The following is a 288358-nucleotide window of genomic DNA, read 5'->3' as shown; positions in this document are numbered from 1 at the left end:
TGGTCGTATGTGAAGTATGTTAGCGGCAAGAAATACGTAATCTATGCCTTCTCTGTGCGAAAGCAATGGAGATACTATCGAAGACAGTGCTGCCAAACACAGCCTTCACAAAAGAAGACGAAGTAAGAATTCGAATCAAGAACAGCTGCCAACATGAGTAACGTAGAAGTAAATATCTTCGGAGTAATGAAGCAACTTAAATCACTTGATGAAAGCAAGTCTTCTGGTCCAGGCTGTATACCAATTAGGTTCCTTTTAGAGTATGCTGATGCATTAACACCATACTTAACAATCATATACAACCGTTCGTTCGACGAAAGATCCATACCCAAAAACTGGAAAGTTGCACAGGTCACACCAATATTCAACAAAGATAGTAGGAGTAATCCACTTAATTACAGGCCCATATCATTATCGTCTATATGCAGCAGGATTTTGGAACATATATTGTGTTCGAACATTATGAATAACCTCGAAGAAAACGGTGTATTGACACAGAGTCAGAATGGATTTAGAAAACATTTTTCTTATGAAAGGCAACTAGCTCTTTATTCACATGAAGTGTTGCGTGCTATTGACACGAGATTTAAGATCGATTCCATATTTCTGCATTTTCGGAAGGCTTTTGACACTGTACCACACAAGGGGCTTGTAGTGAAATTGTGTGCTTACGAATATCGTTTCAGTTATGTGACCAGATTTGTGATTTCCTGTCAGGGAGGTCACAGTTCGTAGTAACTCACGGAAAGTCATAGTGTAAATCGGAAGTGATTTCTGGCGTTCTCCACGGTATTGTTATACGTCCTTTGTTGTTCCTTTTCTACATAAACGATTTGGGATCCTGTCTGAGCAAATGACGCTGTCGTTTATCGACTAATAAACGCATCAGAAGGTGAAATAAAGTGCAAAATGATTTGGAAAAGATATCTGAATTGTGTGAAAATTGGCAGTTGATCCTAAATAACGAGAAGTGTGAGGTCATCCACATGAGTGCTAAAAGGAATTCGTTAAACTTCGGTTACACGATAAATCAATCAAATCTAATGGCCGTAAATCCAACTAAATACCTAGTAATTACAGTTAACGAACAACTTAAATTGGAAGGAACACGTAGAAAATGTTGTGGGGAAGGCAAACCCAAAACTGCGTTTTATTGGGAGGACACTTAGAAAATGTAACATATCTAAGGAGACTGCCTACACTACGTTTGCCCGTCCGCTTTTAGAATACTGCTGCGCGATGTGGGATCCTTACCAGGTAGGACTGACGGAGTACATCGAAAAAGTTCAAAGAAGGGCAGCAAGTTTTGTATTATCGCGTAATATGGGAGAGAGTGTCATTGAAATGATACAGTATTTGCGCTGGATATCATTAAAAGAAAGGTGATTTTCGTTGCGGTGGAATCTTCTCACGAAATTTCAATCACCAACTTTCTCCTCTGAATGCGAAAATATTTTGTTGACACCGACCTACATAGGGAGAAACGATCACCACGATAAAATAAGGAAAATCAGAGCCCGTACGGAAAGATATAGGTGTTCGTTCTTTCCGCATTCTATACGAGATTGGGATAATAGAGAATTGTGAAGGTGGTTCGATGAACCCTCTGCTAGGTACCTAAATGTGATTTGCAGAGTATCCATGTAGATGTAGATGTGGATGTGCAACTAGAACAAATGGAATTTCTATATTTCCAGTAAACTAGGTAAAGAGGCAGTAGAGTAATTTCTCATGGAAGAACTTGAAACATTCACCTTCGGCAACAAGCATGTATAGGAACTGTAGTTCAAGTTTAGAAACGGCTATGGACAAACATATACCAAATGAAACAATTTATGATGGGTGAACTGCCCATGCTATACAGTCTTGTTAAGGAAACAACAACTATTGCACAAACAATATAAAAAATGGATATGAGTATCAACAGTTTTCAACAGCAGTGCCACAAGACACTGGTGTGTTGCAACTACATGTCATGTGTGTTGCAAATACATGTCAGGTGTGTGACAAAAATTTTTAATACCTTCTAATCTTCCCCAGATACAATACATACAACACAAAAAATTATTGCCAACTTTTTCTCAGAGTAATAGATTTGCAAAATTTGTATCCCATTTATTGTATATACCTTATGTGTTTGATTTTTTGCATTTGGAAAAAAATCACATGTAGGGGTGTCACAAAAGTTTGAAACATACTTTGGTGTGTCCAAAGGAAAAAGGATTAAGAAATGTGGGGCATGCTATAGGTATGACAACTCTGTCCCACATACAATCCTTACAGACACAGTACCTGACACTGAAGTAAGTCATTGACCTTTTATTCAAGGATGACATCATCGCTGAGCTTAAATGGATAATGTCATCAGTGATGTCATCATCCTTATTCATCCACATTAGTGGGAGGTCCCCTCCCCAGCTCTTCCATATCTCCAGCCATTCATAACGCAGTATTACAAATCCAAGATGGTGTAAACAGCACAATTTGCATAAGTGGAAATTTTAAAACTCCCTCTCCTTCCTCTGTCTCCAACAAATCACATAGTACTGTACCCCTTATCTCCAGATAATCATAGGCCCATATTAAAAAATCCAAGGTGGTGAAAATAGTGCAATTGTACTAAGATTTAAAAACGCCTCCTGTACTTACATGGAAACATTGGCCACTTGTGTTCTATATAACCCCTTCTTCGCCTTCTCTTTCTCCAGACGATCAGTGCACAATATTTAAAAATTGTGTCAAATTACATTATTTTTGACACACACATCAAGATACACCGTTTCCCCTTACTATTCTCCAGTAAATCATAATGCAGTGTTAAATATCCACAATGGTGGAAATATCGTAATTTTGTTAGTGGAAAACCACACCTCCTGATATGGAAACAGAGAAATGTTTTGCTCTTCCCCCTTCCTTATCTCCAGCAAATCATAGAGCAGTATTAAATATTGAAGATGGTGTGCATATCACAATTGTATTAATTGGAAAAACTCACCTCCTTGTATGGGCACAAAGTAAAATATATGCGACCTCCACTTGAAAAGCAGTATTTCCATGAAAGTCAAAGATATTCAACTTGAAATTCTCACCCTACATCCTTGACAGTCAAAGATACCCATCATATCCAGCATAAAATGATGCCAGGTTACATTATTTACAAATTGTATGCATTATAACTTCCAATCCCCCTCCTTTTTCCAGCACAGTATATAAAAATTCCAAGATGAAATAGCCCAGTTGTATGTTGTATACCCCACATCACTTCTAGCAAATGCTATCAATTAATGCTAAATGGTAAACACTAAATACTAAACACCAAATGGCAAATAATAAATACTAAATGCTTAATGGTACACAGTAAATGGAAAATGCTTAATGGTAATTGGTAAATGCTAAACATCAAATGTTAATCAGTAGACACTAAATGGTAGATAGTAAATTCTAAATCCTGAATGGTAAATGTTAAATGGTAAAAGATAAATGGTAAATGCTCAATGGTAAACACTGAAAGGTAAATGCTAAATCCCAAATCGTGAATGTCTAATGCATATTGATTGCTCACCATAACTGATCACTAACCATAATTGATCACTGGCCTTGATCACTGATAATCATTGGTCACTGCAAGGATGATTACTGATGTCAACAAAAATTTATAATGGTATCAAGTTACATTATTTCTGTGAAAGTCAAAGATAGTTCTTTACATAAGCATACACCCAGTATAATATCAAAAAAATGATTCTGAGGTCAAGTAGTTAAGCATCATTTATGTATACACACATATCTCTGTATTTCTTATGGACAAATACTTTAACATCTGTGTTGTCTAATTGTTATTTCTTGCCTCACATACAACTGTGTCAAAATTATATCAATATTTTAATATATTACTGAGTAATAAAAGCAAAAACAAACAATACATAAAAATAATTTCATTAAATAAAAATTTTCACAAGGAATTATTAAATTTTATGCTGTGGAAATATATGAATTTAATGCACATTCCACATCACCCTCCATACGTTTTATGGCATAATCTATTGCAAACAGCAGTTTCTAACAGTTTGGGTACATATTTGAAACAAGTCCATAGGGCAACCAAGATTTCACTACTGTATCTGCATTAATGAAACTGAAACGTCACTGAATAGAATTTTATGGACTAACCAAGAATTTAACTAATGGTAAATCTGCGGGTGCACCAGCAGATGTCAGGCACTACTAGATTGGATCAACTGTAATGAAGGCTCACACATTTCTTAGCATGGCTACCACACAGATCTCCCCCTAGGGGGGCAGAGCTTTGGGAGCTGTGAGAAGGTGCCAGGGGCCAACTTTCAGCTAGCAGCTTTGGAGCTCTTGCACTTTATTGTGAACTTAGTGGTAGCAAAAGTGGGGCCAGAGCTTTGGGAACTGTGAGAAGGTGCCAGGGGCCAACTTCCAGCTAACGTCTTTGGAGGTCTTGCTCTTTCTTGTGAACTCAGTGGTAGCAATAGGGCAGCAAGCTGGTCCACAGCAATTGGGCTGTGGCCAGTGATGTCTGGGTACAGGCTAGTAGAGCACATGGTCAGCATGCCTGTGTGCAACTGGCTAGTGACAGTTGCAGCAGGCAAGCACTGCCCATAGCTATATGTGGTTCATCTTGGAGTACACTAACATAAAAGCAAGGTCTGGCTGGTGGCTAATATCATGAAACAAATTGTTTATAAGTTACACCGAAGATAAAGATACAAAGCATTCACCAAGTAGCACCATTCACAGTTCACAGAATTCACTGACACAGTCTGATAATGAAGTACTGTGTGACATTCGATGCAGGCTCAATGTTCAAGACAGGAGAGGCAGGGAACTGCACAAAACATAACTTACAAGAATGGGTCACTGCAACTCAAACTCAGGTCCCGGAACTGTAACAGGCTAGTCCAGGAATTCAGTGGGCCAAGTCCAGAGTTTGGTGGGAATGCAAACACAGAAACTGATGCTGCATTTGATCCAGCCTCAATGCCTGATGTGGCAGAGGCAAAGGGATGTGAACACAGGTCCACAGTCTGTGACAGACAAGCTGCTGGTGTGATGTGAGGCAATGACAGGAGCTTGACTGGAAATTAGCTGATAAGGTGGCCTGCTGGAGACAGGGTCTCTACAGCAAGCATTGGCTTGGGAAAAAATCCTAACCTCATATGATGGCTGGGGTGCATGTGGGCTCTGGTGTGTGGCGTGACTTCATTATTACACGGAACGGGCATTTTAAATGGAAGTGGCGGACAGTGCATGTGATGAAGTCTGCCAGAAACTGTGATGGGGATCTCGGTGGTCACAGCACAGGCAGTTGCGCCAGCTGCCTAGGCAGGGTGGGGGGAGAGCGAGTTGCATATGGTGGTGTGGTAACAGTTGGTGGCATCCACATGTCAATGGCATGTGTGGGCCTAGGCATTGCAGAAGGGCTTTCCTATCCAGTAACAGGGAAAGCATCATCTGCCAATAAGTCTTTTTCCACTGGACTGAAGAAATAACCAACTGGTAGAGTGCACAACATTATATGCATACAGCATTGCAGACTGGAATGTACAAATACATTGTCAGTGCCATGCCATGTCAGTGGGCACAGTCAGAGGCCAACCGTATAGGTGCGCAGATGTTCTGCCAATAATGGGATTGAAGCATCATGAGATGATGGTATTTCCTCCATGAAATCTCCAGGTATGATGAATTATTGTTCATAGACTAGATCAGCAGGTGAAGCACCAAGCTGTTCCTTCGGTGATGCTCACACACCGATGAGTACCAGTATAAGTACTTCCATCCAGTCAGTGTCATAGCAAGTGAGGCCAGTTCTCAGCATTCTGTGGAGCTGCTTTTAGATTCTGTGTGGTCAGTCAACGTAAGTGAACATTGTGTGGTCAAACGCCTCCTTGGTCTGTTATGATGTGACTGGGGCATCCAAAATTTGTCACCCATGTGTCAAAAAGAATGACTGTGATGGTCTTGGTGATGATGTCCACTGTGGCTGGCCAACAAGTGAAATGGTCCACCTAGTATCTTGTGGGAAATAAATGCAGTACAATTCTCAAACTCTCATCATGTCCAATAGAATGTCTGTCCATTCAGAGAGTCCTAACCAGAGATCTTTGGAGGATGACCTTCAAGAATGATAACATTGAAGGAATCCATGAACTATAACAGAATGTGTCACAGATTGTTTTCTTGATTTTATTAAAGTGAAAAGAGTGGACATCTGAAAGGCTCCACCTTTTTGTAATTACAAAACATAACAATATATTGCAGGAAGCCTTATGTTAGTAAAGTGGCCCATAAGTGAACCGTCTGTATTTCTGCTGATTATTAATTTACAAACGAGAAATTTGTATGTTTAATGATCAAATCTGTAGAGCTTTACAGCATCCGGAATTTCATCAAGTGTATTATTTCATGCAGAGATGTTATATGGATAGAAAGTCAAAGATATGTACTAGAGTGATGAATACAGTGTTCATGACATGAATGGAAAATACAACACTTTTATTAACAAAGACATCACCTTGTTTGAAAATTGTTTTCATCCAAAAACTACTCCTCTCCTGTGCTAACCTCTTCAACTCAGAGTAGCACTTGCAACCTATGTCCTCAATTATTTGCTGGATGTATTCCAATCTCTGTCTTCCTCTACAGATTTTGCCCTCTACAGTTCCCTCTAGTGCCATGGAAGTCACTCACTAATGTCTTAACAGATGTCCTATCCTCTTGTCCATTCTCCTTATCAGTGTTTTCCACATATTCCTTTCCTCTCCAGTTCAGCACAGAACCTCCTCATTCCTTATTATCAGTCCACCTAATTTTCAATGTTTGTCTTTAGCAGTTCACCTACTTTTCTTTCTTCTTTTGTTGTCCTTGGTATCAACGTACTGCATTGCTACACAGGCTGAAAAATGGGGTTTGTAATTTGGACACTGACTAACGTAAATAATGCAGCCAACAGGTGCACAGTTGTGTTTCACAGATGTTTACTTTCACTTTTCACAACCCCCCATATACACATTTAATATGGCCAGAGCACAATTGTTTAACTTTCCATATGCCTCATCAATAGTTTGTAGGCAGACATCCACATACTGCTACAATAGTTTCCTGTTGATCATCAACAAGCAGTAAAAGCCTAACCACACAGTTCACTGTCTTTCAAATAAATTGAACAGACACTGTCATTACTTTAACACACAGCCTATTGGTGTAAGACTTATTTCACTGTTAAGTTGATGCATTCTTGTCATTCTAACCAACACAGGTTCCTCAGCTGAAACTTGACCATGGAATGACTGTCTCTTGAGCAAAAACTGGGCCCTTGTGTATCTTCACAATAATAGGTACCGAAACTACATATTGGTCAAAGTTAAATTTACAGATTACACTGAAAGATTGTTTCTTTTTAACAGTTTCTTCCACTGCAAGATTTAGGCTCAATTATTTGTTTAAATGATGAAATTGACATATATCATTACACGAACAATTCTTTTGACAAAACTGTTAATTGCTTTGGAGTTAATGATGGGCTGGTTTTACTAACATGTTTTCAAATAGAGCCAAATAGATACCATACTTTATGATTACTAATATTTTGCCTTTATAGTTGTTTATTAGTCAATAATAGAATTTAAGTTGTGAAACAATTACTGATTTCATAATATAAAAAAAGATACTAACTAGAAATAATCAAAATAAGTTGGAAAATCAATTACATACATAAAACTAAGCACAAAATTGGATCTGGTGTTATATTCTTTAAAACTGAGGGTCAACCTTTCTCTTTTATGAAGATGCACATAATATTCACGTATGATAATGGTAATCAGTTAAGAATTGAAAAAATGAATTTTAAGGAGGCAGATGGCAAAACAAGCTGGGAAGTAAAAATATTCCAGCTTGCTTCATCACATGTTTGTTGCACCACATCTCAAATGCTTCAGTTCTCTTCTGTTCTGGTTTTCCCACAGTCGATGTTTCACTACCATACAATGCTGTACTCCAGACATACATTCTCAGAAATTTCTTCCTCAAATTAAGGCCTATGTTTGATACTAGTAGACTTCTCTTGGCCAGGAATGCCTTTTTTGCCATTGCTAGTCTGCTTTTGATGTCCTCCTTGTTTCATCCATTACTGGTTATTTTACCGCCTAGGTAGCAGAATTCAGTAATTTCATCTACTTCATGACCATTAATCCTGATGTTAAGTTTCTCACTGTTCTCATTTCTGCAACTTCTCATTACTTTTGTCTTTCTTCGATTTACACTCAATCCATATTCTTTACTCATTAGATTGTTCATTCCATTCAGCAGATAATGTAATTCTTCTTCAATTTCACACAGGATAGCAATGTCATCGAATCGTATTATTGATATCCTTTCACCTCGAATTTTAATTCCATTCCTGAACCTTTCTTTTATTTCCATCATTTCTTCTTCAATGTACAATTTGAACAGTAGGGGGGAAGGACTACATTCCTGCCTTAGACCCTTACTAATCCAAGCACTTCATTCATGGTCATTCACTCTTATTATTCCCTCTTGGCTCTTATACATATCGTATATTACCTGTCTCTTCCCATAGCTTACTCCTATTTTTCTCAGAAGTTCGAACATCTTGCGCCGTTTTAGATTAAAGTTTCTTGATTTTTCTTTAGTCTTGCTTCCATTATCAACTGCAGTGTCAGAATTGCCTCTCTCATGCCTTTACCTTTTATAAAGCCAAACTGATTGTTGTCCAGCACATCCTCAGTTTTCTTTTCCATTCTTCTGTACATTATTCTTGTTAGCAAATTGGATGCATAAGCTGTGGAGCTGATTGTGCAATAATTCTCACACTTGTCAGCTCTTGCAGTCTTCCAAATAGTGTGGATGATATTTTTCTGAAAGTGAGATGGTATGTCACCAGACTCATACATTCTACACACCAGTGTGAATAGTCAACTTGTTGCCACTTCCCCCACTGACTTTAGAAATTCTGAGAGAATGTTATCTATCCCTTCTGCCTTATTTGATCTTGAGTCCTCCAAATTTCTTTTAAATTTTCATTTTAATACAGGATACCCTGTTGTGTTTTGTGTTGTGGTCTTCAGTCCTGAGACTGGTTTGATGCAGCTATCCATGCTAATCTATCCTGTGCAAGCTTCTTCATCTCCCAGTACCTGCTGCAACCTACATCCTTCTGAGTCTGCTTAGTGTATTTGTCTCTTGGTTGCCCTCTATGTTTTTTACCCTCCACACTGCCCTCCAATGATAAATTGGTGATCCCTTGATGCCTCAGACCATGTCCTACCAACCAATCCCTTCTTCTAGTCAAGGTGTACCACAAATTTCTCTTCTCCTTAATTCTATTCAGTACCTCATTAGTTATGTGATCTATCCATCTAATCTTCAGCATTCTTCTGTAGCACCACATTTCGAAAGCTTCTATTCTCTTCTTGTCCATACTATTTATTGTCTACATTTCACTTCCATACATGGCCACACTACATACAAATGGGACTGATGACCTTAGCTGTTTAGTCCCCCTTAAACATCCCAACACACAAATACTTTCAGAAATGACTTCCTGACACTTAAATTTATACTCGATGTTAACAAATTTCTCTTCTTCAGAAACACTTTCCTTGCCATTGCCAGTCTACATTTTAAATCCTCTCTACTTTGACCATCATCAATTATTTTGCTCCCCAAATAGCAAAATTCATTTATTACTTTAAGCATCTCATTTCATAACCTAATACCCTCACCATCACCCAATTTAATTTGAGTACATTCCTTTATCCTCGTTTTGCTTTTGTTGATGTTCATCTTATATCCTCCTTTCAAGACACTATCCATTCCGTTCAGCTACTCTTCCAGGTCCTTTGCTGTCTCTGACAGAATTACAGTGTCATTGGCGAACCCGTAGGATACAACTCTGTCTCACTCCCTTCCCAACCACTGCTTCCCTTTCATGCCCCTCGACTCTAATAACTGCCATCTGGTTTCTGTACAAATTGTAAATAGCCTTTTGCTCCCTGTATTTTACCACTGCCACCTTCAGAATTTGGGAGAGAGTATTCCTGTCAACATTGTCAAAAGCTCTCTCTAAGTCTACAAATGCTAGAAACTTAGGTTTGCCTTTCCTTAATCTATTTTCAAAGATAAGTCTTAAGGTCAGTATTGCCTCAAGTGTTCCAAGATTTCTATGGAATCCAAACTGATCTTCCTCAAGGTCGTGTCCTATCAGTTTTTCCATTCGTCTGTAAAAAAATCGTGTTAGTATTTTACAGCCGTGGCTTATTAAACTGATAGTTCGGTAATTTTCACATCTGTCAATACCTGCTTCTTTGGCATTGGAATTATTATATTCTTCTTGAAGTCTGAGGGTATTTTGCCTGTCTCATACATCTTGCTCACCAGACAGTAGAGTTTCATCAGGACTGGCTCTCCCAAGGCTATCAGTAGTTCTAATGAATGTTGTCTACTCCCGGGGCCTTGTTTTGGCTTAGGTCTTTCAGTGCTCTGTCAAACTCTTGACGCAGCATCATATCTCCCATTTTATCTTCATCTAAATCCTCTTCAATTTCCATGATATTGTCCTCGAGTACATCACCCTTGTACACACCCTCTATATACTCCTTCCACCTTTCTGTTTTCCCTTCTCTGCTTAGAACTGGGTTTCCATCTGAGTTCTTGATATTCATACAAGTGGTTCTCTTTTCTCCAAAGGTCTCTTTAATTTTCCTGTAGGCAGTATCTATCAAACCTCCAGTGAGATATGCCTCTACATTCTTACATTTGTCCTCTAGCCATCCCTGCTTAGCCATTTCGCACTTCCTGTCGATCCCATTTTTTAGACATTTGTATTCCTTTTTGCCTGCTTCATTTACTGCATTTTTATATTTTCTCCTTTCCTCAATTAAATTCAATATATCTTCTGTTACCCAAGGATTTCTACTAGCCCTCGTCTTTTTACGTACTTGATCCTCTGCTGCCTTCACTATTTCATCCCTCAAAGCTACACATTCTTTTGCTACTGTATTTCTTTCCCCCATTACTGTCAATCGTTCCCTAATGTTCTCCCAGAAACTCTCTACAACCTCTGGTTCTGTCAGTTTATCTAGATCCTATCTCCTTAAATCCCCACCTTTTTGCAGTTTCTTCAGTTTTAATCTACAGTTCATAACCAATAGATTGTGGTCAGAGTCCACATCTGTCCTGGAAATGTCTTACAATTTAAAACCTGGTACCTAAATCTCTGTCTTACCATTATATAATCTATCTGAAACCTTCGAGTCTCTCCAGGCCTCTTCCATGTATACAACCTTCTTTTATGATTCTTGAACCAAGTGTTAGCTATGAGTAAGTTATGCTCTGTGCAAAATTCTACCAGGTGGTAGATGTGGTAAATCTCTTTCATTTCTTACCCCCATTCTGTATTCACCTACTACATTTCCTTCTCTTCCTTTTCCTACTGTCAAATTCCAGTCACCCATGACTATTAAATTTTCGTCTCCCTTCACTATCTGAATAATTTCTTTTATCTCATCATACATTTCATCAATCTCTTCATCATCTGTGGAGCTAGTTGGCATATAAACTTGTACTACTGTGGTAGGCATGGGCATCGTGTCTATCTTGGCCACAATAATGTGTTCTCTATGCTGTTTGTAGTAGCTTACATGCACTCCTATTTTTTTTATTTATTATTGTACCTACTCTTGCATTACCCCTATTTGATTTTGTATTTATAACCCTGTATTCACCAGATCAGAAGTCTTGTTTCCCCTGCCACCGAACTTCACTAATTGAAACTATATCTAACTTTAACCTATCCGTTTCTCTTTTTAAATTTTTCTAACTACCTGCCCGATTAAGGGATCTGACATTCCACACTCCGATCTGTAGAACACCAGTTTTCCTTCTGATAACGATGAACGATGTCCTCCTGAGTAGTCCCCACCCGGAGCTCCGAATGGAGCATTATTTTACTTCCGGAATATTTTACCCAAGAGGACGCCATCATCATTTAACCATACAATAAAGCTGCATGCCCTCAGGAAAAATTACAGCTGTAGTTTTCCCTTGCTTTCAGCTGTTCGCAGTACCAGCACAGAAAGGCCATTTTGGTTCGTGTTACAAGGCCAGATCAGTCAATCTTCGAGACTGTTTCCCATGCAACTACTGAAAAGGCTGCTGCCCCTCTTCAGGAACCACACATTTGTCTGGACTCTCAGCAGATACCCCTCCATTGTGGTTGCACCTACGGTATGGCTATCTGTATCGCTGAGGCACGCAAGCCTCGCAACCAACGGCATGGTCCATGGTTCATTGGGAGGGGGAGGGGTCTGGATCCCCTATCTCTTCTAAATTGACTCCTGTTTCCTCTTACATACAGCATACAAATCTTCCCTCTCATAGAGGCTTTCAATGATGAAGATGAAAAAGGACCTAGCATACTGGCAACTGAAGTAGAGAAGGTGATTAAGGACATGAAGAGGAGAAGAGCCACAGGAGATGGTGACATACTGGTGGATTTGCTGAAAGAAAGTGGAAAAGAGGCTTTTAGGGGATTGACACATCTAAACAAAATCTAAGAAACTGGGGAATGATCTAAGGACTTTTTGGATGTCACAATGGTTGCTCTTGAGAAGAAACAACAAGACAAGAAACAGTGATTTCAGAAGAATCAGTTTAATCTCACACGTAGTGAAGATTATTGCAAGAATACTCAACAGATGGCTGGAACACAAAATCGCATAAGTAATAGGGGATGGCCAGTTTGGGTTTAGGAAGGGAAAAGGAACGAGAGACACCATCAACATGGTGAGGACATTGTTGAAGAGAGTTTTGGCTGTTAATGAAGAAGTTTGTCTTTGTTTTATAGACGGGCAGAAGGCCTTTGACAGAGTCATCTGGATAAAATTGATGAACATCCATAAGGAAATGAGAATAAACTGGAGAGACCGAAGACTACTCAACTTGTACATGGGACAAAGAGTAAAGGTGCAGCTGAATTATGGAGAAACAACGAGCGTGGTTATAGGAAGAAGCATCAGACAAGGGCGTTGTCTATTGCCGAATCTCTTCAACCTGTATGGGGAATGGCTGGCAAGAGAAGCTTTGAAAGGATGCAGAAACTTCAGGATAGGAGAATGCCTCACCAATACCATCAAGTGTGCAGGTGACCTGGTAGTGCTTGCTAAAAATTGAAGACATCTGAACCAGTTGATGGAAACTGGTAGGAAATCTGGCATGGAAATCAACATCAAAAAATCAAAAGTGATGTGGATAACAAAACAAGAGAAACCTTTGAGGATAACCATTGACAATCAGGAACTGGGGGATGTGAAGCAGTTCAAGTACTTGGGAAATTTGGTGTCAAAATATGCCCAATGCACCAATGAAATTCGAGCAAGAATCACTATGGCCAAAACTGCATTCAATAAAAAGAGGAATCTATTGACCAGCAAATTAAACTTGGAATGAAGGAAGAAACTGGTGGAGCGCTGCATCTAGAGCACTGAACTGTTTGGAGCAGAGATGTGGACCATGAGAAAAAAAGAGAAAAAAAACCTTGAAAGTTCTGAAATGTGGTGCTGGAGGAGAATGGAGAAGATCAAGAGGACTGATTGGGTGATGAATAACTATGTACTGAGAAGAGTAGGGGAGAAGAGAGACATTCTGAATACAATTCTTCAGAGGAAGGCCAACTGGATCAGACACACACTTAGACATGGAGGGCTCATACATGAAGTTATTGAAGGGAAAATTAAAGGAACAGTAGGACAAGAAAGAAGAAGAATTCAACTTTTGGATGACATGAAAAATGGAAAGAGATAAAGCAGACTGATGGAAGAAGCTGAAGACAGGGAAATTGGCATCAGAAATCCTCTGTATGAAGACACAAATCTGCCACTAAGCAGAATACTACATAATAATAATAATACCTCCATAAACAATAATCCCAAGCAATAGTAATAAGGGGTTTTCCCCCCTGACAAGAAAACAATCGGTAACACTTCAGTAATTTACCTAAACTTTGCCTTATTAGAAAGAATAACTGTTCGTGGTCAAATTATGTTTAATAACTGTGCTGCAGTTGTGTTCTTTGTTTCTGTAGTACATTGTGTAGGGTAGTCATGGTGTGCTTTACTACAAGGTATGAAAATTTATTTGATACCTTTTCCAATTATGTGTCTACTTTAATTGATGACTGACATTCAATATTACTAGTGCTTACATTAGCATGACCTGTGTGCTGTCAGTAACTTACACCTAGCACTGCTAGACAGGAGGGGAAGTAGTAATGCCTAGCTACCTAATCCATATCGATGCCTGGTGAAACCTTGAATGAAGTCTTGATGAAAGATGATTCATATCATTAATAGATATTAATCTGGGCAAGTTGCCCTCTACAAGATACCTAAGTGATATTGATTACGTTAACATTACATTAACACTTAAGCCTTTGGTACTGGTACTGATCCCAGTACAGACATGCTTGCTTGGTATTATAATCTTGACTTAAGCAGTGGACTATCTTTGCTGTAGTTCAATATCTTGGGTTGTGTGATGTACCTTTTGCATTTCTTGCTTTTATGTTTTCTACATCTACATCTACATCTACATTTATACTCCGCAAGCCACCCAATGGTGTGTGGCAGAGGGCACTTTACGTGCCACTGTCATTACCTCCCTTTCCTGTTCCAGTCGCATATGGTTCGCGGGAAGAACGACTGTCTGAAAGCCTCCATGCGCGCTCTAATCTCTCTAATTTTACATTCGTGATCCCCTCGGGAGGTATAAGTAGGGGGAAGCAATATATTCGATACCTCATCCAGAAACGCACCCTCTAGAAACCTGGCGAGCAAGCTGCACCGCGATGCAGAGCGCCTCTCTTGCAGAGTCTGCCAATTGAGTTTATTAAACATGTCCGTAACGCTATCACGGTTACCAAATAACCCTGTGACGAAACGCGCCGCTCTTCTTTGGATCTTCTCTATCTCCTCCGTCAAACCGATCTGGTACGGATCCCACACTGATGAGCAATACTCAAGTATAGGTCGAACGAGTGTTTTGTAAGCCACCTCCTTTGTTGATGGACTACATTTTCTAAGCACTCTCCCAATGAATCTCAACCTGGTACCCGCCTTACCAACAATTAATTTTATATGATCATTCCACTTCAAATCGTTCCGCACGCATACTCCCAGATATTTTACAGAAGTAACTGCTACCAGTGTTTGTTCTGCTATCATATAATCATACAATAATGGATCCTTCTTTCTATGTATTCGCAATACATTACATTTTTCTATGTTAAGGGTCAGTTGCCACTCTCTGCACCAAGTGCCTATCCGCTGCAGATCTTCCTGCATTTCGCTACAGTTTTCTAATGCTGCAACTTCTCTGTATACTACAGCAGAAAAGGTGAAGCAGTAGCCCAGCGTAGAGCCTGTGCCTACCGTAATGTATTTTTGATTTTCAAATGTTAGAAAACATAAGATGTTTTTCCTGTGCCTTGGTAAGAGGAAGGACTTGCTCTCAACGAAGGTAGACGCATGTTATTTTAGACCGTAATCAGCGGTAGCCATTTTGGTTATGAGAATAAGTGAAAAGTCTGTATTTTAGATGTGTGTAGAAGAAATAATACATTCATATTTCGTTAGCGAAAAATCGAGTTATTATTCCAAGAAGTACTGTAATGTAGAAGAATTGAAGTCCACTTTTGTACTTCGGAGTTATTACGAAGATCCAATTACCATATCATGGATACGGTCAAGATTTTGTAGGTGGATATGGCAATGGGATGTATTATTATTAATTGGTAAGCATAAATCGAGAACAAGAGAAAGACTATTTCGTCCATGTAGCACTGATATGAATTAATATGAACCCATTTACAGGCCTATCCCAGCTTATTGTGCTTGTCTGAGTGCTGAAAAATTAATCTCATTAATTCCATACATCTAAACATGTCTATTATTATATATTTGTTATTATATTATAAAGTATCGACAAGTGTCAGGCATGATACATAGCGGGCAAAACTGTGAGTCCTAGTATTGTTAAGACAATGAATATACATGTATGTTAATAATTTCCTTATGGTCCACGTACTATGATGACATGCTGGAGATGATGATGTAACAATGGAAAAATACTAACTGAAAGAAAAAGAAATAATGAATAAAGTAGAAAGAAGAAGACAACAATACCAAGAATGGGCAACAAAGTACAATAGGGGGAAGTACCAGTTACAGGACAGCAAGAAGGTAGGACTGCACAATGTATGTAAAAATGCACTCCTAGCAGACCTATTAGAAAATCCAAGCACCTATTTCCTAAAACCCAGAACCTAAAGCTTCAGAGGTTAACGCAATTGCAATCAAGTAGAGAGAATTACATTTCTTTATTAGTACAATTACATATAGCTGTATATGCATTCTGTCACGTGAAGAACAGTGCAGAAGCAAAATCCAAACAGAGAAAATACTAATTTTGGTAACTACAGAGGTGTAAAGATTTCTATAATGGATGGACAAAACAATAAGGAAATGTCATTTCAAAATCAAAATGCCAGTGTAGAAGACTTGCATTTGCAAAATGTAACAATGAGTGGTTTGGAACCGTCAAGCAGTGATTATTTGGATGCTGGGAGCTACATGCCATTGTTGCATTCAACGCCCTTGGATACGGAACATTTCATTGCAAGCAATACCTTGATTACAGGAGATGAAATTAATGACACCTTGAGGCAAAGGAATATTTTAAATGAGAGTAATACATGTAGTACAGACACAGATGCTGACAGGCGTAGGCCAGATGTGACTAGGGAAGATATGCAAGTCTTATTTTGAGCCTTAACAGAAACAATACAAACAAACGTGCACGCAATGAAAGCAGACATAAACATAATCAATTCAAAGATGTTAAGTTAAGACACAATACAAATAGGCATGACTAATATGAAAGCAGACATGACCACAGTAAAGTCTGAGATTGGGAAGGTAAATACAAACATGCTACACATTTCGGTGAGGTAAAAAATTAGCGCACAGAACTTAATAATCTGAATATGAAGTTCACATTACAGATTCCGCAAATCTCCATGGAAATGGATAGGAAAATTACTGAACAAATACAGACTCCAGTTCACAATATGAGTGAGAAATTAAAAGGCAGAGTGGAAGAAAAATATGAAACATTCTCATGCACATATGAACAGGATCTATCTGGAATCAGATAAATTCAGGATAATTTAAAGGTAATGTGAAAGAATATGCATATTAACATAGATAATGTAGAATCATAAGTAGTGAAGCTGCATTCGTCCTGTGACAACTTACCAGAAAATGTACAGGAAATCACCATGGAGATAGGATTACTTAAGTTAGAACATAAAAGAATCAACTCAGATACTGTCCAACTTTATGAAACAGTAAAGGATAATAAAGAAAATGAAAACACAATGTTTGCAGAAAAATGCATATGAGAACCGCATACTTATGAGCAAGTGGTAAAGGAAGTAATGAGGGAAATGGAAGAAGAAATTTTAAAACATGTAGAACATGACATCAGACAGGTAGAACAGAGATTAATGGATGAAATAGTTAGCAAACAAAGTAAAATAATTGTGGTGTCACCGCCAGACACCACACTTGCAAGGTGGTAGCCTTTAAATCGGCCGCGGTCCATTAGTATACGCCGGACCCGCGTGTCGCGACTATCAGTGATTTCAGACCGAGCGCCGCCACACGGCAGGTCTAGTCTAGAGAGACTCCCTAGCATTTGCCCCAGTTGTACAGCTGACTTTGCTAGCAATGGTTGACTGACTACATACGCTCTCATTTGCAGAGACAACAGTATAGCATAGCCTTCAGCTACGTCATTTGCTATGACCTAGCAAGGCGTCATATTCAGTTACTATGTCTTCTGAACAGATAATATTGTGACTCATGTACTGTCATGAGCAACGTTCATCATTAATGGATTGAAGTTAAGTATCAAACTAATTACGTCCACTTTCTGAATTCTAATTCCTTGTCATATTCCAGACCTCACGTCAGTATAGTCCTTCCCTCCTCACGCCAGCCTGCGTGAGCTAAAACGCGTGCATTTTGGCCTCCATTCGTAACACGGTGTTGGCTCTTCTGCCAACACAACAATAATATCATCACATGGGGCATTAAGCGTAGCTATGAACAGCCATCTGCCAGTGAGAGAAAACAGTGTCGTGGACAACAATGCCCAAACCACACCACGCGAGTGCATGCTAATGCACGACGGGAGCAATAGGAAAAACTTTTGTGAGCCAGATATGTTATCACCACATGTAAATGCTGTTCCATCCTGCTGGACAGCATTGTTAATGGACAAGAGTTTAATAAAACACCAACAGTTTCCTGTATTTTCAAATAAAACAAAGCGAACGCACCCGGTAGTGTTGTCTAGGACTTGGACAGAAACTCAAGAGATCAGATATCTGGTAGAACTCACAGAAGGTGACACCCTTTTGTGAGCTACAGAGATATTGGAACTCTGTGAGACATATGACCAATCTGAGAATGCATTTTTGTATAAATACTGGTCAACAGCTATCCAGGAGAGATTAAGACAAGAGGTATTTAACCCATTATCATATCATCCAAAATTTTGGGGGGTGGGGGGGCTAAGAAACTACTTTGAAACATATCTAAACAAGGCCTTCTTCTTCTTCTTTCTTGGCTCTACAGCTCATGATGAGCCTTGGCCTCATCTACAATTTCCTTCCATCCCTCTCGGTCCTTTGCCAATACTCTCCAGTTTCTGTAGCCCATCTTCCTAAGGTCTTGGATTACTCCATCTTCCCATCTGGCTCTTGGTTGACCACGTCCTCTCTGCCCCCCTGGCTTTCCTTGTAATATTCTTTTTGGCACTTCTGTATCATTCATGCGAGCCACATGTCCCGCCCACCTCAGTCTGGATGATTTCACTATCCTTTTGGTGAGTTGGTCTTTGTATATTGCATACAACTCATGGTTGTATCTCCTCCTCCATCTTTCACAGATTGGGCCGATAATTTGTCTAAGTACCTTTCTTTCAAATGCATCCAGTGTTTCAATATCTTTAGTTGTTAATGTCCAGGCTTCAGAGGCACATGTAAGCACTGGTCGTATAAGTGATTTATACATAGTTAATTTTGTGGTACGAGTCAGGAGCCTTGAGGATAGAAGTCTTGTTAGGGCAAAATAGGCTCTGTTGGTCAGTATTAATCTCTGCTTAATTTCAAAGGAGGTATCATTTAGATGTGTAGCTGTTGAGCCCAGATACTTGAAATGTTCAGCTCTCTCAAATGTATAATTGCCCATTGTTATTGCGTTTGGCATATTTTCTCTATATGCTTTTCCAGCTGCCATATAATTTGTTTTCTGTTCATTAATAATTAACCCCATGTTCCTACTGGCCTGTTCAAGAGCTGTAAATGTCTCTTCCATTGTTTTTGGGGTTCTTGCTATTATATCTATGTCATCTGCGTAGGCCAGTATCTGCACCGATTTATAGAAGATCGTTCCTCTTTTCAGAAGGTTTGCATTTCTCATTACCTTCTCCAGGGCAGCATTAAAGAGAAGGCATGCCAATGCATCCCCTTGTCGCACTCCATTTTTAATACTCAATGTGTTGGACATCATTCCTCCTATTCTCACACTACTTTGTGTTTCACTCAATGTCATTCTCACCAGCCTTACCAACTTTCTAGAGATTCCCAGTTCATCTAGAGCTTGATATAATCGCTCTCTATTTATGCTATCATAAGCTGCTTTGAAATCTATAAAGAGGTGATGTGTGCCAACTCCAAATTCGTTTGTTTTTTCCAGGATTTGTCTTAAGGTGAATATTTGATCTATGGTTGACTTCCCAGGAAGGAATCCGCATTGGTACGACCCTGCCTCCCTCGGTGTGGTTGGGAGTATTCTGTCGAATAGTATATTAGAGAGTATTTTATATCCCAAATTAAGTAGTGCGATCCCTCTGTAATTGCCACACTCCATCTTATCTCCTTTCTTATATATGGGACATGTGATACCCTCTTTCCATTGTTGGGGCATTTTCTCCTCTTCCCATATTCTGGTTACCATTTTCAGAAGGCTTTGTTCCATCTCTCTGCCTCCTTGCTTAAACAGTTCTGCTGGAATACCATCTGTCCCTGCTGCCTTGTTGTTTTTCAATTTCTTCATGGCAGTTTTCACTTCTTCTATATTTGGTGGGGTAGTGGTGTTGTCTGGGTCCTCTTCCCCATTGGTATCTGTTGGGTTCTCTGGTATAGTTATTCTAGGGTTGAGGAGACTATCAAAATACCTGTGCCATCTTTAGCATATTCCCTTCCCTTCACTTATTATATTCCCTGTCTCATCTTTTATTAAGCTCGTTTTGCTACCAAAAGGCTTCCGTGCCGCATTCACCTCTCTATAGAATTTTCTTATTTCATTTTTGCTTCTCATGAGCTCCATTTCTTTGATACTTTCTTTCATCCATTCTCTCTTTTTTCTTTGGTGAGTCCTCTTTTCAACCCTCCGTTTTGCTTTGTATTCTTCTACTATCCTCCACGTACAGTGTGATCGCAGTGTCCTTCTATATGTTTTGTTCTTTTCTTCAGTTACTATTTCGCATTCGGTAGCAAACCATGATGGTCTTACTTGTCTTGTCCCAATTCCAAGTATCTCTCTTGCCGATGTCTCCACCATCGTTTTTATCGCTTCCCACTGATCTTCAATATTGTTATATTCTCTAGCGTTTTCCAGAATCTGAGTTATCTTCTCCTGAAACTGTTCTCTTACTTCCACTTATTCTAAAGTTGTTATATTATATTTCTGCGCCTTGGGTCGGTCTCCTTTCGCTGCATTAGATATCCTTGCCCTCACCCGTGCCCATACCAGAAAATGACCTGTATCTATGTTTGGGCCTCTGAGACTCCTCACGCCCAATAGGTCCGATTTGTGTCTCAGATCTATCAACACATGGTCGATCTGGTTTACTGTGTTTCCATCCGGTGAGTTCCATGTTCCCTTATGAATTTCTTTATGTGGGAACAGTGTTGATCCTATTACCATATTTCTAGATTCTGCGATCAGTATAAGCCTTGTTCCGTTATCATTATATGTTGCATGTTTGCTGTGGGGGCCAATTATTGGTAATAAATCTGTTCTTTCCCAACCTGAGCATTTAGGTCTCCAGCTATTATTTTAATATCATGCCCTGGGCACTCATCATATACTCTTTCCAAAGATTCATAGAATACTTCTTTCTCTTCTTCTTCGGATTCTTCTGTTGGTGCATGGGCATTAATTATGGAGTAGGTAAAGAATTTCCCCTTTATCCTGAGTGTTGATAATCTTGGACTAATGGGTGTAAACCCTATTACCAAATGCTTTAATTGATGATGTGCAACAAATCCTGTCCCCAGCTGGTGATTTCTTTCACTGCAGCTATAGAATATATTCACCTCCTTCTTTTCTAAAACTCCACTCCCTGTCCATCTAATTTCTTGTAGTGCTATTATACTTTGCTTCAGACTCATTATTTGATCCAGCATTACTTTCAGTGCTCCTGGTCGATATAGGGATCTCACATTCCAAGTACCAATATATAGATCTGATCTACGCCTTATATTTCTCTTCTTCCTAATTTTCCCTCCTTTATTTACTTGTATTCCATCTTCTTTGTCCTTTTCCATGCCAGGTCCATCTTCCTTCACCCGTCCGACTTTACTTTGTAGAAGTTTCGCAACAGTTGTTTTTTACAGAGCGGGCTGTCAACCCTGTGTCCAACCCCTACCAGGGGACGGGTGATTTTTAATCAGGGTTTTCTTCCCTTAACCTTTGGAGACCCAACCCCCAACTGCAAGGCAGCAGTTATTGTTTTGCTAGTTTTGGTCTGCCCCAGGTATTTTATTTCCCCAGTGTCCACCATATCTGATGAACATTCCCCAATCTGCCACCTGGGGAGGCGCCCGATGGGAGACTAGCAACTCCACACGGGCTAAACAAGACCGACTACTGGAATAATCCAATATCTCATGCTGATGTATTGAAAATCTTAAAGAACAAGTTGCCTGCAAATGTTAGGGAAAAATTAGTAACCATTCCTGAATATGATCTCGAATATTTTCTCTCAGTGCTCGACTCAATAGATCTAATTCATGTGGATGGGAAAGCTATGCCTAGTTATTGTAATGGTAATGAACACAACCCAAATGGGAGAAACAATTATGGTAATGGCAACAGCTTCAGGAACTATAATGTTTATATGTGTATGAATGAATGGCATCCGTATGCACTGCTGGGCCACAACAGATATCTGTACAATTGGTTTACCTATCAGCCACAGGGTGACCAAAGGCACGAAAATAAATATCAGCCACATTGGCATGGCAATGGCCAAGATAGCAGAAATTCAAGAGAACACTTTGATACTAGGACACAAGGAAATGCAAATTATCAGGATTGGAATGTGGAACTCGGGGATCAAAGAGGGTGCTGGCAGCCCATACAGTCAAACTGAAACAACCGGGTCACAAACTGGCAAGCATGCAAACATACAATGAACATAGTAGAAGTGATGGCAGAAAATGAAACAATACCTTTACTGACCCTAGGAAATAACAATAATTGAGCAAGACTAGAGGAAGAACATAATGAACTGTCAGTGTGCCACAGTAATAATATTAACAACATAAACACTAACACAAATGACATAAACAGTAACACTAACACAAGGAAGTAGACACTAAAATAAACTTACATGTACAGCATATCTGTAATCCATTTTTAAGGTATGACACGGATGCAGAAATGAAAGAAGATTTGTTCACTGAAGAGAAAGGAACAACATGCAAGGTAAGTGAAGTTATTCAAGCAACAATAAAGATAAAAGTGGGAAACATAGTTATACCAGTTGTTTTGGATGCTGGCGCATCAACAAGCCTGATGTCAACCAGCTTGTTTAAAGAGATAGTGTGGCAACTAAATGTACCCACGCTACCCGTAGAGAACAGTAAGATCATAACAGCAATGGGAAGTAAATCTACAGTTATAAAAATACAGGCCAGCATACCCATTATTGGCAAATGTGATGTAATTTTGCAGTGTACTTTCTTGCTGGTAGACAAACTTACAGTGAACTGTTTATTATTATTTTACTGTATACTTTGTATGAAGGTGTTCAGAAAGTAGGAGGTTTGTCACCCTTTGACAAATAAACCGACTGGCACTCGATTCCTCTCCAGCTAGGGGGTACAATATTTATATTTCTGGTACCCTCTCCCTCTTCTACTATCCTGTTTAGCCAATAAGGAATGTTCAATGTTCTTCTACTAACATGCAAAGAATGGCATGCAACCTAGTGAATAGAAATTTTCCTTGTATTTTGATATTGTACTTTATTAAGACTTAAATATCTATAGCAGCAAAGAAAACCTTTTGATATTCCTAAAGGAAACACGGAATATACAACAAGAACTAAAACGAGTATACACAATACTGAACGGGTGAAAACCATGACGCAGTTATACTACATCGGGCACAAAAACTTGAATAAGAGTGATGAAAAAGAAAGGAATTCACAGCATGCAACCTTTAAGCAAGAGTCATGAGTGTTGAAGTGTACTGAAATGTGCAGCCACGCTTAAAGCGTAGCGTACAATAACAACTATATGCCAAGTGGCTAACAGCTGATTGTAGGGGCAGAATATGCAAAATGCAAAGTTAAGTTTAGTGTCACGTTTAGGGACAGCTGGCTGTAATCAAGATGCACAAAGACACACTGTGCACCACAATGGAAACCATTTTAGAACTTAAGAAAATTGGCATTCGCAGCATGCAGCCAACTGGACAAAACAGAAGCGATATGAAATGGAGTACCTACCACCTGATTACTATAACATAAATCAGTTACACAAACAAAACAAATAGAGAAATTTCTTCCCAAGTCACAGAATATACTGTAGACAGCATTAATTTTAAGAGTATACCATTAGGTTAAGCATACATAATTTTAAGAAAAGGAGCACATTGGCACAAGTAAACTATAGGGAGCATAGAATATGTTAAATTTGTGAACTCAACATATGCTATTGAATGTACACATCTAGAAATAAGTATAAGGAATCAAAGCAAAAGAGCATATACACCGGAAATGACCTATCTGACTGTATACAACAGGATTAAGACAAGTATGAGAGCAAAATAATAACATGTACACTTAAAAGAATGTGATTAGCACTGAACTTAAGAACTAAGGAGCTTACATACAGCATGCAAGTAAGCGACAACGAGAAAGATAGGATGAGATATACACACAGAAAAATGTGTGTGACTAAGATGTAAACTATAAAATAACATATTGTATAAGATTTATCGAGAGGAGCATTTGTGCACTTATAGAACTACACTTCTTTACAGACAACATTAGAAGTAGCGAGCTTAATGTACAGTGGGAATACATACCTACAAATCTGCTATTACAGAACTCACTTATGTTAGTTGCTATCAATTACATGGTACCTTGTAGGAAAAGCATAAGCAGCAAAATAAAACTGTGAACATGAATTGTACAACATGCAAGAGATAAGCAAAGTAAAAATGGAAATCAACCAATATGCACACAACTTCATTACATGAACTTAAACAAAATAAATAAGGTAAGTACTGCATGTTTAAAAAGCAATATGGAGAAATAAATGAATTTCACTGCTGGATAATACTATGAAATAGAGAGAGTATGAAAAACTTTAGATTAAACTGGAAGTATTAATTAGTTAATCTACGTTTGTGGTGGCATATCATACAAGGAGTGAAACTAGGAAGAGAATGAAAGTGTATTAGGTTAATATGAGTTTATTTATTTTTAGAGGAAGAAATAAATAGGGCAGTGATGCTAGTGTGAGAACCTCACAGGTATAAATGGAGATTTATATGGTAGATTTTTAATGAATAGTTATATGGGTATACGGTGATGAATATGAAGATGAATATTACAGGAGTACTTAGAAAAGGGCCACGAAGGCGACGTAAGAAAGAATAGATTATATAGTTTTAAGTCCCAGATGATGATGATACATGTACAGTAAGTAATTGTGAAAACGAACATCTCAAAGAAGCAGTGAAGAGTAAAGAAGAAACAGTGAAGTCAGAAATAACAAAGGTACATCGTACATTTAACATACACCACAGCACAGTAATTTGCTACACATATATCAGAATGTAAAACAAATGAGTATGAAAAATGTTTCCTTAGCAACTAACTGTTACAGCTTGGGCAACTATAAGGTGAATATAAATAAAAATATGATGTACAATTCATACGTGGGATGAACGCAAAATGCAGTGAAACAATATTTTCTACACTGAGTTCTTGACACATGCAGAGGCAAAAGCTGTACTTTAACATAAGCACCTTCTTCTACAGTGGGAATGAATTATGAGTGGGATTACACATGACAAAGAAACAGTAAAATTACCAGTCACAAGTTACAAAGGTAAACATGTACATGTCATCACACCAATAAGGCAGAAATACGGCTTGAAATATGTGTACATGAATGTGAAACATTATGATGATTAACAAGAGAGTGATGAAGTCAGGATTGTCAACAGATAAAACATTCCCCATACTTGGTCACAAACAAGCACTTGTAAATATTGTACATAGTATGAAGATTTATCAAATGCCAAGGATAGAATAAGTACACTAACAACACACTACAAGTAGCAATCTTAGAAGTAGCTTGATCTCTGAAGCAAACCCTAGCAAATCCTCTTTTTCCCATGTAACGAGTAGTGTTGGAACATATTTTCTATGTGTAGTTGTGAAGGTAAAAATGCGCAGGAGGTCAGTCCTGCGAGACAAGAAAAGTAAATGCAAATATTCAGAATAAATGCAAGATTCCTTCTGATTTACTTATTAGTGTGTAAGATGGTGCGTAACATGGAGCCCATATATGAAATGTGAATGTGAATTGTAAGTCTATTTGTCAACTTTATTATTGTCCATGTCTATGTCTACGAAAAATGTATGTACTATTTTCTATGGGTAGTTATGAAGGTACGAAGGTTATGACAATTATTGTGGACAGGTCAGGAAAACTGCTGGTGAATCCTATGGATTCCTTGGGCAGATGGAGCAAATATTTTGAAGAGTTGCTCAATGTAGGTGAAAATACGATCAGTAATGTTTCAGATTTCAATGTACAATGGGATAGGAATGATGATGGAAATAGGATCACATTTGAGGAAGTGGAGAAAATGGTCAATAGATTGCAGTGCAATAAAACGGGTGGGGTGGATGAAATTAAGTCAGAACTCATCAAATACAGTGGAATGTCAGGTCTTAAATGGCTACACAGGATAATTGAAATGGCCTGGGAGTCGGGACAGGTTCCATCAGACTGGACAAAAGCAGTAATCACACCAATCTTTAAACATGGAAACAGAAAAATTTGTAACAACTACAGAGGTATCTCTTTAATCAGCGTAGTGGGTAAAATCTTCTCAGGTATTGTTGAAAGGAAAGATGAGGACCAATTGGATGAAAATCAATGTGGGTTTAGGCCTCTTAGAGGTTGTCAGGACCAGATCTTTAGCTTACGGCAAATAATGGAGAAGTGTTATGAGTGGAACAGGGAATTGTATCTATGCTTTATAGATCTAGAAAAGGCGTATGACCAGGTTCCTAGGAGGAAGTTATTGTCTGTTCTATGAGATTATGGAATAGGAGGCAAACTTTTGCAAGCAATTAAAGGTCTTTACATGGATAGTCAGGCAGCAGTTAGAGTTGACAGTAAATTGAGATCATGGTTCAGAGTAGTTTCAGGGGTAAGACAAGGCTGCAACCTGTCTCCACTGTTGTTCATATTATTTATGGATCATATGTTGAAAACAATAGAATGGCTTGGTGGGATTAAGATATGTGAACACAAAATAAGCAGTCTTGCATATGCGGATGACTTAGTTGTGATGGCAGATTCGATTGAAAGTTTGCAAAGTAATATTTCAGAGCTAGATCAGAAATGTAAGGACTATGGTATGAAGATTAGCATCTCCAAAACGAAAGTAATGTCAATGGGAAAGAAATATAAATGGATTGAGTGCCACATAGGAGGAACAAAGTTAGAACAGGTGGACGGTTTCAAGTACTTAGGATGCATATTCTCACAGGATGGCAACATAGTGAAAGAACTGGAAGCGAGGTGTAGCAAAGCTAATGCAGTGAGTGCTCAGCTAAGAACTACTCTCTTCTGCAAGAAGGAAGTAAGTACCAAGACTAAGTTATCTGTGCACCGTTCAATCTTTCGACCAACTTTGTTGTATGGGAGCAAAAGATGGGTGGATTCAAGTTACCTTATCAATAAGGTTGAGGTTACGGATATGAAAGTAGCTAGGATGATTGCAGGTACTAGTATATGGGAACAATGGCAGGAGGGTGTCCACAATGAGGAAATCAAAGAAAAACTGGGAATGAACTCTATAGCTGTAGCAGTCAGGGCGAACCGGCTTAGATGGTGGGGTCGTGTTACACGCATGGGAGAAGCAAGGTTACACAGACACAAGCAGACATTTTCTAGTGTCTTGGGTCTGTGTATGTGCGGATGGATATGTGTGTGTGTGCGAGTGTATACCTGTCCTTTTTTCCCCCTAAGGTAAGTCTTTCCGCTCCCGGGATTGGAATGACTCCTTACCCTCTCCCTTAAAACCCACTTCCTTTCGTCTTCCCCTCTCCTTCCCTCTTTCCTGATGAGGCAACAGTTTGTTGCGAAAGCTTGAATTTTGTGTGTATGTTTGTGTTTGTTTGTGTGTCTATCGACCTGCCAGCGCTTTTGTTCGGTAAGTCACCTCATCTTTGTTTTTATATATAATTTTTCCCACGTGGAATGTTTCCTTCTATTTTATATATATATATACACTCCTGGAAATTGAAATAAGAACACCGTGAATTCATTGTCCCAGGAAGGGGAAACTTTATTGACACATTCCTGGGGTCAGATACATCACATGATCACACTGACAGAACCACAGGCACATAGACACAGGCAACAGAGCATGCACAATGTCGGCACTAGTACAGTGTATATCCACCTTTCGCAGCAACGCAGGCTGCTATTCTCCCATGGAGACGATCGTAGAGATGCTGGGTGTAGTCCTGTGGAACGGCTTGCCATGCCATTTCCACCTGGCGCCTCAGTTGGACCAGCGTTCTTGCTGGACGTGCAGACCGCGTGAGACGACGCTTCATCCAGTCCCAAACATGCTCAATGGGGGACAGATCCGGAGATCTTGCTGGCCAGGGTAGTTGACTTACACCTTCTAGAGCACGTTGGGTGGCACGGGATACATGCGGACGTGCATTGTCCTGTTGGAACAGCAAGTTCCCTTGCCGGTCTAGGAATGGTAGAACGATGGGTTCGATGACGGTTTGGATGTACCGTGCACTATTCAGTGTCCCCTCGACGATCACCAGTGGTGTACGGCCAGTGTAGGAGATCGCTCCCCACACCATGATGCCGGGTGTTGGCCCTGTGTGCCTCGGTCGTATGCAGTCCTGATTGTGGCGCTCACCTGCACGGCGCCAAACACGCATACGACCATCATTGGCACCAAGGCAGAAGCGACTCTCATCGCTGAAGACGACACGTCTCCATTCGTCCCTCCATTCACGCCTGTCGCGACACCACTGGAGGCGGGCTGCACGATGTTGGGGCGTGAGCGGAAGACGGCCTAACGGTGTGCGGGACCGTAGCCCAGCTTCATGGAGACGGTTGCGAATGGTCCTCGCCGATACCCCAGGAGCAACAGTGTCCCTAATTTGCTGGGAAGTGGCGGTGTGGTCCCCTACGGCGCTGTGTAGGATCCTACGGTCTTGGATGCATCCGTGCGTCGCTGCGGTCCGGTCCCAGGACGACGGGCACGTGCACCTTCCGCCGACCACTGGCGACAACATCGATGTACTGTGGAGACCTCACGCCCCACGTGTTGAGCAATTCGGCGGTACGTCCACCCGGCCTCCCGCATGCCCACTATATGCCCTCGCTCAAAGTCCGTCAACTGCACATACGATTCACGTCCACGCTGTCGCGGCATGCTACCAGTGTTAAAGACTGCGATGGAGCTCCGTATGCCACGGCAAACTGGCTGACACTGACGGCGGCGGTGCACAAATGCTGCGCAGCTAGCGCCATTCGACGGCCAACACCGCGGTTCCTGGTGTGTCCGCTGTGCCGTGCGTGTGATCATTGCTTGTACAGCCCTCTCGCAGTGTCCGGAGCAAGTATGGTGGGTCTGACACACCGGTGTCAATGTGTTCTTTTTTCCATTTCCAGGAGTGTGTGTGTGTGTGTCTCTATATATATATATATATATATATATATATAAACGAATCTGCTCCAGTCCGGAATCCCTGAAGCATTACACCAACAACCTGACAACAGCTTTCGCATCCCGCAACTACCCTCCCGACCTGGTACAGAAGCAAATAACCAGAGCAACTTCCTCATCCTCTCAAACCCAGAACCTCCCACAGAAGAACCACAAAAGTGCCCCACTTGTGACAGGATACTTTCCGGGACTGGATCAGATTCTGAATGTGGCTCTCCAGCAGGGATACGACTTCCTAAAATCCTGCCCAGAAATGAGATCCATCCTTCATGAAATCCTCCCCACTCCACCAAGAGTGTCTTTCCGCCGTCCACCTAACCTTCGTAACCTCTTAGTTCATCCCTATGAAATCCCCAAACCACCTTCCCTACCCTCTGGCTCCTACCCTTGTAACCGCCCCCGGTGTAAAACCTGTCCCATGCACCCTCCCACCACCACCTACTCCAGTCCTGTAACCCGGAAGGTGTACACGATCAAAGGCAGAGCCACGTGTGAAAGCACCCACGTGATCTACCAACTGACCTGCCTACACTGTGACGCATTCTATGTGGGAATGACCAGCAACAAACTGTCCATTCGCATGAATGGACACAGGCAGACAGTGTTTGTTGGTAATGAGGATCACCCTGTGGCTAAACATGCCTTGGTGCACGGCCAGCACATCTTGGCACAGTGTTACACCGTCCGGGTTATCTGGATACTTCCCACTAACACCAACCTATCCGAACTCCGGAGATGGGAACTTGCTCTTCAATATATCCTCTCTTCCCGTTATCCACCAGGCCTCAATCTCCGCTAATTTCAAGTTGCCGCCACTCATACCTCACCTGTCATTCAACAACATCTTTGCCTCTGCACTTCTGCCTCGACTGACATCTCTGCCCAAACTCTTTGTCTTTAAATATGTCTGCTTGTGTCTGTATATGTGTGGATGGATATGTGTGTGTGTGCGAGTGTATACCCGTCCTTTTTTCCCTCTAAGGTAAGTCTTTCCGCTCCCGGGATTGGAATGACTCCTTACCCTCTCCCTTAAAACCCACATCCTTTCGTCTTTCCCTCTCCTTCCCTCTTTCCTGATGAGGCAACAGTTTGTTGCGAAAGCTTGAATTTTGTGTGTATGTTTGTGTTTGTTTGTGTGTCTGTCGACCTGCCAGCACTTTCATTTGGTAAGTCACATCATCTTTGTTTTTAGATATATAAAAAAACAAAGATGACTGATAGATGTCTGCTTGTGTCTGTATGTGTGGATGGATATGTGCATGTGTGCGAGTGTATACCTGTCCTTTTTTCCCCCAAAGGTAAGTCTTTCCGCTCCCGGGATTGGAATGACTCCTTACCCTCTCCCTTAAAACCCACTTCCTTTCGTCTTCCCCTCTCCTTCCCTCTTTCCTGATGAGGCAACAGTGTGTTGCGAAAGCTTGAATTTTGTGTGTATGATTGTGTTTGTTTGTGTGTCTATCAACCTGCCAGCGCTTTCGTTCGGTAAGTCACCTCATCTTTGTTTTTTATATATATATATATATATATGAAGAATAGTAAGGCCTGATAAAAGTGAAAATAACAGCTGAGCCATTATAAGAGTAAACGCTACAGTCTAGGAAAGTGAATACAGTGTGTGTAATGTGTGTGTGATGGAGAAATCAGAGGAAATTCGTATAACCACTAATTGATGTGTGAGGACCGCTGAACTACAATGCACAATTGAAGATAATGCCAAGTCCTGCAATGTCACCCTTACCTTCAATTTCATTGGCCGCAAACTTCATCCAGGTGCGAGATGAGGTATTGGTGTTCTTTGGGCTGAGCACTGAAGCTGAATCTATGGTATCCAGTTTACGGATTGGAGGACATACACAACACCAACTTCATAAGCCTGGAGCAACATTACGAGGGATGCACAGGCAGTGCTGGTGCTCATGTAGCGCTTGGGTCACTGTGATGGGCGCATTAAACAATGAGCTGCTGCTGGCCATAAGTACAGTGAACAATGAGATAGTGTGTGCCAATAGGACACCTTCTCAGAATAGCCAGTGAACCAAAAGCAAGTGAGAAAAACAATTTTTAAAACAGGGTGAAAGGACAAATTAAGAAATTTAAGATGTGTTTACTGTTCACACCATACAGCTTAACAAATGTAAGGATAAATAACAAACTAAGATGGTAGCACAACATGGACATGCAGTTATGTAATATAAGTACATGTGAATGTATTTATGTGTGTGAATTTGCAATGGACAAAGAAATGAAGCTTTTGTAGATATTTATGTAATAGCATAATGGTATTAAAACTCCATTGACATGCACTAAGTGACCAAACTATGAGCCCCAACATAAATAAGACTACTGTATACTGTCTCCCTAAATAAAGAAACTTATTTCTGACAATATACAGTAGGGGAGCATTTGTGAAGTACCTTTTGCATTTCTTGCTTTTATGTTCTCATTTTCTTTAAAGGAAAAGGGAAAAGGTGAAGCAGTAGCCCAGCATAGAGCCTATGCCTACCGTAATGTATTTTTGATTTTCAAATGTTAGAAAACATAAGATGTCTTTCCTGTGCCTTGGTAAGAGGAAGGACTTGCTCTCAACGAAGGTAGACGCATGTTATTTTAGACCGTAATCAGTGGTAGCCATTTTGGTTATGAGAATAAGTGAAAAGTCTGTATTTTAGATGTGTGTAGAAGAAATAATACATTCATATTTTGTTAGTGAAAAATCGAGTTATTATTCCAAGAAGTACTGTAATGTAGAAGAATTGAAGTCCACTTTTGTACTTCGGAGTTATTACGAAGATCCAATTACCATATCATGGATACGGTCAAGATTTTGTAGGTGGATACGGCAATCGGATGTATTATTATTAATTGGTAAGCATAAATCTAGAACAAGAGGAGGACTATTTCGTCCATGTAGCACTGATATGAATTAATATGAACCCATTTACAGGCATAGCCCAGCTTATTGTGCTTGTCCGAGTGCCAAAAAATTAATCTCATTAATTCCATATATCTAAACATTTTTATTATTATATATTTTTATTATATTATACTTGTCATACATGTGGCATGTTAACCTCCTGGTAAATGCTAAAAGTGAGTTAAGTAAGCAATACAGTGGTAGACATCCACACGTCATCACAGAACAAGGAGTTCAGAGATTTTCCTGCACTATAAAGCAGGTCAAGTGTCAATCTGTGGAAGATATAATGACAAAATACAATTCTGATGAAGGCAAAATTGTTCCAGAGCACAACATTGTGTACACATTGTTTAACAACGGACTCCACAGCAGATGAGCCATTTGTATTCCCATGTTGTTACAATGACTTTGTCCATTACAACTACAGTGGGTATGACCATGGATCAATGAAAACATGTCACTTGGGCAGATGAATCACATTTCTTGTCACACAAGGTTGCTACGTCTGCATACACCTTCATCCATGTGAACGGCTGCTTGCAAAAGGCACTGCATCGTGGGTGCAGGCTGGTGGGAGACATTCACCTGGGCATTCATGGGACCTATGTTAGTAATCAAAGGCACCTTGACAGCTGTGGACTACATGAACATTGTTGTAGACCACTTGCATCCCTTCATGCTTGATGTCTTCCCCAAGAGCAATGGCATGTTCCATCATAATAGTAGTCTCTTTCCCAAGGCTAGAATTGTGCAACAGTGATTTCAGGAGCATGATGTCTTGCTACTAAAGTTGTCTGATCTGAAAATGATGGAACACATCTGGGATACTACTGGGTACCAGCTCCTCACCCACAAACCACTGACCCTAATATATGAGAATGTGACCTGGTTGTAGACATCCGGTGCCACATTCATCTGGAAAACTCCAAATGAATGTCAATCCATACTATGCAGAATTGCTGTTGTATTGCATTCCAAAGGTGGACCAATATGCTGTTAAGCAGGTGGTCATATGTATGTACTGATGCATTGGAGCAGCCCTTATACTTATGTCCATACCTTTGAACTATGTCCAGAAATACTATTGATGACTAGAAAAGGATAATTAGAGTATATAGAGGATAATTAGAGTATATAGAGTATAATTAGAGTATATATAAATTTCATGTGCATTTATCTGGAACCAAATTTCACATAGTGACTGATTGCAGATCACTGGTAACTCAGTTTAGTCTATATTCACACTTGGTTGACAAAACTGGTTGACTCCAGATGCAAGCAATAAGTAATTATACAGCACTTATTCAGTTCCACATAGGCATGCTAACATTGGTGTTTCATCCAGATTACTGAGTGGACCAGACATTGACTTTGATAGTCCGGAAATCTTATGTTTTCATTTAGATGAGGAGTTCTCAAATGCTGTGGGCTCTGCTTTTGCTTCAGATGAGGTCTCCACACTGATCAGGGTCTTTGTCTTCAATTCATTTGAATATCTGTTCTGATAATCAATGAGTACACATTTTATTTTATGCTGCATATTCAAGGCTGTTTGATGTCAGGAAATATATTAACCTACACTCAGTTATCTAGAGGTCTCTCAATGCAGTCTGTTTCTCAGAATGAGTCATACAGTTAGAGGAGACAATCCTATCTCTATGGGACGTATCCCCATATCAGCGAACAACCTATTTTCAGAAGATGTTGTATAATCAAAACGTATTATTCAATCACAGGGGGACAATTCCAAGGGCCTAAAGGGGCAATTGCTAAGGGATTAGATGGCCAATTCATCTTAGATGGTTGGTTGGTTGGTTTGGGGTAGGGGACTAAACAGCGAAATCATCAGTCGCATCAGATAGGGAGTCCAGTGTGTGCTAACCACTGCACCACCTCACTCAGCTAACTTACACTAAAAATGATTTGCTTCACTGCATTATTCTCCTACAATGTAGCATGCCATAGCTGCACACTTATTAGATTGGCATAATATTGCTATGTATTTTTGCCATGGATCACTTGAATTTTCATTGTTGACCACTGTGTAGTTTCTTAAGAAGCATGATACCACAAATATACCATATCTCTGTGAAAACTATCACATAATATCAGTTATGATTCTTGGTGATACAAACCTCAGCACAGGTGTGGTCTAGCAATAGTAATGCTCAGCTCACCTATGTATATGCACACCACTGCTTCATAACAGTGCTACAATTACTTTCCTTTAAACCCTCGTATATACTTTGTAAATACAGAATATAAAGAAGTAGTTAAGCGATAGATAAGTATTATAGCCACTGAATTATTAACTGCTACTCAATATTCCTTATTACAGTCATTTAAGCTTATAGAACCACTGTCATGCTGTGGTGGCATGCCTTGTCTGCCTCAGTGACAAAGACAGCCATCCTATAGGTACAACCACAACAGAGCAAAGCTCTTTACAAGGAAAATACAGCAATCCTGAACCCCGCTACTTACCTGAACTGCCTGAAAGTGAGTCACAGTTCCATTTGAATCTTCAGTTATATGTAAGCGATCCATGAGGTACCTGAGTTAGGCAGCAGTGTGATAAGCCCAGTATGGCCTCACCACAGGCAAGTTGACCATACTTTCCATATAGAGAGGGTAACTATGGAGAGATTAACATTTGGTTCCTGAAGAAAGGCTGTAGTCTAATGGTTACAGGGGCAACAGTCTGGTTGATTAATTAATCTGGTCTTGTAATATTAGCCAACATGGCTTTGTTGTAATGGCACAAGCTGTGATGCTAGCTAAGTGGTGAAGTGGTTAGTACCACTGGATCGTGTGCTGTAGGTCACCAGTTCAAATCTGACCACCAGCAAATATTTATTATTTAGTATTTAGCAGTTCTGGAAAGTTCTTGAAATATTGTATGTTTGCCATGTCAGTCACTGGAATACTCTCAAATATTCAGTGTTTATATAAATTACAGCATTGTGGGATATTTTATGTTTGTATAAATCTTTCTGTAAGAGTGTATGTTGGTGTCAGTAATAAACACGCTTTCCATGTCAAGTGTTGTGCTTTACTGATGACACTGCCCACATATAGTGGGAATTAATAAAGTGTGGTGACAAGAAGGGCAAGATTTCTGTTCAATAGGTGACTACAGGGTTATCAAGACAACATCAAACAGGTGTAACACAGGAATAGGACAAATAATTAATTAAAAAATAGACATGTGATTGAGCTACTGTGAACATGTGAACACATTATCATAATCCAGATAAATGCAATGTCGCGAACCACCACAATATTGAAAGTGTACATGCCTACTGATTCTGCAGATGATTAGGAATATGAAAAAATGTAGGCTGAATAAAAGGAAATGTTCAGCTCATTAAGGGAGATGATTGTGATATGTGACTAGAATTTGATAGCAGGAAAATGAATAGAAGGAAAACAGCTGAACATGGCTAACATTTTTTCCAGTTCTAGCATTGTATGATGAGAATTCTGAGACAGAATTTTGCACCAATGCCAGTAGTTGTGTAACAGGTGCAGCTCTAGTGCAAATTCAGGAAGGTGCTGAAAAATTAATAGCTTATACTTCAAGAGTATTCACCAAGTTTGACAGATGTATTCACCAAGTTTGACAGGAGCTACCCTATAACCAAGAAAGACAAGAAAAAGTACCTTTCAGTCATTTGGGCTGTCAACAACTTCTGACTAATTTTTTCATACATCATTCACTGTTGTGATGAACCACCATGTTCTTAGCTGGCTGATTAATCTGAAGGATCCATCAGCTCAACTGATGATGCAGGCACTGATGCTTCAGGAGTATGATGTCATAGCGGTATACAAAAGTGGACAGAAAGTACAAGGATGACAACTGTATTTCAAAGAATGTTTTGGCAGAAAATGGCAGTGAGAATGAAATCTTTGTCATCACTGTGTTAAACAATGTAGCTGCTGAACAGAGGGAAGGTCCAGCACTGCTGGAAACCATGACTGCCTGGAAGAATGAGGAACTGATAAAAGGAGAATTCTATTCAATAAATGGGAACCTGTGTAAGAAAACTATGATCCATGGGGTGGAAATGGCAGCTTATCATCCCAGCTCATCTGTGCCCAGCTATCCTTAAATATTTCTATTCTGCTCCAAAATCTGCTCACCTAGGATTCATGAACATTCAAGACAGAATCAGATGCATATATCACTGGCTGGGTCTCTATTGATTCATTTGACACTATACTTGCCACTGTAAGGAATACCAATGATGGCACAATTATTTCTGGGGCACCTAGTACCAATCCTGCCTGTAGCAGCACCATTTTACCAAACTGGAATTGATTTTTTGGGAAGGTTTTGAAGTTGACAAATAAGAATCAATGGATAATAGTCTGCAATGACTACCTCATGTGCTATGTTATCACAAAACCTGTGCAAACTGCTGAAGCTCCAGAAATTGCAAAGTTTCTTGTAGAAAGTTTGGAGCACCCCATGTGATGATCACTGATTGTGTAAAAGTTTTTCAGTTTGGAGTAGTATCGGAGGCAATTTCATAATATGATATCACCTACAGAATAAAAACTGCCTCCACCCACAGACAAATGACCTAACAGAACAGTTTAACAAGACATTTGCAGAAATGCTCTAGATGTCAGCTGAAGTTCAACAGAAAGATTGAGATACAATACTGCCTGTCATACAACACAATGAAGTAAGGCACCACAGGCTTCACATTGTTCTTTCTGCTCCTTGGCTGCAAGACTGAAATAGAAATGGATACACTGTTCCCACTTATGATACTCAGGATGATTGCATGAAACATCTCATCACTGGGACTGAAGAAGCAAGACAATTTGTTCACAAAAGGAGCCTGGAAGTCAATAGGAAAGGCTGAGAATGCTATAACACCACACTGGCCAGTGAGGTACAGGCCGGGAGACTTGGTGTGGTATCACCATGGCACCTGCTGCCAATGGGGCTGCAGGTCATATGTCATAGAGCCCATGGCCAGCCATTCTTAGCACCTGTGCAGTAGTGGTAAGTTGAACAGTGCAAGCATGGCCCATGTACATAGCCACCTCTGCAGAAACATAGCAATGCCCGGTTGGTGTACCCATGCCAAAAATGCTGCACAATAGTACCACACCAGTCACACTGTGCCACACTGCAGCTGGCTCATTGATGGCAGGCATATTCCTACACTTCATGGGTTTTTATAAGCATATGCAGGAGCTCCTTACTCAAGCTTGAATCAGCCCCATCATGGATTTCACTACATCTGATACCGTGACACCACAACATTCTGTTCACCATCATCAGGACTTCAAGCCCACTCTGGTATTGGAATAACCAGGGATTCTACTTCATGGCACTCCCATGTTGATTTTATCCATGGACTCCATGTATTGCTGTTCCAGTGGCTGTTGTAGCCAAGTCATTGTAGAGTGCTATTATTCTGTTTTCAGCTTCACAGCAGTAGGTGTTGGATTTACTTCATAAAGGACGTTGAGACATAATCCATACAAAGTAATAGGCCAGGCAGCACTCCATTTGGTTGGGAATGGACAAGGATGTTAAACACATGATTACATATCAGAAGGAATGTGTTGAGATCCTACCTGCCTCCTCACCAACAGTTTTTCAACTGTCCCTGACCAGGCACTCTCTGGAAAAAAATTCACATCAATTTCACTGAGCTGTTTTAGGGTTTGTGGCAGCTTATTGCTGTGGACACTTTTTCCAGATTTCTTTTGTGGTTCCTCTGAATTCCATGATGTCAACCAGCACAATTTGAGTTTTAGCAACTATACATGCCAAAATGGATTACATACTACCATTGTATCTGATAATGCCCCACTATTGGCTTCAGCAGAATTTGCATCTTTCTGTATGGCCAACAGCATCATCCATATCCGCTTAGCACTTTTTCCCCACAATCTAATGGTGAAGCAGAATGATTCACACATACATTCAAGGCACAAATGTCAAAATTAATGCACTCCTGCTCTAAGGAAATTGCTCTGTTCCTGTTCATATAGACAAACAGCACGAGTCTCTGGGAGATAAGTTACCAGCTGAACTTCTGCAAGGGAGGTCTCAAGGGACTATGCTACATCTCCTCCATCATCCACATTCTCTGGATGCTTCAGTGATGTCCTCAAAATTCCAGGCAACTAACAAAGTGTACTTCAGGGTTTTTAACAGTGGTCATTCATGGGAACCTGGGACTATAGTTCAACCTGTGGACAGAGCAACCTATGTTATCTGGGATGCTATCATCACACACACCAGAATCAGCTGCGCTCTTGTGCTATTCCTGATTCTGCTGTGAACCTTTCTATTCCAGAACATTTTCCAGTGCACAATGTCTCTCCAGAAGTTATCCTTGGTGGATTTTGTACCAGCTGTCTGGCTCTTGCAGCATAATTCCCACGTTGCAACCACCATCGCTGTGGCCTTTACTGGGTAGGTCACCTCAGCCATGGGCACCACTCACTCTGCTACCACTGTTACAGTCCCTGGTATTGCAGCCTCTGTAGTCACAACCCATAACATCCCCGCCACTGTGGTCATTGCCATGAATGCCTTATCTCCTACTGCCCTAGCAGCAACTGGCTTTCTCTTCACCATTGTCTGCTGAGATGCTCATGGATCTGGACATGTCTTTGCCCAGTCATTGTAGAGTTGTATTATTCTGTTTTCAGCTTTTCCTTCTGGAATAAACTTACTGTCTACTCAAGCCTGCTGTTATTTTTTGCTTCTCATTCATGGTCACAACACTTGGTATGGACTTTTATCCCTGTGAGGAAATGAGACTATCAGGTAAATTACTAAAGTGCTACTTAGGGTTGTTTCATATCCTTTATCACTCGTTGGGTTCACATATGAAGTCAAGAAGACTAAAGTGCAGAGATCATCCATGTCATCCTCATGAAGCTCTACTACAGTCCTGAGGTGCAGTTACTGACAGGAAATCAAAGAAACTGTATTATCCACTCGATAACAGCAAACCTTTGTGGGAAGGGCTACCTACCACTCTCATCATAGTGAAGAGTTTGTGACAGCACAAACATAATGTGAAGGTCTGCAAAATCTACTGTACAGAGGTCCGCTGGTGAGAACTAGTGCTAAAAGTAGAGCCCCATGTCACAAAGGAAAACCATAGCAATGCAGGGAGTATCAGAAAGCAATCAATGACAATCAGTTTAACTGTAAATGTAGCATTCAGGGACTTGAAAGCAAATATTCTCTTCTCTGTTTATCTGAACATTGTCTGAAACCAAAACAAACAGCATACTTTGTACCAGAGGGTTATAAATATGGAAACAGTTTTTGCAGATCTTAGTACTGTAATGGTAGTACTGTTACGTACATGTCTAGAGAAAGAGACTTTAGAGCACTTGATCTTAGATGGATGTGTATTGAGAACCACTTTGAAATTCTTGGTATCATATGTGATGTAAGGGAAGTTTTTTGTGTGAATCTGCTGTGCCCCTCAACTCAAATGAAAATACCTTTTTAGATAACTTTGATACATTTCTACATAACAAAGCAGAAAGAACTTGTAATGATACCAGGGAAGATTCAGACTTTGATGTAACATTCCTAGCATTGAGAAGTTACCGAATATGCTAAGGCCACACAATCTCCACAAAGTGAATTCTGAACCTGCAAGACTAAAAGCATGCTTTGACAATATTTTTGCCAATTGTCCTCATGATATGTGTACTACCAATGAGAAGGAATTTATTTTCTCATGTCACTGTGTGTTAACAATAGAGTTAAAATATTTTATAAAAAGGGACAGGAACAAGTCCCTACAGTTATTAAAGTCTAACAATACCTTAATAATATCAAAATACATTCTGTGAAAACTAATACACCAAATGATCATAACTGGCTGGGACAAATTATTTCTAATATGTGGTTCCAATGCCCAGCTACTAGAGTGTGCTAAAAAGTACAGCCTCTAAATTTTTATGTGAAAACTCTTAAAGGTTTTTTTAAAATAAAACATACTTTATTAACACTCTACATGTTTATTCTTTTTTTTACATATTTATTTTTCAATGTAGTCACCCTGGTGATTAACACATTTATCTCAATGAGAGTCCAGTTTATTGATAGTGTCACTGTAAAATGTTTGACCTTGTTAATTGATTGATCAATTTTTATTGGTCCAGTTATATCACACAGCACAAATTGTATAATTGATATTGGACAAGTCAATGAAAAGATGAAGTAATACATAAGTCTTATCAAATAGTACCAAATGAAAATTAGGTACACATTCTTACAATTTAATTTCAAACAATATTATGAGAGGGAAGCGGCCACTCACCATATAGCAGAGATGCTGAGTCATAGATAGGCACAACAAAAAGACTCTCACAATTACAATTTTTGGCCATTAAGGCCTTAACGGCCAAAAGCTATAATTGCGAGAGTCTTTTCGTTGTGCCTATCTGTGACTCAGCATCTCTACTATATGGTGAGTGGTAACTTTCCTTCTTATAATATTGTTCCATTTCATCCTGGATGTTCCATTGTTTAATTTAATTTTTAAGTAACTTTTTTATTACATATTCAGAAATTGTTTTATGGAATAGAAACAGTGCTTTATTAGCAATGCCTTTAGTTCCATTGTCAATTTTGGAAGCTTAGTGATTTTTATATCCTTCAGTATCTTATTATGTACTAAGACACTATTGTTGATTATGCTCCTCTGATATGCTGTAGTCCTGTGAAGTTTTTGGTGAATATTTAATTTTACTCTAGTACAATAATTGTGTACATTTTTGCTTTGTAGCAGTTTGACAGTTTTCAAGAGGTGGTCTCTGGTGAACAAGACAGTTCCATAAATGAACAAGCTTGGAACATTCAGAATATCAGGCTCAGTGAAACGAAATTTTCAAGAATCTATCTTTTTAAGGCCACAAATTATTCTTAGAGCTCTTTTTGGTATTCTAAAAACCTTCATGCTGTGTTGAGTGTCCGCAGGAAATGATCCCATATCGAAGCAGTCAACGCAGGGGAACTGTGCATAATATGTCTGCAGTACTGTTGTTTTGTTTGTTGTAGAATTTAGTGTTCTTAGACCATAGCTCACAGATGAGAGTTTCCTAGATAAGTTATTTATGTATATGTTCCACTTTGAGCCTTGCTGAACCCACAGACTCAAAACTTTTATGACAGGAGATAATATTTTACTCATGCTTGAATAGACATTTTGTTAGAGGTAGGAAATAAATGAAAGTTCACACAAACAGTTTTTTCAGTATTTGCAAAGAGTTTTTTTTTTTTTTTTTTTTTTTTTTTTTTTTTTTTTTTTTTTTTTTTTTTTTTTTTTGAATCATTCAGAAAGCCTTTTCATAGAACTTTCTGCTGTTGATTGCAAAGTTTCTGGGCTGGATCCAGTAAACAATATGCTGATGTCATCAGCAAATAGGATAGTTTTTTGGGGACTCATATATTCAACAAAGTCATCCAAATTAATCAAGAAGAGCAGTGGACCTAAGATTGAGTCCTGCAGTGCACCATATTTTATTGCTAATTCACTAGAAAGGAAGCAGTTGTTTCTTGTTTTGTTCTTAGTGTTGAACTCATACTGAAGTGATACCTTCTGTCTATATTTTTTTAGGTACGAACATAACCAGGTATGTGCTACACCTCTTACCCCATGTCTTTCTAATTTTTCAAGCAGGATGTTATGGTTAAAGACGTTGAAGGCTTTTGACAGGTCTAGAAAAATGTGTGCAGCTAATTTATGTTGATCAAGGGATTTTAAAGAGCAGTCTAAGAATTAAAAAATTGCTGTCTATGTAGATTTAGACTTTCTAAAACCATGTTGTTCTACAATTAGGTGCAAATATTTACTAATAAAACTTAAAAGTCTGTCATGAAAGAGTTTTCTAGAATTTCTGAGAAGGAACTTGCTGTTGCTGTGACATGGGTTAGTAATTTGATATTTGATTAGAAGAACATTTTTTTTAGCAGTGGTGAAACTTTTGCTGTTTTGAGAACATCTGGAAAGACACCAGTTTCTAGAGAGAGGTTGCAAATTTTTGTCAATTGTTTTGCTATGTGGGAGCATATACTTTGAAGGACCAACAACCTCACCTCTGCTTACACAACGTTATCATTATCCTAGATTTTTTTTTTTTTTTATTTGGTATGCGTATTCCATAGATCCGTACATGCGAGTGATTCGCCTGGGTGTGGAACGTGTCAATACAATTGTACAAATACAATTAATGCTACAGAATAGTAATATAATTCAATGATATAGATATTACAAGCTGTCATTAAACTAGTATAGCAATTCTCAATATAACATTATAACTATAACATTAACACTATAACATTAACATAATATTGTATCATCCATCTAATAACTAAGAGACTAAATACATCTATTATTAAGGGAGGGCATTACTTCTGGAAAAGAATTCATCTAACGAGTACAGTGGATGGTCGAGCAGGTATTTTTTTAACATACCTTTGAACAGCGTTTCATTTTCTATTGTACATTTAATATAATTAGGCAATGCATTAAAAGTCTTTGTAGCAGCATACTTTACTCCCTTCTGTACAAGTGTTAAATTTTTTAGTTCAACATGTAGATCATCTTTACCTCTAGTATTGTAGTTATGGTATGAACAATTTGTTTCATACTGAGCATAGTCTTTATTAACTACATTCATCAGAGAGTATATGTACCGACATGTTGTGGTCAGAATACCTAACTGTATAAAAAGTTTTCTACATGAGGTTCGTGGAGGAACCCCACACATGATTCTGACTGCTCTCTTCTGAGCAGTTAAGACTTTTTTTGAGGCTGGTGAATTACCCCAAAATATTATTCCGTAACTCATTAATGAGTGAAAGTACCCAAAGTAAGACGATTTTAAAATGTTGATGTCCCCAAAATGAGTAATTATTCTTAGAGCAAAAGTTGCTGATGAAAGCCTTTTTAGAGTAAGGGACACATGCTGTTCCCAGTTGAGCCTACTGTCAATGTGAACCCCCAGGAATTTAGTGGATTGCACCTGTTCTAGTTCCTGGTTGTCATGAGCAATTACTATACTTTCTAGAGTTTTATTTTTTGTGTGGAACTGTATAAAATTAGTTTTTTTAATATTAACTGAAAGAGAATTAATTGAAAACCAAGCTGTAACTTCTCTGAGTATATCATTAACATCAGTCTCCAGATCAGCAGTAGACTGACCATCAACGACAATGCTTGTATCATCAGCAAACATTGTGAATTCACAATTTTTACTAATGGACAGGGGTAAATCATTAACATATATTAAAAACAGCAAGGGTCCAAGAACAGATCCCTGGGGAACTCCATGCTGAATTTTGCCCCATTCAGAATCCACTAGATTAGGAGATCCTTTGTTGCAGCCATGTAGAACCACCTTTTGTTTCCTGTCTTGAAGATATGATTTTAGCCAGTTACCTATAGGCCCTTTGATTCCGTAATGATAGGCCTTCTGCAAGAGTATCTTGTGGTTTACACAATCAAAGGCCTTGGAAATATCACAGAAGACACCAACTGGTGACTTCTTACTATTAATAGACTCCAAGACATCATTTGTGAGTGAATATATGGCACGCTCTGTGGAAACCCCTTTTTGAAAACCAAACTGTCTGTGGTTAATAATATTAAGTTTATCAAGATGTGCCACAATCCTGTTATACACTGCCTTTTCAAGAACCTTTGAAAATGTTGTTAAGAGAGAGACAGGACGATAATTTTTTACATCTGTAGCATCGCCAGACTTGAAAAGAGGTCTCACAATGGCATATTTCATTCTCTCTGGAACAACTCCCTCATAAAGAGACATGTTGCAAATGTGAGCAAGTACTACACTTACATCATTACTGCAGGCTTTCAACAGTTTATTAGAGATGTTATCTATACCTGAAGATCCTTTACTTTTCAATGAGTGAATTATTTTTTTTATTTCATTAACAGTTATGGGTGTTACATTTATATCATTAAAACATTGTGGGAGGTTAAGTTTCAGAATATCTAAAGCTTCTCTTAGGTCACCACTGCAACCTATTTGAGAGGTGACACTTAGAAAGTGGTTGTTAAATGTGTCTGCTATCTGTTTACTATCAGTTATTTCCAAATCATTAATTTTTAGGACAGCAGATTTTTCATTGTCAGATGGTGCAGTACCTGTTTCCCTCTTTATTACATTCCAAATCGTTCTGATTTTATTGTTTGAACAGTTAATTTCAGATTGCATGCACATACTTTTAGATTTTTTAATGACTTTAGTTAAGATTTTGCAGTATGTCCTATAATATTTCATCTGCAGGGGATTATTGGATTGTCTAGATATTATATACAGTTCCCTTTTTCTCTGGCATGATATTTTTATGCCCTTGGTGAGCCATGGTTTTTTGCTTGATTGCCTGTTCTGTAGTCTACAGACCTTTTTTGGAAAGACATTTTCAAATATACCTGATAATTCATCAGTAAATAAATTATATTTTGTATTAACATCATTTGCAAGATAAACATACCTCCAGTCAGTCTCCCGAATGCATAATTTGAATTTTTGGATATTTTCCTCATTCATGTTTCTAATGGTTTTCCACTGTGCACTAGCTTTGTTCTGATTTGTATTAAAGTTGTCAATTGTGAGTATTTGCCCATCATGATCAGAGAGTCCATTTATGACTTTTTCAACTTTGATGTGATTAGTTTTACTCATATCTACAAAGATATTGTCTATTAGAGTGCTGGAAGTGGCAGTAGTTCTTGTGGGAAAACTGACAGTGGAGACAAGGTTGTAGGTATGCATTAAATTTGCAAACTCTGTCTTAGAAGATGAGCTTCCTAGGAAATCTATATTAAAATCTCCAGTCACTATAATGTCCCTATTTTTTCTTGTGAGATACAATAGCACAGAATCTAATTGTTTCATGAATACTTTAAAATTACCAGATGGAGCCCTGTATACTGCTACGATTACCAGTTTCTTGTTACCTTCTACTATTTCTGTGACACATGCCTCAAAGTCTTTCTCTACACAATATTTCTCTACATCTATTGTATTAAAGGACAGGCTGTTTTTCACATAAATAACTGCCCCACCTTTGCACATATGCTTTCTACAAAATGAGGTAGCTAAAACATAGTTTGGTATATTGAGCATTTCAATGCCAAAAGTGATATGGTGTTCTGTCAGACAGAGAATATGAGCACAACTTGCGCCTGTTGGTTCATCAATATTTACAATAAATTGGTCTAACTTACAGAGCAGGCTTTGAATATTTTGGTGAAAAATTTTGAGCTCATTTTTAATTATATGATTAGTTGTGGTGCTACCATTGCTGGGACTGAGTTTTATTTCTTTTGACATACCAGTATTACAGGAACAGTTTTCTGCAGGGAAGAGGGAGCTGTTGTGCTGGTAACACCCACATTTGTTGTTATTAACTACATTACTTACATTCTGATTGGAACCTTCCCCCTTCTGCCCCAGTGCCATAAAAAATCCCCATTTGCAGCTGAGGACTTTCTTGATCTCAGGCACATCCTATGTGGAGCAGCTGCAGTCACTACTGTGCTCCTTTTTGCCATAGAGGGTGGATCTCCTGTTGGTGAGGTTTCTACACTGTCGGCTTGTGCACTTGATCCTGTGGGGGTTGGTGTTGCTTTTTCTGCTATTGATGACTGTTCTTCCTCCTTAAATGCTGCTGCTTCACAAGTTGCCGGTGGACTAACGTTTCCCACTCGAGTTGTAACTGCTGGTGCTGTCTTGCTTTTGTATAAAAGACCTGTTTGTGTTGATTCACATACAGGTGCTGCTGCATATGAAGTCTTCCCTTCAGCTGTTCCATTAGGTTTGAAGGAGTATTTTGACGACACTGTATGTATTTCTTCCAATGGTACAGTTTCAATGGGCACAGGTGCTTTTAGAATGATTGGAGGAGTGGTGTTTTCAAATAATTTGAATGTTTCTGCTAATAATGCTTTAGCGAGTACACGTTTTCCTAGCCAGTTCCTGTGCATTCCATGCCGAGTAAAATGGTTTCTCTCTTCGGAATTACTGTCCAAAAACTTCACGTCCTTGAATGCTTTGCATACCTTTTGAAACATTCTGTTTGTGAATTTGATTTCATTATTTACACATGAACTGTTTATTAGGTCATATCTATGTGGGATGCTAACGATGATTGTTTTTCTTGGCGAGATTCTTTCCAGTGCATTTTGCAATGCTGTGATTGCATTTTTCGACTCATTTTTATAAACATCGTTAGCTCCAGCAATAATTACACAAACATTGTTTGGTTGAGGGCTTAAATCTTTAATTATTTGCTGGAAAGGAGCCCCGGGTTTTACTGTGGCAGTAACGGAAAATTTAGATTGCATATTCGTAAGAATAGTGGCTAAATCTCGTCCATGGCTGTCTGCAAAGATATAAACTTTTGGTTTTGTCTCGTCTTCTCTCAATAATTTCATTTGTCGGTGTTTCTCTTGTGCAATGGGCGCAAACGAGTTTTTCGTAACTATAGCAGATATTGGAGCACTTTGAATCTCAGTAACGGTTTCTTTGAGAGTGTTGTAGTTTTCACTTTGTACATTTTTCACAAAAGGATTAAAATCGACATTCAAAGAATTAATTAACGATTCGATGTCATTCATATATTTTTTAGCTATTGCGAGTTCTTCTTTCAGCACATCAGAGATGAGTTCTTCAGTACCAGCATTATACATCTTGACTGCACTTTTTCGACCACTGCACTGAACAAAGCCACATACACAATTCAGATTTATCACTTTTCTGTTGTTCATACACGATAGATGGATCCATATATGTGAGAAAGAGCACAAACGGATACCGCTATGAATACTGTTTTGGCAGACTATGCACTTTAAACTAAATGTAATACGATTTTCTACGGCGAGATTTACTACTGCTTGCATACTCGACGCCATCTTTTTGCTAGTCAGTGTTCCTTCAGCTTCAGAAGCAAATGAATGTATGACGGGGCCATGTTGGGTCTGTTTTCAGTATGACTCATGACAGTGAACCAAGGATGTAAGATTGTTGTAGATGTTGCAGTGTTTGTGTGTGGTCTGGCTTTATCATGATGAAGGACAGGGTGCTCCATGGGTGGACAAACTGGACAAAGCCTTTGAATACGTGCTTTCAGTTTTCTCAGGGTCTCTCATGCACAAACATAGTTACATTACAGACCACCAAATTACTTGCTAAAATTCAGAGCCCTCTAGTGGCAGAGGGCTGCAACTTGCATCAGCAATGTGAGAAATTTGACTGAGTAATATGCATGACATGTAACACCTCAACCAATATTGAGAGTACAATAAAAAATTCAGAGGTATTGCTTTTCAGCACACCTTCATAGTTTATGAAACCTTCCACAGTTACTAAAGTAAGTTAAACGCTCATCTTGTTCCAAAGAACTGTCATAAAAGAAGAAAGGATAAACTGTGGCACAATAAGGAACTGGAAAATCTAAAAAAGAAACTACTGGTGTTAAAAGGCCTCAGCAAAGTTACTAATTCTAATGAAATTAAGGATGTGCAATATATTATTAAGAAACTGTAATAGACAGCATTACAATTGAGCAAACAAAGATACAACACAAATTTTATAAAAAATATTAAAAATCAGTGCACAGCAGCACCATCAGTAATTAATACTCTCAGAAAGTGAAGTCAGTTCTGTCTAATACTATAGTCTGATTCACAAATGATGCATGGGTGGGGGTTGCATTGTTGCCAGTTCCAAGCAACAGCAAAAACAAAGTGTAGCCTGCAAATTATCTCTCTCACTTGCTGATGTAAAATTTGTCACTACCACCATCATCAGCAATGACAACTCGCAACAGATAGTATAAAAACCCACTAAATAACTCACCACAATCATGTTTAATGCTCACACTGGCTACCACATTCACAACAGAGTGCTCAAATACCACTGAATAGTCATTGGCTGTCAGAGAATGCATGCCTATATTTGCTCACCATCATTTCTTGACTCCGATTGTAACAGATTCATTTAACAAATCCTGTGTGAGCTATATAAAGGAAATCAAAAAGTTGATCAATAAACCTAAGGAAGTATACATAGATTATATTAATTAAGGTTTAATCATCATCATGCCAGATATTAATTATGCAACATTAAGGAAATATGTCAAGAGGAACATCTTAAAATTGTCAAAAAGGTGGAAATTCATACTGTAGTATTTTTAAATATGTCAGATAACGTACTGAGAAAAAAGTGCATTACACTGTAGCAACATTAACATATTCCATAAATTTGTGTCTCACAGATGGTGTTTTTACTGATTACCTCAACTATGCAAGAGGACTCCATTCTTTAAGAAAGGTAGCAAATCTGAGTCTGTAAACTATGGGTCAATGTCATCAATCCCAGCACCAGCTAAAACTTATTTATTTATCTATATATTTATTTTTGTGTTCAGTAGATCCTTGATGTGAGTGATTGCTAGGATGTAGAATGTATCAGATTATTATAGTAACGACCATATCTAAATGGTCATGGGGCTTACAAACTAAATCATACGTTAACAGATACATGAGATTCAAGTGCTTAAACAACAATGCAGATTATAGAAGTAATAATGACTACACAAACAAATTACAAGTTTTACATTCTAATTCACATAAAAAGCATTCTGTCATTGGTTGATACGCCATTGCTGCATAGTCAGTTCTTATAGGGACAATTAAAATTAAACAGAATTTACTAAATGTTACACACTGCCAAAAAATTCCCATAAATAATAGAAAGACCTATTCAAAATATAAAGTTTCAGCTGTTTTTGAATTTAGTCACATCCCCAATGACAATTTAACATGGAGTTTATTGTATACTTTTATGCTTGAATAATGTACTCCTTTCTGTACCATGAGGAGATTTTTTATATCTTTGTGAAGATCATGTTTATTTCTTGTATCATGATCATGATATTCACTGTTTGTTTTGTAAATTTCCTTATTATTTTTCACAAAGCACATTACTGAAAAAATATACTCAGATGGCATGGTGAGGATGGCGATCTGTTTGAATAACAGAATGAGATTTTCACTCTGCAGTGGAGTATGTGCTGATATAAAACTTCCTGGCAGATCAAAACTGTGTGCCAGACTGAGATTTGAACTTGGGACCTTTGCCTTTTGTGTGCAAGTGCTCTACCATCTGAGCTACCCAAGCACGACTCACAACCCGTCCTCACAGCTTCAGTTCTGCCAGTACCTTGTCTCCTACCTTCCAAACTTCACAGAAGCTCTTCTGCGAACCTTGCAGAACTAGCACTCCTGCAAGAAAGGATGTTTCGGAGACATGGCTTAGCCACAGCCTGGGGGATGTTTCCAGAATGAGATTTTCACTCTGCAGTGGAGTGTGGGCTGGTATGAAACTTCCTGGCAGATTATAACTGTGTGCCAAACTGAGACTCGAACTCGGGACCTTTGCCTTCTGTGAAGTTTGGAAGGTAAGAGATGAGGTACTGGCAGAACTGAAGCTGTGAGGACAGGCCATGTGTCATGCTTGGGTAGCTCTGATGGTAGAGCACTTGCCCGCAAATGGCAAAGGTCCCAAGTTTGAGCCTCGGTCTGTTTGAATAAGTTTCTGCAAGAGCATCTGGGGTGCACTCTAGCCATTATTCTGATGACTCTTTTCTGTGAAATAAAGACTTTGTTTGCTCATGCCTGGTTACCCCAAAATATTATGCCATATGTTATTAATTGAATGGAAATATTCTAGGTATGCAGTTTTAATTGTTTCCCAGTCACAAACAGATGAAATTGAGCAAATGGCAAATGTTGCTGAATTCAGGTCATTAATGTGAACTGACCAGTTTAGATTGTTGTTTATGTGTAATCCCAGGAATCTGAAAGAATCAGCTCTCAATATTTCTTTGTCACCACATTTTATTTCAATATTTTTCTGTTTTTTATTTGCTGTTTGAAACTGAATGAATGGAATCTTGTTTGCAGCATTTGAAGTGAGCCAATCAGACCTTCTTTGAATATAGTGGTTGCAGTGTTCTCTAGACAACAATTGGGTGTTTTGTCAGTGACTGCCAAGCCTTTGAAAGTAGAATTTTGTGATCTATACAGTCAAATGCTTTAGACAGATCACAGAAAATTCCAACTGGTGACACTTTATTGTTTAAGAATTCAAGGAGTTGATTTGTGTCCCATTCCAACAGCCGAAAATGCCTCTTGGTGGTTTTCAGATTCTCACTATTGATTAGTCTTAAAGCTCTATTGGTAGAACTACACTTGTTAGCTGGGCTTACATCATGCATTTTTAATAACTGCCCATCATAATTGGAAAGGCCATTTAAGATTTGTGCTTCACATTTGTTATCAATTCTGTTATTGTGTACAAAAATATTGTCAATCAGACTTATGCAGTTCTTAGTCATCCTTGAGGAAAAGTCAACAACTGCCCTCAGATTAAAAGAGCTCATTACATTCTCAAAATCTGATCTATCATTATTACAGGCAAGGAAAGACACATTAAAATTGCCAAGCATGATTACTTCTTTGTTTTTTGAGAACAGGTTTATTAAAAGTGATTCTATTTGCTTGAGAAATGTACTAAGCTTTCCTGAGCGTGCCCTGTACACAGTAATCACGTAAATAGGCAAAGTATTAATGTGGAGTTCAATGCACCAAACCTCAAAATGTTAATCTACAGACTTGCACACTATATTATTTTTGACATACATTATTACTCCACCTTTATTCATTGTACTTCTAGTATAATAAGCTGCTAGGTTGTACTTGTATAGTTGCACCATTCAGTCCTTTCTGTCAAATGATGTTCAGTAAAACATAATATGTGGACATTGTTTATTGCATCAGTATCATTAATGCAAACAGACAACTGATCTAGTTTGTTTCTTAGACCCAATATAGTCTGATGGTTACAACGATGATGTTTGGTTTGTGGGCACTTAACTGCATAGTCATCAGTGCCTGTGCAAAGTCCCAGTTTTTACACAGTCCATTTTTTTCACAATCCAATCTAGTAACTGTCGCAAATGATGATGATGATGATAAGGACAACACAATCTCCAATCTGGCTGGGAATCGAACCCAGGACCCCATGATCCAGAGGCAGCAATGCCAGCCATTAGACCACGAGCTGCGGACATTATATTCTGATGAAAAATACAAAGTTTGTCATTTCCTAAATTCTTTTTTCCGATGTCACTGTTTTGTTGTAAATTGAAATTAGAGATTATAGGCAGTGTATCTGCAGATTCTTGACTTAAGTCAGCCCTGGTACTGAGGCTGGGTTAGAAAAATCCTGTAGAGTTGTGCATCTCTTGGTTCTTGTGCTGCTTCTGCTTTCCTCTGTTACTGCTGACGATGGTGAAAAAGCGTCAGGTTGAGAAGGGTCTTGTGCTGCTGTAGATTGTAGGGGGACTAAGACTGATGAAGCATCTTGAGCCACTGATGGAAGGTCAACAGTCAATGAAATTTCTACCCCTGCTGCTGGTGAATTCAGGGGAACAGCGGTTGCAGATTTGATGGCTGTCTTTTGAGAGTCCACTGTTGCTACACCTGAAGTTTGTGGTAGTGTTCCTGTTCAGTAATCTGTTGTTTGCACAGGTATGGATCTTCAATGCTTGTCACTGCTGTCAGGAGAATTGGGATACTGTTTAATATACTTGTTGATAGAACAGCTTTTGTTATTTCAGCACACATGGTGGCTTTACCCCTGCTATTTCAGTACAGACCATGTTTCGTAAAGTGCTCTCTCACAGGACTGTCAACCGATAGGAAAGTTGCATTGGGAAATGATTTACAAATTTTTCATAGTTTCCTATTAGTGTTTGTGATTTCAATATTAACAATGATTTTTCTATTAAATTATGTCTCCATGGAATAGCAACAACAAAGAAGGTAATTTGTGGGTTATTTCAAAGTTTGTCTTTCAACACCCTCATCGCCCACCTGTTAGTATCTATCAAAGTATCATGTATGAACAAATGTATGGGTACCTAGAACTGAATATTCCAAGATGGCCACTAAGCACGATACAGAGGCATATTTCCTCCACAAAAAGTACTTACTTAAGAGTAAATAGTGTTAAATTCAAATTTGTTTTGTTTTGCATACTTACTGTGCAGTACTGTCTGTTCTTGTCACAGAAGTGAATTTAGTGTTCTTACTGCACTTTTTCTTAAATACAACTCATGTTGTGAGGAGGGGGATTTGTTACTAGTCTTGTAGGAAGTAGGCTGAAATTTTGCATGACAAGTTTTGAAAATTCTATGTAAGCTTTCTTAATTGTTAAATTTCCTTAAAACATGGCAGCTGCTAGTTTCAGTAGTGTCTGTTATTGGCGTAAAAGTATAGTTAAACATTTATAAATCACATTTCCCAACCCATTTCATATTGTTTACTAAATAAATAGATGTGATTTAGGCTTAAATTTTTTGAGTTATAAATGGTTAAAAACCTAATCAAATGATCTTGGTAATGCAAATTTTCTAAAAACAAACAAATTGCCAATTCATTCTCCTGTAATTTACCTCTATATCAGCACAAAAATGTTAGAAACAGCACAAAATACTATTAGTGTAGTTCTTGTTTACATACAGAAAATCTCATGTCCTTGACAAACTGGATACATTCTTTAAAGTTAAACTTAATTCTTCTTTTGAAACTGACCGTGAATGGGAAATGTGTGAGCTATTATTAGGTTGTGTGAAGGGAGATTTGTTGTTAGTCTTATAGGAAATATAAAAGGGAATGTAATCTGATAGTTTTATTATCAGCACTAAAAACATGTATCTTCCGCTGTCAGAGTCAAGTGGAGAGGAACCTCAGGCAGGACCAGCAGTACGAAATGTACAGCAAACTTCAGCCAATGTCAGGAAAACTAGGAATGTGCAAAGTGTTAGGAAGAAGGAAATGCTGCTGCTAGATAGTAGTCATAGATGAGGTGTAGGCCTTCGCTTACAGAAATGTTTAGGTACAGCGTACCAGGCTACCAGCATTTTAAAAATGAATGCAGTGCTAAGTCAAGTATAGAGAACTTGTGGTCTTTACGTAAGGATTTTTCAAAGAGGACCATGCAGTTACAGTGGGTGGTGTAGGAAACAGTTTGGACAGGGAAGGGGCATATGAAATAGTTGGTGAGTTGGACAAGTTAGCTTCCCTGATTCACAGCGCCAATGTACACTTTGCTGAGCTGTTCCAGCATCATGATCAGCCACATGTTGATGGAGATGTGAGGCGGATTAATGTGGGATTAGAGATGGCACTGATAACAGCTGACTTTGCACATTTTGCTCTGGTGCCTGTTGCAACTATCGTTAGATGGGGTTCCACTAGGCATGGTCCTCACCTAAACATGACTGGGAAGGGAATATTGGTACAGCTGATTCATGAAAGTGTAGAGGGTTGATCTTCGACCATGCATGGTCAAATATCTGTTGCCATGGGTAGGAGAAGTAGATATTTTTTAGTATAAATCCAGACAACAGTTTCCCCTCCCTAAAGAATATCTCTCGGGTTAAGAAACTCTCAAACAATCACTAGCAAGATAGACTCTTACACACATACAAGGTGATCAATCCTTAACACAATCCCCTGGCAAGGACTTTGTTACCCCGCCCTTAGCTAGCTGGTGGCAGCACTGATGGGAGGTATATTCCCCCTTCGCTCTGATGGCTTCGTTTGTGTAGAAATCTTGCACGGGTAGCACATGTTTGTTACCTGACAATACAGTGTACTGAGTGAAAGTGTATCAAGTAAAACGATGAAATACAAGTACTCTATTTGTAGAGGGTTGATCTTCGACCATGCATGGTCAAATATCTGTTGCCATGGGTAGGAGAAGTAGATATTTTTTAGTATAAATCCAGACAACAGTTTCCCCTCCCTAAAGAATATCTCTCGGGTTAAGAAACTCTCAAACAATCACTAGCAAGATAGACTCTTACACACATACAAGGTGATCAATCCTTAACACAATCCCCTGGCAAGGACTTTGTTACCCCGCCCTTAGCTAGCTGGTGGCAGCACTGATGGGAGGTATATTCCCCCTTCGCTCTGATGGCTTCGTTTGTGTAGAAATCTTGCACGGGTAGCACATGTTTGTTACCTGACAATACAGTGTACTGAGTGAAAGTGTATCAAGTAAAACGGTGAAATACAAGTACTCTATTTGCCAAAGAGTAATTATATATGATTCATATGTGTGCACACAATCAGCACTTGCAAGAAGATATTTCAAGAGGAATTTCCTAATGTGGTTCATCAATTGATAAATAGATTTTATGAAAAAGGAACTATTCTTGATAGGAAATATAGACAATCACATGCAGTGCTTGTAGAAAACACTCTGGGCATGCTCTGGAGAGATCACCTAGAAAATCAGTTCAACTTTTTTCTCAGCAAATGGGAATTTTGTGTGATTCTGTTCAAATCACTACAAAGTTACTGAAGTTACAGCCCTATAAAATAACAGTAGTGCAAGAACTTAAACTGGGTGACCCTGTAAAAAGGTTGTGGTTTTGTGAACGGATTTTGAATAGGGTGCATGACGGAGAAATTGACATCAGTTAACTTTCTTTTTTGACAAAGCATGGTTCCACCTAAGTGGATATGTTTATTCACAAAATAATTGTTGTTGGAGTTCTGATAAGCCTAATGTAATACACAAGAACCCCTGTCTGCATGATCAAAAAAATAGGACTGTGTAGTGCTATTAGTGGTGAGAGAATAATAGGGCCAATTTGTTCTTTTTTCAATATACAGTTAACAGTGGAAGATTTGTTGTTGTTGTTGTTGTTGTTGTGGTCTTCAGTCCAGAGACTGGTTTGATGCTGCTCTCCATGCTACTCTATCCTGTGCAAGCTTTTTCATCTCCATGTAACTACTGCACCCTACTTCCTTCTTAATGTGCTTAGTGTATTCATCTCTTGGTCTCCCTCTTTCATTTTTACCATCCATGCTGCCATCCAATACTAAATTGGTGATCCCTTGATGCCTCAGAACATGTCCTACCAACAGATCCCTTCTTCTAGTCAAGTTCTGCCACAAATTCATCTCCCCCCCCCCCCCCCCCACCCCCCAATTCTGTTCAGTACCTCCTCATTCGTTACATGATCTACCCATCTAATCTTCAGCATTCTTGTGTAGCACCACATTCTGGAAGCTTCTATTCTCTTCTTGTTTAAATTATTTATCATTCATGTTTCACATCCACACATGGCTACACTCCATACAAATACTTTTAGAAAAGTCTTCCTAACACTTAAATTTCTCTTCTTCAGAAACGTTTTTCTTGCCACTGCCAGTCTATATTTTATATCCTCTCTACTTTGACCATCACCAGATATTTTGCTCCCAAAATAGCAAAACTCATCTACTACTTTAAATGTCTCATTTTCTAATCTAATTCCCTCAGCATCACCTAATTTAATTTGACTACATTTCATTATCCTCATTTTGCTTTTGTTGATCTTCATCTTATATTCTTCTTTTGAAGATACTGTCCATTTCATTCAACTGCTCTTACAGCTCCTTTGCTGTCTTTGACAGAATTACAATGTCATCAGCAAACCTCAAAGTTTTTATTTCCTCTCCATGGGTTTTAATTCCTACTTCACATTTTTCTTTTGCTTCCATTACTTCTTGCTCAATATATAGACTGAATAACATTGGGAATAGGCTACAACCCTGTCTCACTCCCTTCCTAACCACTGCTTTCTTTTCGTGCCCCTCGACTCTTATAACAGCCATCTGGTTTCTGTACAAATTGTAAATAGCCTTTCACTCACTGTATTTGACCCCTGCCACCTGCCATCTGGTTTCTGTACAAATTGTAAATAGCCTTTCACTTACTGTATTTGACCCCTGCCACCTTCAGAATTTGAGAGTATTCCAGTCAACATTGTCAAAATCTTCCTCTAAGTCCACAAATGCTAGAAATGTAGGTTTGCCTTTCCTTAATCTATCTTCTAAGATTAGTCGTACGGTCAGTATTGCCTCACATGTCCAACATTTCTACGGAATCCAAACTGATTTCCCATAGGTCGACTTCTACCAGTTTTTCCATTCATCTGCAAAGAATTCATGTTACTATTATGGAGCTGTGACTTATTAAACTGATAGTTTGATAATTTTCATGTCTGTCAACACCTGCTTTCTTTGGGATTGGAATTACTATACTCTTCTTGAAGTCAGAGACTATTTTGCCTATCTCATACATCTTGCTCACCAGTTGGTAGAGTTTTGTCAGGGCTGGCTCTCCCAAGGCTATCAGTAGTTCTAATGGAATGTTGTCTATTCCTGGGGACCTGTTTCGACTTAGGTCTTTCAGTGGTCTGTCAAATTCTTCGTGCAGTATCATATCTCCCATTTCATCTTCATTTACATCCTCTACCTTTTCCATAATATTGTACTCAAGTACATTGCCCTTGTATAGAACCTCTATATACTCCTTCCACCATTCTGCTTTCCCTTCTTTGTTTAGATCTGGTTTTCTGTCTGAGTTCTTGATATTCATACAAGTGGTTCTCTTTTCTTCAAATTTTCCTGTAGGCAGTATATATCTCAGCCCTAGTGATATATGCCTCTACATCCTTACATTTGTCCTCTAGTCATCCCTGCTTAGCCATTTTGCACTTCCTGTTTATCTCATTTTTGAGATGTTTGTATTTCTTTTTGCCTGCTTCATTTACTGCATTTTTATATTTTCTCTTTTCATTAATTAAATTCAATATCTCCTGCATTTTATATTTTATCTTTTCATTAATTAAATTCAATATCTCTTCTGTTACCCAAGGATTTCTACTAGCTCTCGTCTTTCTACCAACTTGATCCTCTGCTGCCTTCACTATTTCATCTTTCAAAGCTTCCCATTCTTCTTCTAGATATGTAAAAAACATTTTGTGGCCTTTTTTGGACAATTAACTGAGACAGAATGTGCCTCTGTGACCTTTCAGCAGGACTCTGTGACTGCACCAACTTCTCATCACAGGAAAATAATAATTAGTTTCAATATAAGAGTTATTATTAATGACATGTGACATATGTCTCCTTGTTCCCCCTGAGTTAACACCTTGTGATTCTTATCTCAAGGTCCAGGGAGCAGGGGGGGGGGGGGGGGCGGAGGGGGCAGGTTGGGGGGTGTAGCATAAAAGGAGAAAGTGTACAAATCAAATGAACACACTTTAGATGAACTTAAAAAGAATGTTAATCAAGAAATTGCTGCCATTTCTCAGAGGGAACTAGGGAACTGCAGAGTGTAACGAGAAATTTCCTAAGCAAGTGTCAGAAATGCATGAACAGAGGAGGAAGACAGTTCTAGCATCTCTTTATTTGGTATATGTGAATAATATACATTAATTATTTCATTTTTATGTGATGTTGTGTTAGAAATAACTTATACGACAAGCCATAGTATTTTTACAATGGACCTTCTGTCACCTATGCTCAACTGCCACAACGACTGGCCGCTCACTGTGAAAGCAGCTGTGTTAATGATTGATCACCCTGTACTAAGTGTTATACAGAAAAAGAAATCACTGGAAAAAGAAATGTGGGACATTTCACAGATTTGTGGGAAATGGCTAAAGACAACAAACAATGGGTGAAAGGGGAACAGCTCTTCAACTTCTTCATCTACATTTGAGCTTAGAGTACTGAATAAATTTGATTTGTTACCTGAGGGAAGAGTCTCATACAGGTGTAGGGAACAGTAGGATGCAGCACACTTCTAAAAAAAGAAACAAAGTGTAGGTCAGTACCATAAGAGAGTAGGAAGAAAAGAGTTTTGCTGCTACATAGTAGCCATGGGAGGGGCATAGGCCAGATGATGCAGAGCAAATTAGGAACTGGGTACTAGGTCATAAGTATTGTGAAGCCAAGTACGAGCCTTAGCTAGATTGCAGAGGACACAGAGAATTTGTGCAAAGATTTTGACTAAGAGGATCAGGTTATTGTAGTGGGTGGAGTGGGGAACAGCTTGACTAAAGACAGTAGTTACAGCATTAGGGGGATCAGGGATGAAATAGGCTTAGCACTTACATAAACAATTGTGAGTTCCATGGAGGTCGAGAGCACTGTGACCAACCCTGAGTTAACATTGCTGTGAGTCATGAAATGCTGAGCTGAGTAGGCTGCTGCTGATTGAAAAAAAACCTAATATGAGTGTAGTGTATTTTGTTACAATTGTGAGACAGGGACATACTAGACATGGAAAACTCCTGCGTAGGAGAGGAAAAAGTAGGTTTCTACCAGAAAATGTACAGGGGATGCAGGGGCAGAGCACCATCACACAAAGCAAGATCCATGTGTTTATTTGAGTGAGGGAAGTACCTTTTTTAGGTTAGAATCAGGGTTCAGGCACATTGTTTTGAAAGAAGCAGAATAATATAAAAGCTCCACAAAATGCTTAAGATTACACAGAAAAATATGGTTAGCTTATTTCATCTAAATGTTACAGGACTGAGTAATAAGCCAATAAGGTAGAAGTGCTTCTTGTCTGTTTGGAAAACTTAGAGACCTCCTGTGCCTACTGAGTACCACATAACCACTGGGGTAGATAAATTACATATAAAAGGTTACACTCTAGCATATTACTCTTGCAGAACAAATTGTTAAATGTATTAAGACAGAACATGAGTTCAAAAACATTGAGACAGGTAGATTTTGTAGTGATAAGCACATAGAAGTGTGTGTGTGTGTGTGAATTAGTACAGAAAAACAGTTCACTTAATTGTAACTGTGTATAGATCTCCACATGGAAATTTTAAACTGTTTATGTGGAATTTGGATTCCTTATTTTGCTGTCAGACAGCAGCGAGCAGTTTGTAGTCTGCGGTGATTTCACTGTAGATTTTCTACAGGATTTCTGACAGGTAAAATGATCTGGAGTCCTTAATCAGATCCCTCAATATGTCTCATTGATAAACTTTCCAACATGGGTGGATAAAGGTAGTAGGAAGCCAACTGATGCTTTCTTCAGTTAAGCTCAAAGCAAGAAAATAACTGTTTACCCAGTAACAAATGCTCTCTCTGATCATGACATACTGTTAGTTAGGACCAATTAGTGCCTTACATTATAGATACTCCTCAGTGGAAATCAGTTAGAATAATTAATGACTCCAGGACAAATGTTTTTAAGAATAGTTTACAAGGGAATACCTTGGATGAAATTTATAGTGAACCACTGCCAACATAAAATTTAATCTATTCCATGATAAACTCATATCATTATTTTACAATAGCTTTCCACATTAACTAATCAGAAAAGATATTAAATAGCCATGTAAAAAACCATGGGTCATTAGAAGGATTAAAGTATCTTGTGAAAGAAAAAGGGTAATGTATCTCTTGGCAAAAACAAGTAGAGATCCTGCAGTAGTAGCACCCTACAAAAACTTCTCAAGATTACAAACAGAAGTTATTAAAAATCAAGGAACATGCACATAATGTCAGAAATTCCAACAACAAACTGAAGGCAATACAGAATTTAGTGACATGTAAGACAGAGCATCCAGCCACAGAACAGGATAATATTACTATTGAACTGAATGGAAGGGCTATAAATGACAATCCACAGGTAGCAAAGATATTTAAATATCATTAGTTAAATGTAGTAAAAGGTATAGGGGCATACAGTTCAAGAGAAAAATCACAGCAGTATGTTGAAAATGCAACTATCATAAAATTCAATTATATGAATATATCACCAGCTTTTCTGAAACTAAGAAAAATATATTACTACAAAAACAAAAGCTCATCTGAATCTGATGGTGTTTCCAATAGACTACTAAAGATTTATACCCATATAAAAATCCCTTTCTTTTCTGAAATATGTAGTGCATCACTAACCCAAGGTATGTTTCGAGAGATACTGAAATATGTTGCTGCTGAACTCCAGTTGATTGGATTTCAGAAGAGCTGCTCTTTGAGAATGCGATTTTCCTGTTCACTCACCAAATTTTGCAAGCATTAGATAACAAAATAGTGCCAGCTGGTTTTCTGTAAGCTATCTAAGGCATTTGGTTGTATGCGTCACAGTTTTCTCCTAGATAAATCAAAGTTTTATGGGATTCATAGTATAGCCAAACAATAACATCATATCTAAGGGATGCAGGAAGTTGTACTTCGTAATTCAGCCAGTGTAATCTGGGGACATTATTCTGACTGGGAAGAAATCACATATGGGATTCCCCAAGGATCAATCTTAGGTCTGCTGTTGTTCCTCATGCGTATTTCATCCCCAGATGATACTAAAATTGACATATGCAAGAACTAATCAGTTCATGCATATATACAGCAACAGAAGGAATAGTAAATGAGATCCTTAAAAGCATCATCAACTGTGTTTTCTGCAAATGGTCTCACCTTCAGCTTTAAAGAGGCACAACATATTTAGTTCTACACATCTAGGAGTACTACACCAATGATAAACGTAACACTTGGTAAGGAAATAATAAATAGGGTGGAAACTTAGGTCTCCACATTGATGAGACTTTAAACTCGAAAAAGCATATTTTGTAACTCCATAAACAACTGGGTTCAGCACATTTGCACTTAGAATCATTGTAAATCTTAGGGAGAGATAAATCAGTAAGCTGAGATATTTTTCATATTTTCATTCAATAGTCTCATGTGGAATAATGTTCTGGGGTAACTCATCTTTAAGAAAGCAAGTCTTCATTGTTAAAAATCATCTTGTAGGCATCTGTTTAAGGACTTGGGCACTCTTGACTGCTGCTTCCCAGTATACTTATTCCCTCATGTAGTTTGTTGTAAATAATCCATTGCAGTTCAAAAGGAACAATGGTGTACATAATTACAATGTTGTTGTTGTTGTGGTCTTCAGTCCTGAGACTGGTTTGATGCAGCTCTCCATGCTACTCTATCCTGTGCAAGCTTCTTCATCTCCCAGTACCTACTGCAACCTACATCCTTCTGAATCTGCTTAGTGTATTCATCTCTTGGTCTCCCTCTACGATTTTTACCCTCCACGCTGCCCTCCAATACTAAATTGGTGATCCCTTGATGCCTCAGAACATGTCCTACCCACCGATCCCTTCTTCTGGTCAAGTTGTGCCACAAACTTCTCTTCTCCCCAATCCTATTCAATACTTCCTCATCTCCTGATAACGACATCCTCTTGAGTAGTCCCCGCCCGGAGATCCGAATGGGGGACTATTTTACCTCCGGAATATTTTACCCAAGAGGACGCCATCATCATGTAATCATACAGTAAAGCTGCATGTCCTCGGGAAAAATTACGGCTGTAGTTTCCCCTTGCTTTCAGCCGTTCGCAGTACCAGCACAGCAAGGCCGTTTTGGTTATTGTTACAAGGCCAGATCAGTCAATCATCCAGACTGTTGCCCTTGCAACTACTGAAAAGGCTGCTGCCCCTCTTCAGGAACCACACGTTTGTCTGGCCTCTCAACAGATACCCCTCCGTTGTGGTTGCACCTACGGTACGGCTATCTGTATCGCTGAGGCACGCAAGCCTCCCCACCAACGGCAAGGTCCATGGTTCATGGGGGGGGATAATTACAATACCAGAAGGAAAAATGACATTCAGTACTCCACGTTAATGTTGTCTTTAGGACAAGAAGGGGCGATTCTTCTGTAAAATCTAGAATTCTCAGGGAATTACATTTTACCTGGAAAAATCAGGAAAATCTCAGGAATTCTGTGTTTTCAAGCTAGCATTGAAATGTAATTTTATTGTGTTTTATAAACCATAAATTTTAAAATAGTTAATATTTCAAAGGATGTTATTTATATGATTAACATTTCATATAAATTATCTATGTTTAAAAAGTGCAGTCAAACTACTTCTTAAGGCCTACTATATCACAACTGAGAGGAAAGAAAAATCATTATTGTGGTATGCTGCCCCCTCTCCTTCCCCCTTCCCATTCATTTATCATCATCTTCCTTCCCCTGCCTGGAATTCACAAGAAATTTTTTAAAGTCTGAGTGCCTTCTGGAGGGCACAATAACTCAACCAAAAGTGATTTAAAATGGGACAGGAATTACTAACATACATCTGTGTGTTTAGTAACAATAATAATAATAATAAATTTATAAACGTCTGATCCATGGAATATGAAAGTAACTAATCAAGAAATAACCGAGGACAAACACTTTGAAATACCGACTATTAAATTAACAGGACCAAGAAGTTAATCATTTTTCATGTGTATAAATCTCCCCGTGGTAGTGTGGCCACTTTTTTCAATGAATTCACAGAAATTCTAGATAAAATCTCAAGAACAAAAGTCAACGTAATTCTGTGTGGAGACATAAACACAAATATCATAAAAGAGACTAGTAGCACCCTCATAAATACCCATCACAGTTTTGGCTAGTACCTGTTGAGCAATAGTGCAACAAAGGTTACTTCCATGACTGTATCAGTAAATGACTGTGACCCCAAATATTGACAAGAAAAAGCGTAATGTACCTGTACAATATCTTGTACTATCAGACCATTTCTGCCAAATAAGAACAGAAAAATCAGGTATGGAAAAATTTCCTAAAAAGTAAATAGTTTCATCCAGTTGTTAGCTAATGAAACCTGGGAAGATGTCTTTGCACAAACAACAACCGAGGAATCTTTCAATGCTTTTTCTAGTACATTCATGACCCTATTTGAGATGTGTTTCCCAAAAAAGCTCACAAAGATCAATGTCATGCCTAGGAACACAAGCCAGTGGATAACACCTGCTATTAGAGTATCTAGTCAAACACTAAAACATATCAGTCAACTCAAAACAGATAACAAAGATGAACACTTCACAGATTATGTTAAGACATACAAGAAAATTTACAGGAAGGTGATCAAAAAAGCCAAGACAATGCACAATGACAGTGTAATTGCTGGGTCAGCAAACAAATCAAAAGCTATATGGAATGTAGTAAAAAAAGGAATAGGCACAAGCAAAAATATTAGAAATCCAGAGGACTTTGTTTTAAAAGATTATCAAGGTGTGCTAGTCAGAAATCGTACTTTAGCAAATTACATTAATGACTACTTCATAAATAGTCCACTCAATCTGCATAAAAATTGTTCTAAGATTAGTAGAACATCAATCTCAGAAGAACAAAGTGTTAATTCATTATTGTTACCTCCCACAAACAAATTGGAAGTTAATCGAATAATAAAAACAATGAAGAATAAAATGTCCTCAGGGATTGACGAGATACCTTGCTCAGTCATGATGAGATGTGCTAGTGTCATATCAGACCCACTCTCACACATCATAAACATATCATTTTCAGAAGGTGTCTTTCCACAACGATTAAAAATTGCAAAAGTAAAACCATTGTATAAAAAGGGCAATATACATGAAGTGGGAAACTATAGACCAATAGCTTTATTATCGGTATTTTCAAAAGTAATAGAGACAGTCATGAAAAACAGAATTACAAATTACCTCGAGAAATTCAATCTATTGTCTGTAAACCAACACGGCTTTCGCAGAGGAATGAGTACAGAGTCAGCCATCACCCAATTCATTGAAAATATTGTAACGGGGGTAGATAAGAACAACAGTACAATAGGAATAAATTTGGACCTCTCAAAGGCATTCGATACTGTCCAACATCATATCCTGCTAGACAAATTAGAATATGTCGGTATATGAGGAGTAGCTAAAAAGTGGTTTCAGTCGTATCTCCATAATAGGAAACAGGTAGTAGAAATTGCAACAACAAACAGTAAAAACCAAAGTATTGTTTACAGATCGGATATTCAGACTGTGCCAATAGGGGTACCACAGGGGAGTGTTCTAGGACCTCTCCTATTTCTTCTTTACATAAATGATATCAAGATTCCAGTAAATGGTACTCATATAACCCTGTTTGCGGATGACACAAACATTGTAGTAACTGACATAAACCAGGTATTGCCAACATCTGCAATCAGAGTTATAGAATATTTGCAAAATTGGTTTGAAGTGAACAAATTAACCATAAATATATCCATTACAGGAAAGCAAAGTCACACTCTGATCTAGATCTTAGAATACAAAATAAAGAAATTGTGAGAGTTGCTACCACAAAATTCTTAGGTGTACATATAGATGAAAATTTAGACTGGAAATCCCATATCCTGTATCTCTCGCATAAGTTAAGCTCTGCTTGCTTTGCTTTACGCGCTATTAGCTTTGTATGTAGTAGGGAATGTAGCAGAGCTGTTTACTTTGCTTATATACATTCTGCTATTACCTATGGCCTCATCTTCTGGGGTCATAGTAAGAAAAATATCAAAACCATCTTCACTCTACAAAAACGAGCTGTTAGAATAATTACCAACAGTTCAAGGCTAACTCCTTCAAAGCAATTATTTAAACAGCTGAATATTCTACCCCTACCGTGCCTCTATATACAAAAAAGTGTAATTAATGTAAAACGAAATATTAACAATTTCCAATCCAACTCGGATCTACATACTTACAACACAAGAAAGTGCAATGACATTCATATAAAAAGAGTTAACAAGGCTTTGGCGCAGAAACAAACAAACATACAAGGAAGCAGATTGTATAACAAACTACCGGTAAAGATAAAAGAAATAAAAAAATTGTCTTCATTTAAAGAAGCAGTATTCATATTTTTAATGACCAACTGCTATTATAGTGTAAAAGAATACCTGGAATAGCTTCATACTAAACAATTATATTGATGTTCTCTGTGCCAATAGTAATTTTTATCTGACTGTTGCTATGATCTAAATAAATAATATGTACAAAAGTGCTAGAATTGTATGTGTTATATCTAAATGTCAACTGTGTATTCCATGTAAAAAGTCTTTCTCATACATCAATGTAAATAATCAAAGTTGTACATGCTATTTCAATGTGGTCTGATGTTATGTAGTCCACTATGCACATCTGTATTTTGTATAGTATTGTTCACCCTATATGTGTGTATATATATACTATGTATTTTTTGACGAAATCCATGCAATGTAAATTGTCTCTGGATGAATAAACTACTACTACTACTACTACTACTACTACTACTGTAATCCTACAAAAAACATTTATCAGAAATCAAAGTACAAGATTTTTCAAAACAATTAGCAAACCAAAGCAGGGATGAAGTGTACAGAGAAACCAATTTAAATGTGAGATTCTTTATTTCTCATTGTTATTTAAAATCAACTTTGTAAACACAGTTCCAAATGTATCCACATCAGTATCAATGCCTCACAAAAACAAATAAACTGGTATTGAGATGTCCTCCCAAACATGTAAGACCTCAGTTCCATGAAAAACAGTCACAATGAACTAGAGTTGTTGAATTTAGCTAATGACTGGTTCTGATCATACCTAGCAGATAGGGTTGTAGAACAGAGATAGCATGTACCTCAAGAAAGTCTAAAGTTTAAGTAAGATGTGTATCAGAGTCAAAATACATTAATATAAGAGTTCCTCGGGCTAGTATTTGAGAACTAGTACCATTCCTGATATACATCAGTGACTTTCTGACAGTGTTAGTCATGGGAAGAAAAATCTCTCTGAGGATGACAGCAATATCATAGTACTGAGAAAGCAAGAGAACTTCTTGCACAGAAAAGAAACCCTAAAGGGAGTTTACAGTTCATCAACAAGCAATAAAGTGACACTGAACATGAAGAAAATATATGTTATAAATTTCAGTTTGAAGACAGAGAATGACATTATTAAATGAAATGTAGATGGCATCTCTGCAGATAATGCAAAATTTCTGGATCACACGAAGATACATGCAAACAGGTAACAGCCAGTGTCTTTTAGTTACATGATATTCATATGTACACTCAATTATTAACTACTGCATTCTTTTCTGGGGATCAAATGCACAAAATTCGAACACAGTTTTCAACATCCGAAAAAGAGCCATAGGAAAAATAATCAAAAACAGTTGAACTCATTGTAAACTGCATCATGTGAATGTATCTTTTTCATAATATTGTTAGCAAACAGTAGCATACATAACATTCATAATTTCTGCTCGAACAACTCTGTTCATGTCCATGGAACAAGGTCTAGATTGAATTTACATTTACCAAGAAATAATTAATGTAAAAATCAAAACAGCATATTCTACCAAGGAATAAAACTGTACAATAATTTGTCAAAGGAGATTAAAGAAATTGCTAAAAGAAATTTCCTTGACCCTTGAGCAGGCGCACCTATGTGTAAAGTGCGCCAACTACAAATAATGTTGTCTGTAGCATTCTGTTGTTGTTCTAAAGTTGCGAGCTTGTAGCTATTCCTTTATTATTGTTTCAGCTAATACTGTGATAAGACGTGGTGTCGTATGTCCAAGTGAGCAATGGTAATATAAAATAAACAGTGAGGTAGGTGAGATAAAATTTACAATCCATCCAAGATAATGAATCCAATTCCAAGCTAGCAGTGCCATCCACCAATGAGGCAGTTGTCTATAAGATAATTAGCAATCAAATAAGCAGTTGGGTGAGATATGATGTAACTGCACCATTTAATGTTTTGAGTGGGCCATTACTGTGGGGTAACATTTGTAAGCAGCAACAGAGTGATATAGTGAGTGTTTATTTTAATATAGTTTTATGAAACAGTGATTTAACTCATAGAATGTAAGTTTATTTCATTGTTGTTTAATAAAACTAAGATTAAACTGTGATTTTGCTCATACATGTAAGGAAACATAAGCACAGCTATTCCTTACGTATGTACAAAGTACACCACATGGCCGCTCTACTTATAAAAAAATGGCACGCCCACTTGAGGCTTAAAAAGACAGTTAAAAAGTACCTGTTAACCCAAACATTTTATACACTGAAGGCTTACTTAGTTGCCACTGATTAGGAGTTTATTACAAAGTATAACACAAATAATAATAATGACAATAAAACATCTAACATCCCACATAACACTTTTACTTTTCCCTTCTTTTTTTTTCCTTTTCAGGATAAGCTCACTCCTAAAGCTATGCAATGTATAATACTAACTCCTTATCCTCTTTTGGAACTCAACATATCACTTGTTATAGAGGGACACTGACTCAGTTTTTCAGGCTATCAAATGGGAAGCTGTGGTTTGCAAAATGGTCCTGACATCAGCTGACAATACATGTATGTTATGAATCAACATGTGTATAGTGTGTGCAGTGACAGGGAATGAGAAATGAATGAACATTGTAGCATTAGCCTATTATCATTATTTAATAACTTATTTGTAAAACAGTATTGTACATTAGGGGTAAACCGAATGAGGCAACACTGTTTTAAATAGTGTCCTTGTATTCAAGAAGGTGGAGTCTTCAATCTTCATCCAACCATCCTGATTTAGGTTTTCTCTGGTTTCCATAAATTATTTCAGGCAAATGCTAGTATAATTCCTACAATAAGGCCATGGCTGACCCACCTGCCCCTTACTTGTCACTCTGGACCTGTAAGTCTGTAAATTTCTGTGCATGTGAATTATTTTATTTTTGTTGTTCTTAAATTGTAATACCAAGTCACGTCCAATATCCTTGTAAAAGAGAGCTACAGATAAATAAAACAACTACTGATATGATATTAAGTACCTCAGAGTTTGGTTACAGGAAGGAAAAGTCAGTCATGAAAGCCATAGAACTCTCAGTGAGGGACATTTTATCAGCATTTGAGGACCATGCTCACATACATGTAACCTTCTGTGATTTGAGTAAGGCCTTTGCTGCGATGAACACTCTGTTTTGCCCTAAACTTGATGGAATTTGTGGCAAAATTTTAAAACTTATCAAATCATACCTGAATAAAAGAAGCAGGCGGTATGTACAGGAAGTCAGCAATCAAACACACTCGAAGTTAGGAGTATCCCTGGGATCTAAATTACGAACTCTTCTATTCTTTGTACAAATAAATGACTTACTACGAAATAGATGTAAAGATGTTTATATATGCAAATGGTACAACTTTTCTGCTTGCAGACTATGTATTTGACGACATTGTCAACAATATGAATTTGGTAAAGGAAAATGCAGCATCATACCTTCATGCAAATGGTTTACAATCAAATGTAAAAAAAGACCCAGAATGTGAGGTTCATTCTATTGAAGACCAAAAAAATAGAAAAACAAAATGTAAAATCAGTAGACATTACACTTGACAACAAACTCATGTTCAACATGTAAGAGTTTGGCTGTCCAGAGTAATATACAGGGTGTATCAAAAAGAATCATCCGATTTAAAAAAAATCATTACTGTTTGTTATCTGAGGTACTTGCATGAACAACATACTGTTGGAAAGAGTAAACTCTCAAGTTTTACATGGTTCCCACAAGGTAGCAGCAGTGTGTGTCCAAATCAGTTCTAGTAAAAATAGTGTCAGGACAACAAAAGTGTTTTGTGTTCTAATGTTCGTGCTATGCAGGTTAGTAATAACAGTTCAGTGTGGCTTTCGTACTAGATATAGTATGGATACTCCTATAGTGCAGAGCATTCGACGATGGCATGAACAATTCTGAGAAATGGGTTGTTTCTGTGAAGGCAAATTGCCAGGCCATCCCTGAGTGTCTGCTATAGTTTCATGAGGAGTCCGCAGAAATCCATTCATCATGCAGCTTGACAGCTTAACGTGTCTCCGATGTCTGTCTGGTGTGTATTGCGTCAATGTCTACACATGGAACCATAAAAAATTTAGCTAATGCAAGCTCTTTGTGAAGGTGACAAACAACAACAAATGGAAATCTGTAATTTTATTCTTGGCAAGATGGAAGATGACAGTTTTCTTCCACCTTTCCATTTAAACGGAATGTTACCTTGTAACTAAACAATAAATTTAGTAATGAGGCAACATTCCATTTAAATTGAAAGGTAAACCATCATAATGTGAGAATATGGGGTACGGAACAACCATATGAAGTTGTAGAACATGAGAGGGATTCTCCAAAATTTAATGTGTTTTGTGCAGTTTCACAGGAAAAGGTGTATGGTCCATTTTTCTTTTCTGAGGACAGTGTTACAGGAAGCACATATCTGGATATGCTTGAGAACTTTCTTTTCCCACAGCTGGAGATTCAAATGACTTCATTTACCAACAGGATGGGGCATCACTGCACTGGCATCTGGAAGTGTAGGAATTTTTAAATCAAACGATTACAGAACAATCGATCAGTCACACTGGAGCAAATGATTCAGCCTCACATTACTGGCCTCCAAAGCTACCGGACCTGACTATATGTGATTATTTCTCGTGGGGGTTTATAAAAGAATCTTTATGTGCCTCTCTTAGCAATAACAATGAATGAACTGAGACATCGCATAACAGCAGCTGTGGAAGCTGACCCTCAAGAGATGCTCACTGCTGTCTGGGAACAATTTGAATATTGCACTGACATGTGCCTGCATATCAAGGGGGGCAAATTAAATGTCTATGAACAGGTATGAAGAAAAATAAAACTTTTTGAGTTTCCTGTTCATCAAAAAACAAAATTCAATGTATATGGTTATTAGTTTCAGAAATGTAGATGTGCCAAACTGGATGATTCTTTTTGATAGACCCCATATTTGTGAAAATGACTGATGTCCATATCACTTTTGAATTTATAAGGATAGCATCTTTTGTTTTCTGTCAATCTATTTTAAAGTATGGATTAATACTCTCAGTAAACTGTAACAGAATTAATGAAATTATTGTGATTAAGAAAAAGGAAATAAGAGTAACAGCAGAGTTGACAGTAAATACACACTGTAAACTGTTGTTTATAAAGTATTAGATTTTAGCAGTAATTAATTTATGTGTTATTGTTACTCTTAATTACATACTTGGGGAACCACCTAATTTAATGGTAACACCAGAGACATAATTATAATACAAGGACCTGTACTTTCCACTCTTACCACAGAACTGATTGGCGAAAGTAACAGCTGTGTGTACATGACAATGAAAACATATAACAAATTGTCTAAACATACCCCAAGGATGCCCATTAAATTATTTAAGAAAAAGTAGCACAACTTCTAGTTACCTAACCTGTTTTATCCATTTAAAGAATTTTTAGAAATTTCCAATATGAGTGTAACAATGTATCTGTGTAAAATTAATAAATTAAATGTACTGAAAGTATGTAATAATGCTGAATGTGGTAAAAGACTAGATCAAGCCAGTGGCATACTCGTGTGTTCAGTGCAGCAATGTTGTCAGTGCTTGTCATGAGGTATGATGGGAAGGAAGAAATAAGGTGTGTCAGCTCCTTGTCTATGTAGCCAATGAGGGAGTTGACAAGATGTTTCAAAGGAACATCGTCACTTTCTCATGTGAATATACCACTACTTCAGAGATCTTGGCACATTTGGAAGAATAGGAAAATATTTTGACAACCAAGAAATAATGTTATTTATACTATGCTAATAGGCCTTACTCTACCCGAACATCGTAATCTGTGGCAAACTTTGAAAAAAAAAAAAAAAAAAAAAAAACAGGGGTCAAGCATCTGTGACATTGAAGATTATAAATTTAAGTGGTGCTTGTTTCATTTGCAGCAAAGTAAGTAGTGCCATTAGGTCCTAACCTAACTCCAACTTGGTAATTTGTGACATATTCAGAAAAAAACAGTCAATATTTGTGACAATAGGAAAGAAGAGGATGGTTTCTATTTCAGCACTAGAAATTAATTTTCTCTCCTCTCTTTGGCTACATGAAAGTATCATCTCACTGGCTGGGATCAAGGTAAGTTGAAGAACCACAGACTGAACAAAGTTTCAGTGGATGCATGAGCCAACAATTGAGTGGAACAGGGGAAAGGATTACAATAGATGATGAACTGGTAGCTTTGAGGGATGAACTAATGCTAGAAACAGATCAAATTGGCAAAAAGATAAGACCTACCAGAAAACCTTCATAACAAGCAAGTTATTGGATTTAAAAGAAGATGATAGAAAAATGCAGGAAATTAATTAAACCAAAGGTAAAATACATGTCTAAAATATGAGATTGGCAAAAACTGAAAAATTGCAACACAAGAATGGCTTAAGGGCAAATGCAAAGCTGTAGACGGTTACATACCTATGAAAAGCACAGATACAAAATCAAACAATGGAAAATCCAGAATGGAATGTAACAATATTATGAAAAAGATAGGTGCTACTCACCATATAGTGGAGATGCTGAGTCGCAGATAGGCACAATGGTCTTTCTGTTGTGCCTATCTGAGACTCAGCATCTCTGCTATATGGTGAGTAGCAAGTATCCTTTTCATAATAAAACTGCAAATAGTGTGCATAGGAAAATTAAATAAACCTTTGGAGGAAATATAATTGCCTGTGTGAGTATCAACTGCTCAGACGACAAGTGTGTACAAAGCAAAGAAGGAAAGGCTGAAAGATGGAAAGAATATACACTGCAGAATGGCTATACAAAGGAAAGACGCTTAAAGACTATGTTACAGAATGGTTAGAGGGAACAGTTGAAGACAAGATGGGAGATGTGATACTCAGAGCAGAATTTAAAAGAGAACTGAAAGATCTAAGTGGAAACGAGTGCCTGGTGTAGATGGCATACCCTCATAATTACTGAAGTTCTTGGTGGAGCCAGCCATGACAAAACTAGTCCACCTGATATGTAACATACATGAGACACAAAATACCCACAGTCTGCAAAAAGAATGTAATAATCCCAATGCCAGGTAAAACAGGTGCTGACAGACATGAAGTTTACTGAGTCATCACTTTTGTGAGTTGTGGTTGCAAAATACTAACACAACTTACTTACGGAAGAATAGAGAAACTAGCAGAAGTGAACCTCAGCAAAGTTCAGCTTGGATTTTAGACACACATGAACATGCACAGCATTGATGCCCTTACAACTCATTACTGCCAGCCAATCGCAGCAAGCACAGTATCCATGATCTAAGAGGGCTATCCACAAAGTACATTACGTTTTGGAATTAAAAATAAATAAAGTATTGGAAATTTTTTTTATTATATACAGATGAAACCACACTTAAATACTACTTTTCTACATAGTTGCCATTTAAATTAAGGCACTTATCGTAGCGATGGACGAGCTTGGAAATTTCTTCGTCATAAAATTCGGCCGCCTGCGCCTTAAACCACGTGGTTACCCCCTTCTGGGACAGAAAAGGTGTGATTTTTGTGGATTTCCTGGAAAGAGGCACTACAATAAACTCTCAAAGGTATTGCCAAACTCTGCACAACCTCAGAAGAGCAATACAAAACAAGCGCAGGGGAAAGTTGGGCTCAAAGATCTTGCTGATTCACTACAACGCCCGGGCCCACACGGTAAATGCCACTCGTGAAGTTCTCGAATCTTTTAAGTGGGAGTTGTTTCCTCATCCGCCGTACAGTCCCAACTTGGCACCGAGTGACTTCCACTTATTCCCAGCAGTGAAGAAGTGGTTGGCTATGCAACGTTTTGATGACGACGCACAGCTTCAAGAAGAGGTAGCCACGTGGTTGAAGGCGCAGGCGGCTGAATTTTACGACGAAGGAATTTCCAAGCTCGTCCATCACTACGAAAAGTGCCTTAATTTAAATGGCAACTATGTAGAAAAGTAGTATTTAAGTGTGGCTTTCATCTGTATATAATAAAAAAAAAAATTCCAATACCTTATTTATTTTTAATTCCAAAACGTAATGTACTTTGTGGATAGCCCTCGTAGTTATCCAAGTACAGTGAGCATAACACATACAAGATAGTCAGCCATTTACAACATGACTATTTTGTCACATGCACACATTATATACATATAGTATAGAAATAAGCAGAGCTATGTGCTCATATATAATTTTGGTTGTCACAAATACTGATTGCTTTTTCTTTCAGGGGTATGGTCAGGCTGGGATGTAAGAGCATAACCTAAACTGCTGCAAGTGAAGCAATGACATACCTATTCTTGTTTGTGAGAAATATTTGGCTGTTTTTTCCAAATTTGTTGTGGTTATGTATAGCAATTTCCAAGAATATGGTTGGGCTTGGACGTAGCAGCACAACATAAATTGCTGGAAGCAAAACAGTGACCGTTATATTCTTCATTGCCACAAATATTTGGCTATTGTTCTACAAGTAGGTTGTGATTTCCAGGAGTGTGGTTAGGCTATTGTTCTCCAAATATTTCATGATTTCTGAGGATGCGGTTAGGCTGGGACCCAAAGGACCACCATGAATTGCCACCAAAAACCTGGTTGTTTTTACTGACGGATCTGTAGCATAGCCCTAGGTCAAGATCTAGGTTAGGTGGAAGCAAGAGTTTGGTTGTGAGTTGGTAAAGCCAACGAATGTGAAAGCAAACAATCTGGTTGTGCTGACAGATTCAAATGTAATGTAGCCTGATGTCTTGGTTAGGTTGGAATTAATAGTTTGGTAACAAGCAATATCAATGAGACAGCAGATTAAAGATCTATTCAAGGCCCATCCATTTTTTTTCAGTTTGTTGTACTACAGTGCCATGAGGTCTGGTATTCGTATATAAAAGGGCTATCCAGAAAGTAACAGAAGTGTTGAAACAGAAAGTTAACAATATGAGAAAACCAAATTTTATTATATAGATTGTAAAGGTAAATTCTCAAGCTATTTTCCTACATTATCACCATTCAGATTGAGGCACTTATCATACTATGGTGCAAGTTTTTGAATGCCGTCTCTATAGAAATCTGCTGCCAGCAATTGCAACCACCAATTTATACTGGCATGCAGTTAGGCGTCAATGCCAAAGTCTTGTGTACATCTACATCTACATTTATACTCCGCAAGCCACCCAACGGTGTGTGGCGGAGTGCACTTTATGTGCCACTGTCATTACCTCCCTTTCCTGTTCCAGTCGCGTATGGTTCGCGGGAAGAACGACTGTCTGAAAGCCTCCGTGCGCACTCTAATCTCTCTAATTTTACATTCGTGATCTCCTCGGGAGGTATAAGTAGGGGGAAGCAATATATTCGACACCTCATCCAGAAACGCACCCTCTCGAAACCTGGCGAGCAAGCTACACCGCGATGCCGAGCGCTTCTCTTGCAGAGTCTGCCACTTGAGTTTGTTAAACATCTCCGTAATGCTATCACGGTTACCAAATAACCCTGTGACGAAACGCGCCGCTCTTCTTTGGATCTTCTCTATCTCCTCCGTCAAACCGATCTGGTACGGATCCCACACTGATGAGCAACACTCAAGTATAGGTCGAATGAGTGTTTTGTAAGCCACCTCCTTTGTTGATGGGCTACACTTTCTAAGGACTCTCCCAATGAATCTCAACCTGGTACCTGCTTTACCAACAATTAATTTTATATGATCATTCCACTTCAAATCGTTCCGCACGCATACTCCCAGATATTTTACAGAAGTAACTGCTACCAGTGTTTGTTTCGCTATCATATAATCATACAATAAAGGATCCTTCTTTCTATGTATTCGCAATACATTACATTTGTCTATGTTATGGGTCAGTTGCCACTCCCTGCACCAAGTGCCTATCCACTGCAGATCTTCCTGCATTTCGCTACAATTTTCTAATGCTGCAACTTCTCTGCATACTACAGCATCATCCGCGAAAAGCCGCATGGAACTTCTGACACTATCTACTAGGTCATTTATATATATTGTGAAAGGCAATGGTCCCATAACACTCCCCTGTGGCACGCCAGAGGTTACTTTAACGTCTGTAGACGTCTCTCCATTGAGAACAACATGCTGTGTTCTGTTTGCTAAAAACTCTTCAATCCAGCCACACAGCTGGTCTGATATTCCGTAGGCTCTTACTTTGTTTATCAGGCGACAGTGCGGAACTGTATCGAACGCCTTCCAGAAGTCAAGAAAAATAGCATCTACCTGGGAGCCTGTATCTAAAATTTTCTGGGTCTCATGAACAAATAAAGCGAGTTGGGTCTCACACGATCGCTGTTTCCAGAATCCATGTTGATTCCTACATAGTAGATTCTGGGTTTCCAAAACCGACATGATACTCGAGCAAAAAACATGTTCTAAAATTCTACAACAGATCGACGTTAGAGATATAGATCTATAGTTTTGCGCATCTGCTCGACGACCCTTCTTGAAGACTGGGACTACCTGTGCTCTTTTCCAATCATTTGGAACCTTCCGTTCCTCTAGAGACTTGCGGTACACAGCTGTTAGAAGGGGGGCAAGTTCTTTCGCGTAATCTGTGTAGAATCGAATTGGTATCCCGTCAGGTCCAGTGGGCTTTCCTCTGTTGAGTGATTCCAGTTGCTTTTCTATTCCTTGGACACTTATTTCGATATCAGCCATTTTTTCGTTTGTGCGACGATTTAGAGAAGGAACTGCAGTGCGGTCTTCCTCTGTGAAACAGCTTTGGAAAAAGGTGTTTAGTATTTCAGCTTTACGCTTGTCTTCCTCAGTTTCAATGCCATCAGCATCCCGGAGTGTCTGGATATGCTGTTTCGAGCCACTTACTGATTTAACGTAAGACCAGAACTTCCTAGTGTAGCAAGCCACATCTTCATTGCTGGGAAGAGCTGATAGTTGCTCAGTGCCAAACAGGGCATGAGCAAACACCTCCCATCCAAAATCCCGCAGGAGTTCCCGGGTGCGATTGGCCATATGTAGACATCCGTTATCATGAAAAAACAAACCCTTTGCACTAAGTTTTCCTAAGTGCTCGTTTTGCATCACACATCTTAACTTTGTCAGTGTCTGACAATATCTTTGTGGATTAACTGTTGTGCCACATTCAAGGAAATCCAAGAAAATCACTTCCTTAGAGCCAAAAAACACAATAGCCATGATCATTCTTGCTGACTGCATTTACAAACACTTCCTTGGTTTCCTGGGAGAATTTCTGTGTCTCCATTCCATCTACTGACTTTTAGTTTACCAACTGACATGTTTCACCCAGGTCTCACACCAATTATGATACAACTAATAACTTTGGTACCATGTTTCTCACATCTTTGAGGAAAGTCAGTGCTGCAGCCAGTCTCTGTTTTTTGTGATCTTCCATTAGGATTTTGGAAATCCACCTAACAAAAAATCTGAAGGAGCCAAGCTTTTCCACCCTAATTTCATGCGCAAAACTCTGTGAGATCTGAGGAAAATGTTGCAAAAGTTCCATAATTGTGAAATGACAATTTTCACGAATTCTGTCATTAATTTTCATCACCAGTTTGTCAGTCACAGAGTTAGGCCTATCAATGTGGTACTCATCATGATGAGTGGTATGGGCATTTTTAAAATCAATGCACCACTGCCTCGCTCACCTTTCACTCATTATCACTTTTCCATACACATCAAAAAGGGCACAATAAATTTCAATTCCTTTGCAGTTTTTTTGCAAGCAGAAAACTAATCACAGAGTGCACCTCACAAGTGGGGGATTTTCTACTGCAGCACACATTTTAACATATCACAGAAAGCAAAGTAGCAGAAACACAGACACTACCACTGTCAAGAGTGTACTGTGTGTAGGAACATTATTGGCACCAAGATGGTGGCTGTAGCCCTGCTCACCACCACGATAGGCAAAAACATCTCTTACTTTCTGGATAGCCCTCGTAAAAACAGTAATGGTGAACCTAGAAATACAGTATTTACAGATTTAGTGAAAGCTTTTGACAGTGTTGACTTCAACAGAATCTTGAAACTCTGAAGGTAGCTGGGATAAACCACAGGGAGTGAAAGGTTACTTTCAACTTTTACAGAAACCAGACTGCAGTTATTAGGCAGAATTGTAGTCCATTCCATCAGGGACAATCAAAGATTGTGGCAACACCTGGTGGCTTTTACCCATGATGCTGTGAAAATGGCAGACACCCCTATTTCAAGCTTATACATCATGGTGACCATGATATCACTCATTACAAACACAAACACACACAAATAACATGAAAAATATTTAATTGCAGAAATAACATGAAACTAACAGGACAGTTACTGGAATTAGAGGATTTTTGGTGAGGACAAAATCAATATACAACAATCCCAACAAAGAAGTCATGATGTTGTTGTTGTGGTCTTCAGTCCTGCGACTGGTTTGATGCAGCTCTCCATGCTACTCTATCCTGTGCAAGCCTCTTCATCCCCCAGTACCTACTGCAGCCTACATCCTTCTGAATCTGCTTAGTGTATTATCTCTTGGTCTCCCTCTACGATTTTTACCCTCCACACTGCCCTCCAGTACTAAATTGGTGATCCCTTGATGCCTCAGAACATGTCCTACCAACTGATCCCTCCTTCTAGTCAAGTTGTGCCACAAACTCCTCTTCTCCCCAATTCTATTCAATACCTCCTCATTAGTTATGTGATCTACCCATCTGATCTTCAGTATTCTTCTGTAGCACCACATTTCGAAAGCTTCTATTCTCTTCTTGTCTAAACTATTTATCGTCCATGTTTCACTTCCATACATGGCTACACTCCATACAAATACAGAAACGGCTTCCTGACACTTAAATCAATACTCGATGTTAACAAATTTCTCTTCTTCAGAAACGCTTTCCTTGCCATTGCCAGTCATACCAAAGCAAATAGCAAGACAAAAAGCAAGCAAATACCTCAGCAATCAGCAAAAGCACTAAAACTTGAAAAAAAAGCTGATATCAGAAATTTAATTTCACACATGTACCAAAAAAGAGTACCACAAAATGATACCACAAACATACACATAGCTGGAAATTTTATTTGTCCTATATAGCTCAAATGAAATCCGTGATACTATAATCCCACAAACAGCTCCAAAATCTGATGCTGGAATTTCACTTGACCCATGTAGCTCAAATGAAATCCATGAGACAAACAAACCCACACATAACTTGAGAAATCTGACATCAAAAACTTCACTGGATCTATAAAGGTAAAACAAAAACCGGAGTACCACAAAATCTAAACTCAGACATGTAACTAATTTCAAAAACCTAATGTCAACAACATAGGTAAAACAAATTCCACAATATCTACCAATCATAATGCAATGTAATCAACAACTAACAACACAACCCAAAATTTCACAAAAAAAGTTGTATCAATACCAATTTTGATCTACAAGGAAAATGTAAGTATGCTCCTGATCACACATACCAACTACAATTTAAAAAATAATAAAACCCTAAAAACATACTTAATATCCAAGTCAACCAGCACACAAATTTGGTGATGACAAAAATATGTTAACAACACAATCTCTCGAAAGGCCAGCATGAACTTCTCATACAAGATACTCCTCTGGATACAATGCCAAATGTTCTCACACTATACGTTGTCCCAACCTCCCTCGTCCAAGGTTCAGCAATTTTGGGCAGTTTCATACCTTGTCCACAAACACAACATTTCACATAATCGACAATTAACCAAAGTACCCGTAAATTTAGGAATTTAATTGTGGTTATCTTCCCCCATTGTAGCATGCAGAGACCTACTCAAAAGTTCATTGTCCCACTCATAACTAACAAAAAATAAAATATAAAACTAAATTTGCAACCACAAACACCGCAACAAACTGAAAATTCCAAAACCTTAAAATGGATCTATTGTTCATAACTGGCAACATTAAAAGAACTCACTAACAAACTGTCACAAATTCTTTCCATATTATTCTCACAAACATCACTCAAGAAGTCAAGCGAATTGCTAACAGTACTCACAAACAATTCAGGAACATGAACATTCCACACCAAAAGTGCCACTGGATCATGATCCATTTCACATACACAATGCCACCATGATGCACGGTTAGGTCACAGGTCAAAGCAGACAGGTGGAAAAGCTAATCCCAGTTGATCTCTAATGTCATTCCATCTCCATATTTAGTAAGTAATGAAGGGGAAAAAAAAGAAAAAAAATTGGAAAGGGAATTGCATTCAGGGAGAATTAATAAGAACATTGAGGCTTGCTAGTAACATTGTACACCTCTCAGAGATGGCAAAAGACTTGGGAGAGCAGTTGAATGGAATGGATAGTGTTTTGAAAATGGTTAGAGGATGACTGCCGACTAAAGTAAAGAAAGGGTAGTGGAATGTAGTTGAATTAAATAAGTTGATGCCATAGGAATCAGATTAGAAAAGGACACTGAAATAGTTGACGAAACTTTTCTACTTTGGGAACTAGATAACTGATGATGACTGAAGTAGAGAGGAATATAAAACGCAGACAGCAATAGCAAGAAATAGGTTTCTGAAAAAGAGAAATGTTTTAACATCAAACACAAATATAAGTATATATGAAGATAGTAACTGTTCCCGAAAGAACAGATACCACTGATGGCCGTGGAGCTTCTCTAGAATAAATGATAATTAATTGAAACCCTCAGCTGCTGACAGGTGTTGTTGATATACCTCGATGGGGGACAGCTGAAAATGTGTGCCCCGACCGGGACTCGAACCCGGGATCTCCTGCTTACATGGCAATCTAGCCATTGACCTTTGTCTGTGCGAATGCGCACAGATTGCCCAAACTCTTACGGTAATCATCACCTTAGCTGGTGCGAGTAATGAGTGGATGGGCAGATATCTATTAGGAACATTACGTATGTAGATTGTGGACAGTTGGGAATGTGGGTCTCATGGGAAGCGTGCAAGGGATAAGTCCCTGCAGTCACACTATTCATCTGTGTCCTTGGTGGCTCAGATGGATAGAGTGTCTGCCATGTAAGCAGGAGATCCCGGGTTCGAGTCCCAGTCTGGGCACACGTTTTCAACTGTCAAAAATGGTTCAAATGGCTCTGAGCACTATGGGACTTAACATCTATAGCCATCAGTCCCCTAGAACTTTGAACTACTTAAACCTAACTGACCTAAGGACATCACACAACACCCAGTCATTACGAGGCAGAGAAAATCCCTGACCCTACCGGGAATTTTCAACTGTCCCCACCAAGGTATATCAATATCACCTATTGGCAGCTGAGGGTTTCAATTATTTATCATTTACAAATTTAAATGTTATAAACTGTTTTCTGCAAGTATTTGTCCCTGTAGTGTCACCTTGCAATGAAGACAAGAATAGAATGTAAGGTTTTGAAATGTGGCACTGTAGAATAATGTTGAAGATCACATAAATAAATCAAAAAACTAATGAAGTACTGAATCAAATAAGGGAGAGAAGTGCTGCAGAGATGAGGACACTTGCACAGGATAGACTAGCATGGAGAACTGCATCAAACCAGACTGAAAACTACAACACAACCGAATTAAGAGATGAGAAGAGGGACTGAAATAAGGTTAAGTAACCAGAAGCATGCAGTGTGGAGACATAGTATATTTGTCGTAAGAATCTGACTACTGTAAAGCTGGGGTTATTTTGGTGCTTTTTAGATAACTTTGGCCCACTGGTTGGAAAAAAGTTTTAAATTTTTTCTTACATCATTGGCATGGAGTCACTAATACTGGACTCAGTTTTGATCATAAATATCTTAACAGCTATTACATCCCAATAACTTCTGCCTGGAGGGTTCACATCAGTTAAGCTAAAATATAGTGAGTGTAATTTTGCATTCTGTCAGTATTAGATAATAAGGTGAGAGACTGATTTGTGTAAATTTAATTTAGGTAATATATGTAACAGTTTTGTAAAATGGTGCATATTTTTGCAAAATATGGGCTACTTAAGCCAACTCCAAAGTAGCCCAAAAATCAAGATGAAGTGGTGCTATTATCTGCTGTTGACTCTGGAAGTTCCTTTGATGTGCAAGATGATGTCCAGAACCACAAAATATTGAAAAAATAATCAGCAGTTGGGCAGTATACTACAGTTTTATATGCCAAAGAACAACAACCTGGAATTGGGACTCAGGCGATTGGTAATGGTGCTGAAGTCCTACTGCAAATGGCCAGAATAAAAAGATAAACTATTTTTTCCTCGATAGGATTTGATAGGAATTATCAGTCCAACCTGAATAACAAAGAGCAGCTGTTTCCCAGCACCTGAGCTTCAGTAATTTGTTAATAAGGCTCCACACTGCACAGTGTTTTTAACATATGACATATATATTTTCTTTGTAAACTGTTACAACAGTGCAATGTGTATCCTGAAAACCAATTACTCGACCGATGAAATATACAGCACTAGTATATTTACTGCGCCACTTTCCGAATAAAATTCAAAATCCCCCGTTCTCACCTTCCAAATTTAGTGTTTTATTTGTTCCTCATGCTCATGAATGACTACTCTTGATATATTTATCGAGTTTACTTTGTGCCAACATAACTGATTGTACAAGTCTGACAATAATAGAAAAAGGGATTGCTCACAAATGCCTACTCTTCATATATTCATCGAGTTATGTGAGTTACTCACATAACTGATGGTACAAGTCCGACAATAATAGAAAAATGGATTTGAAATTTTCTCTGTCATTGTAGTTTGTTTTCCTGCCACATATAAAAAGACAAGCAAAAATTGGGCCAAACTAAGCCAGGCAGTTTACGGTACATTTCAACATGGCAAGCTCCACAAAGAAATTTAGTTAGCCTAATATTTATTAATTGAACATATTTTGGACTTCCAAAACACCAAGTCAGTGAATGTTGGTCCTTTCATTCATTCAGCACTTTCCTTCGATGTCATCGGAAAGGAGAACATTCATGGATGTGGACTGAGACATGGCATAAATCAACAAAAGACAAATACATCATAGTAACAATCTCTACACTGTGGTAACAGTAATCTAACTATTCTGATTGATATACCTAAAATGTGTCAAATAAATTGGTAAGAAAGTTGGTACTTTGAAAATGGCTGCTGCCTCCTCAGTCTTACAATGTAGTGTTGTTTATCTGCTATTAGTAGCTTAATGTATCTTAGGTCACAAAAGATAATAATTCCTACATCTGTAAATACCAAGCCTTCTTTACAGTACGTTATCACTTGTCATGCAGCTTTACAACAAACAATGCTGTACTCCATGCAGCTAACAGAAATGCTTAATCCTGGTATTCGTAGAGAGTGGCTAATGTGGTACACTTAATTTTCTTTTGAATTGCCAAGGTTTCCCAATTTCTTACTTTAAATTACATGGGAGCTTGTAGAATATCTTCCCACCAAGCACATAACTCCATTCTAAACCATAGAGAAGTCTACATATTTGTGTCTTGTATTGTGAATGTTTATATTACAGTTCAGCTGAAAATGATCTTGATAGTCGGCAACATAAACCAACAAGGAGTAAATGTATTGGGAAATGAGTGTAGGCTTACAGTTACCTACTTTATTCAATATTCTTACTCCTCACTTATGGTAAATTTATTTACTTAGGTACACGGCCCCAAAAGATAATTCCATATAACAATATGGAGTGAAAATCTATTAAATAAGCCAACACACTTGTCTTTAAGTTAGCACAATGATAGATGCTTCTAAAGGCATAACATGCTGAAATGTGTGAACCAATTTGAAATAATAATGAACAAACACACTGAAATAACGGAATGAAAAAAGAGAGGATTCAGAAATATCAGACATCTCATTCAGTAGTGATACTGGAGAGAAAGATTTATGTTGCTCCCACTGATTACACAAATGAACACATGTAAAATCACACTCTACCTTATATTAAGTAATATACTGTAGCCCAAACTGTGTGAAATAAGCATAAGAATTATCACATCTTCTGCATCTCATAGCACCACTGCTGGCTCATTCTGCATGGAATGAGCCAAGTTGACATTTTTTGAAAATCAGTACAGTAAAGATTTAGGCATAGTAATAAACTAACAAAATATCAGATTTAATGATTTGAAACTCATTTTTATTGTATTCAAGATATTTAGTCATGAATTGTCATCCCAAAGATTGTAGTTGACTATACTCCATAAACACCAAAAAACTTCATCATATTGGCTGAACTGATATGCTGACTGTGAAACAGGTGAAGCAACAATAAGCACCTTACTGTTTCACAATAGGTTTCCTTTATATCCTTGCACTGAATATTTTTTTTCTGGTAAGCTTTCTTTCGAATTTTTCCCTCTTTTTGAAAGTCACAGGAATTACTGTCACACCTGTGACAAAAAAGAAGATAAAGTCTGCTTCTTGTTTCAACAAATACTTCAAAATTTTTAATGTTCTAGGAAAGTGAGGTTAAGAAAATATATTAGCTCCTAAACCTTTTAAGTTTTGGAAATAACTGTATTTTGTCCAGGAATGTTGTCACGGGTGTGACAATATGCACACATTTTTTAAGATATTCCAGCGTAATGAAATACCAGTATATAAAATTTAAAACAAGCTGTTTCTGTTCATGTGAAATCTTATACCGGTGAGATTTCAAATAAATACAGGTGTACTGATATTAAAATAAATGTAAATACTGTATCTTGCATTCCCAGATAATGACTTCTTCAACAGAAAGAATGAGAAAGCTGCGGGATAAAATGAAGGAAGATCCACTGAAACATAAATAACACTTAAAAAAGGAGAGAGAAAGGAACAAAATGAGAAGAATGAGGAACAGAGAGCCTTGCTAATGAACCAATGCAGTCTACTAAAAAAGAGAGGGAATGATAAAACTAGACGAAGGTTGTGTAGAGAAAGGAAACGTAAAAATATGGCAGAAAAAAAACAATACCACTGAATTAGGATTGTACAAATGTTCCCAGACATTAGGCAAAGCTGTACATAAGGCAAAAAAATCTCTTCCAAACAGTCCAAGGAAATGGACTGCTGTTGTCAGGAAACTGCTTAAGGAACTGGATTTTGCTGACATTAAAAAAAAAAAAATGTTAAGATATCCTCAACAGGTTCAAGAAGTTTGCCAACTGCAACAAGAAATAAAGTACTTGAGTATTTTTGTCGAGATGATGTTAGTTGAGCTACTCCTGGTATTCATGGTGTACAATCTGTTAAAGACCTCAGAAGTGGAAAATGAGAACATGTTCAGAAGCAGTATATGATTATGACTGTTGGCGAGGCCTATGAGAAATTTAAGAATTCAAACCCTGATACTCCATTAAGAAAACCAACATTTTGTGAACTTAGGCCAAGTAATGTACTACCAGTTTCAGAAACACACCTCATAATGTGTGTGTATGCAAATACTGTGCAAATTTTAAATTTATAGCTGAAAGCATTTCACATGTGGTTCCAGATTTTCCTATTTCTACTAAAGATTTACTTCAGAAAGTTACTTGTGATGTAGAAAATGAGAACTGTATGACACAAAAATGCAGAAAGTGCAAACATGACCTGTCATTGTGGTTGACTGATGAAAAGCAAGATAAAATTCTGTCCTGGAAGCAGTGGAAGGACTATGATGAAGTGCCAAAGTTGGTGGAAAATACATCAACACTGAAAGCAGCCACTGAAGAGTTAGAGGACCAATGTCAACATTTAAAAGGCATTTCTGGATAATAGAAAAACAAACCAAATATTTTGAATCTTGTGAGAAAGACCTTACAAAGAATGATGTTGCCAAGCAAGTTGACTTCGCCGAGAACTTCTCTTTAATGTCACAAGATGAGAGTCAGGATGCACATTGGAGTCACAAACAAGAAACATTATTTATGTGCTGTGTATGGGATAGTCTAAAGACTGTTTTTTCTTATGCAATTGCAGGTGACTATCTTTCACATGACACATTTGCAGTTTGGTGCTTTCTTGAAAAAATTATATCGCATCTAAAACAGCAGAATCAAAATTTACAAAAAGTTCATATGTTTTTGGACAACTGCACTGCACAGTTTAAAAATAAATTTACATTGTCCTGCTGCACTAAATCTTGTTTGGGAGTTGAAATTGAGCGGAACTCCTTTGCTGCGCACACAGCAAAGAGGCTGTTGATAGGATTGGGGGAACAGTGAAGATAACTGTTTGGAGAGGAATCAGAAGTCGGACGGTGGTGGTGAATAATGCAAAGGAATTTTCAGATTATGCGAATGGTAAATTGAATGAAGTTCACGTTCTCTTCAATTCAAGCAGGGATGTAGACAAGACAAAGGAACGACAGTCAAGGCTTTGGGAAGATGTCATTCATATTCCTAAAGCGCATTCTAACCATTATTTTAGAAACTATATGACAGTCGCCATATTTTAGCTGCAGAAACATCTGGCATTGAAATGACAAGATATGAAATCTTTCAGGAAATCCCTAAATCCAAGAAACAGCTGAAATGTTCTGATATTTATTCAGATTCCGAAGAGTCTAATGTTCAAGATAACCAAGCAACATCAGAAAATGAAGTACAGGCAACCATAAATCCAACCAAGGAAATTAAAGCTGGAACCTTTTTGATCTTCAAGCTACAGACTGATAGTGGAAATGGACAGAATTTTGTTCTGTTTGCCAATCATTGTGTGTGGCCAATGAAATCATGGTCATGTTTTTAAAACCACATGATAAAGAAAACAAACTCATTTGTGCTAATGAAAATAACATTTCAATTGTTTCATTACAAAAGAATGTTGTCAAAATTTTGAATCCTTCCGTGATTAAAATGAAATTAAATTGAGTTTTTTCATTACTTTTGTGAAACTATTTCAGTATGTATTTCTGGGTATATTTCTTTAGATAGTTAGTTTATTCATACCTTTAATTATTTGAACATGACAATGCTTCATTCTCCATACTGACTATCATGTTAAGCTAAGAGAGTGTTTCAGTTGAACATGAGCTGTCTGTCAGCCTCTATTAAAGAACTGCATTTTTAAAATTGATTTAACACCAACACCACTTCCATTACGCAATGTGATTTGTTTGTACTGCAAAAAATGTAATAAATCCATTATCACCCCCTACTTCTCTGAAATATTGAGAAATTGTACATGTAATTCCTGTGGCAACAGAAATTATGAATGGTGGGCTCCATGTGGTTCCCAAGTCGTGTAGCAACCGTAAACCATAAAATTACCAAATATGCAGCAACCAGTCACAAATTCATGTTTTATTTATTCACTTTTGCAAATCAATTGAAACTGATTACTCAGGGCACATATTGGTTGAAAGCACCGATGATGGCTGTAAATCAGTTGAAATAGATTTGCAAAAGTGAATAAATAAAACAGGATTTTGCGACTGGTTGCTGCATATTTGGTAATTTTAACAGAAATTATATTATTACTTTGAAAATAATGCACGTTTCTTTCTGATATTTTCATGGCTAATGCAGTAAGTTTTCAGTATTGTACAGTTATTAATTTGTTTACATATAATCATTCAATTCACAGATTTTCCCTGTAATGGGCAATGTGCTACATTGCACTTCTGAATTTTGTCCATGACATACAATTTTTGGTTAATAATATAGGTTTCCATCAATTAAAAAAAGAAAATTATATCCAGATTTAGTAATGTAGGTCTAATCAATTTCCTTTTAAATGATGTATATTGAAAGGAATATTTAATATGGGACAATTTAAAATTATTATACAGTTCATTTTTAGAGTTCAAGTGTCACACCCATGACTATGGAATCAGTCTGCTACTATGTTTTTATAAATAAAAAGACGTTACAGAAACAGAGGGGTTCACTTCTTTTTTTTCCCAAAAGAGCAGCATGTTTATGTAACTTCAAATATTTGACACAAGTTGTACATTTCTTAACATGCTGCAGCATCCCACATATTGTAAAATGTGACATACGCAATCAAAATGTATATATACCTGCAAGCAAAATTAAGACAATCTTGCTGCATGCCTTTAGGACCATGTTGCCTTCATTGGTAAAACGTCACTGTACATGAAATGGTATATATGTCCTTGCATTTTGCATTGTTTATGTATAGGGCATCTACACAATATAGATTAAAAATTCTTTAATATTGAGATCATAACAAATATTTATTTTAGTAACATTAATATCCTGTACACAAATAAACAAAGTATCAATGGCAGAAAACAAATTATCAAACTAATTATTTTTGTTCTAGGTTAATTGTTCCTTTCTTAAGTGAGAAGCTTTTACGTAAATTTTCACGTACTGCTATTACCTGTTGCAACAAATTCCTATAACTTTGTCATCTGGGAGCCTACAGCAATTTTCGACTCGAATGCTCTTCAAAATCATGCATATATCACATAGTAAAGTTATAGTATTTGTACATAATTAAAAGCAATCATATTTTATTCACACAATCTTCAGTCACTTCAAATAGATAGCCGAGAGGTCCTCCTCGAACTGCAATATCTTCAGCTGTTTCTTCCACACTGTTCTTCAGCTCCGGTCTGACACTGGGATGCATTAGCAACAGCTGTAGTGTTTCCAAGCTATGACTATGAGATGCAGCTAAGTGCAGAGGGGTTTGTGAACCCTCACTTGGTGCGTTTACACATGCGCCATGAGCAAGAAGTAACGCAACTATGCGTGCATTGTTCCAGCGACAGGCCGAATGTAGAGGACGCCAGCCATCCAATGTAACTGCCTCTATATCAGCACCAGCTCTTAGAAGTATTTCAGCGGTCTTCACGTGGTCACCGTAACAAGCTCGATGTAAAGGCGTATATCCATCTTTATCGCGAGCGTTTACAAGATCTGGATCGCCTTTTAGTAGCTCCTCAACAGATTCAACGTCTCCCCTCTCTGCTGCCAAATGTATCTCACCCCCATCTTCTTCTACATTCCTGTCATCGTCATCCCACCCACTTACATAAAACTGTTCCATATTATTGACGCTACCTTTCACATTACGTACTTCTCAAACTATCAATTATCAAAATACACTACAAACAGCGCCCCTTCTGTCTTTTGTTTTTACTTCACAATTGTTTGTTGGTCGTATTTTGCATATCGATCTTCGCGTCTACAAGTTCATCCTTTCAATTATGAAAAGTTAAATCAAAGATTTTATGGGTGTTCTTTGCGTAATATATTTGATTTTCATTGGTAAACAATATCAGTTTGTTTACTTGTTAATCGAATTCAATTTTTTATCGGATATGTTGTATAATTACAAACCTTCCTGTAATAATCATGATAATTATATTACTTAAAATGGCAAAAAAACAACATTTAACTGACCAAAGTAATTATTATTATTATTTAATTTCTTTCAATGATAGTGTTTGACATGATTCGAGCTACAGTACCGCCCTTTTTTTCCATTCGAGTCGGGCAGTCAGTTATCTTTGGTATAGAGCGTTGGTATTGATTGAATTGTGGAGGGAAGTGTTAGAGCTTGCGTCATAGAAGCGTTGTAAATAAGTATTTTGTTTATTTTGGGAATAACGGCCAGAAGTACATGAAGTCGACTCAGATTTTTTACACGTTAGACTTCGCATAAAATAACTTGGAGGTCGCATTTTGTTTAAAGAAGTATAAAGGTAAGCGTCAGACAGCACAGAGGGTAAAGAAAGATGGAAGAACTTACAGTCAATCGATAAATGCAGTAACGTTTTCGTTACAAGTAAGTGAGTTTTTCTATAAAATATGTATAATTTCAATTGAAAGCTCTAATTTGTGTATTCTCAGGAAAGTGAAATAGACCAAAATGCAGAGACGAGGTGGTAAGCGTATAAGGATGGATGATCCTCCACCGCCAGAATACGAGTCACCGATGACACCCATGACCCCGATGGACGGAAGTGGATCAGAAATCCAAGAACCGTATACACCGTACACCCCGTACAGTAATCAGCCATCTACACCTCTTCACACGGGGTAACCATTTGTTTTACAAATAGATCTTGTTTTGATTAGGTTACATATTATTAATTTTCATTCATTGTAACTAGTCAATCTCCATGAAGAGAGGAGTGTCTGGTACGTGGAAAGAAGTCAGAGATGTAAACCTACATTTGATTTAAGTGCAATACAATGAAATGACATAACAATATGAAATGTTTTACTGCAGCACTAATGTTAATTACCCTATAAAATTTGCAGAGGGCATAATGAATCTGAAACGTTTATTTCAGGAATTTGATAACACTTATGTTATGAAGAAGGCCTAGGAGTTGCTCAACTTCATCACTTTTAATCCAGTCTTAAAATTTATTATATTGCTTCAGAGTCATTTCATATTATCAAGCAGCTTGTTGAATTGGGACATACACGTGCACTCTTGTCTGACCCCTGTGCTAATGTTAACCTCCCTGTGCACGACCAGTTACGTTACCATGAGATCGAGTTTAGTAATCAGTGAATTTTTTATGGCTAGTAAATATGAAAATTGAGACTTAAGAAGCTGACGATAGGGTAGCAGGCAATTCAGAGACAAGTGAATAAATAAAATAAATGACCTATAATTAATGGGAAACTAAGTGCAAGAAAAATTGCAGAAGGGAAGTTAAAACGAAATCTCGGAGGTGAGCAAGGCCAGAAAAATCATCCAAAGGCGAGATCAAGGGTGCAAAGAACCAAAAGAAAGTTCAAAGGAAAGGGTATTGTGAGGGAGAATCTGGATACCGTGTGCAATTAGACATCTGTGTCATATAGATAAATGTTTTTTTTTTTTCCACTGTAGGTATATCTGATGTTTACTTTCGTAGTTAATGGTCAGCATGTCTGATTACTACTTGGATAAACAGGTTCAATCTCTGTTACTATCAGGGATTGTTCCTTAATGGGAAGTTCGATCCACATCATGTGGTCCAGCACCAGTTGCTTGACCATCTCAGAAAAAAAAATCAATATTCATTGCATGAATTCCCTCATGTTTGATGAACTCAAAAATATTTTTAAAAAATGTTTATAGGTCTGGCAAAATTTACGATACCAGTGGTTTTGTTTTTGTATTTTTTGGTTTTTTAAATGTTGAGAATTTCGTGTGCTTGAGTTTGGGTTACTGTTTGTTTTAGAATGGCAGTTGCATATCCAGGTTGTCCTCACTGAAAACCACCTACATCTTGTGGTTCTCCTATTACACTAGTTACCAAATTTAAACTTTTTTCTGCATCTGGTTTGTAAATGGGTGGCTTTACTTAATTTTGGAGATGCTGAATACACTGGTAAAATCAGTTTTTCTCTATGACCTCACATTTCCTAGATACACAGCAGAATAAAAAATGGTAATAGCGAAAATTGACACAATTAAGTCAAACAAAAATACACATTTAGAACGTTTGAAATCAATATTGTTTTGTATGTATATATGGACATGATGCCAATAAAAAGTCCAAATTAGCTCAGAAGATATTTTCACCTTCAATCATCTTTGGTTTTTGAAAAATGCGACGATGGAGCTCTTCTTCTATTTGCTGTTTTATCAGCCTCCCTAACAAGACCCCAGCAGTAGTCACCCATCATCGAAGGGTCCCAGTGGCCTTGGTAAAGGTGTTCCGTGGTAAGAATGTCGTGGTGAAATTGTTCGCCATGCTCATCGCTTACAGCTCCCAAATTTTCTGGGAATAAATCAAGGTCAGAATGTAAACTGTGAATTTTAAGTGACATCTTACACCACGTGTTCTTATAGTTGTCCAACAGATCATTCAGAATGGTAACATAGTTTCTGTCTTTTCTGTTACCCAAAAAGCCCTTCACAGTTGCTTTAAAAGAAGAACAAGCAGCTAATTGGATACCTGTGAGTTTGGTATCAAAGTTTGGATCTTTCAGCAATTATCTTATTTGTGGTCCAACAAATATACCCTCCTTCAGCTTTGCCTCACTTAATTTGGGAAACTTTTTCTTTTAAGTGATTGAAGGCCTTGCATTCTTTATCCAGAGCTTTTACAAAGTTCTCGATAAGGCTCAACTCAATATGAAGGGGAGACAAAATATCAGCCTATGGGATATTGTTCGCATTTAAGTTTCCAGGAACATAGGACTTCTTTATAAGCCATTCCTTGACTGTATAGTGGTTCTTGCTGTCACTGTCCCAAAGGCACAAAAAAGCAGCAGAGTTTTGTGAATCAAGCCTGTAAACCTGTAAGGAATGCAACAACTTTTAAATCACAGAAAAGGTGCCATTCATGCTCCTTAAATTTGATTGCCTCTAGCAGCAACGCCATGGTTTCATAAGTTTCTTTCATGTGTACTGCACAAGTCAAAGGTACAGATGGAAATGCATTGCCATTCTGCAGTAGTACTGCTTTCAAGCTGGTTTGACTGGAGTCAATAAATAGTCTCCACTCCTGTGAATTGTGTTGTACACCTAGCATCATCAGACTACTGACATCTCTACATACACACATTGAATTCTGCATATTGAAATATTGGGCAAAGGAAGCACCTCTTGATCTGAAACAGGAAATTTTTGTACCTGGCACTAGAAGGTTCTGTTGTTGCAGTCTCGACCCCAAGAGTTCAGCTTGCTCTTTCGAAAGTTTTAGATCTTGAACCAAATCATTCAATTCCTTTTGATTAAAGAGCTGAGGCGAAGTGTCATGATATTGAGGGCAGTGTTCTTCTATATGTTCAGTTCTTTCTGATTCACTTGACATAGTATCTTGTTCCGTGGCTTTCAAGTTACAAACAGAAACAGGCAATCCCTCATCTGAAATACTTATAAGACAGACGCAACAGTCTGAATAATGCTCATTAGGCTCATACCACACCATCAGAACGGCGAATGGCATGACTCGGTGTTTTCCTTTCAACCACTTGGGCAAGGATGTAGTAAAGATTAAGCAGGCAATATGGGGTGCAAAATTTGTATCTTGATCACCAACAGGACAATCAAAATGCAATTTATATACCTTCTTAAGCAAATCAGTGATTGGTTTTCTTTGGAATTTTGGAGTGAATTTCCCACACACAACAAAAGTTGTCGGGGTGGTTTAGACAGCAATGAGGTTTACTAGTATCAATTTTTCTTAGTGTAAGTTTTAAACACAGAAAGTTCGCTCTATCTTTCACAGGAAACACTCACTGATGATCTTTCACACCACTGTATTACCACACCAACCATTTATTGACGATTTGTAGTTCTTCTAGTTCTCCTCTGCAAATCAAAAACAAACAATTAAACATCAAAGCAGAACAACAGCAAAAAGCGAAATACTGAATACAAAAAATAAAAAACCTTTAAAAACTCAAAAATGGTATGTGCTAGAGCATTTTGAAAGGTATTTCGGATTCTACTCACCAAAATACATACTAGTTGATGTATTACATCCCAGATGCAAAATGGCTATTATTATTGTTCTGTTGCTGAAATTAAACATTGTACATGTTATTTATGTTTGTTTGTGGTGTAATATGGTTGCCACACTGTATATGCTCAAAATTGGGGTGTGTGTCGTGACATTGTGGATCAAAGCACGCAGATGGAATCACAACTTTCAGTTTTACTCAAATTTTTCGTTTGTGTAGATGATTTACTAAATTCCTCCAGACAGGTTTGGAGTGCACTTTGCAGAGTGTAACAACACTGATATAGAGTATTTATAGTGTTTCTGCTTCCTACATCACCACTTGTTATTTGCACTGTTATTTACACACGGCTATACTGACTGCTGTAAGCTTTCCAAACCTTGAAACCAGTACTTCTCTTTAAATTAACTCCTCACACCTCACAAAGCTGAGTGCACTCTAGTCCAGCTCTTGAGTCATTCCATACCCAGGAAAACAATAATTGGTTCATAATATTCTTCTTGGGTATGCAGCCAGATCATAACGTCTTCATGACACAATATTTTCGCGGTCCATCTGGCCGCCATCTTCAGGTGAGAGTGCTGGTGCACGAACTCGCCGGCTCAGTTCCGGCGAGTTCGTGCACCAGCACTCTCACCTGAAGATGGCGGCCAGATGGACCGCGGAAATATTGTGTCATGAAGACGTTATGATCCGGCTGCATACCCGAGAAGAATATTATCAATTATTACGCCGGGAAAGCCTTCGTAGCCACAATAATTGGTTCCTTGACCATCCCAGAAAAAATTGATATTTGCTAGGGGAATTATCTAATGTTAAGTGAGCTCAAAAAAATTTAAAACAATTTTTGTTGTTTATCTTTTAGAGACATTGACAGTTTTTGTTTCAGGCTGCAAACATCTGCAATTTTTTAAGTTATTCAGTAATAGGTTGCTCCCAGACCTTTCAAACAAGAAGTATTTAGTTCAGCATACACTTTAGCATAGGAAGAGAAGAATATTGCGGAGATTGGGAGGGTGACGGAAAGATATTCTAGGAGTGCTGGGCAAAATTTCAGACATAATGGATCTCATTTTAGGGCTTGATTTTTAGGAAGTTGTGGCCCTGTCGAAGTAGCTGATTAACACATTCCAGACCAGGATAATACTGAGTCACCAATGCTGTGTTCCGATGTTATTTTGTGGAGGGGTCAGCAGTACCTGGATTGGATGTGATGGCCCAGGAAATCTGCTTTTTAAGTAGCCTGGTGGTGTAATTGCATGCAGTGAAGGCTGAGGTGAGAATGGTGGTGTATTGCTGTAAAGAGTCTGCATGTGAACAAATACATTTACCTCAGATGCCAAGGCTGTATGGGAGAGGGAACATTTTTCATAGAAAGAATGGCAACTGTCAGAATGTAAGAACTGTTGTTTGTTGGTAGATTTGATGTGGACAGAAGTGTGTAGTTGGCCTTCGGTGAGGACAGGCAGAAGGTATTCAGAGATTCTAGAAATTTTATCAGGTCAGCCTCACCATAAGTCCATTGGTAAAGATGTCATCAATGTATCTAAACCAAACCAGAGGCTCAACACTTATGGATCCGGGAAAGAGCCTCCACCCCCCCCCCCCCTCCCACCCCCCCACCCCCCTCTCTGCGGGTTCAGGGGTTAGAATAGGCCCGTGATATTCCTGCCTGTCATAAGAGGTGACTAAAAGGAGTCTCAAACGTTTCGGCCTATATGTGATGGTCCCCTCTTGGGTTTGACCTCCATATTTCCAAATTCTTCCGAAGAGTGAGCCAATTGGGGAAGGGCGCCTTACATGGTGCATTGTGTCCATCGTCCATTGAGACCTCTAGCCAGATTTCTCGTCATCACATTGCCGTTCCGCTCGTTCTCCATCTCTTGGGCGAGGACACATACCTGGGTGTGATTTCCACCATGCACTGTGCAGTGTTGAGTTCTGCGGAGACTACGACCATGGACTTCCTTGCACCTGATATCCAGCACGGTAGCCAGTCCATTGTGGTGGGACCGCCATGTACCCTGTTGGTTGTAGCCCCCTGACAACAGAGGGATCACTCTGCTGATGCCTGCGCTACTAACTCCCCACCTATGCCAAGGAGTAGATGCCTATCTCCCTGGGGCATCGGGACTGCTGGCAGTGGCCATTCTCCTAGGCGGCCCTTGCTGAGGCTGGGTGGCGCCCGTGGGGAGGGCTCTTGGTCGGAGTGGGTGGCATCAGGGTGGATGACCCGCAATGAAGCGTGGTACATCATCTCTCGCTGGTGGCCAGCCGCCAGCAGTCTCTAAGCATTCTCAGGCTCAATTGAATGCTCAGAAATACGATCCCAAATCATTCCTCTCCCTGGCCACACAGTGGGAGGAGCTTAAGGCTCAGGATGGCAGTGACACTTATTCGCCATGGTTCCTAGTTTGTACGAGAGCTAATTAGGAGCCTTTCGTGTCAACAAAGCCTCAATTCTTTGTAGAGTGTTTAGAGGAAAAGTTTGGGGAGGTGGAGGGCTTGTCCAAAATGCACTCTGGGTCAGTATTGATAAAAACGCCATCCTCTGCCCAGTCACTAAGGTTACTTGCTTGTGACAAGTTGGGGGATTTTTCAGTTACCATCACACCCCATGTTGTTGTTGTTGTTGTTGTTGTTGTTGTTGTGATCTTCATTCCTGAGACTGGTTTGATGCAACTCTCCATGCTACTCTATCCTGTGCAAGCTTCTTCATCTCCCAGTACCTACTGCAACCTACATCCTTCTGAATCTGCTTAGTGTATTCATCTCTTGGTCTCCCTCTACGATTTTTACCCTCCACGCTGCCCTCCAATGCTAAATTTGTGATCCCTTGATGCCTCAAAACATGTCCTACCAACCGATCCCTTCTTCTAGTCAAGTTGTGCCACAAACTTCTCTTCTCCCCAATCCTATTCAATACCTCCTCATTAGTTACGTGATCTACCCATCTTATCTTCAGCATTCTTCTGTAGCACCACATTTCGAAAGCTTCTATTCTCTTCTTGTCCAAACTGGTTATCGTCCATGTTTCACTTCCATACATGGCTACACTCCATACAAATACTTTCAGAAACGACTTCCTGTCACTTAAATCCATACTCAATGTTAACAAATTTCTCTTCTTCAGAAACGATTTCCTTGCCATTGCCAGTTTACATTTTATATCCTCTCTACTTCGACCATCATCAGTTATTTTCCTCCCTAAATAGCAAAACTCCTTTACTACTTTAAGTGTCTCATTTCCTATTCTAATCCCCTCAGCATCACCCGATTTAATTTGACTACATTCCATTATCCTCGTTTTGCTTTTGTTGATGTTCATCTTATATCCTCCTTTCAAGATACTGTCCATTCCGTTCAACTGCTCTTCCAAGTCCTTTGCTGTCTCTGACAGAATTACAATGTCATCGGCGAACCTCAAAGTTTTTACTTCTTCTCCATGAATTTTAATACCTACTCCGAATTTTTCTTTTGTTTCCTTTACTGCTTGCTGAATATACAGATTGAATAACATCGGGGAGAGACTACAACCCTGTCTCACTCCTTTCCCAACCACTGCTTCCCTTTCATGCCCCTCGACTCTTATAACTGCCATCTGGTTTCTGTAGAAATTGTAAATAGCCTTTCGCTCCCTGTATTTTACCCCTGTCAACTTCAGAATTTGAAAGAGAGTATTCCAGTTAACGTTGTCAAAAGCTTTCTCTAAGTCTACAAATGCTAGAAACGTAGGTTTGCCTTTTCTTAATCTTTCTTCTAAGATACATTGTAAGGTTAGTATTGCCTCACGTGTTCCAATATTTCTACGGAATCCAAACTGATCTTCCCCGAGGTCCGCTTCTACCAGTTTTTCCATTCGTCCGTAAAGAATTCGTGTTAGTATTTTGCAGCTGTGACTTATTAAACTGATAGTTCGGTAATTTTCACATCTGTCAACACCTACTTTCTTTGGGATTGGAATTATTATATTCTTCTTGAAGTCTGTGGGTATTTCGCCTGTCTCATACATCTTGCTCACCAGATGGTAGAGTTTTGTCATGACTGGCTCTCCCAAGGCCGTCAGTAGTTCCAATGGAATGTTGTCTACTCCCGGGGCCTTGTTTCAACTCAGGTCTTTCAGTGCTCTGTCAAACTCTTCACACAGTATCGTATCTCCCATTTCATCTCCATCTACATCCTCTTCCATTTCCATAATATTGTCTTCAAGTACATCGCCCTTGTATAAACCCTCTATATACTACTTCCACCTTTCTGCCTTCCCTTCTTTGCTTAGAACTGGGTTGCCACCTGAGCTCTTGACATTCATACAAGTGGTTCTCTTCTCTCCAAAGGTCTCTTTAATTTTCCTGTAGGCAATATCTATCTTACCCCTAGTGAGACAAGCCTCTACATCCTTACATTTGTCCTCTAGCCATCCCTGCTTAGCCATTTTGCACTTCCTGTCGATCTCATTTTTGAGACGTTTGTATTCCTTTTTGCCTGCTTCATTTACTGCATTTTTATATTTTCTCCTTTCATCAATTAAATTCAATATTTCTTCTGTTACCCAAGGATTTCTACTAGCCCTCGTCTTTTTACCTACTTGATCCTCTGCTGCCGTCACTACTTCATCCCTCAGAGCTACCCATTCTTCTTCTACTGTATTTCTTTCCCCCATTCCTGTCAATTGTTCCCTTATGCTCTCCCTGAAACTCTCTACAACCTCTGGTTCTTTCAGTTTATCCAGGTCCCATCTCCTTAAATTCTCATCTTTTTGCAGTTTCTTCAGTTTCAATCTGTAGTTCATAACCAATAGATTGTGGTCAGAATCCACATCTGCCCCTGGAAATGTCTTACAATTTAAAACCTGGTTCCTAAATCTCTGTCTTACCATTATATAATCTATCTGATACCTTTTAGTATCTCCAGGATTCTTCCAGGTATACAACCTTCTTTTACGATTCTTGAACCAAGTGTTAGCTATGATTAAGTTATGCTCTGTGCAAAATTCTACAAGGCGGCTTCCTCTTTCATTTCTTCCCCCCAATCCATATTCACCTACTATGTTTCCTTCTCTCCCTTTTCCTACTGACAAATTCCAGTCACCCATGACTATTAAATTTTCGTCTCCCTTCACTACCTGAATAATTTTTTATCTCGTCAAACATTTCATCAATTTCTTCATCATCTGCAGAGCTAGTTGGCATATAAACTTGTACTACTGTAGTACGCATGGGCTTTGTGTCTATCTTGGCCACAATAATGCGTTCACTATGCTGTTTGTAGTAGCTAACCCGCACTCCTATTTTTTTTATTCATTATTAAACCTACTCCTGCATTACCTCTATTTGATTTTGTATTTATAACCCTGTAATCACCTGACCAAAAGTCTTGTTCCTCCTGCCACCGAACTTCACTAATTCCCACTATATCTAACTTTAACCTATCCATTTCCCTTTTTAAATTTTCTAACCTACCTGCCCGATTAAGGGATCTGACATTCCATGCTCCGATCCGTAGAACGCCAGTTTTCTTTCTCCTGATAACGACGTCCTCTTGAGTAGTCCCCCGCCCGGAGATCCGAATGGGGGACTATTTTACCTCCGGAATATTTTACCCAAGAGGACGCCATCATCATTTAATCATACAGTAAAGCTGCATGTCCTCGGGAAAAATTATGGCTGTAGTTTCCCCTTGCTTTCAGCCGTTCGCAGTACCAGCACAGCAAGGCCGTTTTGGTTAATGTTACAAGACCAGATCAGTCAATCATCCAGACTGTTGCCCCTGCAACTACTGAAAAGGCTGCTGCCCCTCTTCAGGAACCACATGTTTGTCTGGCCTCTCAACAGATACCCCTCCGTTGTGGTTGCACCTACGGTACGGCCATCTGTATCGCTGAGGCACGCAAGCCTCCCCACCAACGGCAAGGTCCGTGGTTCATGGGGGGTCACACCCCATAAGAGTTTAAATATGGTCCAGGGTATTATTTTCCATAGGGACCTTCTTTTGCTGTCTGATGACGAGATGCACGCCAATTTAGAGCGTCGAGGTGTTTATTTCGTCCGGTGCATTCATCGGGGTCCGAAGGATAATCAGTAGGTACCGGTGCGTTCATCTTGGCCTTCGAGGATGGTAAATTACCGGAGAGGGTCAAGGTGATGGTCTACCGCTGTGATGTCAAGCCCTATATCCCTCCCCCGATGCAGTGCTTTAAGCACTGGAAGTTCGGCCATGTCTTCCCGCTGTACTTCCAGCCTCACATGTTGAGATTGGGGATGCCCATCACATCCCAATACTCCATGTGCCCCGCCTCCCATGTGTGCCAACTGCGGAGAGCATCATTCATCTTGCTCGCCAGACTGCAGGATCTTACAGAAAGAGTGGAAAATCATGGAATACAAAACTCTGGACCGACTGACCTATACTGAGGCTAAGAGGAAATATGAACAACTCCATTATGTGCAAATGATATCCTCATATGCCACCACTACGACAACTGTGATAGCGCCATCAGTTCAGTGAATTCCAGGTGGACCACCGAGCCATACAACTCCACATGCCCCCTTGCCCATGGGGGCCCTACCCACCCTGTTGTTCCTGCGCCTCCTACCTCGGGAGAAACACCCCCCACCCATTGGAGACGTTTGTCCCCACTTCTAAGCTGGAGAAACAGCAACTTCTTCGGCTCCTCTCGCTTACAAGGGGTCCCTTGGGTCCCTCCCTTACCAGGTTTCCACAAGTGGGAAGGATGACACCCGACAGTGGCATAAGTGCTCCCAAGTGGCTGGTTGTAGGGCTTCGCGATCCTCCTCCATCCCAGAGACTGAATCAGTGAAACCCTCCCAGCCAGTGAAACCCAAGGAGCAGCGAGAAAAGTAAAAAAAGATGACCTCTACGACCAAGGAAACTGTGCTGGCACCACCACCGCTACCTACCAGCTCTGCGTTTGTGGGCGAGCTGGGGTGCCGATCGTTCTACCCTTCTGCGACTGTACCAGGTGTTAATTCAGTCCTGTCTCGATTATGTGAGCCTGGCTTATGGTTCGGCATCACCTTCCGCATTGCAGTTGCTGGTCCCCATCCTTCACTGCAGGATCCGACTCGCCCATGGAGCTTTCCGGAGAAGCCCTGCCAGAAGCATACTTGTGGAGGCAGGTGTCCCTCCATTGCGGTTCCGGCACCAACGATTACTGGCCGTCTATGCTACACACATTTGTAGCTTGCTCGGGCAACCCAATTATCGTCTCCTGCTCCCTCAGTCGGTCATCTATCTTGCGGAACGGCGGCCCTGGCCAGGGTGTACGATCGCCGTTTGCGTCAGAGCTCTTCTCTCTGGGCTTGAGGTTTTCCCTCTTTTCCGGGCCCCTCTGCGTATACCCCTGTGGTGTGTGTCCCGCCCATGCCTTCCTCTCGATTTGGCACAGGGCCCGAAGGACTCGGTTCCTCCTGAGGCCCTCTGCTGCTGCTTTCTTTCAATCTTTGCCGCATTTCAAGGCTCTGACGTTGTCTATACTGACAGTGCAATGGTTGCTGGTCGTGTCGGCTATGCTCTTACCCTTGGGGATCATTATGAACAACACTCATTGCCGACTGGCTGCAGTGTTTTCACTGCCGAGCTGGTTAACATCTCTCGTGCCCTAGAGTATATCCGCTCCTGCTCAGGTGAGTCCTTCATTATCTGTAGTGAGTCCCTGAGCGGTTTACGAGCTATCGACTATTGTTTCCTTCGCTCTTGTCTGATGTTGGCTATCCAGAAGACCCTCCATACTCTTGCCCGTTGCGGCTGTTCTGTGGTCTTTGTGTGGACCCCGGGTTATGTTGGCATCCTGGGAAATGAACGTGTTGATGCGATGGCCAAACAGGCTGTCGATGCACCAGCCTTGGAGATTGGCCTTTCAGAGAGTGACCTCAGGTTAGTTTTGCGGCAGAAGGTCCTTCGCACATGGGGTGGAGAATGGCGCACACCTTCCCCCACCCAACAAACTTCGGGCCATCAAGGAGCTTACCGGTGAATGGCGCTCCTCCTTGCGGGTCTCTCGCAAGGACTCTGTTGCTCTGTGCCGGCTGCGCATTGGCCACACCTGGATAACACACAGCTATTTATTGCGCCGCTAGGACCCACCTGTATGTCACTGCGGGTCAGCTTTGATGGTGGTCAACATCTTGTTGGACTGCCCGCTTTTAACTCAGTTCAGACAGACATTTGCGCTGCCTGATACACTTGCTGCACTTTTATCAGATGACGTTGTGGTGGCAGATTTGGTTTTTAATTTTATTCATGTAGGGGTTTTTTACCTCTTGATCTAAGTGTTTGTCCCTTTTTTTGTGTTGAGTCTGGCCTTTGGCGTATGATTTTAGACTGGGGTTTTTAGTGTGTTTCTTGGTGGTTGACTTTTCCTTTTTTGTTTCTATGGTTGGCCAACCACTGTCTCTCTTGGTTTGATTTTAATTCCTTTTATCTGGTCTCTGTCTGTATCTTTCTTGTCCTGTGTCATCTCTTGTCATCACCATTGTTTGTTGTTATTCTTTGTGGGTGTTTAAAGTTTGTGGATAAAAAGGGACCGATGGCCTTAGTATGGTCCCTTCAATCCCACAAACCAACCAACCAGGAAAGCCCCTTCCAAGTGACCCATGAAAAGGTTGGCATTGGAAGGAGCCATCCTGGTTCTCATGGCCATACCCCTGATCTGTTTGTATGTCTGCCCCTTAAAGGTGAAGTAGTTGTTGGTAAGTATAAAACTGATTAAGGTAAGGAGGAAAGGTATCATAGGTTTGGAATCAGGTGGGTGCTGACTGAAGAAATGTTCAGCAGGAGAGCGACCATGTATGTGTGGGATGTTAGTATAGAGGGAGGCGGCTTCAATGGTGACAAGCAAGGTGGTGGGAGTGGGACAGGCACGGATTTCAGTTGATCTAAGATATGGTTGGTATCTTCAATGCAGGAGGGGAGTTTTTGTACGATGGGTTGCAGGTGTTGATCAGTTAAGGCAGGTATACATTTGGTGGGTGCTTTGGACCTAGCAACTATTGGACAGCCAGGATGATTGGGTTTGTGGATCTTAGGAAGAAGGTAAAAGGTGTGGGTGCGTGGTTTGGGTTAGGTGAGGATTTCTATGGATTGAGGTATTAGTCCTTGTGGGGGGCCTGAGGTTTTAAGGAGGGACTGCAGGTCAGTTTGAGTCACAGGGATGGGATCTCGATGGCAGATGCAGTATGTAGAGATGTCAGACAACTGGCATATTGTTACTGTCAACATTACAAACCAGAACTTCCGAAAGGTCTTTATTGTCAACTCTAAAATTGGTGCCATCTATTATGATTTCAGTCTGACGAAGTGAATAGTTTGTTTAAATTACACAGTATTAACCTTTTTTTGTCTCTGAACCTTATTACCATTTTCTTTCACAGACTCAATCTTTTTTGCAAGGCATCGAACAGTTGTAATAATTATCTTCATAAAACACAATAACCTTTTTGATCATGTTTTTATCTATGTAATTAGATCCAGTTTTCTTTTGTAATGCGGGTAAAATTTCCTGTTCGTCTACTATCTGCCTTTTTAACTAACAAAACATCCTGATACTTTAAATTCATCACTAACTTTTGCTTGACTCCAAGAATGTTGTGGTAAACTGATATTCCCAACTTTATCTTCTTTGTTTGAAATACGAAATTTAGTTTTTAGCTTTTCCATCAAATCATATATGGTTGAGGAACTTTAGAACTTCCATCTGGTTCAGTGCAACTTTTCTTTTGAAATTCTGTTTGATTGTAGTTGCCATTTTCTCGATTTTTGCATTCAGTGCTTGAGGTCTTTTTTCTTTGCTTAGTTTTCTAATTTTACTAGCAGGCAAAGGTTAAATTCCCTTTCTTTTTTTATATAGTTTCTGATGTATTACATAATTCTTTATCTGAACTATTACCATCCCTTTCTTTGTTAATGACAAATACCTTAGAATAACATGTTGAGCACAAAGACTTTTGTGGTATTATATTGATTAAAGGGATTTTATTTTTAGAATAATGATTGAACATTATTTCTCTCAGATCTTTTGCTATGGGCTTCTTATCTTTCTTAAAAGAAACACCAATAACACAGACTTGATTGTTGAACTGCACACTTCAAGAGTTCAGTGTTAACTGATTGTGAGTGAACAGATGTTGGTGGAAGGGGGAAGACAACACACAGTCTTGTACAGGTTTGTCTGTGAGCCTGTGCAGACTTGCAAATACTGTCTACTAGTCTGCTGAAACTTCCTGCAGAGGACTGTTTCAACAAGAAATTATTTGTTACTTTCATGTGTTTTTTTATGAATTTAAATTATGTAATTGATACACTTCATTCCATTTGTGCAGATGTTGCAGATATTAAGAAATGTATTTTTCATTCATATTTGTAATTTTTTTCATAACTTCTATTGAATCTCAGAGTTGAAATTTATACTGAAGTTTGATATCATAAAGACCTATTAAATGTTTAATTTTCTGATTTTTATCTGATCCCCTAACAAAGATATTGCAGGCCAAAGAATCAAACAATTAAAAAAAATTCATTTCTTAAAATAGTGTATTTTTGTAAGTGTAAGCTTCTCACCACTGATACACCATAAAAAAGTAATTATACTGTGAAACGTAATGTCACAAAAAATATTAAGGCTGATAAATTACTCCTGCTTTGGAAAAATACTGTTCAGACATTGAGTTTTTTTTAATGTCCACAAATAACTTTGACTATTACATTTATTTTAAGGAATACATTCAGCTAGATGATTATGGTTTTAATTTATAATCCTGTGTGTGTTGAGGTAAATGCTTAGTATTTGAAAGGTCTGGGGTAACCTATGTCAATGATTTATAAAACCACAGATGATTGTAAATGCAAAGAAATGCTTGTGAGCTGAAACAAAAATAGCCACTGTTTCTAAGTGGCAAAAATAAAAAAAATTTTAAAGTGTTTTCGATCACGCTAAACATTAGGGAATTCACCCAGCAGATACCAAATTTTTCTGAGAATTATTATTATTATTATTATTATTATTATTATTATTATTACTATCATCATCATCATCATCTTTCCTCGAGTACATTGTATGGAATGACTCGGGCTGGACTCGGGTGCACTCAGCTTTGCAGGGTGTAAGGAGTTACTTCAATGAGTGGTACTGCTTTCAAGATCTAGAAAGCTTGCAGTAGTTGGGAGAGTGGTGTGTAAATAACAAGTGGTGATGTAGGAAGAAGAAGAATCATAAATACTTTATATCAGTGCTGATGCAGCCTGCAGAATGCACACCAAACCTGTCTGGAGGAATGTAGGGAATCATCTATCTACACAGACCAAACCCCCCTGTGGGTCCGAGGGTTAGAATAGGCCCGTAGTATTCCTGGGTATGGGAGATAAGATACTGCGTGAAGATGCTGACAAAACTCTACCATCTGGTGAGCAAGATGTATGAGACAGGCGAAATACCCTCAGACTTCAAGAAGAATATAAGAATTCCAATCCCAAAGAAAGCAGATGTTGACAGATGTGAAAATTACCGAACTATCAGTTTAATAAGTCACAGTTGCAAAATACTAATGCGAATTCTTTACAGACAAATGGAAAAACCGGTAGAAGCCAACTTCGGGGAAGACAGTTTGGATTCCGTAGAAATGTTGGAACACGTGAGGCAATACTGACCTTACGACTTATCTTAGAAGAAAGATTAAGGAAAGGCAAACCTACGTTTCTAGCATTTGTAGACTTAGAGAAAGCTTTTGACAATGTTGACTGCAATACTCTCTTTCAAATTCTAAAGGTGCCAGGAGTAAAATACAGGGAGCGAAAGGCTATTTACAATTTGTACAGAAACCAGATGGCAGTTATAAGAGTCGAGGGACATGAAAGGGAAGCAGTGGTTGGGAAGGGAGTGAGACAGGGTTGTAGCCTCTCCCCGATGTTATTCAATCTGTATATTGAGCAAGCAGTAAAGGAAACAAAAGAAAAATTCGGAGTAGGTATTAAAATCCATGGAGAAGAAATAAAAACTTTGAGGTTCGCCAATGACATTGTAATTCTGTCAGAGACAGCAAAGGAAGAGCAGTTGAACGGAATGGACAGTGTCTTGAAAGGTGGATATAAGATGAACATCAACAAAAGCAAAACGAGGATAATGGATTGTAGTCGAATTAAGTCGGGTGATGCTGAGGGAATTAGATTAGGAAATGAGCCACTTAAAGTAGTAAAGGAGTTTTGCTATTTGGGGAGGAAAATAACTGATGATGGTCGAAGTAGAGAGGATATAAAATGTAGACTGGCAATGGCAAGGAAAGCATTTCTGAAGAAGAGAAATTTGTTAACATTGAGTATAGATTTAAGTGTCAGGAAGTCGTTTCTGAAAGTATTTGTATGGAGTGTAGCCATGTATGGAAGTGAAACATGGACGATAAATAGTTTAGACAAGAAGAGAATAGAAGCCTTCGAAATGTGGTGCTACAGAAGAATGCTGAAGATTAGATGGGTAGATCACATAACTAATGAGGAGGTATTGAATAGAATTGGGGAGAAGAGGAGTTTGTGGCACAACTTGACAAGAAGAAGGGACCGGTTGGTAGGACATGTTCTGATGCATCAGGGGATCACAAATTTAGCATTGGGAGGACAGCGTGGATGGTAAAAATCATAGAGGGAGACCAAGAGATGAATACACTAAGCAGATTCAGAAGGATGTAGGTTGCAGTAAGTACTGGGAGATGAAGAAGCTTGCACAGGATAGAGGAGCATGGAGAGCTGCATCAAACCTGTCTCAGGGCTGAAGACAACAACAACAACAACAACAACAACAACAACAACAATTCCTGCATGTCGTAAGAGGCGACTAAACGGAGTCTCACATGTTTGGCCTTTGTGATGGTCTCCTGTCTGGTTTCACCTTCATACTTCCAAATTTTTCCAATGCCTATCTCCCTGTGGCATGGGGACTCCCGGCAATGGCCATCTTGCGATGAAGCCTCAGTTCTTTGTGGAGCATTTAAAAGAAAAGTTTGGGGAGGTGGAGGGCTTGTCATAAATGCGCTCTTGGGCAGTTTTGATAAAAACAGCATCCTCTGCCCAGTCACGGGCAGTACTGGCTTGTGACAGATTGAGGGATGTTTCTGTTACTGCCACGCCCCGTAAGAGCTTAAACATAGTCCAGGGCACTATATTCCACAGGGATCTTCTTTTACAGTCTGATGACGAGCTTCACCCCAATTTGGAGTGGTGAGGTGTTAATTTTGCCTGGCGCGTTCATTGGTGTCCGAGGGATAATCACTGGTGCCTTCTTCTTGGCCTTCGAGGGTTATATATTGCCTGAGAAGGTCAAGGTGATGGTCTACCACTGTGATGTCATGCCCTATATCCCTCCCCTGATGAGGTGCTTTAAGCCCTGGAATTTCGTTCATATGTCTTGACGCTCTGTTTCCAACCTCACATGTTGAGACTGTGGATGCCCATCACATCCCAATACTCCATGTGCCCTGCCTCCCATCTGTGTCAACTGTGGAGAGCACCATTCGCCTTGCTCGCCAGACTGCAGGATTTTACAGAAAGAGAGGAAAATCATCGACTATAAGACCCTGTACCGACTGACCTACACTGAGGCAAAAAGGAAATTTGAAAGGCTCCATCTGATGTGCATTTCAATGTCTTACGCTGCCGCTATAACTGCAGTTCCAGCCCCATCCGTTGCACTGGTTCCGGTCAGCACTCAATGCTGTAAGACTACACCTGCCACCTTGATGGTGGGGGGCACTTCCCTCCCTGTTCCTCCTGCACCACCTACTTTGGGAGCAACACCACCCCACCTCCCCACCATCGGGGACGTTTGACCCCACTTCTAAGCTGGAGAAGCGTACCACTTCTTCGGCTCATCTCGCTCGGAAGGAGTCCCTTGGTCCCTTCCCTTCCTAGGTTTCTCCTAGTGGGCAGGATGACACCCGCCAGTGGCTGAAGTGTCCATAAGCAGCTGATCGTGGGGCTTCATGATTCTCCTCAGTCCCAGAGACTAAATCCGTGAAGCCCTCTCAGCCAGAGAAACCAAAGGAGCAGCGAGAAAAGTCAAGAAAGAAGACCTCTAAGACCAAGGAAATTGCGTTGGCAACCACCACCACCACCACCACCACCACCACCACTACCTACCAGCTCTGCATCTGAGGATGAGGTGGAGATTCTGGCGTCCCCTGACGACCTCAATCTCGCCTGTACCTCAGACGCAATGGTTCTAGACTGAGGCTCTTTTGGTGGTGGTAGGTGACCTGGCGGCGTAATCTGCCTCCTTGGTCCCTTCCCACCTTTTTCGCCCGTGGACAATGTCATTCTGCAGTGGAATTGCAGCGATTTTTTTTTTTTTTTTTTTTTTTTTTTTTTTCCACCACCTTGCTGAGCTCCGACAACTTATCAGCCTTCACCCTTTTGTCTGCATTGCTCTCCAGGAAACTTGGTTTCCAGCAATGCGAACCCCCTGCCCTCCGTGGCTATCAGAGCTGTTATAAGAATTGGGCAGCTTATGTGAGGCTATCTGGTAGAGTTTACATCTATGTTCTTAACTCTCTTTGCAGCGAGTGTGTACCTCTTCAAACACCTTTATAGGCTGTCACTGTTCGGGTGTGGATGCCTCAGGCTGTTACTGTCCACAGTATCTATCTTCCACCGGATGGTGATGTCCCACAGCATGATTGGCTGTGCTGATAGCCCAACTACTGCCACCTTTTCTGTTATTGGGTGACTTTACGCCCATAATCCTTTGTGGGGTGGATTGGTGGCAACAGGCCGAGTCACTGTCGTTGAGCAAGTGTTGGCACAGCTCGACCTTTTCCTTTTAAATAATGGTGTCTCCACACATTTCAGTGTGGCACATGGCATATACTCAGCCATCGACCTTTCGGTCTGCAGCCCAAGCCTTCTACCATCTGTCTAGTGGATTGTGCATGGTGACTTGTATGGTAGTGACCACTTTTCTTTCACTGCCACAGTGTCACTCTCCTGGGCGCCTCCCCAGATGGGGACTGGGACTCTATTGCCCTATTGAGCATCTTTTTCATGACGCCATTGATGTGGTGGTTCACACGATAACTACCGGCACGGTTTCTGCAGCGGAATCTGCAGTTCCCTGTTCTTCTGGGTCCTCTCGGTGGAGGATTGTGCCTTGGTGGTCACAAGAGATCGCTGAGGCGATTCGCAATTGCAGGCGGGCCCTCCAACTTCATAACCAGTACCCATCACTGGACCACCTCATTGTCTTTAAGTGGCTCTGTTCCCGAGCCCAATGCGTTATTCGCTGCCGGAAGCAGGAGTGCTGGGAAAGGTATGTCTCCACCATTGACATCCGTACCTCTCCATCGCAGGTTTAGGCCAATATTAGGCGGCTCTATATATATATATCGGACTCCCTGTCAGCGTACCAGGGCTTTCACTGAATGGAGCAGTCTATACTGACTCTGACACGATTGCAGAACTCTTAGCAGAGCTTTGCACTCAGAGTTCCGCTTCTACAAATTACCCACTGGCCTTCTGCTCTGTGAAAGAGCAGTTGGAATGTCAGAGCCTTTCATTCCATACGCACCACCTCGAATCGTACAATGCCCCTTTCAGTGAGTGGGAATTCCAAATGTCTTCACCACTTTCCCTGTTACGGATCCGGGGCTGGATCGCATCCACTGTCAGATGCTCAAACACCTGTCAGTGAACTGCCAGTGAGTCTCCTAGACCTTTTCAACCGTATCTGTGTTGAGGGTGAGTTCCCATCACAATGGTGGGAAAGCATCATCATCCCCAAGTTGAAACCTGGCAAGAACCCATTGGAGGTGGACAGCTACCACCCCATTAGCCTCATCAATGTTCCGTGCAAGTTGCTCGAACGCATGGTGAGCCGGAGTTTGGGTTGGGTACTTGAGTCTCAGGGCCTTCTGGCTCTGTCCCAGGGTGGGTTCCATAAGGGCTGCTCTGCCTCTGATAATCTGGTTTGCCTGGAAGTCTGCAATCCGCACGGCATTTGCCCGCCATCAGTGTCTGGTTAGTCTCTTTTGACATGCGGAAGGCATACGATAACAACATGGCGGCATCACATCCTCACCACACTTCATGGGTGGGGTCTTCAGGCCCTGCTCCCGATTTTTAATCAAAATTTTCTATCACTTCGTTCCTTCCGCATGCAAGTTGGTCCCTCCCATAGTTCCTCCCGAGCCTAGGAGTATGGGGTCCCGCTAGGCTCTTTCTTGAGTGTCTGCCTCTTTTTAGTTGCTATCAGCAGGCTAGCTGTGGCTTTTTTGTATGCTGATGACTTCTGCCTGTACTATAGCTCCACTGGCATTGTGGTTTCTGAACGGCAGCTACAGGGCGCAGTCTTTGGCTGTCGCTCACGGCTTCCAGTTCTCGGCCGCCAAGACCTGCGACATGCATTTCTGCCGGCGTCGCGGTGTTCACCCTTAGGCATGGCTTTATCTTGATGGTGAACCTCTTGCCGTGATGGAGACGCATCGGTTTTTTGGGCTTGCTTTTTGATGCCTGGTTGACTTAGCTCCCTAATATTTGGCAGCTTAAAAAAAACGTGTTGGCGCCATCTTAACGCGCTTTGTTGGTTGAATCACACCAGCTGGAGTGCCGATCGGTGTGCCCTTCTATGACTGTATCAGGCATTGATTCAGTCCCGTCTCGGTTATGTGAGCCTGGCTTACGGTTTGGCATTGCCTTGCGCGTTGCGGTTGCTTGACTCCATATTTCACTGCGGAATCAGACTCGCAACTGGAGCTTTTCACACAAGCCCTGTATACAGCACACTTGCAGAGGCTGGTGTGCCTCCATTGTGGATCCAGTGCCAACAACTACTGGTCGCTTACGCTGCACATGTTTGTAACTTGCCTGGGCATCCAAATTACCATCTCCTGTTCCCCAACACGGTCGTCCATCTTCCCGAACGACGGCCTTGGTCAGGGTGTCCTCTTGCAGTTCGCGTCCAGTCTCTTTTCTCTGGGCTTGAGTTTTTTGCTCTCCCACCTCTTTTCTGGGCCCATATACATCTACCCCTGTGGTATGTGCCCTGTTCATGCCTTCAGCTGGATTTGGCACAAGGCCCAAAAGACTCAGTCCCTCCCGAGACCCTCCGCCGACACTTTGTTTCCATCCTTGCCACGTTTCCCGGCTCTGCCTTGGTCTATACCGATGGTTCGATGGTTTCTGGTTGAGTTGGATATGCTTTTACTCTTGGGGACTATCTGAACAACACTCATTGCTGGACGGCAGCAGTGTTTTCACTGCAGAGCTTGTCGCCATCTCTCGCGTCCTAGAATATATCCGCTCCTGCCCAGGCAAGTCCTTCGTTATCTGTAGTGGCTCCCTGAGCGGTTTATGAGCTATCGACCAGTGTTTTCCTCGCTCACTTCTGGCGATGTGTACCCAGGAGTCCTTCCATACTCTTGCCCATTGTGGCCACTCCATGGTCTTTGTGTGGACCTCGGGTAATGAACGTGTTGACACACTGGCCAAACTGGCTATCAGCACACCGGCCCTGGAGATTGGCCTTCCAGAATGTGGTCTCTAGTCAGTATTGCGGCAAAATGTCCTTGGTACTTGGAGTGATGAATGGTGCACCCTGCCTTCCCCCAACAAATTTTGGGTCATCAAGGAGACTACAGGTGTGTGGCACTCCTCCTTGCGAGCCTCCTGCAAAGACTCAGTTGTTCTCTGCCGGCTACGCATTGGCCACACTTGGCTGATGCACTGTCATTTATTGCGCCCTGAGAGCCAACCTCAATGTCGCTGCGGGTCAGCGTTGACAGTGGTCCACATCTTGTTGGACTGTCCCCTTCTAACTATGCTCAGACAGACGTTTGCACTGCCTGACACTCTCCCTGCTCTTTTAAAGGATGACGCTGTAATGTCAGGCTTAGTTTTGAGTTTTATTTGAGCAGGGGGCTTTTATCGCACAATCTGAGGGTTTGTCTGTCTTCCGTCTTGTGTATTGCATCTGGTCTTTGGCCTACGGTTTTTGATTGGGGTTTTTAGTGTGTCTCTTGGTGGTTGGCTTTTCCTTTTTTGTTTCCATGGTCAGCCAACTATTTTATACCTCTGTGTGCCTTTAATTCCTTGTTTTCTAGTCTTTGTGTCTTTCTTGTTCTGTGTTGTCCCTTGTTAACTCCGTTGCTTGTTTTTATTCCTTGTGGGTTTTCGTGATCATGGAGAAAGGGAACCAATGGCCTTTGTAGTCTGGTCCCTTCAACCCCCACAAACCAGCCATCCATAAACCAAAAATTTGAGTAAAACTGAAAGTTGCGGAAATCCCAGTTTCAAGCGTACAAAATATGGCAAACATGATGACACTTACTACACTCTTGAACAAACATAAATAACATGCAAAATGTTAAATTTCAGCAATAGATTGAAAATAATAGGACAACCACAAGAAGTTGGTGGTTTCGAGCAAGGACAACCTAGACATGCAACTCTAATGATAATACCACCTTTCCAAAATAAATATTAACCCAAAAATTAAGCACATGAAATTCTCAACATTCAACACAACCAAAAAATGCAAGAAATGAAACCGGGCAAATTTCTCGTGACCTATATAGTTAAAAATGAAGACTCTAATGCCAGTGACCCTCCTACGACATAAAAACCCAGTACAGCAAAGAGAAAGCACACACAGTTCCAAAACCCTATATACTGATTTTACCTGAAACTTGTTACAGCTAAAATGATGTCTCCAGTACCAAAAGTCAACACACACAAATTGTTAAATCCAGTATCATAACTTTCACTTACGCTATCCAAAAGAAGTCCACATCACAACAAACCAAAACTGATTCACATAACTAATATAAAAAAATGTGAGAAAACAACAGTGATAAACAAGTATCCAAAGAAAATATTTCTTTTGCTTCAGTATTGTTTTTGGTTAGTTAGCAAAACCAACGAATATGATCATGAAAGATGTGGTGATAGTTTGACTGTAGCAAACCTAAATGTCCAGGGTAGGTTGAAAGGTGACAATTTGGTTGTGAATTGACCAAGTAAGGTCCAAGGCATCAGTTAAAATCTGTTACTGCAATATAACAGCATATCTGTTACTAATTGAAGTTAACTCTGAAAGTATTGGACCTTGAGGCAGTGGTGAAACTGAATAACTTATGGGTTGCTCACATGCTGAATACTTATTGTGCAATAGTATTGTCATTATATTGCGTGAAATGGTGAGACCAAGAATGGGACAATATTATTGCTTAATACAGGGTGTTTCAAAAATGACCGGTATATTTGAAACGGTAATAAAAACTAAACGAGCAGCGATAGAAATACACCGTTTGTTGCAATATGCTTGGGACAACAGTACATTTTCAGGCAGACAAACTTTCGAAATTACAGTAGTTACAATTGTCAACAACAGATGGCGCTGCGGTCTGGGAAACTCTATAGTACGATATTTTCCACATATCCACCATGCGTAGCAATATGGCGTAGTCTCTGAATGAAATTACCCGAAACCTTTGACAACGTGTCTGGCGGAATGGCTTCACATGCAGATGAGATGTGTACTGCTTCAGCTGTTCAATTGTTTCTGGATTCTGGCGGTACACCTGGTCTTTCAAGTGTCCCCACAGAAAGAAGTCACAGGGGTTCATGCCTGGCGAATAGGGAGGCCAATCCACGCCACCTCCTGTATGTTTCGGATAGCCCAAAGCAATCACACGATCATCGAAATATTCATTCAGGAAATTAAAGACGTCGGCCGTGCGATGTGGCCGGACACCATCTTGCATAAACCACGAGGTGTTCGCAGTGTCGTCTAAGGCAGTTTGTACCGCCACAAATTCACGAAGAATGTCCAGATAGCGTGAGGCAGTAATCGTTTCGGATCTGAAAAATGGGCCAATGATTCCTCTGGAAGAAATGGCGGCCCAGACCAGTACTTTTTGAGGATGCAGGGACGATGGGACTGCAACATGGGGCTTTTCGGTTCCCCATATGCGCCAGTTCTGTTTATTGACGAAGCCGTCCAGGTAAAAATAAGCTTCGTCAGTAAACCAAATGCTGCCCACATGCATATCGCCGTCATCAATCCTGTGCACTATATCGTTAGCGAATGTCTCTCGTGCAGCAATGGTAGCGGCGCTGAGGGGTTGCCGCGTTTGAATTTTGTATGGATAGAGGTGTAAACTCTGGCGCATGAGACGATACGTCGACGTTGGCGTCATTTGGACCGCAGCTGCAACACGGCGAACGGAAACCCGAGGCCGCTGTTGGATCACCTGCTGCACTAGCTGCGCGTTGCCCTCTGTGTTTGCCGTACGCGGTCGCCCTACCTTTCCAGCACGTTCATCCGTCACGTTCCCAGTCCGTTGAAATTTTTCAAACAGATCCTTTATTGTATCGCTTTTCGGTCCTTTGGTTACATTAAACCTCCGTTGAAAACTTCGTCTTGTTGCAACAACACTGTGTTCTAGGCGGTGGAATTCCAACACCAGAAAAATCCTCTGTTCTAAGGAATAAACCATGTTGTCCACAGCACACTTGCACATTGTGAACAGCACACGCTTACAGCAGAAAGACGACGTACAGAATGGCGCACCCACAGACTGCGTTGTCTTCTATATCTTTCACATCACTTGCAGCGCCATCTGTTGTTGAAAATTGGAACTACTGTAATTTCGAAAGTTTGTCCGCCTGAAAATGTACTGTTGTCCCAAGCATATTGCAACAAACGGTGTATTTCTATCGCTGCTCGTTTAGTTTTTATGGCCGTTTCAAATATACCGGTCATTTTTGAAACACCCTGTATCTGTGCCTGGACAATTCAGTGAGGACTAATTGGCATTCCACAACATGTACTGCGCCTACTTATGTAGGTGCTGTCTTCACGTACTGCAAAAAGAAAAATGAGGAAGTGACAGTGGGCATAAAAGTGGCTATGAAGGCGTTCTACACAGGCCTTACTAACACACTAAAAGAACTTGCAACAGAGCTGGACAATTATCGGAAATTTTTAAGGGTGAACAAGGAGTTTTTCAACAAATTAGTGAACCTTGTTACATGCTATGTACACAGAAAAGATACTGTGATAGGGGCAGCAATCAACCTGTGGAAAGATTATCCATTACACTACATTACCTCACATTTTCATCATTCACTGCACTCACTGCTACCAACTTTATTGTAACTATACATTGAAGCTGTTTGCACCTGCTTGCAAAAATACATCAAAGTAAATGAAGTGAACACAATAGCAAAGTTGTCTACCCCAGGGGAAAGGTAAACTACACTGAAGTGCCAAAGAAGCTGGTATAGGCATTCATATTCAAATATAGAGATTCGTGAACAGGCAGAATACGGTGCTGTTGTCGGCAACAAGTATCTGGTGCAGTTGTTGGATGAGTTCTGCTGCTACAGTGGCAGGTTATCAACATTTAAGTGAGTTTGAACATGGTGTTATAGTCGGCACACGAGCGATTGGACACATCTCTGAGGTAGCAATGAAATGGGTATTTTCCTGGATGACCATTTGACAAGCGTACCGTGAATCTGGTGAAACATCAAATTTCCGACATCGCTGCGGCCAGAAAAAGATCCTGCAAGAACGGGGCTAACAATAACTGAAGAGAATTGTTTAAAATGACAGAAGTGCAACCCTTTTGCAAATTGTTGCAGATTTCAATCCTGGAACATCAACAAGTGTCAGTATGCAAACTGTTCAGTGAAACATCATCAATATTGACACAAAGTCTATTGCCTCGCCTGGGCCCATCAACACTGACATTGGACTGTTCATGACTGGGAACATGTTGCTTGGGTGGACGAGTCTCATTTCAAATTATATCGAGTGGATGGATGTGCAGGTATGGAGAGAACAACATGAATCTATGGACCCTGCATATCAACAAGAGACTGTTCAAGCTGTCAGAGGCTCTGTAATTTGGAGTGAAATGGGACCCCTGATACATCTAGATAAGTCTGACAGGTGACATGTACTGATGATCTGCATCCGTTCATGTCCATTGTGCATTCCGATGGACTTGGGCAGTTCCAGCAGGACAATGTGATACCCCACGTGTCCAGAATTGCTACAGAGTCGCTCCAGGAACGATGTTCTGAGTTAAAACACTTCCACTGGCCACCAAACTCCGCAGACATAAACTTTATTGAGCATACCTGGGATAAGCCTGCCAGGCTAGCTGTGCGGTCTAACAAGCTGCTTCCCGAGCTGTAAGATGTGCCAGTCCCCGGTACAAATCCGCCAGCCAGATTAGTGTCAAGGTGTGGATTGCCAGACAGCCTGTGGAGGGTTTTTAAGGCTGTTTTCCATCTGTCTTGGCGAATGCGGGCTGGTTCCCCGTATTGCGTCTCAGTTATGCTGTGTCGGCGATTCTCCGTAAACACCATTTTCATGTGCTCATACACCATAATTACTCTAACATGCAAACGTTTGGGGTTACAGTTGGCTGCACGAGACATTCCCAGGGGGGGTCCACTCAGGGCCGAACCCACAATAACCCTGGGTTCGGTTTTGGGCAGCAGTGGGGTGGGTGGACTGCTGTGTGGGGTTGTGAACTACTGAGGGCTACAGCGGGACAAAGCCTCTCCATCATTTCTAGGTCCCCAGTGTAATACAATACATTATCTGAGATGCCTTGCAATGTGTTGTTCAGAAGAGACCCCCCCCCCCCCCCCCCTCCGTTGTACTCCTACGGATTTGTGGATAGCCCTGCAGGTTTCATGGTATCAGTTCTCTCCAGCACTACTTTAGGTGTTAGTTGAATCCATACCACATCGTGTTGTTGTACTTCCGCATGCTCGTGATGTCCCTACACGATATTAGGCAGGCATACCAGTTTTTTTGGCTCTTCAGTGCATATCAGAAAAGTGGATTTTGTGGGAAGAGTCGAATAATGAATTCGCAAAGTAAAGGGTAGCTCCCTGTCATACAATGTGCAAACTGCTTGAAGTACTCAGAGCTTGACAAATTTGTTACTGGAGACATACTTGTTGAAGATGTTCTTAAACCATGGAATCTCTGCATGATCTGCCCATTAACCATTTCTTTGCCGGCATTTGCTGCGTTGTGTCAATTTTCTGGCACTCACAGGTGCATGTTATGCCATTGTGGTCCTCAAGACACTAGTTCCTGTTGTAGTTTGTATGCAAGTTCCAGTAAATCATCTCTGGCAGCCTGTGCTGCCTCCCTACATTATTTTATTAGAAGTGTTTCCAGTGGTACCTCCGTTTCAGAAATTTCCGAGTCCTGAAAAAAAGAGCTAATTAAAAATATACAACATATTATGTAGTTATTTAGCAATTCCTAGACCCAACGCATTTCAGCTGCCTATGACTGCCACAGAATGGAATTGTGTGACATAACAGTTTAGTAAATCACAGCAGTTACTAATTACAGATTAAACATGTTTACTGTACAATTAATGATGTACACACGCTGTTTACAATGTATGTCTTGAAGCTGTAACTACTGTAGCATACTGAATAGAACAGTGAAGCTGATTGGAAGCTAATATGGATCTTATGTATATACAGAAAACAGTTATAATAAAAATAAACATGTATGCTCACTGGACAGCTGACCTGATCTCATTTGTCAATTCTGAGAACTGATAAAAGTCAAATAAACACATCTGCTTACTATCTTGATGCTATGTTCTTCAATTTCCTCAGCAACTGTGGACAGTGAGGAACTCCCTGAAAGTACCACATGATACTTCCATACATATCGTCCAGCTGGCTTTCTGATTTTGTGTTGTTGACTTCTTTCAGTTATTTCTGAATATTTGTATTTAGTAAACTGAATTTCTTTTTATATTGTCCTTAATAGGTGATGGATAAATTTCTTGATAAAGTTTTAAGAGTACATTGCAGTCCTGATTTTTCAAGTCTTTGTTCATATATTCTTCATATTTCACTTTCTAGAATGCCTGAAGCAATCTATAAACAAAATAAATTACTGTAGAAGGGGGGGGGGGGTAGGTATTGCTGTATATATGCCATAAATAATTCAACCTTCTGAATGAACAAATAAGCGGTTGCAATGCTATTTCTCTGCACATAAAAATGCTTAACGTTGTTTGTTTCTACAGTTAATCACTGAATAAGTATTATGTATGTAATCATACTACTCACTTGACTGCACTTCACCAAATGATACGTTGCCTGTATTTTCCTGTGTATTCATATTCATATGATGTTGCTGGATTTGTAGCTAACATGTCTGCAAATCATGAAGGCTCAGTGGAACTGCCTTTTATTGTGCACTACCACTGTTACTCATTACAATATATTGAGTGAGCAGCAATATTTTTAAAGCACTGCAATCTTCTCCAGTACATTGCACAAACTTTCAACACCGCTCTCAGATGGTCATTTTTATTGCACAGTCTTCAATATTGCAGAATAAATATTGAATGTGTGAGACCCTCTTGAAAATTACTTTTTAATTTGACTGTCTTGCAAAATTTATTACAGTTAATTGCTAGGGTTCAGTGTTAATAAATGCACAATACATTCCTTCATTTATTGTGAGCTGCTTGTGTATTGAATATTCATAGACTGCCTCATTTTACTTCTCAAAAGGTACTGGTTTCTTGTCATCTACATGCAACAATGACTGAATGCATTGGTACTGCAGTGAGCTGTGAATAGACAATTGTCACACACTGATAGTAAAAAAAAAGGTTCTTAAAATGAACAGCAGCATGCTAGTTTGACTACTTATGCTTTACAAATTTCTCTCTCACAAAAGTAGTGGTTATCTAGTAGGATATGTACTTTGGCTTTACAACTGTATCTTCTGTATCACAATAGATAGACGATAAGCAGAGTGACAATGTCCTGCATTTTATATTATTACAATAAAATGTCTAGCTAGAAAATATTGGTTACTGAAAATTTAGACCTTTAAACTGAGCAGAGGAGATAGTGCATGACGATATTTTCTGGCTTCTGTTGCTCTCCAAAATCAATACACCACCAAAACTGACGAAGAGAAAAGAGACAGCCCCCTCATAAAAATTTACTAGTATGTCGCTCCCTTTGCAACCAAAATTTATTATACTCGCATGTAATGGAAGAAGACACATCTGTGACTGTCGACAACCAGTACACCACGGCCCATGATGCTAGAGGAGCTCAAAGGAAGAGCTCAGCTGCAGTATGTGCAGTCGGTAAGGAATTTGTATAAGTATTGCCTATTAATAGATTATATTTTTAAACAGTCACAGCATTCCTTTCTCCGCTCACTGTATTTGTTTTGCAAGATTAGACTGCTTTAGCAGTCAATTTGTCTGCTAATCTCATAAAATTGTAATGTGTTTCATGATTTTTCAGAGGTGAAGTGTACTCAGGCAATGACCAGTATGCAGGTGAGCCATCAGGGATGTATCATCATCAGCAGCAGCAGCAACAACAACAACAGCAGCAGCAACAGCAGCAGCAACAGCAACAACTCTACTCACCATCTGCACAGCAACAAACACAGTATGAGGTCACTCAGCCACAACAGCAGCAGTCAGAACCTAGTTTTGATCAGCAGTACGAGCAGCCAGCTACTCCACTTAACATGAGAATCCGTGTTACTCGTTCACGAGCACGTAGTGCAAATGGTAGGTCTCAGTCTCATTACATTTTTTGCAGATGGTACTGTTGTTGTGTTGACTGGTCCCAGTATGTAGAACATCTGTGACTGAATCAGATAACAAAATAATTGATAGCTGATTGTTTTCAAAATAGCTACCTTAGCAATAACAAACCAGAAAGTCAGCTTGGTCGTGCCATGTGTCTCATCCACTGCTATTATAGTGCTCAGCGGACAACAGTTGTGGCCATCAAAGTAATATTTGTGGTTATGTTACCTCATGTACTTTATTCTGTGTAAAGAATGTCTGCAACTAATAGTGAAAGTGAGCAGAAAAAGCCAAAACAGTGCTGCAGGTTGAGAGGAAACATAGAAAGGAGTTCAGTACTGAACTGCACAGCTGCTGCTATGGTTGATGTGCAGATAAGAGCAAACTGACAGCTCCACCCCATTGCATATATATCAATCACACGGTCACTCTGATGTTCAACAGAGGGCTTCCAGTCTCTCCCATTTATATGCTGTATTCAAAACTAATAGTCAGAAACTTGTCTTTCATTTGGGTGATTTGTGTTAAATTAGTAATTTACTCCTCATTTCACTTATTGGAGTACAGCTGCTACCTTTTAGTTTTTTAGCTGGTACTTCTAATCATTCACATAGTAAGGGGGCACTATGACTAATGCACTGGATGCACACTTGGTTGGGGGGGGGGGGGGGGGGGGTGCAGGATCCAACCCACAACTGGCCACCCAGATTTAGATTCTCTGTGATTACTGAAATAACCAAGATGATTCTTTTGAAAAGGGCGTAGTCACTTTCCTTCTCCTTCTGTTCCATGTAACTTTAATTTCCTGTCTCATTATGATGTTAAGTCTTTTTCTTCATTTTTTATATTTTTTTTAATTTTTTTAATGTTCTTTCTATTTTGTTTTGCAGACATTGTCTCCAACTTTCATTTTTCATCATATTTCTGAAAAATGCCTGTTATAATGCAGTAAAATATTTCTGGTTCAATGGAACATAAAAAAACATCAAATATCAGTTTCATTGCATAATGATTTGGTGATGTCATGTATGAAATCATATGTGCACAAACAGGAAGAGAACAGAACAGTACACAGACAGAAGTTCTTTTGTGGCTACACTATTTTTTGGAATTTCAGGTGTGGTGACAGACCAATATATAGTGTAGCCCGAGACCTACATTGGGTTGGAAAGTGACAGTTTGATTGGTAGTTGGCAAGCACTATCTAACATTTCATATAACCCAATATCTGTGAATTCTGTAGTGCATTTCGCGTGCTGTATTTTTCTAACTTACCTTAGTTTTTGTGCATGAGAAGGTAGTGTTTCACTATATTTTTTCATTATTTTTTGTGGAATTTTTACCGCTTAAAAACATGTCTGATGCATAATGAAACCTTCTTGTTGCCAGTTAGTGTCTTTGTTTCTACATGCATAACAGTATTACATGTTATCATTCAATAGTCTTTTTTGTTATTATTCTGTTTAGATGTAGGAATGATGATTGGTTTTACTGTTGCTTTCACACTGTAGGTTTGTAGGGGAAAAAAAATTGTTTATCTCTCTATTGCAGTCTACAGGAGTTTGAAGGGAGCTGATTGACCTCTCTAACGCTTATTTCCTATGAAACAGTTAGATGCCTAACATTTTCAACTTAACGTACAGTTAATCTGCGAAATTGGACAATTCAGTAATATGCCAAACTAGATTTTGTTTCTCTACTTGAGCATTCTTTTTCATTTATTTATTTACAGTTTTTTCAGTTATCTATTTATCTTTAATTCCCGCTTGTTATTCTAGAGAGAGATTTTCTTTAATTTCTGTGAGTTTTTCCTCCCAAATAACTGTGTACCAAAGACATTTTTGCCAGGTCTTGAATCCAGAATAAAGAATGTTCATGACACTTAAGTGAGGGATTGCAGTGCTTATATTATGCTTTTAATTCACAAGCACTAGTGTGCTATTTATCAACAGTCATTCTGACTTAATATTCTACAAAATTTCAAATCTTACTTAGTAATTTCATGGTAACAGTCATTCCATTGTGCCATACCAGCTCTTGCAATACATACAAGATATCAGTTCTTTTCTAAGAGTAAGAGTGCACAAAATTTTTTAACCAGAAATTTTAATTTTAGCCACTTTTGTTAAAATATTCATTCTAAATTGCGTTTTTTTTCCCCCCTCCAATTTCACAAATGACTAATGTCAGCCATTGACTAGTGGCTAGAGAGAATTTTTCCCAAATAACAATTGTAAATGCTTCAAAAATAAATCAGAAGCAGTGTCCATGAATGGATTATGATGGGTAGAAATTAGAGCTATTCTGTATAAATTATAAACATAGATACGACATTGTGAAATCTGTGAACAGTGTTTAAAAGAAGCGTGCACCGAATGACAGAGGATAATGAGTTTGAAAATTGATTAGAACAGTAATCAGATGGAGTAAATTATTTAACAAAGGGAACAATAGATGGTGAAAAAGTAGTGAACAGTGCGAGACACCTGGCTGAAAATGACTTAAAAGTTCATGGTGCCCTCCATCGGTAATGATGGAATTCAGTATGGTGATGGTCCACCCTTATCCTTGATGACAGCTTCCATTCTCGCGACATATGTTCAACCAGGTGAGGGGAGGTTTCTTGGGGAATGGCAGCTCATTCTTCACCGAGTGCTGCACTAAGAAGAGGTATCGATGTCTGTCGGTGAGGCCTGGCACAAAGTCGGCGTTCCACAACATCCCATAGGTGTTCTATAAGATTCAGGTCAGGACTCTGTGCAGGCTAGTCTATTACAGGGATGTTATTGCCATGTAACCACTCCGCCACAGGCCATGCGTTATGAATAGGTCCTCAGTTGTGTTGAAAGATGCAGTCACCATCACCGAATTGCTCTTCAATAGTGGGAAGCAAGAAGGTGCTTAAAACATCAATATAGGCCTGTGCTGTGATAGTGCCACACATAACAACAAGGGGTGCAAGCCCCCTCTGAAAAACAGGAGCACACCAAAACACCACCACCTCCAAGTTTTATTGTTGGCAGTACAAACTCTGACAGATTATGTTCACCGGGCATTCACCATATCCACACCATGCCATCGGATCGCCACATTGTGTACCGTGATTCATCACTCCATACAATATTCTTCCACTGTTCGATCGTCCAATGTTTACAATCCTTACACCAAGTGAGACATCATTTGGCATTTACTGGTGTGATTTGTGTCTTATGAGCAGCCGCTCAGCCATGAAATCCAAGTGTTCTCACCTCCGGCCTATCTGTCATAGTTCTTGCAGTGGATCCTGATGCAGTTTGGAATTTATGTGTGATGGTCTGGATAGATGTGTGCCTATTACACATTACGACACTCTTCGACTGTTGGCAGTCTGTCAGTCAACAGACGAGGTTGGCCTGTATGCTTTTGTGCTGTATGTGTCCCTTCACGTTTCCACTTTACTATCACGTTGGAAACAGTGGACCTAGGGATGTTTAGGAGTGTGGAAATCTTATGTACAGATGTATGGCACAAGTGACACCCAATCACCTGACCATGTTCGAAGTATGCGAGTTCCACGGATTGCCCCATTCTGCTCTCCCACAATGTCTAATGACTACTGAGGTTGCTGATATGGAGTACCTGGCAATAGGTGGCAGTTCAATGCATCTAATATGAAAAATATATGTTTTTGGGGGTGTCTGGATACTTTTGATCACGTAATTTGTATATACATTCATTAAGAAAGAAGAACTCAAATTGGAATAAAACAGGACAAAAAAAAAGTATTTTTGATGTATTGGTAATTTATACTTTTTATGATAGGGATAGATGTGTCAAACAATGAATGTAAGAAGGGTTTGTCAGGAATAACCTCTTTTTCCATCAGTCTACTGACTGGTTTGCTGCGGCCCGCCACGAATTCCATTCCTGTGCTAACCTCTTCATCTCAGAGTAGCACTTGCAACCTACATCCTCAATTATTTGCTTGACGTATTCCAATCTCTGTCTTCCTCTACAGTTTTTGCCCTCTACAGCTCCCTCTAGTACCATGGAAGTCATTCCCTCATGTCTTAGCAGATTTCCTATCATCCTGTCCCTTCTCCTTATCAGTGTTTTCCACATATTCCTTTCCTCTCTGATTCTGCGTAGAACCTCCTCATCCCTTACCTTATCAGTCCACCTAATTTTCAACATTCGTCTATAGCACCACATCTCAAATGCTTCGATTCTCTTCTGTTCCGGTTTTCCCACAGTCCATGTTTCACTACCATACAATGCTGTACTCCAGACGTACATCCTCAGAAACTTCTTCCTCAAATTAAGGCCGGTATTTGATATTAGTAGACTTCTCTTGACCAGAAATACACCTTTAAACTTAGGATGATACTATAGAAATGCGATGAACTTACAGCATTAAAGACACTATAGTCAACCTAAAAAGATAGTGATGATCACAGAGAAACAGCAGCGCAGCTGGTGTTTTGCTGGTTAGTCCAGGAATGGCAGTTTGATTTTGCTCGTTGCTTATTATACCTGAAAATACTTACCATGACAAAGCATCATGATGATATGCCTTGTGAGAATGGCCAGTTTCACCATCTCTTTACTGTGAAAAGAGGTGACTCAGCAATCAAAAAGGAAGGGAAAACCTGCCAGTAGAATTAGCCATTTAATGGTTTGTCAAAACAAAGGATTGGCTGAAATTGTTTGGTTAAGTGAGTGTGTATTTCATTACAAATTCAAAGATTCAGGATTTATTCCGTAGATGTTATTACTTTTTAAAGATGTTACCATGACTTTCACTGCCAAAACTATCCGTGTGACAAATTCCAGTTACACAATGTGTTCGTGTTGGTTTTTTTTACCACATGTAAACACAGATGAATTTCAGGTGGTAGAAAGTGTATTGCATCATTGTGGATGACTTTGATTACAGTGTTGTATTTGAAATACTGTGATTTTCAACAGTATTATAAATATACAAGAATGTGTATTACACACGAACTATTCAGTATGGATTTTATGTAACGTGATAGGATGAGGCATAGCAGTTTCAGTCACATTGGTAACAAAATTAGTTTCTATACCTGCAAGGAATAGCATTTCTCAGTATCGAAGATTAATTTTGAGGTTGTGATGAAGTAATTATTTTTTCTGGTGTGAATAATTCTTTTGGAAAAGGAATCAAAACTAGTTTAGCTTACCATAGTTCTTCATAACAGTAATATTACTTGGTTTTACATAAATGCTTACTTGCGTATGCTTTTGTGTTCAGTCTCATAAAATAAGTGTCTGATTAAAAAGTGGGGAACTGTGAAGGTATTAAAGGTAAATGTTTTGAAAAAGTGGGAGCAAAGTGTTGTTACCCATAAGTTGTATTTGCTTGTATAGGTGTGTGATAACTATTTAGTTGTTCCTTAGAGATAGAATTTTCTTTATCCCCCCCTCCATTGTCAAGTGGTGATTGTCATGTGATTGCTACTGCCATCCTTATGCAGCTCTACTGCCATCCTGTAATGCCACTGGTGCTCATGCCAGCACCATTTACAGTAATGTTTTCATTGCAAACCTACCACATCTGTTTCAGCCTTCCAGTGACCGGTACTGAGCTGCACTTCTTTGTATGCCACTGTCTTGTAAGAAATTTTTATCTCAATCACTTCGCCTTGCAACACCAGGGGATACACAAAATACCAGTGGGTGTGGATAGTTTTATGTGACGTAGACCATGCTTATTCTTCAACAGTGCCATGTAGAATTCAGGTGTGTTTCCACCTACAGTATCCTGAAAAATCATCGGTAACAGAACATGCTCTGGGAAATTAATACTGAGTTACATATCTTCGAGACATCTGTTATTAAACAGACAAATGGTTTCTGGGCGAGCATATGAAAGGAGCAATTGAGATAAAATTTTCTGACAACAGTGTCAACAAAGATGGTGGCCTGGAGCCAAGCACAGTTTAGAACCTGCATATCGGAAGTTTGAAGATGTAGTGGTGATTGCACAATGAAAACATTACCATATACGAGACATGTTCAGAAAGTAAGTGTAGTAGACTTTTATATTTTTTAGAGAAAGTGTATTTGAAAAATAATTACAGGATATTGTTGATACGCTTGTCTACTATTTTTCCACATAATCATCATTCCGTTCCGTGAATGTGGTGAGCCATGGCACAACCTTCTTTATGCCCTCCTCGAAGAACTCCCCGTCTCACACAATGAAACTCTTTGTGCTCTTGCCTGTTGCTTGAAAATTTGATTCCACTTGTGTGTGCATTAAGGGAGAGGAAAAAATGATGACCTGAAGGTGCTAAAATGGGAATATTGGGGGGGGGGGGGGGGGGTTTCAAAGCATCCCAATCAAATAAGTCTGAGATTGCCTTGATAGTTGTGGCTGTGTGAGTACAGGTGTTGGTGTGCAACAAGCACACTCCCCTCTGTTTATTTTGAATGCTCCTTTTGAGTTTTTTATAGGATGTCACAATATCATTGTGCTTTCATGACCACCCTTTCAGGCAGAAATTTAACCAAAATGATGCCTTTTTGGACCAAACCACTGAGGCCATGATTTTTTGCTTAAAATTGTGATTTTGAATGTTTTGGTGAATGTTGAAGTGGTGTGACACCACTGTGACAACTGTTTTTTCCTCTCTCTTTTTTTTTTCTCCCCCCCCCCCCCCCCTCCCTCCCCCATCATGTAATGAGCCACCCACATTTCAACTCCAGTCACAGTAGAGCTCAGAAAATCCTTACCTTCCAGTTCAGGTCTCACACACACACACACACACACACACACACGCACACACAAAAACCTCACGAGAACTATTGACCCAATTTTTCTTGTGCTACTCTGTCAGCAACTTTGGGACCAATCTGGCCTGCATTTTCTAGTATTGTAACGTTTCTGTGAGTGTCTTATATGTGAGAGCTCTGAAGAATTATGGAACTATTGCAGAAATTTCATCCACTGTCAATTGCCGGTATTTTGATTTCCCCAATTTTTTTGCATCAACTCACTGGTCAGGATGGAAAATCTTCCATTCCACTGTTTGTAATGAATATTTGTTCTGCCACCAGTGAATTCCCTACACTTAAACACACTCATTCTCTTCATAACATCTTTGCTGCACACTGTTATTTCTTCTGCGACTAAGGAAGTTCATCACAGCATGTCTTTACACACTTGGCGGGATTTTGTTACTGACATCTTTCGCACAACTGGACACTCCAATGTGAATTTACATACTACCACATTCCTTCGATGCTTAGTCCAGTCAGAAGATCCCCCTCTATTGCTCAGCATTGCCAGCCCTAAAAAAAAAGCCTGTGACAGTAACGGTACACTTATTTTCTGAACACACCTCATATGGTACTGGAGTGAGAACCAGTGATGTCACAGATGGCAATGCACCTATATAAAGACAGCAGCAGCCACAACTTAACGGTAGCCGAGAAGCACTCGAACAAAAGCTTGTGGACATTTAACCACTTCACTCTACTGGAAGCTTGAGAAAATTTTGTCAGTATGTATTGCTGTGAAACCATTCATTTGTACATGATTGTTATGTATCCTACTGAAACAGTATTGTTAGTACTATCTTCGCTATACTTGATAATACAGTAATCTTTTGTTCCGTAGCTGCAGCAGCTGCTGCCGCTGCTGGTATAACTCCATCTACACCAGTTGCTCCTCCTCCACCACCACCAAAGCGTGTGCTTGCAAGTGAAGAACCTAGGAGACGTCGACCTGGCCGCAAACCCATTTCAGAAATGCTGTCTGAAGATGAAACGTGTCTCTATTTTGTGGTCCGTCAGGGCAAGATATCACTCCAGGTGACATATGTGTTGGATTTTTTTCTTTGTGCATTTTAATGATGCTTATGTGATTTATCAAAGGCTCATGGCATTTTTCTAAATAAAAAAGTCTACTTATAGCTGAGGTGACTCGGTTTGTAATTGTAGGAAATGAGATTTTTTTGTGATATAGGTGATTGTGGATGACTGGATCGAGTCTTACAAGAGCAATCGTGATTCTGCCCTGCTTGCATTAATGCAATTCTTCATCAACGCTTCTGGTTGTAAGGGAAAGATCACACCTTCCATGCAGTCCTCAATGGAACATGCTGCTATCATCAGAAAGATGACAGAGGAGTTTGATGAAGTATGATTACAGTTTTCGGTAATTCTTCCTTAAGGTCATTCCGTTCAACTTATAAATGTACATTTTAATGCATTCACTTGCAAGTTTGTTCCTTAAATGTACTGATGCAGAGTATTGCAAAATATGATGCTTGCTTAATTGCTCATCTGCCCGTATCTTTTGTTGTGTATTTAAAGCTTGTTATGTTAGGCATATTACCTGTGTAATTACTGTTACTGAATTATTTATTCACAGAATTATTGTAATATTAGCTTTTAACCATTTTCATTTATTTTGTATTTGCTGATAATTTTCATAGTATTTCTATCTGTCCGCCTTACGCTGTGTGGTTGATAGTATGAGCTTTTTTTGTGTTTTATTTCATACTGTATATGTTTTATACCTAGTACGCTATTCCAGGGTCAATAATAGCTGACATTTCAGGAATTGCTTCCATATATTTAACTCATATGTGTTACATTGGCATGAATTATATTTGAAATGACAATTGTAATTTATCTGAGGAAGGTGAGAAGGTGTCTGTTCAAAATATTCCATTATTCCATACCTAGAAAACTGTGATGATGGCATCTAACAAATTAACTTTTTTTTTTTTTTTTAACTGATTCCCAGCTTGTTTGTACTATTGAGGGAAAGGGGAAAAGTAGATATAATTTTTAGATATACTTTCAAGCAAATGATTACTGAAATAGCATTTTAGAGTTTAGAATTAATTCAGAATATAGTTGTATCCAATAAAAGTAGCAGTTTCCAAACATATGCTGTCAGAACAAAAAGAATACATTGCCACCTAGCTGGATAACCAGGAATGTGTTTTTTTAGGCATTCAACAAGTGAACCAAAATTACAGCATTAGTGGCATCTTTTAACTGCCACACATTACTTAAATTGCTTTATGGCTGTTCTTTGCATAAATAATCAGTTTTTCCAACTCTCAAATTAATAACTTTATCTCTTAGGCTTAGCTTCAAAATCATGCTTCCCCACTGAATCTTCTGTCTCATTTTTCACAAAAGGCCATACAGTTCTCATATTCCATTTTAAAGTCAAAGAGGATAGAAAGTGCATTTTTGTGATTGTCTTTGAAACCTTGTTTTCAAAACATAAATTTATAATTGGTTTGCATTTCACCCTTTGTCCACATATAGACACATTGACATGGCTCTAAATGGCACACCTGTGTAGAATGAAGAAGACTGTGCTGAATTTGTGTTAATATTCTGCATCTTGTTCCCTGTTTGCAAGGCTTGTTCCCGTGGTTTACATTCTTTTGTACACTCTAATAAGTTGCCAGCAAGAAGAAATACTTGTATGTGGTTAGAATTGTCCATGAATGACCTTTCTCTCATCTTCTTTTCTAATATCCGTTGCTATTTGCTGTGGGATGCTGCTTTAGTAGTTCATGATAATCAGATTGAAGTAAATAGCAACATTGATGACTCGTGTAGCTTGGGTAATTGTGTAGTGCCTCACACACTGGTGTCACATCCATTATTTGACTTGTTCAGCTGAGCAGAACAGCCTTTTTTGATGCTGAGCGCTCTTAGCAGCTGCATTACCTCCAGAATGTGTCGTCTCCGAGTAGAAGATGATCAGCCTATCCTGATCTGGTGTAAGATGATCCCTGACAGTTGCAGAGTAGGCTGACTGCATCAGCTTTGCTTCCTACTTCAATCAATCAGGTGAAGCCATTTTGTAAACATCTCTAGGGCAATGCATCAGTGGTGTCACAGTTATGTAGGTGACTATTGTTTTTGCCTGCAGCCTTCAGTGCTACACATCTGAAAGCTGGCAACAGCACTGTTAGCTGTCAAGAAGCTTCTTACACAGACGTGACTGCAGTTGTCCTTCTTAGATGCTGGTATTAGACAAGGTTGGCATGTAGATTTTAACCAGGCTGGAAGTAGGTGTACGTAATTTGATGGCAGGGGTCCAGAGTGACAGCTACTAATATATTGCTTGGAACACCTGACTGATAATTAGACCTGTTGTTAATATATTGTACAGCAGAATGGAATCATCAACCCGCAAAAACTAGAGAAGTGAAATTTAAGAGTTATTTCAAATTGCCTTATAATATATATCTTTACTTCAAATTGAAGGATTTTATGAACAACTGAACAAACAGAAAAGTACATTTGTACACTTTGGTCTCCTAGACTGACAGTGTAAAACCTTATTGCCTTGAACACTGCTGTAGTACTCATTTATTGTGTTACTGAGTTTACTCATTTTTTATTGATGTACTTACATTTTTATCTTGAGTTACACCGTCCTGAAATGTATACTTTTAATTGTATCATCCATCTACTCCAAGGAAGAATGATTAAGGTTCCATTATTTATAATTGTAGTCTTGATAATGTAGAAGATTATTTTCTTTACCACTTGTCTCTTACTTGCTCATGTAAGGGACAGGTCATTTTCTCTTCCAGACACTTTTTTTCCTTTTGTGTGATCCACTTTGTTCTTTTCTTTTATCCTGAAACAGATGAATATTAATATTGGAAGGGATAAAGATAACAACTCACCATACAGTTGAGGCATTGAACAGTCGACAGGAACTTGAATAAGACTGAAAACATTGCTAAGCTTCTGGGCAACATTCTCTTTCAAAGCTAATTGATAAGGAACACACACTTGCAAACTACAGTGGAGCTGCAGCACAACGCAATTGGGTTGAGGGGCTGCTTTGTGCAGCTAGTAAGTGGAGGAGAAGGGGGCAGATCTAGGATGTAGATGCAGCCAGGGGATGAGATGAGACGATAATGATGATGATGATGATGATGATGATGATGGGACACCAGGGAGCTCAAGCAAGAGGTAGTTGTGTGTGGCACACGATTGTGAGATGAGAAGGGGATACATGAGAGGAAAAGAGATACTGTGGAGAGAAAAGTGTGATTATAAGATGAGTTAAGAGGGGCCAAGAGGCCAGGGAGGGGAAAGGGGCAAGTGGGCAAGTGGCAGGAAGATTGCAGGGTAGAAGAATGGGTTTGTAGGGACAGTTCCCATTACCATAATTTAGAAAAACTAGTGAATTTTTTTTTTTCGGGGGGGGGGGGGGGGTGAAGTATCGAGAGGACACATTCCTCTCTCATACGCTTGCTTGCAGCCATCAGTCCATCAGCCACACTTCCCTCCCTCTCCTCCCTCCGCATGCCCACATCATTCCCCTCTCACAACCCCCCACCCCACCCCCCTCCCACCAGTATCAGCAAGGAATGTTACATACTGCAGCCATGTCCAGACCTGTAACAATACATACTTCTCTGTTAATCAGATACTGAAAAGTCCTGAGTGATGTACAAATAATGGAAGAAGTATGTAATTTTTAGTGTGCCTGTCAACTGCTTAGCCCCACAACTGTGTCAAGTTGTTAACCTTTACTCCTTCCATTATCTTTAACGATTTCAGATTGAAAGTAAATCTCTTCAAAACATCAAGACATTAGCTTTGTTCAGCAACATGTACTGTCAATTCCACGTAATCTTCTTCCAGATAAGTGATGACATGTTTTCCTACTAAATAGTACGGTAGCGTAGTTTAGTCTCGTGTTGCTTTTCGGTACTAGTTTCACTCATCTACAGCAAACTTTCAAGAATATTCTTTCTGTCAACTTATTTGAATGGAACGGTTCCTGTAGTGATTCTAAGTTCGTATGAAAGCTGACAGAGTTAGATATTTGTACCGTGTATCTTCAAGAATACGGTAGTGTTGACTGGTATCTTAGAGATGGAATGGTACACCTTTGTTGGAAGTTTAAACAGTGACAATTGCTGGCATTTGTGTATGCTTGTGGGTAGTTGACCGTATACAGCTGCAGTTTGCAATACAAGAAGTGGATATGGGAGATGGGAATTACATTGATTTATGGTCGATGGAGAGGTTCTGTATAAGAATAAAACAGTGGAATGATCTAAAAGTGCTAACTTTGTGAATCTCATGAGGAAGCTTGTATAGTGATATTCCTAGATTTTTGTCTAATGACTCCTGAAATATATGGGCCCAAAAGTTATAGACATCAGATTTACTAGATGATAAGAGCAAACTTTATAACATGGACCCCCACAACTGAAGGTATGCATTCTTGAAAAATAAACTGCAAAGAGCTGTTGTATGGTTCTTTAAGAGTATTATCGGTTTTACAACATGAGAGTTGAATCTACAGGTACATCTTAATGAAGGAGAATATCACATGAGAGATTAAGAAATTATAATTTGTCTTTTGAAATGACAAGAATCTGGGGAGAAGAAAATATAAAGTGATGCACAATACGTAATTCACAAAAGTGATTCAGAGATAGTAGTAAAAAATCAAACAATGGAAAATCCAGGACAGAATGTAACAATACCAGAGAAGGGAAGTTGCTACTTACCATATAGCACAGATGCTGAGTCACAATAGGCACAATGAAAAGATTCACACAATCATAGCTTTCGGCCATTAAGGCCTTTGTCAGCAGTACACACACACACACACACACACACACACGTCTGCAATCTCAGAGAGCTGAAACTACACTCTTTGAGACTGCAGACATGTGCGCAAGTTGCGTTTGTGTGTGTGTGTCTACTGCTGACAAAGGCCTTAATGGCCGAAAGCTATGATTGCGTGAATCTTTTTATTGTGCCTATCATGATTCGGCATCTCTGCTATATTGAGAGATAGTCAGATTATTTGTTTTGAAAGTTGAATGCATTTGATGCTCCCTCATTCCCAGTCAGGTTATAATAAATTCGTTAAACTAATGGTGATAGTCAAAATATAAAACAAGCAGGTCAACTTTAAAAAGAACAGTAAAGTTGTAAAACCAGGAAAAGGGAGGACGCTTTTGTGGTTGTCTTCTTCATTCTGCTTGTTTTAAATTTTAACTGTTGTAATTATTTCAGTGAATTTATCAAAACCTGACTGGGAGTGATGGAATGTCCAATGTGCTCAACTTTTTCGTGTAAATGATTTGCAAATTAGTAAGTTGATTACTATATTTAAATTTGCTTTTGTCAGCTACATATCATATGTAACGTTATATTTTTGTTTCACTAGATTCGTGTCATTTTAAAAAATGTTATGATTTCTAAATCTCTCAGGTACTATTTTTATTTATTTAAATGTACCTGAAAGTACAATTTTAATGTTGTGGAACTTGTAGTGCTAGTAAACAGTCATAGAGCATCTGTTTGCAGTTCATTTTTAAGAAATAGATGAGGTGACATGTTGTCACACATATAGGGTAGCTGTGTGTTTTTTTCATGAATAAAGTGGAACAAACATCATACATGTTGTCAGATGTAAAATTTACCAACTAGGATGCAGGGCTTGTTTACTTATAGTATTGGAATTTAGTTGATCCAGAAAAATTGTTTTGCAGAGGAGATTGTTGTTTGAATAGAGAAACTTAGTACCAAATGCTTTAGGAAATTGCTGTTAGGTTCTAAAGCAAAATAACTGGTGCTGCAAAGAATACTGTTTTCCTTGTGCCACTATTTTAAAATACTAGCGAATATGGTAATGCACTGCAACTAAATCTGTTTAGGTGCAACTAAAATGAGACTGGGGCAGTGTTAACAGTGCCATATAACAAATAAAATTCTGGAATATAAAAGGAGAAACAGAGAGAGGGATGAGATGAATTCAGATAGTAGGCAAGATATAAGAATAAAGAAAAACATACTCCGAACTTTACATAAACAAATATTTGCAAAGCATTTGACAACAATCAGTTGCAAGAATTTGACCATTGTAAGAATTTGACGACTGACAAAGGAATCTCATTTTCCAAATATTGATCTGTTTAATAGTTTTAACGTTTTGTTTTCAGATGTTCTCAGCAGTGTGTTTGCTGGGTAGGCATGTATTGTCTCAGTTCAGTATTTTTTTAGAAATGCGTTTCTTCATTGGGAAACTACATTGCTCCATTCCACTGCAAGACCTTTGACATACCTTACATTTAGTATTACAGTAGTAACAGACACCTAAAGCAGCATGAAGTGCTTTTTTGCCTTATGTTTTAGAGGTAGAGAATAATACTTTTTTTTTTTACTGCTAACTTAGTAAGCATTTAGTGTGTGGAGTGCATTTTTATCATTTGAATGTTTGATATTTTGACAATACTTTTTCAAATTCTATCACATTTTTTTCATGTGCAATATTATCTATATTATTTAAGAAATTTTGTTTCTCAGCCCTTTGAGTGATGGATAAGTAGAGTGGCAGAAAAGTAATCTCAAGTGTTGTGCATCACAGAAAGAAAAGAAGCATAGGAATTTCATTTTTCGCTTCATACTGCGTTGTACAGGTGAATAAGGTACTCATCTGTTTAGTTTGTGTTAAGAGGCTACTCTTTGCCGTGCGTTAGAATTACTGCAAGGGTGGACACTGAATAAAACCAAGCAGTAGCGTCACTTGTTTCTAGCTTTACTTTTTGTATTTAATACTTTGATATCGTTGGAAGTTTTGCAAATAGAAATGAGTTTGGGGCAACAGTTAAGTTTCTGAAATAAATCTCCTTAGGTCTTGGTCTGTTGAGCACACCCATGTGTTAAAATGTAGGTATTTCAGACCTTTCGAAAGTAACACAGATATGTGCTGTTGAGAGGGCACACAGTCACAACAGAAATCTACTTTCCTACTTGGATTTTAACTCTGTTCTCCAAGGAAATGCATGTGTAAAAATGACAGAACCAGCAATATTGATAGATGGATTTGCTTCTAAATCATAATTGTTTGATTGTTATGAGTATCTATAACAAACCTGTGTTGGTGCTTAGAATTGTACTTCAGATCAGTGTAAAATGTACAACAGTAACATATGAGTGGCAACACATACTTAATAAAAGGAAGTTCCAGTTTCCACCATGCCTGTTATACCATCACTGTCATTTATATCACAAGATCAGCAGATTTCTGTGCTGTGCCATTTTCAAGCGCTACCTCTGTCATAATTTTACACCATCGCTGTGTGTGTGTGTGTGTGTGTGTGTGTGTGTGTGTGTGTGTGTGTGTGTGTGTGTGGCCGCGCATGCTAATATTTTAATATGCAATGAATTTTTATTGGTATGAATAATTAAGATTTTACCTTTTTGGCAGTGTTACACTACTGCAGTTAATGTAGGTCACTAAATTATCTGTGGTTCACTGAGAGAGAGAGAGAGAGAGAGAGAGAGAGAGAGAACTGATTTCTACAGTGCGTCTTGGGAACGAATGAACAGAGCAAAATTGAAAGTACTTGGATTCGTAAATGGCATGTAGTTCCTCTATGGAGTGACAATATGAAGGGGTTGATAGACAAAAACGTTGCATCAGTCGATGGCTTGATCACACTATGTCCCATATGTTTTGTCAGTTTGTGGTGGAATTGGGGAGGTATTTTGCCAAGGAGGTATTAATGAATTCTAACTGCCTTGCAAAATATGGATCCTACAACGCCACTGTACTTTGAGATGAGTGCTGCATTGTCTCATTTCCTATTAAGAGACGCAGAATGCATGTGTATGACCTATATGTGTCTCAAAAAGAACGTGGCGAACACTGTACATTCAGTTATCAGATAACCAGACAAGTTTGATGAATATATGAGATGAAGAAACATTGTGTTACATACTCCAGAAAAAGAAAGGTTACATACAGTCTGCCCCTCCAAGGGGCTCGCCACTCTTTGGCAGGTTCATGCCTGGCTACCACGGGGCCCCGGCCTTTGCGGCATTTTTTCCCTTCCGTACTGCATGTCTATCCTCTTGCTATTCTTTTTCCCCTCCCTTGGGGAACATGTCTCGGATATTCTTAGGAATGTTCTGCATTCTGTCAATGACATGCGAACAGTCTCACTTTTGTTTTTCGCTCCCTTTTCCTTTCTTTGTTTCCCTTCTCTCCTTTCGGCGTTTGAGGATCCTCTATTTTTCTTCTTCCTCTCTGTGCGCTCCTAAAGGCCGGCCCATGCGTCTGACGCGTAACAGGTGACTGAGTAACCCGTAATTCCCTGTCCCAGGTCGACTGGTAGGGTTCGCACGTGTCCCCTGGTACAGGCCAGGCCCAGGGAGGGGTGATTATCTGAGCTGTAACCTTCCCAAATTGCTGATTGGTCCCTCTGTCAGGTGTTCGGGAGGTGTGACCTGAGGTGTGAACAATCACTTAAGACATGTGCACCCCCTTATGAAGGGGGCCCCCATTTGGAAGGAGCATGCCATCGGAGATGCTGACAATCATGGGAGATTTCCTCGCGATGATTTAATCATGTTCCCACTCAACTTCTGCAAAATGTAAACGCAATGAGGCTAATGATTCAAAGACCCTTCCCACTGCACCACGGTTCCTCGTGGTTTCACGTACTGAAGACAGTCATGCCTTCGCCACGGTAAATCCATTTATTATTCAAAAAGGTGTAGATGCAATTGCTTACCCTGTGAAATTCTGCTCTCTTTTATGGAATAGCACTTTGCTTTTGGATACCACTTTGGATTCTCAAGCATAACATCTGCTTGTAGCCTCAATTCTCCACAGTTACCCTATTCATGTTGAGGCCCACAGAACTTGGAATTCTTCCCGAGGTGTAATTTACACTAGGCTGCTCAACGGTCAGTGGTCGATAAACAATCTTACCTCTCTGATTGGGGTGTCATTGCCGTTCATTGTGTAGTGAAAAAGGTACATTCCTCCTTAGTGCTCACCTGTACTCTCTTTCTCACCTTCGATAGAGTGGTGCTTCTGCCCAAGCTGAAAGCAGGCTATGAAATTATCACCGTCCGGCCATACATTTCGAACCCGATACATTGCTACCAGTGTCGTCGTTTTAACCACACTAGAATGTCTTGTCGACACCCAGCCACATGTGTCACCTGTGGTAGGGATGCGGACAAGGGCGATTGTCCACCTTACTCTACCCACTGTATCAACTGCAATGGCAGCCATGCCGCTTGCCCTGTCAGCGTCCAGTGTATCTTGATGAGCAGGCTGTTCAAGAGATCCCGGTAAAGGATAAGGTGCCTTATCCCGGTGCTCACAAGATATTGGCTAGTCACAAACCCTGTGTTCCCCCGTTTGGTACCTATAGTTCTGTACTTGTTACCCCTTGCTCCATGAAATACATGGCCATGCATACATGCGACCTCCAATTCAGCTCTGAGGTCGTGAAATTGCCCAGTGTCAAGGTAGCATAGCCCCGTCCAGTTGTGCAACAAGCTGTGAAACTCTCGCCTCAAGGGGCGAGACCACCAGCTACACAACTGATAGGCCGGAAAGGACAGGAGTAGTACTCCTGTGAAGACTTCCTCTGTCACTCCAGCCAAACAACACGAGTCTTCATCTGACCGGAAAGGCTCACAGAAGTCCTCCAAAGGCAAACGGTCTTCTCCTTCGCCACCTCGAAGACCATCTTCGATAGTGTCGGCACGTGGTACCTTAGCCTGCCCAGCCTCCATGTCGCCGGTGCACACCAGCAACCGTTTTTCGGCCTTGGACTCCACAGATCGACCGCACAGGAAAGCTGATGCTTCTGTGGACTCCACGGAGCAGGATCCTGCTTCTGTGCCTTGTAGTAGTGCCTCTTCTCCAGTTGTCACTTGGCAGCTGCTGAGGTGACATCCCCACATCCCTTCCTCATGACTCTCCTCCATTGGCATGTTGGCAGCCTTCGGTCCCACAAAGAGGATTTACGGCAGCGTCTCCTTGTACTCTGCCTTCAGGAAATGAAATTGCGCGCTCGTGACCGCTTTGAGCTTTCACATTTCTTACCAATTTGTTCTGACCTTCCCCCTGAGGTTGGCATTCCCTCTCATGGGGGCATCATGCTGATCATAGGGGATGACATTCACAGTCAACCCATCTCACTGGCTGCCAATCTTCAAGCTGTGGCAGTTTGCCTTTCCATTCCCCAACTGGCTTTTTCCGTCCATTGTTTTTCCCTCCATTGTTTGCTGTCACCAGAGCAGACATCCTTCAGCTTATTTGGCAGCTACCTCCCCCATTTTTGCTACTCGGTGACTTTAATGCAAATCATCCCCTTTGGGGCTCTCCCAGGACCTGTCAGAGAGGTGCCCCCTTGGCTGACCTTCTCAACCACCTTAACCTCTTCTGCCGTAACAGTGGAGCACCCACTTTCCTGTCCGACTCCTCGTACACCTATTCCCATTTGGACCTATCCTTCTGCACAACCCATCTTGTCCATCGTCTTGAGTGGTCCGTTCTTTCTGACACCTACTTGAGTGACCATTTCCCGTGTGCTATCTGTTTGCTGACTCCTTGGGGGTACCCTCCTCTTCTCTGAATTGTGAGTGCTACAATGCCGCCTTCACTGTGAGGGAGCTCGATCATGCTCTCAGTTCATCCTGATCCTCCATCCCGGGGCCAGTCGCCATCCACATTCAGATGTTGCAACGTCTTTCTCTTGCAGGCAAGCACTTTCTGCTTAACACATACAACCGCATCTGGGCAGAGGGCACATTTCCTTGATGCTGGCATGAAGCCACCGTCATCCCATACCTAAGCCCGGTAAGGACAAAAACCACCACCTAGCACTGCCCCATCTCTCTTACCAGCTGCATTTGCAAGGTGATGGAATGTATGATTCATGCCCGGCTGGTGTGGTGGCTTGAGTCTCACAATTGACTGATGAAATCAGTGTATGGGTTTCGAGTGCGGTGTTCTGCAGTTGACCATCTTGTTATTTTGTCCACCCATGTCATGAATGGTTTTCTGTGGAAATCCCAGACTGTGACCGTGTTTTTCGATTTGGAGAAGGCCTACGACACCTGCCGGAGAACTGGTATCTTTCATACTCTTCACATGTGGGGCTTCCATGGGCACCTGCCCTGTTTTTCTTGGGCATTTTTACAAGACCGAGTTTTCAAGGTGCGTGTGGATCCTGCTTTATCGGACACCTTTATCCAGGAAAATGGTATGCCTCAGGGTTCTGTCCTCCGCGTCGTTCTCTTTGCTATTGCCATTAACCCTGTAATGTCCTGTCTCCTACTGGGTATCTCCAGCTCTCTTTTTGTAGACAATTTTACCATCTATTGCAGTTCTCCATGGACCTGTGTCATTGAAAGGTGTCCTGGAGCATCATCAATGGCTTTCGCATTGCCCCTTACAAAGCAGTCTGTATGAATTTCTGTTGGTCCAAATGGTTCCTCGCACCATCTCTACATCTTGGGCCTGTTGCCTTTCCATTCGTTGAAACTCATGCTCGATAGAAAACACTCTTAGTCCTCCCATGCATCTTACCTGGCAGCCAGCTGTATGCAGTCCATCAATCTCCTATGTATCCTCAATGGTACTTCCTGGGGTGCCAATCAAACCACCCTCCTCCCTTTGTACTGGTCCTTTGTCCGTTCAAAACTAGACTATGGGTGCTTTGCTGATGCGTCTACATGCCCATCCCTCTTACGCTGTCTCAGTGCTATCCATTGTCATGGCATCCGTTTGGCCACAGGCGCCTCTCAACCGGACTGGTGTAAACACCAGTCCGGTTGTGAGTCTGTATGCTGAAGCTGCTTAACTACCCCTGTCCTACCGCCCTGACTTTCTTCTCAGCAGGTATGCATGCTGTTTGTCTGCCATGCGTGGCCACCCTTCCTACGCCGTCTTCTTTGATGTTTCCTTTGATGATCAGTATGGGGCTCGCCCCTCTTCTCTGTTACCTCCTGGAATCCACTTTTGCCACTTGCTACAGTGGCCTAACTACACACTACCTGCAACTTTCCCAGTGGGTGCGAACCCTTCACCACTTGGCTTCATGCAATGGCCCATGGTAACCTTGGCCTTCATTTGCTTCCTGAGGACACTACTCCAGCCTCGGTCTATCGCCTCCAGTTTCACGACCTTCGCATGGAACTTCAGGATGGTATCTTTGTCTACACTGATGGCTCTTGGACTGACTGTCGGGTTGGGTGTGCCTTTGTCATTGGCACCCGTGTCTTTCGATATCAGCTTCCGGCACATTCCTCAGTATTTGCAGCCGAATTCTTCACCTTATATCAGGCCACGGAGTACATTTGATGAAACAGCGTTTCCAATTGTGTCCTTTGCTCAGACTCACTAAGTGCCCTCCAGAGTCTATGTGCGCTATACACTGCTCACCCCTTAGCTGTGCACTGCTCATCCCGTAGTGCAGCAGGTCCAGGAACACTGTCACTTGCTCACTCTTTGTGGAGCAAGTGTCATGTTTCTGTGGGTCCCTGGTCATGTCAGCCTGCCAGGATACGAAGCTGCTGGCACTGCTACCAGGGCTGCAGTCTTCGTACCTCAGCATGTGAGTACCTATGTTCCCTCCGATGATCTCTGCATTGCCGTCTGTCAGGAGGTGGTGTCCCTTTTGCGTCGTCAATAGTCCGCCCTTCATGGGAATAAGCTTCGGCTTATTAAACCTCTCCCAGCACCGTGGATGACCTCCTCTCGGCCCTCCCACCAGGAGGAGATTGTTTTAACTTGGCTGAGTATTGAACACTGTCTTTTTAGCCATCATCATTTGCTAAGTGGTGCTATCCCACTACTTTGTACACATAGCACCCAAATTTGAACTGTCCGCCACTTTTTGCTGGAATGCCTTTTTTTTTTTTTTTTACATTCCAGCTTTGATTTGCCATCTGATTTATCAGCCATTTTAGCAAATAACGCATGGGGGGTCGATCGTGTTTCACTTTTTATCCGCCGAAGCAATATGGTGAAGGCTATTTAATTTTTAGTTTTGGAACTCCATTTCTATATGGTGTTGTTTTAGCTGTTTTGCACATGCCTATTTTTAGCTGTCTCCTATTCTGTACATTGGGACTGACGTATAGTCACTTAATTCCTCTCTGTGTCCGCCCCGGTAGCTGAGTGGTCAGCGAGACAGACTGTCAATCCTAAGGGCCCAGGTTCGATTTCCGGCTGGGTTGGAGATTTTCTCCGCTCAGGGACTAGGTGTTGTGTTGTCCTAATCATCATAATTTCATCCTCATCGACGCGCAAGTCGCCGAAGTGGCGTCAAATCGAAAGACTTGCACCAGGCGAGCGGTCTACCCAACAGGAGGCCTTCATCTCACGCCATTATTATTATACTCCTCTCTGTGTTCCTGTTTTATAGTTTTGACTTGGGTGTGTATGTTGTTTTTTGTGCCGTAAAACAAAACAAAACATACACTCGGCATTACTTTAGATAAATTCAGTGAAGATACATATATCAGTTAACTTTCAGTAACTGTCATTCAGCAAACGAGTAAAAGAAAAACATTTTAGAGTAAGATACTCTGAACACGCAAAGCACTGAAAAGTGGAAACACACACCACCACATCTGCAGATAATCTTGTATAACAAAATGAACACACTATTTGCATAAAAACTCGAGTAAGCAATAAATTGATTTGTAGGCTGCTAATGCCCACCCACCATAACGCTAAAAAATCCACTCCAGTAACTTTTAGTATCAGAATTTACTTATTACAGCACCTTTCTTACTGGAACATACAATTTGTTGAGATTATAATCTAGACTTAAAGTTTCCCACGCAGATTTCGCCTACGTCGTAGGTGACCTACTGCATTAAGTATTGGCAAGAGGCTGAAATGGCTTGACAGTCACAGAACAAGCAGAATATAATATAAGATAATGGTCAATTAATTATTATTAAATTTTAGAGTTGTTCAGAACGTTTGATTTTAATAAAGTAGTGATATCAAACGAAACTTAAAAATTTCTCACAATCCAAATTTTGTGTGTAGTGTCGGCCGATTCAACAGATGAAAACAAATTGATTTGTATTCCACCATATCTGTACATTCAAAAGTTGAGATTGGTTGCACTGAAGCTTTCTCACTTACTAGTATACTATTTTGAAAAGATCAGCTATCTTTGGCACACACACAAGCGTCTGCAGGCAGCAAAATGTGTCAAAGGCTTGAGGACGAAGACTGTGCAATACTGCACAATAACAAAATGCCTTTGATGAGTGTGATGTCACAACTGTTTACATTTCTAACAGGTCACTGGAAAATATTGTGAATAGTGGTTTGTGAAGCGTTACTTTCAAACCTATTTCATTTTGTGCAAGATAAATTATTGTCTGTGTGAGAATGTGCGATGTAATATTAATATGTGAACAGGAAAATTGAAGTACCGATTTTGAATATTAATTGTACAGGGGGCCAGTGACCCCTATATTACTTGGAAAGTGCTTTGCCACAGGTGTGCACAAAGAAAAAGGTGTGAGTATGTGGTCGTTAAGAGTGGTAAAAAGAAGTAGAAGCCTTCACATTCATAACACTGATGTTACATTCTCTATCACACATTAAAATCTCCAATACCTGAGCAGTGAAAATTAAAATAGATATCAATGTCTGCTCCGTGCACCGATCAAGTGCTCTGGTAGAAATGACACATGAAAGTAATGTCATTTCGGGAAATCGCATCTAGGAGCTTACGTGGTTCATTTGCAGTAATCGAGCAGTGAGAATGTGACAACTGCTAAGTTGATGATGCTGTCAGCTTTGCAAAATCAACATGTAGTAGTATAGAAGTCTGAAAAGGGGTGTCATTATTTTGCTTACTTGTCAATGTAACTATGTGGTCATTTGCTGCCATTACCAGAAAATTTGAAGTAAGTTCCTTATTTTAAATCTCTTCATTTTCAATAACTACTGCTTCGGACTCCCCTTATTATGCGGAAACTATACTTTTTAGGGTATGCCTAGAAGGAGAATGTGAACAGGTCAAAGTGAAAAAACTCAAAGCTAGACAGACACAATTTTTGCTTAGAGAAAGTTATAGGAATGTGGACATTCATAATAATGCTTCTGTTTTATTAAATAATCATAATTTTGATATGTGAGCATCGAAAATTGAAGTACTGATTTTGAAAATTAATTGTACAAGGGGACCAGTGAAACTTATATAATTCGAAAGAAATGTGGCCTTAGATTTGCATTAAAAAAATCATATTATGTATACATAGCCATTAGGAGAGGTAAAAAGAAGTAGACAGACACATGAGAAAAGTTTCCGTTTGTCTCTGACATTGCTACCAACTTCTACCACGGTGCTATGGTAGAAACGACATACTAAAGTAACAACGTTTTGTGAATTGCATCCTAGGGATGTCCAGTTTAAATGTTACAGATAGTTCATTTGCAGTTACACATGCATACCCAGCAGCTACAGTGCCGCAACTGCTGTGTCGTTGATGTTGTTGACTGTGGAAAATGAAACGTAATAACAAAAGTGTCGGGGGCAGCAAATGTTGTTTATTAGCATTGTTTTTTTATTTACTTTGGTGTATGAGCAAAGGCTTTGCAACAACTGCTTGAAAGTAACATGCTCCTAAAATAGTGTAAAACACCTTGGATTTATTTTATGAGCATAAAATGGAGTCGTAGGATCAGCGACAAAAATAAATCCATGAAATACTGGAAAATGACCTAAGGCTGTGATTGTGCAATCACACTTGAAATAAAAAGAACGGCAGCTGAAGGCAACATGAAGTCTTTCAAAAAATCCATCACAGCTGCAGACCCTATCGCATTGAAAATTACAAAACTGCATATAGTAAAACAGAGACTAAAAGTCTACATCTACATCTACATCTATACTCCGCGAGCCACCTTACGGTGTGTGGCGGAGGGTACTTATTGTACCACTATCTGATCCCCCCTTCCCTGTTCCATTCACGAATTGTGCGTGGGAAGAACGACTGCTTGTAAGTCTCCGTATTTGCTCTAATTTCTCGGATCTTTTCGTTGTGATCATTACGCGAGATATATGTGGGCGGTAGTAATATGTTGCCCATCTCTTCCCGGAATGTGCTCTCTCGTAATTTCGATAATAAACCTCTCCGTATTGCGTAACGCCTTTCTTGAAGTGTCCGCCACTGGAGCTTGTTCAGCATCTCCGTAACGCTCTCGCGCTGACTAAATGTCCCCATGACGAATCGCGCTGCTTTTCGCTGGATCATGTCTATCTCTTCTATTAATCCAACCTGGTAAGGGTCCCATACTGATGAGCAATACTCAAGAATCGGACGAACAAGCGTTTTGTAAGCTACTTCTTTCGTCGATGAGTCACATTTTCTTAGAATTCTTCCTATGAATCTCAACCTGGCGCCTGCTTTTCCCACTATTTGTTTTATGTGATCATTCCACTTCAGATCGCTCCGGATAGTAACTCCTAAGTATTTTACGGTCGTTACCGCTTTCAATGATTTACCACCTATGGCATAATCGTACTGGAATGGATTTCTGCCCCTATGTATGCGCATTATATTACATTTATCTACGTTTAGGGAAAGCTGCCAGCTGTCGCACCATGCATTAATCCTCTGCAGGTCCTCCTGGAGTACGTACGAGTCTTCTGATGTTGCTACTTTCTTGTAGACAACCGTGTCATCTGCAAATAGCCTCACGGAGCTACCGATGTTGTCAACTAAGTCATTTATGTATATTGTAAACAATAAAGGTCCTATCACGCTTCCCTGCGGTACTCCCGAAATTACCTCTACATCTGCAGATTTTGAACCGTTAAGAATGACATGTTGTGTTCTTTCTTCTAGGAAATCCTGAATCCAATCACAAACCTGGTCCGATATTCCGTAAGCTCGTATTTTTTTCACTAAACGTAAGTGCGGAACCGTATCAAATGCCTCTCCTTAAGAAATAAAATCATGATATAAACGGTTGTTAGGCATAAGGGAGAAATATTTGTGGTTTGTGGGCAGCTGCTAATGTATAAAAATGCAGTTTAAACTTGTTTTACCAAAGAGTGATGCTGCCATGTATAGATATTTACCTAGTGATGAGTATTTGTTGGCCCTGTTCCCCCAAACCCAATTCCAGGTTGACAGCTGACTGGTTAGAATTACTTTGTGCTCAGTGATTTGTGTGTAAAGGAATGTCACTTCATTGCAAGTGTTAATCTTGGATGGTATCCAGATGCTAACTGCATTGTAAGTGCTTTTGGGTGGGGGGGCGGCAAGTTATCGGAGGCATAGTATCAAATGCTGTGATTTGATAACACCAGCGGACTTTATTTGTAGTTATAATTAGTGTTTTCTCTCTTTTTCTTTGTAAGTGTATTGCTCCTTGCCATACTGCAAGTGAGAGGGAGATTAAACAACAGTACAAGTTTATACTAAGTGTGGTTTAGTGTTAATAGTATGTAGTGAATGCATGGGTTACAGTTACTTCAGTTAACTCAGGCTGCAGTCTATCAGCTAGATTTTAAACTCTAATTTTTTAAAAATATATTTATGCCTTTGAGGTGAGAGTAATTAACAAAACATAAATACTTTTATGCAGGAGAGTGGAGAATATCCACTCATCATGTCGGGGCAGACCTGGAAAAAATTCAGAAACAATTTCTGCGAATTTGTGCAGATACTTGTGAAGCAATGTCAGTACTCCATCATTTATGACCAATACCTAATGGACAATGTAATTTCACTACTGACAGGTTTGTCTGATTCCCAAGTCCGTGCATTCCGACATACAGCCACATTGGCAGGTAAGGACTATAAGCACTGAAACTGTACCAATTGATTTTAGAAATTTAAACTTACAGTGATAGTTTTATCACTTTGTGACTGAAGGTGTGAATATTTGTACGTTCACAAACATACTGCAGTCTACTGCTTGAAATTTTATTTTTAATATAAATCTTTTCCGTTTGTTAACCTTCTTACACTGTTCCGTGCAATTCTCTAACCATACTTTGCTTGACACTGGATGCTAATAACCTAGCCATCATATGCCATTAATCCATACCTCCTTAGCACTGTCAAATTTTGTGCTGCCTTTTTAGTCATCTTTCAGTATACTTCATCATTTATTCTTTCTGTCTTGAAATGTAATTTCAAGTACTGCATTTATCTGAATAATAGGGAAACATGCCCCACTTTAAGGAAGAATGTATTTGGAGAAGAAACTTCAACAGTATATTGAATTGCATGGTGCTTTTATTTCACTTTTTGTCCCGAGTGTGGCATCCATTTTCTTGTCTTCTCACTTTTTGTGTTTACTTTTGTCTTTCTCCCTTGTTTCCTCACTCTTTATTGGGTGGTTGGTGGTGCAATTTAGCTCTGCCAGTTTGAAATACGTTGCAATCCATTTCTTACTTCTAATGTGATAGATATAATATTCTTATAGTTCTCTATTTTTGTTTGTTGTTATCAAAACTACTTTCTACTCATGTAATTAATAATTTTGCATTTACTTAATTTTGTCCTGTCCACCTAATAGTATTTTTTTCTTCATATTTTTGTTTTCCTTGCCACACATCTGAGAAATGAGAGACTTCTCTCTACGTTAGGTCATGGCTTAGTTGCCCACCTATTTTTCAGTATCAGTCACCATGTCCTATTTATCATTTCCTATATAGCTCCTTTAAAGAAATCTGTACTTTATTGTTTGTTGTATTTTCAGCCATGAAGTTGATGACTGCACTTGTTGATGTTGCTTTAACTGTATCAATAAATCTTGACAATACCCAACGCCAGTATGAATCAGAACGACAGAAGACCCGCGATAAGCGTGCCAGTGATCGGCTTGAATCTCTTATGGCAAAACGACAGGAACTTGAAGAAAACATGGATGAGATAAAAAATATGCTTACTTACATGTTTAAATCTGTGTTTGTTCACAGATACAGGTAATAAGATACAACATGACACAATTTGTGTGTTTCTTAAAGGTATTTTATCAGTACTTTGCAATATGCTCAAATTGCTTATTATGTTCTGTGCTATGAGAAATATGAATTCTACAGGGATACTCTTCCTGAGATTCGGGCAATTTGCATGGCAGAAATAGGAGTTTGGATGAAAAAGTTTCATCAAAATTTCCTTGATGACTCATATCTGAAATACATTGGTTGGACGTTACATGACAAAGTTGGAGAAGTTCGTTTGAAATGTTTGCAGGTAAGAATGTTAGAAAACAGTAAACAGAAAACTGTTCAGCAGTCTGAACTTCATTCTTCTATTCTCATCTTCACTCTTGAGAGTAATTATTCATTATCTTGCTGTCTTTAATTGTGTTAAAATTGTTTTATTCAGGCTCTGCAGCCACTGTATGCCTCAGAAGAGTTGAAAGGAAAGTTGGAATTGTTCACAAGCAAATTCAAGGATCGTATTGTTGCAATGACTTTGGACAAAGAGTATGATGTTGCAGTACAAGCTGTCAGGCTTGTTATAAGCATTTTAAAGTAAGTAGTCAAATATTTTTAGTAAGAGATTGTAGATAACTATCTTATATTCTGTCATACTTCATGGGAATCTTCTTTCTGCGTTGTAACTATTCATTTGTGGAGCTGATAATTCTTATACAGCATGAAATACTTTTTATTTAAACACTGATTATACATATTCTAATCCAGTGGTGTATTGTGGATTGAAATTAGGCAATCCTCCTCCTCCTCCTCTATCATCATCATGTTAATAAAGGATTGCATTATCTCTATAATGGCTTTGTTTTGTGTGCTCCACATTCATGATAAAAAACATAGTTTTCCTATCTTGTTTTCATTTTAGCAGTCAAAATTTTTGTTAAGTCAGTAGTCTGTATTCCATCTGCCTGTGACTACTATTATCAGACATGTGAAGTATGTGTGGGATGTTCTGCATATGCAGTGTGTAGTTGGTGAAGTGTACTATGAACTGAGAGCTGCTGCACATAAGGGGAAGAAAACCAGCCACATGTGAGGTGATGGACTACAAAAGAGAGAGAGAGAGAGAGAGAGAGAGAGAGAGAGAGAGAGAGAGAGAGTGCACATCCCTGCTGCTACTCGTCTTAAAAATGTTGTCATGATACTCACCTACAATGTGAAATTAAGGCCATGTGTGTAAGTACACTGTTTGTAGCCATGGTCAGTGTCCTGTGAGAAATCGCTGGTGCTTGCATTACTATTCTCACTATCAGTAGTGTTGTTGACCTGTACATTGTCAGTGAATTGTTCTGTCATCTATTCAGATGTTATTCCTCTTCGAATTTACATTTGTAACCATTATGAGAAGCCTACTGGATAGTAAAATACAAAACTGTTGCTTTACATTTCAAGTTTGTCATTGTAAATGTAATATTCTTCTGTTACAAGTATTGTTTCACTATAGTGCAAATTTTATTGTGTTTAAATCAGGTTTAAGTATGGAGGTAACCTGAGAACTGATCGCCATACACAGTGAGGATAACATCAGTTTTAAAATTTCAAATCTTTCCTTAGCAATTTTAACAGGAGACAAGCACAGCTCTGGTATTTAATCACTTCATGAAACAAAATGCAGTTTAGTAAAAGCCAGTTAATTATTTGAACATGCTGAAAAAACAGGACACGTGATGATTAACTAAAAATAATAATAATAATAAGTATAACCAATATATTTTGTCTCAGACTTAAACATTAACAACATATTAGGTGCATTCATATTCACCAGCAGCATACACAATAATAGCTTTCTTCCCTTACAAAACCAGTGCAAGAAGCCTTTGTTCCTCTCACGATTCCAAAAATTATGAATAGTTTATAAAAAGTGCATTAAGCCATTAACATGTATAACAAACCTACCAGTGTTAGAGTACTTCTCAATGACTTGAAAACTTGTGAACAGTTCTGAACCTTGGTGGAGCAATGCTCGCAACATTTTTCAGTCCAAACGCGGGTGCTTCTGAATGTCAGACCTGGGGTCAACACACCCAGTTTGCATGCTTATCACATGTCAGCAGCGGTTTTTAGCCTCCAGTCAGTACCATAATTTGGTGGTTAGCCTGTCTCTGTGTCACCTATAATACATTTAGTGCAGTAGGCAACAGAAGTTGGACTCATCACTGTTTGCAGTGATGATTTATGAGCAGGCAACCAAATTTGTGTGGAGTTAAGTTCTGTATTGGACATAAGGGTATGTTCTATTGCTTCCCTTAACCACCAAAATATAACTGTGGGCTGTCCAGTTCTTAGTAGTAACATTTTATAGCTTTTAAGAAAAAAATGTGTAGAACGTAATCTGTTCAAAATCACTTTATGATTGACACTTCATCAGGAGCATGTGGAAGTGCGGAACAGAGTTGCCATGTCCTGCGAGGAACACATGCGTGATCTTACATTTCTTTCATCTTGTGCAAACGTGCCAACTGTTCACTTTATAAATATGGAAATTGCATCAATGGGTTGTTTAAAGAGTTACACTTTACATTTTGATTGTAGTTCTATCTGTGGCAACAAATCACTAAAATGATACGAGGACAGTTATGAAAGTTCAATTTCTCATGACATTGCCGAATTTTCGACCTTCGGTCCTTTTTTTAATTTTTTTTAAATTTTTTTATTTTTTTTTAGGTGAATATATTATGCGAATGAAATCTTAAGAAGACATCATATTTTCATATGTTCATAATCAGCACTCTGTTGGAGATCACAAATGCGAGATAATTTGAGTTAAACATGATGCACAGTGGTCCTCTTGTGCGTCATCTAGTAATTTTGACATGAGAAACAGGTTACTATAGGTTTGTAATGACACTGTTATGAATTTCTCTGACCCTCCTACTTCTAATACAAAAAATGTTAGACGTAATTATCGTGGTGAGAAAACATATCCTAAAATAGACCGTCCTCTTTTGTTTAGAAAGAATAAAAGTGGTACAAAGGCTTCTGTATTTCAGTAGTTATATTCTAAACAGTAACATTTATTTTGTTTGATAAATACTGAATTCCTGAAATGAAATTCCTTTGGAACTAGTTGCTGCTAATGCCTTCTTCTCAAAATTTCAAGCCTTACAGCGATATAGTTTTGTTATGTAGGTACTTACAGGTGTAAACTACGCGCGCCAAACATGTCACTGGATCCGCCTGTGCTCCACTTCTACCGGGGTAATGGAAAAACTCTTCTCTCTGATAGATTTGTGAAGTGTCGCAGGCACTTTTGTCATTTAATGAAATTATCATCTCCTCCACCAAATTTTCCAAAAGAGCTTCATTCTGCCAAGCTCTTTCCATGATGCTTTGTATATATTTGATGACTTCTTCAATCTTCTCTTGTGAGTGCTTCAACTGCAGACGGTGTTAATTTATTATTATTCCTGGCAACGTAACCTTTATAATTTGGGCCCATATTAACTCTGTTGGGTTGAAATGGCAGTGGTAATGTGATAGCCCAACAACTGTATGTTTGTTTTTTTGCCAGTTCGTCGATTTCATATAGGGGCAACTGTGGTTTATAGACGGGTGTTTTCCATAAGTGCCATCTTTTAAAGGTCATCCCTTCCATCAATGTTATGTTGGGTGAAGCCAGTCAATCATTCCCTCCTTCGACACACAAGTCACGGAAGTGGCGTCAACTCAAAAGACTTGCACCAGGTGAACAGTCTACCTGACGGGAGGCCCTAGCTGCAAGACATTTCCATTTCCATCCCCTCCTTTCAGTTTGCATGATAGATGTCTTGATGACAGGAAGTGTATGGTAAGGGGCATTGTCTAGAAAAGTTGTTGACCATTTTCCAAGATTTGGTGTTAGTGAAACTTTGAACCAAATTGCAAATGTAACATGATTCATTTCTCTGTGATGATCAACCATTTTCTTTGATTTAAAAACAGGAGACTGTTTGGAGAAAACATTGCGAGGTACTTACATGAAGAAGAGTAAGTGTGCTGCAACCCCCCCCCCCCCCCCCCCCAATCCTCCCCTTTGCCAGAAGGCATTTTCTTTGTACCTTTAGCTGTGTCTTCTATCCAGCCCTGTTTCACAATGTGACCAGAATTGACCCTTGTTTCATCAAGCCATACCACTTCTGTCGATATTTAGGCTACGGATGTCCTTTAAAAATCGGCATCGCCATGCAGCTATATCTTCCTTCTCCATGAGCAGCTTATATCCATAGTGAAAGCGAAGGTATGTAAAACTGTAGACAAGGATGTGCGATTGCCTTGAAAAAGTCCTGATTCTTTTAAGTGTGACAGTAATTTCCTGGGTATCCGGATGTTCTTTCATGTGGTGGTGATTGTAAACATGACAAAGAATTGCATTCTCTGCAGATTAATTGATATTGGTAATCTGCTTATCCATACAGTGTTTTCTGATGGGCTTTGTTTTGTTGGTTCCTCAGCTTCCTTTTCTTTGTAGAACATTTCCTTTCCAATCTTCACAACACTGCCTTCGTATGGTAATCCTCTGGCCAAGAGAATGACATTGAACTTTTCCACTTGCTGATGATCAGTACAACATAATGAATACAGAACATTAAATAACCGTAACAACAGATACCAGTAAGAACAAATAACAGTAACAACAGTAAAAGAATTACTCCTACAACAGCCATAAAAACGAAAACATGGAAAGTCACAGGGCTCCCTATCATGTAGGACAACAGGCTGGCTGCAACTGAAGCCCACTGCAAGCAAGAAGTGTTGTGGTCTACGGTAAAGGTTTGGCAACTTATGGGATTTGTCGCAGCTGCAGGTAGCATGATATTGGCAGAAAGTGGCCAGGGCCTGCTGCATGTGGCAAAACTATGGGCAAGGGCAAAATAGACCACCCTGAGGCACAATATTTAGCTGAACATAAACACACATGATTTCAATGGCTGCTTCACTACCCAAGCCATCTGGATTGTTCACTCAACCACCAGATTTTCTGAACTGTACAGATGGGAGTTATGCTTACAACAAATTCTCTGCTTCCATAATTTCCTGGCAGCAACCTATAACAACATACTGTCCCCTCACCCTCCACCCAAAAGTTTTTACCCCACTCTGTCCATCACCTCCCCATTCTAATCTCCCACCCTGCTTATTTGCAGCCCTCTGCTAACCCATCTGCCAGCTCTTCTGCTTTTTGCCCCCCCCCCCCCCTCCTCTCTGCTGCTCAACCATCCTAACACTGTGCCTGTTGGCAGTCTAGTCCCTGCATGCTCCACCAGACAGCGTTTGTATCTCTTCTCGGCTGTACATTACTATCTGTTCCCCTCCAGAGTGATGCTGTGTGTGTGTGTGTGTGTGTGTGTGTGTGTGTGTGTGTGTGTGTGTGTGTGTATGTTTTGACTGATGAAAGCTGTGGCGAAAGCTTTGTTTGTGTGTCTTTTAATTGTGCCTGTCTGCAACTTGATATATTTTCTTTATGGTAAGTAGCAATCTGTCATTTCCTACATTGTTGATATTCCTACCTGTAGTTCCCATTGTTTAATTTTTTTAGGAAACAAATTCCTGAACTTCATATTTTATTAATAAATAAAAATTGTGTCAATAGATTTCAATCTCTATTTTATTCTGATGCATCAAATACAAACTTTGTTTTGAGACATTCTGTGCTAGTGAATATTCCTACAGTGAAACCCTGCTTTTATACATTTCATGGGACTTCAAAAAAATGGTGTAAAATATGAGGAATAACGTTTTAAGCTGTAAGTTATGTATAGGATACCAACTTGCATTTTCACACTTTACGAATGATATATGTACATAACAGGCATCAAAAGACTTGTCAGGTACTTGTTTATTATATAATGAAGTTTATTACCTAACAAAACCTGCTGATGTGACTAGAACAGATAACTGCCTGGGAAGTAGGAATGTTTGGCTCAATTTCACACATCATAATCAATGTTTTTGAAAGCCTGCAGCTGTTATTCATTATTTAAATAATGAAATACTGCACTAGTTCAAATTTTTTCGTACTTTGCATGGCACATTTCGAGAATTATTTCTCATTGTCCAGTGCAAGTATGTAAATAAGTATTTTGTGTTGTTTGCATTGTTGTTCTGCGTCTCTACACTGTAGTCATTTTTTTTTTTTTTTTAGTTTATCAGGTACTGTCCCTCCTCAGTTATGTGGATAACCGCACACACTCAAATTATGACTCACATTGTTTGTTTGTGTAACATCGCAAAAAAATACATATGTAAATGTTGCACTTGACAATGAGGAAAAATTCTCGAAATATGTTTTGCTCAGCATGGAAAAAAATTGTAGCTGGTGCTGTGTTTGTACTAAGAACATTTGAGCAACACAAAAGTGAATGACGGTGTCAACTAGCGGTACAAGTTGCCAAACACCAAAACACTCTGTATATGTTTTGACAAAGGTGTCACGATGATCACAACAATCATGAAACTGCCATTGCAAAATAGAGACAGTTTGGAAATGGTTGTGATTGGTCATAATATCTTTATTCGAACGAACCTAGTTACTCCTATCAGCCACCACGTCAAGTAGAGCTTGGCAGCCGCGGGAGATATGGCATGAATTGTTCCAACTTTGAGATGTTTACTGGTTCAAATCTGCTGAATATAGCACCCTGGTGTCAAGAAACTTAGTCACATAATATTTGTTAACACTATTACAGGGCCAACATCATGCCAGTGTCATTTTTGCTTAATGAACTCCTTTTTGTATTGTGTAAATTGCAGGAAAATTATAAATTTGGTGATGCAAAATTGGGTGCAGATTAACATTGTGGTCATAGGAAATTTGGCGGGAACGATAAAAAATGTCGTAAACGGCAGGAAAACGTGAATTCTGGGAACGTAAAAGCAGGCTTATACTGTATGTATGATTGAGTAGCACACGTCGGTAGTAATTTCTACCTAACTTCAATTTGTGTTGTAATAAGTGCTCATGTAGTAAATTCTTGAACTTTTACTCCGTAGGCACCATAGGGACATACTAACAGATAAGGATTGTGAGCATGTCTATGAACTTGTATATTCATCACACCGGGCTGTTGCACAAGCTGCTGGAGAATTTTTGAATGAGAGATTGTTTGTCCCTGATGAAGAAGCCGTTGCTGGAATAAAGACAAAACGAGGAAAGAAACGACTGCCCAACACACCACTTATCCGTGATCTTGTACAGTTTTTTATAGAATCTGAGGTAGGAGCTCCTACTTTAACTAAGAAATTAATTTTAAAAATATTTTATAGAAGACACTATAATTCACGGAATCAAAGTTTCTTTGAGATGTGACCTTAAGTCATATTATTGAGGAGTTCAGAAATAATCCTCTGTTTACCTAATTTTATGTGTTGACTGACTGTTATGTCCCGTGCAGCTTCATGAGCATGGTGCTTACTTGGTGGACTCTCTCATTGAGTCTAATGAGATGATGAAAGACTGGGAATGTATGACAGACCTTCTCCTGGAGGAACCAGGGCCATCAGAAGAGGCTCTGGATGATCGGCAGGAGACGAGCTTAATAGAAATTATGGTCTGCTGTATTAGGCAAGCAGCTACAGGCGAGCCGCCTGTCGGCAGGGGTCCTACACGTAAGGTAAGGTACAATTAGAGCTGTGTTGCCAGTTATTTTATTTACATGTCAAGTTCTGTAGGACCAAATTGAGGAGCAAATCTCCAAGGTCATGGTACGTGTCAGTACATTAACTTACAACATAAAAGTAATAACAGATAAAAATAAATGTTCATGAACCTGAAAGAAAATCAGTCCATAAGTTTAAGCAAACGCTATCAGCATTACAATGAGAATCAGCTTAATTTTTCAAGGAACTCCTCGATAGAATAGAAGAAGTGACCCATGAGGAAACTGCTCAGTTTCGATTTGAAAGCGCGTGGATTACTGCTAAGATTTTTGAATTTGAGTGGCAGCTTATTGAAAATGGATGCAGCAGTATACTGCACACCTTTTTGCACAAGGGTTAAGGAAGTCCGATCCAAATGGAGGTTTGATTTCTGCCGAGTATTAACCGAGTGAAAGCTGCTTATTGTTGGAAATAAACTGATATTGGTAACAAGAAACGACAGTAAGGAACATACAAATTGAGAGGCCAATGTCAAAATACCCAGACTCGTGAACAGAGGTCGACAAGAGGTTCGTGAACTCACACCACTTATTGCCTGAACCGCCGGTTTCTGAGCCAAAAATATCCTTCTAGAATGGGAAGAGTTACCCCGAAACATAATACCATACGACATAAGTGAATGAAAATAAGCAAAGTAGACTAATCTACGTGTCGAAGTATCACTCACTTTCGATACTGTTCGAATAGTGAAAATGGCAGTATTAAGTCTTTGAACAAGATCCTGAACGTGGGCTTTCCACTACAGCTTACTATCTATCTGAACACCTAGGAATTTGAACTGTTCAGTTTCACTAATCATATGCCCGTTCTGTGAGATTAGAACATCAGGTTTTGTTGAATTGTGTGTTAGAAACTGTAAAAACTGAGTCTTACTGTGATTTAACGTTAGTTTATTTTCTACAAGCCATGAACTGAACTGAGGTCATGTACTGCACTACTTGAAACCAAGTCAATGTTGCACACAACATCTTTTACTACCAAGCTAGTGTCATCAGCAAACAGAAATATTTTAGAGTTACCCATAATACTAGAGGGCATATCATTTATATAAATAAGGAACAGGAGCGGCCCCAACGCTGATCCCTGGGGCACCCCCCACTTGACAGTACCCCACTCAGATCCCACATCACAGCCGTTATCGACATTGTGTATAATAACCTTTTGCTGCCTGTTGCTAAAGTAAGAGGTGAACCAATTGTGAGCTACTCCCCTTATTCCGTAATGGTCCAACTTCTGGAGCAATATTGAGAGATCAACACAGTCAAATGCCTTTGTTAAATCAAAAAATATGCCAAGCGTTCGAAACTTTTTGTTTAGCCTATCCAGTACCTCACAGAGAGAAGAGAATATAGCATTTTCAGTTGTCAAACGACTTCTAAAGCCGAACTGTACATTTGATAGCAAATCGTGTGATATAAAATGATGAATTAACCTTACATACACAGCCTTTTCAATAACTTTTGCAAACACTGATGGCATAGAAATAGGTCTAAAATTATCTACATTATCCCTTTCTCCCTTTTTATAAAGCGGCTTTACTACTGAGTACTTTAATCGCTCAGGAAACTGACCATTCCTAAAGGAAAAATTACAAATTGGCAAAATACAGGGCTAACATGTGCAGCACAGTACTTTAATATTCTACTAGACACTCCATCATAACCATGAGAGTCCTTAGTCTTCAGTGATTTAATTATTGACTCAATCTCCCTCTTGTCTGTATCACAGAGGAGTATTCCAGATGTCAATCTCTGAAAGGCTTTTGCTAAGAAATTTATATGATTTCCTGTAGAAATTAAATTTTTATTTAATTCACCAGCAATGCTCAGAAAATTGTTGTTAAATACTGTACATATATCTGATTTATCAGTAACAGAAATATTATTACTGCGAGCTGACTTTATATCATCAACCTTGTGCTGCTGACCAGACACTTCCTTCACAACAGACCATATGGCTTTAATTTTATCCTGTGAATTGGCTATTCTATTTGCATACCACATACTTTTTGCCTTGCTAATAACATTTTTAAGCACCTTACAATACTGTTTGTAATGGGCTACCGTAGCTTGATTGTGACTACTTCTAACATTTTGATATAATTCCCGCTTTGTTCTACATGATATCTTTATCCCACTAGTCAGCCAACCGGGCTGTCCATTACTGCTAGTATCCTGTTTAGAATGTTCTAATGGAAAGCAACTCTCAAAGAGCATGAGAAATGTGTTATGGAAAGCATTGTATTTATCATCTATATTATCGGCACTATAAACATCTTGCCACTCTTGTTCCTTGACAAGTTTTGAAAAACTCTCTATTGTTGTTGGACTAACTTCCTACATAGTTTGTAATTAAATACGATGTTGGTTTGAGTACAAAAACCTTTTAATGTTAAAATTTGTGCGTCATGGTCTGAAAGGCCATTGACCCTTTTACTAACAGAATGCCCATCTAGTAATGAAGAATGAGTAAAAATATTATCTATGACTGTACTACTGTTCCCCTGCACCCTAGTTGGAAAAAACAGTTTGCATCAGATCATATGAATTTAGGAGATCTACCAACATCCTTTTTCTTGCACAATCATGTACAAAATTAATATTGAAGTCGCCACATATAACTACTTTCTGGTACTTCCTACAAAGTGAATCAAGAACCCTCTCTAGCTTAAGCAAAAATGCTCTGAAGTCAGAGTTAGGGGACCTATAAACAACAACACTTAGAAGTTTAGTTTCACTAAATTCAACTACCGCTGCACAACATTCAAGTATCTGCTCAGTGCAGTGTCGTGATACGTCTATGGACTCAAATGAAATACCGTTTTTTATGTACAGAGCCACTCGTCCACCCCGCAAGGAACTCCTTGAGAAACAGCCAGCTAATCTGTAGCCTGGTAAAGGAAGCCTCTGAATTATCAAATTATTTAAGTGGTACTCTGATATACCAATAATTTTCGAGTTAACTTCTATTAGCAGTTCACTAACTTTATCTCTAATACCTCTTATATTTTGATGAAATATGCTAATTCCTTCTCTACTTGAAACATTGCATCCTCTGGAGGTGAGTCTTAGTTAGAGGCACTTCCTTTAAGCAGGTATACCTATCAGCTGACTTCAGTCTAAAAAAGGTGCAGCTCTAACACCAACTACTACAGGGATTTTTCCATTAGTGATACCACTACCACCACCACCACCACCACCACCACCACCACCACCACCACCACCCACTACACTGTCACCTATAAGCTTAGCCAGCCTCCCCTTCCCATACCTGTTGAGGTGCAGGCCATGCCTAGTGAAACACCATCTACTGATAGACCCAACTGGCACCACTGAGATGTGATCCATGCCCTCCGCCATCAGTGCCCTCCCTAGCCCCACATTAACGCGCCTAACAGCCGCATTAAGGCGAGGCCGATCATGACGCTGAAACAGTTGCACGAAATGCACATTAGTGCCACCAGTTTGAGTAGCTATCTTAACCAAGTCGCCACTGACATTTTATGTGTTTTCATACAATGTGTTTTCATACAATGTGTTTTCATATAATGCTTTAAGATTTTGTCAAGTAGCTCCTCTTCCAAAATTCAGTAATTACATTTAAACACAGTGTATCGTTTTGCTTGCCATGTATTCAGGAAAATATATAGTGTCACAAATTATTTTACTTAACAGAATGTAAAGTGTTTGAACATCAGTATAATAAATCTTACTTTGTATTTCAGATACTCTCAGCAAAGGAACTGAAACAGGTGCAGGATGACAAAATAAGGTTGACAGAGCATTTTATCCAAACACTGCCACAACTGCTTGATAAATACAGAGCTGATCCAGAGAAATTGGCAAATCTACTAGCAATCCCTCAGTATTTTGAGCTTGACATTTACACTACTTCACGCCAAGAGACGGTAAGCTAATTATTGGGCTAACCCATATCGTAATCTTCATGTTAAGGTATAAACTATTATAATGCTTTGAATGAGAAATGATCAGTTACTGACAAACATTCTTAGGGTGACATCTAAGCACCCATTTATATTACTAAAGGCCTAAGATGGTGCACAGTCCAAATTGCTGGATGGCTACCGAATGGCTTCCAGGGGCAAGAAAAATTTGATTTTCAATATTTCTTGTAATTATTGACCAAATTATAAAATTTTAAATGTTGTAATCTAAGCTTTGAGAGGTATAATCTTACATTAAGGTCTTAACATAATAAATTGAGTATTAATGTTAGAAAATGTGTATGTGGTTGGAGGCACCATGAACTCAACGCATTTAAAATTACCTGTTCATTCAGTATTTAAGAGTGAGAGCACATCGTGACTTGCAAGAAATTTTGCACATAGTTTCAAACCTTCTCGAAATTTTTTCTTGCTGACGTCTCCCACAAAATAATTGAATGGAAAAAAATATTAATTATATCATTTTTGCTGTTCATACAGTAAAACTTTGGCATCAGGCATGATGTTTTAATGTGTTACCTCTTTATTATTAACTCTATTCACAACACATTTTGTGGGGACAGTATCCACATTAAAAACGTATTTCCAAACTTAAGTCATTGTACAACTCATAGTTCATGATATGGCACATAGTTCAGGAGAGACGACAGTATTACAAAAAGGTTAATTGCTACTCGCCACACAGAGGAGATGCTGAGTCGCAAAGAGGCTCAGCAAATAGACTGTCAGAAAGTAAGCTTTTGGCCAACAAGACCTTCACTGGAAATAGACCCCACACACACACACACACACACACACACACACACACACACACGCGCGCGCTCATACAAATGCAACTCACACACAAATGACCACAAACTCTCCTAATATGATTATGTACTTTAATCCTGACTACCTGACCTTATTGTACAACATCCCTAATCCAATTGGAAAGTTTCAGAAATTAACTTAAATATCAATGTATGTATTTCAGTTGAAATTTATGGTTTCCACAATTCAAATTCTGTCTGCATTAATCATATTTCATGTATGATAACACCTGTTTATGTTATTGTATCATAACCTAGTTCTTTTCTGAAGAAAGTTTTGGCTGAAAGTTCCATGTGAAATGGTCTTTTCGTTGCGTCTGTATGCAACGCAAGGTATCATTTTTATAAATAATCTACTTCATTTTCAACAATTGAGAAAGAGTAATTGAATTCATATGTCCCTTGCACCCATTGAAAAAGATCCCAAAACTGCAACTACAAATGAAAGGATACAGCCAATGCATAATATTACAATGGATGACCAAGAATTAAATTGGACGTTGGTTCATTCTGTAAGTGTGTGTCAAAAGAATTAGAATAAAGAATATGTTATAAGAACAGTTAACTATGAGAAAGCTTCATATGAAATGGGAGCCATATTTATTGAATGTCAACTTAATTATGAAAATCAATATTGGAAAAGAAAGAGCAGGTTTTGTGCTTTATTGGGGACAAGACATTGATTCACACAAGCGACATAACAGCAGTCTCTCTCTCTCTCTCTCTCTCTCTCTCTCTCTCTCTCTCTCCCTCCCTCCCCCTCTCCCTCCCTCCCTCCCCCCCCTCTCTCTCTCTCCCCCTCTCCCTCCCTCCCACCCCCTCCCCTTCCCCTCCCTCCCCCCTCTCTCTGTCTCTCTGACACACACACACACACACACACACACACACACACACAAAGGTTTAACTTTTACAAGCTTTTGGTGCCAATGCCTCATTCTTCTGGCAGAAGAGTTGGGTGGGAAGGAAGAAGGATGAAGGAAAAGGGCTGGATAGGTTTAGGAAAAGGGGTACAGTTCAGAAGTCACCCAGAACCCTTGGTCAGGGGAGACTTACCGTCCTCTCCAGTCCTTTTCGTTTACCCCTCTTCCTTCCATTTCAACTTTTCAGCCAGAAGAGGGAGACACTGGCTCCAAAAGCTTGTAAAAATTAAACCTGTGTGTGTGTGTATGTGTGTGTGTGTGTGTGTGTGTGTGTGTGTTTCTGCCACTGCTTGGTGAGTAGATGAGTAGATTTTTTGTTTTATAATTGGGATGATGTGCAGGGTTCAAATTCTAATTTGGCAAGCCAATTATGGTTGGTTGGTTGGTTTGTTTGCTTGTTTCATGTTCCATGGATCATTTTGCATGATAAATTGTTATGATGTGGACTGAGTAATTTTACATTCACACCACAGACTAATTTGTAAATATGGTTCATGCTGAATTAGTTTTTTATATACATATAAAAAATATATATTAATAATTCCTACTCACCACCTATTACACATTACCACAATAGAAATTCTTCTGCGAAATAATAGGAATCGTCAAAGAGAAACTTTCTTTAGGTTGTTTTCAAATTTAACTTTGTTGTCTGAAGGACATATCACTGGATGAGCGATCAAAAAATTTTATCGCAACATTGTGCACCCCTTTTCATGCTAAACTGGAGTAATGAATGTCAATTTTCATGATGCCTGGAATCACTTCAAATGAATGCTGGGATGGTTGTTTCGAGCAAATTATGTCCAATTTCCTATCCCTTAATTGTCCAAATGAGCAATTGCTCATTCTCCAACTACTATAGTATTGATAGGATGTTAAACCCTAATCTCCCTTTCTTATTTCTTAGTGGACGTCATTTATTATTTTCTGTGATATATATTGTTTTAGTACCTCGACTATCTGCTGAAGAAGATAAAATCAATTGTTGAAAAGCATCATGATACAGATGTGTTGGAAACATGTTCAAAGACACTAGAAATACTATGCACCGAGGGAAATGCAATTTTTACTCGATGTGATGTTGCGCGTAGCACACTTATTGACTCTATTGTTCACAAATACAAGGAAGCCATAGATGAATGGCATAGCCTCATGCTTGGGGTAAGTGTCTTTGCAGTACCACGAAAATTATGATAATTGTGTGCAGGAAACCTTACCGGTTCTTTTTATAGTGTACAATTTTCGTACATAAAGTTCTGCTTTGACTTTCAGTGAAACAGATGTGTATATGTTGTAAATAATTGTCTTAGTGCATTATAATTCATATATTTTTGGAGTGGTATACCAGTGTAGATGTAGTAGTTGAACTTGTGAAAAATAGTCATACCTGTTGAGAACTGCATAAGTATTTTCTTTGTTTGATGGAATGTAAAATATTGCCGAGTCACCTATCCTCTAGAATGGCATTTTTAAACTTACGTGTCACGTAACTAATTAATTGTATTTCTTTGGAAATTTCTGATGCCTTATTTGTGGCAAGAATCATTGTCATAAATAGAAATTAATTTGATATTTTAGAACATGATGGTTTCTACTGATGGATGCCAACAAAATTCATTGGCTGTAGTTGCAATGGTAGATCATTGTCGTTATTGAGCATGCTTAAAGAATGCTATAGCACACAAGCAGACACTGAGACTGTGTAGCGTGTCTCTCTCAATAACTTTGTCTCAAATTGCTGGTTCAGTAACTGTTTTCATAAAAGACAGCTAATGTGGAAAATTTTTATTAAGATTTTTTCATCACTTTGACAAATTATACAGTAAAACCCTACTTTTGTACTTTTCAAGGGTCTTAAAAAAAATGGAGTAAAACGCAGAAAAATGTAAAACTTTTTAAGTGGTAAAAGCTACATATAGGAGCCCGCCTTTCATTTTTATAGTTTATTTATGATTTATGTACATAATAGGGGTCAAAATACTCATTATTTATTATCCAGTAAAGGTTATTCAAATTTTCTACTATGTCTTCATTTTGGGGTGGGTGCGTGTGCCTGCGTGCACGCGCGCCCACACACACACACACACACACACACACACACACACACACACACACCTGTGAGTGTAAGCCATCACTCACATGATTTGTGTGTGAAACCCAAAAAAATACCTATTTAAATATTTGCACTTGACAATGAGAATAAATTCTCAAAATGTATTTTGCTAAGCATGAAAAAATATTTGTGGTGCAGTGTTTCATTATTAAACATTTGAACAACACTGGTGTCAACTAGTGCTACAAATTGCCAAATGATGAGGCACATGAAATGTGCTTGAGAGTCATCATGACGAGAACAACAATTACGAAATTGCACAGTCACGGTAGACTCAAAACTACTGTGATTGATTATTATTCGAAAAAATCTAGTTTCTCCCAAGTTATGCCAAATAGAGGTTGGCAGCAGATGGAAATAGAACATGAATCCTTCTGCCATTACCAATTCAGACCTTTTGGGTAGTGTCTCATCATTTCTAGAAACTTAACCGCATAACATTTGCAAACATGTTTAAAGTTCAATGGCATGCCTGTGTCATTTTATGTCATTTACGTCAGTTTTTTTCTACAGGAACAGTGTTCCATAAAGCTTAAATCACAGGAAAATTACAAATATGTTCATGTAAATCAGGTACGAATTAACATTGTGAATGTAGGAAATTTGTTGAGAGAGATAAGAAATATCATAAATGGTGGGAAAATGTTAATTCCAGGAATGTAAAAGCGAGGTTGGACTGTATATTATTCAGTAGTCTTGGGAGACTGGAATTTGATGGCAGGAAATGGAAGAGAATGAAAAATAGTAGGTGAGTATGTATTGGGGGAAATGAATGAAAGAGGAATCCAACTGTAGAATTTTGCACAGAGCATGATTGAAACATCACTAACACTTTTTTTAAGAATCATGAAAGAAGGTTTTGCACATGGAAGAGACCAGGAGACACTGGAAAATTTCAGACGGGTTATGTAATGATAAGACAGAGATTTCAAAACTAGATTGTTAATTGTAAGACATTTCCAGGGACAGATGTGGACTCTGGCCACAATTTATTGGTTATGAACTGTAGGGTAAAACTAAGGAAACAGCAAAAATGTGGGAATTTAAGGAGGTGTGACCTGGACAAAGTTAAAGGATCAGGGGTTGTTGAGAGTTTCAGAGGGAGCATTAGGGAAAGATTGACAAGAACAGGGGAAGGGAATACAGTAGGAGAAGAATGGGTTGCTTTGAGAGAGGAAATAGGGAAGGCAGCAGATCATCTAGTGGGTAAAAAGACAACGGGTGGTGGAAACCCATGGGTAACACAAAAGATACTCAATTTAAATTGATGAAAGGAGAAAATATAAAAATGCAGTAGATGAAGCAGGTGAAAGGGACTACAAAGGTCTAAAAGATGAGATTGACAGGAAGTGCAAAATAGCTGAGCAGGAATGACAAGAGCACAAATGTAAGGTTTTAGAAGCACAAGTCACTGGGGGCAAGAGACATGCCGCCTAAAAGACCAAAGTCAAAATAAAGCCCCAGGAGTAGATGACATTCTGTTAGAACTACTGATAGCCTTGCGAGAGCCAGCTATGACAAAACTCTTCCATCTGTTGAGCAAGATGTATGAGACAGGTGAAACACCCTCACACTTCAAGAAGAATGTAATACTTCCAATTCCAATGAAAGCAAGTGATGAAAGGTGTGAAATTTATAAACTATCAGTTTAATAAGTCACAGTGCAAAATACTAACACAAATTCTTTACTGAAGAGTAGAAAAGCTGACAGAAGTAGATCAGTTTGGGTCCTGGAGAAATGTAGGTACATGCTTGGCAGTACTGGCTCTATGACTTCTCATAGGAGGTAGGTTAAGGAAGTGCAAACCTAGATTTAAAGTGTTTATCGACATTGAGAAAGCTTTTGACAATGTTCACTGGAATACTCTCTTTGAAATTGTGAGGGTAGCAGGGGTAAAAAACAGAGAGCGAAGGGCTATTTACAACTTGTACAGGAGCCCAATGGAGTTATAAGAGATGAGGGGTGTGAAAGGGAAGCAGTGAATAAGAGAGTGAGACAGTGTCGTAACGTATCCCCAATTTTATTCAGTCTGTTCATTGAGTAAGAGTTAAAGGAAACAAAAGAAGAATCTGGAGTAGGAATTGAAGTCCAGGGAGAAGAAATAAAAGCCTTGAGGTTTGCCAGTGACATTAAATTCTGTCAGAGATGGCAAAGGGCTTGGAAGAGTAGTTGAACAGAATGGGCAGTGTCTTGGAAGAAGGAAAATGTGGATAATGGAATGTAGTTAAATCAGGTGATGCTGAGGGAATTAGATTAGGAGTGAGACATTTAAAGTAGTATATGAGTTTGTAATATTTTTATTTAGTTTCGCGTCCCTGTTCAGGCACCAGTATAAAATGACTTTTATCAGAGAGATCGATTTTTTGATTGAGATTTTTACTTTAAGTCGTAACTGGTACCTGAATTTTGCTTGCTGCCTCCTTGAATGATCAGCTTCTGCAGCAGTTGGTGACGTATTATAATTTGGAGAAAGTTATTGTTCTTTAAGGTTTAAAATACGACTCTGTTAGTTACTTGGCCATATTGAGAATAGCTTTGAGCCTAAGTTTTTGTAGCTTTTCATACCTAAGGGACCACTGTTGTAATTAAATATCAAACAGCAATCTGCTTTTCGTGAGAAAAGGAGATTGCTTGGCACACAAACTTCCTTCAAACTACACGTCCTGCTACATCAAAATTGGTCAGTGGAATAACTGACAATGGCTGAAGTAGAGAGGACATAAAATGTAGACTGGCAACATCAAGGGAAGCTTTTCAGAAGAAGGGAAATTTGTTTACATTGAGTACAGATTTACGTGTCGGGAAGTCTTTTTCTGAAAGTATTAGTATGTTGTGTAGCCATGTATGGAAGTGAAACATGGATAAGAAGAGGATAGAAGTTTTTGAAATGTGGTGCTTAGAAGAATGCTGAAGATTAGATGGGTAGATCAAGTAAGTAATGAAGAGGTTCTAAATAGAATTGGAGAGAAAAGAAATTTGTGTCATAACATAACTGGAAGAAGGCGTCAGTTGGTAGGGCACATTCTGAGACATCAAGGGATCGCCAATTTATTGCTGGACTGAAGTGTGGCAGGTAAAAATAATAGGAGGAGACCAAGCGATGAATACAATAAGTAGATGCAGAAGGATGTAGGTTGCACTAGTTCCTCAGAGCTGAAGGGACTTGCTATGGATAGAGTAGCGTGGAGAGCTGCATAAAACGTGATCTAAAATGCAGTCCATTCATTTTTGCTAATATGTGAATATATTTTATTTCTTCAATGTTTTGTTCTGCTCAGCGGACCTAATTAAAAAGTTTTCATTCATTTTCTTCCAAACTTTTTTCAGTGAAATGAAAAAAAGAACTGAATGATAACTGTTGTTACTAAAACATTGTCTGTGCTGCATTATTGAATTCACCTTCTTAATGTCTGTGGCCTGCGTGGCTGGAGTAATAGTGACCAGTTTACAATCCACAGCAGCCGTAGCACTTGCTTGCTTCACATGGCAGTAGTATTGGTACAAATACAAAATGGAATCATTCCTTATGAAGGCAAAATTAAACATATTAAAATAATAGTGCATTAAAAACAACAATACATATCAACTTTATGATAACTGAATTAGTGAGTGTAGATAATTTTACATTACCTGTGTACCAGTATAAACGTTAATGTCAACAATTTTGTGATGCTACAGCTACTATAAGTTATCTGTGTAGTCTGAATTCCAATAAATAGTGGCAAGGGCATGACTGACCAACAATACTAATATATTTATTAAAGGACATTCTCTACACAATATGAGTTGCACTTAGATGTTTGTTACTCAAACCGGTATTCATGCATATTACCCAATATCAATGGCATCTGATACAGAGGAACAAATAAATTTATGTTCATCAATTTTTACAACATGACAACTGTCTACATGATAGCAGAATCATATTGTCTTACCACCATCACCTACATTATCTCCTTGTTGCTGGATTACAGAAGAAATGATTCACTAAATAGAATAGCTGTATGGTTTTCAGGATATGAAGTTGATTTACACTCTAGCTTAGGCATAAAATACACATATTTCTTAATATAATGTAGATGATTCATTAAGAAAATAAAGAAATTGCCACCATTTTTGCTTCCAGTGAAAAACTTCCAAATACTGAAAGGTAAGTACAAGTAGGGTTGACAAAACAATCAGACACAAGGATTTATGTAGCAGTTTTGCCCCAAATGAACACAAAAATTAACGCAGAATTTGGTATATGTGTAAATCAAAAGCATAAGGTGGAATTAAATGGAGGAGGGGGGATGACAGCAAATTAGTTTAGGCTATTTATATTAAATGGAGAAAAAGAAGAAAGCATTGACAGGTGCAATAATTGTTAATCTTTTGTGTATGACAATTTGAGGAGATATGTTAAGCTGATTCTGAGCACATCATGTACAGTTCCTTGCCACTGGGATGATCTGGTTGGAACACAGTGTGTTCCCTTTCCTCCAGTCTTCCCACCTCTTCTGTATTACTTCACTGCCCAAATCTTCTCTTCACATCCCCGTACCATTTTACCATCTTATTTTTCTCATGCATTATCTCCCTAATACTACCATTTCTCATCTTTTCCATTTTTGTGGCACTTGTTCACCTTCATTTATTTACACCTTTCTTTTTTTCCCTTTCCTTCGTGGCTCAGATTTCCACAGGGCACAACAAAATCGGTGTATAATCATTTGGTATATCACTGTTTTACTTTTCTGAGGCACTTCTTTGTTCTATGATGTCATTTCTCTCACTCTTCGTATAAAGTTGCCAGCTTGCCTCACACATTTCCTTGCCTCTTTGCCATTTCTTCCAGTTTTCTGTATTATACTTCCCAGGTACTCGAAACTACAGACTGTTCTCAGTGGCTCCCCATCTAGTGTCGTGTGCTATAGGTTTAGCCTTTCTCCTTGTGACCGACAGCACAAGCTTCTTTGCATTAAATTTTAGGAGATACCTCTGCAAACTGTCTTTACAGTCATCTAATTGTTTCCCTGCACCATCAAACCATCAGCAAACATCGTTTCTGTCATCTGTCTCCTGCCTCTCTTGCAGCTTGTCATTATATCATCCATTACCACTGTGAAAAGTAAGAGATAGCACTTCATTGTTTCAGACCATTTCATTGTGTCAGCTTTGTTCTCTTCGCTCACTCTCTTACACAACTTATACATCCATTACACAGTCCTTTTGCCTCAGTAGTCTGCTTCTCTACCCCCTATCCTCATATTTTGTAAACTGTCATTGCCAGTTTTGTAAAGTCCTTGTCACTACTACTGTGGAGGTCGAGTTACCACTGTTATGATAGGCTGAGTTTGTGAAACAGCTTCTGGTGCAGTACACAACTAAGATAATTTCTCCCTGTCACTATTACGTAGCCATGCCCCAGGGCCAGGTAACAGAATAGGAGAACAAATGCTCTACAATACTCCAACAAATTAGTAACAAAGTCACACAAATGAGTTGAAAAGTTTACTTATCTTTGTGACTTGTTGAATAGTGAAGTCTGCAACACTGCTTTTAATATAACACCAAAAAAAGACCCTCATGGCTAAGTGCAAATATCATAGGTAAACTTCACAGTTCATAGCAAATGCAATTTGCAACAACTGTCTGTTCACTTCCAAGAGTTCACTAACAGATGTTTTCTGTCGAGGCCAGCCCCGGATGATGATATGTAACCAAGTGGGCGAGAGCTGCTCTTCTGTCTTCTGAGTAGGCTTCTGTAGGTTGTCGTCCAGTCATTGGCGAATTGTTCTCGGCTGGCAGTTGGCCAAGGTGAAGTCTTAAATCTTCATTCTTAGTGCCGCCCATGGCGCTGGTGGAACTCGCACAAGTGGCAAGTCTATGACACTGACACCAGCTAGCATCTTTGCTTCTATGGCACTTTTGCCCTGGCTCTGTCTTATTCAAGTGACACAGCATCATTAGTGCCTCCCAAGCTTTACTTTTGAATACAATGTTGTATGCTTTCTCTAAACGCAGGAAGACTACCAATATCTCTCTCTCATACTCATATAGGTATTCCTGCAACTGTCTCGCTCCAAATATGAGCTCTACTGTGGACCTTGTTGGTCTGAAGCCGCAGTATTCTTTTCTCAGCTGCTTTTGCATTGTTTTCCAGATTCATCTGACCATAATATTCTCATATCTTTGCACTATTGCAAGGAATGTCACTATAGTCTTTTACATCCTTCTGGCCTCCCCCCGCCCTTTTTTTTTAATGGGTACAGTTATTCCCTTCTTCCATACTGCTTTCATAAGTCTGTGTAGCCATTGTGCTCACATCTTTTCCTTTCACACTTAATACATCCAATCCGTGCGTTTCTTGTTCTTCAGTGCCTCCTCCACCTCTATCCTGAACAGTTCTACATTGGACTCTTGCTTATCCGGTCATTCCTCGCACACATTGGAGCCAGATTAGTGGAAGTGCTGATTTATTGAGAGTGTCTAAAATTTAGTGTAAACACCTGGAGATTATACTTTATTAAATTCAAGGACACATTCATAGAACAGGTCAGGTCCATATGTAGGAGGATAAGAGTGGAGAAACTTCAGGATAAGGAAATCAGGCACAAGTACATAACAGTGATCTCAGAGAGGTACCAGTTAGTTGAATGTAGGCAATTACAGTCATTGGAAAACGAATGGACAAGGTACAGGGACACAGTACTAGAAGTGGCTAAAGAATGTCTTGGAACAGTAATATGTAAAGGTAGGATGAAACAAACAGTTTGGTGGAATGACACAGTCAAGGCAGCCTGTAAAAGGAAAAAGATGGCGTATCAAAAATGGCTACATACTAGAACTCTGGTAGACAGAGAAAGGGATGTTGAAGAAAGAAACAAAGCCAAACAGATAATTGCAGCATCCAAGAAAAAATCTTGGGAAGACTTTGGAAACAGGTTGGAGACTTTGGGTCAAGCTGCTGGAAAACCATTCTGGAGTGTAATTAGCAGTCTTCGAAAGGGAGGTAAGAAGGAAATAACAAGTATTATGGACAGGTCAGGAAAGCTGCTGGTGAATCCTGTTGATGCCTTGGGCAGATGGAGGAAATATTTTGAAGAGTTGCTCAATGTAGGTGAAAATACGATGAGTAATGTTTCAGATTTCGATGTACAGTGGGATAGGAATGATGATGGAAATAGGATCACATTTGAGGAAGTGGAGAAAATGGTCAATATATTGCAGTGCAATAAAACGGGTGGGGTGGATGAAATTAAGTCGGAACTCATCACATACAGTGGAATGTCAGTTCTGAAATGGCTACACAGGATAATTGAAATGGCGTGGGAGTCGGGACAGGTTCCATCAGACTGGACGAAAGCAGTAATCACACCAATCTTTAAACATGGAAACAGAAAAGATTGTAACAACTACAGAGGTATCTCTTTAATCAGCGTTGTGGGTAAAATCTTCTCAGGTATTGTTGAAAGGAAAGTACGAGTATTAGTTGAGGACAAATTGGATGAAAATCCATGGACCATATGTTGAAAACAATAAACTGGCTGGGTGAGATTAAGATATGTGAACACAAAATAAGCAGAGTCGCATATGCAGATGACTTAGTTGTGATGGCAGATTCGATTGAAAGTTTGCAAAATAATATTTCAGAGGTAGTCAGAAATGTAAGGACTGTGGTACGAAGATTAACATCTCCAAAACGAAAGTAATGGCAGTGGGAACGAGATATAAATGGATTGAGTGCCAAATAGGAGGAACAAAGTTAGAACAGATGGACAGTTTCAAGTACTTAGGATGCATATTCTCACAGGATGGCAACATAGTGAAAGAACTGGAAGCAAGGTGTAGCAAAGCTAATGCAGTGAGCGCTCAGCTACGATCTACTCTCTTCTGCAAGAAGGAAATCAGTACCAAGATTAAGTTATCTGTACACCGTTCAGTCTTTTGGCCAACTTTGTTGTATGGGAGCGAAAGCTGGGTGGATTCAGGTTACCTTATCAGTAAGGTTGAGGTTACGGATATGAAAGTAGCTAGGATGATTGCAGGTACTAGTATATGGGAACAATGGCAGGAGGGTGTCCACAATGAGGAAATCAAAGAAAAACTGGGAATGAACTCTATAGATGTAGCAGTCAGGGTGAACAGGCTTAGATGGTGGGGTCATGTTACACACATGGGAGAAGCAAGGTTACCCAAGAGACTCATGGGTTCAGCAATAGAGGGTAGGAGGAGTCGGGGTAGACCAAGGAGAAGATACCTGGATTTGGTTAAGAATGATTTTGAAGTAATAGGCTTAACATCAGAAGAGGCATCAATGTTAGCACTGAATAGGGGATCATGGAGCAATTTTATAAGGGGGACTATGGTCCAGACTGAACGCTGAAAGGCATAATCAGTCTTAGATGATGATGATGATGATGATTCATAGAACACTTAGTCCTTGAATGTGCACATACACACTGGTACCGCTCACTGTCAAACAACTCACAAACTTTTAGTTGTTGCAGTGATGATTGCAATGGCAGTATACTTTATCACACAACAGCTTTACATTCATTACATTGATACTGCATGTTTCTGTTAAAGTTTGGTCATAAAAAGTTGCTCGTCCGGCATTGTGCTCAGTAGCAATGATTTTCTGCAAAAAAAACTTCAGTTCAACTTATCTTTAATTTCGAGTTTCCACTTGAGGTGTGGCATAAAATGTTCACTTTTAGAAGCCATGATATTGAACCATAAAGAACCTACAATTCCGAACATGGTATAGCGTTATTCAACATTTTACTTAATTGAAAACATTTTTTCACACGAACATTCATTATTGTATGCATAATTTTTGCTTGACTGGCTAGATCTGCTCCATCTGATGTCAACATGGTGCATTTACCTTATGTACTCTATTATAAGATCTATTATAAGATCTTTAAATATGTCTGCTTGTGTCTGTATATGTGTGGATGGATATGTGTGTGTATGTGCGAGTGTATACCCGTCCTTTTTTCCCCCTAAGGTAAGTCTTTCCGCTCCCGGGATTGGAATGACTCCTTACCCTCTCCCTTAAAACCCACATCCTTTCATCTTTCCCTCTCCTTCCCTCTTTCCTGATGAGGCAACAGTTTGTTGCGAAAGCTTGAATTTTGTGTGTATGTTTGTGTTTGTGTGTCTGTCGACCTGCCAGCACTTTCATTTGGTAAGTCACATCATCTGTTTTTTGTTTTTAGATATAATTTTCCTACGTGGAATGTTTCCCTCTATTATAACCCTATTATAAGATCAGGTTTTTTTCCCAAATTTGTCACTCAAAACCTTTGGGTTTGTCTTATATTTGCATATTAAATTATTGCTACTGAGGTCAACAGTTTTATGTTATTTAATAGATTGATATTGGGATCATTCTAAATTTACAGATGAAGCTTGGGCTATTGAGGTCACATGCCGATTTATTTTGAAGAATTAGGAAGAGTGGTTAGGGCAAGCAAGACTCTCACTCAAACAGTTTCAAGATTTCCTAATATGCCGAAGCACTTGATAAAGTATTAACCTTATTCGAACAATCGGTGACACTTCACTCATCTAGTGCTAGCGCATGGTATATGCGAGAAACTCTGCATCTGCACAACAGTCTGTTGCTCTGCTTAAAAGTTGATAATTTCATGAAACACGGGACGACAGAGAATTTAATGCTGTCATCTTACAAACTCTGTTGTATTTGAACGAGCTGTGTTTGTTATAACAATACAACAAAGAGGATAGTTGCTACTCACAATATAGCGGAGATACTGAGTTGCAGAAAGGCACAATGAAAAGACTCTCAGGAAGTTAGCTTTTGGCCAGCAAGATCTTTGTCAAAAATAGACTACACACACATGCAAATGCAACTTGCACACATGACAACGTCTATGGCAACTGGAGCCAGACTGCGAGCAGCAGTGTATTATGGGAAAGGCAACTGGGTGGTGGTGAGGAGGAGGCTGGGATGGGGAGGCAAAGAGTTAGCAGTGTGGGGGTGGGGGACAGTAAAGTGCTGCTGGGAGCATGCAGAGAAAAGGCGGAGAGTAGGGCAGCTAGATGCAGTCGGAAGGTTAGACGGAGGGCAGGGGAGAAAGGGGGTGGTAGCGGAATAGGAGAGAAGTAAAAAGACTGGGTGCGTTGGTGGAATAGAGGGCTGTATGGTTCTGGAATGGGAACAGGGAAGTTGCTAGATGGGTAGGGCAATAACTAATGAAAGTTGAGGCCAGGAGTATTATGGGTGTTTGTGTTTCTTTGTTGGCTGAAAGCTAACTTTCTGACAGTCTTTTTGTTGTGCCTTCCTGTGTCTCATCATCTCCACTATATTGTGAGCAGCAACTATCCTTTTCATTGTATTGTTACATTCTGTCCTGGATTTTCCATTGTTTGTTTGCAATAAAAGTTGTCGTACATGAATCAATACCAGTTAACAGTGAAAGGGGAACAAGTCTCCAAGCAGTTCTAGGCGCTACAGTCTGGAACCGCGCGACCTCTATGGTCGCAGGTCCGAATCCTGCCTCGGGCATGGATGTGTGTGATGTCCGTAGGTTAGTTAGGTTTAAGTAGTTGTAAGTTCTAGGGGACTGATGACGTCAGAAGTTGAGTCCCATAAAAAAAACATTACTTTTCTGAATGCAAGTCAGTATTTTATTTTATTTGATTATGAGATACTGTGACGATTTATCGAGTGGGCTGCAAAAGAGAAATTATCGCTAATCACTTACGAATACCAGGTAGAAATGTTACCACTATTCAGTTGGCTTTAGAACAAGTTGGTGAGTTTCAAACAAAGGAAATTAATCCAGAATTAAATGTCAAAAAATGAAATAAATTATATTAAACTGTCTGTAAATGGTATCACAAGAATAAATTACGGTGGCAAGACCAGTCATGGAGATAGTACCAAAAGACATTGGGTCTGATTCAAGAGATTGAGAGGGTCCAAAGAAGAGTGGCAAGATTCATGACTGGTACATTTAGCCATCGTGAGAGCATTACAAATCTCGTAGAAAGTTTGAAGTGGGACACTTACAGATAGACAACGCGCTAAAAGGAAGGGGCTGCTCACTAAATTCCGAAATCTGATCTTTGCCGAGGATGTAGAGCATATATTGTTACCACCAACTTTCAAACCGTGCAATGATCACCATTCAAAGACAAGGAAATTAGAGCTTGTACTGAGGCGTGCAGACAGTCGTTTTTCCCTCGTGTGATCCACGAGTGGAACAGAGGGGGGGGGGGGGGGGGGGGGATATGACTTTGGCACAAATTGTGCCCTCTGCCACACACCGCTTGTGCAATTGTGATCTTTTATTTATTAGTTGGTATTGTTAAATATGACCTGCACTCCAGAAGGTATTTAAATCTGTGTTTCACAGTTTCTCAAGCACAGTATTACAGGTTTGGAAGGGGAACAGTGATATCAGCTTGTTTGAGAACTGGGATGAGTGCGGGTAGGGAAATAGTGAGAAAGCAGCAAATTACGTCATACTGCCAACCATGGGAACCTGTACTGTGTACTTTGGCTTTTTATGAACACTTATCATATTTAAACTGTAGAGTGCCCTAGTCCATTTGAAATGACTTTAAAATTGGACAAATACACAACAATGATATACGTTTCTGCAGGAGAGTGTAAAAGCCTGGATAGGGACTAGTGGTGTACTTAAGAGTACGTGTTTCCTGCAGCAGTATTGTTGACCCCCATCATGACATATGACTGGAGTGAATGGGGGTGTGTCAGCTGCTGGTTCTATGCTGCCAGTGATAGAGTGGTGGGCACAGAATGTGTTAGGAAGCAAGAGACGTAACATTTTCACATCAGCATAGAAGTGAAAACTTATATGTATTCGGCCATAAAGCAGATGGGTTCCCAGTTTGCACCATAACGACAGCCTAACATATATTTGGAAGAAGTCATGAAATATTTGTGACAATGAAGATGAAGATATAAATTTCACAGCTGTGCCGTTAGCCTGATAGTGATGATTAATAACAGGTATACCACAGTCAACAGACTAAGTAAAAAAAAAGGTAGTGAAGATAAAAAGTAATGTAAACGATTTCTTTTCATTCATTTTATTTCTTCGTGTATTATCAAAATGTGTCAGTCAATAAATGGCCTAAGTTTAAAATAACATTTTAGGCAGATATGTAATGTCAAAAAAACAGTTTGTAATTTTGATCAGTGAGAATATGTTAAAAATAATACTTTCTCAAGGAGCCTCTTGGAAAAACCTTGGTGACAGAAACCACTATTTGATAATTGCATATCACGCTGAAGAATGTGTGATACATGGCAGTGAACACATTATTTTTTATTATTAGTGATGAATACTGAAATGGAGGAAAAAAAGTATGGAGAATGAAAACTACTACCAGAAAATAAGATATTTTTGTTGAAAGTGCCAAGGGAGTTACTAAACCTAATCCCTTGACTTTAGACTGTCCCATCGCCACCATTAAACATTTACATCTATACTCAGCAAGCATCTGATTTAAATCCAGAATTTGTGCATGCTATTTAAATCATAGAAAATATCTCTCTCTCTCTCTCTCTCTCTCTCTCTCTCTCTCTCTCTCTCTCTCTCTCTGCCAACCAGCTTTGTGAAATGAAAATGCCACTCATCACTGATATTGGCACTGGATAGTATTGGGATTTAATGGTTTTGGTAGCAGAGGCATTGTGAAATGTGTACCTTTCCTTTTTAATGGGATTGTTTGTGTGTTTGTGTTATGTTGTATGCTTACTCCCACTAATTTCATGTCCAGCCTCACACAGGCTTCGTAATGCATGGGCTTGTTTTACACAATAATTTTTTGCATTTCAGAATGAAGTACCAGATGAAGATGAGACATTCAGTGTTGTCTACAGTTTGAAAAAAGTTGCCATTTTCTACCAGTGTCACAATATGGGTCACTGGGGCGTTTGGGACCCTGTCTTCAGAGATATAATTGAAGCACAGGGTGGCTCTAGCTTGAAGAGTTTACCGCAGGAGGTGAGAAAATGCTAAATAACCATTTTTACAACTTTTTAGCCCCCCAATTATTATGATTTCATTAAAGAGGATCAGCTCAAATGTTGATGGCTGTTATTGTTTGTTGTTTGTGGTGTCTGTGAAAGGACTTCTATAACCTAGTTACGTAGAAGTTTTTAAGGCTTAAGAACAACACAAATCAAGTCAGATAAAATGTCTTGGGAATGTACTACAGTGCCTATTTTAGTGAATCTCTGCAGAACCCAATATTTTTTTCCTTAAAGAGGGGTTTACCTTAATGGGGGTTTAGCTTAGGTACTTGGGAGGAATGACTCAGAATCATAGTTCAGGCATGTTTATGTGTTGTAAGAGCTATTTAGTCACAAGTTGCCAATAATATATTACAAATTTAAATTTTAATGTCAGAAGTTTTCATTCCAGTTGCTTCACGTTTGTTAGTATTTACTCATCTATGTTGAAAGAGGAATAGTAGTCCGTGATGGTGTATATTCCTTGCACAGCAGCTACAAAACTTTGTACAACAGGCTCGTCCTCTCTTTCATTATTGTCAACACTACTTCCTACCTCACAGTGTTCCTTCACTAGCATTTCACACATCTCAGATACATTCATTTTGGCTGTGTAAATCAAAATGTCGTCATCACAAGAAACAGTCCTGGAATGTCAAATGTTCAATAACATCTGTGATTATGATCTATTCGTCTTCTCGAACAATGTCATCAACAGCAGCTATTATACCACAACCAGCCCTTTCAAAACAGTTTAACGCAATATGTTGTTTTGCACAACTCCAGGCAGCTAGAAACATATCTATAGGATGCAGAATGTTGGTCTTGTCACTTCCTTCCTGTCGAGGGGTGTAATTGACTTCTGTACAACTGCTATTCTGTATTTGGTTTTAACAGTGTGTGTTGTGCCCCCATATAGAGGCTGCAGATGACATGCAGTTTGGTGGAATGAATACAACATTTACATTCCTAGAAATTGTGTTTTCTTGTGATGCGCAGGGCTTTGTTCAATAATAAGCACTATACCTGCTACACCCACCTTGGCATATAAACACCTGAGAAATCTTGTAAAGATTTCTGATGTCATTCAGCCATTGATGTTAAACATTTTAAATACAAGGCAGTCTATTTATGTTTTAAAAACACCTGGAAAATTTAAATCTTGCTATTTTCAGAGGGGCAACTTCTCACTTCCGTCAGTATTTACACACAATAGTACAGTCATTCTATGTTCTCTCTCTTTCTTTTTTTCTTTTTACACCTCCATTCCATTTTTCTTTGTGAACAGAACATATTTTCACAGGAAGTAAAATGTAAAAATCAAAAGTTTCATATGCATTAAAAATGTCTCTGGGCTCATAATGCTGAATTAATTGTTTATTCAAATGGTTAAAATTTTCTAGAACCATAGCCTCACTGTTTCTGCTTACTCTCTGAAATGAGAGATTTAGGTTTTTTAAAACCTATCTAATCAGCTGTTCAAGACACCGAAATTTTCAATACTTACCTGGGAAATTTCTTGAGGCTTCTCTTGCAGTATATTTCCACTTACTAGGATTGTTGCCACTTTTCATCCCTTGAAAACCATATTAAAAGAATACTTCCTACATCATTAAATTGTGGCATCCTGATGTTCTTGCTATTGCATCTAGAGGAATTGCTAGCTTCGGCATTTAACAGTGCTTCCTTGTTTTCGAGAATGCCGCACTGTGAAGGTGGGGCCAAATCATTCTTCTTCACCCTATTGGAAAGTTTTGTGTTGCAGTTGTCTTCAACATTGTGGATGATCATCAGCTTTTGTTAAATTATAAGCTCTCTGCGTTATGTTTGTGGGACATAACTTCACGGCACTAAAATTAATAAATTTGACAATAACAAAGTCAACACTTTTGCGCTTCATAACTCCGTGAGTGTGGTTTCAGATCATGTGACAACGCTCCCATTTCTGATTCCTTCAACCCTTTTCCAATATTGCCACAATGGAATTAGATGTAGATATGTGTCGACCAAAAGAATAGATTACCTTGTACTGCTGTCACACTACAAGAAAGGCGTATGAAAACAAACACTCATTTGGGCATGTTAGGAATTGCTTAAAAACTGGATTTTAATTTGCAGCATGTTTCACATTTATTCCTTAAAAGTGGACTTTTTCTTAAAGCAGGTTTTGTTAAAAGTGGGGAGGAATAACTGTTCTTATGATAGTTTCACCAGGACCAGGACAAATATTCGTGAAAAGCAGGATTTTCTTAAATATGGGTTCATTAATTTAGGATTTTACTGTATATTTTTGCAATGAAGACTGCAACAATTACACCGAGGGAGTTTATAACAGTGAGAGAAAGTTCAGCTGTTTCAGTGTATTCAGTGAGAAAGCGTGAAGATATTTTGCATGTACCATAAGATTTTTTACTGATTCTTCAGAATTTTCTCCTACGGTTTACTGAATTGGACCTGTAAACTCTTATTTTCGTAGAATCACTCAAGTACATTTTCTTGTCTGTATCACTTTATTGAATACTTATTGTAAAATTATTTCAATCATATTGATTCAAAATTGTGATCTGTTTGGGAAAAAATACAGTTGCAGTATCCTTCAACTGTAATTTTTTTAGGTTTGTGTGACCAATATGATGGGGCCACTGTTTTCTTTGTTTATGTGCATCTTGAAATTTTCTGCCACACTGGAATATGTGATGACAGTTTGATATTGAATGGAAAGTCAGTTACGTCCAAGCACATTATTCTAAATCATTTGATTTATGGCATTGCCCGTGTCACCAGTTACTATGGATAATATTCTTATTAAAATCATGACACTTGCTCAAAACGTGTACTGTGCACTTATAAATTGTGCAACATGGGAACCATGTGTCTGCCCTTGATGGTTCATCTGAAGATGACTGGCAGGTGTACCGTTGAACTATGGATTTTGGGAACAGATGACAGTAGGCTACAATTTTCATAAAAAATTGATATCTTCATTCTTGTTTGGTTAGTCACACAGTAGTATGTAAAACAGGGTGCAGCTGTTGCTGTAACATTTAACATCAGCCTACTAATCTCTGCATTTTGGAATTTTCTCTTGGGTACTTCAGCTTATGGAACATAAACTTTATATAATTATCTGTTTGGTAATTAATTTAGGAATACAAGTAGCTATGGGTAATAATCAAACATACTGGTACATAAGTGACAGACTTGGGTCACAGTTGCATAATCTTAAACCAAAATCACTGCAGGCTGTGGTGTTCCTTTCATGTCTTATTTCTTTTTGTCCTCTATCTCTCTCATCTGTAACACCCATAATTGCCGGAAGAAGAATGCTTCCTGCAGAAAATATGAATGTGCAAACTACAGCTGAACATTATTGCATTTGTTTTGTTGTGATTTATATGTAATTACATTGTTGTTTGGGGAGAAGTGAGAAAAAATCCTTATCTTCACAGGCTATTAAATACTGCATTTCTGCTGCATTTTTTGGAATACTGTGGGATCTCCGCCACATTGAGGAGCTGATCGAAGGCGGTGCAAGTGGCAGTGAAGAAGTGGCTACCTTAAAGGGAAGGCTACATAATTTCATGGACACCATGAAGCAGCTTCTCCAGACAGCAGTGGTTCAAGCTTACAAAGAAGAGGCAAGAAATTAAGATGTATTATATTTTTAAATTTAGTCGCATGTGTGATGCACATTTCACAGTTTTATTTGCTCGATTGAGTATGGAAATTGGGAAATCATTTGTCTTTGACAATTTTATGATTGTTCACACTTACTTGTTATTTTTTTCTTGACATCTTCCCTCCCTACATTTTCCCCTTCTACACTCCTTTTTGTGTGTATGCTTGCAAGATGCAGTTGATTTAAATGTTTACTTACAAAATTGTATTTGCTTTCCCTTGTTTGTTTACTATGTCAATTCTATGGTTTACATAGCATACTTTTCTATCATTTTTCCCCATTTATCTCTGTCTTACTAAACCTGATATCATATTTGAGGAAGCACAGTGTTTCTTTGTTTTATTTGTTAACTGTATTTGATCTTTGCAGTGCCCAATTGTTTATAATGTGAAGCATAGCTTCACAGTTTGGATTTATAAACTCCTCTGAAGATTAAACTGTTCTAAATGGAGTTCGAACCTTGGACCTTTGCCTGTCACAGACAAGTGCCTTACCTACTGAGTTACCTGAGCATGACCCACAACCCATCCTCACAACTATAGTTCTGCCAGTACCTCATCTCCTACCTTCCAAACTTCACAGAAGTTCTCCTCCATACCTTGCAGGCCTAGTACTCTGGAAGAAAGGATATTGCAGAGACGTGGCTTAGCCACAACCTGGGGAAATGTTTCCAGGCTGAATTTTGCATTCTGCAGCAGAGTGGACACATATGAAACTTCATATCAAAAGCAACAGTCATGGGTTTGAGTCCTGGGCTGACACACAGTTTTATTCTGCCAGGAAGTTTCATATCAATGCATGCTGCACTGTAGAGTGAAAAATTCATTCTGGAAACAATATCCCAGGTTATGGCTGAGCCATGCTTCCACAATATCTTTCTTCCAGGAGTATTAGCCCCAGAAGTTTGAAGGGTAGAAGATGATGTACTGGCAGAAGTATAGCTGTGAAGATGGGTCCTTGAGTTGTGCTCAGGTAACTCAGTAGGTAGAGCACTTGTCTGTGACAGGCAAAGGTCCAAGGTTCGAACTCCATTTAGAACAGTTTAATCTTCAGAGGAGTTTATAAATCCAAACTGTGAAGCTATGCTGGAAAAGACAAAATTACCAGGTTTGAGTCCCGGGAAGCTTCATATCAATGCTCACTCACATGCAGAATTGAAAATTCATTCTGGAAACTTTTCCTTCTACTATTACACATATACAGCAATTGCACAAACTGCCATTCATTTGATTATTTTTCTTACTATAGTTACTTAAATATTTGACAGACATAGATTAATGTAATTTTCAGCTGTTTTACCAACTTATGGCCATATGTACAATTGTTCGATTATATATTTATTTTATTACAGGCATATATCACTGTGTGTGACCTTCTTGTGGTTTTCTGTAACCAATTAGCAAGCAATCAGGCATTAACTGACCTCGTGTATGAGCCAGACAGAGCCTTGCAGAGCATGCTCAATGACTTCATTCAGCAGTATGTGTTTATTGTTGAAGAAGATGGTCAGTACTTAACAAATCTACCAAACTAATTTTTATTTGCATCTTGGAAGTGAATTTTCTGTTATTTTGTACAGAGTAAATGCTTGCATAAAGTATTATAAGTTTATTAGAAGAAATGAAATTATAGAATAAGAATTTTGGAACTGCATGTAGATCAAATGTACATTCTAATATTTTAATTCTTGGTTATATCCCTGTATAAATTTATATATGCCTAAAGCAGTATTTTTTGCCAGCCCTTAGATGTTTATTGTCATGAAAACATATAGTTTTGTTAATGGAATGTCTAGACAGTGGAGCATATTGTTGCCCTGTATTGTACATAAGTGTTGTATTGTAAAAATACAGTGAAACCTCCATCCATCACAGGTATTTCTATTGCCTATGGGAAAAAATACATATATTGCAGTGATCATCATAGAATATTGGCTCCCGTGGTATTTAATTTTGTTGCCTCTTCCAAATTTCTGATGTTTTTCATCTATCATTTTGATCTTCCTTTTCTTTTCTATTTCTCCACTGTATTCTTTCCTGTATTTGTCTTAACTAGAAGCAACCATAACTGTATGGCATGCAAGAGCATGGTGTCAACAGCTTTTATCTGTATACCTTATGGTATTTTGTACTCTTCATTCTGTGGGCTTCCTTTCCTGTTGCTTCTGTTCTAACAAGTGCAGTGCAGACTATTTAAAGGCAGTCTTTTTACAATGTGTGGTATGTGCACTTGTTAATGTATCTGCAGGTCTGTTGTATCTGGCTTTTATTTATGAGATTTGTGGTGTTAATGTATTTAGAGTAATTGTAAAGTACCTACTGTGTGTATAATAGCGGCATAAACTAGAAATATTTTGTTATTTCTTTGTAATATAAAAAAGAGAAAAGGTAAAAGTAATTTATCCATTACCAGTACTTGTTGAAACAGAATAATAGCTAGTTATATATCCCACAAATGAGCATAATTCTTAAGAAACGTCCAATCACTCTTGTTTTGTTGCCACTTCAGTGACGTGAAGTTCAATAGCGCTGTGTCTGCGAGAGGACACTAGCAATTACTCAGTTAAGTTACCAAAGTTGAGTGTGGTGTTTCTGAGCGCCTTATACAACTGTAACAGCATGACCACAGTGTAATAATCATTGTGGCCTTGTGGAGGCCACTTATATAAAAGTTAAAAATACTTCATCTTTTGGATATTGCATCTTTGTTTGTTCTCTTTCATTTTAAGGGATGTGTGTGTGTGTGTGTGTGTGTGTGTGTGTACACATACCAGCATTATTCATGAACATTTTCCTTTCGTTTTGATAGTGTATCAGTTGCTTGACTTTTGACTAATGCTTTCTTTGTCGAGCCCAGATTAGTTACCTTATTTTCACGTGCTACCTTTATGTGTTACATAATAGTTCATATGTACATTCAATGTCTGTTTTTTTACTACATTTTGAATACTCTGTTTTGAGAAAATTTACTACCTTACAATTTGTGCAAAAGTACACTAAGCTCCAACCTAGTGTGGCTAGTGATGTGATTAGATTTGATTTAAAGTTTTTGCAAATATAAATGGTCTGTGTCCATTGTTATTCATTATTGCAGTGAATTCGATTATCGTGTTCAGATTTCTGGTAGTTGGTCTTCACACTGAGAAAGTAAAGTTTCTCAACATGTATTTGTTACAAGCATTTGTAAACATTAGTAATATCATTTGATAAGTTCACTATATTTCGAACAGTTACATAGCTTACAAGAACTGGTTTATAGATTTTCATCATTGAATTTTTTTATTGAAACTGCTCTTAATAGGTGTTCTGGGCAATATAAATTTGTCAGTTGAAAATTAATTCCTTTTTGTGTGTTTGCTTTAATGAAATTAAATTACACGAGAACATCACAACTAAATACTTCTTCCATGTGAAGTGAGAAATAACACATTTCTTGTAACTGCTTTGACTTAAAAATGCATCTAAGAGTCAGGATTCTCATACATCGATGGGTAAAAAATGAGTAAAGCTACAAGGGAAGTCAATTACAAATATTCTGCTCCCATAATCTTGCATGTTTTATGTGCAGTAGTTAAAATTTTTCAGAGTAAGCCTCTTTCAGTGCCAGTTCTTGTTCGTACATCTACATACTACGCAAGCCACTGTTTGGTGCATGATGGAGGGTTCCTAGTACCACTACTAGTCATTCCCTCTCCTGTTCCACTCCCAAATAGAGCAAGGGAAAAAGGACTGTATGCTTCTGTAAGAGTGCTAATGTGTCTTACTTTATCATCATGGTCCTTACACAAAATGCTTGTATGCAGCAGTAGAATCTCTCTGAAATCAGCTCTAAATGCCAGCTCTCTAAATTTCGCAACAATGTTCCTTGAAAAGAATGTCGTCTTCCCTATAAGGATTCCCATTTGAGTTTCCGAAGAATGTCAGCAATCCCTGCATGTTGATTGCTAAGCAAATATCAAACACGATAATCACTGCTATTGAGCACATTATCTTTTTACATGTAACTGCACATTTTTTGGAATATTTTTTTTATTTTTATTTGGGTGAAGTGAACAGAAAATCTGCTATATAAAATGTCTCTATAATTAGAGAGACTAACTCACAATTTGAACATGGTGAGATTTTGTGCTCTGAATATAATAACAGGGAAAACAAAAAACATGTTGTTGTTGTTGTTGTTGTTGTTGTGGTCTTCAGTCCTGAGACTGGTTTGATGCAGCTCTCCATGCTACTCTATCCTGTGTAAGCTTTTTCATCTCCCAGTACCTACTGCAACCTACATCCTTCTGAATCTGCTTAGTGTATTCATCTCTTGGTCTCCCTCTACGATTTTTACCCTCCACGCTGCCCTCCAATACTAACTTGGTGATCCCTTGATGCCTCAGAACATGTCCTACCAACTGATCCCTTCTTCTGGTCAAGTTGTGCCACAAACTTCTCTTCTCCCCAATCCTATTCAATACTTCCTCATTAGTTATGTGATCTACCCATCTAATCTTCAGCATTCTTCTGTAGCACCACATTTCGAAAGCTTCCATTCTCTTCTTGTCCAAACTGGTTATCGTCCATGTTTCACTTCCATACATGGCTACACTCCATACGAATACTTTCAGAAATGACTTCCTGACACTTAAATCAATACTGGATGTTAACAAATTTCTCTTCTTCAGAAACGCTTTCCTTGCCATTGCCAGCCTACATTTTATATCCTCTCTACTTCGACCATCATCAGTTATTTTCCTCCCCAAATAGCAAAACTCCTTTACTACTTTAAGTGCCTCATTTCCTAATCTAATTCCCTCAGCATCACCCGACTTAATTAGACTACATTCCATTATCCTTGTTTTGCTTTTGTTGATGTTCATCTTATATCCTCCTTTCAAGACACTGTCCATTCCATTCAACTGCTCTTCCAAGTCCTTTGCTGTCTCTGACAGAATTACAATGTCATCGGCGAACCTCAAAGTTTTTATTTCTTCTCCATGAATTTTAATACCTACTCTGAATTTTTCTTTTGTTTCCTTTACTGCTTGTTCAATATACAGATTGAACAACATCGGGGAGAGGCTACAACCCTGTCTTACTCCCTTCCCAACCACTGCTTCCCTTTCAAGTCCCTCGACTCTTGTAATTGCCATCTGGTTTCTGTACAAATTGTAAATAGCCTTTCGCTCCCTGTATTTTACCCCTGCCACCTTTAGAATTTGAAAGAGAGTATTCCAGTCAACATTGTCAAAAGCTTTCTCTAAGTCTACAAAAAACATAGAATCTCATTTAAAAAATTCAGATGCCTAAATTGTAAATAAACTGTTACTAATAATGTTGAGCAGAACCAGCCTATGGCTATCTGCCTTCCATGATCAGTGCACTATGAACAGACCTATTGAAGTACAGTGAACCCTGCTTTTATGCTTTTCAAGGGGCTTGACAAGATGCTGTAAAATTTAGGAAATAATGTTGAAAGCAGTAAAAGTTACACATAGGATTTCCACTTGTTTTCTGATAATTGTTCTAATAAAAACCACTGATGTAACTGGAACTGACAACTGTGTGAGAAATAGAAACATTTGACTTAAATTCATTACTTCACAATTGATGTTTAAGAGTCTGGCAAGTAGAATCATTTGACCTAATTTCATACACCATATCAATGTTTTTGGAAAACCTGCAGTTGTTATTCATTAAGTAAGTAATAAAACACTGCACCACCTACATATTTTTTGTGCTTAGCATGACACATTTTGAGACTTTATTCTTCTTGGCAAGTGAAATATTTACAGAAGTATTTTATGTTGTGTTAGCATATGTGGTGTTCTGTATCTCTTGGTCTGTAATCGTATTCTTAAAGTTACCACGCACCACACACGTGCAAACTATCACTTACATGCTTTGCTGTGAAACATCGCAAAAATGCAGATGTAAATATTTGTACTTGACTATGAGAATAAATTCTCAAAACTTGTCTTGCTAAGCTTGAAAAAAATACATAACTGATGCTGTGTTTAAACCAAAAGCATTTGAGCAATGTGAAATGAACTAAGGTGTCAACCAGTGCTGCTAGTGGCCAAGCAACAAAACAACTAAATGTGGTTCAAACAATGCAGAAGTGTTAAGATGACCACAACAATCACAAAGCTGGGCATGCACGACAGAGACAACTTGGAAATAATTGTGGTTGGACATGATATCTTTATTCAAAGACTGTGATTTGAACAAACCTAGTTACTCCCATCAGCCATCACGTTGAGTAGCACTTGGCAGTGGCAGGAAGTAAAGCACGAATTGTTTTGACTTTATCCGTTTACTGGTTCTGATCTGCTGCGTAGAGTGCCCTGGTGTCAAGAAACTTAACCAAGTAATGTTTGTAAATGCACTTGACGGCCATTGTAATTTTGTGTGCATTATATCAGTTATTTTCTCCATGAACATATTTTTGTGAAGTGGGGAAATTGTTGATGTGTTAATACAAAATTGGGTGCAAATTAACATTGTGGACACAGGAAATTTGATGGGAATGATAGTCATAAATTACAGGAAAATGTTAATTCCAGGAACATAAAAGTTCAATGTTGTATGGTTTTCTGGTGTTTGTGTCCCAGCACTTACGTCGTGTGATACTCTGCTGTGGGAGTAGGTCCCATAGTATAAAAAATATGGTGAAAAGCGGCATAGCCACAGCCCTTAGGTTGGTACCATATTCTATCCTTGTCTCCGAATGAAGTATGTTCTAAAATAACTCACATCATGCCAACTCTGCATGTCAGTTTAGGAGTTTAACCCATATTTCTGTTTCAGAAGACTGATGATCAGATTGCCATAAAACCAATTTCTTCCAGATGAATGCCAGTTTCTTATCTCACTGTTGACCAGTTCAAGACATTTTTTCATCCCTAATTACATATATGCTATTGAAACAAAAAATTCTTAATATCTGTTTCAGTACTTTTCCAGAGAAACAATTGAACTTATTGACCACACTGTCAGAGCAATTGGAATCCCTTTCCTCTATTCTGGATAGCAACCTAACAGTGTGCCTTCTGAGAGGTGGCAAGCAAATAAAAACAAAAAAGTTGTTGAAACTGGTAATTGGTAGTTAGTGATCTGAAAACGTAGCATGTATGTTGGGTAAAATTAGAATCTTTTCTTTGTGATTAGAGATGTTTAAATGTTTGTCTTACGACAAAATTGATCAGAAAAAGTTATTGGAGATACAGTACAACCCCACTTTTACTTTCCTGGAATTAATGTTTTCCTGACATTCACAACGTTTATCACTCCTGTCAAATTCCCTGTATCCACAATGTTAATTTGCACCTAATTTTGCATCAACATATTTACAGTTTTCCTAAAGTTTACACTTTATGAAAAAATAAAATGGCATTGGGCGTCAAGTAGTGTTTACAAATGTTACATGGGTAAATTTTTGAGACCAGGTGCTGTACTCAGTGGATCTGAAATGAGTAAAAGATGGAACAATTCGTGCCATATCTCATGCCAGTGCCACCTCTACTCGGCCTGGTGGCTGATAGCTAGGTTCATTCAAAAGAAAAAACTAATAATAATAAAATCGTGACCAATCACAACCATTTCCAAACTGTCTCTACTGTGCATGTGCAGTTTCGTGATTGTCGTGACACCTTTGTTGAACCATGGTTTGCCTGTTTCATCATTGGGCCACTTGTAGCGTTAGTTGACATCTTCACTCACTTTCCGTGACTGAAATATTTTTGGTTTAAACACAGTGCCAGTTATGTATTTTTTCATGCTGAACAAAACAGGTTTCAAGAATTTATTCCTGTCATAAAGTGCAGTATTTACGTATGTATTTAATGTGATTTTACACAAACAAACAGAGTGAGTGATAGTTCGCATATGTGTGGTTTTCTACATAACTGAGGGCGCACATTACCGGATAACCTCAAAAAGATGACTGCAGTGCAAGAGACACAAAACAACACACATACAAACACCACACGAAGTACTTATGCAAATATTTGCACCTTAAAAAGAGAAAAAATTCTAGAAGCATGTCATGCCAAGCATGAAAAAATGCATAACTGTTGTAGTGTTTCATTATTTACATAACGAATAAGAGCTGCAGGCTTTCCAGCAACATTGATTACCATCTACGAAACTGAGTCACATTTCTTCGTTACATCAGCAGTTTTTACTAGGTAATAAAGCTTTATCAGAAGGTAAACAAGTCCCTGAGAAGTATTTTGATGCCTATTATATACATATATCATACGTAAAATGCAAAAATGTAAGGGGGTAGCCTATACATAACTTTAACAGCTTAAAACATTATTTCCCACATTTTACATTTTCCCATACTTTACGCCATTTTTTTTTGAAGTCCCCACAGGGTTTCGCCGTATAGTATTAATGAAAGAAAATAAATTTACTACCTGCTTTTTACAGTAAGAGCTCTTAGGGTGGAATGTTTGCTTTTGAAAAATCATCAGTTTTTTTTCTGAAATTAGCTTTGCTTGTATCTGTCCTTTGGCTGTACTTCAGTTCTCTGCAAATAATTGTTGCTGTGGAGAAGCAGCATTTTCTCACTGGTGAACAGAATGCCCTCTGATTTGAAGTGTTTATTGACATCATTTTTTTCTCACTCGTTTTTTTAGTTACAAAATCTGCTACTTGACAGCGCAACAGAAATAAAACTTAAAATAACGCTGTTCGCACTTTACAGGAAGACTTTCACTTTGATCCAAGTATGATGACCAGTTGTTTTTTCTAGTCACTGTACTGTGAACACTACAGTGTGATAGTAATCTGTGAGCATAAACAAACAAGAACTTTGGCAGCCTGAGAGAAAGGAGCACTACAGAGGAGCAAGCTGCATCCTCTGCTTGCAGGGCTCTCATTTTACACCTGTGTTTTGTGTTTTTTCAAAAGCCAAACTTATGCATGGTCAAAGGGATTACTGATCATGTCTGGTGTGTGTCATACTCGAACCCTGTAATAGACCAAGATTAGTCTCTTCACTCATTTCAAATATTAAAATAAAAATGAGGGAAGCAGAACAAAACAAAATGGGGTGCATTAAGCATTGGTAATGGTTTACCACTCAGTTGTTGGTTGAAGTTGGCAGCATTGTAACCAAGAAAGTTTGGACCGAAATCTGTACTGCTATCTTATGCATCCATTGTTCAAAATATTCCACACCTGAAGCTGCTGTGTTAAAGTGACCACATGATACCAACTTTAGTTAGCAGACAAACATTAGTGTTTCTTTGTTCTAAGATACAAAGTCCAAAGGCTGCATCATATGTTCCTGTTGCCATTGTATCAATATTATAAGAAGGAAAGTTGCTACTCACCATATAGTGGAGATGCTGAGTCACTGCTAGAAACAACTAAAAAGCTCTCAGAATCAGTTTTCAGCCATTAAGGCCTTTGTCAACAATAAACACACACACACACACACACACACACACACACACACACACACACACACACACACACACACACAACTGCAGTCTCAGGCAACTGAAACCACACTGCGAGCAGCCAGTGCTTGATGAAAGTGGCGACTGGGTGGGGAGGGAGAGGGATAGTATGGTGGGGGTGGCGGACAGGAAAATGCTGCAGGTTAGATTAGACTGAGGGCAGGGGAGAGGTTCCCGTAACCCTCCTGAACTCAGCCTCTCTTTAATCACTGTCCTCACCCATCCAGTCTCTTTCCTACTGCCATTCCAGCACTACATAGCTGTCAGCACACCGAATCTTTTTATTTCTCTCCTTTTCCGCTACTTCCCCCCTCCCCACCTCTCCCATGCCCTCAGTCTAACCTGCAGCACTTCGCTGTCTACCCCCCCCCCCCATACTATCCCTCCCCCTCCTCACTCCAGCCTCCTCCTTACCCCACCCAGTCGCCACTCTCATCACTGGTGCTGCTGCTCGCAGTATGGTTTCAGTTGCCTGAGACTGCAGTTGTGTGTGTGTTTGTGTGTGTGTGTGTGTGTGTGTGTGTGTGGGGTTGACAAAGGCCTTAACGCTTGAAAGCTTGAATTGTGAGAGTCCTTTTGTTCTGCCTATCTGCGACTCAGCATCTCCGCTATATGGTGAGTAGCATCTTTCCTTCTCATAATATTGTTAAATTCCATCCTGGATTTTCCATTGTTTGATTATTGCCATTGTATGTTATAGGGACCATTCAACTGCCTACTGTTGACATGGCACCGGAATATAAGTAACGAATGCACTGGCATGTGATTGTGTTCATGCAATGCTGTGCTCTTTGTTGTGCCAATGCATTCTTATGCACATTCTTTTTCCAAACTGAGCTGTGCTAGATGTTCAGTACTAATAATCAAAAATTTTCATTATTTGCATGCAAAAAATAAAGCTTTTACAAACCATCTCTGATAAAATAGTTCATTTGAATACAATTTTATTTGGAAAAGCATTTATTACATAAATTTTCATATTCATGTTTTGAGATAGAATTCACATGCATATTCATATTCGCCACAAATGCAAGTTTTCTGGTCGGTACTGGTGTTTACTGATGTCACTGTAACCTTGACCAACTGGGAAAGCTAGGTAACATGCTGTGATTGAATTTATGCGTAAGTAAAGAACAGTGTTTCATTTTAGTTGTTGAGAACAATATTCTGATATTATTATAACAGTAATGGAAAGCCCTGGTGAAAAAAATACATAAAATAAGGAAAGACAATCACTTATCTATAGAGCACTGGTGTGGGTACACACAAACATGTAATAGAAAACAGTTAATTCTAACTTGCTCTTTTTCTAGTAAGACTATAATGAATTACACATACCCAAATATACATGCTTGCGATAGCGAGTCTCGCCACTACTTCAAGTGTGTATATTTGGATGTCTGTGGTTGTGCGTGTGAATATGTGAATTCTTACTAGAAAAACAGCAAGAACTTGATAGCTAATGTTAAGTGTTTTCTGCTATGTATTTCTGTGTGCCATGCAGCAGAGCTCTATGGGTAAGTGGTTGACCTTCCATTATTTTACATATTTTTCTGTTACAATTAAATTCTTTTGTTGATCACAGCGAATATTTCACATAAACTGGAATGGAAACAACTTGTTATTGTAGTTCTCCTTTTCTCATTATTATTTTTTCTTTCTTTCTTTTAGAATTGTATATGTAGTCCATATTATTAGTGTAACTTGCTTTATTTGCATGGCACAATTTTACAATCTTATTTCAAGGCATTTTCAGAGCCATCCACAATTTTTTCCATGTTTTCTATTCTTGTTATTTTTTGATTGATGTCATTTGGTCATTATATTCTCATTGCATTCACAATCTATTTTTACACACATTCTGTTCATAACAATCACCTCACTCATGTGTTTGCTTTTATAACCATTAATATCACTGGGTAGAGGGCATTGAAGTGTTGTAGAAAGTCTTATATTTTAGAAATGTATTGGTATCTAGATGCGTATGTCAGTATGAGTCTTTCACAAAGAAATGGTTAATGACTCGTAAACTGACTGAGGGATCACTTTTCTCTGTGTGTAAAGCTTTTGTTCAGACAGTATATTTACAATTTCCTACTTCAGATTGTTTAATATTTTTTATGAAATTCTCACAAGACATATATCAAGTATGACATTTGAATCTCATTGTCACAACAGTGCAGCTGAAACAATTCAGAATTCATAACTAGTGAATAACAAACAGGAAGTAGTGCAATATATATCTTTGTTGTGGCTTACTTTACAGTGACTTCTTGTTAACTGGGACTCTAAAGTAATTGAATTGATGTGCCTCAATGTGTACCATTTGGTTATGATTTTTTTCTGGCAGTTATTAAATAAATGGCAAATTTTCAGTTTCAACTCAACGTTTCAGAATGTACAATTTCAATGACAACATTGGTATGTTATAAATAAATTATGAATTTATTTAGGTGTTGTCAATGTTAAATGTGAAAAATAGTTACCATTTCACATTGATGAAGACATCCATGGACTTTTCTGTTTTTCTGCCCAAAATAATAGTCTTGGTTAAATAATCCACAAGAATATTGTCCATAACCTAAAGCTTTAAAAATTTGGTTTAGAAGACAAATTTTTAATTTTGGGGAAAGAACTGCGTTTCTGGGTATGCGCTGTTCTTTCTCTCTCTCATACCTGTAATGCTACTATAGGAACAGTGTACTTGCCTGCTGTTTTAATGTGCCTTTTTAAAGATTTTTCAAGATAAGAAATGTATGTGGAAAGTTTGAAATGATAGGAAGGAATTGTAATTAGTTTGCAGTTATCTATAAACATGTATACACTAATGAACAAAGTGGCAGCAGCCACTAGGAATTTGAAAGAACTAAAGACAGTTAAAGTAAAACTCCTTTTTAATGAATTTCTGGGGACCCAGATACTTTTCCCTTAAATAGGGATTTTCGTAAGTGGGGGTTTTGGCAGAGAGCATGAAATGAGTGACCCAGAATAATAATTCAAGCATATTTAGGTGATACAAGTGCTGTTTAATTACAAAATTAGCAATCTCCTCTACTACAAATTTAAATTCAGTAAATATATTATTATTACACTTTGCACAGAACACGTCCTTGCCTTAAAAAATGGTAGTCTTGTTTATTTGGTCCTTCCAGATATTGTAGTGGAAAAAGTTGTTGCTCTAGCTGGTTGATATTAGTTAGAATTGATTCATCTACATTAAAGAGGAAAATAAATTCCTGACAGTATCAGTTCCTTGCACAGCAGCAGCAAAGCTTGACGCAACACTCTCTTTTTTCCATCAGTGTCATTGCCAGCTCCTACCTGTATTCCTTCACAAGCATTTCACATTCTTAAATCTTGGGTGTGGAAGTTAGGCTGTCATCATCACAACAAACAGTGTCCTGGAATGTCACATTTTCAGAAATATCACTTTTGCTACTCCATTCCTCTTCAGGCACAATGTTGTCGTCAACATCAAATGATGCATCACAGTTTAACACAGTCTGCTGTGTTATTGAATTCCATGCAGCAGCAAACTTTCACATAGCATGTTCAGTGTTAAGTCTCATCACTTCCTTCCTCTCAAAGCATGTAATTGACTCGTACACTACAGCTACTCTGTACTTGGATTTAACAGAGTTTATTATGCACTTGTCCAGAGGTTGCAGATGAATTCTGCAGCTTGAAGGAAGGAACACATCATTTGCATTCATCTGAAATTATGGTTCTTTAGGATGTACAGGGTATAGGTCATTGATAAGCACAATTATCCTTCCTGCTGCACCAGTCTTGGCATCTAAACACCCCAAAAAAAGTCTTAAAAATTGCTGACATCTCCAGGGATTGCTATTGTTCTTAAAAGTACAAAGTAGCATTTTTATGTTTTGGAACCATTTGGAGTTAATAGTGGTGGCAACTTTTCACTTCCATCACTATTTATGCATAATAGCTTTTGTTGCATTTTTTACCAACTTGGCATTTCTCTCCCTTAACATAATATAATTTTGCAGGAAGTAAATTATTAAAGATGCTATTTTCATCAACATTATAAATACAACTAGGCTCATAACCATGTATCAATTGTAGCAAAGTAATGTTTTTGAAATAGTTCACACTTTGTGTGAGCAGAGACTCACTTTCTCAACTTGTCTTTTGAAATGACAGCGATTGTTGTTCTTTTTAAAATAGTTCAACCAGCCATTCGATACACTGAAGTTTTCTGTGCCAATCTTCAAAGTGATTTCATAAGCCTTCTCTTGTCTCTTATAGGAATTCTTCCACTTCTGAGCCCTTGAAGCTGCTTAAAATAATATTTTCCACAGCATTAAACATAGACATGTGAATGTTCTTTTTCGGATCTGCAGGAATCTTTAACTTCAGCATTTGACATGCCCTATCTTTAAATGTTAGGCATATGTACTGTATTTACTCGAATCTAAGCCACACTTGAATCTAAGCCGCACCTGAAAAATGAGACTCGAAATCAAGGAAAAAAAAATTTTCCCGAATCTAAGCCGTACCTGAAATTTGAGACTTGAAATTCAAGGGGAGAGAAAAGTTTCAGGCCCCACTTTCAAATCGAAACAAAGTTGGTCCACTGTAATATGAGAAATAATGTAGGTCGAATGAATGACGATACAGCTACAGTAGTTTGGTTCGAGTCGTAAGTTTAGCAGCTAAGCTTTACCAGGTAGCCATTGCTATGCGTTAGGCGCTCCATCCGTATTTATATGGGTACCCTTCCTTTTTCACTTGCTTCATCTAGTTTGAATTGATTGCTTATTTTTTTGATCTGATAAGTGCCATTCTCTTTGTTATAGGTGTTTACGTTACTCTAAGCTGAAAATGCATTAATGTACTGTGTCGTGCATTGTTAGTCGCATTCTGATATTGAGTGTTAATGACAGGTCGCCGCTCGCGGCATGGCTTGCTTTTGTGCGCGCTAGTCTCATTGGCGAAACAATGGCAAGAACTGCTATTTGTTATTACTTACACTACTGCTTTCTTTGATAATGATCAACAAGAACCAAATAATGAACTGCGCGTGATAGAAGATGTTCTGAACGAGAGTTTAGCGAAAATTTTTCTCCGTTTGAAAATCTTTGCAGACGTCTCTTTAGTACATCACATTCTGCACAGAAATTAATCATCTCAGATTCAAAAATCTAGTCAACTGCCGTGCTTCATTTCTGACTGTATCACTATTAGGCATAAGAATAATACGAATATAAACATGGCATGATATGTATATTCTTTCGCGTTTGCCGTTGTCTCACTCTAGTTTCGTCGTTTATTAGACAGACAGGATTTAAATGAGATAGCAGCAAACATGAAAGAATTCATGGCAAAATGTTTCTATTCGTATTATTCTTGTGGTGAAGAGAATACTGCATGTGATTCACGATTCATAAAAGTTCCTATTAGCAACCATCTCTTCTCACAGGTAGGAAAAAATTCAGAATGTAGAGTTGGCCATATTGACAAACATCCCAAACAGTCTTGCCAGTTGGATTTTCGTAGTACATGCAAACGCTGCTACATTCGAAGATGAACAATACGGAATTTGTATTTACTTCGTTGGATAATGTATAAAAATGCAATGGTCGAAACTTGGGGCGGAGAAAAAAAAGCTCATCTTCCACCACCACCTTTTTTTTTTTTTTACGCAGAAGGTTTTGCGCCAATATTTATCTTTGTGCCTGCAAAGCATGCCTGTGTAGCGCTACATATATTCGACGGCAGAAGTTAGTTGTGGCGGCACCTACCAACATTTTTCGGAGTTTCCAGACCTTCCGCTTACTTTGCACTTGATTCTAAGCCGCAGGCGGTTTTTTGGATTACAAAAACCGGAAAAAAAGTGCAGCTTTGATTCGAGTAAATACGGTAGGTGGCACTAAATCATATTTCTTCACCATGTTGGAAAGATTCATCTTAAGACTGTCTTCGTCAGTTTTTGCTGAACTATAAACTTTGTATGTTGGAGGCCATAACTCCACAAAAGTCTGATACTTTCTACACTTCAGTAACCACACTTCGTACTTGTAGGTCAGTGACTATAACATCTGGATATGTTGGACAGAAATTGATTTCCAATTCTTTCAAAGCATCTGTTTCTATTGCTACAAGGAAAGTCAAGTTATTGACTATGTGCTTGGCACACATTGACCTGTTGAACTGATTACCATTTAAGACATCACAGGACAAAATTTACGATCAGCATGGGGTGGAAAGAAATCGGAATCTCAGTAAAACGTGTGAGAAGTTACATAAAAACTGGATTTGAATTTGCAAACTGTTTCATATTTACACCTTAAAAGTGGATGTTTACTTAAAGCAGGCTTAGTTAAAAGCCAGGAGAAACAACATTGTTCTTACGGGAATTTTGCCAGGACTGTTGGAAATATTCGTTACAAGTGAGATTTCCTTAAAAGCGAGTTCGTTAATTTGGGGTAGTCTGTAATCTGGAATTTGTGTGACACCAAGATTTTTTCATTACAAACAAGAGATGAGGAAAAAGCACCCTTTAGGTATCAGAAAGAAAATAAAATTATTCCACACCTCTTGTCAGGAACAATTCATAATAAGAGTCAAGTAAAAATGAAATATAAATTACCAAATTTTAAGTTTTGTTTTCTGTAGTGATATGTGGAGGCCGATTAAACAGGGTGTATACGACTCGGGAGATCTGGGAAAAACCCAGGAATATTTTCATCCAGTAGAAAACTGGGAAAAATGTGGGAATTTTTTTAGAATTCCAGGAATTTTTCATTGTTGTAGTTTTCTGTCAGTTTTATGTAATTTTGACTGATATATAATACTATAACAAAGGGTATTAGTGTATCATGGTGCTGCAGAATATTACTGCAGCAATAAAACATGAAAGAGAGTAAAAAGACTAAAATAAAACTGAAGTTGCAAATGAAATGCGTCATATACAACAACAAAACACAGTACTCATACAAGTGTCTGCCAGCAGCAAAATGTGTCAAAGGCTTCAGGAAGACTGTGGAATGCTGCAGAACAACAAATTGCCTATGATGAGCATGATGTCACAACTGTTTACATTAGATTCATTTGAGCAGTTGTGAGCAGGCCATGCACATGCACAGTTCAGTCATGTATGTGTAGTATCTTCTTCCACTTCTGGCTACAGAAATGTAGCTGTTAGCTGTATAAGCAATAGTAGCAAGCGGCCAGGTGCTATCCGGAAAAATTTTGCTGGCGCGCCCAAGCTACCAGCTTCATCTTCATGCATGCACAACAGGCTCGGATCTAAGGGACATAGGCAAACCGTGGTATTGGCTCCGGGCGGCAATTCCGGGAGGGGGGTTTGATCCTTGTCTCACAAAGCGCCTAGCATCCCGTGCACGTTGGTCTATTGTTTATTCATATGATTTTGAAACACATCCGTGTTAGTTTTTGAACACATTCTAAGTGGATTTCTGAATGAATCATAAATTGATTTTTGAATGCGTACACAGTGTACGTGATGTCTTTGCCAGGGGAATCCCCATCGCATCTAGAACTAAACTTTCCTGCAGACAAAAGCGACAGGGCTATATGAGCGGAGCAGAATAAAGCTAAACGGTTGAGTACCAATCGCTGTTTATGTGGATTCGGGACTGATACACAGACCAGTCTGCGTTGTAGTGGGGAGGTGGGTAGTCTCCATTTGCCCTGTATTTATGTTTAGTGATGTTGCTGTTTCCTCATTGTTTATTGCTATCATGTCAAATGGAAACAAAACAGATTTCTGTGGCTGGGAGCTATCAAGTGAATTAAAATACATTCACATAATTACGGAAGGGAAGGCTAAAATAAGTTATTTGTTTCAGTTTTTATTATACAGGGTGATTCAAAAAGAATACCACAACTTTAAAAATGTGTATTTAATGAAAGAAACATAATATAACCTTCTGTTATACATCATTACAAAGAGTATTTAAAAAGGTTTTTTTTTTTTTTCACTCAAAAACAAGTTAAGAGATGTTCAATATGGCCCCCTCCAGACACTCGAGCAATATCAACCCGATACTCCAACTCGTTCCACACTCTCTGTAGCATATCAGGCGTAACAGTTTGGATAGCTGCTGTTATTTCTCGTTTCAAATCATCAATGGTGGCTGGGAGAGGTGGCCGAAACACCATATCCTTAACATACCCCCATAAGAAAAAATCACAGGGGATAAGATCAGGGCTTCTTGGAGGCCAGTGATGAAGTGCTCTGTCACGGGCTGCCTGGCGGCCGATCCATCGCCTCGGGTAATTGACGTTCAGGTAGTTACGGACAGATAAGTGCCAATGTGGTGGCGCTCCATCCTGCTGAAATATGAATTGTTGTGCTTCTTGTTCGAGCTGAGGGAACAGCCAAGTCTCTAACATCTCCAGATACAACAACTGAATGATGATTTGAAACGAGAAATAACAGCAGCTATCCAAACTGTTACGCCTGATATGCTACAGAGAGTGTGGAACGAGTTGGAGTATCGGGTTGATATTGCTCGAGTGTCTGGAGGGGGCCATATTGGACATCTCTGAACTTGTTTTTGAGTGAAAAAAACTGAACAACTGTCGTCGATTCACTTCTGCCGTACTCAATAACACAAAAAGCTTTCTGTTGAGCGGTCGCCATCTTAGCATCAACTGACGCTGACGCCTAGTCAACAGCGCCTCAAGCGAACAAATGTACAACTAAATGAAACTTTATAGCTCCCTTAATTCGCCGACAGATAGTGCTTAGCTCTGCCTTTTGTCGTTGCAGAGTTTTAAATTCCTAAAGTTGTGGTATTCTTTTTGAATCACCCTGTATTTCCATCTTTCTCACAGTCAAGCATTAATCACCTTGCAGAACAATGAAGTTATTTTTGTCAGTTTGCTACAAAAATTTGACTTTTATTAATCTTTTCTGCAGAGACAGCCCATTTATTTGAAACGAAGTGTTTAATTCCATGCCGTTGGCTAGTTTCAACTGTTAGCAGATTTCAGGTGCACGTTTTCATCTTCTAGCATGTATGGCATTATGCCATAATAAAGAACCAAACATGAGATAATACACCACTGATACTCCAAGAAAATTTACATGCGAATCTGGTCATACAGATCTGCACTTTAGGCCGAATTATGCATTTTAGTATGTTTCATGGAATTTCGATGCTCTTGGAGTATCCTCTGATGTCTTGTTTCTCTTATGATATAAAATATTTTACAGTTTTACACGTATGAACATAGAGGCTTCCCCCGTCATTGTAGCTGCACAAGCACGGTGGCACCTGTTATCTGGCACTCTGTGGCAACTGCTGAAAAGAACGTAATTCTAGCAGTTGTCGGGAAAATATTGCAAATGGTAGTTGGAAAAGCGTTACTTTAAAAGTAAATTTCCTCTTATGCAAGATGAACTATGTGTGAGAATGTACGATGAATTTCTTAATTCACAGTGTCTGACTCTCATTTGAAAATCAACTCTTTGTGAAGAATTTCGAGCCCAGAGGATCAGACATTTACGTCGTTATTAAAAATTTTACTGACCCATTTGTGTGATATGTCTTAAAATGTAACACACGGAAAAAAGATCAACATTATATGTGAAAACTTAGATTTTCTTGCAACTTATTAATCTTTGAGACCGATATTATATGTGAAATCTTTGCTTGTCTTGTAACACCATGTATATTAATTTAATCTATTGACGTTTCCTGTGTGTGTGGTCACATTACTGAACAGTAATGTTGCTATTGGCTGACTACATCATATGTCCTATGCTATGAATATCCGCCGTCATTGGCTGGCGAGATCAAATGACATGAACTATGACTGGCTGCACATCCTAATCTCGATTTCGATGCTTCGGAAAGTAACATCAGGTGTTTCATGGAACTCGAATTTATAGTTCCGTCATATGAAAATATGCAGCCTACATGTTGCTGCACATCACAGATCTTTCGAAAAAGTGTTTTTTCACCCATAAGTTTCATTTTGTAAAGTGCCGGGAAATTCTACACCGGTGTAGAAAACCATAATGATTCAATGGTTAATAAGTTTTACATTTCTGAGGAAAAGTATACTGTCACTTAACACGGAAAAAGTGTATTTTCACCCAGGAGAAAGGGTATTTTTAACTGGGAAATCTGGGAGAAATCCGGGAATTTTTTTCCTTGTCCTGTTAAAGGAAAGCTGTAATGAGAAAGGATGCGTGTGCTGTAAATGTTGTGCATGGGTACAAAAGAATAAATTTAGTACATTACGTTATGACACTTTTAACGCATCCGTGGTGGATGGCTTTGTCTTTATGAACTAAGTCTGAATGGTGGTTGCCTTTAAATTCCTGAATGCTAGCCTTTCCTTCTTTTTTTTTTATTATTGCATGTCTTTAATAATAACTCTCTACCACCACTCTTTGAGTAATATAATATGTTGATTATTTTAGTGAGAATTGCAAACTAATTGTGATACTAAAAATATCAGACACTGTTGTCATGCCCCACCCACCTAAATTAAGGCAAACATTTTAATAATTTTCTGCCATTAACCCTGGTAATACCAGAGAGGGATACTTTATGCCCACTATTTGTAATTTATGTAATTTAATCATGTAAATTAGATTTCAGAGTTTGTTTTTAATGAATTCTTCTACCAAATTGTACAGTTGCTTTAAACTTTTTCAGTTAAACTTATTGCAAACATTTCGTTCTTTCCTCCTGAGTAATAGATGCAATTTCACAACAAATATCATCTGCGCTACTAAATAAAGATGAGTCATCGCGTAACATCATTACCAAAAATCTCAAAGGTTCTGACTGATTTGCTTCACAGTGTTACGCAGTATGCTAATAAACATTCGGACAGACATAAGCTATATATGTAAGTGAAAAGTTGGTATCAAAAAATCTTGAAAAGTTCTTCACTGACTGAAAAGTTCTTCACTGACTTCAAATTTTTACATGATACTCTTATAAACACAGATAGATATGGGCTGTATATTTTCTTAATCAACAGTGCACAGGATTTCCGCTGAAAATCGACTGTGAGAAATAAAATGCTGTGCTGTGAAAATGTGTGGTTTCATTTTCTTTCTTGCATTCAGCTTAACTGCAATAGCAACCCATTTAAACCATTAAACAAATTGTTTCTCTTGTATATATTCTTTATTCTTATATAAGTTTAAACAAAAATGGTATACAGAACTATCTGCTTTTTTGTTTTCTTCTTCGCAGTCAGTTTTAACAGAACATAGGAAAGCTACACTTGTGGCTTATCGGCTTATGATCAGTTGTCCGAACTTGGTAACCTGTTTGGCAACTAAAACTATGCTGAATACTGTCATTGAAGCTACTGTCCTCACACGTCCAGCAGCAAGATAGATCTTTCATACCCCATACACCAATGATCCCAAACAATGTATCCATTCATTTTAAGCGACTTCAATTCCTAACCATTGTTTCAGTGGCAATAATAGTCAAAAAGGCTTGAGGTTAGAGAGAGTGGAAGGAGAAGATGGACAAGGAGAGAGGGAAGGATGAGATGTGTTGTATAAATGTAAATCTCAAATTATGTTGCCTTGAAATAGAATCAGTTTTGACTTAGGAAATTTTGTGGATCAAGTTATGTTCAGCAGCAGTCATCAATTCACAGCCTAGTGGCATTAAAAAACAAGTTTCCTTTTGTGCAAATATGAGTTAAAAAGAAGTAAACATTAAAGAAATTGTGATTAACATAAAAAATTTACGTAAATGTGTGAATATACCACTGTCACACCCTGAAACTCGAATTTTTTTAAGTTATGCGATTATCGACTGTGAAAGTAATGAGTGCAAATAATAACTGACCTCATAACAATTCTTGGCCACAACTGGTAATTGACATGATTAATTTAGGGCATTTTGTAGACACTGGCAGTATAAGAAGGGGAAATTCAAAATATTTGCAGTTGGATATTAAGTACATGAAGTTCAAGAGCAGCCAGTAGTGACTGAAAACCTCTTACAAAAATAATCTCTATATATACTTGAATACCAACAGCTTCACAATTCACTTTAAATTGTTAACTACAAAACAAGTGCATGAAATGCTATGCCAACTGCATAGTCATTTATTAATAAGATTAGCAGTACTCATATTTAAGTCATTTTGTTACTACCAAGTGTGGCTCAGTGGTAGTGTCCTGGAACACAGTCACAGGATCACTTCTTCTATCCCACATCACTGTGCAGAATATTTTTTCCTCTTGCCACTTTTCTTGATTTTGACAGTGTTTGTTAAAGTGCAAAATGCTGAGGTATTCAAGTTTAGGACACAGAGTAAAAATAAATTTGGCAAAATATAGTATTTGACTTGCACAATACAATACAGCTGCCAGTGCTTTGGAGGAGGAGCCTATAACTGTTGATACTATTTGTTAGAAGAGTCTATGAAGAAATACCCACACGAGACAGAAAATAAAGCTAACTGGAGTTGCAACACAATGAGGGATTTGCATACAAATGGTTACAAAAGTGGAATAAATGTACAAAGTGTCAGTTTGAAAACATTACTTTCTTTTCATGTCTTTTATCTCCAGTTCTTTAATTTCTCTATCTACTTTCAGTGCTACCATTCTTATTTTATTTTCCTCAAGTAATACTGTACTTCTTTATGTTTGCACTCTATGCTCTGTAATCTTCTTTCATAAAATTTGAATTTCACTTGAAAACAATTTTTTGTTTTTTCATGTTTGGGATGCAATTCTAACACTGTAGATGCCATGACAGAATCCTGGTTTGTGTACTCCATATCTGCTGGAAATTAGAGGTTATTTGTAGTTCAAAATACAAAATATACTGCTGTCACTTAACTTTCGCTACTGTCTTACCAGCTCATTGTAAACACTGTCATCTTTCTCTGTCATCACCAAGGAGAAAAATATTTTGAATGAGTTGAAGCTACAGTCATCTACTCATTTACTGGTGTGAATGAGCTATAACCTTTGGTGTTATTTAAATTGGTGTTAAAACAAGAAATGGACAAGAATGTAATGAATAACAGAAACTACCTTTCAAGCAGCAAATTTGTTTCGAAAACTTTATCAGATTGTACTAAAAGGTAACTTTGGAATGAAAATCTGCATTGTCATTGTAGTGTTTGGAAATAGAAATCAGTAGTTTCTTCAGGCCCAAAATTAGCATCTGCCCATTTTGCAGTAACAGTAGGCCTGATGAAATTACCACTTTCAGTTTTTTGCAGTTCAACCTTGAAAAGTTATGACAATTGTTTTGCTCCAGTTTTTGCGGTAGATGTGATTACATAGATGCATCTTAAAATTACACACTGTCATGCGTGAATGCTTTCTTGGTTCTTCCCTTAATAGTGTCGTAACACATTTTCAAATATTCCCAAGAATTTGTCCGTATATTGTGTGAATTAGCCAGCAGTAGCTTCTTTCCATGCCTCTCGTTTGCTGTGTATTTACAATGTACGATTGATACCTGCATTTGAAGTGCAATAATCGTGTCAGTAGTAGATTATAGCAACGTTTTGTGCTAATTTAGAACAATACTGAACCTCGTTCAGTGAATCCTTGTTAAATGTTATACAATAAAGTGGAGCCCTAAGCAGAATTCTATTTCTGAACTAAGGTTAAAATTGACCTCCAGTCAATGACGTTTCTTTTATAGAGTCAGTCCTTATTGTGCTGTTGTCAAGGAAGAAGTTTCATAAAAAAATTTTTGTTTTTGATGATGATGTGAGAAAGTAATAAAATAGAGAGTTAGTTGACCTTTTCTAGAATATGGATAAGAGATTTTAAAATGTATAACGTAGTTTCATTCTAGAGTCATGAGCGTGTACTAAGAAACAACAAAGATGAAGTGCGTGTGTCACTATGAATTTAAGTAAGTGTTTAATCTTGCATAGTGTGACATTTGAACTTTTTTGTTCTGAAAGCCTCATGCTAATATTTCTTTCCTCTCCAAGTATGACTTTTAACAATGTGCATTTCATGTATGACTATAGACCAATGTATTCTGTACAAATAAAACAAAAATGAATAAGTTCCTCTTTCTAGTAGTTCAGATAAGATTTAATTAAAACTGCATGCCAGTTTCGACATGGATTCTAGAGAAAAACATAGAACTAACAGGGTGAAAGTAAGCTAGTTCAGTAGCATCCAGAATGCTTCATACATTTAAATTTAACTCTTTTTGAACACGTGACCTTTGTAGAAAGTATAGAGATTTAATTTGTGTCCTAGTGCCAGGCAGTGCTGAGTATGTGCTTCACGAACTGATGTAATTTGATTATGGTAACATTTGCTCATAGCTCAATGTATCTAATGACAACCAAAATATTTCAGACAATGGAAAATCCAGGATGGAGTGTAACAATGTAATGAAAATGATAGTAGCTTCGCACGATATAGCGGAGATGCTGAGCCACAGAAAGGCACAACAGAAAGACTGTCAGAAAGTTAGCTTTCGGCCAACAATGCCTTTGTCAAAAGTAGACAGCATACACAGTCTGGCTCTAGCTGCAGAGACTGTGGCCGTGTGTGTGTGTGTGTGTGTGTGTGTGTGTGTGTGTATCTACTTTTGACAAAGGCCTTGTTGGCAGAAAGCTAACTTTCAGTCTGTCTTTCTGTTGTGGCTTTCTGTGACCCAGCATCTGCACTATATGGTGAGTAGCAAGTTTCCTTTTCTTATATTGTAATCAAAATATTTAGTAGATTTGTCTGAGTAGGCCACAAATTTTTGACACAGTTCGCAGTTGTTAGTAGCTTTGGTGTTACAGCCAAAAATATAAGTGGCTGAACACCACAGTACTTTTATGGGCATGTCCCTGTTGTGAAAAATCTGAAACTGAAAACTAATGGAAGTGAGAAGTGACTGGTATGGTAATGTAAGTGCCACTTCAGTGCAACACATTTTCCATTAGAGAGTGCTCTGTCACATAGCACAGTTAGAAATGGTCCTTACTGTAACAGTAATAGTGATTTCTTTTATCGTAATTGAGGGTGCTGGTGCAGTGATAATACACTACCTTCTGTGGCCATCCAGGTTTAGATTTTCTGTGATTTCTCTAAGTCACTTTGGTGGTAGCGAGGATGGTTCCTCAGGTGTGGCTGAATTCCTTCTCCGTTTTTTCCCAGTCCAAGCTTGTGCTGCTTCTGTATTGACCTTGTCATTGATGTGATGTTAAAGCCTAATCTTCCTTCGTACTTCTATCGTAAATTCACTTTCAAGAACAGATACTAGTGTTGTGGTCATCGGTGTTCAGCATTAAAAATTAGCAAAAATCCATTTCATGAGATGAATGCAGAGCTTTCTGTGACAGTCATTTTGAGTAGGAGGGTATACATTTCCAGTGTTATCCCAAATTCAGACTTTTATTGTGGGTGCAGGTGGAAAAAGTGGGTGTGGTGTAATCCTTGATCTGATCTTGTAACTGTGATGCTACTCTGTATGTTTTGTGTAAAATATATTTTTTTTATGATGCGGGTCACTAAAAATCTGTAAGTGAAATTGTTGGCTTTTTATGACTGAAAACAGTGATTCACCTTTTGCTGTGGTCAGTCATCATCAATTATCTTAAGCCTAGGAGGGATGATTAATTAAATAATACAAAACCCATTTTAACTCAGTTTTGCCATGTTTGTGGGAATAAAGCCATGGGTTAGTAAGTAGTGTAGTTATCATTTTGGATTAAATTCTGTAAATTCATTGATGTAAATACAAATTTATATGTTTCTGGGTATGAATTCACAATTGGTTTCATGAAGTGGTTCATGAAGTTATGTAGATAGGGATTAAATCAGATAAAAATTGTATGTTTGTGACAATTCTTTGCAGAATTCAATCTGGACTTTTTTTTCCGCCTTTAGAGTGTTATATCTTGGAAAATTCGTCTTTCAGCCAGTATTGTGATGACAAAAGTGAAGTATGTCTCGAATTCTTCTTCTTAATACTATACCCTTGGATTCATTAAGCAAGTCAGAAAATAGTATGAAATATGTATTGACAGAAGGAAATAAGATCCATTACCAATGCCTGTATCCTTAGGATGCCGTCACTGTCCATATGACTTCAACATGCATAAACTGTAATTGCATGCCATTGTTGTTGCTATTCTTGGAAATCAGTTCTGTTGTATTTCATTATGTAATAGTGTCCCCCCTCCCCTCAGTGTTTCATTTGTTGCTAGAGCCTGAGCTACGTTATTTAATCCAGCGACGTCTCCTTAATGCACGACACAGTTCTTTTAAGAAGATAAGCGTTGCTTTTCTTTCCATTTCTATCGCCATGATGATGCTGTTCCATCCCTCTCTTCCCCCTTCCATCAAATTTCTGTCATACACATTGAAGTACTTGCACTTAATGCTGTCTACAATTTTTGATTGTGTGTAGCTTTAGTATAGCATTATAATACTCTGTTTATTCCATGAATTTATCACCATTTGAATAGTGTATTGTAGTTTACTTTGATGTGAAAATTGTGAAACTATTCTGTATAGTATTAGAGAGAACTTTTTCTAATAATGGATAGACATTGAGGAACTGTTTGACCAGTAAGTTCTAATATCATGCTCATTTTAGTCTCATTATGTCACCATTTTTTATTGTAAATTGTCATTGTAAAATTAGAAAGCAATTAGTAGTATTGTAATATAGTTTATAATCAGCCACTGGTCCTGCACTTTCACATCTTCAGTTGAGATTTAAAAAATGTACATTATCTTATGGCAATTAAAAACATGCTAAATGCTGCAGATAATATTGAAATTGAAAGCATATGCTTTTGTTATATATAACTTTAACTAAGAAACTATGGGTTGTGATGTATGGGGCTGTTGTGAATAGACCACTCTGTCTGAAACATGTGAGAAAGCAAGGCCATTGCTCTAAAGCCTTGTGATGCCATCTTCAGGCTGAAACATTCGTTTCTTTCTCTTTGTTTGCAGGAAGCGTAGGGATCCCAACTGAGCCCCAAGGTATGTTAACTTCGTAAATATTTTCAATTGTGCTACATATTAGTCCGGAATATGGGCTTGTATGAAGGCTTGGTAGGCAGTCAGTGAGGTCTGTAATTTTGTTTGACAGTTGTCAGAATCAACTTTTTTTTATCTGAATACAGTAAAGTATTTGACAACACACAGCCAAAAATTTTAGTATCCAAACTAACACATAAATTGTATGATCGTGCTTGTATGCGTATGTGAGGACTCCCAGGTACTGGAATTTCTCAGTAGCTTTTGTTTTATTTTGGTTCTTTTTGAATTATCGGTTGTTCCTCCCAAGCCTTCTTCTTCAATCATTTATCTTCTTAAGTGAACAGAGAGAAAGACATTTCAGAAGGTCCCTCATTTTGGAATAAAATTAGATAAAAGTTACTGAATAGTTAAAGTTGTGAGCTCAGACTTGTATTATTGCTTGATTATTTGCATGCTAACTTTTAATTTGTGCAGAGTTAACTTCATACAAAGTAAGTTTCAGTACTAATAATTGAAAGAGGTGTTACTGTAGAAGATAGTTTCTCCAGTCCCGGTCTCTCCTCCCAGTTTGAAATTGAGTGTGATCGAGGTTTCACTGTACATATTGTTATGCATCCCTCAAAATCACTCTGCTAATGTAACACTTTATCTGCTTCCACAGATGAGCATGATGAACACCTAAAAATTGAAGAACTCCACAAAAGACGAAATTTTCTTGCGTCATTCTGCAAGCTTATTGTATATAATATAATGCCCACAAAAGTTGCTGCTGATGTATTCAAACATTATGTCAAGGTAAGAAATAGTTTGTTAATTCAGGAGATAAATCAATTTGTAGTTGCAAATACTGTCATCGAGATGTGCTTTTTTGGCTTCTATTAGCTGGTTGCTAAATGGAAAACAATTTTTAAATGACGCTTAAGGTTCTTACATTATGGAATACAGCATGGGGCACTAAATGTTTATGGATTTTATACAAAAGTTTCTTTCAACATATGACTGAACTTAATGCTGCAAGTTGACATCTTACTGTTGTAGTGTAAGTCTTTTCTTTTATTCACAGTCCTGCACCTCCCTCACCTGCCCTCCCCTTCCTCTTTTTACTAAGACTTCCCTTTCACTTTTCTACAATTTATTCCAACTGTGTTACACCTTTCAACTAGCTGATCTACATCAAATGCATCTGTCTGTGCCCCGTTATCTAGTATTTGTTCTTATTTTTCTGTCTCTCCAGCCACTTCTAAATTTCTTTCCACTAGGTTTCCCTCTTGTAAGTTCTCATACTGCACACCTTCAGCCCCATATTTCTTGAAACAAACTGTTACTAGCATTACCGTCAGTTTAAATGTCTGTGCCGACACTCTTCAGACTGTGGTACACACAGTTTTGGTGCCATTCAGAACTTGAGTACTGTATCACACATCCAGTTTATCAGGCTGTTGTTTGTCTCAAAAGTAAAACATTCGGTAGATAAATAGTATATTTCTATTCCTCAAAGTTTTAGTATCAGCTATATGCAAGCAATGCAGCTTCTTTCTTGTTGAGGTAGGAGGTTTCAGGTTGGGATAACTGCACAAGTAGATGGTGATTTTCAACAACAGCATATTTAATTTGTGCAATACAGTGAGTATGGTGGGGTTTGTATTGGGGTTATATTCATTATTTACTTATAAAGACAATCATATTTGATTTTGTCAATGCGTTAAATATTCGTGTTCAGAAGAATGATGCGGTGTGGTCTTACCTAACTTTGCAAATTTTATTTTGTAAATTTTTATCCATTGGTAGATTGTGGTGATAGGAACAACAGTCAATATCATCTATTTTTTGTGTCATCCAATGTTATTAGGACAAACACACACAAAACTAATTGAGGACTATTTTTGCAAAACCAGCTCTCTGCAAAAATGGCAAAAACGAATTTTTTGTGATGTTTAGTATTTGAGATAGCCACCTTTCTTATTGAGAAAAAGAGTTGTGCTTCAAATCTCAATTACTGCCATGGCTAGAAGTTACCAAATGCCCTCACGTTATTCCAAAACTAGCTTTCTGCCATGAAACTGATGTACAGTGAAACCCTGCTTTTACACTTTTCAAGGTACATCAAAAAATAATGTAAAATGTGGAAAATAACTTTTTAAGCAGTAAAAGCTATGTATATGATCCCCCATGCATTTTTGTATTTTACATTTTATATGTATGTAATAGGCATCGAAATACTTGTCAGGGACTTGTTTATTATCTGTAAAGGCCGTTTAAAATTTGTACAATCCTTATCCTCCGACATAACGAGATCTGGCATCGAAATACTTGTCAGGGACTTGTTTATTATCTGTAAAGGCCGTTTAAAATTTGTACAATCCTTATCCTCCGACATAACGAGATCTGGTAACTGTCCAGGAAGTGGAAAAGTTTGTTTTACTTTCATAAAACATTATTGATGTCTTTGGAAAGCCTGCAGTTGTGTCATTCATTATTTCAGAATGAAACAAAACACTAGTGACATATTTTTTCATGCTTAGCACCACGCTTTTCGAGAATTTATTCTCATTGTCAAATGCAAATATTTATGTAAGTATTTTGTGTGATGTTTGCATATGTGCTGTTCTGTGTGTGTTGTACTGTAGTCATCCTTGTGAGATTATAAGGTTTTGTGTCTCCTTCAGAAAACCATACACACAAGCACCAATTAACCGACAGATTTTATGTGTGTAGACGTTTTGACTGACCGATCGATGAACTTTCTTTGTATTATGTGTTGCACTGTCGTACCAAGCGCTTGATAAGTTGTTCTCTCTTCACTATATATGGGATTAAATGCTGTTCTAATTTGAGATGTGAAGTGGATAAAAATTCAGAGACATAGTTTCTGGAGAAATTTAAAGACTAGATGTTTGTGGGACTTGTCAGTGAGGAGTATAGCAGTAGACATGCCAGTAAAGGAGGACTTTTTTCATTCTTTTAACAAATCCATAATGGTTTCATGTGACACATAAAGAGAATAAAAGTCTGTCAACCTTCTGTATTTCTAGTTTTAGATTTTATTTCTGATATTCATTGAAAAGGAAATCTAAAAACAGATACATTGATCTTCGATGGACATTTATTCAGAAAATACACTTACTTCGTTGTTATAAGTGTTAAAAATGTCCGGCCTATAGCCAAGCCTCATGCTGTGGAAACGAAGTGTGGGATATTTGTATACAGTTATAACAATTGCTAAATGCTTCATTTCTTATGTATTTCTTGAGTGTATTACATAATGTGCGTCACGACTGTCTAGTCTTTTTCTTTAGCTGAAAGATCATCTTTTATGCTACCTATATAAATAAATAACATTTACAGGTAAATTAGTGACTTTTACAGGAAAATCTTTTGTTTTATTTACTTTGGTTTACCATGGTTTATTTCCTCAGACAACTAAAAATCACTTTGCAGGTTCCAGGAATCATTTTAGTTAATAATTGTGGGGATACAACAGCACTGAATTAGATGTCCTGTTAATGCCTGTGTATGGCCAAAAATCATAATGTAGCTAACAGCATCTCCTTGCAGCTTACAGCCTCTCTCATGACTGTATTTTATTTTGTTAAGAATGGTTTGATGTTCAGAAGTCAGCAGCTCCGAAATGCGTGGTTCATCCATTCTTAGATAATTACGATAATTATTGTATCCCAGCTGTTGAAGTAACAGAATGTGGGTGAATTTCTTTCCCCTTATGTGCCCGCAGCTTTCTATACTTTCTTACCTTTAAAACAGCCAAGGCAAACAACTGGTCTTGTTTCTGTGTAAAACCAACTAGGATCTTGTACAACATAAACAAAATTAACTTAAAGATAAATCACAATAATAGGGCAGTGCTGAGTGCTGTCGGTTGGTATCTGTGTAGGCTACCATGAAAGATGTCAGTTGGTCGGCCGATAAATTGGTGCATGTGTAGGAGTCTTTGTTCAAATGAACCTTGTTACTCCCATCACCATACTGAATAGACCTTGGCAGTGGCAGAAGATAAAGTATGAATTGTTCCAAGTCTTACTGATGCAGATCTGTTGATTAGTGTGCCCTGGTGTCAACAAACTTAACCCTATAATGTTTGGGAATGCTTCTTGAAGGCCAACATAGCTCCAGCATCGTTTTGTGTCAGTTAAGTTTTTTTCTCCACAAACATTGTTTCATAAAGTGTAAATCTCAGGAAAATTATCAATAAGTTAACACAAAATCAGAAGCAAATTAACATTGTGAACCTAGGAAAAGTAATGGTAGGAATACAAAATGTCATTAATGTCTGGAAAATGTTAATTCCAGGAATGTAAAAGTGGGGTTACACTGTATCAAAATTTTAATGATACCAGTTTCAATATTCATCATTGTTAGAATTGCTGCCTCATGGCATTTGCTCTCTGTTCATTTGTATTATTATTAGGTTGCAAAGATATGTATCACAATATTAGGAAAAGGATAGAGTGCTACTCTGTGAAGATGAGCTGTTGAGTTGCAGACAAGTGCAATGAAAAGTCTGTTACTTATAGCTTTTGGCCAAAGCCTTCTTCAGCAAAGAAAAACAAACACACACATATATATATATATTTACACAAGGAGGCATACCTCATGGGCACATGAATGCTACAGTTCCAGTGGTTGCAATCATGTGTGCATGAGGCATGCCTGCACATGTGCGTGTCTGTGCATGTTCTCTGCTGAAGCGGCTTTGGCCGAAAGCTATAATGTGTAACAGTCTTTTAAGTTGTTCCTGTCTGCAACTCTGTAGGTTATCTTTATGGTGAGTTGCGAACTATCCTTTTCCTAATATTATTGATATCCCCACCTAGAGTTTCTGTTGTTTTATTACATATCACATAGAGATATGGAAGTGCAGGCAAAGTCATTACAGTTGTAAGAAGTTTACAAGGGCATATCTCCCATCAGATCTTAAATAAAATGCACGTTCAGTTTTGCCAAGAGAGAGCCATGGAAGGAAGTATGAGTGTTCATTCTTAAAGTACAAACAATGTATGTATCATGTGTCATGACCAATGGAATGCCATTACATAAGACAAAAATAAACTTTCACACATGGCCAGAGACACAAGCAGATCATGGGGCTAATGAAGTCTTCTCAGGGGTGAAGCCACCTAGAAAATAATCTCCAAAGGGAAGAAGTTCAAAATAGGGTTCTAAGACTTCCCCAGCTCATACGTTTCACAAAATAACAACAGTATTTTAATCGCAGTTTCATCAAAATTCCTGGAAAAGTCAAAGTATTGCAAAATGACTGGAATGTGTATAATCTCAAATGGAAGTAAAGTGGTATTTTAAAGTCCAATTTGTCTTTCATCATTGCCAAAACCCAAGTTAGTCACAACTAAAAGCATTGTGAAGGTTCAGTTTTCTGGTAGATATTGTGGGGAATCAGCTGTAGCAGAGGTTCTCACAAAAGACCAAAAGAACTCCAGAGCCATGGATGCAGCCCAAAAAAAATGGAAACAATGTCTCTGGTCAGGAAAGAAAGCTCAAAATATGCAGAGGCGATGAGGTTCATGGAAATACCTGATTATTTATTTAGCATCCAATAGATCACACATGTGATGTAGGATTTGTCATTTGATTACACATAACACATACTCATAATAAATGGACAAACATATACAAACATGTCAGGGAGCTCTACAAAACAATATTGCAGGGCATAGTGCAGATATAAGTGGTGTGGTGGAAAAAGTAGATGCTGGGGAAACAATTTTGAGACACTCAACTATAAACATATCGGTTGGCTTTACTTAAAATATTGAAATGTTTGCCTCAATTTAATTACTGCATTCCACATCAGTATTACTTAAGAAGTTATTTGTAATATACTTGTTAATTGTGTTTTCTTGGTAAGTGGGTGATACAAAATAAAGTTGTACACCAATATGTTGTGCAGAAAGTAGATTTTGAAATACTAGATATTTTCATGGTCTTTTTTAAATGTGTGTATGCAGATTGTTATTTTGATTTATGGATGTGTCAATAACTGTTTTCAAATTAATGCATTACATGTGAAGTTTGCAAAAGTTTCATCCATATAAAAATCCCTAAAGAGTTTTTTGCATTTCCAGAAAAATGACAATTTTGCAGAAATCAAGTTTTGAAGAAACAGTCATTAATTTGGTCTTGTTAATGAAGCAGAAGTGGATGTGTTATAGCTGAACTATTTTTTTGTTTATTTTTTCAGTACTACAATGATTATGGAGATATCATCAAGGCTACCTTAGGAAAGGCTCGTGAAATCAACAAGACCAATTGTGCTCGGACCATGGCTCTCAGTCTCACTATGCTCTTCCGTGATCTCCAGAGAGATGGGAGTCGGATTAATAGACAAATTGAAGATTTCATAAGTTTGAAGGTAACCATAGGCAAAAAAAGTCAGAATTTTGTATTAGTGTGTTTGATAGTGTATGTGAAGTGGTTCTTTTGCCTTTCAAAAGATGAACATGTATGACAAGACAAACAAATTTACAAGCATATATGTGAGAGGGCTGCTGACATGACATTTAATCAGTGTGTAATGAATGTAGGACAAAAAGGATTATTTGAGATAAACCGTACATGGGAAGAAGGAAGCAGAAGTTGTATATATATTCAGTTCATTAGTCACTCTGCAATGAGTTTTCATAATCAGACTGTATTGTTAATGTGTTTCTGCTTGACCAGTCACATGTCGTCTTTTTATAAGTAGGTTGCTAATGTTGTCCTTAGATTGTTCGGATCATTTCAGTCGCCCTCTTGGCCTTCACTTGTGTGAGGCAAAAGTTGGTACTAGTTGTGTAGTATTCAAACACGTGGCTCTATACAAATTGATAAATATGATAAAGGACAGCTGACAATGACAGGTCAACATGTCAAACTGTTGTGCAGAGTACCTGTGTTTGATTTGTCCCATCAGAGATTTTTCTCTGGTGGGAGGATGGGAACGGGACCCACTCAGCTTTAACTCAATTGAGTTAAAGGAGTTAAGTAGTAGTGGCTTCCAAGTTTCTGAAAGCTGGTAATGGCTGGCAGAGCGATGTGCTGCCTTCCGTATAGGATCCAAATGACACTGTTGGCAGAGGAGGATGATAGGACAACTGATCACAGAGTTACGAAGCTGTTTTTGATGGTGCTGGAGAAAACACTTTTTTTGTTTTCAAAACTTATGGAACTCGAAGAGCTTGCATTGTTAAATAAGGGTATAAGAATGTACAAATGCCCCTTGGGATTCCAGAACAGCTTGTAAAAAGCTAGCATTCTCTTCTTGCGTAACTTAAACATATTTTGTACAGTTAGTACATTAAGTTATGTAAGAAACTGTCTTGGTCAAGTCGGTTTTTATTTATTTATTAGATTACAGTGAAACCCCTATTTTACGTTTCTGTGTGATCCATGCTTAAAAACCGCACAGAACTGCGGTGGGGGGGGGGTGGGGGGGGGGGGGGGAGAGATTGCAGTGGATGAGGCAGCAGACTATCGATTTGTTATTGTTGTACCAGGCTGATGGCAGCTTGTGGAATACTGCTACATTTGTTAGAATACTGACAAATGCTGCATAGAAAAGAAAATACGGTTGTATATCGTAGCCTTCTTCGGAACGTGAAATAAATATTCAGGGCTCTGGAACGAATCTTCCATTGACATGTATTGTTATAACTGATTTCCTGCAATTTTTAAAGAAATTATGATACCATATTTTTCAAAAGTTCAAAATCATTAAAAAATATCCGAGTGAACTTACGGAAACTGTAGCTGTTTTCCATATGCAGTTCCCGTATGTAGCAACTCTTTCCCATCAGTTTTTCTATAGTATGTTTTTTTCTCACCAGAGACGATGATTGAATGCAAACCAACAAATAGATTTCATACAACTACTAATCCGATTTTCTCAACCACTACAACTACTATACAAACTCTCCATCAAAATAATATCATAGTTTTAAAACCAGTTTCAGAATTCTTTGATAAGTACAAACTTATTCTGTAAAACAACGAAACACTGAGACATGTTTATCGACTTTAGGTAACAAGTCATGCTAAATTAATAAAAAAAAAAAAAAAAAGACGTCTTTCATTTTGTTGGTGTGAATCTTCAACTATTAGCAATGCAGCAGCACATATTACAGTTTCCTCATCTCTAGACATACTGTGGCAAACAATATGAAAACAATACAACAAACAGTGTTGCAGATGGTGCGAATACTCTGAGGAATGTTTACTGCCAGTGTGAACAGAAACAGAGACAAGAAACAGAGTTGGAAACAGAAACATGTTTCCAGTGGCTATGTGGCCGTGGCTTCACACTACCTTTTGCAGTGATGGCCTCACTTGCGGGCTTTCGACTATCGACTTTTGTGAGCACTTGTGAATGACCCCTGTGCGAACTGTGTGCATTTAGATTGTTCATTTCCTTCGTGATGTGTTACATATGTGTAGTATGTCATATCAAAGCATCGGTGCATTGAAAGTATATCACAAAAACGTCACACATACCATTCAAATACAAAATTCACATGAGTATGCTGTAGCATAATGGATGATGTTATGGTTAGCTGAGTTCAAGCTTATGGGTTCGCAACTTGCTGTGCGCAAATATTTTTTCAACTTAGAATTGCTATCATGTTCTGGAATTCTGTTATGATTGTAATACAATATGTTCTGCATTATTCGTTGGTAGTAAACATTTCCGTCTGATGAGAGATCGAACAATGAAATAAATATTTGTCCATTTATTTCCAAATGTGTGATGATTTCTGAGTGTGTGTTTTGGCAGGAACCTAAAAGGACAGCTTCAGTTGCTGTAAGTGAAACAATGGGCAATAACATTCAAATTATCCCTTGTCACAAATATTTCGCACATTGTGCAACCACAAACATATTCCTCTAAAGAGTTCTTACTACAACTGAGATTCTCCTGTCACTAACACATCCATAAACATCAGCTTGGCACTACAGTGATCGACAAATTGATTGCCTCGTTCCTGGTCATCTTCATGGTGCCGACAAGTCATGATCGTGTCAGTTCCTGCAAAAAGTAGTGTGAAACATACTCGACCCATCGTTACACAGTGAAGCTAAATGTTGTAAGTTGTGTTGGCCATGCCGATCGTGGATTACGTAAGCATTTTCTCTTTCACATCTCCCTTCTCTGCAGTGGCCTAAAATATTCCCTTAATTCTGCCACCACCCACAGTCTAAGCCATCTGTCTTTGGTGCTACTTACAACTCATTCAGTCACATCAAATGTCAATAGGAAGAAAATGGGATGAAGTCAAGCGAGACATCAAATAAGAACATAGAATCGAGCAAACCTTTCTAGGAAGAAACACAAAATTAGGGAATTTTTAGCATTGATCGTATGGGGTTTTCAGAGGGTCTACAAATTCATGGTGTAGAATCACAAAAAACATAAAATTTGAGAACTTAAAATCAAAGTTTCACAGTACTTAAATTTTGCTCCTTGTTGATGCCAGCAATGTTAAGACAATTTACATTGTCTCTCAAGCAAGCACATTGCAATTTTGCTAGGGGTAAGTTAAAATTACCCTTCAAGAACTAAGTTACAGTGCAAATATCGGTAATAGTCTTGACTGTGCCTTAATAACAGTAGTACAATTCCTTGTTTAAATCAAAAGTTATTTACTTATCTTAAATGTGAGTATGCGACTGAAATCTTTTTACAATTTGATATTGAAAATAAAACAGATTTAACTTTGTATTATTAGTACAGTTTTAATTTAATATTTTATTACAGCATCATACAAATTTTCATTTCCATAGTCTGGTCATTTAGCTAGAAGTTCTTGGATTGTGCAGTTGAAAAATGGTGTCTCAGTGTTCTGTTGGTGTTAATATTAATGAAGCATGTCATAAAAGTGTGTATGGAGTGTATCCTAAAGACATTACTTTAATCGAAGATTACTGTGAAGAAGAAAAAGCGTTGATTCACTTACTAGCAGGCCCAGAGGTCAAATCAGCATGCGAGTATTATGAAATGAAATACTTAAAAAAATTTCATCACCTTTTTGGTCAGTCTTGCGTGGACCCTATTAAGAAACATAAGAAACCTATAACAAAAGGTCTCATTTGATCATTACTCTAAAAATAAAAGCCCTTTTGTCAATCTCATACCAGAAAAATCATTGTGTCCAACATGTTATTCTAAGATATTTGCAATTCAGAAGAGAAAGCATAGTGAAACCTCAGATACAGAATTTTGTGACTTATCGGCAACCACTAAAAAGTACGAGGGTGAGTCAAATGAAAACCTTAAATATTTTTTTAAATATTATTTATTGTGCAGAAGTGACACAAAGCTTTATCACTTTTCAACATAATCTCCCCCACGCTCAATGCAAGTCCTCCAGAGCTTACAAAGTACATAAATTCCTTTAGAAAAAAAATTCTTTTGGTAGTCCGCACAACCACTCGTGCACCATGTGGCATACCTCATCATCAGAATGAAACTTCTTTCCTCCCATTGCGTCTTTGAGTGGTCCAAACATATGGAAATCACTTGGGGCAAGGCCTGGTGAGTAAGGAGGATGAGGAAGACACTCAAAATTCAGGTCTGTGATTGTTGCAGCTCTTGTACGGGCAGTGTGGGGCCTTGCATTGTCATGTTGCAAAATGACTCCTGCTGACAGCAATCCACATCGCTTTGATTTGATTGCAGGCCGCAGATGATTTTTTAGGAGATTTGTGTATGATGCACTGGTGACAGTGTTCCCTCTAGGCATGTAATGCTCCAAAATGATGCTTTTTTCATCCCAAAAGAGTGTCAGCATAACCTTCCCTGCTGATTGTTCTGTTCAAAACTTCTTTGGTTTTGGTGATGAGGAATGGCACCATTCCTTGATTGCTCTCTTCATTTCCGGTTGATGGAAGTGAACCCAGGTTTCGTCCCCAGTAACGATTCTTGCAAGGGAGCCATCACCTTCTCGTCCAAAGTGTCGAAGAAGTTCGTCACAAGCATCAGCACATTGTTCTCTCATTTCAGGAGTCAGCTGCCGTGGTACCCATCTTGCAGACACTTTGTGAAACTGGAGCACATCATGCACAATGTGGTGTGCTGACCTATGACTAATCTGTAAACATGCTACAGTGTCATTCAGTGTCACTTGATGGTTTTCCTTCACTATGGCTTCAACTCTTGCAGTGTTCAGTGGAGTCACAACTCGTTGTGCCTGACCTGGATGAGGAGCATCTTCCATTGAAGTCACACCATTTGCGAACTTCCTACTCCATTCGTAGACTTGCTGCTGTGACAAACATGCATCACCGTACTGAACCTTCATTTGTCGATGGATTTCAATGGATTTCACACCTTCACTACGCAAAAACCGACTAACAGAATGCTGTTCTTCCCTGGTGCAAGTTGCAAGTGGGGCAGCAATCTTTATACTGATACTGCAATGGTATGTGTGCATCTGCACTATGCTGCCACCTACAGGCCATTCTGCATGCTGTTTGTAGCACATTTACCAACTTACTGGATAACGGCACGAAATTTCGATTTGTTATTACAAATTTAAAGTTTTCATTTGACTCCCCTTCATAGATACAGTTTGTGAAATCGTGGGTATATTGCATGGTAGTAAAATTAGGAAACTAAGTCAAGATAAAAGACCAAGTGCCTTGGATACAAAAATTGATAAAGTGGCAGCTACAGTCAAAAAGAATTTGGAAGTTTAATTTCAAAATATAATTTGTACTAAAACAGATTGAAGTTCTAAAACTTCACCAACCGAATATGATGATTTGATAGAAAAACTAAAAACTAAATGCAGTACTTAAAACAAAGAGGATAAAATTAAGATTATCAGTTTACTGCCGAATCCTTGGAATTGAGCAAAAATTAGTGATGAATTTGTTGTGTCAGAACGTCTTGTTAAGTTACGAAGGCAATTAGTAAAAGAACAGGGAATTCTACCAGCATTGCAAAGGAAAAGTGCATCTAATTTGGTAGAGGAAAACACAATCAATAAAGTTATTAAATATTATGGCGATGACAATAACAGCCATTGATACTCTATAAAAAGTAACTATACTATACAGTGAATAGCAGAAAAATTATTAAAGCTGAGAAATTAATCTTTCTTTGAAAAACTACTGTTCAAAAATTGAGTTTTTTTAATTTGTGGCTGATAACTTCGAACTATTAAAAATATATTAAAGAATACATTCAGCTAAGTAATAATGATGTTAATTTGTAGCCCAGAATGTGTTGAACTAAATGCATTTTATGGGACAATCCACTACTGAATAATTGTAAAAAATGTAGATGCTTGCAAATACGAAAAAATGCATGCAGCCAGGAACAAGTATGGCTGCCATTTTAAAATAATAAACAATAAATTAAAAAAAAATTGTGGCTACTGAACATTGGGTAATTCACCCAGCAAACATAAAATTTTTATGAGAAGGTCAAGCACCCACTGCTGGACCACTTGGTATGGATTTGTGACCCATGGTAGTAAATGATTCGGTTAATGAAGCATCTAATTCTTATAGGGGATGCACAAAAATATGGAAATACCAAAAACACAACACATTTCCATGCCTAATATGTTGTAAGAAAACCATTGGCATTTGAAACAGCTTCCAGTTGTCTCAGAATGGATAAATCCAGGTCCTGTAGGGTTTTCAGGGGATTATTATACCATTCTTCCTGCAAAACAGTGGCAACTTCAGGTAATGATGATACAGGAGGATAGCGATGATGCCCCAATCTCTGCTAAGCAGACACTAAAGGCTCAATAATGTTGACATCTGTTAGCTGTGGAGGCCAGGGGGGATGTGACAGTTCATCCTCATGCTCACAAAACCAGTCCTGGACGGTGGGAGCAGGTGCCATGTCGTCTTGGAACACAGCGTCACCGTTGGTGAACAGATAGTGTACCATAGGATGGACTTGATCAGCCAAAATGGTCGCATAAACCTTGGCAGTAATGTGACCTTGCAGAGCAGCCATGGAACCCGTGGAGTTCTATGATATGACTGCCCAACTTGTCATCGAACCCATGCAACATTTCACTGTGGAATGTGAACTCAGCCTGAAGTAGGAAACAGTGTGCAACAAGTCTCATTGGACCACATGACTTCCATTGCTCCCTAGTCGAGGTGTTATGGCTCTGGCACCACATTTTCCTTTTATGAGCATTTGCATCACTGATCAGTAGTTTTAGAATTATAGCTCACCCTGCAATTCTCTGCTTATGGAATTATATTTGTGATATTCTGGTGCTCATAGGAATCAAAAGCGCGACATTCAGTTCTACAGTGACTTTTGCAACTGTCTTTCTCTTATTTTTCATCACAATCAGTGACCATCTGTCATGATCACCCAACACGTACTTTGGTCCTTGTTGTGATTTAGTAGATGGTGTTTCTCCGCTTTCTTGTGTGTGGTATAAATCTTTGATATGGTGCCTCTTGAAATACCAGACACTTAATCATCTTTAGTTACTGAAGCATTCCCCATATGAGCATTAACAATTTTATCATGTTCTAAGTCACTTAACTCTGACATAATGCACTCATAACTATGCAGAATACTATACTGACTATAACTGACAGTTGCAACATATTGAGAACATTGCATAAGTGCCATTTGTGGTCAGATACGAGAGTGAATCAGCAGGCTTGGTTAGCATGCATATTTCACATTGTTTTCATATTTTTGTCCAACATCTGAACCTTTTCCATATCAGACAGTGGCAAAATGTAAGCATGAAATACATGGAAGGGCTTTTATGTAAAACATGCTTTCAGAACTGTATGGATGGATATAAAAACTCTAATCCAGTTAAGGTTTTGTAATAAGAGAGTGTGCAAGTTTCATATCTCTTACACTACTTATATGTAAACTTCACTATATGTTCAAAAGTATCTGGATGCCATTACAGAGGCTGAGTGGAAGTCACAGGATAGCTGTTAGAACCTGTGAAGCATGAATGGCACTAGTAAAATATTATTATTAGAGTTCAATAATTCATTTTCAGTGTTTACAAATTGTCGTTCTTCTGCACCGGACTTGACTGTCACTCATTCAGCTGTGTGTTCGATTCTAGCTGACATCTGTCCAATCAGCTCTGCAGTCACATGCTCACGTGAGATTTAGCAACACCAGTGTCTTGCCAGGTTGTTGACGACCAGGTACGGCCATTGCCCAGTGTAAGGTGGACTCAGGCTGGCTGCTGGGATCTGCTTGGTCCCTCTCCAAATTCTACGATGATACTTGATGACCCATTCGAAATGTACTTGATGTTGGTAGTTGTATGGTCAGTCTATCTCCTCGACTACCGCTGGTAGGCTTCAGCACCTGAAGGTGCCTCAGTGTTGAACTAGAACATGGACCACAAGAGGCGCTGTTGCTGGCTTTCGTGTTGAAGCTCAGTGCTGTGATGTGGGGTTGTTGGAAGACGTCAGCTCCTCCATCAGTAGATGGTATGCAGTGGGCAGCATGATGTTCATCAGGTGAAGGCCATCATCTTGAGTACATCTTTGGCTATTTCATAGACAATGCTGGACATTTAGGACATAGATTCACTACAGTATCGTCACCATGGAATGGAGTGCTATTACTGTGAATGCCATTGATCCCGATGATCCATTCATGACGAGAGCTGGGGTGTTTAAAGGGAGCTGGCTCGAGCCTATGATGCAAGGCTCAGTTTGTAACAACTGCTTGTGTCCTTAATCTGCTATATTCACATAACAGACCATTAACTACTGCATCAGGTCCTCATTATGTGCTCTTCCAGAAGGGAGTGAGCCTCATGCAATGTGTCTTATGAGCTAATGAATATGCTTGTCCTGCTTCCTTTTGTTTTCTGTTGCAGTCCCCTTTCTGCTGAATGCGTATCCTAACTCAGCAGACAGTGTTGCATTACGTGACACACTGGCCTACATCCTGCTTCCGTTTCTTGTCTTTGGCATGACTAGAGTTTGTGTGTAACAGTGTGAATAAGTTTTATTAAAAAATTTCTAATTTCTACTCATTACTATTATGTGCCCTAAAACCATATTAGTAGACATAAATGTGTTTCTATACCCATCCAATTCCTCTTTTTAAGACCTGTTCAGAAACACTTCACAGTGACCAGTCACATAAACCAGATATCATTTACTTTGACTTCACTGTACAACCAGATGGTAAAAGTACCTGAGGCAACTTAACTCATCTGCTGGCTAGAGTTGATACTAAACAAATGGGAACATAAGGGAATGCATGCCGGTCATTCAGTCAATCACTGTGTGTGTCAACAAAGAGAAAGTGAAAATGCTACTTATATATGGAAAATGTGTTAGTGGAACAGTAATTGCAATAAGGTAGGAAAGGAGGTTCTTCTATGGGAATTGCTTTCTGTAGAGTTCCTTTGCCTGAGTAGTTTTTTGCCTACCTTCAACCACAATAATAGAAAAGCAATGAAGATGCAGTTTTTAATCAAGGGCTGTCTTTACTGTACACATCATGTATACTATATTACTATTCTATATGTAGCTGTGTTATAAATGGTAAAATACTGCTGCAGTCACTGTTCTGCTAACTTACATTGTCAATAGATTAGTAGCATTTCTAACTTATGTTCAGTGGCGTACCTTGTACTTTCACAAAGCTTCAGCAGAAAATGGGTGACTGAGTGAACAGTGTGCATTTTCATTCTGTTTTTGCCTAATGTCAACTCCAGGAAGTGGACATGTTACATTACTAAGGCTGTGTGCACTGTAAGTGAATCAGATTTGTGTTACTGTCTTGTACCCGCTATTAGTACATGGTGATACATTTCTTTTGTGTTCTTAAGGAGAAGAAGTGGACACTGAATAAAAAATACTGCTGCTATTTAAAAAGACATTTTGCTGTTCATATCTTTGTAACCAACAAATTTTCAAGAAAGACAATCAAGCCGGTTAATGTCCCTCTTATAGGTAAACAACATTTTCTTGATACAATTTTTTTTCTTCTGGACAAAAAGTTACTTTGGGTAATAAAGGTAAATGGAACACCCTGCATAGTGTAAAGAGTACTACTCAGATCTACACTTGTGCATCTAAGGAAAACTGCAGCAGACTTGTGACAATGTCCATATTTTCTACTAGCATGAAAAGTTGCTATTTCACAGGATTTTGAAGGAATTTGTATTCCTTCAGAATATTTATGCTGCAGAGTCCTGCCATTCCAGGTATGTAACAGGCTCTTTGCCATGTCATCATTAACAGAGTTCATCACCACCACCCTGTTGCTAAAACAAGAAACTACTGAAACTTACTGGCAGATTAAAACTGTGTGCCCGACTGAGACTCGAACTCGGGACCTTTGCCTTTCGCGGGCAAGTGCTCTACCAACTGAGCTACCGAAGCACGACTCACGCCCGGTACTCACAGCTTTACTTCTGCCAGTACCTCGTCTCCTACCTTCCAAACTTTACAGAAGCTCTCCTGCGAACCTTGCAGAACTAGCACTCCTGAAAGAAAGGATATTGCGGAGACATGGCTTAGCCACAGCCTGGGGGATGTTTCCAGAATGAGATTTTCACTCGGCAGCGGAGTGTGCGCTGATATGAAACTTCCTGGCAGATTAAAACTGTGTGCCCGACCGAGACTCGAACTCGGGACCTTTGCCTTTCGCAGGCAAGTGCTCTACCAACTGAGCTACCGAAGCACGACTCACGCCCGGTACTCACAGCTTTACTTCTGCCAGTCCCTCGTCTCCTACCTTCGAAACTTTACAGAAGCTCTCCTGCGAACCTTGCAGAACTAGCACTCCTGAAAGAAAGGATATTGCGGAGACATGGCTTAGCCACAGCCTGGGGGATGTTTCCAGAATGAGATTTTCACTCTGCAGCGGAGTGTGCGCTGATATGAAACTTCCTGGCAGATTAAAACTGTGTGCCCGACCGAGACTCGAACTGGGGACCTTTGCCTTTCGCGGGCAAGTGCTCTACCAACTGAGCTACCGAAGCACGACTCACGCCCGGTACTCACAGCTTTACTTCTGCCAGTACCTCGTCTCCTACCTTCCAAACTGTACAGAAGCTCTCCTGCGAACCTTGCAGAACTAGCACTCCTGAAAGAAAGGATATTGCGGAGACATGGCTTAGCCACAGCCTGGGGGATGTTTCCAGAATGAGATTTTCACTCTGCAGCGGTGTGTGCGCTGATATGAAACTTCCTGGCAGATTAAAACTGTGTGCCCGACCGAGACTCGAACTCGGGACCTTTGCCTTTCGCGGGCAAGTGCTCTACCAACTGAGCTACCGAAGCACGACTCACGCCCGGTACTCACAGCTTTACTTCTGCCAGAGTTCGAGTCTCGGTCGGGCACACAGTTTTGATCTGCCAGGAAGTTTCATATCAGCGCACACTCCGCTGCAGAGTGAAAATCTCATTCTGGAAACATCCCCCAGGCTGTGGCTAAGCCATGTCTCCGCAATATCCTTTCTTTCAGGAGTGCTAGTTCTGCAAGGTTCGCAGGAGAGCTTCTGTAAAGTTTCGAAGGTAGGAGACGAGGGACTGGCAGAAGTAAAGCTGTGAGTACCGGGCGTGAGTCGTGCTTCGGTAGCTCAGTTGGTAGAGCACTTGCCTGCGAAAGGCAAAGGTCCCGAGTTCGAGTCTCGGTCGGGCACACAGTTTTAATCTGCCAGGAAGTTTCATATCAGCGCACACTCCGCTGCCGAGTGAAAATCTCATTCTGGAAACATCCCCCAGGCTGTGGCTAAGCCATGTCTCCGCAATATCCTTTCTTTCAGGAGTGCTAGTTCTGCAAGGTTCGCAGGAGAGCTTCTGTAAAGTTTGGAAGGTAGGAGACGAGGTACTGGCAGAAGTAAAGCTGTGAGTACCGGGCGTGAGTCGTGCTTCGGTAGCTCAGTTGGTAGAGCACTTGCCCGCGAAAGGCAAAGGTCCCGAGTTCGAGTCTCGGTCGGGCACACAGTTTTAATCTGCCAGGAAGTTTCATATCAGCGCACACTCCGCTGCAGAGTGAAAATCTCATTCAAGAAACTACTGCTGGTATATGTGGCCATAAAAGCTGGAAGCCTAGTTTGAAGGTGCAACCCTTGTTTCACTCTTTCTTCAGCTCTTTCTAAAGTACTTCTCTCCACATTTTAAATGGCTTTGTCATTTCATTAAGAATTCATTTTCCATAATAATTAATCCTAATGAATCCAAATTCACACTGTCATAACTTGGAATGAATATCAGTTTTTTACACGGCAAGTCATCTCGATGGCGACATTATTTTGGAGGGAGTTTTAATTTTGTGCTTGACTTAAACTGCACCTTTTTGTAAGGCATAAATGTAAATACAGAAACTGCCAAATAAGGTGCTTCAGCTTCAAAATCACACCAATCAGCATGGCGCATGCTTGGTGTGCTTCAGTCAGTCAAGCTGAGCGAGATCTGTAGTGATTAGCACACTAGAACATTTGGGAAGACAATGATTCAAATCTGTGTCCAGCCATCTAGATTTTAGATGTTCCATGATTTGTCTAAATCATTCCAAGCAAACACTGGGGTTGTTCGTTTGGATTGGCATAACCAGTTTTCTTCTCCATCCTTGAAACAGTTCAGAACTTGTGCTCCGTGTCCTCAAAATGAGAGGTTTCTTAAATATTTCATGAAAAAAAAAAAAAAAGAAAAACAAGTAAATAAATAAAAAGGTTAGTTTGTTAATATCAAGAGATTTACGTGAAAGAATGCAAAAAGTGCCAGTAGCAGATACAGTAGTCACATTTCAGGAGATTTTGCTGCATCTAATCAGTTAAAAATTACAAATACCTTCAGTAGGAAGAAAGTCATAATAAATACATCTGTAATAAGAGGCTTGTGTTCAGTTACAGATTTTTAAAAACCTCAAATTTGAGGTTTGTATGTGTTTAGAGGTAATGATATAGGCTCTGATTACTTCCTAGTTACTTCATATATGTTATATTAAAAATGTAATTTAAAAATCTACTAAATGTGTTGCACATTTCATGATTCCAGTCTCATCTCAAATTTTTGTCTCATATTGTTTATGATGTGTTGTTTTTTGTAGGAATTAGCAAAACGATTTGCGCTATCTTTTGGACTGGATGCTGTGAAGAACCGTGAAGCAATAACAGCACTTCATCGTGAGGGTATATTATTTGCAGTTGATCCACTGGAAAATATTGAAGACCCTACAGGCCCCCCTCCCAACCTACCATTCCTTGAGATACTCACTGAATTTACGAATAAACTACTGAAACAGGATAAACGTGTTGTGTAAGTAGAATGTAAGGAATTATATATTAAATTTATTGTATAGGAAATTTCTGGAGTAAATTACAAATAACTAATAGTTGTAAATTGTTTCTTTAGCAGTGCAGTCTCTTGCTCTGAATTGGTAGAAATTGTTTTTTTTTTTCTTTGCTAACTGCACACTTCTGCATTCAAAAAATAATGTGCACAGTAGCAGTGTAAGTCATTTTTGAATGCTACGTTTTACTGTGCTCTCCTGTGTTCAGGTGCTGTGTGTAGGAATAGTGATGAAAAGCTTGCTGGTCAACTTTGAATGTAACTTGTGACATCTCAAAAGAAAAAAAAAAAAGAAACCTTATTATTCATAATGTTAACAAGTGCTAGATATGAGGCATACGAAGAGACTGCATTGTGCAAAGGAGCTGGGGAGCCTCATTAAAAATAGGCGTACTTGAAAGAATTGCATTGTTGTCATTTTGATGATTGCTGAGCATGTGATCATGTGATGAATTGCAATAGTACTTGAGTAAAGTGGAATGAACGACTGAGTCTGTGACATTGACTTGAGTATTGCTCATCAGTGTGGGATCCATACCAGATCGGGTTGACGGAGGAGGTAGAGAAGATCCAAAGAAGAGCGGCGCGTTTCGTCACAGGGTTATTTGGTAACCGTGATAGCGTTACGGAGATGTTTAGCAAACGCCAGTGGCAGACTCTGCAAGAGAGGCGCTCTGTATCGCGGTGTAGCTTGCTCGCCAGGTTTCGAGAGGGTGCGTTTCTGGATGAGGTATCGAATACATTGCTTCCCCCTACTTATACCTCCCGAGGAGATCATGAATGTAAAATTAGAGAGATTCGAGTGCGCACGGAGGCTTTCAGACAGTCGTTCTTCCCGCGAACCATACGCGACGGGAACAGAAAAGGGAGGTAATGACAGTGGCACGTAAAGTGCCCTCCGCCACACACCGTTGGGTGGCTTGTGGAGTATAAATGTAGATGTAGATGTAGGTGTAGATGTAGGCTATAGGTTTCATAGATAGTCATAGTTGTATCGTCTCTGTTGGCAATTAGAAGTTTGGAGAGTGCATCCATATTGACACAACTTTACTGTTCCTCTGTTGCATTTTTGAAAATACTGAATTTTTTAAAGTATTTTTGGATAGATAAAAAATCTACTCACCAAGTGGTGGCAGGAACAAATGCACAAAAAAAGTTAAGGAAATGTGTAAACTTTTATAGCTAGTCGGCAGTTGGGTTGATTAGATTAGATTAATACTTGTTCCATAGATCATGAATATGACACTTCGTAATGATGTGGAACGTGTCAGGTTAATAAAAGATGTCTATACAAGATATTACATTACACAAAGTATTGCATGACACTAATGTTTAAGTTGGTTTTTTTCCCCTCCCTTAATTTATATCTAAAAATTCAGCCAATGAGTAGAAGGAGTTGTCATCTAGAAATTCTTTTAATTTATTTTTAAATGTTGGTTGGCTATCTGTCAGGCTTTTGATGCTGTTTGGTAGGTGACCAAAGACTTTTGTGGCAGCATAATTTACCCCTTTCTGTGCCAAAGTCAGATTTAACACTGCATAGTGAAGATCAACCTTTCTCCTGGTGTTATAGCTATGCACACTGCTATTACTTTTGAACTGGGTTGGATTATTAACAACAAATTTCATAATTGAATATATATACTGTGAGGATCCCTAGATCCTTAAATAGATGTCTGCAGGATGACCGTGGGTGGGCACCAGCAATTATTCTGATTACACGTTTTTGAGCAATGAATACTTTTCTACTCAACTATGAATTACCCCAGAATATGATGCCATACGAAAGCAGTGAATGAAAGTAGGCATTGTAAGCTAATTTACTGAGATTCATATCACTAAAATTTGCAATAACCCTAATAGCATACGTAGCTGAACTCAGACGTTTCAGCAGACCATCAATGTGTTGCTTCCAGTTTAACCTCTCATCAATGTACACACCTAAAAATTTTGAAAATTCTACCTTAGCTACAGGCTTCTGTTCAAAGTCTATATTTATTACTGGAGTTGTGCCATTTACTGTACGGAACTGTATATACTGTGTTTTATCAAAATTAAAGAGAGTCCGTTTGCTGAGAACCACTTAATAATTTTGTGAAAAACATCATTTACAATTACATCACATAGTTCTTGGTTTTTGGATGTTATTACTATACTTGTATCATCAATGTGGAATGGTACGTCATTAATGTATATCAAGAACAGTAAAGGACCTAAGACCGAACCCTGTGGGACCCTGTACCTGATAGCCCCCCAGTTTGAGGAATCAGCTGATGTTTTAACATTACATGTACCACTTATTTCAACTTTATGCATTCTTCCAGTTAAGTATGAATTAAACCATTTGTGCGCTGCCCCCCTCAAACCATAATGATTTAGCTTATCTAAAAGAATTCCATGATTTACACAATCAAAGGCCTTTGAGAGATCACAAAAAATACCAATGGGTGATGTCCAGTTATTCAGAGCATTTAATATTTGATCAGTGAAAGTGTATATAGCATTTTCTGTTGAAAAGCCTTTTCTGAAAACCAAACTGACATTTTGTTAATACTTTATTTTTATAAATATGGGAGGCTACTCTTGAATACATTACTTTCTCAAAAATTTTTGATAGAGATGTCAGAAGAGAGATTGGGCGGTAGTTGTTGACATCCGACGTATCCCCCTTTTTATGCAATGGTTTTACAATGGCATATTTCAGTCTATCGGGGAAAACACCCTGCTCCAAAGAGCTATTACGTACATGCCTGAGAATCCTACTTATCTGTGGGGAACAAGCTTTAAGTACCTTGCTGGAAATGCCATCAATTCCATAAGAGCTTTTACTTTTCAGTGAGTTTATTATTTTACTGATTTCAGAGGGAGAGGTTGGTGGAAATACAGTTGTTTCAAACTGCACAGGTATGGCCTCTTCTATTAGTAGCCTTGCCTCTTCTAGTGAAGATCTAGATCCTATTTTCTCCACAACATTTAAAAAATGATTATTGAAAATATTTTCAATTTCTGATTGTTTGTTAGTACACTTGTCATTCAGTTTTATGGCACTAAAGTCTTCCTGTGCTCTTGGTTGCCCTGTTTCCCTTTCAATAATATTCCAAATTTCTTTAATTTTATTATCAGAGTTATTGATCTCAGACATGATACACATGCTTCTGGACTTTTTAATAACTTTTCTTAGTACTGCACAATAGTTTTTATAATATTGAACAATTTCGGGGTCAGTACTCCCTCTTGCTGTTAGATACAGTTCTCTTTTACGGTTGCAAGATATTCTTATTCCTTTAGTTAGCCAAGGTTTTTTATATGTTTTCTTGGAATTATGTTTAACTATTTTCTTGGGAAAACAATTTTCAAATACCCTTAAAAATGTATCGTGAAATAAGTTATATTTCAAGTTTGCATCAGGTTCCTTATACACTTCATCCCAGTCTAGCTGCTGTAGGCTTTCCATAAAGTTTGCAATATTTATATTGTTAATTGAACGCACTGCTTTGAAATTCTGATTTGATGTACTGCAAGGAGCTATGTCATGTACTGTAACTAGCTGTGCACCATGATCTGAAAGACCATTCTCAACAGGATAAGCATTTATGTCCTTAAACTTATCTTGGTCTATAAAAAGTTATCTATCAATGTCCTGCTGTTCTTTGTTATCCGAGTAGGAAAATCAATGACGGAGCTCAAATTGAAAGAACTGAGTAATACTACAAGGTCATTCTTCCTATTACACTCTTTCAGGGAATCAACATTGAAATCCCCACAAATGATAATTTGCTTCCCCCTGTCTGACTGATAGCACAACAAAGCATCCAAGTTTTCTAGAAATAGCTGGAAATTCCCTGAGGGGGACCTATACACTGTTACAATTATGAAAGTGCCATCATTTAGTTTTAGTTCAGTGGCACATGCTGCCATATGTTGCTCTACACAAAATTTTTTAGTTTCTAAATTTTTTACACTGTGGAAGCTTTTGACATATATGGCAACTCCTCCTCTCATCATATTATCTTTACTTACATGTGCAGCTAATTTGTACCCATTGATGCTAACCTTTTGCATATCAGTGACAATGTGATGCTCAGACAGGCATAGTACATCTATTACATTCTCAGTTTCTATATCTTCTAAACAAAGCAGAAGCTCATCAACTTTATTCTTCAATCCCCCAATATTTTGATGAAATATACTAACATTATTTTTCACTTTACTTTTGTGGGTATCTTGAATTTTTTTTAACATCTTTAGTACTTGCATGGCTGAGTTTCCCACTGGACACTGATTTTACACTAAAAAAGAGTTTCCACCATGAGATGTAGTTCCTTCCCCCTTTAAATATCCTGCTATCAGCCCAGCCAGTTTACCCTTCCCTTTCTTGTTGAGGTGTAGGCCATGTCTAGTATAGTCCCACCTACATAGTGAATCAACAGGAACCACACCAATGTGTGACCCTGCACCAGATCCAAGTAGCCGTTCCAACTCCAAATTAACTCTCCTGACAGAAGAGCTCAAATGAGGTCGGTCGTGGCGCTCCAGAACCGACACAAACCCAACGCTGGTATGACTCGATGTTGACGCAATCTTTGCCAGGTCACACTCTATGCTGTACCCCGGATCTCTGTCAATGATGTTGCCCGGCCCACCCACAATAACCACGGTATCTTCCTTAGTAAAGCCTCTACATAGTGAACCTAAATCCTCTGTAACCTGCCCCAGTCCAGCACTAGGTTTGAAAAAACTTGTGACCTGGTATTCTGACCCTAATTCATCCTGCAGAAGTTGGCCCACACCTCTAGCATGCGAACTACCTAGCAACGAGACTTTCTTTCTCTTTGCAGACTGCCCTACATTCTTATTCAATTTGCTTCTGAAAGCTTGTTGAGCCCTGTCTACATCTACTTCTGTGAGAGGCTCATCAGTTTCTGACTGAGGCAACAGGTCAAACCTATTTTTTACATTAATAACAAAGCTGCCAGAAGAATTTCTTGGCCTGTTCCTTATACCTGTTGCCACTTCCCACCCGTTTACCCTTGACCCCCCTTAACCTGCCCAGTTCTCGCCTAGCTTCATCTAACTCAGCGTGAAGGGCAGCAATTTTCCCCTCCTGTTCCACAATCTTTCTGTCTCTACTGCATAGCCTACAGAACCACTGATGAGTCTCGCTCATTTTCCCAATTCCCACGCCACTACAATTGCCCCAATGAAAAAAGTTACTACATCCATCACACCAGACCCCGGAGATAACGATTCTACGGCATGTCAGGCACTTTACACTCATGGTACAGATCGATCTTAGTGACAGAAAGACAATTAAGTTACCGGTAAACAATGGAAATACGTGTACGAAAAATTAGGCCTATTCGCGACAATGTAAACAGTGGAAATTACTTAAGAGATGACGATACTCTACAGATATAAAGGGGCAGCAGACGTATTTAGCACACTAAACTATCAGTAAATGCACTTAAAATTGCGGTATGAAGTTTAATCTGAAAGCTCAAAAGTTCGGCCTGGCCGCGATATGTAAACAAAACGAACTTTACGTGATTACTGTGAAAATACGCGAGTAAGACAAAAACCTTTAATGATACGCTTGAAGAGCACTATAATTAACGTAATAAATTAATTTAAAGTGTTAAAAACACTTTATTACTATTTAAATTACTTGTCTTGTACGAGAGCTGTGACTCAGACGTCCGTATAGCAGGTGCAGGGCTACCAACCTGAAGGGGAACAAAGAGGGGTGAAGGGAAATGACTGAAGAGGTTTAGGAAAGGGGGGGGGGGGTTTACTGAAAAGTTGTCCAGAACTTTGGGTCAGGGGAGACTTACCGAATGGGATGAGGTGCAAAGAAGCTTCACTGTACACTGCAAGACTTCCTGCTGATCGTCTGTCACCAGTTTGTTTGCTAATTGGACTGCACTTTTCTTTCCTTATTGCCACTTGCTTTTAGGTGAGTCAGTTACATTTTTGTACATTTGTTTTTTACCAATTTCCAATGATCATCTGTTACTGCTGTCTTTTGCATTATTTTATTTCCAAAACACAGTCGATTCCATTTTCTCCAGTGGCTTCCTCTCTTTGTTTTCTCTGTTTAAAAAATTTTGTCTGTTTCCTTGTCTTTCCCAAGAACTTCGCCAATCACACTTTTATTGTTGTAATTTTTTCCTATCATAGGGTACACTTTCCTCATGAGAAATTCTCACACACTCATTGCCTTTGGTTAACCCATGTCTGTTCTCGCAATTTTTGTTTGAAATTTCCTACAGTTTTCTGATTTTTTTTTCCTGATCTTTATCTTAGCTTGTCTTCCTTCTTTCTCTTATTGTGCTTTTTTATCACTGCTTCTACCATTTGTTATACTCCAAACCTTCTTTTCATGAAATAGTCTTTCCTTCCCATTCTGTCAGGTAAGTCTTCTATGACCAAGGGTTCTGGGCAATTTTTTTATAACTCTCCCCATTTCCCCAAGTCTCGCCAGTTCCTTTCCTTCATCCCTCTTCGTTCCCTTTCAAACCTTATGCCAGGAGGAGGAGCCACTGGTTATGAAAGCTTACACATTACCTTAATTTTGGTGTGTATTTTTTCCTGCTGCAGCTTGGTGAGTAGAATATATTTAAAAAAAATTTTTTTTCCTCTCCAGTTACATTATCTTCTACGTGTTTGCTTGCCAAATACTTTGCCAGTTCATTGTTATGTTTAATACAGTTGCTCTTTTTCTGTCAGTACCTCATGTCCACTAGCATATGAACTTTTGGTACATCGTAGATGTCATCATTACAAATTAGTGCAGCAACTAGAATTTCCATTCAGTTGATTAACGGTTAAAATTTGTCTAGTAATCTTGGATCTTTCCTGTACACATTATCTTAAATTTTCTACTATAGGGAAAAATTGTGTACTCATTTATGGTTTATCTACAAAAATGTGGGGGTCTTGTTTATGTATGTGTAACAATGGGGTGATTTTCTTTCACCCAGATGATCAGAAGTTTCTGAGGAGTACCAAAAGTTTATTTGAAAGTCAAATCTCTAGCAGTCTTTCCATTTCAGACCTTGAATCACTGAGTATTTGTGATTGGTGTGACATTTGTAAAGAGTTTAACAATCACAAAGCTAAGGCAGCTGCTTATGACTAGACTACATAGGAGACAGAGCATCTTAGATTGCCAAACCTTGATCTGAATAAATTTGATGCAATTATTTAAACATTGTACAAAAACGTCTTTAGTTTGCATTCATTGAAGGATCAGCAACTTCTGAAAGGAGGCAGTAGTCATTTGCGTTCAAATTCTTTCGCCAATCACAAGGATATTTTTCAGTGCACGTAATATGAGCATTTTTTGCTTCGTTTTAGAGGAGACCCTGAGAACCACAAGGGCTTAGAGCAACTGTCATTAAGCCCACATAAAATTGACTCACAGAGAAATCTGTGAGACAGATTTTTGTGAATTTTCATATATACAATGTAAGCCCATGCTACTATCACATGATCAGTGATGATGTGCTTTAGGCCCTCATGATTCTCAGCACCTTATCTACAGTATGGACATTAATAAAACTGACAGGGACAGATTCCTGACTGAAAATTGAGAAAAAAGGTCTTTTGAATATGTGTCCGGAAATGCATTGTTGCCACTATAGATGGTGCTGATGAATGACAGTTTCTATGACAAAGTACTGTCTGTTCCTTGTGTGTTGCAGGCTGTGTGATTGATGCAGTGTACTGTAAGCAGCAGAATGGTCTGGGAACAAGCTGGGATGGTGTTCGTATACTGCCAAGCACATGAAATCACTCAAGAGGCAGCATGGCTTTACCAAAACATGTACACTCACAGACCCTAACCACACCACACGGCGTTTCAGGCCCGTTTTGGTGTTCATGTGATCATGAGTACATTCAGTCAGACCATTATGCAGGGAGGTGGCATGCTGTGCGTATACCAGATTTGGAGCTTGTAATAAGGTTTGTCCCAATATCCTGTAGAACTCCGTTCTTCAAATCTAGTGTGGGCATAGTCCACTGCCTCCCCTCCTCGTCTGTCTGAAAGGACCCATGATCACACAAATGCCCAAAAAGGACTTGAAATGTTGTGTGATGTGGTTGGTGCCTGTGAGCTACTTCTTTTCGTATAACTGTGCTCTCTCTCGACCATTTCCATCTGCTTGGGCAGTCACGAACACCATCTCAGCTTGTTCCCAACATGAATACTGAACCAATCTGCTGCTTACAGTATGCTGTGTCAATCGCACAGCCTGAAACACACAAGGAACAGATGGTACGTGGTCAGAGGAGCTGTCATTCGTCAGTACCTTCTATCATGGCAGTGATTCATTCCTGGGCACATGTTCGTAGGGCCTTTTTTCCTCCATTTCCAGTCAGGAATCCGTCCCTGCAGTTTGTTGATTTTGTTAATGTTCACCTTATATATTTTTTAACATCATTAATATCTGTCATTGTCTTATTTTAGACAATCATTAATCCTGATACTATCTTTATTGTTGTATGTACTCTGGCATCAGTGTCTAGTTTCTATAATATTGAGGATAGTTGCATGTACAGGTCAAGAGCAAAAATCTTCTGTGTGTTAGTATGTAGTACATGATTACTTTTGTTTACAGGACTGAAGACCACAACAACACATTAACAACATAATTTTCCACAGATAACTTGGATTTTCTGCGAAAAAGATTACATTTTTATAATGCAGGAAGTTACTATGCATAATAATCGCAAGTTTCTAAACGAGTAATATGAACGAATCCTTTGATTGTGCAATTTCTATCTCTCTCTTTATTAACTATTACCCCTTTTCCCAAAATTATTCTGCACCTAACAATGGATTCAAAGAGCCAAAACTCTCAATTTATGTATGTGCCTGTAGTATTTCAATAAATGTTACGTTTGTAAATACAAAGTTGCTCAATTTATTATCCAGGTGCTTGATGTTTATATTCCAGTTTAAATTTTGGTTTACTTTTACTTGAAGAAATATGACAGTCAAATACTTCTAAATTATGATTATTGGTTGTCATTTACTGTTTGTACAGATTGAATTTCCTGGATCGGCGGATTGCTGCTGGGATGCCCTCTAGCAGGGGCGAAGATTGGCAGCCGTTACTTATGTACAGGAACAGTTTAGTTCATGGAGAAACTGACCAGCCTCCTGTTACCTCTAAACGAGCATACGGTAGGAAGAAGAAAGAAGGTAAATTATTTTTGAAGTATATAAAATTTTTGTAAGAGTACCTGCTGCTCATGTACAGAGTGATTCACGAAGATATGAAAATATTTTAGTATATTATTCTACAAGTAAAACTAAAGAAAAGAGTTCATGTAAACATTTGATCTGCAAATATTTAGTTACAGAGTTATGATTAATAAAATATTTTGCCTGAAATTTAACAACTTTGCTAATATGAAGCCATTGCAGAACTGTGCGGGGTTAAAGTAAAGCACGATTTCCATTTATTTTGTTGTTATTGGTCTGGTGAATCTAATAAACCATTTCCCAGATGTGTATCTGCAGTAGTTTAACAGAACATCCAGAGAAGCAAAGACATAATTTTCTAAAATTTTTAATTTAATAACTACTTGTTCCAATTTGTTTTTTTGATTCGAGACAATTGCACAAAGTTTGCAACAGAAATTGTTGAGCATTTAATTTTGGAAAAATGATGGTAGTAATGTTGACAGAAACTGTACAAATGTGTCAGATAATCTGCTTTTGTTAATACCATAGCACATGTGAATTCATGTTAAACTGGAAAAAACAAAGCTCATTGTGAAGGAAGTTTTACAATTTCACAATACATTCACAATAAATACTCAAAAATGTCTCTGAGGACAGTGCATTTAGCTGCATGTGTATGAACAGATTTTGTTGCTCGTTTCAATTTTACAAGGTTGTTCTCAATTTTGTCTGTTGCATTCCTAATGCGAGCAAGTAATGCCTCGTGTGTATTGACTTTGTCCTCGTAAGCTATGTCTTTCATCCATCCCCATACACAAAAATCCATTGGTGATAAATCGACCGATCTCTGTGGCCACAGATGTTTTCCCTTTCTGGGGAAAGTGTTCATTTAAATGTGTAGTAACGGCGTTGGTGAAATGTAGATGTGCGCCGTAATGTCAAAAATACATTTGCAATCACGATGCAAGTGGAACATCTTCGAGCAAGCGGGGCATTTCTCCTTGAAGGTTAGACATCCTGGAAAAATGAGGGACCAGTAAAGTGTGTGTTGATTATACCACACCACACATTTATGCAAAATGGCTGCTGGAAATCATGTTACATGTGGGCTTGCTTCAGACCGTATGTGTTTGTAATGTAAATTGTTTATACTATCTCAAGTAAATTGCCTCATTAGTAAATAAAATGTATTTGTGTAACTGCCAATTAGTATTTAACCAATTACACAACTCCAAGCGAAGTGCAGGCTCTCCCTGATGTAAATGATGCACTTTCTTGTTTATGGTAAGGATACAGATTATTGTATTTCAGTGTACGCCATACCTTAAATTGTGAAATGCCTAGTCGTTGAGAGAGAATTAGAGTACTGGTACCTGTGGTACGTTAACAGCATCCATAATACCATCATCGTCTTCATGTATTAGCACTCGTACTGATAATGAATGCTATGTAGAGAACCTGTCTCCTGTAACATTCGAAATACTCCGCAAATGGTCCGTGCATTCGGAATCCTCCAAGTTGGATAACGTATGCGATGTTCATTAACTGCAGCCCTAACGTTACCATCACATTTGCCATAAATAAACTTCATATTGCTGTATTCCTTTGCCGTAAATTTGAAAGGCATCCCAACCTACAAACTACAATAGTTACTATGTGGTTTTACTTAAATACACTGTTGTTATTATGTTCTTTCACTGAACAATACAGAAAACTAACTCATTTCAAGGTTAGGAAACGACTAAAACAACTAACTAACGGTTGCCAACAATGACGTAAACATTTTTATATTCTTAATGTAAAGTAAACAGATTTACTTGTATAATAATCTTTGCTTTCCTGGGTGTTCTGGAAAACTACTGCAGATACACGTCTGGGACATGTTTTATTAGATTCACCAGACCAGTAACAACAAAGTAAATGGAAATTGTGCTTTACTTTAACCTCATACAGTTTTGCAACGGCTTTATATTAGTGAAGTTGTTAAATTTCAGGCAAAATCTTTTATTAGCCATAACTCCATAACTAAACATTTGTGAACCAATGTTTTTATGAACTTTTTTCTTTAGTTTTGCTTGTAGAATAACATTAAAATACTTGCATATCGTTGTGGATCATCCTGTATAGCTGTGTGACAGTTTGCAGTGCCTTTGCTAACAGCATCTATGTCAAGAAGTAAGACGACAAAATGTAAACCCTGCAGTGTGACCGAGCAAGGTGGCGCAGTATTTAAACACTGGACTCGCATTGGGGAGGACGACGGTTCAATCCCGCATCCAGCCGTCCTGATTTAGGTTTTCCGTGATTTCCCTAAATCTCTCCAGGCAAATGCCAGGATGGTTCCTTTGAAAGGACACGGCTGACTTCCTTCCCCATCCTTCCCTAATCCGATGAGGCCAATGACCTCGCTGTCTGATCTCCTTCCCCAAACAACCCAACCCAACCCTGCAGTGTGGTAGCAAAACTGTCCTTTGTATAGAAGAGAGTAGAACATTTACGGTCTGAGAGAGCAGAAAGAATGTTTTGTTGTTGGTAAGGCTTTTACATAGCTACTTCTGTATTGCACTTGTCATCAAGCTGATGGAAAACATTTGGCAGTCCATGTAGTCTTGCTGATAAGTTTGACATTCCACACAAAAACACAGTACTAAAATTTATATTATACACAGTAGAAACATTATCAGAATTACACATTTCAGAAATATTGGGTCACATTAACTTAAGCATTACCTTAGGGCATCAGCATTTTAGCTGGGTAAGCACATACAGACCACTTCCATTGCACATCAAATTGGCCATATATTGAAGTTCCCATTGTCAAGTAACTATCATCCAGAAACATGACAATGACATGGGGACTCATATTGAGATCAGAAAAGTTGAATTAAAAATGTTAGGTTCCAATTTGATCGTCTGATCCACAGAACTGCTGCCATAGAGCACTCATCTTTGTATCTCAAAAGATAAATTTATAATTTATTCTGAGCTTGAAACTCAGTCAGCAAATTTACAAAGAACTGCCTTCCTTGACATTGAGCATTTGGTCTGCAAACTGATTACTTTGAAAGTAGTTAACACTTTTCGTATGTACTTATTTTGTTACAAACTATGGATATATAAATGGTAGGTGCATATAGAAGGGCCTTGATAAAATAAGTCTGGTGCAACGATTGATAATATGATTGAAATATAGACACATGTAATGTTGAGCACTATAAGAATATAGAAGTCTTTGACTACAGTCATAAAGATTCGTAATTAGGATCAATTGTACCATAGGAAAACTGTGTGTGTGTGTGTGTGTGTGTGTGTGTGTGTGTGTGTGTGTGTGTGTGTGTGTGTGTGTGTGTGAGAAAATTTATTTATGAACAAAACAAGTAGCAAATATTGATACAGTGAAACCTCTTTATAACGTTCCTCCATATAATGTTTTCCCCTATATTACGTCCGTTTTTTTCGGTCCCGTCTAAAAGCCCATATAAACAATGTTAAATTTTCCTCTTTACTGCGTTTCCTCTATATTACAATTTCCTCCATGTAACGCTCATATTTTTGGAACCCTGGTCAATTATTTACCTCTTTATAATGTATAAGTGACTGGATGTACACACATCGTTTTCCGTTCTGTGGATTCACGTTTGCACCGGCTCTTAAAGCCCGCGCTCAGCGTGTTTCATATGTCAATGGCAGAACCCGGTCACATGACATGTGACGCGCATTCTGCTTGCAATCTTTTTGGCGCCTTTTCAGTTAATGATTTGTATTCATAGCGTGTTGTGTGAGCTGAGCATTAAACAGTTTGTGTGTCTCGTGAGAGTGTGTCTTCGATATAACATTTTTTTTTAAGATTTCATCAGTGGACATGAGTGAAAAGCGGAAGAACATTTCTCTGGAAGAGAAGGTTTGTTATGTCGCGTGGAGCTAGCGAAGCAATTTGAATTGGCCCCCTCAACACTCAACACTACTATGAAAAACAGATCGTCAATAATGGAAGGGTATGAGAATTTTGGAAATTCGAAACGTATGCGTTTGAAACCATCGACTTGCGACGATATGGAGGGAGTTTTATTAACTTGGTTTCAGCAAGCATGTGCTGCAAACATTCCTATAAACTGAACTATTCTGAAGGAGAAGGAGCTTCAAATATCACTGCTGTTAGGAATGGAAAATTTTAAGGCGTCCAATGGATGGATTGATAAATTTTGACAGCATCATGGTATTGTACACAAAGCGGAATGTGGAGAAAGTAAAAGTGTGGACGAACCAACTGTAACTCAGGGGATGCAGACTCTCCCTAATCTGATACATGGCTACAGACTCCGTGACATTTATAAAGCTGACGAAACCGGCATGTTTTTCAATTTAATGCTGGATAAGACATTTACTTTTCGTGGGGAAAATTGCCATGGCGGTAAGAAGAGCAAGGAACCTCTTACCATTTTGTTGTGTACAAACGCCAATGGCAGTGAAAAACTGAAACCTTTGGTTATCAGGAAGCCAAAAAATCCGAGGTGCTTCAAAAACATTTCCACGTTTCTGTGCAAATATACAAACAATGCCAAGGCATGGATGACAAGTGATATATTTTTACGTTTTCTCAGAGAATTTGACGCCAAAATGGGGAGTGCTGCTGTTTGTGGATAGATGTGTGGCACATGCACCAGATATATCCTTTCTGAGAAATGTGAAAGTAATTTTCCTGCCACCCAACTGAACCAGCCACCTGCAACCTATGGACTTGGGAATAATACACACCCTTAAGGTTAATTATAGGACAGCCCTTGTAAAATAACGCCTTGAATTTGATGGACCAAAGAAAACTGGGTAGCCAGCAGAGCTCACAACTGAAGCTGAATATTTTACAGGCAATTAATTTAATTATGTACTCATGGAGGGAAGCCGTTGCTAAAACTATTAAAAACTGTTGCACAAAAGCGGATTCTGTGAGAATGAGATGGCAGCTCCTGTGGAAGATGTTGCAAGTGATTTGCAAGAGTTTCAGGAATTAATAGGGAGTGATTCTGTCACTTTTGAGGACTTTGTGGCTGTGGATGACCATGTGGCGACCACAGGAGTACGAAGTATTGAGGAGCTGACTGCAGGGAGAAGCTTGGAGAATAATAGTGGTAGTGAAAGTGACAGTGACAAGGAAGATGACCGTGTGCCCTCATATACTAAGGCAGCTGAAGCCTTTGAAACATTCAGGAGATATGTGATGGCCCATAGACTTGAGGACAGAACGAGCAAGTAATGATTGTCATAGAGTCAAGGAGAAATAGAAAACAAACATGCTTACTTGAATATTTAAAAAAAATCATAGGCATGTGATTTTCAGATTGCATAGGTTCCTAGAGTTTTGTGCAAATTTAAGTTCAATTTCATAATTTAATTTTTAAAGTATTTTTTTTTTGTAACTAATTCTTTTTTAATCCGTACCACTTACTGTGTTTTTATGTAATATGTGCAGTATATCATAAACAAAATTTGGCTCATTTTCTATAATTGGGTCAACTGAAGAACAGGATACCACCTGTCAGCTTTGGGCAATGATGTTATATCTTAAGAATCTGTTATAACTTTTTACAGTACAAACTGATCCATTTACTTTCACCTATCCACCTACCGGGCCCCATGTTTTAACTACAAAAAACTAATCATTTGATACATTGATCATTTGCAATGAATATCATATTACGGTGTTGTGAAAATTTAAAATGTCATCTATGGCACCATTTGTCGAAGCTGATTAGTGGTATCCCAATCTTCAGTAATGCCCTATAATTATTATTTGGAAGCCTCCCTTCTTATAGTGTTTTCCTCTATACAGTGTTCAGAATTTGTGGTCCCTTGAAAAATGTTGTATAGGGGTTTCATTGTAGTTCATAGGTACCGGGAAACTACATTTGATGAGGAAAGAGATTGCTTATGGAACTGTGGTGTGGCATGTCTTTGAGTAATATTCAAATGTACGTGCTGCCCATTAAAAGTTATGCTGACAGAGGAAATCATAAAAAAGAGGGATAACATGAGTGGTCACTTCTTTGGCTAACATGGGTGTGAGCTATAAATGCTGAAAAATGTGAAGGGTAGATAAAATCAAACAGTGGAAACTCCAGTTTGGAATATAAGTAAAAAGACAGGTTGTTACTCACGTGAAGATGACACATTGACTTGCAGACAAACACAACGAAAAGATTGTTACATGTTTAGCTTTTAGCCAGAGCCTTCTTCAGAAAAGGTGAAAAACACACACACACACACACACACACACACACACACACACACACACACATATTCACATGAGCAAGTACACCTCATGCACACGACCCCCATCTCCAGCAACTCAGTCCAGAGCTACCAGAGGGGGTTGCCATATGTGTGTGAGGTGTGCTTCCTTATGTGAATGAATGTGTGTGTGTGTATGTGTTTTCTTTTCTGAAGAAGGCCTTGGCCAAAAGCTAAATGTGTAACACATATATCATTCTGCCTGTTTGCAATTCACTGTGACATCGGTATGGCAAGTAGCAAGCTATCTTTTTCCTTATGTTGTTGAACTGGTAGATATGAGAGATACTTAATAACTCTTGAAAAATTACGTGAAGAATTCAGTGTATTTCGAATAAATATTCAGTTCTCTATATGCTGCTCACCTACAGATAAAATTAAACATTTCCCCAGTGCTCAGCCTATGAATATAATGGGAAGCAATCTTAATGTGTTGTGCAGTAAAAAGTATCCTGCCATGCAGTACATAGTGATTTGTAGAGGACCAGAGTAGAAACAGTGATAATTGGTTCAGCACATTTGGTTATAATATTCTCTCCCTCCCTTTACTCTTCCTCTTGGCTTTTAAATGACTTACGAATTTCACTGTGTATATTACCATTTTTATCAATTTTTCTAAAGAAGAACATGCTCTGTCCTTCCTAATTTAATTTTATAAGCTGTTATTTTAAAATAATGCACAGTTTATACCAGGAGAAAATTTTGAGGTATGAACATTAGCAAATCTTATGTCTGGCCAAAGGTGTTGCTAGCATCTCTTTTAATTGTTAGTTTAGTTTTGTCACAGTATGTATGTTGGAATTAACCTTATCTTTTTGCTTGCAAACAGTTGAAGAAGAGGAAGCGATGGATGGAGATGGTGAAGAGGTCACATCAGATCAGGAGTTCAATGTTGGGTATGTTATTTGTTAGAATTTACTACTTAAATAGGTCTTACGATTTTGGTTGTGCAATAGTGCCCAAGTTGTTCTTGTCTGAAACAGTTTCCTAAACCAATTTTGATTTACTAAAGGCATATAATTGTAGATCCATATAGTTACTTTGGAAGAAAATACAAAGCAAATCGTCAAAATAAAATAAAAGTAGCATAGTATTGTAGTGAGTGATTTGGGGGCTGTAGAGTTATAGGGATATCAAGTGAGTGGTGGTTGGTAAAAGAATTTAGGGGTAATTATGGTGGAAAGTAGTAGTTATAGAGACTTGAAAAGCCATATGGTGCAGATGTGGACAGAAGCAAAGACATTTGACCTTTTTTTGGGGGTGGGGCAGTTGACAGAGAATACATATAAAAATTAAAACTAAGAAAAGTAAGGTACCATGGTGGAAGGCTTTTGGGTTTGATTCTTTGGGTTTTGCTATACACATCACATATTAACAATTTCGGTACATACCATTTCTTTCCTTTTGAATTAGTACTGAGTTCTTAGGGCAGAAACAACAGATGCCAAATGTTATGTTTAGGCAGATAGTCTATGTGGTACAGATTTTGCTGGCCTTCGCAAACCGTGCTCTAATATGGGACCAACTGTAGGGCAGTTAGAGTTTTTTTTAAACACATTTGAGACTATCTCCAGTCACCCTGGGTGAGGCAGCTAGACTGCTGCTTTTAACACATTTTTCGAAAATCATAGCTTTATAACTGTAAATTCAATAAACGTTTATGGTGTTTCATTTGAAATTATGATGCTCGGTTTATCATTTCATAAAAGCCTTACTATGACATATTAAAATTGTAGAGAAATTATGAAATGTTTTACTGACTCATGTTTTTAATCTAGATGAAAACTTAAAACACACACACACACACACACACACACACACACACACACACACACTCAATCACAATTTGCTATACTTTGGTATATAATGAAACATTAAGGCACACAACGAGCTGCATCAGACGCCAGTTGGCTGCACTTTTTATGATAATTTTTACTATCTCAATTGTTTGAATGTTCATTTAGACCAAACATTATTTCAAAAGCATCACTATATTATTTTCTTTAAGTTATTACTTATCTGAGCTTTCAGCCAGACAGAAATATGGATTGGTATCAGGATCATCAACTGAACTGAACACACAGACTACTACTTCCAGGGCATGGAAGATATTAGTAGCCCCAAAATTCCTGGTGTCAAAACTGTATAGAGACAAGCAGTGGGCCAACAAAGATTAAAGCGGTAGAGGGCTCAACACAGGGTAGGAACTTAAAAAGCACTTATGTGGATGTGGAGTGCAGCAATTTAGAATATGAAAAGTACATAGTAAGACAGTACTGAGACTCTTCCTCGTGCAGTCTGCGTGGCTGCCATGAGAGATCAGGAGGTGCAATATCAGCTACAAATTTTTACGCACAGCATGAGCAAGACTCAGGTGCAGTTCGTCTGACTGTTGCTGCTGGAGTTCTATTCAGGTTCCATCCATGAAGTGTTAATGTTGTCTGTCTTTTCAGTGTTAGCTTTGGACGTTCAGAATGAATTGCACTTGTAATATCCATGTGATTACTACCCAGCAGGATAGTTTTCAATCAGTAATTGTTCTGAATGAAAGGGGGAGGGATTCTACCACCACGAGCCCATGTATGGGGCAGACCTTATTCCCTACATTCTTGATTGAAAAGGCTGTAGTAAATATGAGCAAATACTACCACTTTGAAAACTTTTCCTTAGTTCAATATATTATTCTTTTTTTCCAGGTTTTGATCACCCGTTGGATGTACTACCATTTTCATGGGTGTTGTGTCCACTGTAACAGTGGTGATGTGTTACAGTTATTGGGTGAAGGCAATTGCAGGAATCCTGCCTGACTTCAGTCCATTTTCAAATAGTGGTTGTAGATTGTACGATACACCATTCTACAACTGGACGGTACCCAGCACAGCTGGTAATCAAGCAAAACAAGTTGTGTGCCTACATCTTCTGCCATTGAAGATCAACTTTACGTGACAACTGTGATTTTTAGAAGTTAATCATAGTATTTGTATAGTTTGGACCAAGTCCACATGTTTCATTTCCGATCTTTTGTTGTAAAAAAATGCTACATCGACGAGACTAGGAAATACACTTCAGGAACTGGTGCTGAACATACGTGTGAAATCAAGCTTTAGGAGAGTGCATTTATTTTCATTCCATTTATCCTCCTAAAGTGTTTAAAAGTTCCTCTTGCTAGCTTGTGTGATTGTTCTGTTGCTCTATAGCTGTATGTGGAGAAATATTTCATTTGACTAAATTGCAGACATAAATATACTGCAATTTCAGGCCATTTTGTATTCGAAAATTGCTACCTTCATGTAGGATACAGTAACATATGGTGCCAGTTCTTTGAAACTAGAAACGTATCAATAGTGAGATCTGTGCCCTCTCTCCTATAGTGATATAAGACTGAGAGAAAAGTATGTGAAATAAATTTTGTACATGTTTGATATTCTGTGAGTTTGTGTATTTTATGTAAAAAAAAAAAAGCTGGCTCTGGCTCAGTTGTTTGCTTGCACTTCCAGGATAGTGTATATTTGGATATTTTTGTTTGTAATTTGTCTTAACTAAAGCTTTTGGGTTGTTTGTTTTGAATGTGATGTTACTGCAGTGATCATGTGCTATGTTGTATATACTTACTTGCACTGTTCTAAAGAGATCCCTAAGTGTCAACACCACATTCTGAACATTACACAGACTGTGACAAGTAGAGGAAGAAATCAAGTAAGAATATTGGAATGTATTTTCTTGGGACTAGGTGGATATTGTGTTTGAATTATCGGCAAATTTCCAAATACTAGGGACCACTGACACTATTGTCGGTACTCTACAGCTATTTCAACAAAAACTGATTTGAAATAGATTGAAAATTTTTCTTTCTTGAAGAAGAAATTAGGAGGAATAATTTTGACTGAAAATTTGTAAACTACACATTTTACGTCGCATTATAAAATTTAACAGTATTAGCTGGAAGTATGTATTTTAATGCACAAGATTATTTTGTTAGTGTACAAAAATTGTAAACACTTTTTGTTTGACAGTGATTCAAACGACATAAATAAGTTCCTCTGTTCACGTGTGGCAAATAATATTTGTATTTCCTCATATTGTAGAAAGGAAAAAGAACTTGATTTGTTTGTGTCACTGGTGGTGAGCAACTTGTAAGCTACAGGATAATTTCTTTATAATGTATGGTTTGTGTGTAACATACAATGTTTATGTGAAATTTTGTGTGAAAATGAGAGAGGTTAACTGAATTTTTTATTTTGTTTATAGTGTTCATGCTAAGTGTATCATGCCTAGCTTTATTTCCAGACTTACAGAAATTTTTTGGTATTATTCTGATGAGAAATATTTGTGACCATTTTTTGCCAGCCCCAACAAAAGTGTGTGGTTCCACTGTTTACATGAAAGTTATAAGTAAGTCTGTTCATTATATAATGGGAGTTTCGTTGTTAAGAAGTATTATTGGTTTGGATTGGAAATTTTAATTGCAGTGTTCAGTGTAGATTGTAACTGTGTTAATTTTTTACACCTCACAGTTTCAGCTGATAGCATTGTCAGATCTGTTGAAATGAAACAAAACTTATTACAATACAGTATGAAATATTAACTACAATACTTCAAGCCACCTAATGTAAACCCTGAAATTCAAAGGGCCTTGTAATTGTATCATGCCTAAGCTGCAAATGTAGCTGTGGCAGTTTAGCGAGTAGAGAAGTAGAGTCCAGGCTGGAGGAAGGGGAAGGGTGGGGAATTTTCCTCATTAGATTCCCTACAGGGTGTCCCCAGGTCTACTATCAGAATGAGTATCGGGGATCTTTCCCGGGGATAAAAGTTGTGTGGGGGCAAGGGACCTACCACCCCTCACACTCCTAGTGACTCAGCAGATGGAAGGGCTGCACACTACCTGCATTCAGGTGATAGTCCAGTCATGGTCTCACAACCCAGGCTTTACTTATAACGTGCAGGTACCTATAGAAAAGTACATGTTTTATTCACATGTAATCATGCATTCTAACAGTACATTTTGTTCAATTTTAACAACTCTAATGATGGTGATTGGCTGAAACTAATCGGTAGTGAAGTGTAAAATAATAAATAAATAAAACCACAACAATAATGTGCCCAAGTGATTGTGGTATGTTACTCAAACTGTCTCCTTGGTCCTTCATAAGTTGCTTTCTTCCAGACTTCATTGATCATGTTAGCAAGTTCCTTTTCATGATTTATTACACATGTTAGTTCTTTTGTAATGGTTGATTCTGAACCTGTTCTTCTTTCAGCTGCTTCTAAAATTGAGTAACAAGAAAAATCCATTCCTATGCAACCTCTCTCCATATCTGTTTTATTAACTGATGATTTTAACCATTTATTTTACATCCTCAGAAATACTGGAAAGAAAAAGTGTTAAGTTACTTAAATTAGGTGTATATGGTTATGTGAACAATTTTCCTCGTGATGTTTCAAAACACAGTATGTTACCTATAAGAATCATTGCCCACAGAAGGCGTGCGGGGACTGCATTAAAAGGACTACATTGTTGCTCCTGTGGCTGAAAAAATTGTTGTATTTTGCATTATTGTACATGAAATGTGGTGAAACAATTCCTTTTTGCTACAAAGTATGGAACAGTTACACATTGTACAGTTGACTATCCCTGAGAGCAAAGTCTGTCTCTTCGCTTTAGGCCCCTACACTATCCAGTGGTTTAAACTATCATGTTGTATATCATTCACAGGCACAGGAGCTGATGTTTATTTCTTCTGGTCTTGCTGTCCATGCAGTACTCAAAGCCAGTCTTCCTCTTCTCATAAAAACTTAAGCCTATTTGCAGAGTCCCAGGTAAGAATCCATCAACACATTTGTTTAACAACTCAGCTTCAAGACTTCCTCTTTCCATTTATAAGCTTGAGAGCAACATTGCTAAATAGTGCTAAAATCATGTTAGCAAGAAAAATCCTTTCTTATGCAACATATCTCAAATACACTCCTGGAAATTGAAATAAGAACACCGTGAATTCATTGTCCCAGGAAGGGGAAACTTTATTGACACATTCCTGGGGTCAGATACATCACATGATCACACTGACAGAACCACAGGCACATAGACACAGGCAACAGAGCATGCACAATGTCGGCACTAGTACAGTGTATATCCACCTTTCGCAGCAATGCAGGCTGCTATTCTCCCATGGAGACGATCGTAGAGATGCTGGATATAGTCCTGTGGAACGGCTTGCCATGCCATTTCCACCTGGCGCCTCAGTTGGACCAGCGTTCGTGCTGGACGTGCAGACCGCGTGAGACGACGCTTCATCCAGTCCCAAACATGCTCAATGGGGGACAGATCCGGAGATATTGCTGGCCAGGGTAGTTGACTTACACCTTCTAGAGCACGTTGGGTGGCACGGGATACATGCGGACGTGCATTGTCCTGTTGGAACAGCAAGTTCCCTTGCCGGTCTAGGAATGGTAGAACGATGGGTTCGATGACGGTTTGGATGTACCGTGCACTATTCAGTGTCCCCTCGACGATCACCAGTGGTGTACGGCCAGTGTAGGAGATCGCTCCCCACACCATGATGCCGGGTTGTTGGCCCTGTGTGCCTCGGTCGTATGCAGTCCTGATTGTGGCGCTCACCTGCACGGCGCCAAACACGCATACGACCATCATTGGCACCAAGGCAGAAGCGACTCTCATCGCTGAAGACGACACGTCTCCATTCGTCCCTCCATTCACACCTGTCGCGACACCACTGGAGGCGGGCTGCACGATGTTGGGGCGTGAGCGGAAGACGGCCTAACGGTGTGCGGGACCATAGCCCAGCTTCATGGAGACGGTTGCGAATGGTCCTCGCCGATACCCCAGGAGCAACAGTGTCCCTAATTTGCTGGGAAGTGGCGGTGCGGTCCCCTACGGCACTGCGTAGGATCCTACGGTCTTGGCGTGCATCCGTGCGTCGCTGCGGTCCGGTCCCAGGTCGACGGGCACGTGCACCTTCCGCCGACCACTGGCGACAACATCGATGTACTGTGGAGACCTCACGCCCCACGTGTTGAGCAATTCGGCGGTACGTCCACCCGGCCTCCCGCATGCCCACTACACGCCCTCGCTCAAAGTCCGTCAACTGCACATACGGTTCACGTCCACGCTGTCGCGGCATGCTACCAGTGTTAAAGACTGCGATGGAGCTCCGTATGCCACGGCAAACTGGCTGACACTGACGGCGGCGGTGCACAAATGCTGCGCAGTTAGCGCCATTCGACGGCCAACACGGCGGTTCCTGGTGTGTCCGCTGTGCCGTGTGTGTGATCATTGCTTGTACAGCCCTCTCGCAGTGTCCGGAGCAAGTATGGTGGGTCTGACATGCCGGTGTCAATGTGTTCTTTTTTCCATTTCCAGGAGTGTACTTTGTCTGGTCCAGTAGATATAAAAGTTGTATCATTTGCAAAATTAGAACCTTTCTCAACTTTTAGTTGGATTATATTATTTAAAAACACATTAGCATACATATATGGATGCAAATACTTCATCTGGGAAATCTCTCTTCACCTCAATGAGTGATCATATGGGTAACATGCAGTAGGATAATTATAAATTTATGTATAAGAATACATAGCTTAAGTGTGAAATTTTCATTCTTTTTTGTGAAACTGTGGAAAATCATGGGATGAGTAATTTGTATCAGATTCATTTAATATTTGTAATTGGATTGTTAGTTGACCACAATATTTTTGCACCTTTCTGTGATCTTTTATCATATTATTTCACGAGGACATGCTGAACCACTTCATATTATATGCACAACTGTCCAGAAAGCATTCACGTTGCATTGTTTTTCCGTTTGTCACGACTGTACTTGTTTAAAGTATTGTCACCACATTTTTCCGATAATGGCCTCAGGAGGCAAAGTGCAATAATAGTGTGGTGGGGTAGTAGATAGTCTGTGCTTACTGTTTATGTACAAAAATAACAAGACCCTAGTGAGCAGACTGTCCCCCCACCCCTCCTCTGTGCCAGTTATTCAATACAGTTTTACATACATGTACAGGAAGTAAAAACTGTTACTTAAAATGACATAATTTTACTTCATTGTGTGCTTTAGCAGGACTGATTGTATTGTAATTATGAGTATTGAGAGTTTGTTGCAGATCGTGCTTGATAGGCCTACTATGGTATTTTATGTATATTTTTTTCATGGAGTAGTATAGTCCTATATGCAGAGAGAGAGAGAGAGAGAGAGAGAGAGAGAGAGAGAGAGAGAATGAATGAATGAATGAATGAATGAATGTATGAACACTTGTTAGTAATTTTTCTGATTATTGTAACACAGTTTTTGTGTGTAAATATAATTTTAATAAAAAAAGATAAAAATACTCTTGTTTACTTAACCAGTAATTTGGAAGTGCGGTGTACCAATTTCATGAATTAGTTTGTTGATATTGTCTTGTAATTATAAATGCAGCAGGGGACTTCTAACATTACAACTGGCACATGAGAAGTTTGATTGATGTCATTGTCACAATAGATATGTTTCATCATGCAGTATATGGAGTGTCGACATGACACTAGCCAGTACTAAACAATGAAAGTGAGGTTATGAGAGACAGTAAGTCATTTGAAATTTTGGGATATGTGAGCCTCACCAACACACTTTTCTTATACTGGGAATCAGGAAAGTGTGTTGTCTGCAATGAAAACCTTTAACCACCCTTTCTCTTGTAGTAGAACACACATGCAGCAGAGTATTTTGTCCCTGAAACTGAAGTATTAAAATTTAAGATGCCTGAAATTAAATTCTTTGGTGCAACTGATATGCTGTAACCGACAAAAGTTTTATTTATTACATTTATTTTGTCCTAAATAGCTTTAGCTGCATAACGTGGTCAATCTGCACTTTATTGATTCAAGACTGCTTCAGTGGAATTAAGGTCCATGTATTTCTCATAAAAAATGGTGATTGTTGATACTCACTGTTAAATGACAAACACTATAGTATCAACTATTCACTTATCTGTGAAGATTAAAAAGGCTTACAACAATGGACATCACTTTTTTGCTCAAGAGCCAACATTGACTGCACCTTGGGCCGCATATATATTCATCTTATTAATTGGTAATCTACATAAATTACTATGTTACGAGCCCCCATTAGACTAGCTATGGTAAGTGTGCAATGAATTGTCTGCTGGCCCCCAAATACAGTTGGCATGGTAAGGAACACTTCGTGTTGACTGTCCTGTTTCGGATTTCTGCCACTCTCGGCTTCCTCGAAGTCGTTACGCTGTGATTGCCTAACAGTGACTCATTTGTTCAGGAAGTGGTATCTCACAGCTTTTATGTATTTGAAAATGTACACCTGCCTTGAGCTACTGGTAAAGTACTTCATTTACGCAACCAGTTTCAGTTTTCTAACCATCATCAGGTTCATCAAATTATTCATAGCATCATGTTAGGCAAATATAAAATGGTTATCGTCATGTGATAGAAGCATGAATTACACACTGTCATTGCATTATCATATGAATTACATTGTCAGTCTATAAAAACTTCTTTGTGGGTACGGTATTCATTCACGTTAAAACCGTAATTGGTGTTAACCCTGTGAACAGGCTCATACCACGCAGAGGCAACAACAGCTCATCAATGTTGAACACTAAAAAGTAAACATCGATCAGCTGTTCATTCACTTCTGAGTGGTACGAATCTGTTAACAGAATTCATGCTGATAACAGTTGTAACATGAAAGAGTACACTGCCGAGCAGTTTTTATAGGTTGATGACATTATTTATATTATGATACGATAACAGTGTATAATTCATAGTTCTGTCACCTGACGATAAGAATTTAATTTCACCTGACATGATTCTGTGAATACTTTCATGTGACTGAAACTATGAGCTCAAGGTGATAATGACATTTTTTTCAAATAACGAAGTGGTCTTGTGTTTTCTGTGTAAGAGGATGATTAACTGGTTATTACAGTAATTTTACTTAAATTTAAATGCATTATGCAATGTAAGACACTGTCATTCTTTCTCTGCTCATTGTGTTGTATTACAGAAGCCGTAATTTAATTTCACATTCCTTGCTATAAATATTGTACCACATTTGAAGATGATTCTCTCTGTAATGCACAATGACAAATCCATGTTACTTCTGTGTCAAAATGTATACCATAGCAGCTGATGGGTGTGTGATGTGCATATCCATGAATTGCCAGAAGAACAGTTAAATATTCCACCTTTTACACCTAGTAACCCCACAGTGGCTGGCCACACTATTTACATCTGTCACTGAGGTAAGTGGTCAACTTTACTTAGCTCACAGTAGAGTTCTCCATCACCAGTTAAAATTAAGTGAGGGCTCTATGGTAGGGTTATGGTGAAGACTTCCTCAGCATAGTGAAGGTGGAAAGGATGGATCTTGAAACTAGCGGAAGAAGCAAGACAAGGAAAAATACGTGATGCGTCTGACATGAAACAAGTGGCGAACTGGTCAGCACCTGTTCAGGAGTGGTGTGATTGATAACATATTCCCCAGAGCTATCAGCCCGTACTCTTTTCCCCCCTTACTCAAGAAACAGTCAACAACAAAGATGCACATTGTTGTAGATTTTACACCAGGGAAAACCCAATCTCCCATTTCGAAGGAAATGAAAAGTATGCTTTCAGATTCTGGGGGGGACTACAACATCGTGCAAAGAATGAGTTGGAGCATTGTGAAATTCTGAAATCTAATTTAAACAACAAACACACAGAATCAAATACTGAAACAGAAATTACCTAGCCACTTTTAATGTAAATTCACTCTTAAAAACAGGAAAACCTAAAACTTTAATATACTTTCTAAAGGAAAATATAATAACAGCATGGCAAGAAACAAGATGTACTGATGAACATTCTTTCGATTCAGGATATTTATTGGAAAAACCAGGGCAAAGAGTTATGAAAAACGTACACTAATTTGGAACAGCTTTCATTGTCACAAAAACGTTTGAATAGTAGAATTCAAATCAGTTAATGAAAGACTTTCCGCACTGGCATTTAAATCAACAAAGTAAGTTTACACTATTTTAAATACATAAGTGCCCCCCCCCCCCCCCCCTTCCCCCAATGAACTATGGACTTCGCTGTTGGTGGGGAGGCTTGCGTGCCATAGCAATACATATAGGTGTAGTGTATGTGCAACCACAAGGGGGAGGGGTATCTGTGAGAGGCCAGACAAACATGGGTTCCTGAAGAGGGCAGCAGCCTTTTCAGTAGTTGCAGGGGCAACAGTCTGGATGATTCACTGGTCTGATCTTGTAACACCAACCAAAACGGCCTTGCTGTACTGATACTGCAAACGACTGAAAGCAAGTGGAAATTAAAGGCGTAATTTTCCCCCAAGGACATGCAGCTCTACTGTATCATTATATGATGATGGCAACGTCATGGGTAAAGTACTTCTCTATCTGGATCCCCAACAGGAACTACTCAGGAGGATGTCGTTATAAGGAGAAAACAAAATGCATTCTACGAATCGGAGTGTGGAATGTCGGATCCCTTAATCGGGCAAGTGGGATAGGAAATGGATAGGTTTAAGTTACAGTAGTTAGTGGGAGTTAGCAAAGTCAGGTGGCAGGAGGTACAGGACTTCTGGTTAGGTGAATACAGCATTATAAACATAGTCAATTAGGGGTAATGCAGGAGTAGGTTCAATAATGATTAAAAAAATAGGAATGCAGGTAAGCTGCTATGAACAGTATAGTGGATGCATTATTGTAGCAAGATATACGCGAAGTCCACATCCACCGCAATAATAAAAGTTGGTACACAAACTAGTTCCACAGGTGACGATGAGATTGAAGCAATGTATGATGAGATAAAAAAATTATGCATATAGTTAAGGAAGATGAAAATTTAATAGTAATGTGGGGCTGGAATTTGATGATAGGAAAAGGAGGAGGAGGAAAAATATTAGGTGAATATGGACCAAGGAGGGGAGGGGGGAAGAATGAAAGAGGAAGCTGCCTGGTAGAATTTTGCACAGAGCATAATTTAATCATACCTATCACTTGGTTTAAGAATTATGAAAGGAAGATACATACATGGACTGGAGGCACAGGTAGGTTTAAGATTGACTATATAATGGTAAGAAAGAGATTTTGGAAGCAGATTTTAAACTGTGTAACATTTCCAGGGGCAGATGTGGATTCGAACCACAATTTATTATTTATGAAGTGTAGATTGAAACTGCAAAACGGAAGGAATTTAAGGAAATAGGGCATGGATAAACTGAAACAACCAGAGGTTGTAGAGTATTTCAAAGGAAGCATTAGGGAACAATTGACAAGAACAGGAAAAATGAATACAGTAGAAGAAGAATGCGCAGCTTTGAGAGATGAAATAGTAAAGGCGGCAGAGGATCAAGTAGGTAAGAAAATGGGCGCTAGTAGAAATCCTTGGGTAACACAAGAGATGCTTCATTTCATTGATGAAAGGAGAAAATGTAAAAATGCAGTTAATGAAGCTGGCGAAAGGGAATACAAATGTCTAAAAAATGAGACTGACAGGCAGTGGCAAAAAGCCTAAGGAGGATTGGTTAGATGAGAAATGTAAGGATTTTGAAGCTTAATATAACTAGGGAAAGAAACATGCCACCTACAGTAAAATTAAAGAGATCTTTGGAGAAAAGAGAACTACCTGCATCAATGTGAAGAGCTTGATGGAAAACCAGCCTATGCAAAGAAGGGAAAGGTGGAAGGAATGTATAGAGGATCTGTACAAGGGAGATGTACCTGAGGACAATATTACAGAAATGGAAGAGGACATAAAGGAAGATGAGATGGGAGATACTGCGTGTAGAATTTGACAGAGCACTGAAAGACCTAAGTCAAAACAAGGGTCCAGGAGTAGATGACATTCCATTAGAACTATTGATAGCCTTGGGAGTGCCAGCCATGACAAAACATGAAGTTCAATAAGAATATAATAATTCCAATTCCAAAGAAAGCAGATGGTGACAGGTGTGAAACTTACTGAACTATCAGTTTAATAGGTCACGGTTGCAAAATACTAACACCAATTCTTTACAGAAGAATGGAAAAGCTGGTAGAAGCAGACCTCAGGCGATATCAGTTTGGATTCCAGAGAAATGTAGGGAAACATTAGGCATTACTGACCCTCCAACTTCTCATAGAAAACAGGTTAAGGAAAGGCAAACCTATATTTATAGCATTTGTAGACTTACAAAAACGCTTTTGATAGTGTTGACTGGAATACTCAGTTTCAAATTATAAAGGTGGCAGGGGCAAAACACAGGATGCGAAATGCTATTTGCCACTCGTACTGAAACCTGACATCAGTTATAGGAGTTGGAGGGGGGGGGGGAGCATGTAAGTGAAGCTGTGGTCAAGAAGGCAAGTGAGACAGCATTGTAGCCCATATGTAATGTTATTCAATCTGTACATTATGCAAGCAGTAAAGGAAACAAAAAGAGAACTTGAAGTAGCATAAAGTCCAGGGAGAAGAAATAAAAATAGAGGTTTGCCAGTGTGATGGTAATTCTGTCAGAGATAAGAAAAGACTTGGAAGAGCAGTTGAATGGAATGGAGAAGAGTGTATAAGATGAACACAGTGAAAGCAAAATGAGGATAATGGACTATATTCAAATTAAATCAGGTGATGCTGAGGGAATTAGATTAGGAATGAAACATTTAAAGTAGTACATGAGTTTTGCTATTTGAGCAGTAAAATAGCTGATGATGAGTGAAATAGAGAGGAGATACTGTAGACTGGCAGTGGTAAGAAAAGCATTTCTGAAGAAGAGAAATTTGTTAACATCGAGTATAGATTTACGTGTTAGGAAGTCTTTTCTGAAATTGTTTGTATGAAATTTAGCTGTATATAGAAGTGAAATGTGGATGATAAACAGTTTAGACAAGAAAAGAATACAAGCTTTTGAAATGTGGTGCTGCAGAAGAATGCTGAAGCTTAGATGGGTTTATCACATAACTAATGGGGAGGTTCTGAATAGAATTGGGGAGAAAAGAAATTTGTGGCACAACTTGACTAGAAGAAGGGATCGGTTGGTGGTACATATTCTGAGACATCAAGGGGTCACCAGTTATTACTGGAGAGAAGCATGGGTGGTAAAAATTGTAGAGGGAGGCCAAGAGATGAATACAGTAAGCAGATTCAAAAGGAATTATGTTGCAGTAGTTACTCAGAGATGAGGAGGCTTGTATGGATAAAGTACCATGGAGAGTTGCATCAAACCAGTCTTTGGTCTGAAGACCACAACAGCAGCACCAGCAGAAGAGGAAAAACAGAACACAAATAGAACAAACTAAAAATTGTTGGCAAAATGTTTCAAACATGTCAGATAACTTTCATCGAAGAACACAAAATTATTACTTGGCGACATTAATGCAGAAATTGGCAAAGAACTTCAGCACAGATTAATAGTAGAAAAATTCCCTGCCCATAACAGAACCAATGCAAACGGAAAAAGTCTTTTTAACATATGCAAGCAGCATAGCATAATACTAAAATTTACATTCTTAAAAAAAAAAAACTTCCTAGAAAACAAACTACTTACATATCAGTAAATCTGATTTATGGTGAAAAACAACTCAATCATGTTGCTATAAGTAGATATTCTGGAATGGAGGTAAAAATTGCCAAGAGTTCCGGTTTACATTCAGAGTACTACCTCTCAATCATTAAATTCGAGGTTAGACCAATATTTAGAAGAAAACCAATACCAACCCAGAAATATGATATACAGAAGTTGCCTAGTGAAAATTATTACAAAACGCATTGGGTAAAAGAATACCTAAATGTTGGTAACAACCTCAAAAAGACATTATTGCGACTGCCAAACTAACTATCTCCTTAAAAAGGAGTGGAGACATACTTGGTGGAATGATTGTTGTGTTGGGTTAATTGTAAAGAGATAGTGAGCATGGGATATCTGGAATGCAGATAAAAATGACAAGAACAAAAATTTTGTAGGAGCAAGGGAACATGCATCAAAAGGTCTCAGAGTACAACATAAAAAAGGTGAGCAAACGTCAGTTTAGTCACATTTTAAGCAGAAGAAGATGAGGAAGTCTTATAAAACATTCAAAAATAGTTTAAAGACATACACACCACCAAGTTTACAGCTTTTATATCCAAAAACTCACAAGACTGTGTCTAACAACACAGAGGACTGTGTACTTGCAGACTACTTCAACTGTGACCCACCAGAACAAGAATTTCATTTTGATAATGTAATCAAAATACAACAGACTCAGTACCACAAATGATAGAGGAAATCCGAGAATTCATAAAACAACTTAAAAATAACAAAGCATCAGGAGAAGACAATATAGTTGCTGAATTGTGGAAACACTCCAATGACAACATTACTCTATGTCTAACAGAAATCATTTATGAATTTTAGACAGCAAACAGCTTGCCATCTGAATGGACATTGTCATTAATACATCCACTACATAAAAATGAAAGGAAACTGACCCTAACAATTATAGAGGGATCTTCTTCTTACTAGTGACATATAATATCTTGTCGATGGCACCTTTAAAGAGAGCAGAGCAGTACTCGGGCTACGGCTAGGAAAATATCAAGCAGATTCAAGAAGGGAAGGTCTTATGCCGAGCAAATAATAATTCCCGAAAATGTAATAGAAATGAGGAAAATCAGAAACTTGAAATATACCGTATGTTCACTTTTGTAGATTTTAAAAAGGCATGACTTAATTGATAGAAATGCACTAATTAGCATTTTAGAGAAATTCAATATTGACAGTAAAACAACAGAAATAATTAAAGGACTTTAACAAACACAACATCAAAAGTAAATTTTATGGGGGAACTATCAAAATCTTTTGAAATAAAATCAGGAGAAGAATAGGGAGATGATTTATTTTACCCCTACTTTTTAACTGCGCATTAGAAAGGAAGAAGAGATTGAAGAAAATCCATCAATACTAAGGGTGTTCAACCAGGAAGAAGCTCAAATAAAATCACCATGGATTGTCTAGCTTTTGCAGATGACATGATATTAATTACTAACTCACTGAATAAACAAATCACAGAATTACAGAAACAAGCAGACAAAATAGTACTAAAAATGTCATTTGGAGAAAAAACGTAGTTGACGACAAAATATCAATGAAATCCTTCCAAATCTTAAAATTAATAACATATAACAATACAGCCTTCCCCAAAATTCATATGAAATGTCTGATACCACCTTTTTTTATATGCATCCGGATAGTCATTGGACAATTTAGTGCTTCCTAAGGCCTTATATGTATCATTCTGTCCTATTTGATAAAAAAACTTGATATTTATTGCAAAGGCATGTGGAATGTTCTGGAAGGACATGCATTGTCATAATTATTGGTGGATTGTTGTTATTGATAAAATTATGTGCATATACTAAATTAAGTAACTAATCAAGAAATGTAAGTAATAAGTCCTTAGCAGTAAATAATTAGAGACTGCAGAGATGTTAGCATGAAAAATCAATGCTTCTAATTAACAAAATGTTAATCTAAAAATCCAGTAACAGAAGACCTCACTATCTTGAGAAACAACTTAAAAGTTATTACCAAGTGATGTATTTTCATTGTTATTTATTTTTATGTCTTCCTCTGCAATTCATACTCTTTGTAATTAAATTTCTAATTCAGTCTCCAATTGTTTACATCTCACAGTTTTCCAATTTCTAGAATTTGAGGCCTTATTTGTGCATTTTGTGTATGTAATCAGATAAAGCATGAACTCTGTACTACTATTGAATGTTAGTAACCAAAACCAAACTGTAATTAATGATGTAACTAAAATAATACAAGAGACATTATTGTAATTAAAGTGCAGAATGATTTTCTCATGAAAAACTAAAGATGTTACTATAAAAGATTGTCATTCGAAATTGTATTTTATATCTTATTCGGCTCTAACATCAGTTTCTTTATGTTTTGTAAATTTTAATTGCAACACCAACGCAAAATTAATAATGCTTTATTTTGGAAGTTATTGTTGAAATTCTATATAAAACGATGCAGCGATGCTGTGACAAGTCATTTTTTGAAGTTATTTTTGGAAGTCAAAGAGATTAGTGAAGTGTGTCAGTGTTTTGTTTACATGACGAGTGTGCAGTTTGGTTGTCAATGTGAATAAATTTTGTGAAGCATGAAAATTTCACATTCATTCATCAATAGACCAGGCAGAAGAAACTTAAGTAAAGTAACATTCACATGAATCATTACAAACACAATATGTAGAACAAACTGTTTTAAACAACTAGGAGAATGAATAACAAGCAACACAAAAGAAAAGATTTGCTTAGAAAACAGAATACATAAAATGGAAAGGACATTCTAAACAACAAAAAAACATGTATGGTATAGAAAAAAAAGTCATTGAATACAAACCTAAGAGAGTATCAAACAGTGGAAAAGGCCTGAAACACTGTATGCATCAGAAACGCTTAAACTAACAAGATTTGGGGATTTCAAAAAAACTGACAAAAATTGAAAGAAGAATTGTAAGGAAAGTACTGGGACCTTGAAGTAATAGTGTAGTAATGTTGAATAGAAATTAAGATCAAACAAAGAGCCCTATCTGAAAATGGAAAAGCTAACTGAAGTAATGAGGAAAAGAAGAATGCTGTTTTATGGACACACTTATTGGATAGGTAATAACAGACTAGCCAAGCAGATCTTCAACATATTAAGCAAATACAAACCCACTTGGTTCACTGAAGTGGATAAAGATATTAGCATGGATATAATAGATAAGAAAATACTTTAGAAAAGCAACACAAAAGGCCTGATTTCAGAAAAGAAAGTAAATCCTGGAAGAAAATGAATGACTGTCTCGAAGGTTGGAGGAAGTCTGGAGGCAATGAAAATTAAACACAAAAAAGCAAAACCAGAGTTGAATTATGGTATCCTCCAAAAGGGTTATTCAAATAAATACAGCTAAAAACTGTGGTTGCACAAATACATAACTGGGGCTGCATGCAGCCTGTGGGTCACATCTTGATGACCACTGGTTTACAGTGTTACCAGGTACATCAGTCATATTTATAACATCAGTTAGCAATAATAACACAGAAAATGAACATGTGAAGGCAAAAATATTTACATCAATTACTGTACCGTAACTTGAAAAAACAGGGAAAAAAATTCTCAGGTTACATATTGGTGAAGAAAATCCTGTGTATTGTATATTGGCAGATTGGTATGAAAATGCCTGGTAGCTTGGTCACCAGCAAAACATTCTGAGGTGTCCAATGTGGTAACACTACTTGGCAGGTAGATGCACTGTAGTGCTGCAATGTGAATTGCAGCTCTCATGAACCTCTTGTGATAAGACTTTAGATTGGCCAAGTTAAGATCATGTATACTGTGGAACTTGTCTATTGTTAGAACAACAAGGCTATTCTGAGTCACCATCCTAAAATAGAGACGGAATGATAAGTCATCATTCGAAGCTGTCTTATGATGGGAGTAGGTGCAAAGTAAAGAATCAATGTTTATTTTCTTAATACAATGTGGTTTCTCACATTTACCAACTACCCACAGATGATGTTTATCATTGCTGTCTGTATGGCATACTGATAAAACAGTTAAACAATGTTTATTATGTGCTCTGCCATGGCACTTGTCACCTTTTATTTCAAGGATATGATTTGGGAAAAGATCGTAAAAAAGATCCAGTTTCGTCCATATCATAGACATTTCACAAGGCATACTTTTCTCTCAGTTGGTCAAATTCATGGAACCAGTTTCTTACTCCTGTTTCATTAACTTTGCTTCACCACAAGTAACTAATAATGAAACTGAATGTCTTTTGGAGCCAGAACTGCCAACCAACAATATAACTGAAATCTTGAATGTCTAAATTCTTTTTAAATCTTGTTTGCTTTAGACTTAATTATAGGTTCACATAAAGGTAAATTGGAAATATGCATTTTGTTGTTCATTCTAGATTTAAAGTTTCAGTATCTTCTTACTTAGCCATGCAATCTTTAATAAGTATTGTGGATAATGCAGATTTGGAAAGTTGTATTTCTTAGCAGTTGTACTTTTCTTCAATACATGATGACTTCCTATAGGGTTTATAGTTTGAACTACAGATCTATGCTTGGCTGCTTCCTCTTGGCCATGACTACTGTCTTAATGCTGGTTACTTAACATACCTTGTACCAGCTTACTTTTAAGAAACAAAAAAGCTACTTGGCGCACTGTTTGCATCATGATTGTTGAACAATTTTGCTCATGCAACTGTAGCAGAGAAACAAAGTTTGGAAGATTGGATTAAATGGAAAAATCTGATGCAATGCAGCGAAGATTGTTCGTAGTTCATTATAAATGATAAAACTTCAGGACTACAAGATCATGTACAGTGTTGCCAGAACAGAAATTTACTTTTTTTAATCAAGTTCTTGCTTTAAGTGAATTGTGTTAAGAGGTGCTTAATGTGTAGCAGACTGCTTGCCTGTAATGTCCAAAATGCACGAATAGCAGATGGGGTATTTATATCCTAAGAATCATCTTTAACAGAGCTTCAAAACAGTAAATGTGGTTTCTGAATCTGTCTATTCCATCTCAAAAAGACATTGCTGCCCATATATGTGCACATATTTTTCGTAATACATGCTATTTCTGCGGCTAAATCTGCTGTCTCCATAACTACCTGACTGGCTAGCCACCGAGTGCTGTGATTTGCATCCTATCATGCTTCTGTCAGCTGCATCTCCACACAGACCATTCAAACCTTTGGGCTCCAGAACTTGTTTTTGGCATTTCATGGATATCACAGCAATGTGCCATTTCTCTCAAAAAGTGCTGTGAAGAAATGGAATGTCATACACCCCCATTTACCACATCATAAAACAAAGTGCTGCTGATTAGGTAAGTAGCAGCACAAGACACCTAATGACAATCTCACTTACCATCATATTCTATCTACTCATCTGCACATGAAAATATCGTTATAATAGCCTCTACTCCACAGATTCACTTGTGCATGCATTCAACATGTATAATGCACACATTTCCTCTCCACCCTTTCCGTGTCCACATCTTCCTCCACCATCTCTGTCCATCACATCCTTCCATCTCTATCTGTCTGTTTCCTCCTCCATACTCTCCATCTCCTCCATCCCATTTCTCTTGGTCCATCACCGTCCCTCCCCTCTCTGCTCAGTGTACCCATCCACATGTGTAGCTCCTGCAAGCCATGCTGATTCTACCTGCAGAACATATCCCCTCCTCTCTATCTCTCCCTGTCCATGTCTACCAGTATCTCCCTCTATCTCTGTGTGCCAGTCTTCCTCGTCTCCCCTCTCCCTATCCATCCTCTACTGTCCCCTTCTTCATTCATTCCCTCCTCTATCCCTATCAATCAAATTCACGAACTTTCAACGGCTATCTCCACCATCATTGTCAGGAGTAAAAACCACTGACTGCCAGGGCCGGCACAGTTTTCCACTTATACTGGTAAAATTACAGCCTATGGCAATAGACATAGAGGACTAAAATGACATGTGCACAGAAGGTAAGTTGGATAGCTCGTAGTAGCTCTGGCCTGCATTGGGACCATGTGATGTCAAATGGTGTGAGTGGCTGGTACCACATTTGAAACTGCCTCTCCTACCTCATTACAAGTGTCAAGCATCCATCATTGCTTCCATTCAATGTCCAGAGTTCACCACCACACCCTGGTAAATGTGTGCTCCTGGTCTCTATTAAAACTGTTGCTGTTTATTCTAATCTTTGCCGCCCCTTTTATTACTGAATCCCAGTACTTTGATGCATGAGCCAAGACTTCATGTTTTCAAAATGTATTTTCTGTCCGTTTTCCAGACAATGCTTAGTTATGGCTGATTTGTCAAGCTCCCTTTGTTTAATATGTCACTTTTTGCTCGATACAGTTCTCTGCTACTGTGCAAATTATCTGACCTACATAGATGCTGTCGCATTCACCAGGAACACCACACACACCACTATGGACGCCATGCATATGAAGGAGGAGGAGGAGGTTAGTGTTTAACGTCCCGTCGACAACGAGGTCATTAGAGACGGAGCGCAAGCTCGGGTTAGGGAAGGATGGGGAAGGAATTCGGCCGTGCCCTTTCAAAGGGACCATCCCGGCATTTGCCTGAAATGATTTAGGGAAATCACGGAAAACCTAAATCAGGATGGCTGGAGACGGGATTGAACCGTCGTCCTCCCGAATGCGAGTCCAGTGTGCTAACCACTGCGCCACCTCGCTTGGTACGCATATGAAGAGTTATGTCGTCTTTGACAGGCTGCAGGGTGTCTCGTATCTTGGGGGGGGGGGGGCTGGGACGTGCCATTGTCTTCCCAGCAGGCGTTCTGGCGTGCTGCTGTTGCCCACAGTATGGCAGAAAAGCAGGCAGCTTGACCTCTTTTGCCGATTCACAAGGCATCTTTTGGTGGCACATGAAAACGTTTGCAGTGTCTTTCCTGCTATGACATTCTCACTGAACACATGTCTAAAGTGCTGCAATTCAGAATGTAGGTGGTTCATCGTCAGATATAACTTTTGTTCTGTGCACTAACGTGTTCAGGACTGCTTTCCTGTGCGCAAAGTGGAGGAAACTGACTGTATTCAAGTACCAATCAATATCTGTTGCTTTCCTGTACACAGAATGACCAAGCTGCCCTGCCTTTTGCTCAACTAAAACGTCCAAGGACGGCAGCTTTCCATCTTTTCCATCTCCATGGTAAATTTAATATTGGTGACTGATGAATTGCTGCAGAGCATTTTGACCCCGAGGCATTATCAGAAAGGTGTCATCAACATACCTTAGGAAGCAAGATGGACACAACATGGCAGAGTTCAGAGCCAGTTCCTGAAAGTTCTCCATGAAGAAATTCACGACTTCAGAGGACTGTGGTGATCCCATTGTTGTGCCATCAGTCATTTCATGATATTTGTGACAATACAAGAAGTACATTGTCCTTGGAACACGATGGAGCCACTTGATGATTGCAGGTGGAAACTGTTGGGCCAAAAGACCCTGTGTCTTTTACTGGCATACTTGTAAAAAGTGACACAACAACCAGACCATTGCATCATGTTTGTCTGTTTTCATTTTCTTGAGTGTTTCAGCAAAAGTCTGTGAGTTTACAATATGATGTTTACAGTGTCCCAATTTTGGCGCTAATAACCTTATCAAATTTTTTGCCAATCTGTAGGTGGGTGAACTGATTGCTCTAACAGTGAGCCTACAATGGATATTTTCCTAACTTCCCTGTCTTCCTGTCAATGGCCTATGTTGGATTATGACTAAGCTTACGGTACACTTCAGCTTCTAATAAATGTAACACATTAAGGTGGAAGTCTTCAGTGTTCACTGAGCCTGACGGGATACCAGTTCCATTCTACACAGAGTACGCGAAAGAACTTGCCATCCTTCTAACAGCCGTGTACCGCAAGTCTCTAGAGGAACGGAAGGTTCCAAAGGATTGGAAAAGAACACAGGTAGTCTCAGTCTTCAAGAAGGGTCGTCGAGCAGATGCGCAAAACTATAGACCTAATCTCTGACGTCGATCTGTTGTAGAATTTTAGAACATGTTTTTTGCTCGCGTATCATGTCGTTTCTGGAAACCCAGAATCTACTCTGTAGGAATCAACATGGATTCCGGAAACAGCGATCGTGTGAGACCCAACTCGCTTTATTTGTTCATGAGACCCAGAAAATATTAGGTACAGGCGCCCAGGTAGATGCTATTTTCCTTGACTTCCGGAAGGCGTTCGATACAGTTCCGCACTGTCGCCTGATAAACAAAGTAAGAGCCTACGGAATATCAGACCAGCTGTGTGGCTGGATTGAAGAGTTTTTAGCAAACAGAACACAGCATGTTGTTCTCAATGGAGAGACGTCTACAGACGTTAAAGTAACCTCTGGCGTGCCACAGGCGAGTGTTATGGGACCATTGCTTTTCACAATATATACACTCCTGGAAATGGAAAAAAGAACACATTGACACCGGTGTGTCAGACCCACCATACTTGCTCCGGACACTGCGAGAGGGCTGTACAAGCAATGATCACACGCACGGCACAGCAGACACACCAGGAACCGCGGTGTTGGCCGTCGAATGGCGCTAGCTACGCAGCATTTGTGCACCGCCGCCGTCAGTGTCAGCCAGTTTGCCGTGGCATACGGAGCTCCATCGCAGTCTTTAACACTGGTAGCATGCCGCGACAGCGTGGACGTGAACCGTATGTGCAGTTGACGGACTTTGAGCGAGGGCGTATAGTGGGCATGCGGGAGGCCGGGTGGACGTACCGCCGAATTGCTCAACACATGGGGCGTGAGGTCTCCACAGTACATCGATGTTGTCGCCAGTGGTCGGGGGAAGGTGCACGTGCCCGTCGACCTGGGACCGGACCGCAGCGACGCACGGATGCACGCCAAGACCGTAGGATTCTACGCAGTGCCGTAGGGGACCGCACCGCCACTTCCCAGCAAATTAGGGACCCTGTTGCTCCTGGGGTATCGGCGAGGACCATTCGCAACCGTCTCCATGAAGCTGGGCTATGGTCCCGCACACCGTTAGGCCGTCTTCCGCTCACGCCCCAACATCGTGCAGCCCGCCTCCAGTGGTGTCGCGACAGGCGTGAATGGAGGGACGAATGGAGACGTCTCGTCTTCAGCGATGAGAGTCGCTTCTGCCTTGGTGCCAATGATGGTCGTATGCGTGTTTGGCGCCGTGCAGGTGAGCGCCACAATCAGGACTGCATACGACCGAGGCACACAGGGCCAACACCCGGCATCATGGTGTGGGGAGCGATCTTCTACACTGGCCGTACACCACTGGTGATCGTCGAGGGGACACTGAATAGTGCACGGTACATCCAAACCGTCATCGAACCCATCGTTCTACCATTCCTAGACCGGCAAGGGAACTTGCTGTTCCAACAGGACAATGCACGTCCGCATGTATCCCGTGCCACCCAACGTGCTCTAGAAGGTGTAAGTCAACTACCCTGGCCAGCAAGATCTCCGGATCTGTCCCCCATTGAGCATGTTTGGGACTGGATGAAGCGTCGTCTCACGCGGTCTGCACGTCCAGCACGAACGCTGGTCCAACTGAGGCGCCAGGTGGAAATGGCATGGCAAGCCGTTCCACAGGACTACATCCAGCATCTCCACGATCGTCTCCATGGGAGAATAGCAGCCTGCATTGCTGCGAAAGGTGGATATACACTGTACTAGTGCTGACATTGTGCATGCTCTGTTGCCTGTGTCTATGTGCTTGTGGTTCTGTCAGTGTGATCATGTGATGTATCTGACCCCAGGAATGTGTCAATAAAGTTTCCCATTCCTGGGACAATGAATTCACGGTGTTCTTATTTCAATTTCCAGGATTGTATAAATGACCTGGTAGATAGTGTCGGAAGTTCCATGCGGCTTTTCGCAGATGATGCTGTAGTATACAGAGAAGTTGCAGCATTAGAGAATTGTAGCGAAATGCAGGAAGATCTGCACCGGATAGGCACTTGGTGCAGGGAGTGGCAACTGACCCTTAACATAGACAAATGTAATGTATTGCGAATACATAGAAAGAAGGATCCTTTATTGTATGATTATATGATAGCGGAACAAACACTGGTAGCAGTTACTTCTGTAAAATATCTGGGAGTATGCGTGCGGAACGATTTGAAGTGGAATGATCATATAAAATTAATTGTTGGTAAAGCGGGTACCAGGTAGACATTCATTGGGAGAGTCCGTAGAAAATGTAGCCCATCAACAAAGGAGGTGGGTTACAAAACACTCGTTCGACCTATACTTGAGTATTGCTCATCAGTGTGGGATCCGTACCAGATCGGGTTGACGGAGGAGATAGAGGAGATCCAAAGAAGAGCGGCGCGTTTCGTCACAGGGTTATTTGGTAAGCGTGATAGCGTTACGGAGATGTTTAGCAAACTCAAGTGGCAGACTCTGCAAGAGAGGCGCTCTGCATCGCGGTGTAGTTTGCTGTCCAGGTTTCGAGAGGGTGCGTTTCTGGATGAGGTATCGATTATATTGCTTCCCCCTTCTTATACCTCCCGAGGAGATCACAAATGTAAAATTAGAGAGATTCGAGCGCGCACGGAGGCTTTCCGGCAGTCGTTCTTCCCGCGAACCATACGCGACTGGAACAGAAAAGGGAGGTAATGACAGTGGCACGTAAAGTGCCCTCCGCCACACACCGTTGGGTGGCTTGCGGAGTATAAATGTAGATGTAGATGTATATGTATTTGTGCAATGTCGGATGTGGTAACTTTAATTTGCCCAGTAAAAAAAGAATTCACAGCTATCGTTTATATTGATTATACCCACGTCATTCCGTGTCTATATAGAACAAGCAGCAAACGAATTCATGGAATAATGTGGTGAATGTCTTCTGCTTGAACTTTAATACTGGGAGAAAAATTAAGATTTGAAGGTTTGACGATAACACTGTCATCTCGGCAGAGTCAAGAAAGAGCTTGAAAGAGCAACACGCTGCCACGTTCCTTGTCTTTCTCTGGCCAAATCAAAGGCACTCCCCAGAATAAAAGTAGCAGTATACAGTGACTGGAATTCCGTCTTTTCGGCTTGCTTTCATGTTTACTTACAAGTGACATGCTATAACACGCCCACTCAATCCGTCAACAACTGTTTTAAAGTATCTGCTTGCCAGTATTGAGCAATAATAAAGAATAATACGAGATACAAAGTAGTTGACTGTTACAAGCTACCTCAATAGCTACGTCCTTCTTTAAACAAAAAGGAAGACATGGCGAGGTTTAAGATTTCAGTGAAATTTTTTTAACGTAGTCTGTATCGTTATTTGTTTGTTGAGATAATGGCATTGAATGACGTGGGAGCTTATATTGTAGACTGAAGGGGTGTTACCGCATTAATAGCTAGTACAAAGGAGAGGGTCTACTGACGGGGTGCGTAGAGCAAAAGCTCTTGGCCGGGCAAAAATTATCTCAGTCTCCTAACGCTACGCGGTCAATGAACGCGTGTGGAAAGCTGAAACACAGTAGTAGGTATTACTGCTATACATATTTTCCAATTCGAGCAGTTTCCTAGTTCCTATGGATAAATTCATCAAAGTTTGTCGTCTTCATCGCAGATGGATAATACTAACAGCGAGAACAGTGAAAATCATGTTCAACCATAAAATAAGGATCCCGAGAATGTGTCTTTTGCCATTTCCCATGGTACATCAGCAAGAAGCGTCAAGAAACCATCAGGAGGTCATACCATGAAGGATGGAAATACAAATTTCCTTGGATTTATTACGACAGAGAATAGGACAAAGTGTTCTGTAGTGTTGGTAAAAACTCAGTATTGTGTTTCCGTCTATTTCTACACACAGGGTTTCACGTAATGTATTTGTTTGAAATGGGTTTTCTCAGTGGCAACACACAATTGAACGTTTCAGAGTTCATGAAAAATGTACGCTTCACTGTTCGCTCGTGACTGCTCTGGCAACTACGAAACAAAGTACCAATGTGTCATCCCGTATCTCAACAGGCCTCCCGGGACCATCCGACCGCCGTGTCATCCACAAGGAGGATGCAGATAGCAGGGGCATGGGGTCAGCACACCGCACTCCCAGTCGTTATGATGGTATTCTTGACCGAAGCCGCTACTATTTGGTCGAGTAGCTCCTCAATTGGCATCACGAGGCTGAGTGCACCCCGAAAAGCGGCAACAGCGCATGGCGGCTGGATGGTCACCCATCCAAGTGTCGGCCACGCCCAACAGCGCTTCAGTGATCTCACGGGAACCTGTGTATCCACTGCGGCAAGGCCGTTGCCTAGCGATGTCAGCAAAACATTGTGAAATCTATTAAGGAGGCACTATATTTTTCTCCTATTGTAGATGAAACTTCAGACATACCAGTTAAAAAACAACTATCCATAAGTTTCAGATATGTCGATAAAAGTCTTCAAGTTGAAAAAGTTTTATGGGCTTCTATGATGTAGCCGCAACAAGTTCTAGGACGTTGAAGTCATCCACGATGTTGTAAGATACTGTCGTGGTCAATGTTATGATGGCCCGAGTAATGTCACTGGACATTTAACAGGATTACAAAGTACGATTACTCAATTGGAGCCGAGAGCTATATTTGCTCGTTGTTCGGCGCATAATTTGAATTTCGTATCACAAGTTGTGATGCAAAGTACTAGTCATGTGCGACACTTTCTGATGAATCTTCGTGAGTTAATATCATTTATAAAACGTAAGAGGCTAGCGATGTTTCAATCGCTACAAGAAGAAAATGAAAATGGTGTTGTAAAAAACTTTCACAGACTGATTTTGCGACCATTCTGTTCTACGATGTGGTGTGTCAGAATACAATCACTAAAATCGTTGGAAAGTAATTACAACGTTCTCTTGAAATTATTGGAAGGTCTGTCAGAAGAAAAAAGTGTAGTCTGTGGGAGCGCTAGATGATATTTTTCAGATCTGCGCCAAATCAGATTTCTTATTTGCCTGAAGATGTTAATTTCAGTTTTCGGCTGGATTGAGCAACTTCATTACTCGTTTCAGAAGAAATCATTGTCATACCGTGAAATCAAAACATTCGTGGAAGCTCTGTCTGCAAGTTGAGTTTCACAAAGGGATACATTTTTTGAGTTGTGGAATGAAGCCATCAGGAAAGCGGAGGAACTTCACATTGAAGGACCAGCTTTGCCTAGAAATAGGAAGATGCCACAATACTACAATGTCGGTAGCGATCATCATATGTATCAAACGCTGAAGGAAATGTACAGACAAATATTTTTTGATGACAATTGATACGGCTATGGATTCGCTAAATTGTAGATTTGACTCAGAGGTTCTCGAACTTACAACTTGAAGCTTTTGCTGTCGGTCAAATTGGCGCTGATTGAATCCTGCAATTCTAGGGGACAAACTTTCATAAAGACGAGCTAACACTGCATAGGGGCATATTTCTGGATGTGCGCTGAACGAAGAAAGAGGAAGTGGCCAACTTGTCAGACGTTACAAATATTTTAAGCAGAGAAAACATTAGTCCCATGAATGAAATGCTCACATAATTTGTAGAGTTTGTTGGGATGGTTTTAACTAGACCTGTTACTACTTGTACCTCTGAGCGGTCGCCTTCAGCACTTTGACGATTGAAAATGTTTTTGCGGTCAACAATGACACAAAAAAGATTGAAAGATTTGGCAATTTTGCATGTTCGTAAAGAAACGACTAAAAATACTGACACTACCAAAATTTCAAACAAATTCATACGTGCAAATGGCGTAAGAAGTAAAGTGTTCTATACCGAAAGTTAATATGTCATGATTATTATTTGGTATGCAAAGTGAGTTACTTTGTAGTTCTTTTCACAAATACATTTTTCGTAGTTATTTCTCCAACAAATTAAAACTGCCTGATTTATGGAGGTTTTTTTCATTTTAATTTTATGAATGTGTTATTTTCTTTTAATAATTTGTTGATAAATGAAGAATGAAAAAAGGAATACAAACGTCTCAAAAATGAGATCGACAGGAAGTGCAAAATGGCTAAGCAAGAACAGCTAGAGGACAAATGTAAGGATGTAGAGGGGTAAGATAGATACTGCCTACAGGAAAATTAAAGAGACCTTTGGTGAAAAGAGAACCACTTGTATGAATATCAAGAGCTCAGATGGAAACCCAGTTCTAAGCAAAGAAGGGAAAGCAGAAAGGTGGAAGGAGTATATAGAGAGTCTGTACATGAGCGATGTTCTTGAGGACAATATTATAGAAATGGAAGAGAATGTAGATGAAGATGAAGTAGGAGATATGATATTGCGTGAAGAGTTTGACAGAGCACTGAAAGACCTGAGTCGAAACAAGGCCCCGGGAGTAGACAACATTCCATTAGAACTACTGGCAGCTTTTGGAGAGCCAGTCCTCACAAAACTCTACCATCTGGTGAGCAAGATGTATGAGACAGGCGAAATACCCGCAGACTTCAAGAAGAATATAATAATTCCAAACCCAAAGAAAGCAGGTGCTGACAGATGTGAAAATTACCGAACTATCAGTTTAATAAGTCACGGCGGCAAAATACTAACGCGAATTCTTTACAGACGAATGGAAAAACTGGTAGAAGCTGACCTTGGGGAAGATCAGTTTGGATTCCGTAGAAATGTTGGAACACGTGAGGCAATACTGACCCTACGACTTATCTTAGTAAATAGATTAAGGAAAGGCAAACCTACGTTTCTAACATTTGTAGACTTAGAGAAAGCTTTTGACAATGTTGACTGGAATACTCTCTTTCAAATTCTGAAGGCGGCAGGGGTAAAATACAGGGTGCGAAAGGCTATTTACAATTTGTACAGAAACCAGATGGCAATTATAAGAGTCGAGGGGCATGAAAGGCAAGGAGCGGTTGGGAAGGGAGTGAGTTAGGGTTGTAGCCTGTCTCCGATGTTGTTCAATCTGTATATTGAGCAAGCAGTAAAGGAAACAAATGAAAAATTCGGAGAAGGAATAAAACATTTGAGGTTCAGCGATGACATTGTAATTCTGTCAGAGACAACAAAGGACCTGGAAGAGCTGCTGAACGGAATGGACAATGTCTTGAAAGGAGGATATAAGATGAACATCAACAAAAGCAAAACGAGGATAATGGAATGTAGTCGAATTAAGTCGGGCGATGCTGCGGGAATTAGATTAGGCAATGAGACGCTTAAAGTAGTAAATGAGTTTTGCTATATGGGGGGGGGGGGGGGGCAAGATAACTGATGATGGTCGAACTAGAGAGGATATAAAATGTAGACTGGCAATGGCAAGGAAAGCGTTTCTGAAGAAGAGAAATTTGTTAACATCGAGTATAGATTTAAGTGTCAGGAAGTCATTTCTGAAAGTATTTGTATGGAGTGTAGCCTTGTATGGAAGTGAAACGTGGACGATAAATAGTTTAGACAAGAAGAGAATAAAAGCTCTCGAAATGTGGTGCTACAGAAGAATGCTGAAGATTAGATGGGCAGATCACATAACTAATGAGGAGGTACTGAATAGGATTGGAGAGAAGAGAAATTTGTGGCACAACTTGACTAGAAGAAGGGATCGGTTGGTAGGGCATATTCTGAGGCATCAAGGGATCACCAATTTAGTGTTGGAGGGCAGCGTGGAGGGTAAAAATTGTAGAGGGAGACCAAGAGATGAATAACTAAACAGATTCAGAAGGAAGTAGGTTGCAGTAGGTACTGGGAGATGAAGAAGCTTGCACAGGATAGAGTAGCATGGAGAGCTGCATCAAACCAGTCTCAGGACTGAAGACCACAACAACAACAACATCGTTGCTCTTGCAATCACTGTGTATGTGAGTTGTTTAGAGTATACTACACCTGATACAGATGTAATTCGCATTTTGTTAGTGAATTAAAAGCTGAAAGAAGACAAATAATTTAGTACAGAAAGAATCGATTAATGTTACGATTACGTATTTTTAGAATATTCGTTTCAATAACTTGTCACTATAATCCAAAGCCACTATCGTGACAGCCTTTGCCAGTGAGTCGTTTTGGTCACAGGGTTGCCCCAGTATTCATTTCCGAGTGAGCAGACATCAGAAATGTATGTCCTGTGCGGGTGTGCAGTGGTGTAACGTTAGGGCTTGCAATGTGGGACGACCTGGTACTTTAGTGGCCAGCAGAGAAAGTAAAAGATTATTGTTAGTTTATTATGAGTTAAAAGTAAATCAAAAAATTGAAAGATATAAAAATGTAAACACAGATATATGTAAACGGCAAATAGTAAAGTCAAACGAATAGAATGGTCAGATCAACACAGATTCGTAGAATCAGTCAACGCTAAATTCAGTTTAGCGCAAAGTATGTACACAAAGTTCCTCCTTGCCATCTCTCGTACCACTCTGATTGCAGTACGTTCCTTAGACATCACAAAAGTGCGGCGCAGATTAGTTATTACAAAATAATGACAACAATAAAAAATTCCAAAATGTCACATTTAGGTGGAAAATGATCTATTCTTGATGTTTAGTGTACCCGAGTCTGTATAACGCATGTTTTTATGAACATTTAACTTTCGTCATATCTTTATTCGGCAACACTGTCAATTATCTGCTAAGAAGTAATGATTTAATAACGGGTAGTCTACTCAGTTTAGCAGGCCCATATCCATAGGGGGGCGGGAGGAGGAGAGGGCAAACGGCGATGACTGCCCCGTGTGGCAATTTCAGGTGGCGCCAAATCTACACTACTGGCCATTAAAATTGCTACAGCAAGAAGAAATGCAGATGATAAACGGATATTCATTGGACAAATATGTTATACTAGAACTGATATGTGATTACATTTTCACGCAATTTGGGTGCATTGATCCTGAGAAATCAGTACCCAGAACAACCACCTCTGGCCGTAATAACGGCTTTCATACGCCTGCGCTTTGAGTCAAACAGAGCTTGGATCGCGTGTACAGGTACAGCTGCCCATGCAGCTTCAACACGATGCCACAATTCATCAAGAGTAGTGATTGGCGATTGTGACGAGGCAGTTGCTCGGCCACCATTGACCAGACGTTTTCAGTTGGTGAGAGATCTGGAGAATGCGCTGGCCAGGGCAGCAGTCGAACATTTTCTGTATCCAGAAAGGCCCGTAAAGGACCTACAACATGCGGTCGTGCATTATCCTGCTGAAATGTAGGGTTTCGTAGGGATCGAATGAAGGATAGAGCCACGGGTCGTAACACACCTGAAATGTAACGTCCACTGTTCAAAGTGCCGTCAATGCGAACAAGAGGTGACCGAGACGTGTAACCAATGGCACCCCGTACCATCACGTCGGGTGATACACCGGTATGGCGATGACGACTACACGGTTCTAATGTGCGTTCACCGCGATGTCGGCAAACACGGATGCGATCATCATGATGCTGTAAACAGAACCTGGATTCATCTGAAAAAATGACGTTTTGCCATTCGTGCACCCAGGTTCGTCGTTGAGTACACCATCGCAAGTGCTCCTGTCTGTGAGGCAGCGTCAAGGGTAACCGCAGCCATGGTCTCCGAGCTGGTAGTCCATGCTGCTGCAAACGTCATCGAACTGTTCGTGCAGATGGTTGTTGTCTTGCAAACGTCCCCATCTGTTGATTCAGAGATCGAGACGTGGCTGCACGATCCGTTACTGCGATGCGGATAAGATGCTTGTCATCTCGACTGCAATGTCGCGATACGATACACCGCAATCGCGATAGGTTACAATCCGACCTTTATCAAAGTCGGAATCGTAATGGTACGCATTTATCCTCCTTACACGAGGCATCACAACAACGTTTCACCAGGCAACGCCGGTCAACTGCTGTTTGTGTATGAGAAATCTGTTGGAAACTTTCCTCAAGTCAGGAAGTTGTAGGTGTCGCCACCGGTGCCAGCCTTGTGTGAATGCTCTGAAAAGCTAATTATTTACGTATCACAGCATCTTCTTCCTGTCGATTAAATTTCGCGTCTGTAGCACGTCATCTTCGTGGTGTAGAAATTTTAATGGCTCGTAGTGTATATTCATGAAGAAAGAAACCTTGTTTCACAAAGTGCCTTAGCATCCAGAGCACCTTGGTCTATCGATTATTCATATAATTTTGACAAGCATCCCAGTTGATGATTTTGTGGGCAGACGAAGCCCACTTCCATCTGACAGAATATGTCAATACGGAGAATTGTCGAATATGAGCTACGGAAAATCCACACGCAAATCAACCAGTACCACTTCATCCTGAAAAGGCCACTGTGTGGTGCGGGTTTACGGCATCATTTATTATAGGGCCACATTTTTTCGAAGAGACAGGTGCTTCCGATCCTGTTACCTGTAAAATCACTGGCAACCGCTATGAGTGTCTTTTTTATTTATTTATTTATTTATTTATTTATTGTTCCGTGGGACCACATTTAGGAGAAGTCTCCATGGTCATGGAACGAGTCAATACATGAAATTATAACACGATTGTAGAAACAGATAAAATGAAATATCAGAAACATATTCAGATGACAAGTCGTTAGTTTAAATAAAGAAAACCAAGAATGTAACACTGGAATTTGCTTAATTTTTTAGCTCTTCCAGGAGCTCCTCGACAGAATAGAAGGAGTGAGCCATGAGGAAACTCTTCAGTTTAGACTTAAAAGTGTTTGGGCTACTGCTAAGATTTTTGAGTTCTTGTGGTAGCATATTGAAAATTGATGCAGCAGAATACTGCACTCCTTTCTGCACAAGAGTCAAGGAAGTGCATTCCACATGCAGATTTGATTTCTGCCTAGTATTAACTGAGTGAAAGCTGCTAACTCTTGGGAATAAGCTAATATTGCTAACAACAAACGACATTAAAGAAAATACATACTGTGAGGGCAATGTCAAAATTCCCAGACTATTGAATAGGGGTCGACAAGAGGTTTTCGAACTTACACCATACATAGCTCGAATAGCCCGTTTTTGAGCCAAAAATACCCTTTTTGAATCAGAAGAATTACCCCAAAAAATAATACCATATGACATAAGCGTATGAAAATATGCGAAGTATACTTCTTTTCGTGTTGAAATGTCACTTATTTCAGATACTGTTCTAATGGTAAATAAAGCGGCATTTAGTTTCTGAACAAGATCCTGAACATGGGCTTTCCACAACAGCTTACTATCTATCCGTACGCCTAGGAACTTGAACTGTTCCGTCTCGCTTATAACATGCCCATTCTGTCTGATTAAAATGTCAGTTCTTGTTGAATTGTGGGTTAGAAACTGTAAAAACTGAGTCTTACTGTGATTTAGCATCAAATTATTTTCCACAAGCCACGAACTTATATCATGAACTACATTATTTGATAATGTTTCAATATTACACACAAGATCCTTCACTACCAAGGTGGTGTCATCAGCAAACAGAAATATTTTTGAATCACCTGTAATACTAGAAGGCATATCATTTACATAAATAAGAAACAGCAGTGGCCCCAGCACCGACCCTTGGGGAACGCCCCATTTAACAGTGCCCCATTGGGACTGAACATCATTACCACTCTCAATATTGCGGAGGATTACCTTCTGCTTTCCGTTCTTAAAGTAGGAGGCGAACCAATTGTAAGCTACTCCCCTTACTCCATAATGTTCCAACTTCTGCAGTAATATTTTGTGGTCAACACAGTCAAAAGCCTTCGTTAAATCAAAGAAAACACCTAACGTTCGCAACCTTTTATTTAATCCGTCCAAAACCTCACAGAGAAAAGAGACTATAGCATTTTCAGTTGTTAAGCCATTTCTAAAACCAAACTGTACATTTGACAGCAAATTATGTGAATTTAAATGCTGCAGTAACCTTGTATATACAACCCTCTCGATAACTTTAGCAAACACCGATGGCATAGAAATAGGTCTATAATTGTCAACATTATCCCTGTCTCCCTTTTTATAAAGTGGCTTCACTACCGAGTACTTTAATCGGTCAGGAAACCGACCACTCCTAAAGGAAAAGTTACAGATATGGCTAAGTACTGAGCTACTGTGCGCAATTACGTCATTCCAGCTTTCCAACACCGTGGATGTGACGGTGGGGTCATTTTTATGCAAGATGGCGCACCTCTGCACACTGCAAACCCAGTTAAGCAACTGCTGAAGCGTCTTTTCGGAAATGTTGGAATTATCAGCCGCCATTTCCCTACAGCCTGGCCGTCCCGATCACCTGATCTTAAGCCGTGTGACTTCTGGCTGTCGAAAGATGTTGTATTTAGTGTTGCGATTGCAAACTTAGCTGCATTCTGAATGTGACCCAAGAAACACTTCAATCAGTTGTGGGGCATGCTGTTTCTCGATTTCAACTTGTTGCAGAAAACGGTGGACAGCATATTGAACATGTTTTGCGCCAGTCACACGGAAATTAATAGTCCGATTTGATTTTGATTGATACTTTTTATGTGGTGTTTGGCTTCAGGACAATTAAAAACCGATTTTTCCCATCCTTTATAATATGACCTTGCCGTGGTGGATGGGCTTACGTAACTAACAGTATCACACCTGTACACCTATGCACACTGTGTAGTACAGTTTGTTTAACGTCAAACGTACACCTTATGAATTGTTGTATGATCCATTTGTCATTTGTAGTCGACCACTATTAAATTACGATGTTTACAGCGCCATCTATTGCTTCATTTTGTAACTATTTATTTTTCTTCTGCCATACGTTGTTCCCCTTCTCCATTAATATTCCGTTGCAGTTTGACATCTTTCTGATCAGTGGTGTTATTTCTACAGCGGTTTGAAAGTTTAACATTTATTATAATCATCCCGTATATGAAACTCTTCCAATAGATGTGCGCTACAAAGCGACCATATTCTAGGAAAATCGACATTTTTTCCCTTATGTTTTTGACGTCCTATATCAAGCGCTTGGAGGGGGGAGGGGGGGGGGGGCGCCACTATCAAGTTTTTGCCCCGGTTCGGAAATATCGTAGATCCGAGGCTGCAGCTTAGCACAAGAGAAGTTTGTGATGTCACAAGTGAGTGATATTCTGAAGTGAAAAGATATAACAGCAATTATCAAGACGAAAAAGAAGATGGTAGCAAAATCGCCAGAAATGTAATTAGATCTCTTCATATCGCAGGCTATTCAAATGATCGCGTAGATTATCAGTTGGATGTAAATGATGAAACTAAAAAGTTGTTTGTCTGACAAAATCCTTTAGCCGGAGGGAAGTGATTTGGGATTGGAGGCGGCTAACCAAAAGCGTGGTGTGATACGAAACAATATGCACGTCTCAACGCATGCGTTGTTTTCAGTTCGTGGTGTAAGAAAAACACAGCTAACGTCGGTATGTATTTATAACTAAGGACAATTGAGAACGTGTGAAAATAAGTGCTTCAGCTTATTATGACTATGATGATTACACTGAAATCCAGTAATAGCGCTTTTCAGGGATATAGGGATAAAATAGGAAAACCAGACAGTGGAAATGTTTTACCAACCATCAAACTTCTTGCAAAGTACAATCCAGTATTATGCGATCTAATAAATAAACCAAACCAGGCCTAAACGCAAAAATACCTTAGCCCTTCGATTAAAAATGTCCTTTCCCGTGCAGCTGAAAAATAAATTATTAATGACATTAACGCTGCATCGTTACTTTCTGTTATTATACATGCAACATAGAACATCTCAAAAAGATATCGGTAAACTGAGATATTTATATACGTTACAGTGCAAAGACTTGTGACATGAAGTTAAATGAAAGCTTTTTAAGTTTTCGTGAAATAAAAGATCAAGGTGCATTAGGGACAGAAAAGGAAATACTAAGTGCAATAGATGAAAAGGGACGTTTCAACTAAATTCTGTGGTAAGGGTTATGACGCTTGTGCCAATATGTCAGGCATTCACAAAGCTATCACAACGAGAATTCAACTAAGACAAAAGATTGCAAAGTATGAGCATTGTGCAGTGCACAATAATTCAACAAAGACAAAAGACTGCAAAATATGAGCATCGTGCAGTGCACGCCTTGACTCTATCGCTTAACAATGCTACATGTGGAATTCAAGAAGTCAGGTCCTTTTACGACGCAGTAGAAATGCATCTTTTCGTTATTCATAGAATTAAAAGATGGGAGCTTTTAGTATCTTCTTGTACCTTAAAAAAACTTGGCCTCATACGTTCATCTTCGAGATACCAGTCTGTAAAAGTCTTTCGTTATGCTCATGTCTATTAGGCTGCTTAATGATCTGTAAAAAGTAACATTGACATCTAAGTAAAGAGAAGAAAGAGAACAAGCTGTTGTTTTGAAAAACTAATTAGACAAATGTGAATTAAGTTTTCATACAGCGCTACAATCAAAACTTTGCAATTCAACGTCTCAAATTATGCAATCGAAAAATGTAGAGCTTGATAAAGTGTGTTCTTTTGTTCAGAAATAGCTGATAATTTATCTTGCTATCGACACAATTTTTAAGAAGCAAAATGGTTCAAATGGTTCTAAGCACTATGGGACTTAACATCTGAGGTCATCAGTCCCCTAGATCTTAGAACTACTTAAACCTAACTAACCTAAGGACATCACACACATTCATGCCCGAGGCACGATTCGAACCTGCGACCACAGCAGCAGCGCAGTTCCGGACTGAAGCACCTAGAACCGTAGGGCCACAGCGGCCGGCTGAAGAAGCAATGTTATCGGCTTCATCTTTGGCAAAGAGATGGGACATTTTAATGGCTATTTGGGCACCATTGCAACGATGTAGAAGAGCATATTTGAGGGTGTGCGTAATGTTAACCATCTCTTCAAAATTATTTTCCCAAAATTTATAAATTATGTTCCCCATGAAGACATTCACAATGCAGCAGCAGTTCTCCAAAATGAATATGAGGAGGATTTATCCAGTAAACTCACAGACCAAAAAACCTCTGAAAGAAGAAATAGCCTCGTTAACCTTTATAGCTGATTAACAAAACTATTAGTAACACAGAATTCAATCATAGCTGAGCGTTGCAGATTAATGCACAATTTTTTACCTGCTTTTAACTACTCCTGTTGCTCTTTCTTCTGCTGAACACTTATTTTTAAAACTCATACTTATAAAGAACTATCTTTGGAATTACATGACCCAATACAGAGTTTGTGAACTCAGCCTCCACAACGTCCAAAGTGATCTATTGATGCCAGTGAAATAATCAATACCTTCCATCAAAGAAAGTACGCCGCATGGTCCAGTTTCACTAGAGGTCAAGACGAGTACATTGAGGTTTCATAAATACAAATCAATCAGACAACAGACAGCCAATCACTAAAATGTGTATTTTCAATAACATTTATAGGTATTAATAATTTCTGTTTAATATTTTGAATATAGTAAATGAATGATGTATTTGATTATATTACATGGGATTTTACAATATACTCCATTAAATCTCTGTTTCTACCTGCTGTAATGAAAATTGCTTTAATTAACGATAGGCTGTACATTTTAGGTCGGCGGGTCAGGCATTTTATTTTAGTAGGCGGACCCGTATCACGTACGTTATGTCCCTGGCTCTGTGGGTTCGTCCAAGTGCATTTGAACCCGAGTTTGATCTTATTTCCGTCGCTTTTAAGTCAGCTGTGTCACCGACTCTGCTAGGGCTGTCTCAGTGTATGCTTATAGTGTGGTGTCACCGCCAGACACCACACTTGGTAGGTGGTAGCCTTTAAATCAGCCGCGGTACGTTAGTATACGTCGGACCCGCGTGTCGCCACTATCAGTGAATGCAGACCGAGCGCCGCCACACGGCAGGTCTAGAGAGACTTCCTAGCACTCGCCCCAGTTGTACAACCGACTTTGCTAGCGATGGTTCACTGACAAAATACGCTCTCATTTGCCGAGACGATAGTTAGCATAGCCTTCAGCTACGTCATTTGCTACGATCTAGCAAGGCGCTAGTACCGGTTACTATTGATACTGTAATCATGTACCGTCAAGAGCGACGCTCATCATTAATGGATTAAAGTTAAGTATTCCACCAGCTACGTCCGTTTTTCTTAAGTCTAAATTACTTGCCCTGTTCCAGACATCACGCCAGCCTGCGTGAGCAAAAACGCGTGCCTTTCGGCTTCCTCTAGTCACCCGGTGTTGGCTCTCCTGCCAACCCACAGCAAATATCTTTATGACACAGGCAGTGTTCATAAATGATTATGAATGAAAGGTAATCATTTAAATAAATATCGAGACTTCTCAGAAAACATATACCACATTCCACCATTGATATGCACCGACAGAAATTTTGGAAAGTCGGCGCCCTTGGTAATAAAGACTCTCATAACATTTATCAGTTATGGTAGGAAACCCAGAACCCGTCTCCTCGAAAAAAGATGCCCCATCAAAATACTGTCCTATCAGCCCTCGTAACTCATTTACCTTTACAGAATGAAGTCGTACAGTTGAAGTGCGAGTGGGTTATCTGTTGCCCATATTCTGCAATTCTGTGTATTCACATGTAACTGCAGATGGAAAGGGGCTTCATCTGTCCACAGAATGTTCCCTGGCCATTCATTGTCCACTTTTATGCGAGCAAGAAATTCTCTAGAAAATGTTTATCTAACTGGAAGGCCAGCATGAAACAACTCCTGAACCTGGATATCTTTGTATGGATAATAGTGCAGGATGATTGGTAGAATTGTATGCACTGTGCTCACAGGCATGTCAAAAGTTTGGGCAAATCCCCACGCACTGCATATTCACAAACCACTGCTTGAGCCCTCCTACAGTGCTGTGGCCACGTCTTCAACAGATGTTGGATCAATTGTTTTCCTTTTTCTGCCACATCGCATTTCAAAAGAACCTGTGTTTTGGACTTTCGTACTCATTCTCTGCAGATTCTTGGCAGACATCGGAACAACGCCTTTTTTCATACCCTTGAGTGTACGTAACTTGTGCTACTGGCACACAGTCACCATTCTTACAAAGGAGTTTTACCAACAAAACGCGATCCTGCATTGAGACAGTCATGGTGAGCATCTCAGACACAAACCAAGGGACAATCGTTTACCCCACATCTTTTATTTTTCATATTCTGCCGCAACAGAACCATTAGTGTGAACATTTTTGTTGAATTTTTTTAGTTCTTCGATAATATTCAGTTCAAATTTGACGTCGTTCTGAGCAGTGGTTCGTTTTTTACAGCGTTTTGAAACTGGAACTTCAATTATAAGCACACTGCATATAAAGTGTGTATAACTGGAATCTCTTCTCAAACCCCTCATTAGATTTCAACCAAATTTCAACCCGAAAACAAACGTCACTAGCATCAGTACTGTTGGTTTTATAACCTTTTATCGGCAATAAGAATGGAGATACGGTCAAAAACATATTTTTCAGCCCCTGCTATGTAACATGCCTGGCACAATGGGTGTGATGACTGGAAATATTATTGGCCTGCCTTATGGATCTGTGTTGTAGGAGCTATATATGTGGATGGGCATGACTGGAGGCAGGTTGAGATGAACAGAGGTGGGGATGAACAGAGGTGGGGATGAACAGAGGTGGGGATGAACAGAGGTGGGGATGAACAGTGGTGGGGATGAACAGAGGTGGGGATGAACAGAGGTGGGGATGAGCAGAGGTGGGGATGAACAGAGAGAGGGGGCAGGAGATGGATAGAGAGAGGGCAGAGGAGGGGATAGACAGACAGAGGGGCAAAGGAGGGGAGGAACAGATGGAGGGGAAGAGGAGGTAGATAGGGAGAGGGGGAGGAGATGGATAAAGAGAGTGTGGAGGAGCAGGTAGAGGAGGAGGTTGAGGAGCAGGAGAAGGAGGAGGAGGACATGGACATGAAGTTGGGACTGGAGGAGTTAGACAGAGAGAAGGGTGAGGAGGGCACAGAAAGTGAGAGGGGAAGAAGGAGATGTGCAAAGATATGGAGAAAGAGGAGATGGACAGAGGAAGAAAAAAATGGTTCAAATGGCTCTGAGCACTATGGGACTCAACTGCTGAGGTCATTAGTCCCCTAGAACTTAGTACGAGTTAAACCTAACTAACCTAAGGACATCACAAACATCCATGCCCGAGGCAGGATTCGAACCTGCGACCGTAGCCGTCTTGCGGTTCCAGACTGCAGCGCCTTTAACCGCACGGCCACTTCGACCGGCGGACAGAGGAAGAGGAGATGGACACAGGGATGAGGGTATAAGATATGGTCAGAGAGACAGGTCAGAGGAGGTGATAAAGTGACAGAGAGAGAGTGGCAAGGAGAGAGATGGAGGTGTGCAGATGAGGTGGAGAGAGATGGAGTGCAGAATGGATGGATGCTATGAGGGGTGAAGAGGACATGTGTAGTATATGTGCCAAACAAATATGTGAACAAAACAATAGAGAAAAGGCTAGTACACATACAAGGTAGGCTGTATGTATGTCCGGGATCTCTTGCTGAATCCCTGCATCAATTTTAATCAAATTTGACTCACAAAAAGCAAACCTCGTGAGTATCAAAACTGTGGTGTTTATATCCTCCTAGCGCATTTGGAACAGAGATAAGGTCAGAAACTTGTGTTTCAGTCTATGGCAGCTCCAAAAGGAGCAGAGATAAGGTCAAAATCGTATGTCTCAGTCCATGGCATATAGGCAGCTCTGCATGAGAGGCAAGTTGTGTGAAAGTAGTATTCGCCTGCTTTGCTGGGCAGCCTACTTGTCAGGGTCATGAAACATATTTCCAGCCTGCGACCTGTAAGCTTCTCCAGTGATAGGCATGTTGGAGTAGTATCAGCCTGCTTTATTGTTTTACATGGGTCACATGTGATATGGACATAGATAGAGGAAGGTTGCGCTATATAGAGAAGGGGATCGACAGAGAGAAGGCGTTGGAGAGAATAGATAGGAAGAAAGTGGCGCAGAATGAGATGGATGGAGAGAGGCACAGCATCCAGGGGAAAAGATGCTGAGCAGCCACCAGAGTAGACTGAAACAAGACAATAGGACAATAAGTAAAAGAACACAAAAAATGATGCCGATGAAAGAAGCAAGCCGTGTCCACATGGGGGAACAGTGATAGGGTGTTCTTGGGTGGATGCTGGACTGGCAGAGAAGAGTCCATAGAGATGCGACCAAGGCCCAGAAGAATGTACAATGGGATCTTGGAGCACGTGTGGATGTCTAGCTCAATGCAGGGATGTCCATGGAGGAGACGGATGTGGGTGCGGTGGTGGCGACTGATGGGAACTGTATCACGAGGGCTGGCCATGATAGGACCAGTGAGTGAGCAGATATTGGCATCGGCAGGCTGGCAAGTACAGAAGAACTGGCTGAGACAGGGCTGTTTACGACAGAAGGATTGGCTACGAGAAGTAGAGGTCTATACTTGACGTTTATGCTCGCTTTAAATTCAAATGAGTCTGAGCACTACGGGACTTAACTTCTGATGTCATCAGTCCCCTAGAACTTAGAACTACTTAAACCTAACTAACCCAAGGACATCACACACATCCATGCGCGAGGCAGGATTCGAACCTGCGAGCGTAGCGGTCTCGTGGTTCCAGACTGTAGCGCCTAGAACCGCTCGGCCACTCCGGCCGGCTGCTCGCTTTAACTGCTCTAGCATGTTGTTCCCTGAAAACCCGGTAGATGTCGATGCATCCGCTTTGGACAGAGAGAGCAACTGCACTCGACTTCTTGTCGCTTGTTCAAGCATTTCACGCCCGAATTGCCTGACCGTCTACTCTAGTTATCCAAGCGCCCTTCGCTCGCCCGCTATTGGATTACGGCATACGAACTTGAGATAAAGGAAAGTACGAATGCGAAACTTGATTGTAAAGCATTTATCCTGAGTGCGAAAGGCAATGGTCTTAGCAATGTTTGGGAGAGATTTTCATTAGTGACTGATAAGGAAGTCAGCAATATAAACTGTGGCAAGTGCTCTGGTCTTAAAGACCCGCCACCACACATCTGAAGGCACATATCTGCAGTACACGGCGAAGTATAAATTCTAAGGCATTCGCAGTTTCATTGAAAGCTCCGGTGATTAAAAAAAAAAGTGCGTAGAAATGAGTACCATAGATCTTCGTTCATTTACATTAATATTTGTTGAAGGCTTTCACTATTTACGTCAGAAGCTTGTAAACGTTGGCTCAGAATTGGGACATGTAGACGTCTCCAATATTTTGCCTCATCCTACGGCAGTATCACGAATCACTGAAAGGACAAGTCGGTTAAAAAAAAATGGGCGAGTGTGATGCCATACATTATCCAGGGCATAGACTTGAATGCATATGAATGTACAGCGGATATTTGGACCGATACACATTGTAAAATGTTTTAATATATGTTACTGCCCACTTTCTAACAAGATTAAGCATTGATAAATATGATACTCGTGATAACCCTCTTTTCTGAGAAGAAAAAAATCCCGATGATTTATTAAGAACTACGTTAAGAAAATATTATTGAATTTGTGAGAATTAAATTCCCTGCAGTTTTATAAGGTTTTATCTGTCATTGACCGAGGCACTAATTATTTGAAAACAGTTCTGAAACTCACTTTCGATGACGATTATTTGATAAATGAGGTTGCAGTGGTTTATTCCATGACAATGTGCGTTGTCCAAAGTGCGACAGCGGTTTGTGGTAGCGACAGGAACCTCGGGGATGAAAGGGGCTGCGCATTTTGAGTTTGGGCTGCGATGCGCGGTTAGCGCGGACGCCGTCGCAGCATTGCACCAGTGACCAGTGCTTCGACGGAAGCCATGTGACTGAAGTGTTCTAAAAATGGTTCAAATGGCTCTGAGCACTATGGGACGTAACATCTGAGGCCATCAATCCTCTAGAACTTAGAACTACTTAAAGCTAACTAACCTAAGCACATCACATACATCCATGCCCGAGGCAGGATTCGAACCTGCGAACGTAGCGGTCGCACGGTTACAGACTGAAGCGTCTCGAACCGCTCGGTCACACCGGCCGACCTGAAGTGTTCTACCTACTGTTATCGCATGATGTCTAAGCAATGAAAACTACAATAAGACTCTCACAGAAAGAAATACTCTGTGAGTTAGTCTATCAGCATCAGTATTTAAAGCTTCATAAGTACAAGGGCACTTTGTTCCAGCACCGTCAGAGCTGGAAAACTGCCATTTGGTCGAAAATTCCTTTGCTTTTTCCAAAAGTTTTTCCGTTCCAGGAACTGGAAATAAATAGGAGAAATTTCGTACACAAAGGTGGACAGTACTTCTTCCACAATACAGTTCTGCTGCCGCGGGGTCAATGGGGCCTTGCCACGGTTCGCGCGGCTCCTCCCCCCCCCCCCCCCCTCCCCCGTCGGAGGATTGAATCCTCCCTCGCGCATGGGTGTGTGTGTTGTCCTTAGCGCATGACCTCAGCAGTTTGGACCCATTGGCACTTACCACAAATATCCAAAACCATTCTGCTGCCGTATTCAGTAGAGATTCGGAAGGAAAATACTGGAGACGCTCCATCTGTGAATGTAACGTATGTACAATAAAAGGTATCTTCTGTAACACGTTTTACAACGATTTGCAGAATAAATATGTAGATGTAGAATTTACACAAGGTAACACACATTCAAAGCCTTAAGGAGTAAACTCAGCCATGTGGTCGTTAGGAAGTTGACTTCGAAATGACTGAAATCAAATGAGGAATGTCGTTGGCACTAGGGAGAAAATGAACGAGAGTCGGTGGGTGCGAGAACGATTGATCAGGTATACATCTGGCCTGTTGTTGGGATCCTTTTTCGTTACTCGTGATGGAAGAGCGTGGCACAAGCCACTGGAAAGCATTGGCAGCAGTATTTATTTTAACAGCAGCATCTTTACCGCCTCGATTAGCGAGTCTACTCGATTACTTAATGGTCCATGGGAACGTAGCCATTAGTATTGAGCCATTTTATTTCATTATAAAAGCAGTTAGAGCGTACTGCAACAGATTCTGCGAATGAGCGGATAGGAGGATCTACACAGAGTGAGGAAACATGAGCGACTGAGAGTGGCACACGGCTGTGTCCCCCCTTTCGAATGTTCGGTATCCAACAACTACAGCAGACAAGTGAACCTGGATTCGGCGTCAACCGAGCAGGTCGACGCCAAAAAAGAAACTTCAGTCTTGGATTAGCGCAATCGAAGAAGTGTCAATTAAATTTTCTCCCACTGGCTCTATTATGACCACCAGAACTTTTCTGAAGTGTGTGCCGGTATATCAGAAAAATTGAACGATAGGCAAAACCATTTGTTTCTTAAAGAACACAGTGAATTTCCCAAAATCAATATCGGAGGAATTGTTGAAGTTATACATGAGAGAAATAGCTCGAAACTATTTCAGTGCTTAAGGAACTAATTAGATCCTATCCATAGTCTCTGTGGAGTCGGAAACACTTCTGTTTGAGTTGCAAGCTTACTGCGCTGCAGTTTGTTTTGCAGTCTTTCTGACGAACTATGCAGATGAAATACAAACTATGATAAGTTTATTGACTTGTCAATGACTTTGTTACGGGGTTAGGTTAATGATTAACCCCTTTCCAGTTAAAATTCATTTAATATATATCTGAAAAATAAAAGGTCAAAAAATGTCTTCCTTTGTGATAAATAATAGACTTTTGACTTCCACTACAAAAAAGTTTTAAGGTGACCGGTTTTGAAAACTGGTAAAGTGAGACACGTGTCCTACGAACATAATTAGAGACATGTTTTTATGTGAACCTAGAGTATTTAGAGTTAAAATTTTAATTTTAGTATGATCTTATCAAGATGGAAAATATGGAAAAAAGTATAACAAATCAGTACCAAAACACATTTATTCTCCTGACAATGAAAAACATGAAATAGCGCACACAAGTTTTCATCATAACGTTCGAATATGACTTTGACATACCACACACTAAATTTTTCTACATTCTTCGAAGTTTTCTGGGGCAAATACGTCCCACTATATACAAATCATGTAAAAAGCAACATAATTACTGAGGTGTATAGTAATGTTTCAAAACAATGTCTGTGATGTACAAGAAAATTCAGATAGTACCTTAAGATATTCTTGGAACGGAGAAGAAGATGGTGAGTTGATCTGATTTTCGTGAAACAGACGCTCTACGCTACCTATAAACGCACGCCGTCCCATTTGATCGCTCACCTCCTTCGATTTATCCATCCCTGTTATTTTTCTCCAAGTTCCGAAAGCATCTCGCTACATGCTAACACTAGAAAGATACGAGATATAGACGTCCCTGCGCTCAAAATTATGTATTGTTTTAATGGGGCATATGTATCCCATCATCCACGAAAGGGTTAAAATCTTGCTTGGTGTCTAGATGACTGAGGACATTATTGAATAACGAAACTCACATCGATTCCCTTCTCAGTTACAGCACGTATTTGAAACAGAAACAACGATTATCAATTACCTCTACGTCTTGGGTTGGCCGCTAAACTACAGAGCATTACGAATCAAGGCTTTGTGGTGCTCCTGCCGAATAATTATCGAAGTAACAGCGCGTGAGCACAAATTAATTCCATTTGACAGTAGTAGCGGTAACGAGAACGTTCAGCATGCAATATTCATTACGTGCGGAAGTGAAAGGTACCTTAGATATTTATTCGCAGTGGCATCGATACAGAGCGGCCGGGTCACCGTCGAAAGAGATTTCTGGAACACAGTCAGAGTTTTCTGTTGCGCTGCCTCCAAATAACGCGTGAGAATTATTGGAGTGGCTCCATATCTGCTGCGTGCCAAGCACGAACAGCTGCACATTTCAGGCGTCGAACGACTTAGTGTTACAAAGAGACTAATTCACGATTCACTGTTGCCGCATGGAGCCGGCGCAACAGCAGTGGATGTGCTTGGCACTCACCGACAGTCGTCTGAGATGGCGGTGGTTCCGCTGGTTGTTGCACTGCTACTGCTCGGGGCGAGTTGTTGGGCTTCCCCAGTTCCACTGGAAAGCGACGTGCTGGCCCTGGCTGTAGACTTCTTGCGGTTCAGAAGCGCCCGAACCGTGGTCGCCTATACCTGCACTCAATACGGTCAGTCTGTTGTTTCACTGTTCGCCACACAAGACTGTAACAAGCTATTCTATTCTTCCTGTATGCATTTTTAGATGGATGTTATTGTCTCCCAACCTCTAGTGCAGCCACTGCGACTACTGTAGATGTCGCATAGAACAGTGATGTTTGAGGAAATAGAAGGTAATAGCAAAGTTTATGAAGGGGTGTTCGTGGGGATCGATCCGTGGTCTGATTTTCTGCGATATATAGGGCTATTACAAATGACTGAAGCGATTTCATAAATTCACTGTAGCTCCATTCATTGACATATGTCACGACACACTACAGATACGTAGAAAAACTCAAAGTTTTGTTCGGCTGAAGCCGCACTTCCGGTTTCTGCCGTCAGAGCGCTCGAGAGCGCAGTGAGACAAAATGGCGACAGGAGCCGAGAAAGCGTATGTCGTACTTGAAATGCACTCACATCAGTCAGTCATAACAGTGCAACGACACTTCAGGACGAAGTTCAACAATGATCCACCAACTGCTAATTCCATTCGGCGATGGTATGCGCAGTTTAAAGCTTCTGGATGCCTCTGTAAGGGGAAATCAACGTGTCGGCCTGCAGTGAGCGAAGAAACGGTTGAACGCGTGCGGGCAAGTTTCACGCGTAGCCCGCGGAAAATTGGCTCATGCCACAACTGGAGACCGACAGCGCCGACTTCATCTTTCAACAGGATGGTGTTCCACCGCACTTCCAGCATGATGTTCGGCATTTCTTAAACAGGAGATTGGAAAACCGATGGATCGGTCGTGGTGGAGATCATGATCAGCGATTCATGTCATGGCCTCCACGCTCTCCCAACTTAACCCCATGCGATTTCTTTCTGTAGGGTTATGTGAAAGATTCAGTGTTTAAACCTCCTCTACCAAGAAACGTGCCAGAACTGCGAGCTCGCATCAACGATGCTTTCGAACTCATTGATGGGGACATGCTGCGCCGAGTGTGGGAGGAACTTGATTATCGGCTTGATGTCTGCCGAATCACTAAAGGGGCACATATCGAACATTTGTGAATGCCTAAAAAAACTTTTTGAGTTTTTGTATGTGTGTGCAAAGCATTTTGAAAATATCTCAAATAATAAAGTTATTGTAGAGCTGTGAAATCGCTTCAATCATTTGTAATAACCCTGTATTTGTTGAAACCTTTTTATTCCGGAGCACACGTTGCGAGACAAAGCTCTCCATGAGCATGGAGTGAGTCATGGTGGCAGGAACAAGTAGTCTGGATAGCAAAGCAACACTGGAGAACTACCCGATTCGCCACATTTTGGACAGTACTGTAGCCGCAACATCCAGGAAGGCTACTTGAGGTGATGAGGTCCCATACTCCGAGGAGCATAAGGAACGATTCGGGAGACCCGCACCGCCGTCTAGGCAAGGTCCTAGCGGAGGTGGTTTGCCATTGCCTTCCTCCGACCGTAATGGGGATAAATGATGATGATGAATACAGCACAACAATACCCAGTGATCTCGAGGCAGTAAAAATCCCTGACTCCCCGGGAATCGAACCTGGGACTCCGTGCGCGGAAAGCGAGAGCGTTACCGCAAAACCACGAGCTGCGGACGAAGGCTAGTTAGAGACATTAAATAACATGACAGCATGCTGGCCACCCTACCAGTCAGCATACGTAGAAGGCAACAGAGGTCAGCGACTACTGAAGAAAAAACTTGGACTGTCCTTCTGTGTTGTGAGACGACAAAGTAAATCGTAGAATCGATTGCCATAGCGGAAATGCCGCTGACGTGATATCCTTTCTCCAAGATATCCAGCAGATAGTGGCTGCTGACTGGAGTAGTTTCAAGACGGATTCAGTAATGTAGACGTATTTGTTCCACGAGGAAACGGTGGCCTCAAGGAACGGATAAATGAGAGATGTGTATCGCTAATAGTCGTAGAGGTACTACTGCAGACATAGTATTAGTAGTTGAATAGTAGAATAATTGATCACGGAGACAGTAGTGCTTTTGGGATAGTAGAACGTAACTTTTCGTTTTCTGCTTTCTTTTTTGTTAATTATTTCGTAATTTAGTTTTCTTTGATAGTATTAGTGTGTAGTCCGCAGTGATAGTTATTATGAGTGCTTTTATTGTACACAAATAGGTAAATTGTAAGTAACTTCAGCTGTCCAGGTTGTATAGGCTGTAACTAAGAAGAATCTTCCATAAATCCATCTATCTACTCTCTATCTTCTTCTATCTTTTTGTTATCAATCTTTATATCCATTCTCTCTACATGTACAAATTAAAGTCCCCAGCTGTGGTTTCTATGCATATGTTTGGGTTAACCTCAGGCACTAGTGTAATGATTTGATGCGGTTTTCACAAATAGATAGATTTAATCATGAAGAATGTTTGTGTGTATAATTTATTACCGCTAAGTAATGATGAATATGTACAGGTCTATTACAAATGATTGAAGCGATTTCATAAATTCACTGTAGCTCCATTCATTGACATATGGTCACGACACACTACAGATACGTAGAAAAACTCGTGAAGTTTTGTTCGGCTGAAGCCGCACTTCAGGTTTCTGCCGCCAGAGCGCTCGAGAGCGCAGTGAGACAAAATGGCGACAGGAGCCGAGAAAGCGTATATCGTGCTTGAAACGCACTCACATCAGTCAGTCATAACAGTGCAACGACACTTCAGGACGAAGTTCAACAAAGATCCACCAACTGCTAACTCCATTCTGCGATGGTATGCGCAGTTTAAAGCTTCTGGATGCCTCTGTAAGGGGAAATCAAAGGGTCGGCCTGCAGTGAGCGAAGAAACGGTTGAACGCGTGCGGGCAAGTTTCACGCGTAGCCCGCGGAAGTCGACGAATAAAGAAAGCAGGGAGCTAAACGCACCACAGCCGACGGTTTGGAAAATCTTACGGAATAGGCTAAAGCAGAAGCCTTACCGTTTACAATTTCTACAAGCTCTGACACCCGATGACAAAGTCAAACGCTTTGAATTTTCGGCGCGGTTGCAACAGCTCATGGAAGAGGATGCGTTCAGTGCGAAACTTCTTGTCAGTGATGAAGCAACATTTTTTCTTAATGGTGAAGTGAACAGACACAATGTGCGAATCTGGACGGTAGAGAATCCTCACGCATTCGTGCAGCAAATTCGCAATTCACCAAAAGTTAACGTGTTTTGTGCAATCTCACGGTTTAAAGTTTACGGCCCATTTTTTTCTGCGAAAAAAACGTTACAGGAAAATTGGCTCATGCCACAGCTGGAGACCGACGGCGCCGACTTCATCTTTCAACAGGATGGTGTTCCACCGCACTTCCATCATGATGTTCAGCATTTCTTAAACGGGAGATTGGAAAACCGATGGATCGGTCATGGTGGAGATCATGATCAGCAATTCATGTCATGGCCTCCACGCTCTCCCAACTTAACCCCATGCGATTTCTTTCTGTAGGGTTATGTGAAAGATTCAGTGTTTAAACCTCCTCTACAAAGAAACGTGCCAGAACTGCGAGCTCGCATCAACGATGCTTTTGAACTCATTGATGGGGACATGCTGCGCCGAGTGTGGGAGGAACTTGATTATCGGATTGATGTCTGTCGAATCACTAAAGGGGCACATATCGAACATTTGTGAATGCCTAAAAAAACTTTTTGAGTTTTTGTATGTGTGTGCAAAGCATTGTGAAAATATCTCAAATAATAAAGTTCTTGTAGAGCTGTGAAACCGCTTCAATCATTTGTAATAACCCTGTATTGTTAGCTGTTCCCTATTTAATTGGCGTTTGGAGTGACATGTCGTCCCATTAACGGGAGGTACGAGCTATTTAGCTAAAGTGGGGGCGGAATCTGTCAGGGAGAGGCAGTAATCATATTGAAACTTCCTGGCAGATTAAAACTGTGTGCCCGACAGAGACTCGAACTCAGGGCCTTTGCCTTTTGTGGGCAAGTGCTCTAC

At 39.2% G+C, this 288358-nt stretch overlaps 2 protein-coding genes across 3 annotated transcripts; one reads left to right on the top strand and one right to left on the bottom strand.

Annotated features, from left to right (window-relative positions):
- Positions 1-87037: 87037 nt before the first annotated feature.
- On the bottom strand, positions 87038-88026 carry LOC126456990 (ankyrin repeat domain-containing protein 49-like). The gene has a single exon (XM_050092956.1). It carries the CDS (start codon positions 87873-87875, stop codon positions 87330-87332), a length of 546 nt encoding a protein of 181 aa, XP_049948913.1. The 5' UTR covers positions 87876-88026; the 3' UTR covers positions 87038-87329.
- Positions 88027-88366: 340 nt separating this feature from the next.
- LOC126462196 (cohesin subunit SA-1) lies at positions 88367-243031 on the top strand. Of its 2 annotated transcripts, XM_050096056.1 has the most exons (23): positions 88367-88533; positions 88682-88870; positions 117563-117837; positions 125483-125676; positions 125831-126004; positions 143261-143465; positions 144383-144608; positions 144726-144879; positions 145015-145163; positions 151593-151815; positions 151994-152212; positions 155983-156165; positions 158903-159115; positions 172893-173060; positions 176518-176706; positions 178099-178252; positions 203129-203158; positions 203820-203953; positions 209373-209543; positions 222204-222412; positions 231496-231653; positions 238753-238819; positions 240620-243031. In XM_050096056.1, exons 2-23 carry the CDS (start codon positions 88701-88703, stop codon positions 240624-240626), a joined length of 3672 nt encoding a protein of 1223 aa, XP_049952013.1. In that variant the 5' UTR covers positions 88367-88533; positions 88682-88700; the 3' UTR covers positions 240627-243031. The 2 variants fall into 2 exon arrangements, with proteins under 2 accessions (XP_049952013.1, XP_049952014.1); XM_050096057.1 differs by lacking the exon at positions 203129-203158.
- Positions 243032-288358: the final 45327 nt, after the last annotated feature.

Source organism: Schistocerca serialis, chromosome 1 (genome assembly GCF_023864345.2).
Source record: "Schistocerca serialis cubense isolate TAMUIC-IGC-003099 chromosome 1, iqSchSeri2.2, whole genome shotgun sequence".
Classification (NCBI taxonomy): domain Eukaryota; kingdom Metazoa; phylum Arthropoda; class Insecta; order Orthoptera; family Acrididae; genus Schistocerca; species Schistocerca serialis.
Note: the sequence above shows the minus strand (reverse complement) of the source record. Positions and strands in the feature narration are given on the sequence as shown.

What these genes read in the sequence shown, in the direction of transcription:
- LOC126462196 (XM_050096056.1), top strand. Translation starts at nt 88,701, where the DNA reads ATGCAGAGACGAGGTGGTAAGCGTATAAGGATGGATGATCCTCCACCG. An exon ending in GCAGGGGTCCTACACGTAAG is followed by an intron (nt 152,213 to 155,982) that starts GTAAGGTACAAT and finishes TTTGTATTTCAG; the next exon opens with ATACTCTCAGCAAAGGAACT. An exon ending in TGAAGAGTTTACCGCAGGAG is followed by an intron (nt 173,061 to 176,517) that starts GTGAGAAAATGC and finishes TTATCTTCACAG; the next exon opens with GCTATTAAATACTGCATTTC.
- LOC126456990 (XM_050092956.1), bottom strand. Translation starts at nt 87,875, where the DNA reads ATGGAACAGTTTTATGTAAGTGGGTGGGATGACGATGACAGGAATGTA.